Below are 243,793 nucleotides of genomic sequence, written 5' to 3'. Positions count from 1 at the left end.
TGGGTTTCTATCTCATTGACTTATACACCACATCCCTGTTATTTACACTATAGGTGTCTGCATGCTATTTGTGTCGCTGGGTTTCCGTCTTATTGACATCTACACCACATTCCTGTTATTTACACAATGGGTGTCTGTGTGATATTTGTGTCGCTGGGTTTCCGTCTTATTGACATATACACCACATCCCTGTTATTTACACAATGGGTGTCTGTGTGATATTTGTGTCGCTGGGTTTCCGTCTTATTGACATATACACCACATCCCTGTTTTTTACACAATGGGTGTCTGTGTGATATTTGTGTCGCTGGGTTTCTGTCTTATTGACATATACATCAAATCCCCGTTATTTACACTATGGGTGTCTTTGTAATATTTGTGTCGCTGGGTTTCTGTCTTATTGACATATACATCAAATCCCCGTTATTTACACTGTGGGTGTCTGTATGATATTTGTGTCGCTGGGTTTCTGTCTTATTGACATATACACCAAATCCCCGTTATTTACACTGTGGGTGTCTGTGTGATATTTGTGTCGCTGGGTTTCTGTCTTATTGACATATACACCAAATCCCCGTTATTTACCCTAGATGTGTGTGTGTGTGATACATTGTATTTGTGTCGCTGGGTTTCTGTCTTATTGACATATACACCAAATCCCCGTTATTTACCCTAGATGTGTGTGTGTGTGATACATTGTATTTATGTCGCTGGGTTTCTGTCTTATTGACATATACACGAAATCCCCGTTATTTACACTATGGGTGTCTGTGTGATATTTGTGTCGCTGAGTTTCTGTCTTATTGACATTTATTCAGATTTCTGTTATTTACATTATGTGTGTTTTTGTAATATTTGTGTCGCTGGGTTTCTGTCTTATTGACATATACACCACATCACCGTTATTTAAACTATTGGTGTCTGTGATATTTGTGTCGATCGGTTTCTATCTCATTGATTTATACACCACATCACCGTTATTTACACTATAGGTGTCTGCATGCTGTTTGTGTCGCTGGGTTTCCGTCTTATTGACATATATCCACATCCCTGTTATTTACACTATGTACGTGTGTCTTTGTAATACTTATGTCGCTTGGTTTCTGTCTTACTGACATCCGTTATTTAAACTATTGGTGTCTGTTATATTTGTGTCGATGGGTTTCTATCTCATTGACTTATACACCACATCCCTGTTATTTACACTATAGGTGTCTGCATGCTATTTGTGTCGCTGGGTTTCCGTCTTATTGACATATACACCACATCCCTGTTATTTACACAATGGGTGTCTGTGTGATATTTGTGTCGCTGGGTTTCCGTCTTATTGACATATACACCACATCCCTGTTTTTTACACAATGGGTGTCTGTGTGATATTTGTGTCGCTGGGTTTCTGTACTATTGACATATACATCTAATCCCCGTTATTTACACTGTGGGTGTCTGTGTGATATTTGTGTCGCTGGGTTTCTGTCTTATTGACATATACACCAAATCCCCGTTATTTACACTGTGGGTGTCTGTGTGATATTTGTGTCGCTAGGTTTCTGTCTTATTGACATATACACCTAATCCCCGTTATTTACACTGTGGGTGTCTGTGTGCTATTTGTGTCGCTAGGTTTCTGTCTTATTGACATATACACCAAATCCCCGTTATTTACACTGTGGGTGTCTGTGTGATATTTGTGTCGCTAGGTTTCTGTCTTATTGACATATACACCTAATCCCCGTTATTTACACTGTGGGTGTCTGTGTGATATTTGTGTCGCTGGGTTTCTGTCTGATTGACATATACACCACATTCCCGTTATTTACACTGTGGGTGTCTGTGTGATATTTGTGTCGCTGGGTTTCTGTCTTATTGACATATACACCAAATCCCCGTTATTTACACTGTGGGTGTCTGTGTGATATTTGTGTCGCTGGGTTTCTGTCTTATTGACATATACACCAAATCCCCGTTATTTACACTGTGGGTGTCTGTGTAATATTTGTGTCGCTGGGTTTCTGTCTTATTGACATATACACCAAATCCCCGTTATTTACACTGTGGGTGTCTGTGTGATATTTGTGTCGCTAGGTTTCTGTCTTATTGACATATACACCTAATCCCCGTTATTTACACTGTGGGTGTCTGTGTGCTATTTGTGTCGCTAGGTTTCTGTCTTATTGACATATACACCAAATCCCCGTTATTTACACTGTGGGTGTCTGTGTGATATTTGTGTCGCTAGGTTTCTGTCTTATTGACATATACACCTAATCCCCGTTATTTACACTGTGGGTGTCTGTGTGATATTTGTGTCGCTGGGTTTCTGTCTGATTGACATATACACCACATTCCCGTTATTTACACTGTGGGTGTCTGTGTGATATTTGTGTCGCTAGGTTTCTGTCTTATTGACATATACACCAAATCCCCGTTATTTACCCTAGATGTGTGTGTGTGTGATACATTGTATTTATGTCGCTGGGTTTCTGTCTTATTGACATATACACGAAATCCCCGTTATTTACACTGTGGGTGTCTGTGTGATATTTGTGTCGCTGGGTTTCTGTCTTATTGACATATACACCAAATCCCCGTTATTTACCCTAGATGTGTGTGTGTGATACATTGTATTTGTGTCGCTGGGTTTCTGTCTTATTGACATATACACCAAATCCCCGTTATTTACACTGTGGGTGTCTGTGTGATATTTGTGTCGCTGGGTTTCTGTCTTATTGACATATACACGTAATCCCCGTTATTTACACTGTGGGTGTCTGTGTGATATTTGTGTCGCTGGGTTTCTGTCTTATTGACATATACACCAAATCCCCGTTATTTACCCTAGATGTGTGTGTGTGTTTGATACATTGTATTTGTGTCACTGGGTTTCTGTCTTATTGACATATACAACAAATCCCCGTTATTTACACTGTGGGTGTCTGTGTGATATTTGTGTCGCTAGGTTTCTGTCTTATTGACATATACACCAAATCCCCGTTATTTACACTGTGGGTGTCTGTTTGATATTTGTGTAGCTGGGTTTCTGTCTTATTGACATATACACCAAATCCCCGTTATTTACACTATGGGTGTCTGTGTGATATTTGTGTCGCTGGGTATCTGTCTTATTGACATATACATCAAATCCCCGTTATTTACATTGTGGGTGTCTGTGTGATATTTGTGTCGCTGGGTTTCTGTCTTATTGACAAATACACCAAATCCCCGTTATTTACACTGTGGGTGTCTGTGTGATATTTGTGTAGCTGGGTTTCTGTCTTATTGACATATACACCAAATCTCCGTTATTTACACTGTGGGTGTCTGTGTAATATTTGTGTCGCTGGGTTTCTGTCTTATTGACATATACACCAAATCCCCGTTATTTACACTGTGGGTGTCTGTGTGATATTTGTGTCGTTGGGTTTCTGTCTTATTGACATTGATCAAGATCCCTGTAATTTACACTGCGGGTGTCTGTGTGATATTTGTGTCGCTGGGTTTGTCTTATTGACATATACACCAAATCCCCGTTATTTACACTGTGGGTGTCTGTGTGATATTTGTGTCGCTAGGTTTGTCTTATTGACATATACACCAAATCCCTGTTATTTACACTGTGGGTGTCTGTGTGATATTTGTGTCGCTGGGTTTCTGTCTTATTGACATATACACCAAATTCCCGTTATTTACCCTAGATGTGTGTGTGTGTGATACATTGTATTTGTGTCGCTGGGTTTCTGTCTTATTGACATTTACACCACATCCCCGTTATTTATATTATGGGTGTCTGTGTGATATTTGTGTCGCTGGGTTTCTGTCTTATTGACATATATCCACATCCCTATTATTTACACTGTGGGTGTCTGTGTAATATTTGTGTCGCTGGGTTTCTGTCTTATTGACATATACACCAAATCCCCGTTCTTTACACTGTGAGTGTCTGTGTGATATTTGTGTTGCTGGGTTTCTGTCTTATTGACATATACACCAAATCCCCGTTATTTACCCTAGATGTGTGTGCGTGTGTGATACATTGTATTTGTGTCACTGGGTTTCTGTCTTATTGACATATACATCAAATCCCTGTTATTTACACTGTGGGTGTCTGTGTGATATTTGTGTCGCTGGGTTTCTGTCTTATTGACATATACATCAAATCCCCGTTATTTACACTGTGGGTGTCTGTGTGATATTTGTGTCGCTAGGTTTCTGTCTTATTGACATATACACCTAATCCCCGTTATTTACACTGTAGGTGTCTGTGTGATATTTGTGTCGCTGGGTTTCTGTCTTATTGACATATACACCAAATCCCCGTTATTTACACTGTGGGTGTCTGTGTGATATTTGTGTCGCTGGGTTTCTGTCTTATTGACATATACACCAAATCCCCGTTATTTACACTGTGGGTGTCTGTGTGATATTTGTGTCGCTGGGTTTCTGTCTGATTGACATATACACCTAATCCCCGTTATTTACACTGTGGGTGTCTGTGTGATATTTGTGTCGCTAGGTTTCTGTCTTATTGACATATACACCAAATCCCCGTTATTTACACTGTGGGTGTCTGTGTGATATTTGTGTCGCTGGGTTTCTGTCTTATTGACATATACACCAAATCTCCGTTATTTACCCTAGATGTGTGTGTGTGTGATACATTGTATTTATGTCGCTGGGTTTCTGTCTTATTGACATATACACGAAATCCCCGTTATTTACACTATGGGTGTCTGTGTGATATTTGTGTCGCTGAGTTTCTGTCTTATTGACATTTATTCAGATTTCTGTTATTTACATTATGTGTGTTTTTGTAATATTTGTGTCGCTGGGTTTCTGTCTTATTGACATATACACCACATCACCGTTATTTAAACTATTGGTGTCTGTGATATTTGTGTCGATCGGTTTCTATCTCATTGATTTATACACCACATCACCGTTATTTACACTATAGGTGTCTGCATGCTATTTTTGTCGCTGGGTTTCCGTCTTATTGACATATATCCACATCCCTGTTATTTACACTATGTACGTGTGTCTTTGTAATACTTATGTCGCTTGGTTTCTGTCTTACTGACATCCGTTATTTAAACTATTGGTGTCTGTTATATTTGTGTCGATGGGTTTCTATCTCATTGACTTATACACCACATCCCCGTTATTTACACTATAGGTGTCTGCATGCTATTTGTGTCGCTGGGTTTCCGTCTTATTGACATCTACACCACATTCCTGTTATTTACACAATGGGTGTCTGTGTGATATTTGTGTCGCTGGGTTTCCGTCTTATTGACATATACACCACATCCCTGTTATTTACACAATGGGTGTCTGTGTGATATTTGTGTCGCTGGGTTTCCGTCTTATTGACATATACACCACATCCCTGTTTTTTACACAATGGGTGTCTGTGTGATATTTGTGTCGCTGGGTTTCTGTCTTATTGACATATACATCAAATCCCCGTTATTTACACTATGGGTGTCTTTGTAATATTTGTGTCGCTGGGTTTCTGTCTTATTGACATATACATCAAATCCCCGTTATTTACACTGTGGGTGTCTGTGTGATATTTGTGTCGCTGGGTTTCTGTCTTATTGACATATACACCAAATCCCCGTTATTTACACTGTGGGTGTCTGTGTGATATTTGTGTCGCTGGGTTTCTGTCTTATTGACATATACACCAAATCCCCGTTATTTACCCTAGATGTGTGTGTGTGTGATACATTGTATTTGTGTCGCTGGGTTTCTGTCTTATTGACATATACACCAAATCCCCGTTATTTACCCTAGATGTGTGTGTGTGTGTGTGATACATTGTATTTATGTCGCTGGGTTTCTGTCTTATTGACATATACACCAAATCTCCGTTATTTACCCTAGATGTGTGTGTGTGTGTGATACATTGTATTTATGTCGCTGGGTTTCTGTCTTATTGACATATACACGAAATCCCCGTTATTTACACTATGGGTGTCTGTGTGATATTTGTGTCGCTGAGTTTCTGTCTTATTGACATTTATTCAGATTTCTGTTATTAACATTATGTGTGTTTTTGTAATATTTGTGTCGCTGGGTTTCTGTCTTATTGACATATACACCACATCACCGTTATTTAAACTATTGGTGTCTGTGATATTTGTGTCGATCGGTTTCTATCTCATTGATTTATACACCACATCACCGTTATTTACACTATAGGTGTCTGCATGCTATTTGTGTCGCTGGGTTTCCGTCTTATTGACATATATCCACATCCCTGTTATTTACACTATGTACGTGTGTCTTTGTAATACTTATGTCGCTTGGTTTCTGTCTTACTGACATCCGTTATTTAAACTATTGGTGTCTGTGATATTTGTGTCGATCGGTTTCTATCTCATTGATTTATACACCACATCCCCGTTATTTACACTATAGGTGTCTGCATGCTATTTGTGTCGCTGGGTTTCCGTCTTATTGACATATACACCACATCCCTGTTATTTACACAATGGGTGTCTGTGTGATATTTGTGTCGCTAGGTTTCCGTCTTATTGACATATACACCACATCCCTGTTTTTTACACAATGGGTGTCTGTGTGATATTTGTGTCGCTAGGTTTTTGTCTTATTGACATATACACCAAATCCCCGTTATTTACACTGTGGGTGTCTGTGTGATATTTGTGTCGCTAGGTTTCTGTCTTATTGACATATACACCTAATCCCCGTTATTTACACTCTGGGTGTCTGTGTGATATTTGTGTCGCTGGGTTTCTGTCTGATTGACATATACACCACATTCCCGTTATTTACACTGTGGGTGTCTGTGTGATATTTGTGTCGCTGGGTTTCTGTCTTATTGACATATACACCAAATCCCCGTTATTTACACTGTGGGTGTCTGTGTGATATTTGTGTCGCTGGGTTTCTGTCTTATTGACATATACACCAAATCCCCGTTATTTACACTGTGGGTGTCTGTGTAATATTTGTGTCGCTGGGTTTCTGTCTTTTGACATATACACCAAATCCCCGTTATCAACACTGTGGGTGTCTGTGTGATATTTGTGTCGCTAGGTTTCTGTCTTATTGACATATACACCTAATCCCCGTTATTTACACTGTGGGTGTCTGTGTGATATTTGTGTCGCTGGGTTTCTGTCTTATTGACATATACACCAAATCCCCGTTATTTACCCTAGATGTGTGTGTGTGTGATACATTGTATTTATGTCGCTGGGTTTCTGTCTTATTGACATATACACGAAATCCCCGTTATTTACACTGTGGGTGTCTGTGATATTTGTGTCGCTGGGTTTCTGTCTTATTGACATATACACCAAATCCCCGTTATTTACCCTAGATGTGTGTGTGTGTGATACATTGTATTTGTGTCGCTGGGTTTCTGTCTTATTGACATATACACCAAATCCCCGTTATTTACACTGTGGGTGTCTGTGTGATATTTGTGTCGCTGGGTTTCTGTCTTATTGACATATACACCTAATCCCCGTTATTTACACTGTGGGTGTCTGTGTGATATTTGTGTCGCTGGGTTTCTGTCTTATTGACATATACACCAAATCCCCGTTATTTACCCTAGATGTGTGTGTGTGTTTGATACATTGTATTTGTGTCACTGGGTTTCTGTCTTATTGACATATACAACAAATCCCCGTTATTTACACTGTGGGTGTCTGTGTGATATTTGTGTCGCTAGGTTTCTGTCTTATTGACATATACACCAAATCCCCGTTATTTACACTGTGGGTGTCTGTGTAATATTTGTGTCGCTAGGTTTCTGTCTTATTGACATATACACCAAATCCCCGTTATTTACACTGTGGGTGTCTGTTTGATATTTGTGTAGCTGGGTTTTTGTCTTATTGACATATACACCAAATCCCCGTTATTTACACTATGGGTGTCTGTGTGATATTTGTGTCGCTGGGTATCTGTCTTATTGACATATACATCAAATCCCCGTTATTTACACTGTGGGTGTCTGTGTGATATTTGTGTCGCTGGGTTTCTGTCTTATTGACATATACACCAAATCCCCGTTATTTACACTGTGGGTGTCTGTGTGATATTTGTGTAGCTGGGTTTCTGTCTTATTGACATATACACCAAATATCCGTTATTTACACTGTGGGTGTCTGTGTAATATTTGTGTCGCTGGGTTTCTGTCTTATTGACATATACACCAAATCCCCGTTATTTACACTGTTGGTGTCTGTGTGATATTTGTGTCGCTGGGTTTCTGTCTTATTGACATTTATCAAGATCCCTGTAATTTACACTGCGGGTGTCTGTGTGATATTTGTGTCGCTGGGTTTGTCTTATTGACATATACACCAACTCCCCGTTATTTACACTGTGGGTGTCTGTGTGATATTTGTGTCGCTAGGTTTGTCTTATTGACATATACACCAAATCCCTGTTATTTACACTGTGGGTGTCTGTGTGATATTTGTGTCGCTGGGTTTCTGTCTTATTGACATATACACCAAATTCCCGTTATTTACCCTAGATGTGTGTGTGTGTGATACATTGTATTTGTGTCGCTGGGTTTCTGTCTTATTGACATTTACACCACATCCCCGTTATTTATACTATGGGTGTCTGTGTGATATTTGTGTCGCTGGGTTTCTGTCTTATTGACATATATCCACATCCCTATTATTTACACTATAGGTGTCTGTGTAATATTTAGGTCGCTGGGTTTCTGTCTTATTGACATTTACACCACATTCCCGTTATTTACACTGTGGGTGTCTGTGTGGTATTTGAGTCGCTGGGTTTTTGTCTTATTGACATATATCTACATCCCTGTTTTTTACACTATGGGTATCTTTGTAATATTGATGATGCTGGGTTTCTGTCTTAATGTCAAAAACCACATCCCCGTTATTTACACTATGGGTGTCTTTGAAATATTTGTGTCGCTGGGTTTCTGTCTGATTGATTTATACACCACATCTATGTTATTTACACTATGGGTGTCTGAATGATATTTGTGTCGCTAGGTTTCTGCCTTATTGACATATATCCACATCCCTGTTATTTACACTATGGGTGTCTGTGTGATATTTGTGTCGCTGGGTTTCTGTCTTATTGAGATATACACCACATCCCCGTTATTTACACTATGAGTGTCTTTTTGATATTTTTGTCACTGGGTTTCTGTTTCATTGACATATACACTACATCCCTGTTATTTTCACTATGGGTGTCTTTTTGATATTTATGTCGCAGGGTTTCTTTCTGATTGACATATACACCACATCCTTGTTTTTTACACTATGGCTGTCTGTGAGATAGTTGTGTCTTTGAGTTTCTGTCTTATTAATATATAAATGTTTTAATATCCTTTTATTTGCTGGTTCTTGTAGTCATAAAATATGAAAATCATTTGAAACCAGTTACTTTTGCAAGGATCGTGTGCATTGTTATCAACAAATCAGACACAATTCTGGTGTTTTTCTATTTTTAGAATGTGTAAGACCCGTCAAGACGTTGGTCTCATTCAACCTTGAATTATCCTGTCTGCACATCTTGCTCCATACTAACAATTTGAATTTATATTTTATTACATGTAAAGCAAACCTAATATGTAAGCAAATGTAAATCCAACTTTCTATTTTATCACATGTAGAGCAAACTATCTATTTTAGCACATATGTAAAGTAGCTTTTCTATTTAGTGCATGTAAAGCAAACTTTCTATTTAAGCACATGTAGAGCAAACTACCCATTTTAGCACATGTAAAGTAGCATTTCTATTTAGTACATGTAAAGCAAACTTTCTATTTTCTCACATGTAAAGCAAACTTAGTAAGACCCGTCAAGACGTTGATCTCATTCAATCTTGTATTATCCTGTTTGCACATCTTGTACTCCACAATAACATCTCAAAGTAATTTATGTTATAACATGTGGAGCAATCTAAATATGTTAGCAAATGTAAAGCCAACTTTATTTTTTAGCACATGTAGAGCAAACTATCCATAGTAGAAAATGGTGGATTGAACCTGGTTTTATAGCGCTAAACCTCTCACTTGTACATGTATGACAGTTGCATCAAAAATAAACATTTCTATTTAGAACATGCGAAAAGCAAATTTTCTGTTTTCCCACATGTAAAGCAAACTTACTTAATATGTTAGCTAATTCAAATCAAACTTTTTTTTTATCACATTTAATGGTTTACATTGTTACCAGTTTGTCCACATTTCAAGATATTAACGAAATAGCAGAAATACTAAAAAAAACTCGTGTATCTCAATTAGTGTGATTGGTTTTTCGTTTTTCTTTCTTTTCATCTATTTGTCATCAGATTGGTGGAGATGACTATATGTGGTAAATAAAATAATTAGGGAATTATTGATACGTCAAAAAAGGCAAAACAAATATTCAAGAAAGAACAAACAACAAATGAAAAGCGAACAAATAAAACAAATACATTGTGTACTTAGTTTTTATTCAATTATATATTATATTTTACCTCTGCCATTTCATAGGTTAGATAAGTGATCAATTGATTATAACATAGCCTTTTACATATCAGCCTTATTATTATCAATGCATTTCAATTCAATCAATTCATATCTGTATTCCAATTACACTATATATTGATAGCATGTGACACAAAGTAACAAAATAAAAATAAACAATATTCATCAACCCATATATGGACCTTGGGCTAAAGCCCTCTGTCCGATACAGGAGTCGGGAGCTAATAATAGGGCCGATTTGGAAACTGCATAATAAAATGTATAGTTAAAGATGTGTCATAAATATTAATATTTTCATGAGTAAATATATAGATGTAAGGGAGACATTAATAGCAAATTAGGTAAAAATAAGATAAATGATTTTGATTTTATTTTATTTAAACAAGAAATGTCTCGCCTTCTTTACTAATTATTGATATTATTTTGATAGTCCGAAATGAAAAGCTTTATTACACTGTCACGTAAACTTAAAATTAACCAAGAAAACCAAATATTGACCAATGAACCATGAAAATGAGGTAAGGACAGATGAACCATGCCAGGCAGACATGTAAAGCTAACAATTCTTACATAAAACAAATATAGTTGACACATTACTTATAGATTAAGAAAAAACAGACCAAAACACAAAAACTTAACACTGATCAATGAACCGTGAAAATGAGGTCAAGGTTAAAAAAAAACCTGCGTGACTGACATATAGATCATAAAATATTTCCATACGCCAAATATAGTTGACCTATGGCATATAGTATTAAAAAACAAGAATGTGTCCCAAGTACACGGATGCCCCATCCGCACTGCCATTTTCTATGTTCAGTTGACAGTAAAAATGGGATAAAATCTCTAATTTGGTATTAAAATTAGAAAGATCATATCATAGGGAACATGTTTACTAAGTGTCAAGTTGATTGGACTTCAACTTCATCAAAAACTTCCTCGACCAAAAACTTTAACCTGAAGCAGGACAGACGAAGGGACGGACGAACGGACGCACATACCAAAAAACATAATGCCCATAAATTGGGCATAAAAAGACCAAAACTCAAAAACTGAACTTTGACCACTAAACCATGAAAATGAGTTCAAGGTCAAATAACACCTGCCAACTAGACATGTACACCTTACAATCTTTCCCTACACCAAATATAGTAGACATATTGCATACAGTATAAGAACCAGGTGCTCCGCAGGGCGCAGCTTTATACGACCGCAGAGGTCGATCCCTGAACAGTTGGGGCAGGTATGGACAAAACATTTAAGCGTGATACAGCTCTTAATTTGGATTGTGATCAAATTTTTGATATTATATGGTTTTTTTTTACACAAAACAAATGTCAAGATTTTACAAATCAATTAAAGATTTCTTCTTCAAACTTATTTAAATCTAAAATTAAATAGTTGACACAGCATAGGTTTCTGACACAGAATAAATGTGGTCTAATGAACTTAAAATGTTTTTTGCCTTTGAGCAATTCACTATGCTGTTGAATATTAATCCTGTCAAAAAAATGTTTGAAGAAATTTTCTTTTTATTTATGAAATCTGAAATGAGAACAAGTATGGACACAACTTTTAAGCTAAAAATATTTTAGATATTAGATAAGATAAGGAAAAAAAACTTCATCAGCAACATTTTATATTGGCAAATTTCCAATGAAGTTATTTACATAAAGTTATTGGCAAATAAAAATAGAAAATGACATCATAGTCATGTCTGGCAAATTTCAAACATATATTATCAACTACTATTCTATACAAAGAAAGATAACTCCAATTGAAAATTAATTGCTATTGCACAATATTGTGCAATTAGATATTTCTTGCTATTGTGCAATACTGTGCAATTGAAAATTTCTTGCTATTGCACAATACTTGATATGGAATCCTGATTTGGACCAACTTGAAAACTGGGCCCATAATCAAAAATCAAAGTACATGTTTAGATAAAGCATATCAAATAAGCCCAATAATTTAATTTTTGTTAAAATCAAACTTAGTTTAATTTTGGACCCTTTGGACCTTAATGTAGACCAATTTGAAAACTGGACCAAAAATTAAGAATCTACACACACAGTTAGATTTGGAATATCAAAGAACCCATTTATTCAATTTTTGATGAAATCAAACAAAGTTTAATTTTGGACCCCCATTTGGACCAACTTGAAAACTAGGCCAATAATTAAAAATCTAAGTACATTTTTAAATTCAGCATATCAAAAAAACCCAAGGATTCAATTTTTGTTAAAATCAAACTAAGTTTAATTTTGGACCCTTTGGACCTTAATGTAGACCAATTTGAAAACGGGACCAAAAATTAAGAATCTACATACATAGTTAGATTCGGCATGTCAAAGAACCCCAATTATTCAATTTTTGATGAAATCACACATAGTTCAATTTTGGACCCTTTTGGCCCTTTATTCCTAAACTGTTGGGACCAAAACTCCCAAAATCAAACCCAACCTTCCTTTTATGGTCATTAACCTTGTGTTTAAATTTCATAGATTTCTATTTACTTATACTAAAGTTATGGTGCAAAAACCAAGAATAATGCTTATTTGGGCCCTTTTTTGGCCCTAATTCCTAAACTGTTGGAACCAAAACTCCCAAAATCAATCCCAACCGTCCTTTTGTGGTCATAAACCTTGTGTCAAAATTTCATAGATTTCTATTCACTTAAACTAAAGTTATAGTGCGAAAACCAAGAAAATGCTTATTTGGGCCCCTTTTTGGCCCCTAATTCATAAACTGTTGTGACCACAACTCCAAAAATCAATCCCAACCTTCCTTTTGTGGTCATAAACCTTGTGTTTAAATTTCATTGATTTCTATTAACTTATACTAAAGTTATTGTGCGAAAACCAAGAATAATGCTTATTTGGGCCCTTTTTTGGCCCTAATTCCTAAACTGTTGGAACCAAAACTCCCAAAATCAATCCCAACCGTCCTTTTGTGGTCATAAACCTTGTGTCAAAATTTCATAGATTTCTATTCACTTAAACTAAAGTTATAGTGCGAAAACCAAGAAAATGCTTATTTGGGCCCTTTTTGGCCCCTAATTCCTAAAATGTTGGGACCAAAACTCCCAAAGTCAATCCCAACCTTCCTTTTGTGGTCATAAACCTTGTGTTAAAATTTCATTGATTTCTATTCACTTTTACTAAAGTTAGAGTGCGAAAACTAAAAGTATTCGGATGACGACGACGACGACGACGACGCCAACGTGATAGCAATATACGACCAAAAAATGAAAATTTTTGTGGTCGTATAAAAACAAACCATAACACAAAAACTTTAAACTGATCAATGAACCGTGAAAATGAGGTCAAGGTTAAATTAAACCTTTGCGACTGATATATAGATCATAAAATATTTTCATACACCAAATATAGTTGACCTATTGCATATATTATTAGAAAAAGAGACCAAAATTCAAAAACTTAACTATAACCACTGAACCATGAAAATGAGGTCAAGGTCAGATGACACCTTCCAGTTGGACATGTACAGTCCTTCCATACACCGAATATACTAGACCTATTGCTTATAGTATCCGAGATATGGACTTGACCACCAAAACTTAACCTTGTTCACTGATCCATGAAATGACGTCGAGGTCAAGTTAAAACTGTCTGACGGGCATGAGGACCTTGCAAGGTATGCACATACCAAATATAGTTATCCTATTACTTAGGGACAACATCAAAAGTTCAATGTAGGATAAAAAACTTAATTCATATAGTTTTTTCACTGACCACCACACCCCCCCCCCTCTTAACTTAATTTGGGAAAAAATTGATTGACCAATAGGGATATATGTAAAATTTTCGATTTTGGATTAACAAAACTTGCAGCAATGTTGACCCCCCACCCCAAACTATTTGATTTAAGTTTTTTTTATCCTACATCGATCTTTTGATGTCATCCCTTATAATAAGAGAGAATTTAACATTACAAAAAATCTTTAATTTTTTTTCAAGTAGTCACTGAACCATGAAAATGAGGTCAAGGACATTGGACATGGGTCTGACGGAAACTTCGTAACATGAGGCATCTATATACAAAGTATGAAGCATCCAAGTCTTCCACCTTCTAAAATATAAAGCTTTTAAGAAGTTAGCCACCGCCGTCATAGCACCACTATCCCTATGTCGAGCTTTCTTCGACAAAAGTCACAGGCTCGACAAAAACTATTATACCAGAGAATAATGTGGTAGAAATGTAAACAAAAGGGTGACACAATAACATGACATGAAGACATGAACCCTAAATGTAATCATTTCAGTGTCAAATTTACCCAATATAAACCTTAATAATGTGTACAAAAGAGTGACACAATAACACGATGTGAAGTCGTGAACACTAAATGTAAACATTTCAGTGTATAATTTACATAAAATAAACCTTAAAACGTGAACAAAAGAGTGACAAAATAACATGATGTAAAGTCGTGAAGTATAAATGTAAGCATTGCGGTGTCAAAATTACACAATATAAACCCTTAAAATGTGAACAAAAGGGTGACAAAATAACATGATGTAAAGTCGAGAACCCTAAATGTAAACATTTCAGTGTAAAATTTACACAATTTTAAAAATAACAAGAGTGCACACGCTGAAATGTCTCGCCTTCTATACTAATCATTGATATTATGTTGATTGTCCTAAGTATAAAGCTAAGCTTTATTACAACTGTCACATAAACTTAACATTAACCAAGATAACTAAACAAAGACCAATTAACCTTGAAAAAGTGGTCCAGGTCAGGTGAACCATGCCAGGCAGACAGGTACAGCTAACAATGCTTCTATACAACATATATAGTTGACACATTACTTATAGTTTAAGAAAAATAGACCAAAACACAAAAACTTAACACTGTGCAATTAACCGTGAAAATGAGATCACGGTTAAATAAAACCTGCTCGACTGACATAAAGATCATAAAATATTTCATACACCAAATATAGTTGACCTATGGCATATAGCATTAGATAAAAAGACCAAAACTCAAAAACTTAACTTTGACCACTGAACCATGAAAATGAGGTCAAGGTCACATGACATCTGCCCGCTAGACATGTACACCTTACAGTCCTTCCATACACCGAATATACTAGCCCTATTGCTAATAGTATCTGAGATATGGACTTGACCACCAAAACTTAACCTTGTTCACTGATCCATGAAATGAGGTCGAGGTCAAGTGAAAACTGTCTGACAGACACGAGGACCTTGCAAGGTACGCACATATCAAATATAGTTATCCTATTACTTATAATAAGAGAGAATTCAACATTACAAAAAAAATTAACTTTTTTTTCAAGTGGTCACTGAACCATGAAAATGAGGTCAAGGACATTGGACATGTGACTGACGGAAACTTAGTAACATGAAGCATCTATTTACAAAGTATGAAGCATCCAGGTCTTCCACCTTCTAAAATATAAAGCTTTTAAGAAGTGAGCTAACGCCGTCGCCGCCTGATCACTATCCCTATGTCGGGCTTTCTGCAACAAAAGTTGCAGGCTCGACAAAAATGTGAACAAAAGGGTGACAAAATAAACTGTGGTATGAACCCTAAATGTAAACATTTCAGTGACAACTTTACACAATGTGAATCCTAATAAGCAAACAGACAATTATAATAATTAACAAGAATCGTTATATTTAACAATTACAAGTAAAATAAATACCTTGATTATACATTAAAACAACACAACAATACAGTGAAAATGATATATTTACAATCGGAGACTATCAATATTTGTGTGTATCTACATATACCCACAACATTTTAATAGTAATTGCCCATATACCTTATTGCTGTTTATTCCTATCAGGAAAAGTTCTAAAATTACACAACTTTTCAAACCTGTTAAAGCGAGGTCAGGCCTTGTTCAAACAATGCAATATATATATATATATATACAACTTTTCATAGAGACATTTTATACAATCGTAAACACATTAAACAAAACATTTACCATTACTTTAATCTGTCTCTTACAAACTGTTTATTAAACTGTTCACTTTCTAAACTTTTTCCTCCATCAGCTGATTACCGATTGCTGATAACCTTGTCAACCTAGTCTTTATCTTCCTCCTCTAGCAGGAGCTTCGCTTCTATAGCGTACTTCTTATTTGCACCTTATTTGCACCCTAACCCTTACACACGGGGCACTCATAAAATCAGTATACGTAATTATTATATATTAATAAAAGTAACATATATACAGCATGCGGACTAATCCATCACCATGTAAACGAAGTTAACTTTATATATTACACAGACCAATCGTCCATAGCTGGTTCACTATAATAAATAATTTAAATTACCAAAGTTGGACATGTTGAAGGAAAGTACAAAAATAACAACAACTTCATTATAGCAGGCTCATAATTCCAATTTAAGTGCACTCGTTAGGGAAATTTTCAGGAAACTGCAGTGGGTTGAAACTGTAGGAATAGTTGACTACAGAAGTGTTCCGATCTGTGTTTTGGTAAGATATTTTCTGCTTGCATCGATCTGATGAGTAAATATAAAAAGATGTGGTATGATTGCCATTTAGACAACTGTCCACAAGATTTGTGCAGTCTGTGCTTGTATTAGGGGAGAGTTGCACACTCAAAAACATGTTTTATCGCGCACTATTCATTACGCATCTTTCCCAAGTCAAGAGCATGTCGTTCACTTGTCATAATGGAGGGGGAGGACAGGGGGGTATCTTTCTCCCTTCTCCCACCCCTCTTCTCCTTTCTCCTACCCCCGTTCTCCTTTCTCCCATTAGAATAAAACATCTCCTTTTGAGATATTTTTTCTTGAAATATTAGAAATTTTTTTAAAAGGAGAGATATTTAATTTTTTCTCCTTTCTCCAACTTTTTCTCCTTTCTCCCAGCCTTCCCCTCCTTTCTCCCTGTCTCCCTTACCCCTGTCCTCCCCCTCATAATGGGTTCATGTCTGCCATGTCTTTTTTTTCGTATATTGTTTTGCTATAAGATAGGTCATTAGTTTTTATTACTGAACTGTTTTATATTTTTCAGGTCTGGGTTGTCGCTACCTATGTGGTGGTTTTTTTCCATTGTTGAAATCTAAACCGTTGACTATAACATCCCCTTTATTTGCATTTTGATAGCTAGTTGTCACATTTATAATCATATCCAAACTCCTTATAATAAAATAATACAAAAAATGCGTATATGACTTTGTTTGACTACATTTCTTGATGGTTATAAGTCAGTGCAAAAAGTTTTTGAAGAAATAAAATTGAGACTGGAAATGGGGAATGTGTCAAAAAGACAACAACCTGATTATAGAACAGACAACAGCAGAAGGTCAGCAATAGGTCTTCAATGCAGCGAGAAACTCCCACACCCAGAGGCGTCCTTCAGCTGGCCCCTAAACAAATATCTATACTAGTTCAGTGATAATGGATGTCATACTAAACTCCAAATTATACACAAAAAACTAAAATAAATAAAATAAAAAATCATACAAGACTAATAAAGTCCAGAGGCTCCTAACTTGGGACAGGCGCAAACATGCGGCGGGGTAAAGCATCAGCTTATTTGTCAATGCTTCTGTACTGGGATACTTTGAAAACACTTCCTTATATAGTTCATGTATAAATTACTAAATGATTGTGTTTATTTTATTCTATTTTATTATTTGGCTTTTGAGGTAAATCCAGATAAGCGCTTTAGTCTGATAGAAGTAGTAAGTGTTTTTTACAGTTGTTATTAACATGATTATGGAAGTTATCTATTTCATAGTGTAATCAGTGCATATGCATGTCTCATACAATTTTTAATTTCTCAGTTATAGCTTTCCAACCCTCTAGCTTATCTAAAAGATTGATTGTTGGTTGCTTAATGTCCAGTGGCAAATATTTCATGCATATTCAGGACAAGAACAATTTCACAATAAACACAATAGGTAGGTTGTTGATACAATAGAGGCCATCTGGGATGATGGTCGGGGAAATTTGGACTGCCACTGGACTTATCTACAAGAAAAACAGTTTATACATTCCTGTCTAAAGATAAATAAATGCACACCTAAATATTTAGTTTAGAGTTCATTACAAATGTATGTAAGAGATGAATTGCCCTGCCCTTTTTACCCATTTTATGATGCAATGAAGCTTGATAATCTATCATATAGAGTTAAGATTTGTCACTTTTCTTTCCTTTCCGGGGATCAGTTGGTCTATATCTCTGTGGAGTTGGTGCAACCTGCTTTACTGCTACAGGTATCCTAGATGGCTTTTTTGCGATTCGCTGACGTTGTGTCAGGTTGTCAGATTTTGATGTTGCAGCAACTTGTTTTACTGTTAGTTGCTTCGGATCTGTTTCTGTTGAGGCTATGAGTGTCTTTAAATCTATATTTCGCATGATTTCCTCCAAACATGCTGTCCCTCTTCCAATATTGAATAAAGCCTGCACAAGCACCTGTAGTGTAGGTTTGATTGCTCTCTCCTTTTTCCATTTAAACAATACTTCCCTATTCTGAGCAGCTAAGTCACGGGGGTTATTGCTTTGTATGTTTTCCAAATTGGCAATAGATAGCCCAATTACTGTGCCAAGTTGAAAAAATACCTGACCAATCTGTGGTGCTAATTTATCTAGAATCTCGTCTGTTGGAATAAAGTCCAAGTAATCGACAGGAATATCTGTAATAAATGAATAATGCAAACCAACTTATTTTCCAGATACTTTATTTAGCGTTTCCTCCTTACTAACCTATTTAGCGGCGATACAATTTCGCGACTTTCAAATTTGTTTGATATTGATAAATGAGGAAAGATCCCAGTTTTACATATGCTACTATTTATATTCCCATTATTTTTCGACTTGCTAAAATCGCGAAAAATTAGTTGGTTTACAATAATTATATTATGCATAAAACAATTTTGAAATACTGCTATACATATATTCAATGAACTGTGAAATATATGATAGATATGACATTAGGAATACCTCCTGGTAATTGCTTGCAATTTCCTAAAACAGTTTATAGCATCTTTATTACATATTATACATGATAACATGTTAAAAAACAACCAGAAAATAACTTGATCAGAGGTATACAATATGCAGGCAAAATATTAACAAAAGAAATAGTGAAGTTGAACGTTTTCAATTTCAAACATGCCAAATGATTGATAAAATCTAACAAAAGCGATGAATATGTTTTATATGAAAGGAGGGCTAATTTGTACATCAACACACATGTATTTTCTACTGTCTTTAGAACAAAAATCCTTTGTTTCCTCAGTTAAATGATCTGCTATCAAACAAATATTACCTTTCCAAGATTTACCAAATGCAAGGACCTTAATAAGACATCTGTTGTTTTAAATTCTGTCATAACACCCTTTATAGATATCAAACAAAAACCAAGAGAGCTAAACACGTAAACAAATGTGGAAAGAAAATAACATTCACCCGTTTACACACCAAATCACTGGGCAACTGTTATGACAAAGTTTAATTGGAAAATTAAAATGGGAAATCTTCTTTGTTTAATTCATGATTAACGTTAAAAATCACATGCACAGAGAACTTATTTTAGTATATTTGTGAATTACAATCACTAGTAATTTATTGTATTTGTCTTGAGCAGACGACATACTGATCCAAAACACCTTTATTCCGTGTAAAGTTAACATTAGTACAAACCTGTTTCTGCTTTTCTGACTCTTCTTACCTGCAAAAATTGATAAAATGTTGCAAAGAGATGTCTCACATTTGTGTAATTTTTATGCTAGTAATATAATGCAAATGTTGTATTAAAATGGAAATTATTAAACATGTGAACTATCCTACACATTTAAAGTCAATGAACCTTGACTAAAGGTGCAAGGTCATATAGCTTCCATAGTAATGAGATATGCAAATGCTAATATATCTGCAAACTAAATGTAATATACTTTCACTTGTGGTTGGTTACCTTTAACTGGCCTAATCACAAACTCAATGTATCCATGGAAACTAGTTATGCCTATACTATTATACAACTGCATATACAGATTAAATTAGCTACTTCTAGCATTCCCGACATATTAACTGTATCACAAACTAACAATAAGGGCAAGTCAATGCTGCTGACGACATTGAAAATAGAACGTGTATGTCTCACTTTTTCGACTTAAACGAGGCAATACATATTTAATACTCTACTGAAAGTGACATATGAATTACTTTTTTCATAAAATAAACTTAAATATCAACGACAGTAAATGGAAAAACAAGAATGTGTCCACAGTACACGGATGCCCCACTCGCACTATCATTTTCTATGTTTAAAGGACTGTGAAATTGGAATAAATTCTCTAATTTGGCATTAAAATTAGAATGATCTTATCAAAGGGAACATGTATACTAAGTTTCAAGTTGATTGGACTTCTACTTTATCAAAAACTACCTTGACCAAAAACTTTAACCTGAAATTTGCACTATCATTTTCTATGTTCAGTGAACCGTAAAATTGGGGTCAAAACTCTAATTTGGCATTTAAATTAGAAAGATCATATCATAGGGCACATGTATACTAAGTTTCAAGTTGATTGGACTTCAACTTCATCAAAAACTACCTTGACCAAAAACTTTAACCTGAAGCCAAAAACTTTAACCTGAAATTTGCACTATCATTTTCTATGTTCAGTGAACCGTAAAATTGGGGTCAAAACTCTAATTTGGCATTTAAATTAGAAAGATCATATCATAGGGCACATGTATACTAAGTTTCAAGTTGATTGGACTTCAACTTCATCAAAAACTACCTTGACCAAAAACTTTAACCTGAAGCGGGACAGACGGACGGACGAACAGACAGACGGACGGACGCACAGACCAGAAAACATAATGCCCCTACTACTATCGTAGACGGGGCATAAAAATCATTCAGAGACGCTGTGTTCCAAATCTGTTTGTTAATTTATTAAGTTTAAGACACATGACATTAGAGTTTCTAAAACTGCCTCCAAATTTGATAATAAGGAGGCCAAGACTGGTTTTGAACTACCCTTCTGTAACATATAATGTATGTATAAAATTGAATACATAGGAACTGTGTTTTCGTCAATGAAACAGGCATTCAATAATATACACACACAAATGACCGCTATGAACATAATATATATAATAAAGGTCCATAAAATATACAAATGTCAATACAGTATGTCATGCTCCTAATTGTTTTGCCCCTACAAAATGTCAGTTGACCTTAGTATTATGATATAAGTCTTTCAAACATAAAAATATTTCCTTACATATAAATTCCAAATTATAAAGGTAATATTCCCCCAAAAAATTCAGGGAATATATAATCAGTCAAGGGTCTAACTTAAATAAGTTATTAGAGAAAAATAACATACATGTCGTTATTATGGGCTAAAATATATAAAAAAAACTGTGATAACATAGGTATGTTACATGTTTCACAGAGACAATATACAACCTTTACTTTGTTAAATTTTTCACAAGTTCTATTGATATTATAATTTTCTTTATGTATACTTAACTTTGCAAATATATAACAGTTCACAGTTTACCAATCATGCATAGTACACCTATGTTATTACAGAAAATTTATTCCTGCAATAACCAAAGGGTGTTATTACAGCTTCTCTACATCTCTTTATAGCCTTTGCTCAGACAAATATCACTATGTTTTTCAATTTATTGTAAGAAATGATGGTCAGAGCTTGTAATGAGGCACTGCGCAAGATTCCAAGTAATTCCCAAAAGTGTCTCATTTACTCTCATATAATAAGTTACGTGCCTGTAATAACTAAGTCCAGTGATATTTAAATTACTGGAGAATAAAGGCTTTTTCCCCTGGAGAAGAATCCGAATTTGAAAAAAAATGGCTTAAAATTATTCCCAAATAGACAACTTTTTTCCCAAACAGTGCAGTCTCAGTAGTAATTGTGCATGAATCGAACTGAAAAACACTCATTTAAACATTTTTCATGCATAAAATGGCTATATGTTCAGATTTGAGGGTCTATTTATTTATCATCACTGATAATAACAGGTCTTGTTTCAAATGAAGGTTTACCTCTTAAAAGGGGGTCTGCAAATTGAAGTTCCAGTCAAATTCATGGTTTATTATAAATTTCCCAATTTGATAAAAATGACGCATATTTTCCCAATAAAAAAGGGTAGAGGTAGTTTTGAAAAAGCCAACAATATCACTGAAGTCTTGTTACATGTATTACAGCTTAGTTTTCCCTTAAAGGGCCTTGTCTCAATGATATACCATGGTTGATCAAAATTGTATTAATAGAATTAGAAAATTAGTTATCAAGACAAGGTAATATATTAAGCTAGTACTGCGGAAAGTTTCAACAATTTCCAAGTGGCCACTAAAGATAAAATGTTAATGATATATTTAACTGATAACAAACATATGTTACTACAGATTAAGGAAAAAAGAGTAGACAACACTTGAAAGTGTCTGTAATAACACATGCATGTTATTTTTCTCTGATAACTTGTTTAAGTAACATCCTTGACTGATAATTTACAAATGTATCTTTACAAATTGTTTGTGAAATCTTACTTGACATAAGACATGTGTTGATATATCCATTTGTGTCAGAGCTTCTTCCAAGGCTTTGAATTTCATTTTCCTTTCTTTCCACTTTGATAATACCAAAAACTTCGCAACTGCTATATTGTTTGGGTTATTGTATTTGATTTCATCCCATATTTTTGACATTTCCAGATAAGAAACTAATTCATGCATTTGGTCTAATGTACAGTTGGTTGAAAAACGCAACAATTCGTTATCACTCGGTATGTGGTTTAAGGCGTCTTCACTTAATCCTGAAAATAAACAATAGGGTTCATTGGTATCACAAATTCACCAGCCTTATTGTATATCTATAAATATATAAAAATATTGTTAATTCCATTGTTATTCATTGTTCAATCCTGTGGGTCATATTGCTCCTGATGTCTTTAAGTTCTTATGAAATAAAAACTTGTGTCGGGCCTAAAATAAACATTTGTAAGCATTTTACTATAATCTAAAAAAAAAATCCACAATTTGTCTGCCTCAGGATATGTGCTTGGGTCCCTTACTAAGCTGCAACTAAGGGGGCCATTTCATGTTAAAGGTTTAAAAAATAAGTTAATTATCCTATTTACTTGAATACAATTTTTTTTTGTGGATCGAATCAGTCAATGCAATGGTTCACCTTTCTTTCACTTTAAATGTTGATATTCTTTTCTTTGCATTGGCTAAACACGACTCAAACATTTATAACCAATCTCTAGCTAATGGGTTAAATTACATTTTTCATGGATAGGGCTTCAAAAAGGTCGAATTATTGACTTGCAAGTGAATAACTCATCAGCCATGCTTCTTTGCTGAGTTTGACAAAATTGATCTAAATTGGCTGCTAAAAGCGAATTATTGTTTCATTATTTTCATTTCTTCATTACATTTACGATTGAACCAAACTTAATCATATTTAATTGTTTTTCATATCTGGTAGCTAATGCTCCCACAAACAATTTCCTAATTCTACACACTAAAATATCTATGTAATACATTTACATATAGGACCATTTAGATGAATATGTATTTCAGACAACTAAACTATACTCGACTAGTCGGTTTCTTGTTAGAAAATTGATCCATTAGAAAAAATAGATAGACATCACTGATTAGTCATACTAGTAAATAACACAGATTTTGTTTCGAAAGCTTGTATTATATTGTCATTTTGATGCCTCGGAAAATACATGGGTTAACTTAGGCTGACAATTTAGAATAACTATATAATAATCATTCCATCACATCAGTACCGTCAGAGAAAATATCTTCGTTTGCAAGACTAATTTACAAAGTTGCAAAACTGACTGTTTCAAATATTAGTTGAAAAGAAAATGTTTCCAAATAAAATCAATTCGTTGCATCCCCTGGTGACCCTCGGTGAATAGTTCAACTTCTTATCCTTCCGCCTTAGTAAATAATTAAATATGTTTTCTAAACAATTACCAAATACTATTTTTCTATATACTTTTTAAATAGGTGTTCATTAAATCATATTGATTAGATTTGGTTTTACTTTTATCAGTACTTGTAGTTAATGAGCTATTAATCATGGTGATGAATTCCTTGTCCCAGATACGCATGAACATGGTTTTCCACCCTTAAAACAGCAAACAAATTTATTTAAAATACGAATGTTTGTTTCTTTGTTGTAGATATATTCCCAAGCAAGTAATCGATTAGTAATTGTTCTCTAAGTTTATATTCCTAATACATAAATAAAGATCAGAAGTGAGTGTGGAAATGGGCAAATAACAACATTTGTAAGCTAGTGTAAATTTAAATTCAAATGTTATCTCTCACAAGAAATGTCAAAGAAAATAGAATCAAATTAGGTTTGTAACACAAACAAAATAAATGGATGCTGAAAGGGGCATTAATAGCTATGAAATATGAAAAAAATGATATAATTTGTTCAATAATTGAAGTGAAATAGTGAAATAATAATTCGCTTTTAGCAGCCAATTTGGTTCAATTTTGTTAAAATTAGATAAGAAACATAACTGATGATTTACTCACTTGTAAGTGAATATTTTGACCTCATTGACTCCATATTCATGTGACCTTCAATTTAGCCCGTTATTTGCACATGAGTTGTGCATGTTTTTTAGCTATAAAAAGGAGAAAAAATTTAACATTGAAATTGAAACAAGGATGAAACATTTGGTTGACCAATTCTTTTCACAAAGAAATTCATTCGCATACAGGTAAAACAGATGATAAACATATACTTGTTCACCTACAATATGAAATCAAACAGATTTAAAAAAAACCAAGTGAACATGGTCACTATGTTTAGATTTATATTTATATCTGGTTAGATGACTGTCAACAGTCTTTAGAGGTTAACTTGAAGGTTAACTAGATGGAGAAAATGTTGATACAAATCATCAAATCCATCCATTGTAAATTGTTTATTTCATACTTTTTTTGTAATTTGGATATACATTTAAGTATGTTATAAATCAAATATTAGAATTTGAAGAAAAAAAATCAATAAACACAAATTTGACAGCTTATGCCCCTATAAATATTAAGCATAGTCTGATATAAAACTTTGTTAAGGCAATTTTATTGTTAAGTCAAATGTTTTACCACATACAATTTCTTTTGTCTGCAGATACATCCTTTATCGCGACGGATTATGAACCAATAGAATACTTACCTGGACAGTTCTGCTCACACTGTTCTTTCTTCTGTAAATATGAAATCAAATGTAAAGAAATACTTATCTTTAATATATGTAACACAGTTCTATAAAAAGAATATTAAGTAGATGCCAGATTTGCAAGCACAACCAATTTTGCAACACAAAACCATGTAAAATACAACATATTTTTATACCTGTACCACATCAGCCTCAACATTTATGTTACTGTTTAAATTGTTTACCCTTTAAATAATCTGATCAACCTGTAGATCATTGGCAGTTTAGACAGAGATTTACTTAGAGAATGATTAGGTGTTTTTTCGGACAGAAGTATGCAACAATATGAAGGTTAATGAAGCATGCTAAGCATTTGCACCTCCCCTTTTTTCTCAATAAGTGTAAATATTTTCTATACTCTAGAGCTTGATCCACTGTTATATAACATTATATTGATTAACCTAAAGATATATTTTACCTTTTTAATAAAAACCACATATATTTCTTTTTTTATGTCTATTCATAAATGTTTCATTTCTTTCCATTAAGCACAAAGTTTCTGACTTTTGTCACATTTTGTTTTGTTTTGCTTTGAATTTGTGAAATTCACATTTTTCTTATAACTAATTAATGGATACCTTATCTTGGTTCCAAACAAGCCAGTTTTCATCTCTGTGTGTTAAGTTATGTTTGTCACAAACCCATTCATTTGTCCTCAAAGCTTCCTTCTCACTGATGAAGCATTGCATCTTTGAACATGAGTATTCAATTTGGAAAGGTGATTGTTGGCTGCATGTTGCATGGATTGTTGACTGATAGAAATCAGAAATTCTTTCCATTGTTGTAACCAAGCATTCCTTAACACCTGTAGCTATATCAGGTACAATTAACCCGGAGGAGGTTTTGTGGATGATGTTAAGAAGAATCTTGTTGCCTTCAACACATACAACAATATCATGTGATTTGTCAAATGATAAACCAATAAATCCAGAAAACAGGAGCTTTCTTCCCTCGTGCTGCTTGAGGGTCCACATGCTCAGACATGCACTGATGAGACGATTTGGTAGGGCTGGTGGTATGATGGTCCCTTTGAAAAGAAATGCTAAACAAATAGCTCTCTCTGGTGTACACTCTTTGTCCATGAAGCTGGTGGTGTTTCGCTCTATAACCATGCAGGGAACAAAAAAGTTATTCACTGGTAACCGACTTCCTGTAGTTGTATCATATCTTCGCTGCTCTGCCAGAATATCCAAATAAATAAGAATGTTAAATATAAACTCTTTGTATGGCAGAATTGCACTGAAATCTTTTTGTTCCCAAATAAGATAGAGGTCCTCCCGTCTTATGGTCCCACTTTCTGACATCCGCTTGAAAGTTTCCTGCATTCTTGTTTCTTTGGGCCAAAATACTTTATCTGCAAAATATAACAAAATAAAATCTTATAAAAATAGAACAAAATGTGGTGTTAATTGCTAACAACTTGCCAACACAAAACAAAACAAACCGATTGGTATATCAGGTAGGGTTAAACATGTTTGTAACTAATTAAAGTTCCCTTGAAATCCTACAAAAGTATTTGACCAGAGAATTATATGAGTTTTGTGAACTAGTAATTGGGTTCAAAAATTTACCTTGCCATTATATTTTACAACTTCACATTATATTGACCAAGTGTATTAAGTTTCAACTCCATAGGACCACAACTCCAAGATAAGCTACTGTCATAAGCATTTTGTATAAGTTTTCATGAAATTGTGTTGAGAAATTTGGGGACAAACGTACGGACATTGGTAAATCCTAATGACCCTAGCTGTACTATTGCAGGGGCATAGGAATGGGTTGGTTTATGTTTAATGTACAAGTTTGAAAACCAAATGGACTAATTTTAGGTTTTGATCTACGTTACTTTCGCGATAAGTGCTAAAAAATTAAGTAAAGACCCTGTAGATCATTGCATTACACATGTAACATTAATATAAATTGTAAGATGAAACAAAGATCAATTAAAAGATACATATTATCGCATAAACAGAAAGTAAGCGAATTCATTTCAGCTTTAATTGGTTTTTAACCGGATGAATAATACTAGTGAAAACCCTGGTATTGAAAAACTGTCTGTTAATTATATAATCATTCTTTAAAAAGCACTAAGAACATAACAATCATTGCTCAATATCACATATATATAACATATAAAAATATGTACTCTGACTCATTTCAAACAACGGAATTCATAAATTATTCTTTTAAACATGTTAAAGGTCAGAGTTCCAATATTAGTTGTAATATAAATATATTTGTATCTGTCACAAACACATAAAAAGAACACTCAACTGTCAAACAAGAATTGAAAAGCTCCAACCAATAGTATTGACACAAATATATATTTCATGAGTATTGAAAACACAACCTGAACTGACATAAATACCTGTCACAAAGGACCTCATGATCTCTATAATAGGTATTGACATGAATACATGCCATAAATGACCCATTAACCTCCATAATAAGTATGGAAATAAATACCTGTCACAAAAAACACATTTCCTCAATTATTAGTATTGACATAAATATGTGTCACTAAGGACCTAGAACCTCCAAAATAAGTATTGACATACATGCCCGTCACTAAGGAACTAATTACCTCTATAATAAGTATTGACATACTTACCTGTCACTAAGGATCTCCTAACCTCCATAATAAAACTGATATAAATATCTGTGAAAAGACTTGCATAACCTCCATAATAAGTATTGACATAAATACATGTCACAAAGAATTTCATAGCATCCATAATACGTATTGACATAAATACCTGTCACAAAGACCCTCAGTACCTCCATAATAAGTATTGACATAAATACCTGTCATTAAGACCCTCAGTACCTCCATAATAAGTATTGGTATAAATACCTGTCACTAAGGACCTCATAACCTTGATAGTAAGTATTGACTTAAATACCTGTCATTAAGAACCTCATTCAACCACCAAAATAAGTATTGACATGAATACCTGTCACAAAGACTGGGAGTACTTCCATAATAAGTATTGATATTAATATCTGTCATTAAGACCCTCAGTACCTTAATAATAAGTATTGACATACATATCTGTCATTAAGACCCTCAGTACCTCCATAATAAGTATTGACATAAATATCTGTCATTAAGACCCTCAGTACCTCCATAATAAGTTTTGACTTGTCATTAAGACCCTCAGTACCTCCATAATAAGTATTTATATAAATACCTGTCACTAAGGACCTCATAACCTCCATAGTAAGTATTGACTTAAATACCTGTCATTAAGAACCTCATTACCTCCAAAATACGTATTGACATGAATACCTGTCACAAAGACTGGCAGTACCTCCATAATAAGTATTGATATGAATACCTGTCACAAAGGATCTCATAACTTCCACCATAAGAAGTGGGTTGATGATGACGTAATTTCCTAGCTGTGGAGTCTCAAAGTATACAATCTTCCCCAGTGAGTGGTTGAAATGCAGGAAATCTTTGAGTTGGTCTGGAGACAATACTGACACCTTGCTTATAGCATTTAATTCTTCAACATCCTCAAATGACAAGATTTGTTTTCCTTCGGCCACCAGTTCTGCAATCTCAAGCTCAAGGGGGACACATGCATTTGGCATTTGTTCGCCCCAGCATGGATGTTCAAACGTAAGATCTGTAATGGTCTTTTTGAGGACTTCAATTTCTGGGTCTGTTTTATCCCTTGCATTAACAAATATCCGTTGTGTAAGGATTAGGTGGTTTCTTCCCTCATGATCCTTGAACAGCTCCTCTACTCCGTTGTACAACTGTTCACGCTTGGACTCAACATCCTCCTGAAAGGTGATAATCAAAGACATTTTCTATGATCTTTTAAAAATGATTTTTTTCCTAAAATGAATGGTCATAGTAAACATTAAAGAACATTACAAAACAGTTCATGCTTTTTATTTACTAAAAAATTTAATACACACCAATAGTTATGTATTTTGAAGTGTTATGTGTTGTCTACTAATAATATAAACAGAAAGGGAGGAATCAATGTAAAAACCCCTCCCCCAATAAATAATTACGGTGGATTACTTCAAGGAGTTGCTCATTCAGACCTCGGTGTAAGCAAGAATGGATAAGTGTTTCATGTGGTATGGGAATCAACCGTCATGTCCTGTTTTCGAATTTGTGCAAGTCTAGTTTAACTCTGTCAAGCTTTTTTTTAAAGACTTGTGGATAAATGAACTTTGACAGGGACAAAAAGGTAGCAAAATTGAAATCAAATCCTCAAACAAAGACAGGCGTATGCCTTTAACATACGAAGAATTGTTCTGTGAAGTTAAAGAAATCTGGGTTGAAAACATAGTTGATTTCATAGTTAAGGTACCCAAGTTTCCATACCTTCCCAACAACAATCAACAATCAACACACTATCAGTTACATTTAGCCTTTATCTCGCTTGATAGCATGCACCTGTACATAAGTTGTTCATAATCTTACCAATTGTTGATTTTAGCATGCACCTGTACATAAGTTGTTCATAATCTTACCAATTGTTGATTTTAACTCAATTGAGTAAAATATAATAAATGCCAAATATCAATGGTCTATCGTAGTTAAAATACTTATATTAACATGAGGGTATGGAGATTATTTGTTCAAAATTTAATAAAAATTGATTACATGTTTTTTGTGAAATTTATTCACAATCATATACTATATTCAAAGGTTAAACAAGCTGATAAATGCCAAAGTCAATGGCTTATCTTAATTTAAGTTCTTCTTAAAAACATAAAGGGTCAGACATTATTTGTACACAATTTAATTTAAAAAAAATATTCAAGATCTTTGATAGTTTTGTGAAATTTATTCACAATCATAACAATCCAATTATTTAGAGCTTGGTCTATTATAGGATTAAACACATTTTTTCTAGAGGTTATTGATGTGTAAACCGGGGCGATTAACTCACAAACTGAATAAAAGTCCGAAGGACTTTTATGTTGAGTTTGTGAGTAAGAGCCCCGGTTTACACATCAATAACCTCTAGACAAAATGTGTTTAATCCTTATAATTCTTCAGCCAAACATTTTTTTGTTAATGGCTACTATATATATTTACCATCAAAAGCACAATGGCAAGTCGTAACTAAGGAGTACGCCGCCATCTTGACTTTCTAAAAACCATAAATGTCCGATAAATACAACGGAATCTTAAACCTACCTCAAAAACTTCATTTTAATTAAATTTTATCCGAATTTGAAGCGTACACGTAACGAAATAATCTTTCCCTTGAAAATTTCCATTCGTATGACGTCGTGTTTTGCCATGACGTAAACTCGCCAAATCCTTCATGAAATTTCGCGGAATTTTATTAAATTTAATTTTTGTACATTTTCGAAGCTTTAGTGCAATAAATTTATTTCTTTTTTTGTTATATATGCACTAGAATAGTCACAACTGTTATGCAATTGTTTTTTAATCTCAATTTGCTGAAAATCCCGGGATCATTGCAAGCTTGTGTATCGCGCATGAATATATTACAAAAGTAGTTTCGGAAACATGGTTTATCGAAGTGTAAACTTAGAGAAAAATTCTAATTGACCAATCCAATTCAAGTATTTATAGATATATATGCAAATCATGTAAGAATTATTGTAAAGACAATTATCTGTTGTTGATTGCCATATGTTGACCACTAGATATTCTTTGGGCTGCTGTCTAAGTAACCCTAAGGAATATCTGCTTTAATCATATGAATTATTGATATGAAACAATTATGATCCATTTTACCAGGATTTTCTCTTGAGTTAAAATTTTCTCATGTTATATTAAATGAATAAAAGACAACCTAAATGATTAATGGTTACATAATACAAATATGAATAAATAACTGGACCAGAAAAGATTGAATTGATCAGCCTCCCATTAATATCAAGGTAACTTACCATGAGTACTTTGTCTTTATGGGTGGCAACAAACAAGATTTTCGGAATGCCTACATATACAACCTTACAATATGTCAGGATTGAGTTCACCCAATGTTGCAGAAATACTGAAAATATAAAGAAAATACAATATAAGTTTAATAAGCTCACTGACATGTCATATAATTGATATTGATGAAAACAAATGAAATCTGTTTAATTGGGTTATAACGTTCGTACTTTTGAAACTTCAGTATTTGTGCAAAGTAAATACGAAATTCCTTTAAAATCCAAGCAAGCTGACTATTCTGTGTATTTTGTCAACCATTTCAAACAAGAGTGCACACGCTGAAATGTCTCGCCTTCTATACTAATCATTGATATTATGTTGATAGTCCTAAGTATAAAGCTAAGCTTTAATACAACTGTCACATAAACTTAACATTAACCAAGATAACTAAACAAAGACCAATGAACCTTGAAAATGAGGTCAAGGTCAAATGAACCATGCCAGGCAGACATGTACAGCTAACAATGCTTCTATACAACATATATAGTTGATCTATTACTTATAGTTTAAGAAAAATAGACCAAAACACAAAAACTTAACACTGTGCAATGAACTGTGAAAATGAGGTCAGGGTCAAATAAAACCTGTGCGACTGACATAAAGATCATAAAATATTTCCATACACCAAATATAGATGACCTATGGCATATAGTATTAGATAAAAAGACCAAAACTCAAAAACTTAACTTTGACCACTGAACCATGAAAATGAGGTCAAGGTCACATGACATCTGCCCGCTAGATAGGTACACCTTACAATCATTCCATACAACAAATATAGTAGACCTATTGCATATAGTATGAGAAAAACAGACCAAAACACAAAAATTTAACTACAACCACTGAACCATGAAAATGAGGTCAAGGTCAGATGACACCTGCCAGTTGGACATGTACACCTTACAGTCCTTCCATACACCGAATATACTAGCCCTATTGCTTATAGTATCTGAGATATGGACTTGACCACCAAAACTTAACCTTGATCACTGATCCATGAAATGAGGTCGAGGTCAAGTGAAAACTGTCTGACAGACATGAGGACCTTGCAAGGTACGCACATACCAAATATAGTTATCCTATTACTTAAAATAAGAGAGAATTCAACATTACAAAAAATTTGAACTTTTTTTTCAAGTGGTCACTGAACCATGAAAATGAGGTCAAGGACATTGGACATGTGACTGACGGAAACTTCATAACATGAAGCATCTATATACAAAGTATGAAGCATCCAGGTCTTTCACCTTCTGAAATATGAAGCTTTTAAGAAGTTAGCTAACACCGCCGCCGCCGCCGCCGTAGCCGCCGCCGGATCACTATCCCTATGTCGAGCTTTCTGCAACAAAAGTTGCAGGCTCGACAAAAATGGTGGCTGACAGATAATTTTTGACATTGGGAATCAATTTGAAATAAAATATAATACTTAAATTTCTTTGAAATTCTATATCAAATAGATGTTCCTATAAAGTTATGATTTAAATTAAACAAAAGCTACGTTTTTACAATAACTGTTTTCCAATGTCACAAATTTTCACAAACAATTTAGAAAATAAAACCATAAAAAGTTAAAAAGAAGCTGCTCATGACAATTTTTGTTTTAAATGGTGCATATTGCAAATAAATGATATTAGTTTTTTTTCGGTTTGTTATCAAACTTAATATGCTTAACGCAGTTTAACATTTCCTCATACAATTCCTGTTACCCACTACAAACAGACTATTATTACAGAAGAAACAAGTAAGTTGATATTGAATAGTATTTTTGAATGCTAGTTTTATTTTTAAATTGTCTTTAGCATCATCTTATTATTTGTTGCAAGTTTTATTTTTCTGTACAGACCAAAAACAATAACGGTGCATCATTAAAATTATATAATTGACATTATTCTTACTTATTATTTCTTGCTCTGACAGTATTTGTTGGTTTTTCACTTGTTTTTTTAATCACTAGTCTATTTTTGTGTCCAGTCACATGTACTACCAAATGAGATATTTATACATGTAAAGCTCCCATCGAATGAACTTCAAAGAGAGCAACATCTGTTTGATTACCTTCCCAATATGTAACAATTTTCACAGTAAACTTGAAGCCTGGTTTTTATTGTTGAAAATGGATTGATTTTTTTTATATATAGAAAACAATCTGAATCTTTGTATTGTAACCAGCTTGCTGTATATGTGTACGTACCTGCTGGAGTTGGTGTCATGTGCTGTCCTGGAAAACACAGAACATCTGGGACTATTTCATGCAACTGCTTACTTCCATCAAATACCACGAGAAACAAAGCCCTGAAAGTCATGAAGGTTTGGTGTGTCGTATAATAGACATACTGTCCACCGAAGTCCCAAAAAATGAGTCTTCCAACTTTCATCTTGTAGTTTCCACTTTTAAGGACTTTTTCCATTTTCTTTCTTATTTCTTCTCTTGTCATTTTCGATTGCATGCGTGTTTTCAACTCTGGTCTTCTCTGGGACACACTGTCAGACATTTGAGGTGACAAAGATTTGACTGCTAGAGGCTGTTGAGAAGGACCACTTGTCATGATGTTATCATCACTTCTAACAGGATTGGACTCTGGTAGCTGTTCAAATGGCTTCTCTGATTCTTGTCTTTCAACCTCTTCTACTGAAGTCATTAACACCTTATTGTACACAACATCCAAGGCATTATACGTTTCTGTAAAATATTATATATTACTTGAATAGATAATTTTCAATAAAGATGTATTTCTGTTAAATAATTATCAAATGTTATACTGGTACCATTTTGTTTAAAACAATCATCAACAGGCATGATCATGGTCAAATGCATTTAATGATTGTTAACACAAACTAAACATATCTCAAGGGAATTAATAAGGCCCGTTTTGTCATATTTTGTTTTTACAAAGAATAAAACTACCATGTATCTGTTTTATTGCCGTGTTCTTACTTTGGGTGATCAGCAAAGACTCCGGAATATATTTGAAACTAGAGACCTCATGAATGATTTAAGTTAGGTTTTAGAATCAGGATAATTTCTAAACGTTTATAGATAGAAAGCAATGGCAATAACTGAATAGGCGATACACTCCAAGTTAATAGCTAATACATTATAGTATTAAGTGAACTAATACAGGTATATAATAGATGATAATCTCCAAGTTGATGGCTTATTAATTCATTATAGTATATCCTTTAACAAAGTGAACTAATATAGGTATATAATAGACGATAAACTCCAAGTTGATAGCTAATTCATTATAGTATATCCTTTAACAAAGTGAAATAGTGCTGTAAATATAATATGCAGAAGGTTTTCATCAGTAGTCAGTAAAACGGTTCTATAGAAAGTATTTCTCCTAGGAAATCTTAAGGCATATAAATATTGCCACAAAATATGACTGTTTAAGTTATCATGGTAACATGTCATTTTCTCTGGTACATCAGACCAGAATTTGTTTAAATCATAATTGAGACTACATTCATCAATCCAAGCAAGAGTGCAAAGTTTGTATCAATTAGTTCAAAGCATACTTAAATCTAGTGCCTGATATGTGAACCATTAACTTGTATGACAACGTAAAGTTTTCAGTAAATCTATTTATTAAAATCGAGAATGGAAACGGGAAATATGTCAAAGAGAAAACAACCCAACCAAAGAGCAGAAGACAGCCGAAGGCCACCAATGGCTCTTCAACACAACGAAAAAAATCCCCAATCCAGAGACAGGCTTCAGCTGACCCCTAAAAAACTTTATACCAGTTCAGCGATAATGGATGTCAGACTAAACTCCTGAACATATATAAACATGATAAATGAACCAAATTTAAAAAAAAAACATACTATTTAAGCATACCCTAGAAGGTGTGCCATTTTTTTGAAAAAGTGCCTTTTAATCTGAGAGTTAATGTCCCATAACTCTAGAAAGATAAATCAATACAATTTTATTATTGAAAGAGAGCTTTTATTTATCAATCTGAACAACAAAATAAAGTTTTAATCAATTGATCATGTTGATCAAATTCATATTTCAATGAATAAAACAACATTTAGAATTGTAAACTCAATATATTGTTTTTCATTATATCCCCTTGTGTCAGCTATACATGTGACATATTTGTTGTACAAAGTCTGTGATAGTCTCATTTGTGGATGTAACATTAATGAACAAATAAAGGGATATGATTGTACATACTGTATACTCTATACATCTATGGTCTCCCCGTACAATAACCTGGATGAACTGGGAGATACATACTGCATACTCTAAACATCTATGGCCTCCCCGTACAATAACCTGGATGTACTGGGAGATACTTACTGTATACTCTATACATCTATAGTCTCCCTGTACAATAACCTGGATGTACTGGGAGATACATACTGTATACTCTATACATCTATGGTATCCCCGTACAATAACCTGGATGTACTGGGAGATACATGTGGTATACTCTATACATCTATGGCCTCCCCGTACAATAACCTAGATGAACTGGGAGATACATACTGTATACTCTATACATCTATGGCCTCCCCGTACAATAACCTGGATGTACTGGGAGATACATGTGGTATACTCTATACATCTATGGCCTCCCCGTACAATAACCTAGATGAACTGGAAGATACATACTGTATACTATATACATCTATGGTATCCCCGTACAATAACCTGGATGTACTGGGAGATACATGTGGTATACTCTATACATCTATGGCCTCCCCGTACAATAACCTGGATGAACTGGGAGATACATACTGTATACTCTATACATCTATGGTATCCCCGTACAATAACCTGGATGTACTGGGAGATAGATGTGGTATACTCTATACATCTATGGCCTCCCCGTACAATAACCTGGATGTACTGGGAGATACATGTGGTATACTCTATACATCTATGGCCTCCCCGTACAATAACCTGGATGTACTGGGAGATACATGTGGTATACTCTATACATCTATGGCCTCCCCGTACAATAACCTAGATGAACTGGGAGATACATACTGTATACTCTATACATCTATGGCCTCCCCGTACAATAACCTGGATGAACTGGGAGATACATACTGTATACTCTATACATCTATGGTATCCCCGTACAATAACCTGGATGTACTGGGAGATACTTACTGTATACTCTATACATCTATAGTCTCCCTGTACAATAACCTGGATGTACTGGGAGATACATACTGTATACTCTATACATCTATGGTATCCCCGTACAATAACCTGGATGTACTGGGAGATACATGTGGTATACTCTATACATCTATGGCCTCCCCGTACAATAACCTAGATGAACTGGGAGATACATACTGTATACTCTATACATCTATGGTATCCCCGTACAATAACCTGGATGTACTGGGAGATACATGTGGTATACTCTATACATCTATGGCCTCCCCGTACAATAACCTGGATGAACTGGGAGATACATACTGTATACTCTATACATCTATGGTATCCCCGTACAATAACCTGGATGTACTGGGAGATAGATGTGGTATACTCTATACATCTATGGCCTCCCCGTACAATAACCTGGATGTACTGGGAGATACATGTGGTATACTCTATACATCTATGGCCTCCCCGTACAATAACCTGGATGTACTGGGAGATACATGTGGTATACTCTATACATCTATGGCCTCCCCGTACAATAACCTAGATGAACTGGGAGATACATACTGTATACTCTATACATCTATGGCCTCCCCGTACAATAACCTGGATGAACTGGGAGATACATACTGTATACTCTATACATCTATGGTATCCCCGTACAATAACCTGGATGTACTGGGAGATAGATGTGGTATACTCTATACATCTATGGCCTCCCCGTACAATAACCTGGATGTACTGGGAGATACATGTGGTATACTCTATACATCTATGGCCTCCCCGTACAATAACCTGGATGTACTGGGAGATACATGTGGTATACTCTATACATCTATGGCCTCCCCGTACAATAACCTTGATGTACTGGGAGATACTTACTGTATACTCTATACATCTATGGTCTCCCCGTACAATAACCTTGATGTACTGGGAGATACAAACTGTATACTCTAAACATCTATGGCCTCCCCGTACAATAACCTGGATGACTGTGAGATACATGTTGTATACTCTATACATCTATGGTTTCCCCGTACAATAACCTGGATGTACTGGGAGATACATGTGATATACTCTATACGTCTATGGCCTCCCTGTACAATAACCTGGATGACTGTGAGATACATGTTGTATACTCTATACATCTATGGTCTCCCCGTACAATAACCTTGATGTACTGGGAGATACAAACTGTATACTCTAAACATCTATGGCCTCCCCGTACAATAACCTGGATGACTGTGAGATACATGTTGTATACTCTATACATCTATGGTTTCCCCGTACAATAACCTGGATGTACTAGGAGATACTTACTGTATACTCTAAACATCTATGGTCTCCCCGTACAATAACCTGGATGACTGTGAGATACATGTTGTATACTCTATACATCTATGGTTTCCCCGTACAATAACCTGGATGTACTGGGAGATACTTACTGTATACTCTAAACATCTATTGCCTCCCCGTACAATAATCTGGATGTACTAGGAGATACTTACTGTATACTCTAAACATCTATGGTCTACCCGTACAATAACCTGGATGTACTGGGAGATACTTACTGTATACTCTAAACATCTATGGTCTACCCGTACAATAACCTGGATGTACTGGGAGATACTTACTGTATACTCTAAACATCTGTGGTCTCCCTGTACTATAACCTGGATGTACTGGGAGATACATACTGTATACTCTATACATCTATGGTCTCCCCGTACAATAACCTGGATGACTGTGAGATACATGTTGTATACTCTATACATCTATGGTTTCCCCGTACAATAACCTGGATGTACTGGGAGATACTTACTGTATACTCTATACATCTATGTTCTCCCCGTACAATAACCTGGATGTACTGGGAGATACTTACTGTATACTCTAAACATCTATGGCCTCCCCGTACAATAACCTGGATGACTGTGAGATACATGTTGTATACTCTATACATCTATGGTTTCCCCGTACAATAACCTTGATGTACTGGGAGATACATACTGTATACTCTATACATCTATGGTCTCCCCGTACAATAACCTGGATGACTGTGAGATACATGTTGTATACTCTATACATCTATGGTTTCCCCGTACAATAACCTGGATGCAGAGATGCAACTAATCGTCGGACCCGTCGGACCTAAGGGGCAGAATTTATGCAGGTCCGGCAAAACTTGTAGCTGTGCAGGACCTGATGGCCGGCAATATTTAAGTCCGCTAAGTGGGTCCGCCAAAACTGAAATCCCCGTCGGCCCCGGCAGAGTATTTTGTTTATAAAATTGCGATCATCTTTAATAAAAGTAAATGTCCTGTTCCCCCGCATTTTCTAACACCGGGAACCAGTATTTCCGCTCAGTAATAGTCTTTCGTACCTTGTCCATCTCGCCCCGAACAATTCTCCGTATTTCCGTCATGTTTTTTGTTTTAGAAATTCGCTCTCTAGGAAGGAGGTCTATTAAGCATAGTTGATAAGTTCAGGAAATATGTCATGGCCGATAAAATTTGTAAGTGGGTCGAAACCAGGTAAAAGACCAAACCAGTCACCTATTCAAGTTGATAAAGCTGTAAAGACGAATGAATCTGGGAGTGATAATGATTCTGACTATGAGTCAGATTTTGAATTTGAACAGAATGAAACTACCAATGACTATCTTGTTTCCAAGTACTCTTGTGAAGAATAACTTTTAATCAGATCAATATTATGTAATGTATTATTCAATAAACTACAATTGTTATGAATCACAGGTTATTTTAAAATAATAATAATATCAACAAAATCAAAATTAACGTTTGTTCAATAGCATAATTTCATTTGATTTTTGAGTGAAAATATGGGTCTGGCAAAACTTGGTACCCTGTAGGCCCCATTGTCTGACAGGAAAAAAAAACTGTTTGCATCTCTGTGGATGTACTGGGAGATACTTACTGTATACTCTAAACATCTATGGCCTCCCCGTACAATAACCTGGATGTACTTGGAGATACATACTGTATACTCTATACATCTATGGTCTCCCCGTACAAAAACCTGGATGTACTGGGAGATACTTACTGTATACTCTAAACATCTATGGCCTCCCTGTACAATAACCTGGATGTACTGGGAGATACATACTGTATACTCTATACATCTATGGTCTCCCCGTACAATAACCTGGATGACTGTGAGATACATGTTGTATACTCTATACATCTATGGTCTCCCCGTACAATAATCTGGATATACTGGGAGATACTTACTGTATACTCTAAACATCTATGGCCTCCCGGTACAATAAGCTGGATGTACTGGGAGATACTTACTGTATACTCTATAGACATAATTTAGTACAGTATTTTATACTCTTTACTTTTCAAGTTATAAAGATGACCTGATTCTGAAGCTAATAGAGCATGTAGAGAGGTGGAAGATACCAAAGAAGTATTCAAATTTAATAGAAAAGTTTTAATGTTGTAGATATCCCTACCTGGATCAATATAAATCCAGCTTCTAGTCTCAACATCGAGGCCACAGCGACCTTCTATAAGGGAAATCCCATCGGTGGGATATCTTCCTTCTGGGATGATATCACCAGCTAAGAGCTTGACAAGACTTGATTTTCCGACCCCGAACTGGCCTGTTACCATACAGCGCATGTCAAAGGAAGCATACGTTCCACTGCCAAGTAACCTGTTTAACATAGCAGACTTTGTCTGTGTGTGGATTGGATCTGTAATTATAACAGTTTCTATAAAAAGGTCATTTAGTCCAAGTTCAATAAAGATTTGTTCACTGATTTAAGTTTGTTATTAATATTTTTCATTAACAAATCATTAAAATTCTATGTCAAACATGGATTGATTGATTGTTGCTTGTGTAACGTCCAGTTATCTAAAAGAAATCTATGAAAGTCATATTGAAGATCAGATGAAATCATGAACAGGAAACTTTTTTATACTTCTCTAGCTATAACTAGAGGCTCTCAAGAGCCTGTATCGCTCACCTGATTCTACCTGGGTTTTTGAAATCATATAAAACTAGAGGCTCTCAAGAGCCTGTGTCGCTCACTTTGGTCTTTGTGCATATTAAACAATGGACACAGATAAATTCACAACAAAATTGTGTTTTGGTGATGGTGACGTGTATGTATATCTTACTGTACTGAACATTCTTGTTGCTACAATTATCAATATTTATAATGATCTTGGCCCAGTAATTACAGTGGAAAATATTTTTTTTAAATTTACCAAAATTTATGAAAAATGTTAAAAATTGACTATAAAGGGCAATAACTCCTTAAGGGGTCAATTGACAATTTTGGTCGTGTTGCCGTATTTGTAGATCTTATTTTGCTGAACATTATTGCTGTTTACAGTTTATCTCTATCTATATAAATATTCAAGATAATAACCAAAAACGGCAAAATTTCCTTAAAATTACCAATTAAGGGGCAGCAACCCAACAACGGGTTGTCCGATTCATCTGAAAATATCATGGCAGATAGATCTTTACCTGATAAACAATTTTAATTATTGTCAGATTTGCTCTTAATGCTTTGGTTTTTGAGTTTTAAGCCAAAAACTGCATTTTACACCTATGTTCTATTTTTAGCCATGGCGGCCATCTTGGTTAATTGGCCGGGTCACCGGAAACATTTTTTAAACTAAATACCCTAATGATGATTGTGGCCAAGTTCGGAATAATTTGGCCCAGTAGTTTCAGAGGAGAAGATTTTTGTAAAAGATAACTAAGATTTTTGAAAAATGGTTAAAAATTGACTATAAAGGGCAATAACTTCTAAAGGGGTCAACTGACCATTTCAGTCATGTTGACTTACTTGTAAATCTTACTTTGCTGAACATTATTGCTTTTTACAGTTTATCTTTATCTATAATAATATTCCAGATAATAACCAAAAACAGCAAAATTTCTTAAAATTACCAATTCAGGGGCAGCAACCTAACAACAGGTTGTACGATTCATTTGAAAATTTCAGGACAGATAGATCTTGACCTACTACAAAATTTTACCCCTGTCAGATTTGCTCTAAATGCTTTGGTTTTTGAGTTATAAGCCAAAAACTGCATTTTACCCAAATGTTCTAGTTTTAGCCATGGTGGCCATCTTGGTTGAATGGCCAGGTCACCGGATACATTTTTTAAACTAGATACCCCAAAGATGATTTTGGCCAAGTTTGGATTAATTTGGCACAGTAGTTTCAGAGAAGAAGATTTTTGTAAAAGATAACTAAGATTTACGAAAAATGGTTAAAAATTGACTATAAAGGACAATAACTCCTAAAGGGGTCATCTGACCATTTCGGTCATGTTGACTTACTTGTAAATCTTACTTTGCTGAACATTTTTGCTTTTTACAGTTTATCTCTATCTATAATAATATTCAAGATAATAACCAAAAACAGCAAAATTTCATTAAAATTACCAATTCAGGGGCAGCAACCTAACAACAGGTTGTACGATTCATCTGAAAATTTCAGGACAGATAGATCTTGACCTACTACACAATTTTACCCTCTGTCAGATTTGCTCTAAATGCTTTGGTTTTTGAGTTATAAGCCAAAAACTGCATTTTACCCCTATGTTCTATTTTTTAGCCATGGCGGCCATCTTGGTTGGATGGCCAGGTCACCGGACACATTTTTCAAACTAGATACCCCAAAGATGATTTTGGCCAAGTTTGGATTAATTTGGCCCAGTAGTTTCAGAGGAGAAGATTTTTGTAAAAGATAACTAAGTTTTACGAAAAATGGTTAAAAATTGACTACAAAGGGCAATAACTCCTAAAAGGGTCAACTGACCATGTTGATCATGTTGACTTACTTGTAGATCTTACTTTGCTGAACATTATTGCTTTTTACAGTTTATCTCTATCTATAATAGTATTCAAGATAATAACCAAAAACAGCAAAATTTCCTTAAAATTACAAATTCAGGGCAGCAACCCAACAACAGTTTGTCCGATTCATCAGAAAATTTCAGGACAAATAGATCTAGACCTACTACACAATTTTACCCCCTGTCAGATTTGCTCTAAATGCTTTGGATTTTGAGTTATAAGCCAAAAACTGCATTTTACCCCTGTGTTCTATTTTTAGCCATGACGGCCATCTTGGTTGGTTGGCCGGGTCACCAGACACATTTTTTAAACTAGATATCCCAATGATGATTGTGGCCAAGTTTGGTTAAATTTGGCCCAGTAGTTTCTGAGGAGAAGATTTTTGTGAAAGTTAACGCAGGACGACGACGGATGCCAAGTGATGAGAAAAGCTCACTTGGCCTTTCGGCCAGGTGAGCTAAAAATAGAGTGGACGTGGGTGGGTACTTGTATTTCCGAACAACAAAAAGACACTATAAGTACTGATCTGAGAGTACTCGCAGTTACTGACAGCTAGTTCAAAGCCACTAACAACTAAGAAAAAAAACATGCATCTAAGTTTTGCATTTAGGTAAAGATTGAAACAAACTGTGTGTAAAAAAGAAGGATTTACTATTATTGGATAGTAATGATTGTCCATGAAAAAAGAGTCATCTTGACCTAAATTAATTCTGGTTAAGGTACATTAAGATACAAAATCTAATCAACTACAAGTCATAGAAGAATAATATCTTTTAGATCGCACTTCTTTGATAACAATGGACCTTGAAAAAAATTCAAATTTGTGTTTAGGTCCAGATGATAGCAACAACACATAAAAGAGGAATGCTATATGTTACTGAGCACTACTTTGATTTTATTTAAAGTCCACACAATTTATTATTTTTGTAACAGAAGCACAAAAAAAAAACAATACTCGTTATTATGTCAATATATAATTGTAATATGATGATTATATTAATGGAGAACTACTAGTATTGTATTACTGTGAATTCTTCTCGTTGTTGTTATTGGCGTTCTAATTCTTCTCACATACAAGCTTGTCTGGGTATTTCTGTTAATTTTGCTACCAATTTTTTTTCCATATCCCATGCTAGGATCAATGTTACTGAGGTTGAAAATTTCATATCTAAATATTTTTTTCGTTATCTGGAAAGTTACTTTTGACGACGGATCTTGATTGTTTCTTAGGGGCTTCTTTCTCATGGATCTGGATCACTCTCGTGAAAAAAATTGGAAAATTGTCGAAACTAATTTGACTTTTATGCATTGACCTACAGTACTCCGCCATAAGTATTCGTAAAACAACAATGGCGGTCACGTCATGGAAGGGTAAACAAGATTTGACCGTCGTCTCCATGTCACAATCGGGATGGCAATGAATCTATATATATAGATGATCATGTGGAAAAACAAGTGGTTGTCATGTGACACGTGCGTAATGACGTCAGAGGCGTCTGCACTTACGTTGTATCTAATGTAAACAAAATGGGTCGCAAGGGAAAAGAACTGACATCTGATCAGAAAAGTCGTCTCGCTGCATTAAATGATGCAGGTTACAGAAAAAGTGAAATCGTCAAATTGACAGGCATTAAACAGAGTACTGTTTACTGTTTTTTGAAGAGGTATGAGCACCGGGGTGATATAGAAAACATTCGGAGAACAGGCAGACCAAAATCCTTTCATGACCGGGACATGAGAAAACTTTCCCGTTGTGTAAAAAAACATCGCCGTAAATCTTTATCTGAAATTACTAATATTTTTAATGAGAGCATTGATCGACCTTTCTCTAAACGAACTGTTGAACGCAAATTACATGCTGATGGGTTTCACAAGCGGTCAGTAAAGAAAAAAATTTGTATCCGTGAGGTCAACAAGAAGAAACGAGTGGCATATTGCAGGGGGAATTTACATAAAACTGTTAATGCACACTGGAGTAAAGTAATCTTCAGTGATGAGTGCAAGTTAATCATTGGGCAGGATTCTCGTGTCAGTGTCTGGAGAAAGGTCGGAGAAGAGTGGCTGACAGATTGTATTTGCCCTCCATCTCAGCGCAAGTATAGTTTAATGATCTGGGGATGCATCACTTACCATGGTGTCGGAACTATTACTGTTGTTGAAGGTAACATAAATGCCTTAAAATACATTGAAATTATTGACAATAACTTGTGGCCAGTGGTTGTTCGTCATTTTCCAGATGATAACTACGTTTTTCAAGATGATAATGCCCCCCTCCATCGAGCCCGATCTGTTCAAGATTTTCGTAGGGAAACGGGTCTAAAAAGCATGAACTGGCCAGCTCAGAGTCCCGACCTCAATATTATAGAGAATTGTTGGTGGGTATTAAAAAGAACTCAGAACATAAATAATACCAAAGACCTGGAACGTGAAATTCGTGACATATGGGACAAATTAACTGTTACTTACCTGAAATCGTTGTATAACAGCATTCCAAGGAGGATTTTACGAGTAATGAGGAACAAAGGAAACTTAACAAAGTATTGAGGTAGGATTTTTTTATTTTGTTACTTGTTAAATAGTTCAAAGTTTTTTCAGGTGCAGATTTACATTGACTGGCGGCCATTTTGTTTTTACAAATACTTATGGCGGACGACTGTATAATGGTTTACTTTTACAAATAGTGACTTGGATGGAGAGTTGTCTCATTGGCACTCATACCACATCTTCTTATATCTAAACACAAAAACTCAACATTGACTAATTCACCATAAAAATCAGGTCAAAATCAGGTGAAAACTGCCAAACAGACATGTTCACTTTACAAAAAATATATAAATCGGATATAGTTTATAAATGATCTACTGTTTATAGCAGCTGAGATACTGACTAGACAACGGAAAATGTACCTTGATCAGTGATCCATGACATGATCATGAATGGATTGTCATCCCTACGTCTCACATTATTGGACTTTTGTCACAGGTGAGAAAAAAATATAAATGGATTCTAACATTATATTATGTCAGACTGTAGTCTATAATGGCTTCCCCTTTTCTTGGAGAAATAATTCTAGCAAGGTAGAATATTGCCTGCAAGTACTGATAAACATGTACTATAACTTCCTATAGAAGACCATATATGTGATGGTACTAACTATGTGGTGTATTTCATATATTGGAAAGCTGCTAACACTATATAGCTCCATAGTTTGTTATTATCTATTTTATAGTATAAATCTCATCAATACATTGCAGTTAATTGCATGACGTCGTACAAAAAAAAAATGTTGTTATTCTGCAATTCCTAGAGTAATAATAAACTAATAATGAAATAAAGTTAAAGAAAATTACCTTCTATTCCTAGCCCAGCAGTCACGCCTGAAGATTTCTCTGACATGACAGTCTGAAAAATTAGGAATATGCACTGTGAATATATCTTTACTCATGTCACTTGTTGCAATATAAAATTTTTTAAATATCAACCCCCCAAAACATACTTTATAAAACAAATGTTTCACATTATATAATATTTATATCGAACAAATTTTCATATTTTTCAGGAAAAAAGGTAGGCCAGAGACATTAATAGAGATATATAGTTTAAAGTGTAAAGGTGGTTTTTGAATTTGGAACATCCCCTTGTAGACATAAACTTGCTTCATGTTGATTTGCAAATGCATTTTGAATGCACCTTTAAATTGATAATTGTTCCAACTGTAGAATTTTCCAATATTCCGCAGTGATCTCACACTTATCATTTGTCTTGATACAATGTATCTGTCCACTTTTGGAAAACCTCCGTTTTAAGCATATGTAAAATCGAGTAAATCAAGTACCTATGTTCCATCATATAAAAAAAATTGTCCTTTAACGTAGTATTTAGGGTATAAACCAGCTAGAGGCTCAAAGGTGTCTGGATATCGCTCATCTGTCATGTTTGACCCCAAAAACTATACAATACAATTAGGCATTTTGCCAAAACAGAATAGGATTGATTGATTGTTGGTGTTTAACATCTAAATCCCAGCATGCACTTTGATATATGGAAGCTAATGGTACAATTTAAGAGAGATCCATACACTTACACAGAAGATATTGTCCGAAAACTACAAAAATGCTTGTTTTTGGCCCCTATTTGGCCCCTTATTCCTAAACTGTCGGTAATATAACCCCAAAATCAATCCCAACCTTCCTATTGTGGTATTGAACCTTCTGGAAAAATTCAAATAGATCCAATCTCTTAAACTAAAGTTATCAGTGGTGGATCCAGATATTTTCATAAGTGGGGTCCCACTGACTGCCTAAGAGGGGTCCCGATCCGGTCATGCTTCAGTGATTCCCTATATAATCAACCAAAATCTTCCCAGAAAAGGGGGGAGCCCATCCCCCTGGCCCCAGGGATGGGGTTGATTACTTTAAAATGTAATCGATTAAATTACAATTACTTTGCCAATAAAATGTAATCAATTACATTACAATTACACCCTATTTCATATGTAATCAATTACATTAGATTACTTTTCTTTAAAGTAATCATGATTACTTTAGATTACTTATGATTACATTGTTTATTGCAATATCAAAGTTTTTTTATAACTTTTTGTCCTCACAAAAAAGCTTAAGTTGGTGATTTCTTTTAAAGCCTTAATTTATTGATCTTATTTAAAAGAATTTTATAGACAAGTGCAGTATAACATTCGTAATTTGATAAAAAAAAAAAAAAGAAGCTATAGACTAGTGTCCATTCTCTATGTAAAAGATATAACTTTATTGTTTTCTACAAATTTTAACCGACTGCCTAATTAACAAAAAACCTGAACAAATAAGGAAAAATTAATTAAGTATAGTTTTATTGTCTGTTGGGGCATAATTCACACATCCATTAATGTTTTTACAGGTGTTAATCACTACTTCCACTTTTTTAACAAACAAAAGGTGAGCTTGGGTATTAAAATGTTATTGTCTTAATAACAATATCAATAAAGTTAAAAGTGGTTGATTGTCATTATTTGTTTGAAAAATTTTAATTCTTGATCTAATTAATAATCAATAGAATTATTGTCAGGTGAAAACACAAAACAGTTTTGTAACTTAGGAAAGTATATACATTTCTCTTTAAATTAAGAAACAGTTTATGTAATAAAAGATATTTTGTAATGCTGAAACTTTTGACGTCACCAATTGTTTACTATATATGCATATTGTTTGTAATATTATGCCATATGTGTACACTGTACATGTTTATACTGATGTCGACCATCAAAGTCAAATTGGAACTAAATGTTTTCTGCATTTGAATTTCAATGTTTGATATTTTACACCCTTCCCAGTCTGGTTTTAGACCTAACCATTTGTGTCAAACTGCCCTCATTAATATTATTGATAAATGGCTACACGAAATGAATAATGGAAATGTCAATTTGGCAGTCCTCTTGGATTTTAAGAAAGCTTTTGATGTTGTTGATCATGAAATTCTATGTAAAAAACTTCAAATTTATGGCTTCCATGAAGATACTTTTAAATTTTTTAAATCATATTTGATTGAAAGAACACAGCAAGTCCATATAAATAATCAGTTTTCTGATAAAATGTTTATAAATTTTGGTGTTCCACAGGGCTGAATACTTGGTCCCATTTTGTTTGTTTTGTTCATAAATGACCTTCCATTACACATCAAAAACTGCCATACAGACTTGTATGCTGATGACACAACTATGCATACATCAGGAAAGACTATTGCTGATATGCAATTAAAAGTACAAGATGATCTCCAATGTGTTGAAAAATGGTGTCATGAAAATAACATGTTCATAAATTCAGATAAGACCAAATGCATGGTTATAGGTACAAGACAAAGGCTGCGTTTAAATCAAGCAGACCCAGTTCTGACTATTGAGAATAATATTCTTCAAAAATCATCAATTGCAAAACTTTTAGGTGTAAGAATTGACTCTAATCTGTCCTGGACAGGCCATATCAATTATTTATGTTCATCTATATCATCTAGACTTTATTTACTCTCTAAAATCAAGAAATTTCTAAATATTGATCTAAGAAAATTATTTTATAATGGTTATATTCTCCCACTGATAGATTATTGTTGTATTATTTGGAGTGGTTGTGCTAAAAATGAGCTAGTCAGAATAATAAAATTGCAGAAAAGGGCTGCAAGACTTATTTTAGATGCTGATCCACTTTCATCATCAGCTCCACTGTTTAAACAGCTTGCATGGATGACAGTAGAGAACAGAATCTCATACCACAAATCTGTGTTGATGCAGAAATGCCTTAAGAATGAAGCCCCTGTATATCTCACTAAAAAATTTAAAGATATGCCAGAAATAAACCAATATTGTTTGAGAAATGCCTCTTGCAAAAATTTACAAGTTCCAAAAGCCAAAACAGAGCTGTATAAGAAATCTTTTATATATTCAGGATCTATTTTATGGAACAACTTACCAATATCCCTGAAAAAATCAACCTCAAGTACAAGCTCATTCAAAAAAGATTTAAAAAATTACTTGTTGGAACATTAAGAAGCTGTGCGATTTTATATGCATAATAATTTTCTCACACTTACTCAAACTTATGATATTGTTGATGGCAATACTATATATACGTCATATATGAATTTGTAACTTTTACCTGTTTTGAAAATTGTATATTTCATAACAATTTTTTATTGCATTATTCATGTATGTGTGTTTGTTTGATATTTTGTAATTGTTTGTTATATGTCATTGTATTTCATGAGGGCCTCAGGGAAGATTAGCTTTATAGCTAACTTTAAATAAAAACCCTCTTTAAATAAAGAATTATTATTATTATTATTATTATTATTATTAATGTAGTTATGTAAACATATTGGGTAAACTTATATATAAATATGAAATTGAAGTTAATATCAGAAGTTTCCAATCAAGGAAGAAAAAAATGCTTTCAAGGCATATTCTTGTATCATAAGAGTTCAATCTCACAGCGAAATATGGAGGGGCAATTTCATTTAGTAAACTGTTTTAAACAAAATAAAACACTGGGTTATACAAATTTATATAGATGATACAATTTATCACATTAAACAAGGTCCCATCATTGTGAATACTAGTTTCATAATTTTTTATTCAAGCTTTACATTTTCTTATTTCCATCTTGTTTATCAAAGATTATTTTCATATATATACAAGATTTGTAATCAGCATGTAATCATAGGAATGTAATCTTAAAGTAATCTCAAAGTACCTGTTTTTGCAATGTAATCGATTACATTACGATTACTTGTAATCAGAAATGGCATGATTACTGATTTCACAGGATTACACTGCAAAATGTAATCGATTACAGCTGATTACGATTACTGATTACAATTACCCCAAGACTGCCTGGCCCCCTCTAAAATCCGCCTCTGGCTATTGTCCTGAAACCAAATGTGTCTTTGGATGACGACCACGACATGATAGTATTATACGATCCCATTTTATGCAGTCGTATAAAAACCTGTACCATAAAGTGAGCTATAAACATGATAAAAGGCCATGACATGAAAAATATGAAATATTCAATTGAGATAACTAACAGCCAAACTAAAATAAATATGAGAGACATTCATTTCAGAGGAGATGATCTTTGAAAAATTGTAAGATGGACAAAGAAAATAGGTCAAAAAATATTGTTTAAGGCTATTACTGCTTAAGGAGTTATCCAATTGTTTTGTTAGTATTGACATTTTTGTTGATCTTACATGCCTGATTTTTTTTTCAAATAACATTTTCTATCTATCTAAAATAGTTTTCAAAATAATAGACAACAAGAATGTGTCCATAGTACACAGATGACCAACTCGCACTATCATTTTCTATGTCAAAACTCTTATTTGGTATTAAAATTAGAAAGATCATATCATAGGGAACGTGTACTAAGTATCAAGTTGATTGGATTTCAACTTCATCAAAAACTACCTTGACCAAAAATTTTAACCTGAAGTAGGAAACAAATGGACAAACAGACGGACGTATATACAGACGGACAAGGCTAAAACTTAATGCCCCCTCTGCTACACAGGGGCATAACAAGGGCCAAATAATGTACAAAGTTGAAAAGTATATGGAGGACCCATAACTCCGAGAGTTTTTGGCAAATACAGCTAAAAATATATTTCTGTGGTAGAAAATTCTTATTATTCCTAAAAACTGAAAGTTTTGTAAACAGTTAATTTGTAATTATGACCATAATCATTAGATCAATAATAATTCATGTCAACAAAAAGTGCTTATTAATCACTTGGCTTCCGTCGTGATAAACTAATATCAGCTGTACATTATCTACAAAAATGTAACAAATATGACAATATGACAAAAAGCAATAAACGACAGGAGTTATTGACCTTTAAAACTGACAAATTTTGACTTATAATAGTGTTTATCTGTCTGTGTGTCGGTTGGTCCATTTGTCCGTCCGTTTGTCGGTCCGTGCATCAACCCGTACATCCCAAATTTGGTTTCCACCCTCAACCAAATGTTATAAAACTTACACACAATGCTTATTACCACAATATATATACAGATAAAGTTTGAATTTTGTCGGCGTCACATTAAGAGTTATACCTCTTTACAAATGGAAAAATTGCTGAATTTTTTGTTTCTGTTCTGTAACTTTAGTTTCCCTCAACCAAATGTTATGAAATTTATGCAGAATGCTTATATTACCACAAAATACAGATCAAGTTTGAATGTTAGTCACTATTCTAGATCTAGAGTTACATGTATGGCCCTTTGCAAATGGTAAAAATTGATGATTTTTTTTCGTTTCTGCTATGTAACTTAAGTTAGCCTGAACCAAATGTTATGACACTTATACACAATGCTCAGTACCACAAAATAAAGAGCAAATTTGAATTGTTTTGGTATTACTTTTACTGTTCTAGAGTTATGCTCCTTTACAAATGGAAAAATTGTTGATTTTTTCGTTTTTCGTTCGCTAACTACACTTTGCCTCAACCAAGTGATAAGAAATTTATACACAATATTTATTGCAACAAAACTCAGATCAAGTATAAATGTGGGTAGCTAGCGTCACGTTCACCGTTCTTCAGTTATGTCCCTTTATAACTTTATATGTTATGCAAGAGGGGGCATCATCTGTGTCCAATGAACAAATTGCCCATCTATTTTTTTTAAATTTTTTTTTAATTCAAGCATCACTGATCATGCTGATGAGTCTTTTGTAGACGAAAAAAGCCACTGCCGTAGAAAATTGTAATCCTCGTATCTATGATGATTATAACTAGAGGCTCTCAAGAGCCTGTGTCGCTCACCTGTCACTGTATTTACTGATGTCGGCCATCTTGGTTGGTGGGCAGGGTCATTAGGCACTTTTTTAAAATAGATACCCTAGTAATGATTGTGGCCAAGTTTGGTTAAATTTGGCCCATAGTTTTAGAAAAGAAGATTTTTGTACAAGTTACAAAAATGGCGAAAAGTTGTTCAATATTGACTATAAAGGACAATAACTCCTTAAGGAGTTCTCTGACAATTTTGGTCATGTTGACTTATTTGTAGATCTTACTTTGCTGAACATTATTGCTCTTTACAGTTTATCTCTATCTATAATAGTATTCAAGATAATAACCAAAAACTGCAAAATTTCCTTAAAATTACCAATTCAGGGGCAGCAACACAGCAATCAGCTGTTCGATCCATCTGACAATTTCAGGGCAGATAGATTTTGACTTGATAAACAATTTAATCTCGTCAGATTTGCTTTAAATGCTTTGGTTTTTGAGTTATAAGCCAAAAACTGCATTTTACCCCTATGTTCTATTTTTAGCCATGGCAGTCATCTTAGTTGGATAGCCGGGTCACCGGACACATTTTTTAAACTAGATACCCCAAAGATAATTGTGGCCAAGTTTGGTTAAATTTGGTCCAGTAGTTTCAGAGGAGAATATTTTTGTAAAAGATTACTAAGATTTACGAAAAATGGTTAATAATTGACTATAAAGGGCAATAACTCCTTAAGGGGTCAACTGACCATTTCAGTTATGTTGACTTATTTGTAAATCTTACTTTGCTAAATAATTTCTGTTTACAGTTTATCTCTATCTATAATAATATTCAAGATAATAACCAAAAACAGCAGAATTTCCTTAAAATTAGCTGTTCGATCCATCTGACAATTTCAGGGCAGATAGATTTTGACCTGATAAACAATTTAATCTCGTCAGATTTGCTTTAAATGCTTTGGTTTTTGAGTTATAGCCAACAAGAATGTGTCCACAGTACACGGATGCCCCACTCGCACTGTCATTTTCTATGTTTAGTGGACCGTGAAATTGGAATAAATTCTCTAATTTGGCATTAAAATTAGAATGATCTTATCAAAGGAAACATGTATACTAAGTTTAAAGTTGATTGGACTTCTACTTTATCAAAAACTACCTTGACCAAAAACTTTAACCTGAAATTTGCACTATCATTTTCTATGTTCAGTGAACCGTAAAATTGGGGTCAAAACTATAATTTGGCATTTAAATTAGAAAGATCATATCATAGGGCACATGTATACTAAGTTTCAAGTTGATTGGACTTCAAAAACTACCCTGACCAAAAACTTTAACCTGAAGCGGGACAGATGGACGAACGAACGGACGAACGAACAGACGGACGGACAGAACAGAAAACTTAATGCCCCTCTACTATTGTAGGTGGGGCATAAAAACTGCATTTTACCCCTGTGTACTATTTTTAGCCATGGTGGCCATCTTAGTTTGATGGCAAGGTCATCGGACACATTTTTTAAACTAAATACCCCAAGGATGATTGTGGCCAAGTTTGGTTAAATTTGGTCAAGTAGTTTCAGAGGAGAAGATTTTTGTAAAAGATGACTAAGATTTACAAAAAATGGTTAAAAATTGACCATAAAGGGCAATAACTCCTAAAGGGGTCAACAGGCCATTTAAATCATGTTGACTTATTTGTAGATCTTACTTTGCTGAACATTTTTGCTTTTTACAGTTTATCTTGATCTATGATAATATTCAAGATAATAACCAAAAACAGCAAAATTTCCTTAAAATGACCAATTCAGGGGCGACAACCTATCAACGGGTTGTCCGATTCATCTGAAAATTTAAGGGCAGATAGATCTTGACCTGATTAACAATTTTTCAAATTTGCTCTAAATGCTTTGGTTTTTGAGTTATAAGCCAAAAACTGCATTTTACCCCTATGTTCTATTTTTAGCCATGGTGGCCATCTTGGTTGGTTGGCCGGGTCACCGGACACAATTTTTAACTAAATACCCTAATAATGATTTTGGCCATGTTTGGTTAAATTTGGCCCAGCAGTTTCAGAGGAGAAGAGTTTTGTAAAAGTTAACGACGACGGACGCCGGACGCCAGACGCCAAGTTATGAGAAAAGCTCACTTGGCCCTTCTGGCCAGGTGAGCTAAAAAGGACTCAACATAATTTAATTTATTTAAAATTTTTTGTAGATCTTCAATTTCCTCATCAATTAAAGACCAAACAGCCTATTCATTTCTATCTGACTTTTCCTTAAAATTTTGTGTGAATTTGTTACATGATTTGAGGAACAAAATATGATGAAAAAAATTTCGGGTCACCAACTTAGTTTTGTCACTATAGCAACCTCAGTTTCGTGTTTTCCCGAATATTAACATAATATTTGAATTGCTTGTTCATCTAAACTCTCAAAAAAATGCTTTATATCAAACCAGTGAGTACAAGCATAATTCTTGTTTCACATTAAACAGTAGATTTGTATCTTTCATAATACAGGTTCAAGAGTTTAAGGCTCATATTGATTTGATCTTTCTAAAATATGATTTATTTCATTCCCGCCAAAAATTAGACGTTAAACTGAAAAACGTTTCCAGAGACTCTCAAGAGCCTGTATCGCTCACCGGATTCTACTTGGGTTTTTGAAATCATATAAAAGAAAAAAATTGGCTACAAAGTAACAACACTTGGCCAGCACCTCACATGCCTCATTAAGAAAGGAACATTTATGCTATGTTTGCTTTCATTCAATTCAGTTGTTCTCTAAAAGAAGACATTTGTATGTATTTCCCATAGGGTCCTATGTTAAACCAAGTCCCCTGCTGGAAGCCAACTTGGTTGATGGATTGGCTACAAAGTAACAACACTTGGTCAGCATGTCATAAGGAACATTCATGTTATGTTTGACTTCATTCCATTCAGTGGTTCTCTAAAAGAAGACATTTAATGTATGTATTGCCTATTGGGTCCTATGTTAAACTAAGCCCCCACTGGCAGCCATTTTGGATGATGGATCCGCTACAAAGTAACAACACTTGGTCAGCACCTCATAGGGAACATAAATACCAAGTTTGGTTTAATTCCATTTAGTGGTTCGCGAAAAGAAGTCATTTGTATGCATTTCCCATAGGGTCCTATGTTAAACTAAGTCCCCCGCTGGCAGCCATTTTGGATGATGGATCTGCTACAAAGTAACAACACTTGGTCAGTACCTCATAAGGAACATTCATGCCATGTTTAGTTTCATTCCATTCAGTTGATCTCTAAAAGAAGTCATTTGCATGCATTTCCCATAGGGTCCTATGTTAAACTAAGTCCCCAGCTGGCGGCCATCTTGGATCATGGATCGGCTACAAAGTAACAACACTTGGTCAGCACCTTATAAGGAACGTTCATGCCATGTTTGGTTTCATTCCATTCAGTGGTTCTCTAAAAGAAGTCATTTGTATGCATTTCACATAGGGTCCTATGTTAAACTAAGTCCCCCACTGGCGGCCATCTTGGATGATCGATCCGCTACAAAGTAACAACAATTGGTCAGCACCTCATAAGGAACATTCATGCCATGTTTGGTTTCATTCCATTCAGTTGTTCTCTAAAAGAAGTCATTTGTATGCATTTCCCCTAGGGTCCAATGTTAAACTAAGTCCCCCACTGGCAGCCATCTTGGATGATGGATCGGCTACAAAGTAACAACACTTGGTCAGCACCTTATAAGGAACATTCATGCCATGTTTGGTTTCATTCCATTCTGTGGTTCTCTAAAAGAAGTCATTTGTATGCATTTCCCATAGGGTCCTATGTTAAACTAAGTCCCTCGCTGGGGGCCATCTTGGATGATGGATCGGCTACAAAGTAAAAACACTTGGTCAGCACCTTATAAGGAACATTCATGCCATGTTTGGTTTCATTCCATACAGTTGTTCTCTAGAAGAAGTTCAAAATGTAAAAAGTTAACGACGACGACGGAAGACGGATGCCAAGTGATGAGAAAAGCTCACTTGGCCCTTTGGGCCAAATGAGCTAAAAATATCTATCAGTGATTTCTTCATAAAAATTTAAAGAAGGAAAAAGCCATATGTACTCTTCAAAATAAAGCAAAAAAAAAGTGTATGTCACCGACCTCTCAAAAAAGTTATGAGTAATTTTCATGTTTTTTCTCGTTCATTTTGAAGAAGAGTTGTCTTTCTTCAGAACATTGCATCTGACGTCATAGTACAAACTTTCCTTGCTGGCGCACTATTTGAAAAAAGAAATGCGCAAATTGGACGTTTGAAACCACCATTTAAATTTCCAAGAATAACAACTACTTTATTATCCGGATATACTAGAGATTAAGCATGTATCAGTTTCAGATCTTTATGATGTTGTTGCCGCACAATATAAATCTTCAGAAACACCATCCGCCGGAATGGAAAATTGTTTGGAATAACCTTTCACGTCGCTTTTGTATTGAAAGTCTGTTTTTGTCCTCTGTCCCACATAATCAAAATTATTGAAAATAAAAATAGAAATCAAAGATGGCACTGGTTAACTTACAGAGTATTTGAATATACCAGACAAGATGTGCTTGTTTCTTTTTCACGTCAATTTCAGAAGTTTGCCGTAACGAACTCATTCGGTACTGTTGAAAGACGGACATACTAAAGCATGGGCGGAGTTCTTTATACCACTATTTTTCCCGACTAAGACGAACGTTTTGAAATTATTGCATCGAGTTTGTGAATTCATTATTTTAGAATATTTAAGATATAAGGAAATTAAAATTATAGGTATTATATATGAATGAAAGTTTTGATTCTAAAACGTTATACATCTATCTTAAAATACAATCCTTTTATTACTACCTCATGTGTTTTCAATAAACGAGACAGTAAATATACCAGGCCTCTACAATAACTTTTTTTTTAACTTGTCCTGTAGGACAAGTACTTACCAAAATGAACTTGTCCGAATGGAATTTTACTTGTCCGAAAAATAATTGTGAACTTTTTTTTTCTTTTAAAAATATAGTTAATTTTTATGTTAATGGGCTTTGGCTTGCACAAAGTTAAATAAAAGAATATAACAGTTATAGTTTATATATTTATTATCTAGTGACATCCTAGTCAAAAATGGCTACTGCATTTAGTCAAAAGGGTTCTAATTATCTAATTGTCATCAATGTCATCATCAGAGTGAGTCTGTTCCATGTCAGGATCTGGCAGTGCTCTCATTCCTATAAACTCATGAGGGTTGAAGCCTGGTCTTTTCTGTCTTCCACTTGACCACCAGTGATTGAAGACTGAGTTTGTATCAAAATGATTGAGTTCAGGTCCTTCAACAGTTATGAATAGTAACAGTATCAACATTTCTGGTTTTAGGGAAGATCTCCAGTCAGTCTTGACTCTTTTCATAGCAGGGAAGCCTCTTTCACACACAGCACTAGACAGAGGAAAAGAAAGAAGCAGCTCTAGTACCAAGATCATATTAATAAATCTTCTTTTCAGATCAGGGTAAATAAAAAAGTTCTCAACAGCCACTGTTGCCTTGTGTCTCCCTATATATGCCTTAAAATCTTTCCATTCCCCGTTTTGGTCCATGATTGCATCTAAATTACATCCATATCTTTCTAGAATTTCATGGAAATTCTCTAACAGGTATCCCATCTCTTCATTCCCATATGTGGCTAGGTCATTTCTATCTTGTGGCCATTCACTAAAAGAAAGAATGAGTGATGCTGCCTTAAGTACTGGGTCTTTCTCCATGGGTTCAAACCTGTTGTCCAAAGCAGCAACAATCAAGTCAACTATTACTTGTTTCTGTCTTGTAAAATCTTCATCAATGTTCATGTTTGAAAGTTGAATGTCTTTATATGTACTGTTCTGGGAATCTACAGTAGCAAGAAAATTTGTCAACTCTTTGTCATTTACAGTTTTTAGTTCAATCAAAGACAGATTTGCAGTAGAAATTGCATCAAACATTGCTGACAGGGTCAGGTAATCTTGCTGAAATTTTAAACTAAGAACACGGAGTACTTTTAAAATGTCAAGGCAAAAAAATACTATGTACAGAAACTTGTAATCTTTGAGTTTTTTGCTGATAAAGGTAGCTCTACCTTGGACTTCTGCAGATCCAGACCTAGACTCCCGAATATGTTCAAAATGTGCTAGCAATACTCTGAACTCTCTAACCAAGACTTCAAGGGCCCTGTGAATGTGTGGCAACCATCTTGTACCAGCAAGTTTGGTGGGCTCTAACACCTTTTCTTCTAAAGCCTCACCTATCTGCCTTAACTCTCGTAAGGCCTTTGGGGAGTATTGATAGTGCTTATATAAATACTGCAGTAAATCCTGTATTTCTTTCATATGCTTGTGGTTTTTGATTGCACTATTTGCTGCTAACTCAAGCCTGTGTGCTATACAGTGTGTTATAACTAAATGTGGAACATCACGTTTAATCAAAGTGGCTATACCACCACGGCATCCTAAATTTACAGAGGCTCCATCCGAACCAAACCCAATTAATTTATCCTTCCAATTGGGTATCCCATTCCTTGTGAAGGCCCCCTCAATTTCTTTCAGAATCCCCTGGGCATCTGCTTTTTCTACATCTTCTATACTGAAGTAGTGGTTAACTGGCCTTCCGTTTTCAACAAATCTCAGATAAATTAATTCATTTTCTGTAACAGAAGAGTCTGTAGCTCCATCAATCAGAATTGAATAAAAGTGCAAATCATTCTCTATTTGCACCTTCACACCTTTGAATAGGTCTTCATATATATACTGGATAAATCTGAAAATATCAGGGATGATAGTGTGTGTGAAAAAACACATCTATGAAAAAAGGAGATGTGGTATGATCGCCAATGAGACAACTCTCTAATTCTCTGACTAAAGTCAGTCACTTGTATTAAAGCATAACAGCAATGAATGATTGATCAGTAATATTGGGTATTGTAAGGTATATATATTAGTTTAGCAAGCATGATCATACTAAAATAAATAATTATATCATATACAAAGTAACATGCATGAATTGAAAGCATAAATAAAAGCTGCAAGAAAGGTTAAAGTGCAAGTAGAAGCAGGCATAATTATCAGAAAGCTGCTGCAGTGCAAACTAGTACATTGTGATGATGATGATGAGGATTAATATACTAGTACATGTATACAAAGTCAAACTTGCAGTATAAAAATCTTATTACAATATATTTACTAAAATTTCAAATAATTGAGTAATTCAGTTTACCTTCTACAAGCATTATCAGATCTATAAAAATTTCCCATGTCTAGACCATTAACCTCTTGTAACTCAATCAATCTTGGAAAGTCAGTAAAGGGCTTTTCATGCTTGCAAATAAAGTAGGCAGTGGTGATTAGTTTCTTGATTTTGTCTTCATTTTCCTTTTCCTTTTTCCTAACAAAGGACAAAAGAGGCCCAGACTGAGAGGAACTACAACTTCCAGATGCCTCAATTTTTTTTAATTCATCTGATTTTTTCTTCTCCTCACATTTCCTGTGTGAATTGCTTTTCCAGTGAGCAATTAATGTATCTTTTCTGAAGTTCCTATGAACATAGAGCAATTTCTATCTGCTAAATCAGGATAGTTGTTACACGTTTGGCATATCATAGTTTTTGATTTTGACTCATCAACCTTCCCATCATCGTCCGTATGAACAGCATATTTTAACCAAGGAATTCCTCTTCCCAGCTCGGTAAATACGTCCTCTGTCTTTTAAGCTCGTATTCTTTCTTCCTTTCTTTATACTCTTCTTCGTCTTTTGTTTTTTTCTTTTTCCCAGATGTAGTGAAACCAAATTTTGTTAAGTTCATGATTGTATAAAGTTTCTCCACTGGAGGTTGTTCTAAATGATCGGAGGAAGATTCAGTAGTAAGAGTGTCGATGACTGGTTTACGTTTACAGAATGTGTTTTTTCTATGCCGAAGTATATGACAAGACAACAGTTTAAATTTATTATCGATTGATTTTGTAATCTTATAACAGGTCAAATTAAATAACATTTTTAAAACCTTATTGATTAACGAATGTCATTTGATCATCAGAGTGGGATTTAAATTATTTTCTACAGATTATTTTACTTGTCCCATCGGACAAGCTTTACTGGGGTTTTACTTGTCCGCCCCTTTTTACCTCTGGTAGCGGACAATCGGACAAGCGTTAATGTCGAGCCCTGTATACAAGAGTGCACACACTGAAATGTCTCGCCTTCTTCACTGATCATTGATATTATGTTGATAGTCCTAAGTATAAAGCGTTATTACAACTGTCACATAAACTTAACATTTATAAACAAGATAGTAAAACAAAGACCAATGAACCATGAAAATGAGGTCAAGGTCAGATGAACCATGCCAGGCAGACATGTACAGCTAACAATGCTTCCATACAACAAATATAGTTGACCTATTACTTATAGTTTAAGAAAAATAGACCAAAACACAAAAACTTAACACTGTCCAATGAACCGTGCAATTGAGGTCATGGTCAAATAAAACCTGCGGGACTGACATATAGATCATAATATATTTCCATACACCAAATATAGTTGACCTTTGGCATATAATATTAGATAAAAAGATCAAAACTTAAAAACTTAACTTTGACCACTGAACCATGAAAATGAGGTCAAGGTCAGATGACATCTGCCCGCTAGACATGTACACCTTACAATCATTCCATACAAATATAGTAGACCTATTGCATAAAGTATGAGAAAAACAGACCAAAACACAAAAACTTAACTATAACCACTGAACCATGAAAATGAGGTCAAGGTCAGATGACACCTGCCAGTTGGACATGTACACCTTCCAGTCCTTCCATACACCAAATATACTAGCCCTATTGCTTATAGTATCTGAGATATGGACTTGACCACCAAAACTTAACCTTGTTCACTGATCCATGAAATGAGGTCGAGGTCAAGTGAAAACTGTCTGACGGGCATGAGGACCTTGCAAGGTACGCACATACCAAATATAGTTATCCTATTACTTATAATAAGAGAGAATTCAACGTTACAAAAATTCTGAACTTTTTTTTCAAGTGGTCACTGAACCATGAAAATGAGGTCAAGGACATTGGACATGTGACTGATGGATACTTCGTAACATGAGGCATCTATATACAAAATATGAAGCATCCAGGTCTTCCACCTCCTAAAATATATAGCTTTTAAGAAGTGAGCTAACACCGCCGCCGTAGCCGCCGGATCACTATCCCTATGTCGAGCTTTCTGCAACAAAAGTTGCAGGCTCGACAAAAATACAAAAAGTGTTTGATTCAAAAATTAATTTAGAAATAATTTTCGGTTGAAAAAACTACAAAGTAAGATTTCTCCAACAGGATAAAATATAATAAATCTAAATTGCTCATTTTGGAAATTAAAACAAAGAAAAGGTTGTTGCCGGCATTGAAAATTGAAATTTGTTTTCAATCTTTCTGGTCAAAGTTGTAGCTAAATGAAAGGAGCGATTTTATGCAAGATATTATTCTTGGAGCAATTGTTTTTGTCATAAGTTAAATTTAAAATAATTTAGTTTTAAACACCAAAAATTTTGATTTTAATTCACATTCGCTGAGTATTAGTTTTATTAATATTTTTTGCCTTGCAGCTAATTTCCTAATGCATGTAGGGTAAAACTTTGGTTGGCTTCCTTGCTTTGTTTGTATAAATGTTTACTCAAGCTCTGTAATTAAGATTGACATCTTTATATATAGGTTTGTAAACCTGTATATATGCTATTTAATTGAAAAGTATAATTATACAGAATATACAAACAAAGCAAGCAGACAAACCAACGTGTTGATCTACATACATTAGGAGATTAACTGTAAGCTTCAGTGAGATTAGACAATATGTTTATCATTTCTCCTTAGAACAATTTGAAATGAAACAAATGACAAACAAAAATTACCCTTTGTCATCATTTTATTTTAACTGTAAGATTTTGTCAAATAAGCAGTATAAATAAATTTTAAATTCATTGCAAGATCGGACATTATTTTACGAGAATCATCCAGACATCAGTTACATGCATATGTTGCCAGTATGTCAAAACTTTTAGGAATAATTGATTATCGGCCTATAAACCTTGTGAATACTCATTTTTTATTTTTTTATTTTTTAAATTGACACTAAAATTAGAAGGATCATTGCATAAGGAACATGTTTACTAGGTTTTAAGTTGATAGGACTTCAACTTCGTCAAAAACTACCTTGACCAAAAACTTTAACCTGAAGCGGGACAGACGGACGAACGAACTGACGCACAGACCAGAAAACATAATGCCCATAAATCGGCCATAAAAAAAACTTTCACCTAACCTGTACACAATTGGTGCAAACGAAAGACAAAATCTACGCAAGCGAAGAAGAAAAAAAAATGAAATGCAGATCGACGCAAATATAAGACAAAATATACGCATGTGAAAGAATAAAAAAAAATGAAATGCAGAACGTCGCAAATGCAAAAAGTCGAGATAAAAATTTATATTTTATTATTTTTATTAGAACGAAGGTTAAATATAGTGTAGTATCTTATGTGTCCATTTGTGATAAATTTCCACAGGATATTAAAGTAGCGTGACCATGGTGACGCATAATAGTTCCTCTTTTCTTGGGAGACATAGCGTACCTAGCAAAGATCATGTTGGAATCCGACAAAAACGCGAAATAGAACATTATAATTTGACGTTTTTTCATTGCTAGAAACAACGTCATAGAGCTTTTATGTCACTACCAAGTTGCGTTAGCTGATGCGCATAAACAAGCGGCCGTTTGGTCTTTTTAAAAGAATTATCAGGACTGTAGCTGATGAGTTGACGCAAATGAAAATAATCTATCACTTTTAAACAAAACAAAGTTTTTTTCCAAAAATAAAAGGTCAAATGTCTTCAACAAGAGTGTACACGCTGAAATGTCTCGCCTCCTTTACTGACCATTGATTTCTTGAAAGTCTTACCGTTTAAGGTTTAACTATAAGTATTACACAAATTAAACATTAAAGATCGGACATTGAGGTCAAGGTCAGATAAATTCTGACAGACAGACATATACACCTTACATTTTTTTATACATCAAATATAGTTGACTTTTGGCTTATGGTAATTGAAAAACAGACCAAAACAAAAACTTAACATTGACCAATAAACCATGCATGAAAATTAGGTCAAGGTCAGATTATACCTACGAAACAGACATGCACACCTTACAATTATTCAATATACAAAATATAGCTGACATATTGCTCATATTGTTAAAATGTATTTGAAAAACAGACCAAAACAAAACAAGAGTGCACACGCTGAAATGTCTTGCATCCTTTACTGACCATTGATTAAATGAAAGTCTAAAAGATAAAATTTAACTAAAAGTATTACACAAACTTAACATTTTAAAAGATCTATAAAATTGAGGTCAAGGTCAGATAAATCCTATCAGACAGACATTTAAACCTTACAATTTTTGGTAATTGAAAAACAGACCAAAACACAAAATTGAACATTGCTTATGTTGCTATAATTATTTGAAAAACAGACCAAAACTTAACAAGAGGCCACATGCTGAAATGTCTCACCTCCTTTACTGGCTACTGATTTTATGTTGTTATTCCTAAATATAAAGCTTTACTTCAAGTATCACATCAACTTTACATGATCCAAGAAAATTTGGTCAAGATCAGATAAACCAAACCAGAAATACATGTACAAATCACAATCGTTTCAGGCACAAAATATAGTTGACCTATTGCTTATAGTTTCTAAGAAACATATCAACCAGGATATCTAAGAAAGAACATAACCATGTACTAATTAACCATGAAAATGAGGTCAAGGTCAGATCATACCTGCCAGACAGACATATATACCTTACAATCATTCGATACACCAAATATAGTTGGCCTATTGCCTATACAATCCAAGAAAGAAACTTAACCATGAAAACTTAATATTGATCAATCAACCATGAAAATGAGGTCAAGGTCAGATCATACCTTCCAGACAGACATATACAACTTACAATCATTCCATACACCAAATATAGTTGGCCTATTGCCTATACAATCCAAGAAAGAAACTTAACCATGAAAACTTAATATTGACCAATCAACCTTGAACATGAGATCAAGGTCAGGTGATACCTACAAAACAGACATATACAACTTACAATCATTCGATACACCAAATATAGTTGTCCTATTGCCTATAGAATCCAAGAAAGAAACTTAACCATGAAAACTTAATATTGACCAATCAACCATGAACATGAGGTCAAGGTCAGGTGATACCTACAAAACAGACATATACAACTTACAATCATTCGATACACCAAATATAGTTGTCCTATTGCCTATAGAATCCAAGAAAGAAACTTAACCATGAAAACTTAATATTGACCAATCAACCATGAAAATGAGGTCAAGGTCAGTTCATACCTTCCAGACAGACATATACAACTTACAATCATTCCATACACCAAATATAGTTGGCCTATTGCCTATACAATCCAAGAAACTTAATCATGAAAACTTAATATTGACCAATCAACCATGAACATGAGGTCAAGGTCAGGTGATACCTACAAAACAGACATATACAACTTACAATCATTCGATACACCAAATATAGTTGTCCTATTGCCTATAGAATCCAAGAAAGAAACTTAACCATGAAAACTTATTATTGACCAATCAACCATGAACATGGGATCAAGGTCAGGTGATACCTACAAGACAGACATATACAACTTACAATCATTCCATACACCAAATATAGTTGGCCTATTGCCTATACAATCCAAGAAACTTAATCATGAAAACTTAATATTGACCAATCAACCATGAACATGAGGTCAAGGTCAGGTGATACCTACAAAACAGACATATACAACTTACAATCATTCGATACACCAAATATAGTTGTCCTATTGCCTATAGAATCCAAGAAAGAAACTTAACCATGAAAACTTATTATTGACCAATCAACCATGAACATGGGGTCAAGGTCAGGTGATACCTACAAGACAGACATATACAACTTACAATCATTCCATACACCAAATATAGTTGGCCTATTGCCTATGCAATCCAAGAAACTTAATCATGAAAACTTAATATTGACCAATCAACCATATGAACATGAGGTCAAGGTCAGGTGATACTTACAAAACAGACATATACAACTTACAATCATTCGATACACCAAATATAGTTGACCTATTGCCTATAGAATCTAAGAAAGAAACTTAACCATGAAAACTTAAAAGTGACCAATCAACCATGAACATGAGGTCAAGGTCAGGTGATACCTACAAAACAGACATATACAACTTACAATCATTCGATACACCAAATATAGTTGACCTATTAATAATAGTTCAAGAGAAATAGACCAAAATACAAAAACTTAACAATGAGCAATGAACCATGAAAATGAGGTCAAGGTCAAATACACTTGCAAGACTGACATGTACATTGTAATTTACTTCCATACACCAAATATAGTTGACCTATTGCATATAATATTAGAAAAAAAGAACAACACAAAAAATCAAATTACACCACTGAACCATGAAAATGAGGTGAAGGTCAGATGACACCTGCCAGTTGCACATGTACACTTTACAATCATTTCATACACCAATTATAGCATAATTTTTTATTATTGTATCTGATATATGGACTTGAACATGACAACTTAACCTTGATCACTGAACAATGAAATAAGATTGAGGTCAAAGGAAAACTGTCTGACAGACAAGGGGACCTTACAAGGTACATGTATGCACATACTAAATAAAGTCATCCTATTTATTTAAAATGAATCACAAAAGGTTTATCCAAGACATGAAATATTTTTATTTTATCATATTGAAAATAAAGGCAATTTTTTGAATTTTTCATCATTTAATCAGAATGTAATACTGTAAAAATAATCAGGATTAAAAGATGTTTTGAAAAGTAATTGATTAAATAAAATTACTTGTAATTTTTGGTTGATTAATGATTACAATGATTACTTAAAAAATTGAAATCAATTATAGCTGACTAATGATTACAATTACAATTACCCCAAACCTGATCTGGGATGAGACTAGTTAACCATGAAAAGGAGGTTATAAACAGACTGTCGGTGTAAGAATCTCAAATAGAATTTTACAAAGCTTGTTTTCGCCTTAACACTCTTGAATGAAATAAAAGACATCTACTAATTTTCATTAATATTGACGAAATCACAAACCAATAATTTCCTGAATTCAAAATGGTGGCTTAGCTTTGTGAAAGGCTGGTAAAGAGTTGAATTTAGCGTCTCAATTATATGAATTTGGCCAACAATGGCCAATCAAAATCGTAATAACAAATAAATTTCATTAGAATTTGAAATTTTTATTTCAAGACATAAAGAATGTCCCCTAGAGTATCCTGGTGTTGTACCTGGTTTATTCTAAGTGTAAGCATTTGTAATTAAAAGTATATGTACCTGTAAGTATTCCATCACTTCTTTATACTGCCCCAATTTCGTTGCTGCTGCCAGATCGTATGGAGTCTTACCCTGAAATACAAATCTTTATATTGCCTTTATCTGATTATTACAAAGAAGACTTTTGTTACACATATCATACAATAAACAAGACCAGTAGCAGCTGAGTGGTATGTTATTTTGTTTTTACAGGTGCTAACCATATTATTTTTAATTATAAAATATAACTCATGAACAACATTCTGAATATTTTTGTAACTTTTTCTGTAGCCTTTAAGAAGGGTTTTAACTTTTTTAAAAGCATATGAAATAATTTCAATCTGTCAGCATTTAGTCTTTGTATTTTTTTTACGTTTTTTTTTTAAATCTGTTAATGCATCCTTATGTCTAGATGAGGGTTGTAGGATTTGTTTTTTTTTTACTATTTTTTTTTAATTTTTTGGACAAATTATTCCCAAGGTTTTTTTTTATATATTTTAGCACCCCATTTTTCTTTATTCTTTATATTTTTGCACCCCATTATTTTCTATTCATCATCTTTTTGACCAATTCTCTCTATTCCTGAAGTTTTTTTCTATCATTCATGATTTTCTATTCTGTATACCCTATCCATACTCTCTTATAACTGTATATTGTTATTTTACAGATTTCATAGTTTTTAGTGTTAACACTGACATTGTATAAATAAGGAAATACATAATTACCGTAAGTACACGCTTATAAGTTGGAAGTTTGGGAGTAAAATTCAGAATCCAGAGAGGGGTACCGACTTATAAGCGAGATCCCGAGACCAGAGGAAAAATCCAAGCTCAAGAAAGGTGGTCAGATGTAAATTTCCTGACCAAAACTACATTTGTGATAGCCAAAACTACATAAATCTCTAAATAAATGGCTTTTGTGGAAAATAAATGACTACAATACTGTCTTTGTGTTTTATTTGCTCTCTGTTAACATTTGTGTTGAATTTCCCACAGTTTCCGTTTTATGTATTGACTTTTCATAGTCACATGGTTTTTGTATCATCCCAAAGGAAGAGCCAAGAACCAGAAATAAGAAGATATTACCAATGTTATTTCAACTGATCGGGCGGAGCTTACGTTTTAATTTGCATAAGGACAGTCTACTTGAAGATGTGTGTGATTAGGATGATTGCCGTTATAATTATTACTGATTTCTAATCACCTATCAGTGTCATCAAAGAAATTTACAAAAGAATTACTGGACACTTCATAGATGAGTTTATCCAAAAACACCTATCTATAGATGGACTGGTTTATTATGAGCGAACCGGTTAAACTCCGCCCAGTCAAGTGAAATAAATCGAGTAATAATAATGTACTTAATCATATAAAAAGAATGTATCTAAGGGGTCATCCATAATTGTCAACCATTTTCCAAAGTGTACAAAACGTACACTTTATCAGACCCCCCACCCTCCCTCAAAAAGTGTACATCAACCATTTTCAGATTTCAAGAGAAGAATCAGTCATTCTTAATAAAAAGAAGATCCTGTTTATCCTGTTTATTATATTTTAGTTTAATATAGAACTTTGCATTGAAAAAAACTAAAACATATCTGACTATTTTATTTGATGACATCTATCTGTGATGTTTGTGTTTTGTCAGAATAAAGAGTACAAAGATTAGTGTTTCCCCTATCACACAGTGGAAATGGTAACTCCAATAAAATAGGGCACCTAGAGCATGCAAAAGATTAACAAAAGGGCACATAAATTATGCTAAGAATCAAAGAAAGGGAAATGCATGGTTTTATTGCATTGGTAAAGTATCATGAGTATGGACTGACAGTTGTTGATGGAATCAGAGCTCAAGACAGCAATCAATAAAAGTGTAATGTTTTAAAACATTTTGAGTTTTTAAATTTCCCGCCTGTATTTCTATTTAAATGGTCCCTGTAAATATGCCATTCATGGCACTATTATCGTTTATGTATATATACTGTAACGTGTACATATATTGGATATTTTCTAAGTTAAGGTTAAACTTCATATGGAGGTCCTCCTAATTGAAGGAGGCTTTTACTAAGAAAAATAAGTTTACTTCCGGTTTACTGGTTTACTATTTTGGAATGCATTACAAGGAAATTAATCGAAGGACCAGTTTAAAATCTTTTCACAAAATGGGGTCTTGTCAAAATCAAAACATTCAAAGAATTTAGTGTTTCAATCAATTTTGTTTATTAAACAGAGTAAAACGATATCGATCAATAATAAAGCAGGTGAAATTGAAAATCGGGGGTACTGAGAAATGCTTGCAAACTTTTTGTTAAAATAATTTTACTAGTTCACATTTTTGAAAGATTTCGTTTTCATATGATTTGATCTTTTAATCGTTCAACCCCGATTGAGTAGAATTATGATATCGAAATCAATATCATCAAAGTGAAAATAATAAAGAAGAAATAAGAAGAAAAACACACCCAAGCCAATTCTCGATTTTATAAATCGACTTTCCCTACAGAAACGATATAAATTCCAGAAATAAAAAAAAAAGCGTATTGTAAAAATGTTGATTTTTTAACCCCCTCCCCCCAAGTGTACGTTTTGTACACTTTGGAAAATGGTTGACAATTATGGATGACCCCTAACAACTAATTGTGTTATTATTGTTTTATTAAAAATTACAACATTTATTGACAAGCCAATATAATCCATGAATAACCCCTAATTAAGTGACAACGAGTTCACTATAGGTGTGAACCAGATGCTTTGCATGGCACAGCTTTATACGACCGCAGAGGTTGAACCCTGAACGGTTGGGGAAAGTATGGACACAACATTCAAGCTAGATTCAGCTCTAAATTTGGACTGTGATTAAATAGTTGACACAGCATAGGTTTCTGACACAGAATGAATGTGGTCTAATGAACTTAAAATTTTTGTTTTGCCTTTGAGAAATTCACTATGCTGTTGAATATTAATCCTCTCAAAAAAATTGAAGCAATTTTCTTTTTATTGATGAAATCTGAAATGAGAAAAATTTACCCCCCCCCCCCCCAATTTTTTTTTCACATCCCCCTTTCCCTTATTCCAAAACTGATCTCAATTCGAATTTCTAATGGCACCTAGCAATAACTACTCATTTAAATACATCATAAAATATTAAAATGTAAAAAAAGTTCTTGTTATCACTGAATGGTAAAGATTGTTTTAATTTATCAGTTGGTAGTAAAAGTGAATATACATTGTATATTGTATAAAATAATGATTTAAGTTGATTCAACTACTATTCTGGACAAAGAAAGATAACTCAAATTGAAAATGTTTTGCTATTGCACAATATTGTGCAATTAGATATTTCTTGCTATTGCGCAATACTGTGCAATTGAAAATACTTGCCATTGCACAATACTGTGCAATTGAAGGTTTCTTGCTATTGCTGAATACTGAATACCAAGAAAATGCTTATTTGGGCCCCTTTTTGGCCCCTAATTCCTAAACTGTTCGGACCTCAACTCTCAAAATCAATCCCAACCTTCCTTTTGTGGTCATAAACCTTGTGTTTAAATTTCATTGATTTCTATTTACTTATACTAAAGTTATGGTGCGAAAACCAAGAATAATGCTTATTTGGGCCCTTTTTTGGCCCCCAATTCCTAAACTGTTGGAGCCAAAACTCCCAAAATCAATCCCAACCTTCCTTTTGTGGTCATTAACCTTGTGTCAAAATTTCATAGATTTCTATTTACTTATACTAAAGTTATGGTGCAAAAACCAAGAAAATGCTTATTTGGGCCCCTTTTTGGCCCCTAATTCCTAAACTGTTCGAACCTCAACTCCCAAAATCAATCTCAACCTTCCTTTTGTGGTCATAAACCTTGTGTTTAAATTTCATTGATTTCTATTTACTTATACTAAAGTTATGGTGCGAAAACCAAGAATAATGCTTATTTGGGCCCTTTTTTGGCCCCTAATTCCTAAACTGTTGGAGCAAAACTCCCAAAACCAATCCCAACCTTCCTTTTGTGGTCATAAACCTTGTGTTAAAATTTCATATATTTCTATTCACTTTTACTAAAGTTAGAGTGCGAAAACTAAAAGTATGACGCCGACGTGATACCAATATACGACCAAAATTTTTTTAATTTATGCGGTCGTATAAAAATATCAGTGGCAGGTTAATAGGTTAATTAGTTAGTGTCCCTTGATTTCTATAATCCATTTATTGGTGGTGTCTATCCTGTGTCTCAGTTTATTTATTACTATGACTGGTCTGTTATGAATGATTAACTGGATTAATTTATTTTTTCGTTTGACTTTTATTTTGTTAAGGTTTATGTTGGTTTATATTCGATTTTCTCAAACAATAGGTGTTTGGTCATACACTACAAAATCACTGATGCATTACGTAAATAGTATGAGGCAAAACAGTGAATAACAAGAATGTGTCCATAGTACACGGATGCCCCAATCCCACTATCATTTTCTATGTTCAGTGGACCGTGAAATTGGGGTCAAAACTTTAATTTGGAATTAAAATAAGAAAGATCATATCATAGGGAACATGTGTACTAAGTTTCAAGTTGGTGTAACTTTAACTTCATCAAAAACTACCTTGACCAAAAACTTTAACCTGAACTTTGCACTATCATTTTCTATGTTCAGTGGACCATGAAATTGGGGTCAAAACTATAATTTGGCATTAAAATTAGAAAGATCATATCATGGGGAATATGTGTATTAAGTTTCAAGTTGATTGGACTTCATCTTCATCAAAAACTACCTCGACCAAAAACTTTAACCAGACGGACGAACGAACGGAGGCACAGACCAGAAAACATAATGCCCCTCTACTATCGTAGGTGGGGCATAAAAACAAGAAACAAGAAATGAATACATCTTTATTATTATCAACAGAATAAATTATCAGGATGAAAATCAATTCTACATGTACTTATTTAAAGAATCAAACATTCATTCAATACATGAATCTCAATTTAATTTCTTGATTTTGCCAATGATCAGTTACTTTCTGCTGCCAAAAAAAGTCCCAATTTAAACCGATTTATAGGCGGGTCAAGACTATATCGCTAGATTTTAAAGCTGAAAAGGGCATCCGACTTATAAGTGGATCGACTTATACTCGAGTATCTACGGTATGGCACAGATGAGTTTTTTCTGCAACTATTCCAACTATATAGATTAAAAACAAGAATTTAAAGAAATTTGCAGTCTTAAGGGGGTACAGAACACCTAAGAAAAGATAACTCTCACTCATGGTCTGATTCATTGCTACGTTTTAAAATCATGTGCAATATGCAAGCTTTTAAAATATCATGATTAGAATGTTTACATTATTGCTAAAAGCAGCTGTACACCTATTGTTATTCATTTAATCTACTTTTAATCCATTTAAAGTTACTCATTTTCCATGAATGAATCTTTAAAGAGACATAATAGGGAGATTTCAGAGTGAAATACATTTTCCAACAGAAAACCTGGACGTTAGAAAAAAGAAGGAAACAGAAAGGTCAAAGGACCATGACAACTGTTTTCGTTTTTTACTTGCCAATGACTAGGTCTTACATAAAAATGAAATAAAGTACAAAAAGACAAAACTCTAAGGATGCTACCATTTGATTTTATGGGGGGAGAGGAGGGCTAGAAAATGTTGTCCTGCATTTTTCTAGTTGTAATCATTGGGGAAGGGAGGATTGGAAAGGGATATTTTTTTAAGCTCAGAAATTTCGGGATCCAAGAATTGTTTTTTTGAATTTCAGGATGTCGGGATTTAAATTTATTTAAACTCAGGAATTCGTGTTTTAAGCCCTAGATTTCGGGATCAGGACCCCTCCTACCCTCCCTTATCATGCTTATCTGACATCATTTTCCTGCATTTTTATTTTTCATTCTTTAGGGACCTTCAATTTTCATTAGTTTGTCCTGATATTGTTTACATAAATTGTAATCTGCTTGTTGTGCCAAATTACTGTTCCTGCCTTTGTTCGCTCAAAAGCCTGTCTTGCCTTTTTTTCAAATTTCGTACAAGCCCCCCCCCCCCTCCCCCTCCGTAAATGGTAGTTCCCTCTGACAATACGATTTTAACAAAATAAATAAATAAACCATGGACAATTATACAATGCTTCTGTTCGAAGATCTTCGTACCAAATTGATTAAAACAAAAATGAATTGACTCCACAATACTTATTCTTTAATAACTATACCTGTAGTATTTAATGAAATACACTATGGGCTTAGTAATACACGAAGTAATGCTAAATAGGTGATGAATAATTTTTAATATTAAAATTTCTGGCATATTTTTAAAAAGTGCAATTGAATATTTTATTACACGATTCATATATATATTCATGTAAAAAGTTAGAAGATACCGAAGGGGGATAATCAAACACCAGTGCATTAATTACATGTCACGGAACAACGACAAAAAGAAGAGAAACAAACATCCGATTCAGTCCACAAAACACTTCACATTTTTATGCACTCTCACTTTCATCTAAATAAATACTACATCTTTCTAGTATCTTTTTTCAACATTTATCCTGACAGGTGTAGAAAATAAACGGGTGTCTTCTATTCCGTCCGCAATTTTAGGGAAAGTGAAGTCTATATTTAGAATCATGGTTAAAACTGAAACTACACATACATGATATAAGCAATAGAACATGTTATTTTTGCTTTATCAAAATTTAAATTTCGAAGGGATAGCAAAATTTGTTATTTTTCTTTTGTTGTGCTTTTGTCATGTTTGTGTATCTTTCCGAAATTTTTAAATCAAAATGCAATTTTGAAATAAATATAAAAAAGAAAGTGTGGTGTTTTTACACTTGACAAGTGAAAATGTTTCTTCTCAAGTTTCAATTCAAGATTATTACTGAATACAATAATCATTCTCTTTATTAATAAGAGGCCCAAAAAATAATGTGAAACTTGTTACTGCCGTGCTTTTTTTTTTTTTTACAAAAAACAGTTGTATTTAATTTTCATAACCTCTGCAGAAATGCTAAAAAAGTTCTATGTTTAACGAACTAGATTTCACAGTATAAGGATTTTGCACAGTCAGCTCTATTTCATCTCTCATGAACCGTGGTTCTTTGCACGAATAGTTTTGTTCTTAAATTTTGAATTGTATATTTTTGAATCTGTGGACCAATAAAGTGAAAATCTTGATCATGTAAAGCAACTGCCAACTTTAAAGCATTTCCTTATGTATCATATGTATTTTTGGCGTGTCATGCTTTTAATTTCAACAGCTCGTATCTCAAATCAAAAATCAGTTACATCCTTTGGAGGGAGGGGGGGGTATTGTTTTACCCCTGTCCGTCTGTCCTTCCGTCCATCCCATTATTGGTATACAGTTATTCGGCATAACTCCTCCTACTGTTTGATTCCTAGGAAGTTTTCACTTTGCTGTCTGTTGAGTAGTTAAGTATGTGCATTGCGCTTCAATAGAAACTATTCCTTTTTCAAACATTTTTATGTGACTACCTGTCCATTATGTATTCCCTGTGCATGGAATGGGTTGAAATGTCATAAAATGTGTCTATATTGTTGTATGGTCGATTGAAGCTTGTGTAATATGATTTTTTTAAATAAACATGAATTCATAACTACATAAAAGTCATGGCCCATACAAATGTTTCTTACCAAAAAACACAATTATCATCCTCAAGGTAAAAGTTCAAGGTCACATGAAGGTCAAAATTTAAAGAAGGCACACCACCTCATGATGATACATCCACATGCCAAAGATGTAAGGCCTAGGTCAAAAGGCGAAGAAGTTATGGCCTACATGGGTGTGTTTTTCACGAAAAAAACTCAACATTGACCTTGAGGTCACATTTGAAGGTCACAAAAAGGTCATCATGATGCAAGACACTCAACCCTGTGATGATACATCAGCATGCAAAATATATATGGCCTAGTTCAAAAGACGAAAAAAAAATATGGCCATTATGCACTTTTTGAATAGATTTTGCTCTTATTTACTGAATCAATTTCAGGGTGGGGCATATTTTAAACTTAAATACCAAAAAATCTAACGGTTAAATTTTAAAAAGATTTTGCAAGAACAACCGACTAGTATAGCACTCCAAATGCTTAGTTTTTCGAAAAAAAATTAAACGACACATTTTTTTCAAAAAAAAATTCTTCTTCAAATACTAGAAGCACAGCATTCACTTTTTGGGGCTGATTCTGATAACCCTTTTAAAATTCGGACAAAATTGTAAATCCGGAATAAAAAACTTACAAGAAAAGGGTATAAATGACATTATATTCACCTCAGCTATCATTATTAGCTATGCTATTGTCAATTTAGGATTTAATTAAAAAAAAAATTAAATATTTAACCCTATACCAATATTTCAGAAACTTCCAATTTTGGCCATTACTAGTATGTAAAAGATGAAATGTTTGAGTTGCCAAATCTTTTAAACCTATGGTTCAAATCTTTTAAAATTTTTAGAAGATGTTCAGGTTGGCCTAGTTTATCAATGAAAAAAATTAAGAAAAATTAAACGACAGGATTTTTTTGGGGTATAGTGTTGGGTACCCCCTTAAGGAGGCTGGGGTGTCTTCCTCCATATTGGATTTTGAAAAAAACAGACAATAAACAGTCGAGATGTTTAATAAAATTTGAAAATTTCGAAAGTTGTATGTAATTTATGTGTAAGACTTTTCATGTTTATATAGAAAATAAAGTGATTTATCATATTTACTGCTATATTTTACAAAAAACAGATTTATTAATTGTTTTTAAACTTTGCCATATACATGATATAAGGAGAGATAACTCCGATAAAGTAACTGTTACAATAATATGTTTTTTTAACTATTAAATTATAAATATATGATGAACTTGTACGTCTGGCGTATTACATTTTTAACCTGGTACCTTTTGTTGGCTATTATTCATTTGTTTCTCTGTCCTATATTTTCTCCAATTTATTTGTATTGTAGTCTTCAGGGGTGTGGAAATTTTTGTTGTGAGCACTTGTCCCTGGGCAAGTAAAACTAAAAATTTTACTTGTCCGGAAAAAACATTTACTGACCCTGATGATACCAATAAATATTTAAGTATTTTTTGTTAATAAGCTAATATATGATTCTTACTTAGCACTATTGTGCATCACAAACAAATAAAATCCATTTGTTTATATGTGTAAATAATTAGGAAAATAGGAAATGGGTTAACATCAAAGGGACAGAAACCTAACAGCAAACCAACCAATGAAATGACATGTAAAGGATAATTTTGTTACAGTTTTGGAATAAAAATTGTAGCCAGTAGGTACATAATATACTAAATTTGAGGACAGTGATTGAAGAAATGTAAACTAAATAATAGATAAACTATTGATTTTGTGGTGTTTCTCTCAACTGACACACTTGTTTTTTTTGATTATTTATTATTGTCTTGATGTGCATTTATTTACCAGTTTGACAACAAAAAATGTTGACCCTTCATCTATAAATAAGACAAAAACTTAATTTACTTTCCGAATTTCAATAGATAGCCATCTGAATCTAGATACAAAATTTAAAGAAATGACACTACAAATATTTTGATGGATAAAACTTAATCGACAAAGCCAATGCAATGTTACGCGACTTGGGGTCGCATACTTATTCTTATTTATTTTGGTAATCGATCTATTTCCTAGGAGTCGATATTAAGAATTAAACGTTGGTCAGTCAGAGCGTGAATTTTTCTTGCTACCTGATTGGAAGATATTACGAGACGTGAATAATCAAAGTTTATTGATTGGTTAGGACAATCCAAACCTAGTAAATGTCCTTCAATCCCGTAGAGTATCGGATTTGTCCTCTCTATTTTAGCAATTAGATTTTGCCTGGTCACTAATCATGCATATTCATGATATTGGTACACAGGTAACTTTTATCTATAAATAGTCGAATCTTCTGGAGTTTCGTAAACAACAACGTTAAACGATATATACTACTTCATAACATGTGACCTCACGTGTGTAGTTAAATTTGTTGATTGATGCACGTGGCTATTCTAGTAAATGAATAAATCTACAAAGCGAGAGCACTTTCCATTTTCATCAGCTAAGAGTCAACTTAGCCCTTTTTGAAAGGCTTATGCTTGTGTAATATTTATCGTCATGAACATTGATGTTTTTACTTGCTGAACATTGGTTTCTTTATACATTTTGAAATTAATTTTATGTCTTTGTTGGATTTGAACTGTGTCTTGTATATTTTTTTTACTTGTCCACGGGCAACCATTAATTAACATCGCCAATAAAGCGGGAGGTTTGGCATGCCCACCATTTTTATTTTAAAATGCCCTGTACCAAGTGAGGGAAATGGCCATTGTTATATTATAGTTCGTTTCCTGTGTGTGTTACATTTTAATGTTGTGTTTCTGTTGTATCGTAGTTCTCTTATATTCGATGCGTTTCCCTCAGTTTTAGTTTGTAACCCGGATTTTTTTTGTTCTCTATCGATCTATGAATTTCTACTACTGTTGCCTTCATTTAATGTATTGCTTAAGACTATTTTGATACTATCTAATAATTTTGTTATCATTGTTACGACAACGGATTGGTGTATGGGTCTTTTGACAGTTTGTTTGTTTTCATTTTGTTTAATGACAACAAGTGCCATATTCAGGATATTGCCAGGTCTAATTTTGAATCAATACAAATTATTATTTTTGATATCAAAAACTATTTTATCCATTTACTTATAGGTTATTACTATTGCTTCTTTTCCCTAAAACTGAGATATTCATATAATTTGGCTTACAAATTATGGAATAATAACATTATCTCTTTTTAGTATAACTAATCACCCAAAATGTATTAGTGGTCTATAAACAAAATCATTTTATTTTTGAAGATTTTGAAAACAAATACTGGATTTCTTTTATATGATCATCTATGTTCATGTGTTTTATAGTAAAACTAAGCCATACAAGTCTATAAAACACTTCCATATTTTTAGTTCAATTTAAAGTATCATATGACATATGTGTAACTATAACCTTGAGAAAAAAATTCCATTTGACCAAAAATATCTTAAACATCATTTTAGTGATGCATTATAAACTAGTTGAATACTGAGCATTTACTATAATATATTACCTCATGTGTTTTAACAAAGGGACTGATGCCTCCTTCTTCTACTAGATATCTTGTGACATGTAGCTCTCCAAACTCAGCAGCCAGATGTAGAGCTGTTTTACCATCTCTCTATAATTATACCAAATAACAGGTAAATATTATGGATACTACTTTGTTACCAATATAAATAGTATACAACATATCCTACAACTGATATAACACTTGTCTGATAAACTGGATAATGTTGTGTAATAAATAAAAACAAAATGTATCTCACATGAATCAGTGGTCAAAACTGAACAAAATGACCAGTCACACTTGTATTTATATTCTACATAAACAACAAATAACCAACAAGTATTATTGTGGGATGTCAGAACTTCCATCAGAAATGTCATGTTAACCTTTTTTCAAGAAATGCATAAAATATTTATATCAATGGATTCAGTAAAATGCACAGAGATAGATGAGATCTCACTTTATATAATTATAGCAAGTATTTGTTGATATAATAATGAAATCTGTCTGATTAACATGGTTTAGAATAATGATCAATTTAAAAAAAAAAACTTTTTCAAAGAAATATGAAAAATATTTACATTTCCTGATTTAGTACGAGGAGACAAGTAAAATGAGACCCCACTTTAGATGATTCTAACAAATAATATTAGTTGTTCATTAAACCTGTCTCATTAACAACATGATTTTGTGTTGATTAAAAGTAATGTAATCAGATTTAGTAGATAACATACATCTCTGATATCTTTGTTACATCTGTTCTCCAGAAGTAGTCGAGACACTTCCACATGTCCTCTCATGGCTGCCAACATTAATGCTGTCAATCCACCATCCTGGAATAATACAACTGACATCAAAACTTGTCTGATAAACTGGACAATGTTGTGTAATAAATATAAACAGAAATGACCAGTCACATTAATTAAAACTGTCTGATTAACAACAGGATTTAGTGTAGATTCAGTAAAATCATAAATTTTATAAAAGTAAATTTTTCAAAGAAATATGAAAAAAGTTATTTTTTCTGATTCAGAATAATACTATGAGTAAAATGAGACCCCACTTTATATAATTATTACAAATATTTGTTCATTAAAACTGTCTAATTAACAACATGATTTAGTGTTGATTAAAAGTAATGTAATCAGATTTAGTAGATAACATACTGATGTGATATCTTTGTTACATCTGTTCTCCAGAAGTAGTCGAGACACTTCCACATGTCCAAACAAGGCTGCCCACATTAATGCTGTCCATCCATCAACCTGGAATAATACAACTGACATCAAAACTTGTCTGATAAACTGGACAATGTTGTGTAATAAATATAAACATAAATGACCAGTCACATTAATTAAAACTGTCTAATTAACAACAGGATTTAGTGTAGATTCAGTAAAATCAGTAATTTTATAAAAGTAAATTTTTCAAAGAAATATGAAAAAAGTTATATTTTCTAATTCAGAACAATATTACGAGTAAAATGAGACCCCACTTTATATAATTATTACAAATATTTGTCCATTAAACCTGTCTCATTAACAACATGATTTTGTGTTGATTAAAAGTAATGTGACCAGATTTAGTAGATAACATACATCTGTGATATCTTTGTTACATCTGTTCTCCAGAAGTAGTCGAGACACTTCCACATGTCCAAACAAGGCTGCCCACATTAATGCTGTCCGTCCACCATCCTGGAATAATACAACTGACATCAAAACTTGTCTGATAAACTGGACAATGTTGTGTAATAAATATAAACAGAAATGACCAGTCACATTAATTAAAACTGTCTGATTAACAACAGGATTTAGTGTAGATTCAGTTTGATCATAAATTTTATAACAGAAATTTTTCAAAGAAAAATGAAAAAAGTTATATTTTCTGATTCAGAACAATACTATGAGTAAAATGAGACCCCACTTTATATAATTATTACAAATATTAGTTTTCCATTAAACCTATATAAATTAACAACAGGATTTAGTGTAGATTCCATTAATAATAAATTATTCAAAAAAGCATGAAAAAAGTTTTATTTTCTGATTTAGTACAACATAAAGAAGTTGAGATCCTCTTTAACATGTTTAAATAAAGATTATTATTATTATCATTATTATTATTCATTCAAGCATTTGTTGTCCATTAAACATGTCTAATTAACAACAGGATTTAGTGCAGATTCAGTATAATCATTAATCTAAAAAAACAAAACAAAGAAAAGTGAAAAAGAGTAGTATTTTCAGATTCAGAACAATTATATGATTAAATGGAATTACATTTTATATGAATCTAATGACTATTTGTCCTTTTTACAAGATATTTCTACATTAGATCTTTATACATATCACTACCTGACCAAAGTTGTTAACACAACATCAAGTGAAACATAAGTGTAAAAAATTGTTTCATGTCAAGAAGCAAAATAAGAACACCATCCATAACTCAAACAAAAAGAGAAATATTTTAAAATCAAACCATGCATGCATTTTTCCATTAAAACTGTCTAATTTAATTCAGAATTTTGATTTAATGTTGATTCAGTATAATGACTAAGTATCAGTTTCCATACAGACCAATGGTAATTGAATAGTGCAGGTTTTATTATTGTGTGCTTTATTTTTAATACCAATGGTCTAGATATGCCAAAGGGGAATGGTACAAAAGCATATATGGTTTAACCCCCCACATTTTGTGCCCGTACCAAATAAGACAACCTGGATCATGTGTTGTTTGTTGTTATATTTGTTTGTCTATTTACTGAGTAGTCAGGTCAGGTCTGGGCCATGTGTTGTGTGTTGTTATATTTGTTTGTCTATATACTATGAGTAGTCATGTCCAGACCCTGTGTTGTTTGTTGTTATATTTGTTTGTCCATTTACTCTGAGCAGTCAGGTCAGGTCCAGATCATATGTTGCTTGTTGTTATATTTGTTTGTATATTTACTCTGAGTAGTCAGGTCAGGTCCTACAGGTTACTGTGGCACCAATCGTGTTGCTTATGTGATATCAAATCCGGTAAATAGTCTAATTCGGTAGGTCACATTCATGAAAGGGAAGGGGATTGTAGTTACGACGTAAGGAACATATCCAATATCATTTGTGAAACGGTTATTCCATAACGGTCAACCAACTCGTGATGGCGTCCGTAAAATTTACGAAGGGATGATTTCAACTTCACCATTTGGAACTCTTGGTTTAATAGCTTCCTTGTGAACAGCAACCCTCTATCAAGAAAATCATGATAGGAAATGCAAGCACAGGAATATCGTATCAGTTGGGAGATATATACCCCATATGCAGGTGCTGCTGGAATGTTGCTGCTTAGAAATGGAAAGTTCACAATTGGAAAGCTGAAATCATCTCTTTTGTCGTAAAGTTTTGTTTTCAACCGACCCTCGTTGTCAATTTTTAGATGTAAGTCAAGATATGAGTCCGACTTAACTGTATCTGTAGTATCATTTATCTCTAGCTCGATTGGATAGATGCGTTCCACAGTCACTTAATTTTAAATTTTTTAGTGAAAGAACATCATCTATACAGCGAAAAGTAGAGTTAAAGGATATTGCGAACTTCTTATCTTTCTTCCTAAGAAGTTCCTGCATGAAGTCAGCCTCATAATAATAAAGAAACAAGTCGGCAAGTAGAGGGCCACGGTTTGTTCCCATTGGAATGCAGATAGTCTGCTGAAAAACAGTTGTAAGTTGTTATATTTGTTTGTCTATTTACTCTGAGTAGTCAGGTCCAGACCATGTGTTGTCTGTTGTTATATTTGTTTGTTTATTTACTCTGAGAAGTCAGGTCCAGACCATGTGTTGTTTGTTGTTATATTTGTTTGTCCATTTGCTCTGAGTAGTCAGGTCCAGGCCATGTGTTGTTAGTTGTTGTATTTGTTTGTCTATTTACTCTGAGTAGTCAGGTCCAGATCATATGTTGTGTGTTGTTACATTTGTTTGTATATTTACTCTTGAGTAGTCAGGTCCAGACCATGTGTTGTGTGTTGTTATATTAACTGTCTATTTACTCTGAGTAGTCAGGTCCAGACTATGTGTTGTAAGTTGTTATATTTGTTTTTTTATTTACTCTGAGTAGTCAGGTCCAGATCATGAGTAGTTTGTTGTTATATTTGTTTGTCCATTTACTCTAAGTAGTCAGGTCCAAAGCATGTGTTGTTTGTTGTTATATTTTTTTGTCTATTTACTCTGAGTAGTCAGGTTCAGACCATGAGTTGTTTGTTGTTATATTTGTTTGTCCATTTACTCTGAGTAGTCAGGTCAGGTCTAGACCATGTGTTGTGTATTCATGTATTTGTCTATTTACTCTGAGTAGTCAGGTCAAGACCATGTGTCGTTTGTTGTTATATTTGTTTGTCTATTTACTCTGAGTAGTCAGGTCAGGTTCAGTCCGTGTGTTGTGTGTTGTTATATTTCTTTGTCCATTTACTCTGAGTAGTCAGGTAAGGTCCAGACCATGAGTTGTCATATTTGTTTGTCTATTTAATCTGAGTTGTGAGGTCCAAACCATGTGTTGTTTGTTGTTATATTTGTTTGTATATTTACTCTGAGTAGTCAGGTCAGGTCCAGACCATGTGTTGTGTGTTGTTGTATTTGTTTGTCTATCTACTCTCAGTACTCAGGTCCAAAGCATGTGTTGTTAGTTGTTGTATTTGTGTCTATTTACTCTCAGTAGTCAGGTCCAGACCATGTGTCGTTTGTTGTTTTATTTGTTTGTCTATGTACTCTGAGTAGTCAGGTCAGGTCCAGACCATATGTTGTGTGTTGTTATATTTGTTTGTCTATTTACTGAGTAGTCAGGTCAGGTCCATACCATGTGTTGTGTGTTGTCATATTTGTTTGTCTATTTACTCTGAGTAGTCAGGTCCAGACCATGTGTTTTGTGTTGTCATATTTGTTTGTCTACTGACTCTGAGTAGTCAGGTCAGGTCCAGACCATGTGTTGTGTATTGCTGTATTTGTTTGGCTATTTACTCTGAGTAGTCAGGTCCAGAACATGTGTTGTGTGTTGTTGTATCTGATTGTCTATTTACTCTGTTGAATCAGGTCTAGACCATGTGTTGTGTGTTGTTGCATTTGTTTGTATATTTATTCTGAGTAGTCAGGTCCAGAACATGTGTTGTTTGTTGTTATATATGTTTGTCTATTTACTCTGAGAAGTCAGGTCCAGACCATGTGTTGTTTGTTGTTATATTTGTTTGTCCATTTACTCTGAGTAGTCAGGTCCAGGCCATGTGTTGTTAGTTGTTGTATTTGTTTGTCTATTTACTCTGAGTAGTCAGGTCCAGACTATGTGTTGTAAGTTGTTATATTTGTTTTTCTATTTACTCTGAGTAGTCAGGTCCAGACCATGAGTAGTTTGTTGTTATATTTGTTTGTCCATTTACTCTAAGTAGTCAGGTCCAAAGCATCTGTTGTTTGTTGTTATATTTTTTTGTCTATTTACTCTGAGTAGTCAGGTCCAGACCATGTGTTGTGTATTCATGTATTTGTTTGTCTATTTACTCTGAGTAGTCAGGTCAAGACCATGTGTCGTTTGTTGTTACATTTGTTTGTCTATTTACTCTAAGTAGTCAGGTCAGGTTCAGTCCGTGTGTTGTGTGTTGTTATATTTTTTTGTCCATTTACTCTGAGTAGTCAGGTAAGGTCCAGACCAAGAGTTGTCATATTTGTTTGTCTATTTAATCTGAGTTGTGAGGTCCAAACCATGTGTTGTTTGTTGTTATATTTGTTTGTCTATTTACTCTGAGTAGTCAGGTCAGGTCCAGACCATGAGTTGTGATATTTGTTTGTCTATTTACTCTGAGTAGTCAGGTCCAGGCCATGTGTTGTTAGTTGTTGTATTTGTTTGTCTATTTACTCTGAGTAGTCAGGTCAGGTCCAGACCATGTGTTGTGTGTTGTTGTATTTGTTCGTCTATTTACTCTAAGTAGTCAGGTCCAGGCAATGTGTTGTTAGCTGTTGTATTTGTTTGTCTATCTACTTTGAGTAGTCAGGTCCAGGCCATATGTTGTTAGTTGTTGTATTTGTTTGTCTATTTACTCTGAGTAGTCAGGTCAGGTCCAGACCATGTGTTGTTTGTTGTTGTATTTGTTTGTCTATTTACTCTCAGAAATCAGGTCCCAAGTATTTGTTGTAAGTTGTTGTATTTGTGTTTATTTACTCTGAGTAGTCAGGTCCAGACCATGTGTCGGTTGTTGTTGTATTTGTGTCTATATACTCTCAGTAGTCAGGTCCAGACCATGTGTCGTTTGTTGTGGGACCATGTGTTGTGTGTTGTTATATTTGTTTGTCTATTTATTCTGAGAAGTCAGGTCCAGACCATGTGTTGTTAGTTGTTGTATTTGTGTCTATTTACTCTCAGTAGTCAGGTCCAGACCATGTGTCGTTTCTTGTATTTGTTTGTATATTTACTCTGAATCGTCAGGTCAGGTCCAGACCATGAGTTGTGATATTTGTTTGTCTATTTACTCTGAGTAGTCAGGTCCAGATCATGTGTTGTTAGTTGTTGTATTTGTTTGTCTATTTACTCTGAGTAGTCAGGTCCAGAACATGTGATAAGGTCTTTGCATCGGAACTAAACACATTTATTCTAAAAACAGTTGTTGGCATGACACGGGTTATGTTCTTCTCATATATGTTATGATGGTATGATACTAAACCCCTAACGGGAAGGATTGTACCTGATGTTCATATAATGAAATCATAATCTTTCAGTCAGTTTAATTGAAGTCTGGAGCTGGCATGTCAGTTAACTGCTAGTAGTCTGTTGTTATTTATGTATTATTGTCATTTTGTTTATTTTCTTTGGTTACATCTTCTGACATCAGACTCGGACTTCTCCTGAACTGAATTTTAATGTGCGTATTGTTATGCATTTACTTTTCTACATTGGTTAGAGGTAAAGGGGGAGGGTTGAAATCTCACAAACATGTTTAACCCCGCCGCATTTTTGCGCCTGTCCCAAGTCAGGAGCCTCTAGTCTTTGTTAGTCTTGTATTATTTTAATTTTAGTTTCTTGTGTACAATTTGGAAATTAGTATGGCGTTCATTATCACTGGACTAGTATATATTTGTTTAGGGGCCAGCTGAAGGACGCCTCCGGGTGCGGGAATTTCTCGCTACATTAAAGACCTGTTGGTGACCCTCTACTGTTGTTTTTTATTTTTTGTTTGTCTAATAACTCTGAGTAGTCAGGTCAGGTCAAGACCATCTGTTGTGTATTGTTGTATTTGTTTGTCTATTTGCTCTGAGTAGTCAGGTCCAGAACATGTGTTGTGTGTTGTTGTATTTGTTTGTATATTTACTCTCAGTAGTCAGGTCCAAAGCATCTGTTGTTAGTTGTTGTATTTGTGTCTATTTACTCTCAGTAGTCAGGTCCAGACCATGTGTAGTTTGTTGTGGGACCGTGTGTTGTGTGTTGTTATATTTGTTTGTCTATTTACTCTGAGTAGTCAGGTGAGGTTCAGACCGTGTGTTGTGTGTTGTTATATTTGTTTGTCCATTTACTTTGAGTAGTCAGGTCAGGTCCAGACCATGTGTTGTCTGTTGTTATATTTGTATGTCTATTTACTCTGAGAAGTTAGGTCCAGACCATGTGTTGTTTGTTGTTATATATGTTTGTCTATTTACTCTGAGTAATCAGGTCCAAAGCGTGTGTTGTCTGATGATATATTTGTTTGTCTATTTACTCTGAGTAGTCAGGTTCAGATCATGTGTTGTTTGTTGTTATATTTGTTCGTCTATTTACTCTGAGAAGTCAGGTCTAGACAATGTGTTATTAGTTGTTGTATTTGTTTGTCTATTTACTCTGAGTAGTCAGGTCCAGAACATGTGTTGTGTATTGTTGTATTTGTTTGCCTATTTAATCTCAGAAATCAGGTCCAAAGTATTTGTTGTTAGTTGTTGTATTTGTTTGTTTATTTACTCTGAGTAGTCAGGTCCGGACCATGTGTTGTTTGTTGTTATATTTGTTTGTATATTTACTCGAGTAGTCAGGTCAGGTCCAGGCCATGTGTTGTGTGTTGTTATATTTGTTTGTCTATTTACTCTGAGTAGTCAGCTGGTCCAGACCATGTGTTGTTTGTTGTTATATTTGTTTGTTTATTTTGTCTGAGTAGTCAGGTCAGATCCAGGCCATGTGTTGTGTGTTGTTATATTTGTTTGTCTATTTACTCTCAGTAGTCAGGTGCAGAACATATGTTAGTATTAGTATGTCAGTGTTATGCTTTAAAAAAAAGGTAGGTTTCACATTTAGTGCAGTACTCTGATTACATGTATAGTTCAGTGAGGTTTAATGATGTGTCTCATGTTCTGTGTTGAACATCAGTGTTGTGTCCTGTTGTGTATCATGTTCTTTGTTGAACATTACTATTTTGTCATATGATTCATGTCCTGTGTTGAACACCAGTAATGTGTCATGTGATTCATGTTCCGGTGTTGTACATCAGTGTTGTGTCCTAATATGTGTCTTGTTCTGTGTTGTGTCCTGTTGTCTCTCATGTTCTGTGTTGAACATAAGTGTTGTGTCCTGTTGTCTCTCATGTTCTGTGTTGAACATCAATGTTCTGTCATATGATTCATGTCCTATGTTGAATATCAGTGTTGTGTCATGATATGTCACATGTTGTCTTTAAATGCATGTTGTTTCATGATGTGTCTCCTATTTTGTATTGAAAACAAGTGTTGTGTCATAATATGTCTCATGTTGTGTGTTGATCATCAGTGTTGTGTCATGATGTGTCTAATGTCCTGTGTTGAAAACAAGTGTTGTGTCATAATATGTCTCATGTTGTGTGTTGAACATCAGTGTTGTGTCATGATGTGTCTCATGTTATGTGATGAACATCAGAGTTGTGTCATGATGTTTTTTATGCCCCACCTACGATAGTAGAGGGGCATTATGTTTTCTGGTCTGTGGCTCCGTTCATGCGTCCGTCCGTTCGTCTGTGCGTCCGTCCGTTCATGTTAAAGTTTTTGGTCAAGGTAGTTTTTGATGAAGCTGAAGTCCAATCCACTTGAAACTTAGTACACTTGTTGCTTATGATATGATCTTTCTAATTTTAAAGCCAAATTAGACTTGTGACCCCAATTTCACGGTTCACTAAACATAGAAAATGAAAGTGGGAGTTTCAGGTTAAAGTTTTTGGGCAAGGTAGTTTTTGATGAAATTGAAGTCCGATCAACTTGAAACTTAGTACATATGTTCCCTATAGTATAATCTTCCTAATTTTAATGCCAAATTAGATTATTACCCAATTTTCACAGTCCATGGAACATGGAAAAAGATAGTGCAAGTGGGGCATCCATGTACTTTGGACACATTCTTGTCTTGTTCTGTGTTGAGCATCAATGTTGTGTCATGATGAACATCAGTGGTGTGTCATGATTTGTCTTTATGTTCTGTGTTGAGCATCAATGTTGTGTCATGATGTTGTTCATGTGTTGTGATGAACATCAGTGGTGTGTTATTATACTGTTATAATGTGTCTCATGTTCTGTGCTGAACATCAGTGTTTCATCATGATGTGTCTCATGTTCTGTGCTGAACATAAGTGTTATGTCATGATGTGTCTCATGTTCTGTGTTGAACAACATCAGGGACTAGACTTAACTGTTTTTCTAGAGGGGCCAAGCTGGCCCCTAAGATATTTTTTTCAGGGGCCCACTTGAAATTCTAGGAGCCCACTAAATCTTTATACTAAAAGAATAACAGAAAATAAAACTGAGAATTACTTTTTATATACTAACAGTGTTTCAGCTTGAATCTCAGGGCAGAAGGGTGCTAGTTTTCTGAAAAGGCACTTAAGCCAAGAGGATCATATTAGTTTGATGCAACAATACATTGCATATATTGCACAATCTTAAAACTGTTAATTCTCCATAATTGTTAAAAGCAAAAACATTTGTTTCATAAATACAAGTAGTAAAACAGGAAGTACAGTTTTTATTTATGTTCAAATACAAATTTCTTTAATTCTTCTTTAAATGTACATGATGTATGTTCATGGTATGAAACAAAACAGTTTTTCTAATGAAGCCTTATTATGGAATCCTACTTGTAAGTTTTGAGTCTTGAAAATGTTTTTGTGTGGTAACCTTTATAGTTTATAATATTTGATTTATTGCCACCAGAAATGTATCATAAGATTTGACAATATTTATTTTAGGTCATTTCCTAACAAAATTATCTCCCTTCAATTTTTTCAATTCCTGTTGACATGTAGACAATATGGCTCTTTCTTTGAATATTAAATACTATCTCAATCCAATCCATCCTCTTACATGTCTAATAGTGTTTATCAAAATATATTTTTCAAATAGTTTTTAATGAAGATTGGATATCAAACTAGATATTAAGATATTTATTTACGAGATTTTGTGTTTCATTTTTTCATCAAATATTTTTGTTATTAGCGAATCAGGGACAAGTTACCATCTAACACAGGCTTGTAATGACTCCCAGGACAATACGAAAACATCCCTTTCGCAATGCTTATTGACATGATTGAACAGTTTAGAATAAAACACTATTCAATAATGAAATAATCGTAGAAAATTTAGCAGAATTAAGAAAACATGCGGAAAGAAAGAGTTATATGCCATATCGTGACTCCGGATTGAAAACAGAGCTGTCCAACTGGGTTTAGGTTATTAGACAGAACCTACTGGTTTTCGGAAATATATTACTATATTGCTTTGATAAGACAAACAGGTTTCCTTTTGGGAACAGTCTATATTAATATTGTGGGGGAAAGGGTACAAAGGGGATTTACTTCAATTTTTTTACAGTCCCCAGCTGGGCGATCAGGATGATTAAATATATTCGCCAAGCCGAGACTCTGGTCGCCTTGGGCCCCTCAGCGAGTGTTAAGTTTAGGCCCTGAACATCAGTGTTTTGTCATGATGTGTCTCATGTTCTGTGTTTAACATCAGTGTTTTGTCATGATGTGTCTCATGTTCTGTGTTAAACATCAGTGTTTTGTCATGATGTGTCTCATGTTCTGTGTTAAACATCAGTGTTTTGTCATGATGTGTCTCATGTTCTGTGTTAAACATCAGTGTTTTGTCATGATGTGTTTCATGTTCTGTGTTAAACATCAGTGTTTTGTCATGATGTGTTTCATGTTCTGTGTTAAACATCAGTGTTTTGTTATGATGCGTTTCATGTTCTGTGTTAAACATCAATGTTGTGTCATGATGTTGCTCATGTGTTGTGATGAACATCAGTGGTTTGTTATAAAATAGTGTCTCATGTTCTGTGTTGAACATGAGTGTTTTGTCATGATGCGTCTTGTGTTCTGTGTTGAACATGAGTGTTTTGTCATGATGTGTCTCATGTTCTGAGTTGAACATGAGTGTTTTGTCATGATGTGTCTCGTGTTCTGTATTGAACATCAATGTTGTGTCAGGATGCATCATTTTGTGTGTTAAACACCATGGTTGTGTCACGATATGTCTCATGTGATGTGGCTCATTTGTTGTGATGAACAACAGTTATGTTATGATGTAGCTCGTGTTCTATGTTGATCTTCAACATTCTGTAATTATGTGGCTCCTGTTCTGTGATAAGAATCAGTGTTGTGTCATGGTGTGTCCCATGTTCTGTTTTGAACATCAGTGTTGTGTAATGTATCATGTGTGTCCCATGTTCTGTGTTGAACATCAGTGTTGTGTCATGTATCATGTGTATCTCATGTTCTGTGATGAACATCAGTGTTAAGTCATGTGGCTCATGTATTGTGTTGAACATCAGTTTTGTGTCATGATGTGACTTATTTTTTGTGTTGAACATAACTGTAGTGTCATGATGTGTTACATGTTCTGTGTTTTACACCAGTGTTGTGTCATGATGTGTCTCTTGTTCTGTGTTGAAAATCAGTGTTTAGTCATAATGTACCATGTTTTGTGTTGAACACCATTGTTGTGTCATGATAAGTTTACCGACTTGATATTCAATGTAACAAGTTTACCTACTTGATAATCAATGTTAGCTCCATTCGCTAGGCAAAGCTTCAATTCTTCTACTCTTCCATTTTCAGCAGCTTCAAAGAGTTTCTGTAAATAAAAAATAGATTTTACATTTAACAGAATGTAAAGAGTGTAGTAACTTAAATGTTTTTCACGCTAATGCCAGACAATAACTATATTTTAGAATGACCAATTTTTATTGGTTAATACAAGGGAGAGAATGTTCTCTATTGAATACAATGTGACAAACATTAGTTGGGGTAGGGGGAGGGGGTGTGAATTGAAAGCGGTGAAAAATATATATTGTTTTGGCAAAAGCAGTGGTGAAAAAGAAAATAGACCCAGAGGAAACCCTGCTTATGATTACATTGTATGCTGTTCCTAAGTTTTGAAGAAGAAAAAGATTTTTTTTTAAACATTTCATCCTCACATAATAAAGCTAATCTGAGTGAAAATTGTGTTTCAATACAAACATGTAATTTATGACAACTTGGTAAGGAGCAGTGTAATATTTGTATGTTTGATGATATATTATTTTTTGACAGATATACTTTGAATGTCTCTAAGCTTTCTCTGTTAAAGAAATAACAGTGTTGTTTTTAATATTTTAGCCTAAAAACATATTTTCAATCAAGAAAAAGAAATTAATAAATAGTGACTATTTAATGATCAAGTACCCTTTTTGTCAGTGGGGAACAATCACCTGTGGGGACGTATTTGACACTTATGTGTTTTTACAGATGTTAATCACTACTTCCAAGTTTTATGACAAACAATAGGTAAGCTTGGGTAATTAAAATGAATAGACCTCTTTTGAGTTGGTTGCATTTCTGTCAAAAACTTTTTGTTTTAGTGAACATCATTCATGAATGCGCTTAGGGGTTTTTGTCACTTCTTCCCCATGTTGAGAGAGCAGTTAAAAAATATAATGCTTTATTGCACGAGTTATAATGGTTACAGTATTTTGTTCATACAAAAGCTTCTGTCCAAGTTTCTTAACATTCCATGAAGGTTTGACAAGAAAAATTGATGTCTAAAAAAAAATTTAACAACAGACTGAACCTTAATGTTGACGCCGTTGAGGGAATCTAGGATCACATTGTCTCGCTTTCACGACATAAATGTTGTAGGCTCAATTAAATCACTCGACTATAAAGAAGAAAAAATCTTACCTTATTCCAATCTTCCATATTTTCTAAAATAGAAAAATAGATGTATAAATCTGTTGAGTAATTATTGCGTTTAAACCCGCTGCAATTGTTTGCACCCTTCCTAAGTCACGAATTTGATGTTCAGTAGTTGTCCTTTGTTGATGTGGTTCATAAGTGTTTCTCGTTTCTTGTTTTTTATATAGATTAGACCGTTAGTTTTCCTGTTTGAATGGTTTTACACTAGTAATTTTTGGGGCCCTTTATAGCTTGCAGAGCGGTGTGAGCCAAGGTTCCGTGTTGAAGACCGTACTATAACCTATAATGGTTTACTTATAAATTGTGACTTGGTTGGAGAGTTGTCTCATTGGCACTTATACCACATCTTCATATATCTATATACGGCAATACTATTTGGGTTGGACAGATCATTCACACATCCTACAGCTCATCAGTCTTACAAAAGTCAGACTATTAAAGAGCGTATGGTACTTTGACAAGTTATTGCACAGCTTTCAACAATGAGAAGTAAATACCTTAGTTACCTATACCTTTTTATCTTACATTTGTACTAGTATTCAGAATATTTTAAGTCTATAATATAAAATTATATTCTTTTTTATCATGAAATCAACAAAGTATTAAACAAAACAATCCATATTTGAATTATAAACCATCTGAGCCAGGTTTTAACTTTTGACTTCAGATAGAAAGGCATAGTAGCAGCAAATATAAATTTTTAATTATGGGTTTAAATTTACACGACAATGGATTTACCCATCAGCCTCCCAAACATGAGACGGATTTTTACAATTTGACAAGAGTTTTCAATCAAAGAGCTGATAGCTCTGAGGTGGAAGAAGGTGAATAAAAGGTAACCTGAATTACCACAAAAGCAGCCCCACTTACCAAGGCTGCTTTGTTCCATTATCGTTATGATGTATTTTTTTTTTCTTCAAACAAGAAAAGGTCATAAGTACATGGATTTCCCATCCGTACAATCATTTTCTATGTTCAGTGGACTGTGAAAATTAGGTAAAATCTTTAAATTGGCAGTAAAATTAAGAAGATCATATCATAAGGAACACATGTGCACTAAGTTTCAAGTTGATTGGATTTCAACTTCATCAAAAACTACCTCGACCATAAACTTTATAACCAGAAGCAGGACGAACGGACAGACCAGAAAACATAATGCCCATAAATGGAGCATAAAAATAGTAAGGCTTGTTACATACCCGCCAACTTTTGAAAGTTCCCATAGGGGTTTTTAGTGCACAACAACAATTTTAAGGTTACAATTTTAAGCGAAGTATTTTGCACGATCTGGATTGTCTAGAAAAAGTGTCATATTTGTATGATGAACCAAGGAAACTTACATGCCTTTTTCTTAAGTCTGTTTGCATGGTTCTAGTTATTAAACCGGTAGAAGAGATGAAGCTAGCAGATCAGAGTTTATTTTCTTGTAACAAAATATTTGTTCCGGGGTGACATTTGTTCCGCCGGAACAAATTTCATATGAAATATGTTCCACCAGAACTTATTTCATAGAAAATATGTTCCAGCACCATAAAATTTTTTCCGGAACTAATTTTTTAAACAAGTGTGAAATAAGTTCCGGAACAAAAATTACAGCACCATGAGTTTTGTTCCAATACTAAAATTTAAAAGAAAAGGTGAAATAAGTTCCTGTGATATTAGTTTTGAATAAAGGTATTTTATAGAAATCAATGAAAATGTTCTGCTCGAACCTATTTCACAGAAAATAAGTACTGTGCTTGCATGGGGTACATTTGCAATTGAATGCATGACTGTAGGATGGAGATAAGAAATAAAAGCGATGATAATGTATCATAATTTGTATCTATGTTTTATCCTTTATGTGATATTCGACCTCCTTGTTTCCTGTTGATCTGTCATGGGTGTTCTAATCATACATGTACTTAGCTATGGTCATTGCAGTTTTTAAAGAGTGTGGCTTTTGTTTCGTTGTCTTTTAAAATAATTGATCAGTCACTTTGTCCTTTTTTTAAAAGTACAAATGTTCATCTTTAACTATGATACCTTTTTTTGGGGAATGACTATTATTATTATTTTTTATTCTACTCTTTCCTGGTTCATAATTGTCATTTTTAGTATTATCATGGAAGTATTATATTGACAATATAATACTTCCATGGTATTATTAATTGAGTATGTTATTTAACTTTTGCTGAACTCCACATGATCCAAATTGGATGTTTACACTTTTTATTTATTACATTATCAATATGATACAGACTAAATACATGTTTTTATAATGACTTTAAACTGACTGATGACAAGTGCTCAGTATATAAGATAACTTGTTAAACCAGTGGAACATATTTCATAGACAAGGAACTTATTTCACCAGGTGAGAAACAAATCTCACAAATCCAGAACTTATTTCACCAGGTAAGGAACAAATCTCACAAACATGGAACTTATTTCACTAGGTAAGGAACAAATTTCACCAACCCAGAACTTATTTCACCAGGTAAAGTGTGGAACTTATTTCATATAGATGGAACAAATTATATAGAAATTGTCTGTGTAAAAAGTTCTCCCAGAACAAATTACCTGTGAAATTAGGTCCACTGGAACTTTTTTCACAGGAACAAATTTTGGCTCACATAACCTTATTGGAAGAACATTACAACCCACTGTAAAAAATGAGCACATTTTTATTCATATTATTTGATGAAACTTTCCCCCAAGAACTATGCATCTATTAAGTACTAAATGGTCAAAATATGTCAAAAGAATGTTCTGTTGTTTCAAAACTTATATCTTCTTTATTAACTTGACCCCTCATTTAGAAAAGTTGTTCCAAATATACGAATTTTCCCACTTTTGAGTTTAATAAAAATCTTTAAAATGTTCTTTCTTTTTTTTCAACAGTAAAATGACCCCTTGTTTTAGGAACAGTCCCTTATTTAAGGGACACCACTCATAATTGGGGGGTCCCAACCTGAATACAAAAATAAAATATGTTACAACCAGTATTATGTCAATATATTAGTGAAAAAAAATACTATTTACTATCTTTATCATGTTTATGGTAGTACAGTAGACTCCGGACAATCGGATACCCAAAATGTTAGCTAAAAATATCCGATTACCCGATATATTCAATTAGACGATGAATGTATATTCAATTAATATTCTACAATAATAAGTAGATCTATTGCTTAATATGTGAAAGGGCTGGAGGATTGATGGAGTGATTTTTATCAGTTACATCACCACGATGTTTGCGAGAAAAATTATCAGCTGATTATGTAGCTAATGATTAAATTTGTTTCACTTGCAGTTTTTAAATCCTATATTTATTAAAATCAATCAAATGTCCTGAAATATTTATGTAAATTATTATCTTCCATCCATAGTTTGTCTTTACTTGTTTAGTAAACAAATTATTTACATTTTCACACAGGTAAACTAATTTGGCTATAAATAGATCAAAGCATGTCTGAGTAGAATCTCTTATCTAAAATCGTAATTGTTATAATTTTATTTCTTTAAATAATCAAATTTAAATTTATGAAAATAATCATGATTGATAAAATAGTATTGCATAAAGTTTACGCTTTCAGAGACTGTTTATGTTTAGGTCATGGTTCTACAGGCTTCTTCACATATTTGTAAACAAACCAATATGGCCGCCACACGTGATTACCTTTGCCAGAGACATATATACACATATATGTCTCTGCCTTTGCACATATGAACAAAATATTTCTGACAAAAGTCAGATTTCTCTTGTCAAAAGGGATTTATATTTATATTGCAATAAATTATTCAGAAGGAGGTACATTCAGTTTCAATTATATTTCTTATTCTATGAGCATTTAGAGTTTAATCAAATTCTCCCAACAGTAACGTACTGTATTTTATAAATAGATTCAAACCATTTGAAGTAGAAAGGCGTCTAATTCACATGACAAGGAAAACAATGAATAAAGACACCAATTTAATAAGAAATAGATCCTTTTTATTTATTAACAAGAATGTGTCCACAGTACACGGATGCCCCACTCGCACTATCATTTTCTATGTTTAAAGGACTGTGAAATTGGACTAAATTCTCTAATTTGGCATTAAAATTAGAATGATCTTATCAAAGGGAACATGTATACTAAGTTTCAAGTTGATTGGACTTCTACTTTATCAAAAACTACCTTGACCAAAAACTTTAACCTGAAATTTGCACTATCATTTTCTATGTTCAGTGAACCGTAAAATTGGGGTCAAAACTCTAATTTGGCATTTAAATTAGAAAGATCATATCATAGGGCACATGTATACTAAGTTTCAAGTTGATTGGACTTCAACTTCATCAAAAACTACCTTGACCAAAAACTTTAACCTGAAGCCAAAAACTTTAACCTGAAATTTGCACTATCATTTTCTATGTTCAGTGAACCGTAAAATTGGGGTCAAAACTCTAATTTGGCATTTAAATTAGAAAGATCATATCATAGGGCACATGTATACTAAGTTTCAAGTTGATTGGACTTCAACTTCATCAAAAACTACCTTGACCAAAAACTTTAACCTGAAGCCAAAAACTTTAACCTGAAATTTGCACTATCATTTTCTATGTTCAGTGAACCGTAAAATTGGGGTCAAAACTCTAATTTGGCATTTAAATTAGAAAGATCATATCATAGGGCACATGTATACTAAGTTTCAAGTTGATTGGACTTCAACTTCATCAAAAACTACCTTGACCAAAAACTTTAACCTGAAGCGGGACAGACGGACGAACGAACGAACGAACAGACGGACGAACGGACGCACAGACCGTAAAATTGGGGTCAAAACTCTGATTTGGCATTTAAATTAGAAAGATCATATCATAGGGCACATGTATACTAAGTTTCAAGTTGATTGGACTTCAACTTCATCAAAAACTACCTTGACCAAAAACTTTAACCTGAAGCGGGACAGACGGACGAACGGACGCACAGACCAGAAAACATAATGCCCCTCTACTATCGTAGGTGGGGCATAAAAACAAAACCTTCTTGTCTGCAAGATTGCAAATTCGTAACTTCAAGGGCGAACTTGTAAACAGGGCGAGTTGTCCCGATACCAAATTCACGCATGCGTACTACAAATATCTACAGTAAAAACATCCGGTTACAAGTAAACAAATAACTTTCATGGATTTCATGTGGATGAGATGAAATCTATTAAATTACATAAATAAAAAGGTCATATTTACGATAGTGATTGTTTTTCAATCCTAATTTACAAATTAAATGATTCAGATGCTTAATCATGTGTAAAAATCGGTGTCAGGAATCTCAAGTTGTTATGAAATTGTAATACACAGAAACGAATGCGGCATACAGAGGCTCAATGAGTTAAAGTCGGTCCCATAGGTCTTCAGAATTAAGACTTGACGTCTTCTTCCACCAAAAATAAGATTGTTCAAAAAGGCAGAAACATTCAAAACTCAAAAGGAACTAGCAAATTATTTATAAATATATCATGCGTGTGGAATTATTTGTGACCACTTGTCCCTGGGGAAGTATAATTGTAAATTTTACTTGTGCAGAAAAAAAACTGTATGATTTTTAAAAGTGTTCTGAAACAAAATAAATGATGTGTGTGTATATAAAAGTAGGTATGGGGTTAAACATCAATGAAATTTCTTTCTCTGCCTGCATTTTCTGTTTTTTACTTGAGTCATCAAATATTATTTTCATTCCTTTTGTCTTGATTACCTGGTGCATCTGTTTTTAGCAGGTTTTATCCATCTTGATAGAAACTCAGTCGAGAAAAATTAAAATGACACCTCCCATGGATAAGGCATAAATCCTAATAGAAGATTACTGGTCAATGGACTAAGATAACGTAATGTTTATGAGAACTGGGTATGCATACTTATGTTTTGTTTTTATTTTGGTAATTAATATACTTCCTGTTTTATTTAATTCATGAACATTGCTGTTTTGACTTGAATACGTTTTTCACATGATGATCATTGGTAACCTTAGTGATTTTCAAAATTCTAAGGCGACTTAAATCGTCATTTCGCAGGCAAGGTTATGGCCTGCATAGGTTTCCAGGGTAATTATTTACTTGTCCAAGGGCAAGTCAGACAAAAAAAAAATACTTGTAAGGTTGTTCAAATGTACGAGCTCAGGGGATAGCATTTCCACATCCTGCCATACATAAACATGGTAAATACCCCCAACTTAATTAAAAACAAAAAGTATATTTAATAAAATAACATAAATAAAGTATGACCCTTTTGCAAATGTTTTTCAACATAACATAAGATGTGGTATGATTGCCAGTGATGCATGTCTCAACCAGAGACCAAATGACATAGAAGTTAACAACTATAGGTCACCTCACAGACTTCAACCGATAATTTACAAGGCTTGATAATATGTATGATCGTTTCGTGTGTATTTGAGTCCTGAGGGCATTCAAATAAGAATCGAGTTGACCTCCAAAAACTGCTGACTGTTATATAAGGGATATAAACATTAATATAGATAAAAATAGATAGATAGCTAATTCATGCCCACAGCCATTTTCTATAAGTACGCTTTAAAATTTGCTAAAAAGAATGTTAAGTCCTGGACCATGTAGACCATTTGAATTTTCAAGTGAAAGGCCCTCCTCAAGAAATGTAATGCTACTGAAAAAAGCACTAACGTAAAGGATGGGTGGCCTTGGATATTTGTTTTCCAATTTCAAAGGTTTCCTCTCAGAAATGAAAGGGCCCAGATCATTGGGCCTAAACAAATCAAACCCCTGAAAAGTATGTAATGGTGTGTTATATTGCTAAGGCCTTCACTAAAAGCCCTTTTCGAATATGTCACTAGCCTATGCTCCGAGACCCTAGTGTAACTTGGAACGAGACAAAAACATCTCCGTCGCTGCATGAAATACTGTTAATTCACAAAACACAGGAAAATAGGTCATAAAAGGGCAAAAACTCGAATAAGGAGTCGTCTGATGATTTCAGTCATGTTTGACTTATATGTAGATTTGCCTGCTTGATAATTTTTGCTTTTAAAATTTCCTCCCTATCTATTATAGTTTGGATAATTGGCAGAAATGAAAAAAAATCAGTAAAATTTGACATTTAAGTGCAATGACTCCTTTTAGAAATCGTCTAGACAGTTTTGATGTAAATAAACAGCAGGCAGCTCTCAACATTCATAAATCTATAATACTAAAATTACGAGGTCCAATTTGTCAGCCGTCATCACGTAAAAACTATGAATCAAAGAATTCAACTTTATATATAACTAATATAGTACAATGATGTTGATTAAAAATTACACCACTCTAGGCCCGTTTGTTTTCCACGTAATTAATATTGCCAATAATTAAGAAGTTCCGGATCGAGTCCGACACCGATACCAATAGTATATTCACCTGTTACCTATTACCTTATCTGTACGTTCCGCATCTGACAGGCGCACCACCAAACAGTGAATTTAGAATTTTGCTGTATACTGTTGAGTAAAAAATACTCCATTCCAGGCCCTTTTGTTTTCCAAATTATTAATATTACCAATAATTGATAGGTTCCAGGTCGACGGGTTCAAACAGAAAGATTTTGAAAGCAGAGAAAACTGTGCACCTTATACATGTTATAATCGGCATGACTTTATCAGATGACAATACCAATACTAAAATAAGGCATACGCATAGTTATATATCAGTCACGGACCCGCGATATCACCGGTGTGTTCTAGTATTATTTAAATATACTTGAAATGTCTGAAAATTGGTTTCATTTAACTTGAGGTATATTGTCTCAGGAAACCTTACCTCACTTTTATGTAACTACATGTAGGAAATTTCAAAACCAAACACTTGTCTCCATATCAAATTGTGTTCACGGCCTTGCAAGAAGAAAGTTCTGTTTTCCCTCAGACTTATCGTCCTGATTTTTCGGGATCAATGTTTCTTATTTATTTTTCTTTTGTTCATTGATTGCCCTTCTGTATTCTGTTAGTGTTGCATTCCTTTTGTAATCTAGTAATTTTGTTATGAACTTGATCATGAGTTTAAAAAAAAAAACAGCAGCCACGTACAGACTTATAATAACTATGTGAATTCCATTTTTGCTTTATCATGCACATTGGTCTTTTGATGTCCCTAGAAACTTCAGTCTTACACTGAATTTATACATTTTACAACAACAACGATAGACAACTGACGCTAAGTGATGAGTATGCAAGGTGAACTAAAACATATATATGATACAATACATACTAATTTGATGAAAACTGAGGTCAGCTGAATTTATCAGTAAGAATGTGCCATCATCTAAAGCATCTCTGAAAAATATTTCTAAATCATATTTACTTGTTTAAGCTTCATATATGTAAAATAAATGAATCACTTCAAAATACTTTATATCGGTACTTCTTTTTTCAGTAACTGTTGTGATATATATGAATTTTTCTTTATCTTATAAACATATCAATGTTTGTAATATTTCCTGTTTCAACAAAATAACTATGAACAATAAAGGTATATTTTTCAATTATTTCATTAACAAATGATTAACATGAATAAACCCTTACTTTTATGGCCAGCGTCATGAAAATCTAGACCTTGTCATTTGAAGATGTTTTGTATTTATTGACTATATATTGACCTCTACATATTTCCGTTCTTGTTTTGTTGGGTTCTCATCGATATATACTGTTGAAATATTGCGGGAGTTATAATGTTGTGTTGTACCTGTTTAATATAGGGTTGATATCAGTGTGATGTACACAATGTAGACTTAAGCACTCATTTTTTTTTTCTATCCTTTACCCAAAGTTCACACATAAGTTTAACCTTTCTATTTTTTAAGAAAAATAATTTTGCAATGATGTGTCTCGTTAAAATGTTGGTCTTGGGTATTATGAATGTTGAAACTATTTAGTTGATTATCTCCCCTTATAGAGTTTGAATATTTTACATTCGAAACAAATTTCAGTATTAAAATGATCCTATATAGTTCACATATGATGTACTTACCTACAGGCCTGGGGCCATTACATTGCAATGTAATGCATTACATTACAATTACTTTGTGATTCTTCCATTACAATTACAATTACAATTACATTTTTTCTCACATGTAATGCATTACATTACAATTACTTTGCCTGTGTAATGCATTACATTACACATTACTTTTTCAATATAAAAACAAAAAGCATTTCAAAAACAGAGGTATATGTACATATGTGTACAGTGTTAGGGACATAGACTTCAAATACTTAATATGTCCATTGCACTTTATCATCATAAGTGGTTTAAATGTGATGCCATTAAGAGAACAGCGATCAGTTCTGTACACCTTTCCGGCAATACTTAAGGGGGTTCGCGGGTCTAAATCATTTATATAGGATTTCTCTATATTTTTCTATAAATTAACTTTATCTTATAGTTAATAGAAACATAAAATAAAAAAATGGGGTCACCGTTCATTTGCGCTCACAATCTGCCTTCGAAAGAAGCATACATCTTTGTAAAAGTGTTTTTGTTCTGTTGAACTAATAGGTGAAATAAATGTAATATCGAAATAAAAAAAGAAATTTATTACAGAAATCGCTCAAATTTTACAATAATTTAGTTTAAGTACAGCAGATATCGAAATTATATTAAAAAATATAGGTCACCGATGAGTTAAAAGAGATATTTCCATTTTAAAGTTAAAAAATGGCATTTTTCCACCAAAGGGAGATAATTTGGAACTTTTTCAATGATGTTTACATTTTAAAAGTCATCTGAAGCCAACACGAATTAATTGTTTTGAATGTTTTTTGTACCATATGATAAAGTAACAACTACAAAAGGTAATAAATAAAATTTGTAATGAAAAACAAATGTTTAATTTTTTCTGAAATTTTTATACCCTCGAGCCTCCTTAAAAGCCTTTCTACAGGAGCTTATGTGTGGGAAATGGCTAAATACTTGATAGCTGTATTAACCAAAGAAGAAAGGCACACTGAATTTGACTTCCATTATTCCAGTGCATTGATTGAAATTTCTTCACATGGCTCAGACAAGTAGATGTCAACATCATGTACTGCACCTTACCTGTGTCTATACCCTTTGATTGAGTAGTAGGAGGCATGAAACTGAAAAAGTCACTTTTAAGTTTCTTAGGTGGTGGTAAAAAATAAATAAATTATCATATAATTTTGTTTCTAACATTGATCACTTAATCATTAAGACATCACTAAGGATTTCAAGGGGATATAATAAATGTGTCATTAAAGGATTATCTTGTGAAATGCCTAGGGGTTCTGTGAGGACAAACATAAGTTGAGAAGATTTGATTGCAATAAAACATTGTGATATTAATTAGGTGAAATAACAACACACAGTTTGGTTTAAAAATGTTGTTTGATATATTCAATATTTGATTGAAATAAATGTAAGGTGTGTATAGAATTATGAAATTTTCATCTTCATATTTTTTTCATTGATCTATATAGTTTGTTTGATAATTTTTTTTATAAGATTTTTCAAAGACCACCTAACACCAAAATATTCCCATATCATATTAAACAAATATCAGAAACCAAGATCAAAGACTTGATATTGTTTACCATTTTATATTTCTTACCTTATTTAATACAGTAATTAACTGTGACAAAAATTTTATTCCATACTTTCTTTTGTTTTTGTTAATATTTTATTTTTATTATACAATATTCTTCAATTTTATCTATTTTACCAATTTGTAATGAAAAGTAATGTACTGTAATGGAGGCATTACATCAATTTTTAACTAAAGTAATCATTACATTACATGTAATTGTAATGCAGAAAATGTGCATTACAAATTACTTTGCATTACATCCAAAAAAAGTAATATTACAATGCATTACAATTACAAATTACCATTACCCCAGGCCTGCTTACCTATAACAACAGCCTGACTGGACAGGGATCAAATCCACTGGACAAGGTTCAACTTGACTGGACAAGGATCAACTTGACTGGACAGGGATAAACTCCACTGGACAAGGATCAACTTGACTGGACAAGGATCAACTTGACTGGACAGGGATCAAATCAACTGGACAGGGATTGACTTGACTGGAAAGGGATCAAATAAATACTGATAATATGTTTAAAATGAGAATATAAATGTTTCTATTTCAGGTTGGAATATAATTATAACATATTATAAAGATGCTTGTCTATTGTTTGATACACATTTGACCTCTTTCATTGATTGGTTGCTGTCTCATTGATATAGACCTTTAAACTTTCACTTTTACAGATGTTTTAGGGTCTTGTTTATTACATAAAAAACTAGAGGCTCTAAAGAGCCTGTGTCGCTCACCTTGGTCTATGTGAATATTAAACAAAGGAAGCAGATGGGTTCATGACAAAATTGTGTTTTGGTGATGGTGATGTGTTTGTACATCTTACTTTACTAAACATTCTTGCTGCTTACAATTATCTCTATCTATAATGAACTTTGCCCAGAAGTTTCAGTGGAAAAAGGTTAATAAAAATTTACAAATTTTATGAAAATTGTAAAAAATTTACTATAAAGGACAATAACTCCTTAGGGGGTCAATTGACCATTTCGGTCATGTCCACTTATTTGTAAATCTTACTTCGCTGAACATTATTGCTGTTTACAGTTTATCTCTATCTATAATAATATTCAAGATAATAACCAAAAACAGCAAAATTTCCTTAAAATTACCAATTCAGGGGCAGCAACCCAACAACGGGTTGTCCGATTCATCTGAAAATTTCAGGGCAGTTACATCTTGACCTGATAAACAATTTTACCCCAGTCAGATTTGCTCTAAATGCTTTGATTTTTGAGTTATAAGCCAAAAACTGCATTTTACTCCTATGTTCTATTTTTAGCCGTGGCGGCCTTCTTGATTTGATTGCCGGGTCACCGGACACATTTTTAAAACTAGATACCCCAAAGATGATTGTGGCCAAGTTTGGATTAATTTGGCCCAGTAGTTTCAGAGGAGTCGATTTTTGTAAAAGTTAACGACGACTGAGGACGGACGCAAAGTGATGGGAAAAGATCACTGATATTTTGAATGTAAAATATATCTGTTAATGATCTCCCCCTGTCAGAGTTAAAATTCTACATTCACATCTTTTTTTAAACAAATTTCAGTAGTAAATGATTCTATCTAGTTCACATACAATTAAACTTACCTATAATAGGAACTCAACTGGCAAGGATCACATTGACTGGACAATGGTCACACGGACTGGACAATGGTCACAAGCAGGCCTGGGGCCATTACATTGCAATGTAATGCATTACATTACAATTACTTTGTGATTCTTCCATTACAATTACAATTACAATTACATTTTTTCTCACATGTAATGCATTACATTACAATTACTTTGCCTGTGTAATGCATTACATTACACATTACTTTTTCAATATAAAAACAAAAAGCATTTCAAAAACAGAGGTATATGTACATATGTGTACAGAGACAAGTAGATGTCAACATCATGTACTGCACCTTACCTGTGTCTATACCCTTTGATTGAGTAGTAGGAGGCATGAAACTGAAAAAGTCACTTTTAAGTTTCTTAGGTGGTGGTAAAAAATAAATAAATTATCATATAATTTTGTTTCTAACATTGATCACTTAATCATTAAGACATCACTAAGGATTTCAAGGGGATATAATAAATGTGTCATTAAAGGATTATCTTGTGAAATGCCTAGGGGTTCTGTGAGGACAAACATAAGTTGAGAAGATTTGATTGCAATAAAACATTGTGATATTAATTAGGTGAAATAACAACACACAGTTTGGTTTAAAAATGTTGTTTGATATATTCAATATTTGATTGAAATAAATGTAAGGTGTGTATAGAATTATGAAATTTTCATCTTCATATTTTTTTCATTGATCTATATAGTTTGTTTGATAATTTTTTTTATAAGATTTTTCAAAGACCACCTAACACCAAAATATTCCCATATCATATTAAACAAATATCAGAAACCAAGATCAAAGACTTGATATTGTTTACCATTTTATATTTCTTACCTTATTTAATACAGTAATTAACTGTGACAAAAATTTTATTCCATACTTTCTTTTGTTTTTGTTAATATTTTATTTTTATTATACAATATTCTTCAATTTTATCTATTTTACCAATTTGTAATGAAAAGTAATGTACTGTAATGGAGGCATTACATCAATTTTTAACTAAAGTAATCATTACATTACATGTAATTGTAATGCAGAAAATGTGCATTACAAATTACTTTGCATTACATCCAAAAAAAGTAATATTACAATGCATTACAATTACAAATTACCATTACCCCAGGCCTGGTCACAAGGACTGGACAATGATCACAAGGACTGGACAATTATCAAATAAAAAACAATAATAGACATAATAGATGTTCAAACTGAAAATATAAATGAAATAAAAACAACACGTTATAGAGACACTTGTCTATTGTTAAATACCACATTGACCTCTTTTGTTGATTGTTTGCTGTCTCATTGACATAGACCTCCCATCTTACAATCATAAAACACATTTTGATTTCTTAGTTCACAACTCTATTTGTAATGCTTGCAATGTTTAATTAGTTACAACATCCAAATGTAATTAATTTTGTAATTGTGTCATTTTATTTTTTGTATCCTGTCACAAAAGTTGCTGAGTGCAAAATGTTAACCTTGTTCTAAAAGAATTAATAAAAAGCACTGGTCTAATGCTATTTAGAATGAATCCTATAGCTCTGTATTATCTCCCCTTTAATACAAACACTGGTCTAATGCTATTTAGAATGAATCCTACAGCTCTGAATTATCTCCCCTTTAATACAAACACTGGTCTAGTACTATTTAGAATATATCCTATAGCTCTGGATTATCTCCCCTTTAATTTACATTTACAATTTCAATATATTTCTGATTTTCATTTGATAAAAAAATCATTAATTGTTCCAATACAATACCAATGTAATGTTCACTGACCTATAGATAGTAATAACTTGACTGGACCTTGAATCAATAAATACTAATGGTAGATCTTCAAACTGAAAATATAAAAAAATACATGTAGCTCAATTTCAGTTTGTTTCACGTTTATATAAATATTTCCCTGAATTTTTATGTCCCTGTCATGAATTAAAAAAGAAAAGGTACATGTACCATACAAAGCTAATTAGTGGAAAAGTTTTTAGGACATATTCATTATAGCATGAAGTCATTTTGTGTCCTATGCAATTGCACAATACTTAATATAATAATTTACACATCCTGTTTGGTGTGTATCTCCTGCCATATCAGTATAAAAACACAAAAATTATTAAGAAAAACACCCCCCCCCCCCAATTTTTTTTCTTTTAACCCCCCTTGGAGTAATTACCCCCAAACTCAATTCCTGCCTGTTATGATACCTTGCAGTACAATTTCAGAGAGATCGACACATTTAAACACAAGTCACCTTAACTTTATACGACCGCAGAGGTCAAACACTGAAAGTTTGGGCAAGTATGACAATTAAAATCTGTACTCAACATTACTGGTTGAGCAAAAAAATGGACTTTTCAGACTCTGAGCTGTTAGTTTGTAGTGAATGTACTCAACACATTTAATATGATTTTTGTCTATTGCCTGATAAACTACATTTAGTAATTCATCACATTTACCATTGTTTACAGTTTCTCTACTATGAGTTTACAGCTACAGTGTATGAATATTTCAACAACATGGATATGAAATAATGTAATAATTGCTTTATGCTAGACAAAAAAACCTATTATAGCTAATATGTATATATTTATTTATGTAAATAAATACTGTTTATATAATTTTAAAGTTTCATAATATTCTGAATTAACTGCACAATTTACCTGAATCACTTTCCTTCTTTCTATATAACAGATCTATGTAGGCCACATATATATATATCTAACATGTCTAAGAGGACATTATTGTTTTTATATTTCTGTACTCTTTTCTTCAGCATTCACTATGTTTTAGACCTAAAAAAAAAAGAGTATCTAAATAATATTTTTTTTGTGTTGAAAAGTAAGAAATCTAGTCCCAGTTTCAATTCTAAAATAAAATAGTTGCCCCATTTGTAAACACATTAGACATGTGTTTGTGTCAAGTCAAGAAGATTAACACAAGTTACAGGGCCAAATATTCTCAATGTAAATGAGATGTGCTAAGGCTTATATATATATGCATTCTTGAGTTATTGACTGAAAACTGGAAAATCACCCTTTTTTAATGAATAAAACCCCATAACTCGGAAACGTAAAATCTGAAATTTATAAATAAACAGCTGCGCCATGAGCGCATGATACGCCCGACGTCTTGTGTGGAAGTTTTATGCAATAATCATAAATAGTTTCTGAGAAAGTTTTAAGCAATTACCATTTATTGCTTTTGAGACACGGCGGGACATGTGAAACCCCCCCCCCCCCCCCCACCCTGTTTTTTTTTTTACAAATATCACTAAAATAAAATTTTGAATCAAACCAAAAAAGTATACAGATCTTTAGATTAATATAACAAAGAAGTGTGTATAGTTTCAAGCAATAATCATAAATTGTTTTTGAGATACGGCGCGACATGTAAAAAAAAAAACTCCCCTTTTTTACAAAATACTCAATAACTCAAAAATAAAATTTTGAGTCATCACCAAAAAGTATACAGATCTTTAGATTAATATAACAAAGAAGTGTGTAAAGTTTTAAGCAATAATCATAAATCGTTTTTGAGATACGGCACATGTAAAAAAAAACTCCCCTTTTTTACAAAATACTCAAAAACTCAAAAATGAAATTTTGAATCATCACCAAAAAGTATACAGATCTTTAGATTAATATAACAAAGAAGTGTGTAAAGTTTTAAGCAATAATCATAAATCGTTTTTGAGATACGGCACGACATGTAAAAAACCCTCACCCTTTTTTACAAAATACTCAATAACTCAAAAATGTAATTTTAAATCATCACCAAAAAGTATACAGATATTAAGATTAATATAACTAAGAAGTGTGTAAAGTTTTAAGCAATAATAAAGAATCGTTTTTGAGATACGGTGCGACATGTGAAAAAAGACACCCCCCTGTTTTAGTTACAAAGTGCCGTAACTCAAAAAGTTTAAATCTTATTTTCACCAAAAAGTATACAGATCATTTGACCATCATAAAAAAACAACTCTTTTAAGTTTCATGCAATTTAGATAAGTCGTTCTCAAGTTACGGTGCGACATGTTTACGCTGGACAGACCGACGGACAGACAGACGGACAGAAGGACGGACACCGGACATTTGTATACCATAATACGTCCCGTCAAAATTTTGACGCGCGTATAAAAACAAAAGGGAGCTCACATCAATAGATATAAACAATTCACCCAAGTTTTATGCAAATTGGTTAAAGCTTTTTTGAGTTAATGTCCGACATGTTGACGACGGACGGACAGACGGACAACGGTATACCATAATACGTCCCGTAAACAGGCGTATAAAAACAAGTATGCAAACCCAAGTCTCATAAACATTACATCAATTTAACTGGGATCACCAAAAAAGATTTATCTGCCAGTCTGCACTGATAGTTACTAGTCCGATGCCACAGACTAGTAAATCATGTAAATGTTGATTCGGACTAGTGTAAATTTTCAAAATTTTATATAGTCATATTGGGACAAGTTTTGATATTTAGTTTCAGGATTAGTAGATGAAAAAGTTTTTGGCGCAGACTGATCTACCATCTTACAGAAGTGACATTCTAATTTTTCAAGAATTGAGTTCTATCCAGATTGATAAATTTATACATTTTTCTCTGATAAAACACCTAGAACGGGTTATTAAGTCAAAAAGATGAAAATAGTTCAAAATACTTACATGCATGCATGAGGAGTCTAGGTAATACAAATAAATGGGGAATGTGATGCCCCCCGCTTGCATATACATGTATCATATAAACATGTAACACACATAACTGAAGAATGATAAAAGTGACGCTACCCCAATTTGTAATTGATCTGAGTTTTGCAGTAATAAGTATATATTGTGTATAAGTTTCATAACATTTGGTTCAGGCAACCTTAAGTAAGAGAACAGAAACGAAAAAATCAGCAATTTTTCCTTTTGTAAAGGGGCATAACTCTAGAACAGTAAAAGTGACACCGCCATAAAACTAGATCTGTATTTTGAGGTAATAAGCATTATGTATCAGTTTCATAACATTTGGTTGAGGCAAACTTAAGTTAGAGAATGGAAACCAACACTGGGACGTACATGTACATACGTATGGACGGACAAGGGTAAAGCATAATGCCCCTCTGCTACGGCGGGTGTATAAAAACGGAGAGGGAGAACAGGCCTCTACAATAACTTTTTTTTCAACTTGTCCAGTAGGACAAGTACATACATTGTACGTATACCAAAACTTACTTGTCCGAATGAAATTGTAACTTGCGCAAAAAAAATCTTAATATTAACCTTTCTTGCATTTCAAGTTGATTCAAGGAACAAATAAATGAATTAAAAAAAAATTGAACAGAATTTGATTTATATCCTTTGAAATACTTTTAAAAAGATATGAGCCATGAACAACTGAATTTAGTTGTGTCACAGGACTTACATGTAGGTTCTAGTTTTTATCAATGCTAAAGTCTCATCATACAAATTTCAAATATATTTTATTGCTAATCAAAGCGCCCACAAGGAGCAGAACAATCAACATTAATTACATACAAATGATTACAAGTGATTCAATATGATTAAGACACAATGTTATAAAAAAAAACAAAAAAAAAAAAACAACCAAACCAAAAAATATTTATTAAGACAAGTACAAGAATACAACAAGCACAGTGTTTAATAATATAAGGGGGGTCACTGGGCATTTCTATATCTATATATCATTTAAGGAAACTTTCCTGTACTTTCCTGTACATGTCATACATGTACTTTGCACATGAGGCACCATCTGATTGTACACTCATTGGATTTTTATCCTATTTTTTTTAAAGTTGAAAAAAGTTTATTCAAATGCAATCAATAAAAAGAATATGAGGTATGATTGTCAATGAGACAAAAGACCAAATGACACAGAAATTAACAACTTTAGGTCACTGCATTGCAAGTATTGGTTTTTCTACATAAAGATCAAACATGATTTGATGATTTTTAAGGTAAATAATTTCCTCATTCTTATTTAAACATGAGGCTCTCAAGAGCCTGAATCGCTCACCTTAATTCTTTTGGTTAAATCTCTCATCAATGATTATTTTGGCTTTTCAATTTATTTAAATGTTTTTTGGATCGTCCTATTTTCTTCAAAAGCCAAAAAAAATAATCATTTTCTCCTATGTTCTATTTTAGCCATAGGAGCTATGTTTCTTGACATACAAGGAAATAAAATATAAAATTTATACTAGATACTCTGAAACTCATTTAGCCTAAGTTTGGCTGAAATTGATACAGCAGTTTCAAAGGAGAAGATTTTTTAAAGTAAGTCAACATGATGAACAAATTGTGAAAAAAGTCTTTAAAGGGCATTAACTCCTTAAGTGGTCAATTGACAATTTTGGTCAATTTGACTTAATTGAAGATCTTACTTTGCTGAACATTATTGCTGTTTACAGTTTATTTCTATCTATAATTATATTCAAGATAATAAACAAAAACAGCAAAATTTCCTTGAAATTGTCAATTCAGGGGCAGCAACCCAACAACAGGTTGTCTGATTCATCTGAAAATTTCAGGGCAGATAGATCTTGACCTGATAAACAAAACTGCATTTTACCCCTATGTTCTATTTTTAGCCATGGCGGCCATCTTGGTTTGTTGGACTGGTCACCTGACACATTTTTTAAACAAAACACCCCAAAAATGATTGTGGCCAAGTTTGGATTAATTTGGGACTAGTAGTTTCAGAGAAGAAGATTACTAAGATTTACGAAAAATGGTTAAAAATTGACTATAAAGGGCAATAACTCCTAAAGGGGTCAACTGACCATTTCCGTCATGTTGAATTATTTGTAAATCTTACTTTGCTGAACATTATTCCTGTTTACAGTTTATCTCTATCTATATTCAAGATAATAACCAAAAACAGCAAAATTTCCTTAAAATTACCAATTCAGGGGCAGCAACCCAACAACGGGTTTTGTCTGATTCATCTGAAAATTTCAGGGCAGATAGATCTTGACCTGATAAACAATATTACCCCATGTCAGATTTGCTCTAAATGCTTTGGTTTTTGAGTTATAAGCCAAAAACTGCATTTGACCCCTATGTTCTATTTATAGCAATGGCGACCATGTTTGTTGATAGATCAAAACTTCGGATACAATTTATAAATTAGATACCCTAAGGAACATTCAGTTAAAGTTTGAAAGTATTTGGCCCAGTAGTTTCAGAGGAGAAGATTCTTGAAATAGTTTACGATGACAGACGACGACAGACGACGACGGACGCCAAGTGATGGCATAAGCTCACTTGTCCCTTCGGGACAGGTGAGCTAAAAATACGGTATGGACAATGGTATTAATTATTATAAAGCAACAAAATAAGGTAGGAAAAGAGGTTCTGATTTGTCTTGGTCCAGAAATGTCTACTGCCTTGCCAAACTGTCTATTAATCATGTCTATGAAATATGTCTCCTACGGTGCCCAACTGTCTATTAAACTTGGAGCCGAATCATTTCCGAGCTGGTAACGAACTGTCTTTTAAAGTTACCTTATCTAAAAAGTGCATGGTTGAATGGGATCGGTAAGACTGGTTTCCGAGAAAAGTGTGCTTTTTACCTGTTAAAAGTACTTGACAATTTCAAAGAACCAGTTTTAAATTGTCGATTGCAAGTCTGTCAGAGGGGTCTTGAGAAATAAAAAGTTTCAATTAGTTTCAGTTTAAAAAGGAAAGATGTCAAACCAATCTTCTTTTCTTGTTTTTTTGTTGATAATTATACTTTGTTCATCAAAGTTGGATTAACATTTATTTTCTGCAGAATGATTCTACATGTACTTGTCCCATCGGACAAGCTTGGTATAGCTTTTACTTGTCCGACCTTTTTTACCTCTGGTACCGGACAAGCGTTATTGTCGAGGCCTGGAGAAAATACAGAGAATATGAAAAAATGAAAACGAGAATTTGATTGATTGATTGATTGTTGGTTGTCTAACATCCAGTGGCAAATATTTCATGCATATTCAGGACGAACGAGAATTTGAAAAGTCATGCTTAACATGCTTAACAGATTTCCCCTGCCCTTGGCTCTCCAGTAAACATGGTAAAGAAACTTCTGAAATAAATTTAATCTTTGCACAATTTGTAGAAAACACCAACATCTTGCTAATCAAAAGTATATACAAATTATTACAATGTATTAATTTGTTGGCAATTTAATAGATAAAAGGAACACTTAATCATTTATTATAAATACATGTATTAAGTAGTCATTTCTTCACTTGTTTTAAAACTTATAAAATGTCATGGATCTATATATCTATACCATGTATACTGGCTATCATTCAAAATACATTGCAAAATTGCCCTTCACATGTCTTTTGGTTGTTTTGCTTTTGGGTTTCTGTCTTATTGAAGTTAAGACCAAATAATCTGTCTCTTGTATGGGTACATTTGTCATTTCATATTTTCTTTTCATCATTTGGCTATTTATTTTTTTATTTATTTTTTGTGTGTGTGGAACAACCATTTAACTTCAAAAGGGGGGGGGGCTTATGTTTTTTTTCCTAGATCCCTTACTTAATGAAAAAAAAAACATTCTGTTCAAGCAGATGACAAAAAAAAATATTCTGAATCCAGATTTTCCCCATACCTTAGGCCTAAAAAAAAATGTTGTGTTTCCGGTCACCCGACCGACCGTCCTTCAGACCCCCCGACTCAAAAGTTTTTAAAGCTGATGTGGGAAAAAAAATAATTTGTTTACCTACCGACCGTTTTTTTCTGAAAGAAAATAAAAAATCTAAGTCCCTCGATCTTTTTATCGCCCCAAAAGAAGACAACGCTAATTTTAAACTTGAGGCTTATTTTTAGAATGTACTGGAAAGTGGAATTTTCTTGGCTAATTATATATGCGGGAGCATGCGCAGTAGTTATTTTTGTTTGTCAGTGTTTGAACATGGCAACACAACGCGTCCTATTCAATGCTCAACGCGGAAAGTGTGACCATTTCGCGGAGAAAAAAATATTTCTAAATTTTACAGAAAGTAACACCTTTTTTGACATTAGCCATGAAATTCATCCAATGTCTAACATCGATGAAAAAAAATACACAACACAAATTTTGTGCTCGGCCACCGGCAAAAATGACTGGACCGAGATTGATGACAATAACACAACTGTTGGAACAATGTAATCTTTTAGAATTAAATTTATCAAATTTTCATGCCAGACCCTTCTTCAAAATGAACCTGATATTAATCCATCTGAAACTGGTCAGCCAATCAACGCTTTAGACATTCTGATGAAAAGCCACAGATGCTTTGCCAAAAGAAAGTGTCCTGCCAGGTACAGTGTATATATAATATATTTGTCTTTCTGTAGGTTTGGGATAATGTTTGGTTCATGTTCCTATAAATGAATCTGCCCCACATCTTCTCAAGTTCTTTCTCTGACAATCCCAAGTTTTTGGTCCTGAAATAGGGGAATTGGGTTCAAAAAGCTAATTTCCTAGGGGAAGTGCTGCCCAAATTTTTTTTAGGTTTGGACTTAGTTTTTTTTCAGGGGTATTTTAATGGGGGTAAACTAAAAGTTATTTCAGGGGGATTTTAAAAGGGGTAAACTAAAAGTTATCTCAGGGAGATTTTTAAAGTGGGTAATCAATCTCTTTCTATTAAATGCCAAACTTTTGTCTGGTAACTGGAAATTGAGTTTTATACATGTATAACTTAAGCTTATTTCATAATATTATAATAAAAAAAAAAACAAAAAAAAAACAAATCTCTACCTACCTTCAAAATTTCAAGGGGTGATCGGAAACACAACATTATTTTTTTTAGGCCTTATAGTGTTAGTTTGAAAAAGATAATTTGATTGATACATGTAGCGTTGAAAAACTTGAAAAACTAAATAAAATTGTTCAGGCTTTTCTAAAATTTTTAGAAAATGTAAACAAAACTAGTTTACAGTGGCGTAGCTAGGCCATTTTTACGTGTACGCCCGAACCTCGATGAGGGTCCTGAAGGAAAAAAAATCGCACAATAACAATATGTCACCCAACCTCCATCATGGTGACATAACTAATTTCAGCTGATCTATTGATTGTTATCCCTCATATCCAATTTATCATAAATAAATTGAAATATTTATATTTTTCCGTGTTTGGTTTCAATCAGATATTAATAAAAATTGATAAATGGTTTAATTTTTATAGTACAGTGGCAAATTCAAAAGGGACACATAATTTAAAGAATAAGCATATTGCTTACTGAATAGATAAGAATGACCAAAAGAATGACAGAACAAAGAAATATAGAAATGATGAACCCCCCCCCCCCCCCCCCCAAACTCCCTGTTGCCCCCAATCCAGACCCTCGTATATCAATGTGACAGATAGTTCCATTTAGTTTATCTAGCTGTTTTTGTCTTCAAAAAGAATATTTTATTTGTGTACTACATGTAAGTGTTGTTAATATACCATGCCCTCTCAGTCGAAGTCGTAAATAAATCTAATTTCAATGTAAGAAAGTATTCGAAAGCTTGCCTACCTGTGCAATATGTTATTAAACGGTGGCCAGATCGTCTGATTTAAATTGCACAAAAATACGACCGCCTGATGGTACATGTATAAAACTAAAAAATGAACGAACAAAATGTTGTTTCAGAAATTAACCATGAAAAAAAAATCAAGAAAGTTTAATTAAATTCGACGAACGTTTAAAAAAAGTAATTGATAATGTAACAAATTTTAACTTTAACCTGTAAATGCAAAAAGAAATTCCTTTTATTCATAAAATACGGGAAAACTCATCATATATAAATTCGTCACTTTGCTCTCCATACAGTCATACTCGTTTGACCATAAACAGTTTTTGTCCAGCTACCGTAAAATTTTACGAATGTTTGACAAAGTTATTGATACTTTCAAACTTTAACCGCGTAATGAACCTACATGTACATAGTTATATTATTGGCACCGTCAACGAAAGTTTGGACCGAAATGTCTCTTTCATTTTTATTTTATAGATGAAAATATTTTTTTTTTACCAAATTCAAGTGTACGCCCGGGGGTTTTGACGTAAACGTAGCTACGCGCATGGTTTATTTCTTTTCATAACCATAGTAAATAGGTCGTTATATACTGGTAACGATAAATTTTGATAATTTCATATTTTTTTACATGTCGACTGTCGTTCTACATGTTCTAGAAAAACCAACTTTTTTTCGATTGAAGTCTTTTTATATTCACTTACTTTTCTGTGTTCTTTGGTTATATCTTAGAGTATATTTTAACAAAATCGTCTGTTTTTCCATTTCTTTCACAATTACAGGAAACAGACTTTTGACAGGGGGCGCGAAATCTGGTGCGCATATATTGTACAACTCGTTTCAGGACTTATTTCTCCGGAAAATCTCATGATAAATATATCCGACAAGGTTGCAGTCGCAGTGGCGGTTCCAGGCTGACGAAGAGGTCGTACACTCCCCCCTTTGAACAAAAAAAAGTTTTCATGTTACTCACGATTTATATGTTTTTTACAATAAAGTTGTCCAAAAAAAAAATCGGCTCGCTCCGCTCGACGGTATATAAATTCCGTTTTTGGAAATACCCCCCCCCCCCCTCAGTTTCAAAAATCCTGGACCCACCCCTGAGTCTAGTATACTAACTGATTCATAGTATTAAATATTGAACAGCTGATCTTTAAAAAAAAAAGCCCAAATAAAATGCACGATGATAGGAGGGTTGAGAAGTTGGATGAGCCGGTCCTTCATTTCTATATTCTTTAATTTTTCTTACGTTTTGCCCATGTTTTGCTATTCTTTATATTTTAGCACCTCATTATTCTATATTCTTTTTTTTTTGTCCATTTTTCTCTATTCTTTATATTTTGTCCATTATTCTCTATTCTGTTAACCCCACCCACGTGACTCTCCTATAGATGGGCGTGGTTTTTTGGTTCTTCGGTAGTGAGCCAGAAGAGGTTCATTTCTGTTTGTATTTCTTTGCATTGGGAATATCTTCTGTCTCTCCTCTCCCTCTTCCTTTTAGATATATAGTTAAGACGACAGAGGCACATAACAAGTGTAAATGGCATTAATAAATTTATGAATGTAGATATAATAGAATGTGAGCTGAGTGATAAATGTTTTCATGGTAAGGCAGCCTAGGTAGAACATCCATGTAGGGACGATAAGCTGTATGAATATTATAAAAAAAACTACACGGACAATAACAGTAAGAAGATGACTATTTGATATTCTGAGGAGGGGAGGGGCAGAATGATTTTTTACTGATTTATTATTCCGATTTCAATTGATCTGTCGCTAAGCTTGCTATTTTTGTCAGCTCTTACCAGACCATCATATTCATATTCAAAATCATCGGACTTAGATTCAGATGCTCCATACTAAGAATCACACAAAAAAGACACCAGTCAACCATGACTACATCCTTCATGGTCACATTCTTCAAACTGAAACAGCTACAAAATATTTGTGCATAACCATCCAATCAGATCTCAAATGAAATAAACATGTAGATAATAGAACAGCAAATGCAAATCGACAACTAAATTTTCTAAAACGTAACCTAAAAGAATCATCCAAACATATAAAAGAAAGGGCATACATGTCGGTAGTTAGAACCAAGCTTGAGTACAGCTCTTGTGGATTGGACCCTTACAACAAAAATCAAAACAATCAAATTGAGATGGTCCAGCGAAGAGCTGCCCGCTATACATGTAATAGATACCACAATACAAGCTCTGTCTCAAATATGCTTGATCACCTACAGTGGTCTACATTAGAACTGAGACGAATACAGACGAGACTAGTGGTTTTCTATAAAAGTACACACCACCATTTAGCAATATACTCTAAAGATCTTCTCATTAAATCAGACAGCAGAACAAGACATAAACATACCAATCACTATATAAACAAATTCAAACCAGTAAAGATTCTTACAAATTCTCATTTTATGCGCATACAATTATAGTACCATGGAACCTACTTCCAACCTCAGCAATCCTTTGTACAAAAGTTGACGACTTTAAAGAGCAGATTTCTATATCTGCTATTTCGCAAATATTCTAAACACTGTATAACATGTACATAGTAACAATTTTTTTTTAATTAAATCACTGTTATATATTTTATTTTTTCTGTTCACCAATGTAACGTTATATTAGTGAAGAGTTTATTTCTTTTAAATTGTAAATAAGCCACGCATGCAACGGCACGTGCTAGTCAAAGTTGTGACGGAAATAAGAAGATAGATAGATTTATAACGTGATTAAATTAATTGATTGACTGGTGGTTGATTATTTTTAAAGTCCAGTGACAAATATTTGATGAAAGTTATTGAAAACACAAGTTCAAAAGTCAGGTAGATAATATAGAACAAGGGAGGTCCGGTATGGTTACAATCCATCAGAGTTCAAATGAAGTGGATTTAAGCAATTCGTAAAGTCACCCGTTCGGCCTTCAAGAATGACAAAAACCCATACCGTATAGTTGGCTATGAAAGGCCCCGACATAAAAAATGTGAAACAATCCAAACGAAAACTATAACGGCCTTATTATATATATCAAAACAATTTACAAAAATCAAATATGAGTCAAAAGACATGAACCAACGACAACCACTTAAGGTAACTACATGCTTCTGATTTAACACAGGCACATATTAAAAGAATATGGCAGGGTAAAACATTCCGGAACGCACACTCCTTCCATAAACTGTGACAGTGGCGTAATAGTACAACATAAGAACCAACTTTAAAAATCATGCAGTTGCAATAGGATAAACTCAAAAGACCGGTACGAGACACAAAAACAACTAACTTTAAGACAATAGACACAAAGCACCGAAATAAGAGTATATTCAGCTACTAATTTTTTTTCTACGCCCCCCCCCCCCCCCCCCAAAAAAAAAGATTAAAGAAAATCTTGTTCTCTCAGACTAAAGTTTCAATCAGTACAGAACCAACGAATTTAGTCATAACGTATGGGAAACGCCATGACCTTGTAAACCTTGTATACAGACTAGTTGTCTCTGACGGATAGTTCTCTCTGATGGAGAAGCCATGACCTTGTTAACCTTGTATACAGACTAGTTGTCTCTGACGAAGAGTTGTCTCTGATGGAGATGCCATGACCTTGTAAACCTTGTATACATCTACTAGTTGTCTCTGATGGACAGTTGTCTCTGCTGGAGAGTTGTCTGTAATAGAGAGTTGTCTGTGATGGAGATTTGTCTCTGTGGAAAGTTGTCTCTGTTGGAGAGTTTTATGATAGAGAGTTGTCTTTAGTAGAGAGTTGTCTCTAATGGAGAGTTGTCTGTGATGGAGATTTGTCTCTGATGGAAAGTTGTCTCTGATGGAGAGTTATCTCTGTTGGAAAGTTGTCTCTGATAGAGAGTTGTCTGTGGTGGAAAGTTGTCTCTGATGGAGAGTTGTTTCTGTTGGAGAGTTGTTTCTGTGGACTGTTGTCACTGATGGAGAGTTGTCATTAATGGAGAGTTGTCTCAGATTGAAAGTTATCTCTGTTAAAAAGTTGTCACCGATGGAGAGTTGTCTCTGATAGACGGTTGTCTCTGATAGAGAGTTATCTCTGATGGAAAGTTGTCTGTGGTGGGAAGTTGTCTCTTATGGAGAGTTGTTTCTGTGGACTGTTGTCACTGATGGAGAGTTGTCTCTGATAGACGGTTGTCTCTGATAGAGAGTTATCTGTAATGGGGAGTTATCTCTGATGGAGATAGTTGTTTCTGTGGTTAGTTGTCTTTGTTGGAGAGTTGTCTAATAGAGAATTGTCTCTGGTGGAGAGTTTTATGTAATAGAGAGATTTCTGTGAGAGAGAATTGTATCTGATAGGGAGTTATCTCTGATGGAAAGTTGTCTCTAATAAAGAGTTGTATGTAATAGAGAGTTGGATTCGATAGAGAGTTATAACTGATGGGGAGTTATCTCTGATGGAAAGATGTGTTTGATGCAGGGTTGTCTCTGATGAAGAGTTGTATCGGATGGAGAGTTATCTTTGTTGGAAAGTTGTTTCTGATGGAGAGTTGACTCTGTGGACTGTTGTCACTGATGGAGAGTTGTCTCTGTGAACTGTTGTCACTGATGGAGAGTTGTCTCTGTGGACTGTTGTCACTGATGCAGGGTTGTCTCTGTGGACTGTTGTCACTGATGCAGGGTTGTCTCTGATAGAGAGTTGTCTCTGATGGAGAGTTGACTCTGTGGACTGTTGTCACTGATGGAGAGTTGTCTCTGTGAACTGTTGTCACTGATGGAGAGTTGTCTCTGTGGACTGTTGTCACTGATGCAGGGTTGTCTCTGTGGACTGTTGTCACTGATGCAGGGTTGTCTCTGATAGAGAGTTGTCTCTGATGGAGAGTTGACTCTGTGGACTGTTGTCACTGATGGAGAGTTGTCTCTGTGGACTGTTGTCACTGATGCAGGGTTGTCTCTGATAGAGAGTTGTCTCTGATGGAGAGTTGACTCTGTGGACTGTTGTCACTGATGGAGAGTTGTCTCTGTGAACTGTTGTCACTGATGGAGAGTTGTCTCTGTGGACTGTTGTCACTGATGCAGGGTTGTCTCTGTGGACTGTTGTCACTGATGCAGGGTTGTCTCTGGTAGAGAGTTGTCTCTGATGGAGAGTTGACTCTGTGGACTGTTGTCACTGATGGAGAGTTGTCTCTGTGGACTGTTGTCACTGATGCAGGGTTGTCTCTGATAGAGAGTTGTCTCTGATGGAGAGTTGACTCTGTGGACTGTTGTCACTGATGGAGAGTTGTCTCTCATGGAGAGTATAGTCTCTGTGGAGAGTTGTCTCTGGTTGAGAGTTGTCTCTAATGGTGAACTTGTCTGATAGAGAGTTGTTAATGTAAGGGAGTTGTCTTTGGGGATTGATGTCTCTGATGGAGAGTACGTTCTTTCTGATGGAGATTGTCTCTGATCGGGAGTTGTCACTGATGGAAAGTTGTCACTGATGGAGAGTTATCACTGATAGCTAGTTGTCTATTATGGAGCGTTGTATCTGTTGAAGAGTTGCTTTGTCAACTGGAAACTTTGTTATAAACAATGTCATAATATTTGTTTACTGATGGAGAGTTGTCTCTGATGAAGAGTTGTCTTTGATTGAGAGTTGTCTCTGATGGAGAGTTGTCACTGATGGGGAGTTGTCTGTGATTGATAGTTGTCACTGATGGAGAGTAGTCCCTGATTGAGAGTTGTCTTTGATGGAGAGTTGTCTCTGATGGAGAGTTGTCACTGATGGAGAGTTGTCACTGATTGAGAGTTGTCTCTGATTGATAGTTGTCTTTGATGGAGAGTTGTCACTGATGGAGAGTTGTCTTTGATGAAGAGTTGTCTCTGATGGAGAGTTGTCAATGATGGAAAGTTTTCACTGATGGAGAGTTGTCTTTGATGGAGAGTTGTCTCTGATGAAGAGTTGTCACTGATTGAGAGTTGTCTCTGATTGATAGTTGTCTTTGATGGAGAGTTGTCTCTGATGGAGAGTTGTCTTTGATGAAGAGTTGTCTCTGATGGAGAGTTGTCACTGATGGAGAGTTGTCACTGATTGAGAGTTGTCTCTGATTGATAGTTGTCTTTGATGGAGAGTTGTCTCTGATTGATAGTTGTTTTTGATGGAGAGTTGTCTCTGATGGAGAGTTGTCTCTGATGGAGAGTTGTCTCTGATTGATAGTTGTTTTTGATGGAGAGTAGTCCCTGATTGAGAGTTGTCTCTGATTGAAAGTTGTCTCTGATGGAGAGTTGTCTTTGATTGATAGTTGTTTTTGATGGAGAGTTGATTCTGATGGGGAGTTGTCGCTGATCTACAGTTGTCACTGGTGGAGAATTTTCACTGATGGAGAATTGTCACTGATGGAGAGTTGTCCCTGATTGAGAGTTGTCTCTGAAGGAGCGTTGTCTCACTTGTATAGTTGTCTCTGATGGAGAGTTGTCACTGATGGAGAGTTGTCTCTGATGGAGAGTTGTCTATGATCGAAAGTTGTCACCGATGAAGAGTTGTCTTTGATTGAGAGTTGTCACTGATTAAGATTGTCTTTGATAGGGAGCTGTCTCTCACGGAACGCTGTCTCTGTTGTAGAGTTGTCTTTGATGGAGAGTTGTCTTTGATGGAGAGTTGTCTCTGATGGAAAGTTGTCCCTGAAAGACGGGTGTCTCTGATAGAGAGTTATCTCTGATGGAGAGTTGTCTCTGTGGTAAGTTGTCTTTTTTGGAGAGTTCTCTAATAGAAAATTGTCTCTGGTGGAGAGTTGTCTCTGGTTGAGAGTTGTCTCTTATGGTGAACTTGTCTAATGGAGAAGAGGTAATTCCCGGAAAAGCGGAAACCTCTCATCCTACACGTAACATGTCTTGCCAAGGTTCGGGCGTACACGTAAAAATGACTTAGCTACGCCACTGTTTATAAAAGAAAAGATGCGCAGTTGTATAGAAACCACATTGAATAGGCGAAAACGTACCTAAATTTGTCTTAAAATAATCAAATTGCCAATCACCAATGCATAGATTTTTTTTTAAATTGATATATTGTTGATACATATATTTCCGTTTTAATGATGGAAAATAATAACACAGTTCAAAGTTCAAGTTTCAATTTTAAATTTCCGTCTTTCTACATGTTACGTGTAGGATGAGAGGTTTCCGCTTTTCCGGGAATTACCTCTTTTCTATATGTCAAAAATTGAAGTAAAACAAATTTTGATAACTAAAATATTCTTTTAAAAACATGTAACTATTCAGATTTGACAGGGTTTAGAAATTTTTCAAAACTATAAGATTAAATCTTGATTTCTGCCGTTTCAGATAGGAGAGGCTTCAGCAAAATAAGTCATTCTTTTCCTGACATATTGTCGCCAATGAAATCTTCCGGTTTTCATTGTGATTTTGTGTAATTCAAAAATCATTATAATATTTATTTCATTTATATATTTGCTTTAGACATCCGTTTTATGATCCTTCTTATGCTGAGTCCTTCTTTAAAAACTTTTGATTATAGTACATTTTTAAACTTCTAATTTTCCCACGGTTTGAAAAGGTCTTTAAGCATGGTTCTTAAAAGTTGAAAAAAAAATTCTTAGCATTTTGAAGGAAAATGATCATGCTATCATACAACTTAATATCATATTTACCTTTCTGAGCAGCATGTTAGAAAAACGCCTTGTTGTCTAAAAGGCCTCAGCTCGATGAGTAATGAACACAGGAAGAGAAAACATGAAGTGAAAACGAGACAATATAAAAGCACTGACGTACTGTTAACTCGGAAGACCCCATATATATTGATTTATTTCTTCGTCTGTCTACTTGCATAGTGCTTGGAACTCCTCAACCACAAATACTTGAACAGTATATTAAATGGAAAAAGGGGGGAGGGTTCGATACATTGTTTTAATTTATGGGTTTTTACTTTGTAATTTTGAGAAGAAATGTAGGGCTATTGATATTCTGTTACACCGTTCCGTAATTTATACAGTTCGTTTGATTATATTCTTAATCTATTTATGTGTTCCAGTCTAGGAGGATTATTCATCTTTAACCTTATAAGAACATTAAAACATCGTATCATCGCTACCTTTCCCCTGCTCACACGGATCTCAAACCGAACATTGCAAGGTCATACCAGTTCTGGAGAACTTTTCAAAGGACAAACGTCATCTAGGACACAATTCGTGGCTAACCACAGAGTGAGTTAACTTTACAACATTGTTTTTGAAGCCTTCAAATTACTCTATACATATTTGAACATTCTCTCCGTGAAACACTGGAAATTTAACTGCTCTTGAAACATTTTCTCGGATTCAACGGACTGTGCTATCTATTACCTTTGACATTTCGTTTTAATAACATTAATTGAACACATTGTAAAATTGTATTTTATTTGTTTTTCAGCTTTTTACCATATGTCAGATTGGTTCATAATTAAAGTATCAGCACCTGATAGTCTTTTCTCCTTGAGCCCAATCGTCGGTTATACTTAATGGTCAGGCCATTACAGTAAAAAGTCTACAACTTGCCTGTTGTGTCTCACAGATAACGCCACTCCACGTTAGTTATACAGCTATATAACTACCTACCTGTTGAGCCCTGCATGTACGCGTCATCCCTTGACGTACAAGTAAATTGACGACAACCTGTCTTTACATATCCAGACAAGGAACGACAACGTAGCAACGTACATACGTACATACCTTTACACTGACAGTGTAAACTCTTGTGTGAACTCGACAGCAACCTAACAAAGTTGAGTCAATATGGATCCCAGTCATGTGGAACAACAAGAAGAGATTCAGCCCCAAGAAGGAGATGTCCTTGAACTATTATAAAATCCGTCTAATACATCACAGTCAGATGATACTCCCGAGGCTAGGCGAGTACGTGACCTCACGGAAAAAGGACAAGGAGCTTTCACTGAAAAACGTGACAAGTTCTGTCAGGAACTAGAGGCTCTCTGGGCAGACATTGAATCCCAGTTATTGGAAGTAACAACGCCTCCTAACGATCTCCAGCAACTCCTAACAGTCCAGGACAAACTTGTTAAAGCCTGTAATAATTATCGTAGGCTCACAGATGAATACCTAGACTTTCTGAAAAGGACCCGAACATTGGAGAGTCAAAAAGAAATTGATGCATGTAAACTCTCTTTGGATTTACGTCTGTCCAAAGTGGAGCTAGTTATGGAAAAACTACACGAGCATCGCCTCGCTCTTACGAAGGCTAAATCTACAAAAACAAAGACATCTAGAGGCAAGAAATCCTCACACAGTGGGAGCTCCCACGTCTCTGACATTTCAAGTCTTGCACGGAAGAAGCGTGCTAAAGCAGAGGCTGCCAGAACTCAGATAGCCTTTGCTGAAAAACAGGCATTGCTCCTAAAGCAGGAGGCAATGATAGAAGAACAGACTCTTTTCAAGCAAAATGAAATAAAGGCCGAGGCAGAACAAGAAGCCATCAGAGCAGATCAAGAAGCCACAAGTAGAAATGCTGAGGCTGCACACCAGAGAGCTGAAATGAAACGTGAGGCCATACGCAGGAAAACTTTAATGGAACAGGAGGCTGCACGTGCAACACGGGAAAAGGCCGAAATTAAAGCTGCTATGAACATTCTAGAAGCTCAAAGAGAAGCTGCAGCCGCAGAAGCCGAGGCTCGTGTCCTAGAATACGACGGCAGCCAAGCATTTAGCGATCTTCCTGATGAAAAGGAAGACCCGCTCCAGCGTGTGCAAGATTTCGTCAATAAACTTCCTGTATCAACTGTTGTAAAGGAAGTAACGGGACCTCAAAAGAAAAAACAAATTCCTGTTAAGATCGAGCTGAGTCACGAAGCACCAGCGTTCGTGCCATCCGTGGCACTGAACTTACTGTCACAGACATCTGCTGTCTTGCCTTCCGATACTAAGTCACCGGAAGTTACCTCTATCCCAGATCTGGGATTAGTAACCGGCATACAAAAACTAGGCCTTTCAGATGAGATCCCTGCTGAACACCAAAAACAGGGTGTTAAAGAAGCGATCCCTGTCTTACGCACAAAACAAGACGTCATAGAAGAGATCCCTGTTTCACACCAAAAACAAGGCGTAATAGAAGAGATCCCTGTTGCACACCAGCAACAAATCAACTCAACATCGGAGATTACTAGATTTCTCTTGCGCAAGGACCTGCTTTTCTCCCGATTAACAAGCTTTAACGATCGGGCAGAATCCTTCCATACATGGAAAGCAAGCTTTAAAAACGTGACGGACGAGTTACAAGTATCTGACTCGGAACAGATTGATTTATTGATCAAGTGGCTCGGTCCAGAATCTGCTAAACATGCCATAAGCATAAGAGCGTCGAACGCCAATAATCCTACAATAGGTATACAAAGATTATGGAAAAGGCTTGACGAGCGGTATGGTGCACCAGAAATGTTGGAAGCCTCTCTCAGGAGTAAACTTGACAAATTCCCAACATTGACGAATAAGGACAACGCACGTCTTTATGAACTATCTGACATTCTATCAGAAATAGAATACCACAAGGAAAATCCCAAGCTGGGATGTCTGCTAGCTTATTTTGATTCACCGACCGGAATAAACCCTGTCATTGAAAAACTACCATATGGACTTCAGGAAAAGTGGATTACAAGGGCGTCTAGATACAAATCTAACCACGGCGTTGCCTTTCCTCCCTTTACAGAGTTATCTGCTTTCATCAGTGAAATCAGTAGAATTAAAAACGATCCTGGATTAATCTTTGGGTCAAAAGTCACACCAAATACAAAAGGTGCTGCGCCAAGGTTCACGTCTTACCCCAAGACTAAAGTTGGTACTCATAAAACAGCGGTTGAGCAGCAATCTGGAGACGCCAGCAAACAAGGTCTTTGTATTCTGCACAATACAAGGCATTCCTTAAATGAATGTCGAGCGTTCCGAGCCAAGTCAATAGAGGAACGCAAAGGTCTTTTGAAAGAAAACAATGTCTGTTACAAGTGTTGTGATTCTACCAAACACAGAAGCCGGGAATGCAATGCACGCATAAGTTGTAAAGAATGTGGAAGTAAACAACACACTACCGCACTACACATCACTAGACCACAGCAACCTGCAAGTTCTCAGTCAAGCATACCTAAGCAAGCCTACGGCGGGGAGCCTACAGAATCGGCTGAAACTAAGTCAACCTCAGTTAACTCTATCTGTACTGAGATCTGCAAAGATACATATAGCGGGAAATCGTGTGCTAAAATACTTCCTGTATCACAAAGATAACCAGTACAAAGTTATTCGCATGTACGCCATCATTGATGACCAAAGCAACCGGTCACTAGCATCACCTGAATTCTTCAATCTTTTCGACGTAAAAGATAAACCGGAGAACTATACTCTATCAACATGCTCCGGCAAAGTAGTCACTTCCGGGAAAAGAGGAAGAGGTTTCGTCATGGAATCAATCAATGGTAATGACAAGTTTGATCTTCCTGTACTGATTGAATGTGATCATGTTCCCAATAATAGGGACGAAATACCTACTCCTGAAGTTACAATGCATCACCCTCATTTAAGAGAACTTAGGGCTAGCATTCCACCAATAGAGGAAAATTGCCAAATTCTCCTCTTAATTGGCAGAGACCTTATAGAGGCACACCATGTCCTTGACCAGCGCATAGGACCACCCAGAACTCCATATGCACAACAATTGAAACTGGGTTGGGTAGTGATAGGAGAAACTTGCATTAACAAGCAGCATGTGCCTCTTGAGTTAAATGTCAAAATAACTAACATTTTACCTACAGGACAACCTTCAACGTTTCAACCATGTACAAGCAAATTTGACATTCGGGAAAACTACACAGACCCCGTTAAGAAAGATTTACAATCGCCATTCTTTGAAAAAACAATGGACGATGATAAGCCTGGAATGTCATATGAAGACAAAATGTTCATGAAACAGATGGACAACGAATTTGTCAGAGACTCGGAAGGAAGTTGGGTAGCACCGTTACCGTTCCGAGTGCCAAGACAGCCATTGCCAAGCAACAAACCACAGGCTCTTCATCGTGCTAACATGTTAGACGCCAGTCTGAATAGAAACCCAGTAAAGCGGGAACATTTTCTTACGTTTATGAGTAAAATCTTAGATAATAATCATGCAGAGCTCGCACCACCGTTGGGCGAACATGAAGAGTGCTGGTATTTACCATTGTTTGGTGTTTATCACCCGAAGAAACCCGATCAGATTAGGGGTGTGTTTGATTCTTCCGCCAAATGTAATGGCGTTTCACTCAACAGCGTCCTGCTAACAGGTCCAGACTTGACCAATGATCTCTTGGGAGTACTGCTGCGTTTCCGGAAAGAAATGGTCGCAGTAACTGCAGACGTTCAACACATGTTTCACTGCTTTGTAGTGAGAAAAGACCACCGAAATTATCTGAGATTTTTATGGCATAAAAACAACGACCTACAAGAGAACCTTGTCGAGTTCCGCATGAGAGTTCATGTTTTTGGAAATAGTCCGTCACCTGCCGTTGCTACGCTTGGACTCAGAAAAGCAGCTCAGGCATCAGAACAAGAGTTCGGCAGTCACGTGACTAGCTTTGTTACAAGAGACTTCTACGTTGACGACGGTCTTACGTCATGTCCTACCAAAGAGGAAGCTGTTAAGCTCATGAAGGACACACAGCAAGCATTAGCAAAATATGGAAACTTACGCCTTCACAAGTTTGCCTCTAATTGTGCGGAAGTTATGTCTGCATTTCATGCCAGTGATTTGGCTTCAAATCTTAAAGATCTAGACTTAGAATGCGACAGTAAACCCTTACAACGTAGCCTTGGACTCAGTTGGGATGTAAACACTGACAATTTCTTATTTCAATTATCATCTGAAAACAAACCAATAACTCGGAGAGGAATTTTATCGACGATAAACAGTCTCTACGATCCTCTTGGATTTTTGGCTCCTGTGATTATTAGAGGGAAACTACTATTAAGGAAAATAGTATCAGAAACCGTCGATTGGGACCAACCTCTCTCTGATGAAACAGAAGCGGAGTGGAAATCTTGGAAAGATACTCTAATTGCTATCGAAACATTACGCATTCCACGTACCTACGTACCGTATCTCAGCAAAACAGCCACAGAGGAGTTGCACGTCTTCTCTGATGCATCAGAAAAAGCCATAGCAGCTGTTGCATATCTACGCACGACCGACAGTAGTGGTGAACCAAACATAGGTTTCATTCTTGGGAAAGCTAAAGTTGCACCAACAAGTGGTCATACTATTCCACGCCTTGAACTATCTGCTGCAGTATTAGCAGTCGAGATAACACAGACCATCATGGATAATTTAGATTTACATATAGACACCGTAAAATTCTACACAGACAGTAAAGTAGTCCTAGGCTACATCAGTAACGAGACAAGAAGGTTCTTTATCTATGTCGCCAATAGAGTAGAGAAAATAAGGAAATTTAGCTCTCCAAGTCAATGGAATTATGTACCAACTAACCGTAATCCCGCAGACTCGGGAACAAGGTCTGTACCTGCTCACGAAATTCATAGCAGCGAATGGTTATTAGGACCAAGACAACTTCTTTTCTCAGAACAAAAGAATTCTGAGAACATATATCAGCTAATAGACCCAGACGAAGATGGAGAAATACGTGCAACTGTTAATGTTGCAAAAACATTTGCCACACTTGAACATAAAGGTATCGGAACTGAAAGATTCAACAGATTCTCAAACTGGACATCACTTGTGCGAGCGATAGCCTTTTTAGAACGTTTCTCCCGTTTACACGGGTCAAAACAAGCAGCACCAGTGAATTCTCTTGAAGGATTCTCGAATGCCGAAAATTTCATTTTAATATCTGCTCAATTTGAAGTTTACGGAGATGAAATAGATTGCATTAAACGTCAGGAACAAATTCATAAGCGGAGCCCGATAGCTAACCTTAATCCGTTTTTGGACGAACGAGGACTATTACGAGTAGGAGGCCGTATTGCCAAATCTGACTTAAACCTCCGTGAAAAGAAACCATTGATCGTCCCTGGACGCCATCATATAGCGACATTATTAGTCCGACACTACCATGACAAGATAAAACATCAAGGTCGCCACTTCACAGATGGAGCGATTCGTTCCGCAGGATTCTGGATCGTCGGAGCTAAACGCTTGATTTCTTCTCTCATTCACAAATGTGTGACTTGCCGCAAACTTAGAGGAAAAACTGAGTGTCAAATTATGTCTGATTTGCCAGAGGACCGTCTTGAACCGTCACCTCCATTTACCAACGTTGGAATAGACACATTTGGACCCTGGACAATTGTTTCACGTAAAACACGTGGTGGATACGCAAACTCAAAACGTTGGGCAATTCTTTTCACATGCTTAGTGACTAGAGCTGTTCACATCGAACTAATCGAGGAAATGAGCTCTTCAGCCTTCATAAACGCCGTTAGAAGATTCGCCGCTATAAGAGGTCAAGTTAAGATTTTCCGATCTGACCGTGGAACAAACTTTATTGGCGCAATCGACGATCTAAAGATTGACTCAATCAACGTCGAAGATGGACCCTTCAAGAACTTTCTGTACAATTCTGGTACAACTTGGATCTTCAATCCACCGCATTCGTCCCACATGGGTGGAGCCTGGGAAAGAATGATTGGTATCACCAGGAGAATTCTTGATTCTATGCTTCTAAATACAGCCGGAAGAAGCCTTACGCATGACGTGCTCAACACACTAATGGCAGAAGTTTCAGCAATAGTGAACTCTAGACCTCTGGTACCGGTATCAACAGATCCAGAAAATCCGTTAATATTAACTCCGGCTATGTTATTGACACAGAAAACCGACTACGTATTCACCTCAGATCATCTCGGAGAATTCGATAAACGAGATCTATGTCTTGCCGAATGGAGACGAGTACAGGCTCTTGCCAGTGTTTTCTGGTCCCGATGGAGGAAAGAGTACCTGCCGTTACTACAACAACGACGAAAATGGACCGAAGATCGCCGTGATCTCATCGAAGGAGACGTCATTCTTCTAAAGGACAAAAACATTTGCCGTACCCAATGGCCCGTTGGAATCATAGTGAACTCATTTAAAAGTTCAGACGAACATGTCCGAAAAGCAGAAGTGCGAGTAATCGTTAATGAGAAAGCCACAACCTACACACGCCCTATCGTGGACATGATTCTTCTCGTAGAGAACAACTCTGTGTAATTATTTGTATATATTTTGGATTTATATAGTGACATTTACATGTGGAATACTTATGGAATAGTGATATCAGATAGACATCAGACGGGGAGTATTCTGTTACACCGTTCCGTAATTTATACAGTTCGTTTGATTATATTCTTAATCTATTTATGTGTTCCAGTCTAGGAGGATTATTCATCTTTAACCTTATAAGAACATTAAAACATCGTATCATCGCTACCTTTCCCCTGCTCACACGGATCTCAAACCGAACATTGCAAGGTCATACCAGTTCTGGAGAACTTTTCAAAGGACAAACGTCATCTAGGACACAATTCGTGGCTAACCACAGAGTGAGTTAACTTTACAACATTGTTTTTGAAGCCTTCAAATTACTCTATACATATTTGAACATTCTCTCCGTGAAACACTGGAAATTTAACTGCTCTTGAAACATTTTCTCGGATTCAACGGACTGTGCTATCTATTACCTTTGACATTTCGTTTTAATAACATTAATTGAACACATTGTAAAATTGTATTTTATTTGTTTTTCAGCTTTTTACCATATGTCAGATTGGTTCATAATTAAAGTATCAGCACCTGATAGTCTTTTCTCCTTGAGCCCAATCGTCGGTTATACTTAATGGTCAGGCCATTACAGTAAAAAGTCTACAACTTGCCTGTTGTGTCTCACAGATAACGCCACTCCACGTTAGTTATACAGCTATATAACTACCTACCTGTTGAGCCCTGCATGTACGCGTCATCCCTTGACGTACAAGTAAATTGACGACAACCTGTCTTTACATATCCAGACAAGGAACGACAACGTAGCAACGTACATACGTACATACCTTTACACTGACAGTGTAAACTCTTGTGTGAACTCGACAGCAACCTAACAAAGTTGAGTCAATATGGATCCCAGTCATGTGGAACAACAAGAAGAGATTCAGCCCCAAGAAGGAGATGTCCTTGAACTATTAGAAAATCCGTCTAATACATCACAGTCAGATGATACTCCCGAGGCTAGGCGAGTACGTGACCTCACGGAAAAAGGACAAGGAGCTTTCACTGAAAAACGTGACAAGTTCTGTCAGGAACTAGAGGCTCTCTGGGCAGACATTGAATCCCAGTTATTGGAAGTAACAACGCCTCCTAACGATCTCCAGCAACTCCTAACAGTCCAGGACAAACTTGTTAAAGCCTGTAATAATTATCGTAGGCTCACAGATGAATACCTAGACTTTCTGAAAAGGACCCGAACATTGGAGAGTCAAAAAGAAATTGATGCATGTAAACTCTCTTTGGATTTACGTCTGTCCAAAGTGGAGCTAGTTATGGAAAAACTACACGAGCATCGCCTCGCTCTTACGAAGGCTAAATCTACAAAAACAAAGACATCTAGAGGCAAGAAATCCTCACACAGTGGGAGCTCCCACGTCTCTGACATTTCAAGTCTTGCACGGAAGAAGCGTGCTAAAGCAGAGGCTGCCAGAACTCAGATAGCCTTTGCTGAAAAACAGGCATTGCTCCTAAAGCAGGAGGCAATGATAGAAGAACAGACTCTTTTCAAGCAAAATGAAATAAAGGCCGAGGCAGAACAAGAAGCCATCAGAGCAGATCAAGAAGCCACAAGTAGAAATGCTGAGGCTGCACACCAGAGAGCTGAAATGAAACGTGAGGCCATACGCAGGAAAACTTTAATGGAACAGGAGGCTGCACGTGCAACACGGGAAAAGGCCGAAATTAAAGCTGCTATGAACATTCTAGAAGCTCAAAGAGAAGCTGCAGCCGCAGAAGCCGAGGCTCGTGTCCTAGAATACGACGGCAGCCAAGCATTTAGCGATCTTCCTGATGAAAAGGAAGACCCGCTCCAGCGTGTGCAAGATTTCGTCAATAAACTTCCTGTATCAACTGTTGTAAAGGAAGTAACGGGACCTCAAAAGAAAAAACAAATTCCTGTTAAGATCGAGCTGAGTCACGAAGCACCAGCGTTCGTGCCATCCGTGGCACTGAACTTACTGTCACAGACATCTGCTGTCTTGCCTTCCGATACTAAGTCACCGGAAGTTACCTCTATCCCAGATCTGGGATTAGTAACCGGCATACAAAAACTAGGCCTTTCAGATGAGATCCCTGCTGAACACCAAAAACAGGGTGTTAAAGAAGCGATCCCTGTCTTACGCACAAAACAAGACGTCATAGAAGAGATCCCTGTTTCACACCAAAAACAAGGCGTAATAGAAGAGATCCCTGTTGCACACCAGCAACAAATCAACTCAACATCGGAGATTACTAGATTTCTCTTGCGCAAGGACCTGCTTTTCTCCCGATTAACAAGCTTTAACGATCGGGCAGAATCCTTCCATACATGGAAAGCAAGCTTTAAAAACGTGACGGACGAGTTACAAGTATCTGACTCGGAACAGATTGATTTATTGATCAAGTGGCTCGGTCCAGAATCTGCTAAACATGCCATAAGCATAAGAGCGTCGAACGCCAATAATCCTACAATAGGTATACAAAGATTATGGAAAAGGCTTGACGAGCGGTATGGTGCACCAGAAATGTTGGAAGCCTCTCTCAGGAGTAAACTTGACAAATTCCCAACATTGACGAATAAGGACAACGCACGTCTTTATGAACTATCTGACATTCTATCAGAAATAGAATACCACAAGGAAAATCCCAAGCTGGGATGTCTGCTAGCTTATTTTGATTCACCGACCGGAATAAACCCTGTCATTGAAAAACTACCATATGGACTTCAGGAAAAGTGGATTACAAGGGCGTCTAGATACAAATCTAACCACGGCGTTGCCTTTCCTCCCTTTACAGAGTTATCTGCTTTCATCAGTGAAATCAGTAGAATTAAAAACGATCCTGGATTAATCTTTGGGTCAAAAGTCACACCAAATACAAAAGGTGCTGCGCCAAGGTTCACGTCTTACCCCAAGACTAAAGTTGGTACTCATAAAACAGCGGTTGAGCAGCAATCTGGAGACGCCAGCAAACAAGGTCTTTGTATTCTGCACAATACAAGGCATTCCTTAAATGAATGTCGAGCGTTCCGAGCCAAGTCAATAGAGGAACGCAAAGGTCTTTTGAAAGAAAACAATGTCTGTTACAAGTGTTGTGATTCTACCAAACACAGAAGCCGGGAATGCAACGCACGCATAAGTTGTAAAGAATGTGGAAGTAAACAACACACTACCGCACTACACATCACTAGACCACAGCAACCTGCAAGTTCTCAGTCAAGCATACCTAAGCAAGCCTACGGCGGGGAGCCTACAGAATCGGCTGAAACTAAGTCAACCTCAGTTAACTCTATCTGTACTGAGATCTGCAAAGATACATATAGCGGGAAATCGTGTGCTAAAATACTTCCTGTGAACGTTTATCACAAAGATAACCAGTACAAAGTTATTCGCATGTACGCCATCATTGATGACCAAAGCAACCGGTCACTAGCATCACCTGAATTCTTCAATCTTTTCGACGTAAAAGATAAACCGGAGAACTATACTCTATCAACATGCTCCGGCAAAGTAGTCACTTCCGGGAAAAGAGGAAGAGGTTTCGTCATGGAATCAATCAATGGTAATGACAAGTTTGATCTTCCTGTACTGATTGAATGTGATCATGTTCCCAATAATAGGGACGAAATACCTACTCCTGAAGTTACAATGCATCACCCTCATTTAAGAGAACTTAGGGCTAGCATTCCACCAATAGAGGAAAATTGCCAAATTCTCCTCTTAATTGGCAGAGACCTTATAGAGGCACACCATGTCCTTGACCAGCGCATAGGACCACCCAGAACTCCATATGCACAACAATTGAAACTGGGTTGGGTAGTGATAGGAGAAACTTGCATTAACAAGCAGCATGTGCCTCTTGAGTTAAATGTCAAAATAACTAACATTTTACCTACAGGACAACCTTCAACGTTTCAACCATGTACAAGCAAATTTGACATTCGGGAAAACTACACAGACCCCGTTAAGAAAGATTTACAATCGCCATTCTTTGAAAAAACAATGGACGATGATAAGCCTGGAATGTCATATGAAGACAAAATGTTCATGAAACAGATGGACAACGAATTTGTCAGAGACTCGGAAGGAAGTTGGGTAGCACCGTTACCGTTCCGAGTGCCAAGACAGCCATTGCCAAGCAACAAACCACAGGCTCTTCATCGTGCTAACATGTTAGACGCCAGTCTGAATAGAAACCCAGTAAAGCGGGAACATTTTCTTACGTTTATGAGTAAAATCTTAGATAATAATCATGCAGAGCTCGCACCACCGTTGGGCGAACATGAAGAGTGCTGGTATTTACCATTGTTTGGTGTTTATCACCCGAAGAAACCCGATCAGATTAGGGGTGTGTTTGATTCTTCCGCCAAATGTAATGGCGTTTCACTCAACAGCGTCCTGCTAACAGGTCCAGACTTGACCAATGATCTCTTGGGAGTACTGCTGCGTTTCCGGAAAGAAATGGTCGCAGTAACTGCAGACGTTCAACACATGTTTCACTGCTTTGTAGTGAGAAAAGACCACCGAAATTATCTGAGATTTTTATGGCATAAAAACAACGACCTACAAGAGAACCTTGTCGAGTTCCGCATGAGAGTTCATGTTTTTGGAAATAGTCCGTCACCTGCCGTTGCTACGCTTGGACTCAGAAAAGCAGCTCAGGCATCAGAACAAGAGTTCGGCAGTCACGTGACTAGCTTTGTTACAAGAGACTTCTACGTTGACGACGGTCTTACGTCATGTCCTACCAAAGAGGAAGCTGTTAAGCTCATGAAGGACACACAGCAAGCATTAGCAAAATATGGAAACTTACGCCTTCACAAGTTTGCCTCTAATTGTGCGGAAGTTATGTCTGCATTTCATGCCAGTGATTTGGCTTCAAATCTTAAAGATCTAGACTTAGAATGCGACAGTAAACCCTTACAACGTAGCCTTGGACTCAGTTGGGATGTAAACACTGACAATTTCTTATTTCAATTATCATCTGAAAACAAACCAATAACTCGGAGAGGAATTTTATCGACGATAAACAGTCTCTACGATCCTCTTGGATTTTTGGCTCCTGTGATTATTAGAGGGAAACTACTATTAAGGAAACTAGTATCAGAAACCGTCGATTGGGACCAACCTCTCTCTGATGAAACAGAAGCGGAGTGGAAATCTTGGAAAGATACTCTAATTGCTATCGAAACATTACGCATTCCACGTACCTACGTACCGTATCTCAGCAAAACAGCCACAAAGGAGTTGCACGTCTTCTCTGATGCATCAGAAAAAGCCATAGCAGCTGTTGCATATCTACGCACGACCGACAGTAGTGGTGAACCAAACATAGGTTTCATTCTTGGGAAAGCTAAAGTTGCACCAACAAGTGGTCATACTATTCCACGCCTTGAACTATCTGCTGCAGTATTAGCAGTCGAGATAACACAGACCATCATGGATAATTTAGATTTACATATAGACACCGTAAAATTCTACACAGACAGTAAAGTAGTCCTAGGCTACATCAGTAACGAGACAAGAAGGTTCTTTATCTATGTCGCCAATAGAGTAGAGAAAATAAGGAAATTTAGCTCTCCAAGTCAATGGAATTATGTACCAACTAACCGTAATCCCGCAGACTCGGGAACAAGGTCTGTACCTGCTCACGAAATTCATAGCAGCGAATGGTTATTAGGACCAAGACAACTTCTTTTCTCAGAACAAAAGAATTCTGAGAACATATATCAGCTAATAGACCCAGACGAAGATGGAGAAATACGTGCAACTGTTAATGTTGCAAAAACATTTGCCACACTTGAACATAAAGGTATCGGAACTGAAAGATTCAACAGATTCTCAAACTGGACATCACTTGTGCGAGCGATAGCCTTTTTAGAACGTTTCTCCCGTTTACACGGGTCAAAACAAGCAGCACCAGTGAATTCTCTTGAAGGATTCTCGAATGCCGAAAATTTCATTTTAATATCTGCTCAATTTGAAGTTTACGGAGATGAAATAGATTGCATTAAACGTCAGGAACAAATTCATAAGCGGAGCCCGATAGCTAACCTTAATCCGTTTTTGGACGAACGAGGACTATTACGAGTAGGAGGCCGTATTGCCAAATCTGACTTAAACCTCCGTGAAAAGAAACCATTGATCGTCCCTGGACGCCATCATATAGCGACATTATTAGTCCGACACTACCATGACAAGATAAAACATCAAGGTCGCCACTTCACAGATGGAGCGATTCGTTCCGCAGGATTCTGGATCGTCGGAGCTAAACGCTTGATTTCTTCTCTCATTCACAAATGTGTGACTTGCCGCAAACTTAGAGGAAAAACTGAGTGTCAAATTATGTCTGATTTGCCAGAGGACCGTCTTGAACCGTCACCTCCATTTACCAACGTTGGAATAGACACATTTGGACCCTGGACAATTGTTTCACGTAAAACACGTGGTGGATACGCAAACTCAAAACGTTGGGCAATTCTTTTCACATGCTTAGTGACTAGAGCTGTTCACATCGAACTAATCGAGGAAATGAGCTCTTCAGCCTTCATAAACGCCGTTAGAAGATTCGCCGCTATAAGAGGTCAAGTTAAGATTTTCCGATCTGACCGTGGAACAAACTTTATTGGCGCAATCGACGATCTAAAGATTGACTCAATCAACGTCGAAGATGGACCCTTCAAGAACTTTCTGTACAATTCTGGTACAACTTGGATCTTCAATCCACCGCATTCGTCCCACATGGGTGGAGCCTGGGAAAGAATGATTGGTATCACCAGGAGAATTCTTGATTCTATGCTTCTAAATACAGCCGGAAGAAGCCTTACGCATGACGTGCTCAACACACTAATGGCAGAAGTTTCAGCAATAGTGAACTCTAGACCTCTGGTACCGGTATCAACAGATCCAGAAAATCCGTTAATATTAACTCCGGCTATGTTATTGACACAGAAAACCGACTACGTATTCACCTCAGATCATCTCGGAGAATTCGATAAACGAGATCTATGTCTTGCCGAATGGAGACGAGTACAGGCTCTTGCCAGTGTTTTCTGGTCCCGATGGAGGAAAGAGTACCTGCCGTTACTACAACAACGACGAAAATGGACCGAAGATCGCCGTGATTTCATCGAAGGAGACGTCATTCTTCTAAAGGACAAAAACATTTGCCGTACCCAATGGCCCGTTGGAATCATAGTGAACTCATTTAAAAGTTCAGACGAACATGTCCGAAAAGCAGAAGTGCGAGTAATCGTTAATGAGAAAGCCACAACCTACACACGCCCTATCGTGGACATTCTTCTCGTAGAGAACAACTCTGTGTAATTATTTGTATATATTTTGGATTTATATAGTGACATTTACATGTGGAATACTTATGGAATAGTGATATCAGATAGACATCAGACGGGGAGTATTCTGTTACACCGTTCCGTAATTTATACAGTTCGTTTGATTATATTCTTAATCTATTTATGTGTTCCAGTCTAGGAGGATTATTCATCTTTAACCTTATAAGAACATTAAAACATCGTATCATCGCTACCTTTCCCCTGCTCACACGGATCTCAAACCGAACATTGCAAGGTCATACCAGTTCTGGAGAACTTTTCAAAGGACAAACGTCATCTAGGACACAATTCGTGGCTAACCACAGAGTGAGTTAACTTTACAACATTGTTTTTGAAGCCTTCAAATTACTCTATACATATTTGAACATTCTCTCCGTGAAACACTGGAAATTTAACTGCTCTTGAAACATTTTCTCGGATTCAACGGACTGTGCTATCTATTACCTTTGACATTTCGTTTTAATAACATTAATTGAACACATTGTAAAATTGTATTTTATTTGTTTTTCAGCTTTTTACCATATGTCAGATTGGTTCATAATTAAAGTATCAGCACCTGATAGTCTTTTCTCCTTGAGCCCAATCGTCGGTTATACTTAATGGTCAGGCCATTACAATTGAGATTATAACAAAATTAAAACTGGTTCTTTTTATTTGTTTCTTTGTCTAGTATAAACATTAAATGATGAAGAAGAAGAAGAAGAAGAAGAAGAAGAAGAAGAAGAAGAAGAAGAAGAAGAAGAAGAAGAAGAATTTCCATAAACTGGGCTCACACGAGCATAATATAATAGCATTATAATATTATTATTTTACAAATATAATAAACAATACATAGTTACAAACACAAATAAGAAACAACAGTCTTCATGTATAATTATTATATATATATTATATATATATAAACGTCTAAAAGAGTGTACACAACAACTCCAAATACAAAAAAAGGTGACTATAAATGTAATTATTTATAAATATTTCGGATAACAGATATCCTTCCTCAGTGAGATTCTAATGTTAAATGAATCATCTTAAAGTCTTCTTAGATTAAACTGTTACAATCTTGAAATTTATACAATAAAAAAGTCAAACCGAACATCAGTTAAGACGCTTGCACCATTCTAAAAAAATATTAAACATGAAATAGGTTAAATAGCTTATGACAACAGAGAGTTCAAATATATGCTTTAAATACAAATAATAATGTATGATATGAACTAGCACAATTCTAAAACTTTAACGGGAACGACAATTATGATGGTACAAGAATGATTACGTCAATAAAATTACCAAATAGACATCACTGAACGATCTAAATTTATAAATATTTTAAATTGATAGAGTAAAGTCGCTGCAACAGACTCTGATTATTTAAACATCGCGAACAAACAGCTGTTAAAACGAAATAATAAGTTTTGAATAGGTATAACTAGAAGAACGTGGCTTGGTACTTATACATCCCTCAAAAAATTAGGCAATTTAATTGGGTATCTACAAGAAGTTTATTTAATGGATGAGAAAAGTTAAAAAATAGAAACAGAAACTGTAATAATGAGTAATATAACCTAAATGTGAAGCGCTACATGGAGTTGAACTACATCTTTTCATTTATCTCATTTGGTGCCAAAGTTGTTAATTTCCTTATCCAAAACCTTTCCCGAGCGAGTCTTTCCTCCTTAGACCAAGCATAGGTGTGGTCAATGATTTTAATGGTCAGTCGATTGAGATCTGCCTTAGTGTGGCCAGGGGATCTCAAATGTCGACTGAGAGGGAGGTCTGGCTTGCATTGGTAGTCGCTACGATGACCGTTCATTCGTTTGTGAAACGGCTGTTCTGACTCGCCAACATACAGTTTACCACATTTACACTGTAAGAGATACACAACATTTGAAGTCTTGCAATTAACATTGCAAAATATGGTGTATTCTGTACCAGTGGAGTGACTGTTAAAAGTCTGGGTATCCAGTATTTGCTTGCAAGTCAGACATCGTTTATTTCCGCAACCCTTGCAAGAGCCCCCAGATGAAGAGCCTGCTTGAGAGGATAAGTCAGCTCTCACCAGCAAGTCTTTAAGGCTTTTGGGCCTACGGAAAGCCAGTACAGGTGGCTCGGGAAAGATCTTGGATAGTTTATGATGTTTTTCGATCTCTTTCCAATTTTCGCGGATTAGGTGAGATAAGTTGTCAAATTTTGAATGATAAGTCAACACAAAAGGCACCCTCTTGTTGACCTTTTTGTCTTTATATTGTAAAAGCTCATCTCGGCTGATGTTGTTAACACGAGAAAAACCCTTATCAATGTCTTTTCTTTTGTAGCCCCGATGTTTAAGGTGACCACGAAGTTCTTGTAAACGTTTTTTTGCAATATCGTTGGTGGAGCAAATCCTTTTTATTCGTATGGCCTGGCTGTAAGGAATACTCTTGGTGCAGTGTTTGGGATGACAACTCAACGGCGATAGATATTAATGTTTGTCTGTAGGCTTGCAATACAGATCAGTAGATATGTTTTCATCCCTCAATTTCGTTGTAGTGTCAAGAAATGAGATCTTAGAGTCAGAGATTTCATATGTGAATTTGATTGAGGGATGGGCATCGTTGGCATGATGAATGAACAAATTGAGTTCTTGTTCAGTATTGTCCCACTTCATGTCAATATCGTCAATAAATCGGAACCAAGAGAGGGGTTGATGAAGAGATGAATTGAGAATTTTCTGTTCTAATTTCCCCATAAAAATATTGGCATAAGACGGGACCATCTTTGTTCCCATTGTTGTTCCATTAACTTGGAGGACGTGTTCACATTGAATGTGAAGTTATTGCATTTTAATACCAAAGTTAGAAGCTGGATGAGACATTCAGTTGGTGGATGTAAGGTGTTACGAGAGTTCCGGACTTCCATACAGGCTTCAATACCATCGTCATGGGGGATGTTAGTATAGAGGGAGGTAACATCAAGCGAGACAAGGATCGTTTCAGGTGGGAGAGGGTTAATAATTTCGACTGTAACTGAAAATCGAAAAAAAATGCATGTATCTGTTTTATTTTCTGAAATAGTGAAGTACTTCTTTCAAAAGAGATGCACATTTGTATAGATATCACATAAAATCGGCGAAACACGTTCTTAAATATATGTCGACTTAGAATAATATAATCTCCAATCACCAATTCATATATTTTTCTTTAACATTACTATGTTGTTGTCAGAAACATACATTTCTATTTTCAGATATAAAATAATATTACAGGTCAAAGATAAGTTTCAATTTTGATTTCCGCCTCTGTACATGTCCTAATGAGAAGATGGACCGTGTTTCTAGGAATTATCTAATTCTTCCGCGATAGATGAGGCCTTTGAAAAAGAATTCACTCTTGTAATGTTTTGAAATTGTTTATCTAAGGTCACTACAGAACTTAATTACTTTAACAGATGCAGACCGTTATAATCGCGTCTTATCATGTGTGTAACTTGTATTAGTTTATCAGTTGTATTAAAACCATGAAACTGTGCAGACGACTTTATTACCTCTCTAGCAATTAGTAGCTATTTTATGACTTTGGAACAATTGTTATCATCAGCAAGAGCTCTGGAACTATCTGAAAGACAAGCAAACGAAATCGAGAACAAAGAAGAGAAACTTGAGACCAACGCTTTACACAAGAAGAGAAATTTTCGGAAAAATCAACCAAGATATTTACGTCCGGAACAACGTGTGAATGACCAACGTGTGAATCGAAACAACAAATGTAGGAATTGTGGAGGTGAATTTCCACACCGAGGGAAATGTCCTGCTCAAGGAAAATCCTGCAACTTTTGTAAGAAGCCTAATCACTTTGAGAAGATGTGTAGGTCAAAAAGAAATAATCATACTAAACAATCTGTCAATACGCTAGAGAATTCAGATTTTGAAAACAATTTCGAATGTCAAACAAAGATAGATAGTAGTTCAGATGATGAATATGTTTTCGGACTACAGGCAGAATCGCTAAAAGGAACCGTGAATTCTATCAAACGCGAACAACCAAGAATTTGTGTCAAAATCAATGAATCGGACATCAACGTTCTTCTCGACACTGGATCAAGTATCAATGTAATTGATGAGGATACCTACAACAGGATGAAGATAAAACCAAAATTGATAGCTACAAAGACCAAAGTTTTCGCATATGGATCTCATCAAAACTTAGAATTCGTGGAAAAGTTTGACACTGTAATTGAAACGAGAAATAAGCTAACACGTGCAACTGTTTATGTTTCGAAAGGGACAAGCGGTAATTTACTGTGTTATGATACGTCATTAGAACTACAGATAATCCCGCAAATATCGAGGCTCTCAACAGGGAACAAACACGAACAATTGTGTGAACAATATAAAGATATATTTCATGGACTGGGCAAACTTAAAGAAACGCAAGTGAAAATTCATGTTGACAAAACCGTAAAACCTATAGTCCAGCCACATAGAAGGATACCGTTTCATATAAGGAAACAGGTAGAAACTGAACTTGAAAGGTTAGAGCGGTTAGACATTATAGAAAGGGTACATGGACCAACTCCCTGGGTATCGCCTATAGTTGTAGCACCCAAACCTAAAAGTCCAGGTGAAATAAGAATATGCGTAGATATGAGACTACCAAATCAGGCAATACAACGAGAGAGACAAATAACTCCAACTATAGATGATCTAATAGTTGACCTTAATGGAGCAAAGGTATTTTCCAAAATGGACCTTTTAAACGGGTACCATCAGTTAGAACTTACACAAGAGTCACGAAATATTACTACTTTCACAACACATGTTGGACTAAGAAGATACAAGCGTCTAAGCTTTGGAGTCACGTCTGCTGCTGAAATATTCCAGAATACGCTGAGTACAGCATAAGAAGGTCTTAACGGGGTGAGAAATATCTCCGATGACATAATTGTGTTTGGAGCATCTCAAGACGAACATGATACACGACTGACAGCCTTATTTCAACGTATAAACGAAAAAGGTTTAACACTTAACAAAAAGAAATGCGAATTTAATAAAGACAGCTTGGAATTTTATGGACATATATTCAGTTCAAAAGGAATATCAGCAGATCCGAGAAAAGTTGAAGCAATTCGTAACACCAATATGCCGAGTGACATATCGGAAGTACGTAGTTTTTTAGCGATGACTAACTACGTTGGAAGATTTATACCAGAATATTCTACAATAACCGAACCATTAAGACGTTTAACTAAGCAAGGAGTGACATGGACATGGACTTCAGAACAACAACAATCGTTTGATGCACTTAAACAGGAATTAATGAACAATAGGATAATGGCTTATTTTGATCCAAGAAAGGCCACTGTTCTTATAGTTGATGCAAGTCCAGTAGGTGTTGGTGCGTTACTTACTCAGGATGGCAGAGTTAACGCATACGCAAGCCGTGCGCTTAGTGATGTAGAAAAACGATATAGTCAGACAGAGCGAGAAGGACTAGCCATAGTTTGGGCTATAGAACACTTTCATCTTTACCTGTACGGACACAAATTTACACTCGTTACCGATCATCAACCACTGGAATGTATTTTCAACAATCCAAAATCGAAACCGCCAGCGAGAATTCAAAGATGGAGATTAAGACTGCAAACGTATAATTTCGATGTTAAGTACAAATCAGGAAAATCAAATGCCGCAGACTACATGTCAAGACATCCGAATATTAACGAAGCAAATCGAACGGATCATTCCGAGGTAGCAGAAGAATTCGTGAATTATATATCAGAGAACGCAATACCGAAAGCAATGACAATTGAAGAAATTGCATTAGAGTCCGAAGCCGATATGAATATTCAGTATGTTATCAAGGCCGTGAAATCGGGAAACTGGGAAAATTCATATGACAATAAATCTCTTGATACATTTGCTCGTTTAAAGAACGAATTAACGACAGTGAACACAGACAAAGGAGAAATATTGATGCATGATAATAGAATTGTCATTCCGCACAAACTTACAGACCGAGTTATAACATTGGCACACGAAGGTCATCAGGGAATTGTGCGAACAAAACAGTTACTAAGGGAAAAAGTTTATTTTGCTGGTATAGATAAACGTGTAGAAGATACATGTAAAGCTTGTATTCCATGTTTAGCAGCTACGCCAAAGAAAACTTTTGAACCGTTAGCTATGTCAGAACTACCAGAGGCACCATGGACATATCTTAGCATGGATTTCTGTGGACCATTTCCTAGTGGACATTATCTCATGGTGATAATGGATGAGTATTCACGATATCCAGTTGTAGAAACACTAACAACAATTTCTGCAAAAGCGGTTATACCACTACTTGACAAAGTATTTTCAACATTTGGAATACTGAATATAGTAAAAACCGATAATGGAAGCCCGTGGCAAGGAAAAGAATTCAGAGACTTTGCGACAAATATGGGATTTACGCATAGAAAAATAACACCATTATGGCCTCAGAGCAATGCAGAGTGCGAACGATTTATGCGAAGCATTGGAAAATCAATCAGAGCAGCACACACGCAACATCAAAATTGGAAACAGGAAATGTTTACATTCCTCCGTAATTATAGAGCGACAAAACACGCCACAACGGAAGTTTCACCAGCAAAACTTTTATTTGGGAAAAATATCAAAACCAAATTACTAACTTTAACACAAAAATATGACGACAAAGAAATTCGAGAAACTGACGAGAGGAAAAAGGATAAAATGAAGGACTATGCAGATACAAGAAGAAATGCCGAACCGTCAAATTTACAAATTGGTGACACTGTATTGGTCAAGCAAGACAAACAAAACAAACTTTCAACTCCGTATAACTCAAATCCATACAAAATAGTTGAAAGGAAAGGTACAATGTTAACAGCTAAAAGAGATAATGGACACACGATCACTCGAAATTCTTCGTTTTATAAGCAAGTTAAAATACCACTGACAATTGTAAATGAAGAAAAAAAAGGAGAAGAACCAGCAACACAACTCAGGACGTCAGGAAGAATAAACAAAACACCGGCGTACTTAAATGATTATGTAAAGTCATGTTATGTAAAGTAATGTGTAGCTAGTGAACAGGCATAATAATCCTGAGCTCACATTTAACTAGGCATCACGCTTAGTATTTATGATCAAGTGAATAAGTTTTACTTTTCTGCGTATCATTGCGTATCGTATGATGTCTTTAGTACTATTTAGACTGATAATACCAAAGAATTTTACACATTAATTCAGTTGTGATTCATTCATTCATTCATGATATTAATTGCTATGTTTACCGCACTGAGAACTGTGTATACAACATTTGGACATTATTACACCGCTGTTTTATGGACATCGTTAATGTATTAAAGAAAATTAATTTTATGGCTAATTTCACAATTCATTAATTTTATTTCATTTTATTATTCTACTGACTGATAAAGATTAAATCTAGAAAGGGAGAGATGTAATGTATTGAAATTGTTTATCTAAGGTCACTACAGAACATAATTACTTTAACAGATGCAGACCGTTATAATCGCGTCTTATCATGTGTGTAACTTGTATTAGTTTATCAGTTGTATTAAAACCATGAAACTGTGGTTATTACCTCTCTAGCAATTAGTAGCTATTTTATAACTCTTTTCCTGTATGTTCAATAATTTGAATATATATACTTATATAGGATTAAACACATTTGTTCTAGAGGTTATTGATGTGTAGACCGGGGCGATTAACTCACAAACTGAGTTTGTGAGCAAGAGCCCCGGTTTACACATCAATAACCTCTAGAATAAATGTGTTTAATCCTTATAATTCTTCAGCCAAACATTATTTTTGTTGATGGCTACTATTTATATTTACCAATCAAAAGCGCAACGGCAAGTCGTAACTAAGGAGTACGCCGCCATCTTGACTTTCTAAAAACCATAAATGTCCGATAAATACAACGGAATCTTAAATGAAATAGCACCTACCTCAAAAACTTCATTTTAATTAAATTTTATCCGAATTTGAAGCGTACACGTAACGAAATAATCTTTCCCTTGAAAATTTCCATTCGTATGACGTCGTGTTTTGCCATGACGTAAATTCGCCAAATCCTTCATGAAATTTCGCGAAATTTTATTAAATTAAATTTTTGTACATTTTCGAAGCTTTAGTGCAATAAATTTATTTCTTTTTTTGTTATATATGCACTAAAATAGTCACAACTGTTATGCAATTGTTTTTTAATCTCAATTTGCTGAAAATCCCGGGATCACTGCAAGCTTGTGTATCGCGCATGAATAGATTACAAAAGTAGTTTCGGAAACATGGTTTATCGAAGTGTAAATTTAGAGAAAAATTCTAATTGACCAATCCAATTCAAGTATTTATAGATATGCAAATCATATAAGAATTATTAAGTAATAAACAGTTGTTTTTATAAATTACACATTCAATGGGGAAATTTATTGAAAAAATTCATATGATGATACATTGTTGTCAATCAAATCTTTCATTGTGAGTGTATATTTTACAAATGGTTATAATAATTATATTAATTTCATTGATATTAGCTTTAGAAATCCGTTTCATGGTCCTTCCTGTCTTTAGTCTTTCTATAATAACCTTTGGAAATATTACATTTTAAAAACTTTCTATTTTCCCACGGTTTGAAAACCTTTTAATTATTATTTTTTAAACTGACTTGAAAAAATCTTGACATAGTGAGGATAAATTATCATGCTTATTTATTACAAATCATATTCATCCTTCTTAGCAGTACTTAGAAAACGCCTTGTTGCCTTAAAATACATCTGTTCAGTTAGTAATAGATACAGGAAGAGAAAATGTGTAGTGAAAACGAGACAATAATACAAGTACTGACGCACTGTTAACTCGGAAAACCCCAAAGATCTTGGTTGGTTGCTTGGTCTGTGAAAAACGTGGAGAACAAAGAGAAGCAACATGAACAAATGTGGTTATATCCTATCATATAAACTTATTTTTCCGATTCGTTGGATAACCTTTTTATCCGCCTTCCAGTATTAACAAGGGTATAACAGTGCAACTATATGTGTCCTGAAATTTTACAAAGAACAATACAATTATTGTTTATATAATAAAAAACTCAAGTCTGATATGAAAAGTCTTAAAAACGGCAAAAGAGACCTGTCATTAGATCTGGTGAGGAGCAGACCTGTCCTTGGGTCTTGGGCAGACCTGTCATCGAGACATGTCAATAGCAGACTTGTCAATAGGTCTGCAGCATTCATTAAAAAACTGAATTTAGGTCTGCTCTACTTCCGATGAAAATTTCTTAAGTAAACTTGGAAAGCAGTCAACATTTTTGTTAAACGTTCATGGGCAAATATTTCAGGCGCATTCAGGGTAAACAAAAAAATCAAATTAAACAAAAAACCTACCAGTAATATTTTGCAAATTTAGAAAATTTAAATGAAGTGCTAAATATTTGAGCTGCCACTATAGATGGTAGATGGTTTGGTAAAATAAGTAATGTTTTCCTACTTCTGTCCCTTCAAAACGTTGCTTCAAAGTTATCGTAAAAAGGAACTAGTATTCCTTCATCAAACGATATCGATTTTAACATCACAATAACAACTTCGTACGGATCTTCGCTAATGATATAAACACAATAAGCTACGTACACATGACGAATGCATTGCGGAACTTCGGACCAGAAATTGTTGATTATTGTTTGCTAAAAAACCTAAAAAGATGTGGTGAAATAACCAAGTATAAACAGTTTAATAGAGTCAAAGTGAGGCTTTTTTTCGTTAATTGTTGTAATATAGTTCGGGCCGTGTGCGTGTTCTTTTGCATTGTTTCATTCACTGTCATCCCGGATCCTGCTATAGCCAACTAAACGGTATGAGTTGTGCTAATTGTTTATTCGTTGATCCCTGGTGAATAGTTGTGTTCATTGTTTATTCGTTGGTCCCTGGTGGATAGTTGTGTTCATTGTTTATTCGTTGGTCCCTGGTAGATAGTTGTGTTCCTTGTTTATTCTTTGGTCCCTGGTGGAATGTTGTGTTCATTGTTTATTCGTTGGTCACTGGTGGATAGTTCCTTGTTTATTCGTTGGTCCTTGGTGGAATGTTGTGTTCATTGTTTATTCGTTGGTCCCTGGTGAGTAGTTGTTTTCATTGTTTATTTTTTGGTCCATGGTGGATAGTTGAGTTCATTGTTTATTCATTGTTCCCTGGTAGATAGTTGTCTCATTGTTTATTCGTTGATCCCTGGTTGATAGTTGTGTTCATTGTTTATTCGTTGGTTCCTTGTGGATAGTTTTGGTCTCTTGTGGATAGTTGAGTTCATTGTTTATTCGTTGGTCCCTGGTGGATAGTTTTCTCATTGTTTATTCGTTGGTCCCTAGTTGATAGTTGTGTTCATTGTTTTATTCGTTGGTCCCTGGTGGATAGTTCAGTTCATTGTTTATTCGTTGGTCTCTGGTGGATATTGTCTCATTGTTTATTCGTTGGTTCCTGTTTGATAGTTTTCTCATTGTTTATTCGTTGGTCCCTGGTGGATAGTTGTCTCATTGTTTATTCGTTGGTCCCTGGTTGATAGTTATATTCATTGTTTATTCTTGGTCCCTGGAGGATAGTTGTGTTCATTGTTTATTCGTTGGTCCCTGGTGGATAGTTGTCTCATTGTTCATTCGTTGGTCCCAGGTGGATAGTTGTCTCATTGTTTATTCGTTAGTCCCTGGTGGATCGTTGTTTCATTGTTTATTCGTTGGTCACTGGTTGATAGTTTTGTTCATTGTTTATTCGTTGGTCCCTGGTTGATAGTTTTGTTCATTGTTTATTCGTTGGTCCCTGGTTGATAGTTGTGTTCATTGTTTATTCGTTGGTCCCTGGTGGATAGTTGTCTCATTGTTTATTCGTTGGTCCCTGGTGGATAGTTGTCTCATTGTTTATTCGTTGGTCCCTGGTGGATAGTTTTGTTCATTGTTTATTCGTTGGTCCCTGATTGATAGTTGTCTCATTGTTTATTCGTTGGTCCCTGGTGGATAGTTTTGTTCATTGTTTATTCGTTGGTCCCTGATTGATAGTTGTCTCATTGTTTATTCGTTGGTCCCTGGTTGATAGTTTTCTCATTGTTCATTCGTTGGTCCCAGGTGGATATTTGTCTCATTGTTTATTCGATGGTCCCTGGTGGATAGTTGTGTTCATTGTTTAATTGTTGGTCCCTGGTGGATAGTTGTCTCATTGTTTATTCGTTGGTCCCTGGTGGATAGTTGTCTCATTGTTTAGGGTGCTATAAACAGTTTCGTATAAAAAACTAGGGGTTTTTCCCCGACTAAAAATAACCACGGAGGGAAACCCCTGTTTATTTACTCAATTGGTGAAAAAGTATCATGTTTTTTGTATTTGATTGTAAAAATTAGTTAATTAGCTTTGAATTAAAACAGGTTGAATGATTGAAATAATTTTTAAAATTATATTAACTTTACATGTTTTGAGGGGAGACAACACTGTAAACAACCTGTTTTTTTGGCAGTGAAAATTGAAAACTTATTTGCAGCCACTGTAGCTCTTTTTGGAGCAGGAAACCGTACCCTGAAACAAGATTTTTTTGAAAGGCCAGGTAAAAACCTACAAATTTCATACAGTTTTGATTATGTAAAATGTGCATGGATCATGTCTTCATGGGTGTGCACATGACCTGGTTTCAAGTTTTTTTTGTTCAAATTAGACCTTTTTTCCCCCATGTTCATTGGATGGAATATTTTTAATATATTAAAAGTACACATTATTTTTATTTCATTATAAACTAGAGAACATTCTGATTCCAGTGATATCTAGTTTTATACAAGTATCTTTATTAATCAGTCCACCACTAAGGGTCACTTATGCATGGTCCCTCAAAATGTGACGTCATAGAAAAAAACTGTTGATTGCACCCTTATTCGATGGTCCCTGGTGGATAGTTGTGTTCATTGTTTATTCATTGGTCCCTGGTGGATAGTTGTTTTCATTGTTTATTCGATGGTCCCTGGTGGATAGTTGTGTTCATTGTTTATTCGTTGGTCCCTGGTGGATAGTTGTCTCATTGTTTATTCGTTGGTCACTGGTGGATGGTTTTCTCATTGTTTATTCGTTGGTCTCTGGTTGATAGTTATGTTCATTGTTTATTCGTTGGTCCTTGGTGGATAGTTTTCTCATTGTTTATTCGTTGGTCTCTGGTTGATAGTTATGTTCATTGCTTATTCGTTGGTCCCAGGTGGATAGTTGTCTCATTGTTTATTCGTTAGTCCCTGGTGAATCGTTGTTTCATTGTTCATTCGTTGGTCCCAGGTGGATAGTTGTCTCATTGTTTATTCGTTAGTCCCTGGTGGATCGTTGTTTCATTGTTTATTCGTTGGTCACTGGTTGATAGTTTTGTTCATTGTTTATTCGTTGGTCCCTGGTTGATAGTTTTGTTCATTGTTTTTTCGTTGGTCCCTGGTTGATAGTTTTGTTCATTGTTTATTCGTTGGTCCCTGGTGGATAGTTGTCTCATTGTTTATTCGTTGGTCCCTGGTTGATAGTTATGTTCATTGTTTATTCGTTGGTCCCTGGTGGATAGTTGTCTCATTGTTTATTCGTTGGTCCCTGGTGGATAGTTGTGTTCATTGTTTATTCGTTGGTCCCTGTTTGATAGTTTTCTCATTGTTTATTCGTTGGTCCCTGGTGGATAGTTGTTTTCATTGTTTATTCGTTGGTCCCTGGTTGATAGTTGTGTTCATTGTTTATTCGTTGGTCCCTGGTGGATAGTTGTCTCATTGTTTATTCGTTGGTCCCTGGTGGATAGTTGTCTCATTGTTTATTCGTTGGTCCCTGGTGGATAGTTGTCTCATTGTTTATTCGTTGGTCCCAGGTGGATAGTTGTTTTCATTGTTTATTCGTTAGTCCCTGGTGGATAGTTGTCTCATTGTTTATTCGTTCGTCCCTGGTTGATAGTTGTCTCATTGTTTATTCGTTGGTCCCTGGTGGATAGTTGTCTCATTGTTTATTCATTGGTCCCTGGTGGATAGTTGTGTTCATTGTTTATTCGTTGGTCCCTGTTTGATAGTTTTCTCATTGTTTATTCGTTGGTCCCTGGTGGATAGTTGTTTTCATTGTTTATTCGTTGGTCCCTGGTTGATAGTTGTGTTCATTGTTTATTCGTTGGTCCCTGGTGGATAGTTGTGTTCATTGTTTATTCGTTGGTCCCTGGTGGATAGTTGTCTCGTTCAATTTGGCAATAATAACACATATCCTAGTATTTACATCTTGATATCAACATAATTTACTTTTTTGTTTTTATTATATGGCTTTTCAAGCTACGGTTTTTGTAAAGATGTTGCATTCGTGATACTGAATTTGGGGTCTTGAATCAGTCTTATTCTGTTATGCATCTTATGTAGATATATTAACAATGTTTTAGTTTTATTTGACAAATATTTCTTTATTATAAAGATTGTTTAGTTTTTCTACATGCTCATGCATAAAATTTACAATTGCTTTTAAATTTACGGAACAGCAACCGATATTTACAAGGGAACTGTACAACATAACAGACTTGTTGGTCTGAGACTGATTCCTTGAATGATCAGCCAGCAAATTATAATGTTTCAAGAATGTGGGCTTTTTATACCAAAGGAACATCAACCAAACGACACAAATTACTCAGACATCTACAGTGGGACTTGTCTTCGACAATAGCTAAAAGACATCTACAGTGGAACATGTCTTCGACTATAGCTAAAAGACATCTACAGTGGAACATGTCTTCGACAATAGCTAAAAGACAACTACAGTGGAACATGTCTTCGACTATAGCTAAAAGACATTTACAGTGGAACATGTCTTCGACTATAGCTAAAAGACATTTACAGTGGAACATGTCTTCGACAATAGCTAAAAGACATCTACAGTGGAACATGTCTTCGACAATAGCTAAAAGACATCTACAGTGGAACATGTCTTCGACAATAGCTAAAAGACATCTACAGTGGAACATGTCTTCGACTATAGCTAAAAGACATTTACAGTGGAACATGTCTTCGACTATAGCTAAAAGACATTTACAGTGGAACATGTCTTCGACAATAGCTAAAAGACATCTACAGTGGAACATGTCTTCGACAATAGCTAAAAGACATCTACAGTGGAACATGTCTTCGACAATAGCTAGAAGACATTTACAGTGGAACATGTCTTCGACAATAGCTAAAAGACATCTACAGTGGAACATGTCTTCGACAATAGCTAAACGACATTTACAGTGGAACATGTCTTCGACAATAGCTAAAAGACATCTACAGTGGAACATGTCTTCGACAATAGCTAAAAGACATCTACAGTGGAACATGTCTTCGACTATAGCCAGGTGTCTATATGCAAGATCTATATCGCACCTTTTCAAACAATGTTAAACTGATAACAGGAAATTTTAACTGATGGGGAAAAAATGTTTACATTTATTTACATAAAATGAACATTCACAATATCACAACAATTGTAGAAACTACTTGAACTTTGGCAATTGTTTGATTCAAATATGAATGAAGACCACGTGACAGAAAACACTTGAAATCACGGGATAATACCTTAAGACGGAAATGTTATAAGTATATATATATATTAATGGACGATAAAATTAGAATTCAATAATACTACATAACAGTCAAGCATCAAGAACAGATGTATCAACTTTACTTTTTTCCAAAGCAGAAATCAAAGCTTATGATTGTTTGCTATCCCAAATAATGAAGAGCTTTTTATTGATGTATCATTCATTTAAATTCCCACCTACGATGAAAAAAAGGGGGGAAGGAGTGCTTTATGTTTTCTGTTCTGTGTTTCAGTTTATTTGTCCGTCGGGTATCAGGTTTAGTTTTAAGTAGCTTATCATGAAGGTGTGGTACGTCACATCCAAATGAAGTTTGTTGTTCATTATAATGTGAACTTTTCAAATGCCCCTCAATATCCGACAATAACAAAACACAGTTACAGCAAATCGTCTTTTTGTTATATTTATCAGCAGTGACGGATCCAGTTGGGGCGAGGGAGGATGTTCCAGGGATTGGAACCACCCTTTGTTTTGACGATCAATGCTTTTGAATGGGGATATATGGTTGGACCCCCCCCCACACTTTTAAAAATGGTTGGATCCGCCCCTGATCAGTGTCATTTTAAAGACAAACAAGGGCCAAAACTCATAAACACAAGAAGCGGAAATTGTCATAATCAAACTTAACCTTATTTTCATTAACAGAAGCATGAAATCTGATTGTGAATTATAAACCTTTGTTGTTGTCTTCAATCTTTTTCCTGCTATTTGCATCCTTCAGCTTGCTTTGCGTATTTTTTTGGCTCCCAGTGTTAAATTTAAAACATACAACTCACTGTTATAAACAAAGGAAACCTTGAGTGTAATGTTAAATACAAAAACATGATTTAAACCTTTCTCTTATCTAAAACATAAATAACAAAAGTGCACACGCTGAAATGTCCACCTGCTTTACTGACCATTGTTTTATGCTGAAAGTCTTAAAGATAAAGGTTTAACTAAAAGCATTGACAGAAACTCAGGTTAGATAAATGCTATTAGACAGACATATATACACCATACAATATTTTATACAGAAAATAAAGTTGACATATTGCTAATGATTATTGAACAAGAGTGCACACACTGAAATGTCTCGCCTTCTTTACTAATCATTGATATTATATTGATAGTCTTAAGTATAAAGCTTTATTACAACTGTCACATAAATGTTACATTAACCAAGATAACTAAACAAAGACCAATGAACCATGAAAATGGGGTCAAGGTCAGATGACCCATGCCAGGCTGACATGTACAGCTAACAATGCTTCCATAAAACAAATATAGTTGACCTAATACTCATAGTTTAATAAAAATAGACCAAAACACAAAAACTTGACACTGAGCAATGAACTGTGAAAATGAGGTCAAGGTCAAATAAAACCTGCGTGACTAATATATAGATCATAAAATATTTCTATACGCTTAATATAGTTGACCTATGGCTTTGTATTTGATAAAAAGACCAAAACTGAAAAAATTAACTTTGACCACTGAACCATGAAAATGAGGTCAAGGTCAGATAACATCTGTCCGCTAGAAATATTCACCTTACAATAATTCCATACAACAAATATAGTAGACCTATTGCTTAAAGTATGAGAAAAACAGACCAAAACACAAAAACTTAACTATAACCACTGAACCATGAAAATGAGGTCAAGGTCAAATGACACCTGCAAGTTGGACATGTACACCATCCAGTCCTTCCATACACCGAATATACTAGCCATATTGCTTATAGTGTCTTAGATATGGACTTGACCACCAAAACTTAACCTTGTTCACTGAGCCATGAAATGAGGTCGAGGTCAAGTGAAAACTGTCTGACATACATGAGGACCTCGCAAGGTAAGCACATACCAAATAGAGTTATCCTATTACTTATAATAAGAGAGAATTCAACATTACAAAAAATCTTAACTTTTTTTTCAAGTGGTCACTGAACCATGAAAATGAGGTCAAGGACATTGGACATGTGACTGACGGAAACTTCGTAACATGAGGCATCTATAGACAAAGTATGAAGCATCCAGGTCTTCCACCTCCTAAAATATAAAGCTTTTAAGAAGTGAGCTAACACCGCCGCCGCCGCCGCCGGATCACTATCCCTATGTCGAGCTTTCTGCAACAAAAGTTGCAGGCTCGACAAAAACAGACCCCAAAAAAAACCTAACATTGACCATTTTTATATGGTTACTTTCTAGTATCAGATTATTTTACCCCTACGTCAATTGGTCTCTGGTGGAAAATTGTTGCATAAGCAATCATACCAAGTCTCCATATGTTTATATGGTTATATTTTAGTATAAGATTGTTTTTCCACTAAGTCAATTGGTCTCTAATGGAAAATTGTCGCATAAGCAATCGTACCTCATCTCCATATTTTTATATGGTTATATTTTAGTATAAAATTGTTTTGTCATGATGTCAATTGGTCTCTGGTTGAAAGTTTTCGCATTAGCAATCATAGTTACCACATCTTCTAATTTCTATATGGTTACATTTTAGTATCAGATTGCTTCCCCCCTACGTCAATTTGTCTCTTGTTGAAAGTTGTCGCATTTGCAATCATACCTTATCTTCTTATTTTTCAATCGTTACATACTAGTATCACATTGTTTTCCCTCTACGTCAATTTGTCTCTGGTGGAAAGTTTTTTCTTTCGAAATCATACCACATCTCCTTATTTTTATATAGATATATACTTATATCAGATTGTTTTTCCCCTATGTCAATTGGTCTCTTGTGGAAAGTTGTCGAATAAGCAATCATACCACATCTCCTTATTTTAATATGGATATAAACTAGTATCAGATTGATTTCCCCCTACGTCAATACGTCTCCGTTGGAAAGTTGTTCCATTAGCAATCATACTTCATCTCCTTATTTTTAAATGGTTACATTCTAATATTAGATTGTTTTCCCCCTACATCAATTGGTCTCTGGTTGTGAAAAGTTGTCGCATTAGCAATCATACCACATCTCCTTATTTTTATATGGTTACATACTAGTATCAGATTGTTTTACCCCTACGTCAATTGGTCTCTGGTGGTGGAAAATTGTCGCATTAGCAATCATATCACATCTCCCTATTTTTATATGGTTACATACTAGTATAAGATTATTTCCCCCTACGTCAATTGGTCTCACGTGGAAAGTTGTCACATTAGCAATCATACCTCTTCTCCTTATTTTTATATGGTTACATTCTAATATCATATTGGTTTACCCCTACGTTAATTGGTCTCTGTTGTGGAAAGTTGTCGCATTAGCAATCATACCTCATCTCCTTATTTTTATATGGTTACATACTAGTATCAGATTGTTTTACCCCTACGTCAATTGGTCTCTGGTGGTGGAAAATTGTCGCATTAGCAATCATACCACATCTCCCTATTTTTATATGGTTACATACTAGTATAAGATTATTTCCCCCCTATGTCAATTGGTCTCACGTGGAAAGTTGTCACATTAGCAATCATAGTTACCACATCTTCTAATTTCTATATGGTTACATACTAGTATCAGATTGTTTTACCCCTACGTCAATTGGTCTCTGGTGGTGGAAAATTGTCGCATTAGCAATCATACCACATCTCCCTATTTTTATATGGTTACATACTAGTATAAGATTATTTCCCCCTACGTCAATTGGTCTCACGTGGAAAGTTGTCACATTAGCAATCATACCTCTTCTCCTTATTTTTATATGGTTACATTCTAATATCATATTGGTTTCCCCCTACGTCAATTGGTCTCTGTTGTGGAAAGTTGTCGCATTAGCAATCATACCTCATCTCCTTATTTTTATATGGTTACATACTAGTATCAGATTGTTTTACCCCTACGTCAATTGGTCTCTGGTGGTGGAAAATTGTCGCATTAGCAATCATACCACATCTCCCTATTTTTATATGGTTACATACTAGTGTAAGATTATTTCCCCCCTATGTCAATTGGTCTCACGTGAAAAGTTGTCACATTAGCAATCATAGTTACCACATCTTCTAATTTCTATATGGTTACATTCTAGTATCAGATTGTTTTCCCCCTACGTCAATTTGTCTCTTGTTGAAAGTTGTCGCATTTGCAATCATACCTCATCTCCTTATTTGTGAATCGTTACATACTAGTATCACATTGTTTTCCCTCTACGTGAATTTGTCTCTGGTGGAAAGTTTTTTCATTCGAAATCATACCACATCTCCTTATTTTTATATAGATATATACTTATATCAGATTGTTTTTCCCCTATGTCAATTGGTCTCTTGTGGAAAGTTGTCCCATTAGCAATCATACTTCATCTCCTTATTTTTAAATGATTACATTCTAATAACAGATTGTTTTCCCCCTACATCAATTGGTCTCTGGTTGTGGAAAGTTGTCGCATTAGCAATCATACCACATCTCCTTATTTTTATATGGTTACATACTAGTATCAGATTGTTTTACCCCTACGTCAATTGGTCTCTGGTGGTGGAAAATTGTCGCATTAGCAATCATACCACATCTCCCTATTTTTATATGGTTACATACTAGTATAAGATTATTTCCCCCCTACGTCAATTGGTCTCACGTGGAAAGTTGTTTAGCAATCATACATATTCTCCTTATTTTTATATGGTTACATTCTAATATCATATTGTTTTCCCCCTACGTCAATTGGTCTCTGGTGGATAGTTGTCGCATTAGCAATCATACCAAATCTCCTTATTTTTTATGTGGTGACATTTTAGGATCAGATTGTTTCCCCCTACGTCAATTGGTCTCTTTTGGACAGGTGTCGCATTTGCAAGCATACCCCTTCTTTTTATATAGTTACATACTAGTATCAGATTGTTTTCCCCTTACGTTAATTGGTATCTGATGGAAAATTGTCGCTTTAGCATCTGGGCGTCACTGGTGAGTCTTGTGTGGACAAGGCGCGTTTTTGGCGTATTGAATTTTAAACCTGATGCTTTTTGTTATCTATTAATCATGTTTTTCTTTGTCTAATATGTTCTCCTATTTATTTGTATTGTAGTCCTGTAATATTATGTTGTCATTTCAATGTCATATTTAACTTTGCCATTAAAGTGCGAGGTTTGGCATGCCATAAAACCAGGTTCAACCCACCACTTTTATTCACCTTTAAAAGTGTCCTGTACCAAGTCAGGAAGATGGCCATTGTTATATTATTGTTCGTTTCTGTGTGTGTTGCATTTTAACGTTGAGTCGTTTGTGTTTTCTCTTATTTTTGAGATAATATGTGGCACGGTACGTGTCTATCCCAAATTCATGTATTTGGTTTTCATGCTATATTTGTTATTCTCGTGGTGTTTTGTCTGATGCTTGGTCCGTTTCTGTGTTGTGTCGTTGTTCTCCTCTTATATTTAATGCGTTTCCCCGGTTTTGGTTTGTTACCCCGATTTTGTTTTTTGTCCATGGATTTATGAGTTTTGAACAGCGGTATACTACTGTTGCCTTTATTTAGCAATCATACCTCATCTCCTTAGTTTTATATGGTTACATTCTAGTAACAGATTGTTTTACCCCCGAGGTCAATTGGTCTCTTGTGGTGGAAAGTTGTCGCATTAGGAATTATACCTCATCTCCTTCTTTTTATATGGTTACATTCTAGTATCAGATTGTTTTCCCCCTACGTCAATTGGTCTCTGATGGAAAATTGTCGCATTAGCAATCATACCTCATCTCCTTATTTTTATATGGTTACATTCTAGTATCAGATTATTTTACCCCTACGTCAATTGGTCTCTGGTGGAAATTTGTTGCATAAGCAATCATACCAAGTCTCCATATGTTTATATGGTTATATTTTAGTATAAGATTGTTTTTCCACTAAGTCAATTGGTCTCTAATGGAAAATTGTCGCATAAGCAATCGTACCTCATCTCCATGTTTTTATATGGTTATATTTTAGTATAAGATTGTTTTGTCATGATGTCAATTGGTCTCTGGTTGAAAGTTGTCGCATTAGCAATCATAGTTACCATATCTTCTAATTTCTATATGGTTACATTCTAGTATCAGATTGTTTTCCCCCTACGTCAATTTGTCTCTTGTTGAAAGTTGTCGCATTTGCAATCATACCTCATCTCCTTATTTTTGAATCGTTACATACTAGTATCACATTGTTTTCCCTCTACGTCAATTTGTCTCTGGTGGAAAGTTTTTCTTTCGAAATCATACCACATCTCCTTATTTTTATATAGATATATACTTATATCAGATTGTTTTTCCCCTTATGTCAATTGGTCTCTTGTGGAAAGTTGTCGAATAAGCAATCATACCACATCTCCTTATTTTTATATGGATATAAACTAGTATCAGATTGATTTCCCCCTACGTCAATACGTCTCCGTTGGAAAGTTGTCCCATTAGCAATCATACTTCATCTCCTTATTTTTAAATGGTTACATTCTAATATCATTGTTTTCCCCCTACATCAATTGGTCTCTGGTTGTGGAAAGTTGTCGCATTAGCAATCATACCACATCTCCTTATTTTTATATGGTTACATACTAGTATCAGATTGTTTTACACCTACGTCAATTGGTCTCTGGTGGTGGAAAATTGTTGCATTAGCAATCATACCACATCTCCCTATTTTTATATGGTTACATACTAGTATAAGATTATTTCCCCCCTACGTCAATTGGTCTCACGTGGAAAGTTGTCACATTAGCAATCATACCTCTTCTCCTTATTTTTATATGGTTACATTCTAATATCATATTGTTTTCCCCCTACGTCAATTGGTCTCTGTTGTGTAAAGTTGTCGCATTAGCAATCATACCACATTTCCTTATTTTTATATGGTTACATACTAGTATCAGATTGTTTTACCCCTACGTCAATTGGTCTCTGGTGGTGGAAAATTGTCGCATTAGCAATTATACCACATCTCCCTATTTTTATATGGTTACATACTAGAATAAGATTATTTCCCCCCTACGTCAATTGGTCTCACGTGGAAAGTTGTCACATTAGCAATCATAGCTACCACATCTTCTAATTTCTATATGGTTACATTCTAGTATCAGATTGTTTTCCCCCTACGTCAATTTGTCTCTTGTTGAAAGTTGTCGCATTTGCAATCATACCTCATCTCCTTATTTTTGAATCGTTACATACTAGTATCACATTGTTTTCCCTCTACGTCAATTTGTCTCTGGTGGAAAGTTTTTTCATTCGAAATCATACCACATCTACTTATTTTTATATAGATATATACTTATATCAGATTGTTTTTCCCCTATGTCAATTGGTATCTTGTGGAAAGTTGTCGAATAAGCAATCATACCACATCTCCTTATTTTCATATGGTTATATTCTAGTATCAGATTGTTTTCCCCCTACGTCAATTGGTCTGTGATGGTGGAAAGTTGTCGCATAAAAAGCAATCATACCACATCTCCTTATTTTCATATGGTTACATTCTAGTGTCAAATGGTTTCCCCCATACGTCAATTGGTCTCTGGTGGACAATTGTCGCATAAGCAATCATACCACATCTCCTTATTTTTATATGATTACATTCTAGTATCAGATTGGTTTCCCCCTACGTCAATTGGTATCTTGTTGAAAGGTGTCCCATTTGCAATCATACCTCATCTCCTTATTTTTGAATCTTTACATACTAGTATCACATTGTTTTCCCTCTACGTCAATTTGTCTCTGGTGGAAAGTTGTCGCATTAGCCATCATACCACATCTCCTTATGTTTGTATGGTTACATTCTAGTCCCAAATTGCTTACTCCTACGTCAATTGGTCCCTGGTGGAAAGTTGTCGCATTAGCAATCATACCACATCTCCTTATTTTTATATGGTTTCATACTAGTATCACATTGTTTTCCCCCTACGTCAATTGGTGTCTGGTTGAAAGTTGTGGCTTTAGCAATCATACCTCATCTCCTTATATTTATATGGTTACATACCAGTATAACATAGTTTTCCCCGTACGCCAATTGGTTCCTGGTTGAAAGATATAGCATTAGCAATCATACCTCATCTCCTTATTTTTTGTTTGGTTACATACTAGTATCAGATTGGTTTTCCCCTACGTCAATTGGTCTCTGGTGGAAAGTTGTCTCATTAGCAATCATACCTCATCTCCTTATTTTTATATGGTTACATTTTGATATCAGATTGTTTTGCCCCTACGTCAATTGGTCTATGGTGGGAAGTTGTTGCATTTACCATCATACCCCTAATTTTTATATGGTTATAAACTAGTATCAGATTGTTTTTCCCCTACTTCAATTGGTCTCTGATGGAAAATTGTCGCATTAGCAATTATACCTCATCTCCTTATTTTTATATGGTTACTTTCTAGTATCAGATTATTTTACCCCTACGTCAAGTGGTCTGGTGGAAATTTGCTGCATAAGCAATCATACCAAATCTCCATATGTTTATATGGTTATTAAGTCTTTCCACTTTTCTGTGGAAAGACTTATTGTTTTTCTTCTGATTATTAAGTCTTTCCACTTTTCTGTGGAAAGACTTATTGTTTTTGTTCTGATTATCAAGTCTTTCCACTTTTCTGTGGAAAGACTTATTGTTTTTCTTCTGATTATTAGGTCTTTCCACTTTTCTGTGGAAAGCCTATTGTATTTGTTCTGATTATTATTATTATTAAGTCTTTCCACTTTTCTGTGGAAAGACTTATTGTTTTTCTTCTGATTATTATTATTTTTTTTTTTCCGCCACATTCTGAAATTTTTGTTTAGTAATATGTCGCGTAGATATTTTGTATATTGTATCGTATAGTTTATACGGTTTTAAATCTCACCCTGCTAAGACGAACAATTTTCTTTGTAAGAGTTATCTCCCTATTCACTGTTTATCATCTGTGTGCATCTCCTTTGTAACAGAAAAAGATAGCGACAAAATTCCTTTTACAAATTGTTCGTTACATCCTCAGGAATTTTTGGCTAATTTGGATCGAAGCGATTCGATGACATTTTATAGGAGTTATCTACCTTTACAAAATAAATTTGTCGGTATGTTTTTTTAACTCATAAACAGTTAACCGTATAACCCTGGAATGTTTTTATTTGGTGCTCCTAGGTCCTAACTTAGAAAATGAGGTCAAGGTCAAAGGTCAAGGTCAAGTTCTCAATTGTGACTTTTGCTTGTTTTTGCATTTTCTCCGACACTTTGAAAGATACATATAAAAGAACAAGTGCAAAATGTCTGCTTTATTGTAATGAAGATATGCTACATTTAGTCTTATACGATTTAATGGCATCTTATAGGAGTTGGTGCCCCTGAAATGTCATGATATGAGGTTATTTGATTATAACTTTAACTAAGTTCATTATAAAGGCATTTGACCTTTTACAAAAGGTTAGGTGACAAATGACCTTGAAAAATGACTACCTGAAGTGACCTTGAAAAAACCGGAAGTAGCCTTTTTTGCAATTTTTACATTTAAAAGTACTCAGAATCCATATATTTTGTCATATTGATACATAAACTGATTACTGACGACTAAAAACGACTTCCAACAAACCGGAAGTGACCAATTATGTCCCATTCTACATACAAAAGTACATAGAAACTATATATTTTTGGAATCAGTGTGAAAGAAGCTATCATATGAGACCGGAAGTGACATTAATTTCACCGGAAGTAGCATATTATTTCCCTTATATCACTCAAAAATATAATTAAACCGTTATTAATCGCATCAGTATAAAGAAACTATCTTCTTATCATAATTTCTTTGGTGTGGAAAGACTTTCAATTGTTCTCTAACAATTGGTTTTTAATTATTATTATTTTTTTTTTTTTTTCTTCCGCCAAATTTTGTTCTTGCGATAAATGTTTGTTTCGCAATATGTCGCTTAGATTTTTTTCATATTGTATCGTATAGGTTATGCGCTTTTAAATTTCACCCTGCTAAGCCGAACCATTTTCTTTGTAAGAGTTATCTCCCTATTCACTGTTTGTCATGTGTGTGCATCTCCTTCCTAACAAAATAAGAAAGCGACAAAATTCTTTTTACAAATTGTTCGTTACATCCTCAGAAATTTTTGGCTAATGTGGATTGAAGCGATTCGATGAAATTTTATAGGAGTTATCTACCGTTACGGAATAAATTTGTCGGTATGTTTTTTGAACTCATAAACCGTTAACCGTATAACCCTGGAATGTTTTTATTTGAGTCCCCTGGGTCCTAACTTAGAAAATTAGGTCAAGGTCAAAGGTCAAGGTCATATTTTAGATTTTCATATGTCTTTGATTTCCCTATAACTCTTGAATGGATATAGATACAGAAAATTTAAGCAGTGAAAAATGCTAAGTACTTCAAGGGGCAACTTTGTTACGTTATGACTATATTGATTTTACCATTATGTAAGGGACATAACCCCCATTGATGGTTTATAAAAAGCCATTATTAGGCAAAACTCTTAAACAAAAGGTCCTTGACCCATAGGGTCTTTTGCAATGACATTGTGAAGCAATGACCTTGACAGAGGTCACAAGGTCAAAGGTCAAGGTCATGTACATATGTGATTTGGGGCACTCCTTGAAGAATTTTATGTGTGTTTGCCAACCAACCAACCAACCAACCAGTCAATCAATCAATCAATCATGATTATGATCAATCAACCAATAATGATCATGATCAATCAATCAATCATGTTTCCGTCTCATGTGTTTATTATAGGGTCCAAGATCTTCTTCGTTTCTTTTTCGCTGTTTCAATTGACCCCAACCAACGTGTTAAACCAACCAACCAACCAACCAACCAACCAACTAATCAATCAATCAATCAATCAATCAATCAATCAATCAATCAATCAATCAATCATGATCATGATCAATCAATCATGTTTCCGTCTCATGTGTTTAATATAGGCTTGTGAACTGTCATCGAAATGTCAATTTCCTACAATGACAAAAGAAATTACATTGTGTGCATTCCGTCTCTATACATGTTGTCTGTTCAAAGTCCCCACCTAAAAGGGAATAAAAAGACTATCTTTTCGTTATTATAAACCCGTGTCACGTGATGTGGCGCGCGCGCTGTACCTAAAATAAAAGAAAAACTTTTCAAACTAAACATGAAACTTCTCCGGTAACAATAATATAGACCCCATACAGAAACAAACAAACAAACAAACACCCCCCCCCCCCCACCCCCAATTCAATTAATTTTAAAGGGGGAAAGACCCCCTACAATTGCTTTTTAAAGCAATTGATTTATATTTATTATTATTATTATTATTTTTTTCTTCCGCCAAATTTTGTTCTTGCGCAAAATGTTTGTTTCGCAATATGTCACTTAGATATATCTCATATGGTATCATATAGTTTATGGGCTTTTAAATTTCACCCTGCTAAGGCGAACCATTTTCTATGTAAGAGTTATCTCCCTTTTCACTGTTTATCCTCTGTGTGCATCTCCTTCGTAACAAAATAAGAAAGCGACAAAATTCTTTTTACAAACTGTTCGTTACATCCTCAGTAATTTTTGGCGTATTTGGATCAAAGAGATTTGATGAAATTTTATAGGAGTTATCTACCTTTACGGAATAAATTTGTCGGTATGTTTTTTAAACTCCTAAACCGTTAACCGTATAACCCTGGAAATATTTTTATTTGAGTCCCCAGGGTCCTAACTTAGAAAATAAGGTCAAGGTCAAAGGTCAAGGTCATATTTTAGATTTTTATAAGTTTTTCATTTCCCTATAATTCTTGAACGGTTATAGATACAAAAAAATTAAGCAGTGAAAAATGCTTGGTACTTTAAGGGGCAACTTTTTTACATTATGACTATATTGATTTTACCATCATATAAGGGACATAACTCCCATCGATGGTTTTTAAAAAGCCATTTTTAGGCAAAACTCTTAAACAAAAGGTCCTTGAGCCATAGGGTCTTTTGCAATGACCTTGACGAAGGTCACAAGGTCAAAGGTCAAGGTCATCAAATTATGTGGTTTTGACACTATTTTAACAGTTTTATGAGTGTTTGAATTTCAACCAACCAACCAACCAACCAACCAACCAACCAACCAACCAACCAACCAATCAATCAATCAATCAATCAATCAATCAATCAATCAATGTTTCCGTTTCATGTGTTTGATACGGGATTCAAGGTCTCTTTTTTCCGCTTGTTTTAATTGAGCCTATCAAACGTGTTTAACCAACATGTTTAACCAACGTGTTTAACCAACCAACCAACCAACCAACCAACCAACCAACCAACCAACCAACCAACCAACCAACCAATCAATCAATCAATGCATGTTTCCGTTTCATGTGTTAAATACGGGATCCAAGATGTTTTTTTTTTTCGCTCGTTTAAATTGAGCCTATCTAACGTGTTTAACCAGCCAACGTGTTTAACCAACGTGTTTAACCAACATGTTTAACCAACGTGTTTAACCAACCAACCAACCAACCAACCAACCAACCAATCAATCAATCAATGCATGTTTCCGTTTCATGTGTTAAATACGGGATCCAAGATGTTTTTTTTCGCTTGTTTAAATTGAGCCTATCTAACGTGTTTAATCAACCAACCAACCAACAAACCAACCAACCAACCAACCAATCAATCAACCAACTAATCAATCAATCAATATGTATGACTGTTTATTTATGACAGTATATTGAAGGAACAAACTCTCAATTATTCAAGAAAATTTTTATTTTATTATTGTTCTTACGTCTCTTCTGAAAAAAAATCCACATATTCTCTGAAACTACAAGTCCAATCGACCTGAAAATTTGCAGTCAGCAGGGCATACATGTATTGGAGGTTCATAAAAAAACTGTTTGCAGATATCTCTCAAGACTTTTCCTAGAAAAAAGAAATGGCAATGCCGTAAAAATCGCTTGCTGGGTCCGTAAATCTCAGTAAAAACCTACAATAAAATGTCCGCTCCGAGATTGAAATACTAATCTGTGTTACAAACAGGTGCTGAAAAATGGACATTATCAAAAAATAATCCTTAAATGTGTTTTAAAGTTTCACCGGATCGATTAAATCCAAAACATGCACTGCTGGTGAACTGTGATCAAAATGTCAATTTCCTACAATGACAAAAGAAATTACATTGTGTACATTCCATCTCTATAGATGTTGTCTGTTCAAAGTCCCGACCTAAAAAGAAATAAAAAGACTAAGTTTTTCTTAATATAAACCCGCGTCACGTGATGTCTCCTCAATCTTGCGCGCGCGCTGTATCTAAAATAAAAGAAAAACTTTCCAAACTAAACATGAAACTTCTCCGGTAACATAATAATATAGACCCCATACCAAAGCAAACAAACAAACAAATAAACAAATACCCCCCCCCCTTTTTTCCAAATCAATCAATAAAAAAAATCAATTATCCATTCATCATAGGGGAAAGACTGCCTAACAATTATTTTTGAAACAATTGCTTTATATTTATTATTATTATTAAGTCTTTCCACTTTTCTGTGGAAAGACTTATTGTTTTTCTTCTGATTATTATTATTATTATTATTTTTCTTTTTTTCCGCCAAATTTTGTTCTTGCGATAAATGTTTGTTTCGCAATATGTCGCTTAGATATTTCTCATATTGTATCGTATAATTTATGCGCTTTTAAATTTCACCCTGCTAAGCCGATCCATTTTCTATGTAAGAGTTATCTCCCATTTCACTATTTACCCTCTGTGAGCATCTTCTTCGTAACAAAAAAAGATAGCGACAAAATTCTTTTTACAAACTGTTCGTTACATCCTCAGGAATTTTTGGCTAATTTGGATCGAAGCGATTCGATGAAATTTTATAGGAGTTATCTACCTTTACAAAATAAATTTGTCAGTATGTTCATTTAACTCATAAACAGTTAACCGTATAGCCCTGGAATGTTTTTATTAGAGTCCCCTGGGTCCTAACTTAGAAAATGAGGTCAAGGTCAAAGGTCAAGGTCAAGTTCTCAATTGTGACTTTTGCTTGCTTTTGCATTTTCTCCGACACTTTGAAAGATACATACTAAAGAACAAGTGCAAAATGTCAGCTTTATTGTAATGAAGATATGCTACATTTAGTCTTATACAATTTAATGGCATCTTATAGGAGTTATTGCCCCTCAAATGTCTTGATATGAGGTTATTTGATTATGACTTCAACTGAGTTCATTATAAAGGCATTTGACCTAGTACAAAAGATTAGGTGAAAATGACTACCGGAAGTGACCTTGAGAAAACCGGAAGTAGCTTTTTTTGCAATTTTTTCATCTCAAAGTACCCAGAATCAATATATTTTGTCATATATATATACATACACTGATTGCTGGAGACGAAACATGACTTCCAACAAACCGGAAGTGGCCAATTATTTCCCCTTCTACATACAATAGTATATAGAAACTATATATTTTTGGAATCAGTGTGAAGTAAGCTATCATATGAGACCGGAAGTGACATTCATTTCACCGGAAGTAGCATATTATCTCCCTTATATCAGTCAAAAATATAATTAAACCATTATTAATTGCATCAGTATGAAGAAACTATCTTATCAAAAATGTCTTTGATGTGGAAAGACTTTCAATTGTTCTCTGAACAATTGGTTTTTAATTATTATTATTATTTTTTTTTTTTCCGCCAAATTTTGTTCTTGCGATAAATGTTTGTTTCGCAATATGTCGCTTAGATATTTCTCATATTGTATTGTATAGTTTATGCGCTTTTAAATTTCACCCTGCTAAGATGAACCCTTTTCTTTGTAAGAGTTATCTCCCTATTCACTGTTTATCATCTGTGTGCATCTCCTTCGTAACAAAAAAAGATATCGACAAAATTCTTTTTACAAATTGTTCGTTACATCCTCAGTAATTTTTAGTTAATTTGGATCGAAGTGATTCGATGAAATTTTATAGGAGTTATCTACCTTTACAAAATAAATTTGTCGGTATGTTTTTTTAACTCATAAACAGTTAAGCGTATAACCCTGGAATGTTTTAATTTGAGTCCCCGAGGCCCTAACTTAGAAAATGAGGTCAAGGTCAAAGGTCAAGGTCAAATTCTCAATTGTGATTTTCTCCGACACTTTGAGAGATACATATAAAAGAACAAGTGCAAAATGTCAGCTTTATTGTAATGCAGATATGCTACATTTAGTCTTATACAATTAAATGGCATCTTATAGGAGTTGGTGCCCTTGAAATGTCTTGATATGAGGTTATTTGATTATAACTTCAATTAAGTTCATTATAAAGACATTTGACATTATACAAAAGGTTAAGTGACAAATGACCTTGAAAAATGGCTACCGGAAGTGACCTTGAGAAAACCGGAAGTTGCTTTTTTTGCAATTTTGTTTACATAAAAGTACTCAAAATCCATATATTTTGTCATATAGACACATAAACTGATAACTGAAGACTAAAAATGACTTCCAACAAACCGGAAGTGGTCAATTATTTCCCCTTCTACATACAATAGTATATAGAAACTATATATTTTTGGAATCAGTGTGAAATAAGCTATCATATGAGACCGGAAGTGACATTTATTTCACCGGAAGTAGCATATTATCTCCCTTTATCACTCAAAAACATAATTAAATCATTATTTATCTCATCAGTATGAAGAAACTATCTTCTTATCAAAATTTCTTCGGTGTGGAAAGACTTTCAATTGTTCTCTGAACAATTGGTTTTTAATTATTATTTTTTTTATTTTTTTATTCCGCCAAATTTTGTTCTTGCGCAAAATGTTTGTTTCACAATATGTCGCTTAGATATTTCTCATATGGTATCCTATAGTTTATGCGCTTTTAAATTTCACCCTGCTAAGGCGAACCATTTTCTATGTAAGAGTTATCTCCCTTTTCACTGTTTACCCTCTGTGTGCATCTTCTTCGTAAAAAAACAAGATAGCGACAAAATTCTTTTTACAAATTGTTCGTTACATCCTCAGTAATTTTTGGCGTATTTGGATCGAAGCGATTCGATGAAATTTTATAGGAGTTATCTGCCTTTACAAAATAAATTTGTCGGTATGTTTATTTAACTCATAAACAGTTAACCGTATAACACTGGAATGTTTTTATTTGAGTCCCCTAGGTCCTAACTTAGAAAATGAGGTCAAGGTCAAAGGTCAAGGTCAAGTTCTCAATTGTGACTTTTGCTTGTTTTTGCTTTTTTTCCGACACTTTGAGAGATACATATAAAAGAACAAGTGCAAAATATCAGCTTTATTGTAATAAAGATATGCTACATTTAGTCTTATACAATTAAATGGCATCTTATAGGAGTTGGTGCCCCTGAAATGTCTTGATATGAAGTTATTTGATTATAACTTCAATTAAGTCAATTATAAAGACATTTGACCTTATACAAAAGGTTAAGTGACAAATGACCTAGAAAAATGACTGCCGGAAGTGACCTTTAAGAAACCGGAAGTAGTTTTTTTTTGCAATTTTTTCACATAAAAGTACTCAGAATCCATATTATTTGTCATATAGATACATGAACAGATTACTGAAGACTAAAAATAACTTCCAACAAACCGGAAGTGGCCAATTATCTCCCATTCTACATACAAAAGTATAGAGAAACTCTATATTTTTGGAATCAGTGTGAAAGAAGCTATCATATGAGACCGGATGTCACATTCATTTCACCGGAAGTAGCATATTATTTCCCTTATATCACTCAAAAAGATAATTAAACCATCATTTTTCGCATCAGTATAAAGAAACTACCTTCTTATCCAAATTACTTTGGTGTGGAAAGACTTTCAATTGTTCTCTGAACAATTGGTTTTTAATTATTATTTTTTTTTTCCGCCACATTCTGAAATTTTTGTTTAGCAATATGTCGCTTAGATATTTTGTATATTGTATCGTATAGTTTACACGGTTTTAAATCTCACCCTGCTAAGACGAACAATTTTCTTTGTAAGAGTTATCTCCCTATTCACTGTTTATCATCTGTGTGCATCTCCTTTGTAACAGAAAAAGATAGCGACAAAATTCCTTTTACAAATTGTTCGTTACATCCTCATAAATTTTTGGCTAATTTGGATCGAAGCGATTCGATGAAATTTTATAGGAGTTATCTACCATTACAAACTAAATTTGTCGGTATGTGTTTTCAACTCATCAACTATTACCCATATAACCCTGGAATGTTTTTATTTGAGGCCCCTAGGTCCTAACTTAGAAAATTAGGTCAAGGTCAAAGGTCAAGGTCAAGTTCTAAATTTTGACTTTTCCTTGTTTTGAGATTTTCTCCGACACTTTTAAAGATATACATTAAAGAACAAGTGCAAAATGTTTGCTTTATTGTAATGAAGATATGTTACATTTGGTCTGATACAATTAAATGGCATCTTATAGGAGTTAGTGCCCCTGAACTGACTTAATATAAGGTTATTTGATTATAACTTCAACTAAGTTCATTATAAAGCCATATGACCTTGTACAAAAGGTTAGGTGACATATGACCTTGAAAAATGACCACCGGAAGTGACCTGGAGAAAACCGGAAGTACATATTTTTGCACTTTTTTCATGTAAAAGTACTCGGAATCCATATATTTTGTAATAAAGATACATGAACGTATCCTTCAAGACTAGAAATAACTTGCGATAAACCGGAAGTAGCCAATTATCTTACGTTGTACACAAACAAGTATATACAAACTATATATTTTTGGAATCAGAGTGAAGTAAGCTATCATTTGAGACCGGAAGTAGCACATTGTCTCCTTTAGTTCACTTTAAAGTATATCAAAACTATTAGTTATAGTATCAGCTTGAGAAACTAGCTTCTTTTCAAAATTTCTTTGATGTGGAAAGACCTTCAATTGTTCTCTGAACAATTGTTTTTTAATATTTTAATATAAGATTGTTTTTCCACTAAGTCAATTGGTCTCTAATGGAAAATTGTCGCATAAGCAATCATACCTCATCTCCATATTTTTATATGGTTACATACTAGTATAAGATTATTTCCCCCCTACGTCAATTGGTCTCACGTGGGAAGTTGTCACATTAGCAATCATAGTTACCATATCTTCTAATTTCTATATGGTTACATTCTAGTATCACATTGTTTTCCCTCTACGTCAATTTTTCTCTGGTGGAAAGTTATTTCATTCGAAATCATACCACATCTCCTTATTTTTAGCTCACCTGACCTGAAAGGTCAAGTGAGCTTTTCTCATCACTTGGCGTCCGTCGTCCGTCGTCCGTAAACTTTTACAAAAATCTTCTCCTCTGAAACTACTGGGCCAAATTCTACCAAACTTGACCACAATCATCCTTGGGATATCTAGTTTAAAAAAATGTGTGGCGTGACCCGTCAAACCAACCAAGATGGCCGCCATGGCTAAAAATAGAACATAGGGGTAAAATGCAGTTTTTGGCTTTTAACTCAAAAACCAAAGCATTTAGAGCAAATCTGACATGGGGTAAAATTGTTAATCAGGTGAAGATGGAAATGTCGCATAAGCAATCATACCACATCTCCTTAATTTTATATGGTTACATTCTAGTATCTGATTGTTTTTCCACTAAGTCAATTGTTCTCTGATAGAAAAATTGTCGCATTAGCAATCATACCTCATCTCCATATTTTTATATGGTTATATTTTAGTATAAGATTGTTTTGTCCTTATGTCAATTGGTCTCTGGTTGAAAGTTGTCGCATTAGCAATCATAGTTACCACATCTTCTAATTTCTATATGGTTACATTCTAGTATCAGATGTTTTCCCCCTACATCAATTTGTCTCTTGTTGAAAGTTGTCGCATTTGCAATCATACCTCATCTCCTTATTTTTGAATCGTTACATACTAGTATCACATTGTTTTCCCTCTACGTCAATTTGTCTCTGGTGGAAAGTTTTTTCATTCGAAATCATACCACATCTCCTTATTTTTATATAGATATATACTTATACATATCGGGTTGTTTTTCCCCTATGTCAATTGGTCTCTTGTGGAAAGTTGTTGAATAAGCAATCATACCTCATCTTCTTATTTTTATTTGGATATAAACTAGTATCAGATTGTTTTCCCCCTACGTCAATACGTCTCCGGTGGAAAGTTGTCGCATTAGCAATCATATTTTATCTCCTTATTTTGATATGGTTACATTCTAATATCAGATTGTTTTCCCCCTACGTCAATTGGTCTCTGGTGGTGGAAAGTTGTCGCCTTAGCAATCATACCACATTTCCTTATTTTTATATTGTTACATACTAGTATCAGATTGTTTTCCCCCTAAGTCAATTGGTCTCTGGTGGTGGAAAATTGTCGCATTAGCAATCATACCACATCTCCTTATTTTTAAATGGTTACATTCTAGTATCAGATTGTTTTCCCCCTACGTCAATTGGTCTACTGTGGTGGAAAAATTTTGCATTAGCAATCATACCTCATCTCTTTACTTTTATATGGTTACATTTTAGTATCAGATTGTTTTCCCCCTACGTCAATTGGTCTCTTGTGGAAAGTTGTCGCATAAGCAGTCATACCACATCTCTTTATTTTTATATGGTTACATTCTAGTATCAGATTGTTTTTCCCCGTACGTCAATTACTCTCTGGTGGAAAGTTGTTTCATTCGAAATCATACCACATCTTCTTAATTTCTATATAAAACTTGTGTCTCCCGTAACAATTTATGATATGACGGGATGAGTCATGACCTGAAGTAATAAAAACATATGGTGAAGTAGAAAGACAGGTCTTTATATCAAGGCATCTAATATTATATATGGTTTAAAGTGGGGATCTGAACTTCTTTGGTATATTTAACTATGTGTTATATGAGGGTGTGGGGCATGATCTCCAATGCCAAACCCTTATAGTTGAATCGAAAAGGTCTTGTCATAGCAATCAAGCATAATTTATGATTTTAGGTGTTATATAAAATAAAATAATTTATTGTCAATGGTCATGGTCAGAGATAATCTTCTATGGTAAACAACACATCGTCTTGAGATGTCGCCCCATTGGCAAATATAAAAAATACATATAAGGTAAAAGTTATATACTGGACATGGAAATCAAAAATAAAATAATCCTGTATTTTGATATAGAGGTCAAAGGTCAAACAAAGTCACATGAAGGTCACGATGATATGCAACATTTCGTCCTAAAGTACTATACGTTCAGGCCAAATATCTTGGTTAAAGATAAGCAAAATAATCCTGGCCGGACATGGTTGTACAAATGAACAAGTAGAAAAGAAAAACAAAACTTTTGAATAATATGAAAGCGCGGAAATAATATTTTTTCTAAAATATCTAACCCCAAACCAGTCCATCGTCTTATATATGAATGTTATATTTGCCACTGGACCTTCAACCAATCAACAAACTCACTTCAATCTGAAGGATAATGGGATAACATTAATTTCATTAGTGGTCAACATCATGAACATTCAAAGATATTTCGTTGTGTTTGCCAATAGCCTGTCGTCGATTCGAAAGAAAAACACTGGTCAAGGAATAGAAACTCTTTGAATACAACGCAAGAGTTTTTATGCGAATTCTCTTTGAAAAGTTTTAGTATTCCCTTAAGTAAGCTTTGAATATTTGTCACGCAGTGGTAACATTCATGCTCCTATCATATAAATCAGCTTTGAATATTTGTCACGCAGTGGTAATATTCATGCTCCTACCATATAAATCAGCTTTGAATATTTGTCACGCAGTGGTAACATTCATGCTCCTATCATATAAATCAGCTTTGAATATTTGTCACGCAGTGGTAACATTCATGCTCCTACCATATAAATCAGCTTTGAATAGTCAAAACGACCAGTACACAAATTTGACCGGTACTAAAACAAACAAACTTAAGACAACGACCCGTAGTGATTGAAATTCAGAGGTCAGTCTTTAAACACCTGTAAAAGAAATACAACAACGGATTTATCATTCGTTGTTACCATCTTAAATAGACTGGAGTGTGAATTACTTGTAAACATCGCGAAACAAGGACTCTTTATAACACAAATTTGATTTAATGAACTATAAATTAAGCATGGTACTGGTGTCCGTGTAATACAAGTAATATAAAATGGTTAGCAGGAAGCAATTCACTTTGTTTTTAAATACATTGAAAAAATACTTTTATGCCTAGGTCACACATTCACGGATCACCTCGCCGGATCCACTACGGAATAAATCTCACGAATGATCCCGGAAATGCAGTTTCCGTAGTCAGATACAGATCCGATACGGATGCACAACGGTTTGACTACGGGTTTTGACGTTAATACCACGGATAATGAAGGACAAGGGTAATTTGGCTACATGAAAAAATAAAATCACAAAAATAGTTTGTTTTCTTTCTGTTCATACAATGGCGCATTGTTAAATAATTAGGCTTGGTATCGTCCCTGTTGATATACCTCGCTGGATTGCCATCGGTAAATTTTTCTACCATTTTCTGTATTATTGCCTTGAATGCAAATCATATCTCAGTTCCATGTCAACTGAAATGAAAGAGTTTTACTGATAAAAGTTGACATAATATGAACATTAATAATGTTATTGTGTTTTCACCAGTGAGATAACAACCAAATGACAAATATAACATTGCTTTTTGTTGATAAAGAATTGCTTAACTAACTTAAAACAAAATTTAAAAAGAACCAACATACATGACATAACCGAATGTGTAACACAAGTCAATAGTCTTCATTATAATAAAAAAAAAGACTGAAACGCAGATTAAAAATGTTCCATAAATCACCATTGATAAAATTGCTATCCCATAAAATGATATCTTGATTAAAAGTACAAGCAACACCAGGTATAATTACTAACAAACAAATATACAGGCAAATCCGATACAGTGAAGACAGGCCTTTCTTCTTGCAAAATAACCAAAGCAATCAATTATAAAATAAAGAGTGATGGGGAATGTTTCAAAGAGACAACAACCCGACCAAAGAGCTGAAAACAGCCGAACGCCACCAATGGGTCTTTAACACAGTGAGAGAATCCCGCACACGGAAGAGGGCTTCAGCTGGTCCCAAACAAAATGTGTACTAGTTCAATAAAAATGGATGTCACACCAAACTACAAAATTTATAAATCAACTAGAATTAATATCATATAAGACCAATCAAGGCCAGATGCTCCTGATCTGGACAGGCGCAAAAAAGCGGCAGGGCTAGTTTTGTTAGATCTCAACCCTCACCCAATACATCTAGCCAATGTAGAATAAACAAAGACATTGCAATACGCACAGTAAATCTCACTTTAAAAGAAGTCTGAGTCCGATGTCAGAATAGGTAACAAAAGACAAAATCCCTTCAATTAGGGGTTAAGTATCATTCCATCATAAAATATATGAGAACATAACCCGTATCATGCCAACAACTGGTTTTAGAATACATGTGTTTATTTCCGGTGCAAAGACCCTAAGAGTGAATCAATATTAATACCAAGATATACCATCTTTAATGTTCTGACAACACTATCATATCTATAACCCTTTTGAACAAGTCTGTTTAAAGGTTTTGGTTAGCTTTTAAGGTGAATGTAGACATTTTTCTGATGTGTTTAGAATATTAGTGACTTATTAGAATGAATGTTCTCGCTGACATTGCTTCAAATTTGTCATGTCGGTTCAAATAGGTTAACAGTATTTATTATTGTATGATTGCAAATGAGACAACTTTCAACTGAATGGCGTGAGCATAATCAACTATATTTCTAGCTTGCTATACAGTTTTTAATAATGAACAATACCAATACCATACACATGATACAGTCAGCTATGAAGGTCCAGTTAGGAATATACATTTATTAAAGTTTTTTGGCTGCCTATGTGACATTGTACTGACTGATTCATTTTTATAATTTTCAATAATAAATACTGTTTAAATTAAAGGATCCTACCTGATAGGACAAATGTGAAAAAATGTGAGAAAAATCAACGGCCCGATTTTAATTTATGACGCAACAATAAACAAAAATCAGAAAGGAAAGACAGGAACCAAGGAACACTGCTTTCAGTCATTATTTCCCCCCTTAATATTGAGATTAATGCACTATAGCTTAGGCATATTGTACAGTAGCTTCTAAGACAAATGTTAAAAAACTAGGATTATCCTTTATCTTCATGTTTCGCTATATAGATGATGTCTTCAAACTAAATAAAATAAGTTTGGTGAATGCATCTAGCACATTGAACTTAAAATCATACCAAATCACATAACCATGATAATGCTATATACATATATACATTTGCTTTTGAAGGATAAGTTTGAAAAACAGTCAATATCCGTAACGAGCAAAAATGCATTAAAATATGCCAAAATACTTCCTCACTTTGGACAGACTGTTAACATGGCTTGGAAACATGTTGGAAATTGACTCTATATGGCATACTTACCAAGTCGTTTTCAAATGATATAACTTCCTCCTCAGAGCAAGTTTTAGCTAATGTTTCATTTAGTCGATCTGTATATCGACTTACTGGTTTGATATTTTTATCAAAACGTTTCAAAAGATGACCAATGATATTGCATAAATCACTAAAACGATTATCATCGAGATTAAAAGTTTTAGAGTGTTGCAGTTCATTTCTTGTAAGTCGTATGCGCTCAATATCATCTCCAATAGCTATATCTGTATTCTGAATATCTAGCCAAGTCCCTCCCCATGGTCCGGGAGGACATCTCCGATGGCTTGAATTACTAGGAATATGTTTATTAAGTTTCCTGTGCTCACTGTACAAGTATGTTATATCACAGTCACTCCTCGGAGGCAGGTTTGGTCTATACTGTTTGAGTAAATCATATAAAACATCAGCAAGAATATTGAGCACAATCATTCCCATTTTTGTAAAATTAAACTCTTCCTTGGTGATCTGAAAGGAAGTTAATAGTATAAGTAAGAAAAATGGTGTTCAGTGATGCTTAATACAGAAATGGGTTCCTATACTAGTCTTATTTAGTTCTATCAATCATTCAAAATTAATTTAATAAGATTATTCAACTATTTTTTTTTCCACAGTACATTCATTATCAATTGACGAAGCAATGTACAAGCGTCTTTCTTTCTGCTGATTTAGTCACCTTAATTATAGTGATAATTTTGATCAGATCAAAACCACCGTTTAAAGTAACCTTTTTTTTCACAAACAGAAGATACATAGAAAGATGGTGTATAATTCATTACTTACAACTACAGCCATTGTTTCTAAATACTCAGAATTAGAAAAAAAAAATTTTTTTGATATGTGTCACCGATACTTTTTCGAAATCAGGAAAAAAAACACGAGTTTAACATATTGAAATACTACAAAATTAATTCACTTCAAGCCAAAAAAAAAACCTGTTGATTTAACACAATGAGCACAGTATGGTCCCTCAAATAATAACTTTTCCTGGATCTTTTCTTTGTTTAGGTCTTTGTTGGCTGCTGTGTCGGCCAGTACAAACACAAACAGCTTTGAAAGTTCATAAAGTTTGTTTCTTATTATAGAAATAGTTGATTATGTTCTCTTTTATTTATTTCTGAATTATTTTCAAAATATGATATTCGAATATCCACAGCATTCATACATTTATTAAATAAGATTTTTTTTCCGTTTACACCAATTTTTACAATACGATGAAAGAGCGTCTTTTGTGACCTGGCGACACTGTTTCAAATATATTTTAGATGGAGGACGATATTTTAGTCCTTTTTTTCAAAAGTTCAAATCATTATCAGCAGTTCTAATTAGTATGATAGATGACAAGTATTGATATTCATGCATATTCCTATGTGGCTCTAGATGACGTACTTTATTTCCTTGTATATAGAACGTACTTTATTTTTATTTACTTGTATACAGAACATAATTATCTCCCCTTTCCAGCTTCAAATTCATGTATTTTTTCGTTAAAACTGAAAATAAACTCATTGGTGGCCTATGTTTTTTATATTATTATTCTAGTGAACTGTATTGTAGTTGGTTGATTTATAAAAAATGGGCAAACTCTTTTTTTTAGGAAGTCACTGGGGTCTAATGCTTATATATTTTGTCTTTCATGTCAGAGTTTCTCTAGATACATGTAGAAAGAATAACAACCACTACCTTCTAATGCTAAATACACACATAAATGGTGCCTTTCATGAGTTTCTCCAGATAGAGAGAATAACAATCAAATGTTTCTATACAAGTTATATTTATATTTTTCACTTACACATAGCGATTCATTTTGTAGATCTGACCATTCATCAGTGAACTTGTGGGTTGCTTGACATTTCTCACAATGATATTTTATAATCTGTTTTTCACTAAAATCATTCAACCCTGTAACAGACTCTGGTTTTTTAAGACCACATTTCCACTTTTTGTCAAATTTTACATTTGACATCTTGAATCTTCTACTTATTATCTTGATTATTTCCTCTGTCACGAAGGCAGCAATGTCTTTGTACATACCTCTTTTAATTTCTTTTTTGAATTCCAAAATCTGAATCTGAATAAAATTGGGACATGTCATTAAAATAAGTTTTCTCAATTTTGTACTCTTGTGCAGTTCAAAGACAACAGTACCTCTGAAAAGAGCAATTTGACCTTTCTTTTGTTCAGTGGCATCCAACTCTGCAATTTTAAACTTCCGGCTCAGTGAAGCAATCAAGTGATTAATTAGATGTGGTGGTAGAAACATAAACTTGAAACATAACCAGGTGGATTTCTTACAGTTATCGTTGGTCACATTGAACATCTCATATATGTCCTTTTCTGGTTTTGATTTGACCATGCAAGGTACATAGTAGTAATCCTTTTCATCAAGACTCTCCCTAGGTGCGGGTATGATAATATCGAATTTCTCCATAATATTCAGGATATCATCTTTATGTTGATCTTGTTTATACAAAATGTTGTTTTCATCTTTAAAGATACCTTCTAAAACATCGCTATGTAATATTCCTCTGACATTTAAATCCTTCAATTTTCCCTTCATTCTATGCCTGCTTACATCTTTTCGAAATTTCTCTGCTGTGACTATACATTTAAAAGCATCAGACAACCACTGTGTATCTAAAATGATAAAATCGGGAAGATCCTTAAAATAAACCAATGCTCTGATCTCATGGTGAAATTCCAGAAACAATCTGAGTTCATCTTCATTTAATGGCTTTGGCATTTTAGTAGAGATGTGTTGAATTTCACGAAGAGACATAATAGGAATTTGCAACTCCTTTTTTTTCTCTTGAAGACACTTTTCCATCTGAATAAATTTTAATGGATAGCGTTTATTCCAAATAGACATTGTTTTTGCTAAGTTGATGATATCTTGTCGCATCTGCCTAAACACTTTATCATCATCCTCAGTATTTGAAATGAAGTATTCTTTCCTTATATGTCCACATGCATCATCTGAAATGCCGTCGACAAATCGATCAAGGTGATCCCTACATGCATTCTCAATCTACAAAATAGTATATTGTCTTTTACTAGTCTGTAAAAATGTTGCAACAAGACATTGGAAACTATGTCAACATATCATTATCATGCAGATCATTATAAGTTTTTTTATGTGGTTAACAGATATAAGGAATTTTCAAGTTCACCATTAAACCAGTACTGCTATCCTTGTTTCATATTTACAAAACCAAAGATATGCAAACATATAACGCTATACAATTATACTGATTAACTAATTTAACTTAAAATTATTACTATTTTTGTTCTTCTATAACCAATAAACTGTTATCACAGAAATGTGTCTTGCCTTTTTGTAATTTTGATGATGCAAATGTTGAAATTAAAACAACAATACTTTAACATGTTACATAAGTTATGAAAATATTCAAATTCAATGAACCATAACTGAGGTACATAGCTTAGCAATCTCCACATAGATGAGATGTGCCAATGCTTATACAACTGCATACCAAATACCATTGACTCATTATAAGTCGTTCCCTTTAAACAAACCAAAACACAAACATTAACTTGAAACCTATGTAAAAGTTTCAAATTCGATGAACTTAAGGGGTGGGCCAATATAATCTCCATGGAAACAATTCTTGCAAATGCCAATAAATTTGCATACCAAATTTATATCATTGACTTAACATTAGCAGTTCATCTTAAACTGATCTAATCACAAACTAATGCATGTAAACTAAGCAAAAGTTTCAAAGTCGATACACCATGATGGTATATACTCCTTGGAAATGAAAAGTGCTAATGCTTATACAACTGAATACCAATTAGCATTGGCCTACCACTAGGCCCTTGAACTGACCTTATCACAAACTAATAGACGTTAACATAGCAAAATTTTCAAAGTCAATAGACAATGACTAAGGGGGCGGATCCAAATAATCTCCATAGAAATAAGATATGCCAATGCTTATACAACTGCATACCAAGTATCATTGACCTACCACTAGTGGTTCCCAAAAAACTGACCTAAATCACAAACTAATACATGTAAAATAATCCTTTTACTAGTTTGTGCAAAAAGGCAGACATTGGGGTTCTTGTGTGGCCATACAGGAAAAAGAGTTAAGCTAAATCATTAGAAAAATGTATATTGTATTTCCAAAAATATTTAAGTCTGCCGGAATTTTTTTCTCGTCTTCAATCTCGTTAGACTTATCAACAAATACAAGTAATGTAATATGTTGGGCATCAAAACTTTGACTGGCATAAAAATGAAATTAAACTTCAAACATCCGATTGATTGATTGATTGTTGGTTGCTTTACGCCATATTAGCACAAAAAGGCTATATTGCGGCGATCAAACATTCGATATAAATGCCATGTTCTGACGTTAAATTTTACATTGACAGTGCATCATTCAAAACGTGCAACATCACCATTCTAACACCTGCCTTAGACTACTATTCAATAATGCAAAAACCCGCTGTTAGAAGCTTTATTTTTGTTTTCAACCCATGTTTAAAGTCTTATTTTGAAATACATTGTTCTACAAACTTTTGTTTGAAATGAGGGAAATAATTTGTTACAGTACTTCTGGTTTGAAAAATTTCACTTATGGTATTATATTATAGTTCACTTGACATTGATTCCAAAACAAATATGGTTCTATATCATTTTACCTTAAATTAGTACAAAAAAATATCTACTGTCTGTTTTCACAAAGTCACTTCTGGTTTGATTTTTCAAGTGCTTATGGCTTGCAACCTAATACAAAAGTCCCATGGTTTTATAATGTATAAATATAAGGTTAAAGCAAGAGTAAACAAAAAGAACGTCAAAGTTACTAAAGACCTTAACCTCAATTTCAAGGTCATCAAGCAAAGACCTCATATCATAAGACCTTTGGTCTCTACCATGTATTGGCAATAAGTTATATTACAGTACATTTCGTTTTTTACCTTCCAGGGGATAAAACTCCTAGTAATTGTTATCACAACCATTCAAATATATCTAAAATATGTAAGCGATATATTTTGAAATAACAATAAAGCCCATAAACTAGAGACTCTCAAGAGCCTGTGTCGCTCACCTGTATCTCCTGTGGTTTTGGATATCATGTAAAATAAGGTTTATATCATAATAAATAGTATTAGATACCCTAATAATGATTGGGGCAAAGTTTGCTTTAATTTTGCCCCGTAGTTAATTAAAAACAGGTCATCCCACTAGTAATTAGACTTACAATAGTTACTGAAGACCCCTTATCATTTCTTGAATTAGTTTTCAATTGCCACCATTTGAAATGGCTTTTTTTTACAATTTTCCCTTATACTTGTATAGTGCAGTAAATCCCTATGTTCTATTGTTAGCCATGTCGGCAATGTTGGTTCGCTGGCAGAGTCATCGGATATATTTTTCAATCAAGATACCTTATTGACAATTGTGGCTAAAGGATTAATTCAATTTGGCCCAGTAGATTAACACTAGTTCTCCGTTAAAGCGCCCAACGTCAGAGTAAAAAATGATAAAATATAAATTACAGCGAAAATTGTTTATAAAGAACATAGAACATCTTCATAGTGTATTCCATCCACCCTATAAATTTCAGCATGTAATGTGCTACCGTAAATTTGTAATGATCGAGACAGTTTAGATAATAAAACAATAAAAAAATCAAAGCACCAAAGGGTGCTATAGGCAGTTAATCAAAAACCCAAAGGCAAACTTGGCAAAGTTCAGATGAATAGTGTAAAGAATTAGTCAATTATTTATCTCAGGCATTGTTCTCAGCTATTTCTAAAGTATCAAATAATGCTTGTACAGTAATGTTTATGTTATGCAATCCTACCACTTTCAAAAGTTATTTCCAATTTATATTTATAAAGATTCAATGTTTGAGATTATACACAAACACTGTCCTATGTTCCCCTGCAAAATGGTGTCCTGAAAAAATCTTGTCTTTCAGGATATCCCAGGAAGTCCTGGGATATCCTGAAAAATCCCAGCACTGGTAATTTTGAAAATCCTGAAATTTCAAGTGTCCCAGGAAGTCTCATGAAGTCCTGAAATCTGTTGTCCTGATATTTCAGGAATTTCCAAGACTTTAAATTTGTTTCAGGAATTTCTGGGATATTTCAGGACTTACAATATTTGATGAACACAAGTTAATCCTGATTTTTCAAGAACTCTTAGGACTTTAGATTATTAACAGGAATTACTGGGATATTTCAAGACTTTGAAGATATGAGTTTCTTTTCCAAACTTACATGATGTGTAGTCTTTTTTTGCAATTTGAATTCCACTTAAGTATATTTACAATTCCATTTAAGTAAAGTTCCTAGAATTGTTTGTGCACAGTTCAACTTGTATATGATCATATTGATAAAAATGTTAGGATGCAATTTTGGAAAATGCAAAACTCACTTATCACAAATCATGTCACATGCCGAAAGCCAAAATATGAGTAACAACACAACATGATTTTTTTTAATTAAACATTATTTATTTTCAAGACCCTATTAAAGATCATGATCATACAACCATAGATGTAATACCCAAGATAATAGATTAACTGTAAATAGGTTAAATTTATATAATTGCGAGTATCTAAATGAACACACAAAATAATTTTCATGCTTTAATTCTTTATCTTTGAAATGTGAGCCAGAGTGAATGAAATGTATAAATGTGCCATCTGGAGTGTAGACACTGGACAGGAAGTGTGAGGCCAAATGCAGGGGATCATGCACAAATTGCTAAATTATACATTTTCTGCAATTACTATTGTAACTTTAAACATTAAGATGGTAAATAAACAATAAATTGATTTTTTTTATTATAATATATATATCAAATAAAGATAAATTAAATCTATTCAACCAGGGCACCTTTCAAAGAAAATAGAAATTTAACTCCTTAAATAACCCCTGACACAATTAGAATTTGAACTTGGACAACAAGCAAAGATGTCTTATATCATGTATATCTTAAACACAAAATGAATGCAGATAAATGGAATTAACTAAGTTCCAACAGTTCTATATATTTTAACATTATATTAATAGTGCAGATGTTTTCTTCTGGTGACAAGACTTTGATTATAAGGAGCATTTATTTGATGATTTCATGCATTTTGGATAATATCTTTTGCTAAGTACAAATACATTAGATTCCACCATTTTGAATATGTGCATGTTACAATAAGAGTAAAGAAAACAGTTATAGATACATAAGATTTAATTACTTTCATCACAATCATAAGGAATTAGAAATACATTGTTATAACATATAATGAAAAAATATTTAAATGGTATAGGTATGCTTTTAATAATAATATAAAAAACTTAAACATAGAACTGTGAGAAAACTCACATTAAGATATACCACAAACAGTTTGCTGCAATATGTCTGAAACAAGTTGCTTAATTCATTAAGATACATACTTCTGGAATACTATAGTACATGTTTAATTTTAAATATTTTAAATATATGATAGAGTAGGGAAAAAAATGCTAAAAATAATTGTCAGGAGATATTTTAAAGTCTATGATATATGAATGAATCAAATGGCTTGGTCCTTAATGGCAGGGTACATTTATACACAAAATATATACAGGTATGTACTCATTTAAATAAATAAAAAAAGCATGTTGACTTAAACAAATCTGATATACAATGACATACTAATGCATGATATTTGGTATTTATATTTTTTTTTTTATCAAACTTTAGATCCAGAACTTTTGTTTTGTTTCAGATTTACTGTTAGAGACCAGCAGCTCTGATTTATAAAAACTATTGTGAGGGCCAAGATACATTTATGTGACCAGCTTAAACTAGTCAAGACAAGAGGGCTTTTTGGAAAATTGGAGAGAATAGAAGATAATAACAATGAACAAAACAGTGACTGTACTAAAGAAAATAAATTTGTTTTCAAGTGATTTGATTTTGAAAATACCATCAAATGTGCTGTGAAGAAAAAAAGTCGGAAGAATGAATACTGTCTTTTCATAGATTCAAAGGATAAGAGTCCATGTTATCCCCGTGGCTTTTTTTTGTTGATTTTTTGGTATGTCTTTAAATATCCCAGGACATATCCCAGGAGTTCTCAGGACAATATTAAAACTAGAGGCTCTCAAGAGCCTGTGTCGCTCACCTGTTAATGTGTTTACAGATGTTGGCCATCTTCGTTGGTAGGCGGGGTCATTAGACACTTTTTAAAAAAAAAAGATACCCTAGTATTATGATTGTGGCCAAGTTTGGTTAAATTTGGCCAAGTAGTTTTAGAAATGATTTTTATACAAGTTACAAAAATGACGAAAAGTTGTTCAATATTGACTATAAAGGGCAATAACTCCTTAAGGGGTCCTCTAACAATTTTGATCATGCTGACTTATTTGTAGATCTTACTTTGCTGAACATTATTGCTGTTTACAGTTTATCTCTATCTTTAATAGTATTCAAGATAATAACCAAAAACTGCAAAATTTCCTTAAAATCACCAATTTTAGGGCAGCAACCCGACAACAGGTTGTCCGATTCAATTGAAAATTTGTGAGGGGATATATCTTATTCTGATGGACATTAAAGTCTTGAAAGATTTGCCCTAAATGTTTTAGTTTCAAAGATATAAAGCAAAAACTGCATTTTACCACTATGTTCTAATTTTAGCCATGTCGGCCATTTTGTTTGGTAGGCTGGGTCATCGGACACATTTTATAAACTGTAAACCACAATGATAATTGTGGACAAGTTTGGTTAAATTTGGCAAAGTAGTTTCAGAGAAGAAGATTTTTAGAAAAGTAACAAAAAATGACGAAAAGTTGTTAAAAATTTAGTATAAAGGGCAATAACTCCTTAAGGGGTCGACTGACCATTTTGGTCCTGAAATGTCCCAGTTGGTCCTATGCTTTTAGGTTCGGGATTTCCTGGGATATCCCAGGAAATCCTGTTCCAATACTCTCCCTCAAATTCCTGAAAAGTCTTGAAATTTCATTTCAGGAAGTCCTGGGATATCCCAAGAAAATATCCCAGGAAATCTCAGGAAGATCCTTGGATATCCTAGGATATCCCAATAGATTCTTGCAAGGGTTAGGGGAGAGTTTTGTGCCTGTTAAGATGTTTAAGCCACCACATTCTGTATGCACCTGTCCATAGTGAGGACCCACTAATGCAGGGCTTTCCCATGAAATTGAAGTAGAAGGCTCAATTAAAATTATAGGCGACTGTAACATGCGTTCAGCAAAGACAGACGCCCACCAAGCTGTAAGCTTGGTGCCTTACAGCAGGGGTTGTGGGGGCCCCTCAAGGCCCCCAGAAGCTCTGACATAAATAGAGCATGAAATCCTGCATTCTCGCAATCTCCTGGCACCTAATTTCATCTTTCAACTGCCTATTTTTATGCCCCACCTACGATAGTGCGTCCGTTCGTCCGTCCGTCCGTCCGTCCCGCTCCAGGTTAAAGTTTTTGGTCAAGGTAGTTTTTGATGAAGTTGAAGTCCAATCGACTTCAAACTTTGTACACATGTTCCCTATGATATGATCTTTTTAATTTTAATGCCAAATTAGAGTTTTTACCCCAATTTCTCGGTCCACTGAACATGGAAAATGATAGTGCGAGTGGGGCATTCGTGTACTGAGGACACATTCTTGTTTATGTATGAAATTTAAGAAAGAAATAAAAATCTCAAAGAAATTTCATTTTTTTTAATATGTTATATTTTTATTACCTTATGCTTAAAATTCATTTACTTTTAAAGGAGTTTTATTTATATAATAATCTGGTTTGTTATAAATCTTGATCGATTTATTTTGCATAACTATGTGCATTTCAGTGTAAACAAATGACCCCCCTCTTCTTTCTAAAGACTGTTACGCGTATTTAAATCATACAATTATTTCTCAAGCATTGACAGAAAATTGATATATCCTCTGATTTTCTTTTTTTTTGTAAACTGTTCAATAAGTCTGATACATAAATCATTTGGAAATGTTATTTATTTGAGGTCGAGTCGACAATATTCTACTTTCGTTTTTGACCTTGATTCTCTGAATACCACGTGGGCTTTGAACAAGAGGCTCTCAAGAGCCTGAATCGCTCACCTGGTAAACAATGCCTTATTGAACATATTGAACCATGCCAGGCAAACATGTACAGCTAACAATTCTTCAATATTACAAATATATATGACTTACTTTTTATAAATAAAGAAAATGAGACCAAAACACAAACACTTAAAACTTAGCAATGGACTGTGAAAATGAGGTCAAGTTCAAATAAAACCTGCGTAACCGACATATAGATCATAAAATATTTTCATACACCAAATATAGTTGACCTAATGCATAAAGTATTAAGAAAATAGACCAAAACTAAACTAGAGGCTCTAAAGAGCCTGTGTCGCTCACCTTGGTCTTGTGCATATTAAACAATGGACACGGATAAATTCATGATATAATTGTGTTTTGGTGATAGTGATGTGTTTGTAGATCTTACTTTACTGAACATTCTTGTTGCTACAATTATCTCTATCTATAATGAACTTGGCCCAGTAATTACAGTGGAAAATATTTTCTAAAAATTAACAAAAATTTATGAAAAATGTTAAAAATTAACTATAAAGGGCAATAACTCCTTAAGGGGTCAATTGACTATTTTGGTCATGCAAACTTATTTGTAGATCTTATTTTGCTGAACGTTATTGCTGTATACAGTTTATCTCTATCTATAATAATATTCAAGATAATAACAAAAAACGGCAAAATTTCCTTAAAATTACCAATTCAGGACAGTAACCTAACAATGGGTTATCCGATCCATGTGAAAACATCAGGGCAGATAGATCTTGACCTGATAAACAATTAAACCTTGTCAGATTTTCTCTTAATGCTTCGTTTTTTGAGTTATAAGCCAAAAACTGCATTTTACCCCTATGTTCTATTATTAGCCGTGGCAGCCATTTTGGTTGATTGGCCAGGTCACGCCACTCATTTTTTAAACAAGTTACCCCGATGATGACTGTGGCCAAGTTTAGTTTAATTTGGCCCAGTAGTTTCAGAGAAGAAGATTTTTGTAAAAGATTACTAAGATTTACGAAAAAAAATGGTTAAAAATTGACTATCAAGGGCAATAACTCCTTCAGGGGTCAACTGACCATTTTGGTCATGCTGACTTATTTGTAAATCTTACTTTGCTGAACATTATATCAGTTTACAGTTTATCTCTATCTATAATAATATTCAAGATAATAACCAATAACAGCAAAATTTCCTTAAAATTACCCAATTCAGGGGCAGCAACCCAACAACAGGTTGTCCGATTCATCTGAAAATTTCAGGACAGATAGATCTTGACCTGATAAACACTTTTACCGCATGTCAGATTTGCTCTAAATGCTTTGGTTTTTGAGTTATAAGCCAAAAACTGCATTTTACCCCTATGTTCTATTTTTAGCCATGGCGGCCATCTTGGTTGGTTGGCCGGGTCTGACCATTTTGGTCATGTTGACTTATTTGTAAATCTTACTTTGCTGAACATTATTACTGTTTACAGTTTATCTCTATCTATAATAATATTCAAGATAATAGCCAAAAACAGCAAAAATTACCTAAAATTACCAATTCAGGGGCAGCAACCCAATAACGGGTTGTCGGATTCATTTGAAAATTTGAGGGCAGATAGATCTTGACCTGATAAACAATTTTACCCATGTCAGATTTGCTCTAAATGCTTTGGTTTTTGAGTTATAAGCCAAAAACTGCATTTTACCCCTATGTTCTATTTTTAGCTATGGCGGCCATCTTGGTTGGTTGACCGGGTCACGCCACACATTTTTTAAACTAGATACCCCAATGATGATTGTGGCCAAGTTTGGTTTAATTTGGCCCAGTAGTTTCAGAGGAGAAGATTTTTGTAAAAGTTAACGACGACGGACGACGGACGACAGACGACGGACGACGGACGCCAAGTGATGGGAAAAGCTCACTTGGCCCTTCGGGCCAGGTGAGCTAAAAATGAACTTCAAAAGATACCGTTTTCCAGATTCTGAACAATATGATCTACTACACTTTCTTTAATTTGACTGATATTATTCCATAACATAAGATTGTCATCCTATCTGATTGTCTTCACGTTTTAAAAGCCAAAAAAAAAAAAGCCAACGAGTTTTAAAATGCCCATCGGAACGTCTCTATTGTTACTGTTGTCTCTCTTGTTATCTATGAAAAGAAACGATGCATTCTGACTTTAAATAGACAACCAATCAGTGACCTGAATTCATGTGAACTATATTTAGCCCACGGTAAACACTGACTTTTCACCCTTGTTTATCGTGACCGCAACTTTGCGAAAATACGTCTCTCGGCTGCCTGTAAATATTTGAAAACGATATTTTTTATCTTTTTGAATTTATATTTTTGTCAGTGGAGTAGCCGGCACTTGAAGCCACCGAAAGCCCTGATCATCAGAATCCTCTCAATTTAAAAGGTACATAAATTTCGTCTTCTATGTAATTTGAAATTGCCGCCAACTTATTAATAGACTACTGACGTATGTAATACGTATCGATGACAAATAATATTCCTACGACTTTTGCCATTTGGGAAATGTAAACGACTCATCTTTATAGATTTTCGGCGACCAAATATTTCATACAATTGTTCTTTGGCATCTTAGCCAACAGCACAGGGGATAATAAACTATAGAAGGATTTCTATCGAGCACTACTTCCTATGTGCAACTTCAAAACTTTTGGGAAAATCGACGACCATTTAACGTTTTTATGATATTATATTTTTTATATTCCAGAATAAAAAGTATGACAAAAGTGTCCAATTAGTTATAAATAACATGATAGCCAGCCAGATAATTAAAGTGGCACATATTTCAGCATTTATTGGATAGAACATAAATCTAGGGTGCTCGCATAAAGCAGCTTAACTGCTTAAAAATTTAACGTCATTTTATTTCCTTTGACATCGTGATTTTCAATGCCAAAATGCTAAAAACTTTTTTTATTGATTAACGTAAACTTTTATTTCTTTTTCTTGTTGGTTGAAATTTAAGCATGATATTCAGTCATGTCTGCATTATTATTATTATATATATATATATATATATATATAAGTCTTTTTGTTATCTCTTTAACACAAATTAATGTGATAAATCTTCAATTTGGCCTTTTCTGTATGAACAAGAACGTTAAACAATCGACTCAGCATTTTAGTCTTGTACAAAGCAGAATAAATAACAAAATCGCATTAACATGCTTTCAACCCAAATATGCATATAATTCGCCACTGAATTCTCCTCTTTTTCGTCATCATCCTATTTACCAATCTGTGTTACAATGAATTATCATTGATGTGGTCATATTGATATCGAAAACATATATATATAAATCAACTGTTTTAATTTCAAAATGCACAAGTATGGCGTATAACGCATGAATTCCTTGCTTTGAAAAATTCTTTCGAAGCCGAAGCGCAACCCTTGTATGATCTTGTATCTTTGATGGGTTACTTCCTTTGATACCTTTTTGTTCATTGTATCGAAAATTTGGGGGAAAAAATTAGGAGAGAGACGAGAAGTGTATATTGGTATTTTATATATATATATATAGCAGACCAATGGGAGTATGTTTCTTAAAACTGAACACTTGAACACTTAAATATAACAATTAAGAAGATGCTGGAGTTATGTGCCCTTGATGTGCCAAGTCCAGGTTTTCAGAGCTCTGAGTAAAAAATTGAATTTCCATTAATTTACTCATCTTGTGGCAGATATTTGTGGATTATAATAGTGGTAATGACTTTGTCCCTAGAATCCATAGATTTATTTGCTGGAACCTTATAACTTGAGAAGATATATTGTGTTTTTGTGAGTAACCCGTGAGTGTTTACATGTTTTCATAATGGCGGTAGACGCTCATAAAGCTCAAATCAAACGACACTTATCTATTCACTTCGGTATTAGTTTCACCAAGGGTTTTACACATACTGATGTATTAAATGAACTAAAAACTCTGGTAGACCAAAACGAAATACAAACCATACAAATTACGGAGAAAGAATGTATAGTTACAGTACACGATCAGAACACAAAACATACATTACTCACTCGAGGGATAAACTTGAAAAACCGTTACATCAGAATGGTAGACGTAGAACAGCAAGTTACTAATGTGACTATAAAAAATGCCCCGTGTGAAATGAGTGACGTAACAATATGTGGCCATCTTTCAAAATTTGGTGATGTTGTGCAGGGGTCCCTCCGCAGAGGTCTAATTAAAGATACAAATATCGAGACCGGCACACGCTATGTGCAATTAACAAACTGTATCCCAATTATTCCAACCGCAACCAAATTTGGGAGATTTAGTGTCAGGATGTTCACAGACAATAACAGGACAGAGTGTCCGTACTGTACGAGAACAGATCATCCTTCTTATCGATGTACAAACAAACCCTCCCGTCAAAATCAAGCGGCACGCAAATGCTATAGATGTAATAGTACCACACACACAATAAAAGATTGTCCCCACTCCGAAAAACTATGTTATTGGTGCGGGAAAGAAGGTCATATACAAAGGGATTGTCAGACTGATGACCAAGAAATGTATGGCGACTATGTACATGACATTCAGGAAGGCAGAGACGCCAATAAAAACGACTCGTTTACCGAGGATAACAACTCACAAGAATTAATTGTTGAATTAAACAAAACAACTGAAACTGTGTTCAAACAAACAAACGCTACCCTCCCAACCTCTGAAACAGTAATATTTGGTGCATCAAATTGCAGTCGCATTAGAATTGAGGACCCAAGTATTAATAATATAGCGGTATCAGGCACCACCCTTGATCAATCGATAAACTTGTTTGTCAATCTGACAATATAGTAAATTCTGACTATGTTGCTAATGTGATTTTATCATTAGGGACAAATGACATCAGTAAGCACAGAAGTGACACCGAGCAAATAACAGCAAACCTTACGACATGCATAGATACACTAAAAACCAAATACCCAAATGCACGCATTGGTATATGTAGCATTCTACCCAGACGAGGTAAGGGCAGCTCTATACAAGCATTAAATACAGCAGCGAGGTCTGTCAATAGCTTTACACAAAAACTTTGTGAAAAAAGTCAAGTGCTAAAATATATTGATCTATGGGACGAATTTGCTCCAAACAAAACACCGTTCCGTGCACTGTTTGACTTGAATGACCCAAGTGGGGTTCATATCAGCAAATCCGGTATAGAATTGATGGAAAATATTTTTGAAGACTTTATAAATTCGAAGTGTGAAGGTGAATATGAAACCCCGAGTAAAAAACGTAATCGAAGTTCAATTTCCACTCCAGGCTCAAGCGAGAAGCAAGTTACCAAGATGCCAAAATCATGTTAACTAACTATTCACAATATATATAGTACATGATTTTTTTTTTATTGTAGCCAAAATCTAAATTGCTATAATGCATCTGTATAATTCACGTTTGTCAACAATTTTCAAATCAATGCTATTTTTAAACAGTTTGTAAAATTCCTATGTTTATCTTTATTTACATGGACACATGTGGGCTATGTCATGTACTACGACCCTATAATGTAAAATTGATTAATATTTTAATGAATTGTTGTAACTTGTGTATGTTCACTAACGTTACTTACACGATGAAACTGCAAATGTGTTGTCAAAAACATGAAAAAGTAAAGTATACAACATGTTTACTTTCAGTTTTGATCGAAGAAAACAAAATTTCCATGATTATTTTTAGTAACCCATGTGGGTTTCGGCCTAGTTCACAAGTTGGAAAAATGAATAAAGTGGTTTACTTAATTATAGTTGAAATAACGGTTACGGGTATATGCTCACCCCAGTCAACTGTGACGGTGTCATATCTAAGAAAAGAATATTACGATTGTAAATTTGTTGAGACTTTCTATTCATATATTTGTGTATAAATATTTTTTTATATATATATTATATAGCACGTAAAATGAATGAACAAAAGAAAGCATTATTTCACTATATAACTTTGTATTATGTCTTTATCTATTGTTAGTTTAAATGTCAATGGTATGGTAGACAATAAAAAACGAAATGCCGTTTTTTATTGGTGTAAAAAGAAAAACATTGATGTAATATGCTTACAAGAAACACATAGCTCTAGCGATGTCGAAACGAAATGGAAAAATGAATGGAAGGGGGAGAGTTTTTGGAATCATGGATCAAGTAATTCAAAAGGGGTAGCTATTCTTTTTTCTGAAAAATTTAAATTTGAAATTACTGAAACCGGACGGGATAGTATTGGTAGAACAATTTCGGTGCATGTTAAAACCCCAGGTAATAACAGGATTTTTATTTACAATATTTATGCTCCTAATCTGGCGGGTGACAGAAAATCATTTTTTGAAAAAGACATACTTATTGATAACAATAATAGAAATATCGTTCTTGGAGATTTTAATTGTGCTCTTATTAAAAATTTAGATCGAAAACCAGTCCCTTTACGAGACGACATAGGATCACATGAATTAAAAACTTTTGTTGAACATAATGAGTTAATAGACGTGTGGAGAAAGCGATACCCTAAAGAAAAACAATATACTTTTTGCCGGGGTAATTCAAGGTCACGAATTGATTATATATTTATAAGAAGTGAGCTTCAATATAAATCACAACAGGTAAAATTAGTTTATTTTCCGTTCAGTGACCATGACGGTGTGTTCATGAAATTAAAAACGAATGAACCAGAACGCGGTCCCGGAATGTGGAAAATGAACTCATCAGTTATTCAATCGGATTTATTTAGAAATACGTTCGAAAGCTTTTGGGGGAACTGGAAATTAAAAAAAAATCATTTCGAAAATAATCTAGAATGGTGGGAGGAAACTAAGATAAAGATAAAAAGTATAACTATAGAAGTTGCAAAGCAATTAAACATAACAGAAAAACAAATAAGGGAGTGGGAAAAAAGGTTAGATAATATTACGGGAACCCATCCTATCAATAATGAAAACGAATTAAATAATTTGAAAGTAAAAATTAAAGATTATTATGCCCAAAAATCCGAGGCAGTCAGAATTAGGTCTAAGGTTAACTGGTACGAGAAAGGCGAAAAATCAACAGGGTACTTCTTTAAACTTGAAAAAAAGAGGGGTGCTGAAAAATTATGGACTAGAATAAAAGGTTCAGACGGAATGTATAAGGACGATATAGAATCTATTTTAGAAGAACAAGTGTCTTTTTACAAACAATTATTTACATCCGAGGGTTGGGGTAGGGATGCTGCAGAAAATCTATTACAAAATATAGATCATAAACTAAGTGAGGAAAATAAAAAAATATGTGAAATGGAAATATCTTTAGATGAAATAAGTAAGGCCGTTAAAATTTTGAAACTTGATAAATCTCCTGGGGAAGACAGAATTGTGAATGAATTTTACAAAACGTATTGGTATTTGATAAGTGACGACTTCGGGGCGGTTATTAAGGAAATTTTTGACAACAATTTGCTCTGTGAATCTCAATACAGAGGTATGATAACGCTTATGTTTAAGTCTGGGGAGAGAGAAGACATAAAAAATTGGCGTCCTATAACGCTCTTGAACACGGACCATTAAATTATTTCCAAAGTACTCGCGGAAAGGTTAAAAAATGTATTACCGCAAATAATTGATTTCGATCAAAAAGGGTTTGTCAAAGGGCGCAACATTTTTCAAGGCAATAGATTATTACAAGATGTTATAGATTTTTGTGAATTAGAAGATGAGGAGGGTGCGATATTATTTTTAGATCAACAAAAAGCATTTGATAGGGCGGAATGGGAATGGATCGATTTTTGCTTATTAAAATTTGGGTTTGGGGAAAAATTCAGGAGTTGGGTAAAAATGCTTTTCATTAACGCTAAGACGTGCATTCATACGAATGGGTTTACTTCTAGATTCGTAGGCATACCCGTTCAATTCGTCAAGGATGCCCAATAGCCCCGATGTTATATATCCTGCAAGCAGAACCACTTGCAGCATCAATTAGAAACAATCCTAATATAAAAGGAATAAAACTTCCTACTAGAACTGGGGACTTTATTGAAACAAAGCTAAATATGTTTGCTGACGATACTCAACTCTTTAATAAAAGCAAGGAGTCTATCGAAGAAACATTTAAAACTTTAAAACTGTACGAAAATGCTTCGGGGGCTAAAATGAATATGGATAAGACTGTTGGCATGTATTTAGGCAAGTGGCGAAATAAAAACCAAAATTTAACAAAATTAAATGGTCTAAGCGTCCTGTGAAAGCATATGGGGTACTACATGGATACGGGGTGGACTTAGATCAAATTTGGTTAGAAAAAATAAATAAAATAAAAAGCTGTATTGAAGTTTGGAAATCAAGAGATCTCACATTTACGGGAAAAGTCTTAATTATTAAATCCTTTGTACTGTCCGTCATTGGATACGAAATTGAAATGAGAGGTATCCCGGATATATACGAAAAACAAATAAATAGTATTATATGGGCCTTTATATGGGATGGGAAAACAAACCAAGCCGCTAGAACAGTGTGCTGTTTACCGAAAGAAAAAGGGGGGATAGGAATGATAAACTTAAGGGACTTTATTAAATCAAAACAAGTGAAAAATATGTACAGTATTGTCAACTCAAAAACACAAAAATGGAATGCAATAGGAAAATACTGGTTAACGTCACTAGACGAAAAATATGATACAGACTTTTTTATATGTTCTTGTTCGGACACTACATGTTTTAAGCAAATACAAATGTCCAAATATTATAAAGAACTTTTAATTTCTTTGACTGACTTACAGAAAATCCAAAAATCGGTCACGAAAGAGGACCTTTTAGAAGAAAATATTTTCGGCAATTGTAAATTGAAGTTCAAGGGACATGCATTATATTATGCAAATTTTGCCTCCAGTGGAATAAACTAGAGGCTCTCAAGAGCCTGTGTCGCTCACCTTGGTCTATGTGCATATTAAACAATGGACACAGATAAATTCATGACATAATTGTGTTTTGGTGATGGTGATGTGTTTGTAGATCTTACTTTACTGAACATTCTTGTTGCTAAAATTATCTCTATCTATAATGAACTTGGCTCAGTAATTACAGTGGAAAATATTTTCTAAAAATTTATGAAAATTTATGAAAAATGCTAAAAATTAACTATAAAGGGCAATAACTCCTTAAGGGGTCAATTGACTATTTTGTTCATGAAAACTTATTTGTAGATCTTGTATTGCTGAACATTATTGCTGTTTACAGTTTATCACTATCTATAATAATATTCAAGATAATAACAAAAAACGGCAAAATTTCCTTAAAATTACCAATTCAGGGCAGTTAACTAACATCGGGTTGTCCGATCGATGTGAAAATATCAGGGCAGATAGATCTTGACCTGATAGACAATTTAACCCTATCAGATTTTCTCTAAATGCTTCGGTTTTTGAGTTATAAGCCAAAAACTGCATTTTACCCCTATGTTCCATTTTTAGCCGTGGCAGCCATTTTGGTTGGAAGGCTGGGTCACCGGACACATTTTTTAAAATTAGATACCCCAAAGATGATCTTGACCTGATAAACAATGAAACAGTTGTCAGATTTGCTCTAAATGTTTTGGTTTTTGAGTTATAAGCCAAAAACTGCATTTTACCCCCATGTTCTATTTTTAGCCATGGCGGCCATCTTGGTTGATTGGCAGGGTCACCGGACACAATTTTTAAACTATATACCCCAATGATGATCTTGACCTGATAAACAATTAAACAGTTGTCAGATTTGCTCTAAATGTTTTGGTTTTTGAGTTATAAGCCAAAAACTGCATTTTACCCCCATGTTCTATTTTTAGCCATGGCGGCCATCTTGGTTGATTGGCAGGGTCACCGGACACAATTTTTAAACTATATACCCCAATGATGATTTTGGCCAAGTTTGGTTTAATTTGGCCAAGTAGTTTCAGAGGAGAAGATTTTTGTAAAAGATTACTAAAATTTACGAAAAATGGTTAAAAATTGACTATAAAGGGCAATAACTCCTAAAGGGGTCAACTGACCATTTCGTTCATGTTGACGTATTTGTAAATCTTACTATGCTGAACATTATTGCTGCTTACAGTTTATCTCCATCTATAATAATATTCAAGATAATAACCAAAAACAGCAAAATTTCCTTAAAAATACCAATTCAGGGGCAGCAACCCAACAACAGGTTGTCGGATTCATCTGAAAATTTCAGGACAGATAGATCTTGACCTGATAAACACTTTTATCCCATGTCAGATTTCCTCTTAATGATTTGGTTTTTGAGTTATAAGCCAAAAACTTCATATTACCCCTCTGTTCTATTTTTAGCCATGGCGGCCATCTTGGTTAGTTGACTGAGTCACGCCACACATTTTTTAAACTATATACCCCAAAGATGATTGTGGCCAAGTTTGGATTAATTTGGCCCAGTAGTTTTAGAGGAGAAGATTTTTGTAAAAGATTTCTAAGATTTACGAAAAATGGTTAAAAATTGACTATATTAAAGGTCAATAACTCCTAAAGGGGTCAACTGACCATTTTGGTCATGTTGACTTATTTGTATATCTAACTTTGCTGAACATTATTGCTGTGTACAGTTTATCTCTATCTATAATAATATTCAAGATAATAACCAAAAACAGCAAAAATTCCCTAAAATTACCAACTCAGGGGCAGCAACCCAACAACGGGTTGTCGGATTCATCTGAAAATTTCAGGGCAGATAGATCTTGACCTGATAAACAATTTTACCCCATGTCAGATTTGCTCTAAATGCTTTAGTTTTTGAGTTATAAGCCAAAAACTGCATTTTACCCCTATGTTCTATTTTTAGCCATGGCGGCCATCTTGGTTGGTTGGCCGGGTCACGCCACACATTTTTTAAACTAGATACCCCAATGATGATTGTGGCCAAGTTTTGTTTAATTTGGCCCAGTAGTTTCAGAGGAGAAGATTTTTGTAAAAGTTAACGACGACGGATGACGACGACGGACGACGACGACGGACGACGGACGACGGACGCCAAGTGATGGGAAAAGCTCACTTGGCCCTTCGGGCCAGGTGAGCTAAAAAAATTAAAGATATATGGGACTTAAACAATAAATCCTTTAAAACATCCCTTGATATTTTTAACAGTCTTAAAGATAAAAGGAATTGGATTGCACAATATAGCCGCATTAAATCTTCGTTAACACCTCAACAAATTGATGTTTTAAAAACAGACTCTCGTATACATAGTCATTCTGATGGACCTATAAAAATAATAAATTCTTGTCAATGATAAAAAATGGAGTTGTCGTTGATGCCAAAAAATTATGCCTTAAAGATATTAGATATTTTTATGAGAATAAAACAGCTCCAAATAGTCAGTTGAAGTGGAATTTACATTTTGGGAATGAACTACCATGGGATTACATTTGGGAAACTTTGAATAAGAATTTAGCTAACAGGAAAATTAAACAATTTCAATGGAAGTTACTACATAATATAATTTACACTGAAGAAAAGTTACAAAAAATGAATCGCTCAAACGGGAAGTGTCACTTTTGCAATGAAAAAGAATCACTATTTCATCTTTTTATTTATTGTAAACTGGTGGAAGACGTTTGGCGGGAAATTTTTGAGAAAATAAGGGAATTTTGTTCAAAATTAAATATCCAAAAATTACAAAAATCGGAAACAAGTATAATTTTTGGGGTCATTAATGCAGATGCATCTTATACCCGAATTTTAGATACGGTGCTTTTAATCACGAAATGGGTTATCTGGAAAACTAGAAATATCGCAAAATATCAAAAGAAAGGGATAAGTAAATTGGTGATTTTAAATATGATAAAACATGAAATGCAATTTCTGCTCAAATATTTTAAACCGAATACGAAAATCGAAGCCTTTTCTACTATGTTTGACATTTTTTGTATATAAAAAAAATATATTGCATGATCAGGTCAGTTCAATGACCTCTTTGATACTGATTGAATAATAATATGTACACTGCTCGCAACTCCCTACATGTAATTTCTGTTGTGTATATATTCATGTATATCATCTAATTGTAATAAGACATGTTGTATCAACAGGTTCATATTATAAACAAATATTTACTCACCAATTCTTTGATATTAATCCTTATTGGGAATCAAAATCATTAATCCATTTTTTTATGAATGAACTACACATCCCTTTAACAAATCGCACGTGGTAAATGATCACTCGACCAGAAATTTAATGTAATCGAAATTAACATAACAAAAGACTTGATGTACGATAAAATTGAAACTGCTTAATACATACAGGTAGCCTTTGTGAGAAATAAATGAAGATAAAAAACAAACTTTATTCAAATAATTATATATGGTGAGATGTATAGATATATAGATCGATATTGATTGCAGGTACATGTACATTTGTACAAGGATAGATAATATTTATAAAGGTTGATGTTAATAATTTATAGTGGGAGTTTTTTTTCTCATTTGCTTTCCCTGACAAATGAAACTGTAAAAATTGGGGCCCCCTTAGTTGCTTCCCTGGGCAACTGAGGGTTGATGTAACAGGTGATTGTTAATAAAATATGTTTAATATTAAAAAAAAAAAAGAAGATGTGGTATGATTGCAAATGAGACTCGAGTTTAAAATTCAAAATTCAACTAATAAAGATAGTCGGCACGATAAATTCGTTACACAGTGTGTTAGTGACCTGATACAATATACAGGGTCAGTAAATTCCATATGAGGTTCTATTTTCGCTCAAACCCCTTATGGAATTTAGTGACCCCGAATTTATCGTATTAGGTCACTAACATACTGTGTAACTGATAATATCTGACTAGAATTTAAATGAATCACTTATTTGATAATGTTTACAGTTAGTATATTACTACAACTTTAGAGGAGATATGATTTATTGATTGATGTTTTCTGGACATACAGTGGCAAATATTTCATGCAGATTTATGAGCGGGAGAAGAATATTAAAAAAATAAATAAGATGTTACATGCGTTGCCGTTGATAAAGAATTTAAAAAGGTTCAATATAAATATATAAAAAAAGCAATGATAGACAGACACGACAAAAAATGATCCAGCAAAATATAAATATAAAATCATTTTTCATAGATATTTTATTCATCCTCTATATAGTGGTCGAAAAAAAAGAGTTATAAATTTCATGCGTCTGAAGCGGGCACTATCTTTAATTGATCTTCATCATTTACGCCTCAGTGACAAGTATTTGAAATCAAAAGATATGAAAGAATAGAAAGAGTTGATGAGCTATATGACGAAAATGACACACAAACTAGAGGCTCTAAAGAGCCTGTGTCGCTCACCTTGGTCTATGTGCATATTAAACAAAGGACACAAATGGATTCATGACAAAATTGTATTTTGGTGATGGTGATGTGTTTGAAGTTCTTACTTTACTGAATGATTTTGCTTCTTACAATTATATCTATAATGAACTTTGCCCATTAGTAACAGAGAACTATATTTGGTAAAAATTTACATAAATTTACCAAATTAATGAAAATTGTTAAAAATTGACTATAAAGGGCAATAACTCCTTAAGGGGTCAATTGACCATTTAGGTCATGTTGACTTATTTGTAGATCTTACTTTGCTGAACATTATTGCTGTTTACAGTTTATCGCTATCTATAATAGTATTCAAGATAACCAAAAACGGCAAAATTTCTTTAAAAATTACCAATTGGAGGGCAGCAACCCAACAACCAGTTGTCCAATTCATCTGAAAAATTCAGGGCAGATAGATATTGACTTGATTAACAATTTAACTTCTTGTCAGATTGTGCTCTAGATGCTTTGGTTTCATAGTTATAAGCCAGAAACTGCATTTTACCCCTATGTTCTATTTTTAGCCGTGGCGGCCATCTTGGTTGAATGGCCAGGTCATCGGACACATTTTTCAAACTAGATACCCCAAAGATGATTGTGGCCTAGTAGTTTCAGTGGAGATTTTGTAAAAGATTACTTAGATTTATGAAAAATGGTTAAAAATTGACTATAAAGGGCAATAACTCCTAAAGGGGTCAACTGACCATTTTGGTCATGTTGACTTATTTGTAGATCTTACTTTGCTGAACATTATTGCTGTTTACAATTTATCTCTATCTATAATAATATTCAAGATAATAACAAAAAACAGCAAAATTTCCTCAAAATTACCAATTCAGGGGCAGCAACCCAACAACCGATTGACCGATTCATCTGAAAATTTCAGGGCAGATAGATCTTGACCTGATAAACATTTATATCCCCATGTCAAATTTCCTCAAAATGCTTTGATTTTTGAGTTATAAGCCAAAAACTGCATTTTACCCCTATGTTCTATTTTTAGCGGTGGCGGCCATCTTGGTTGGTTGACCAGGTCACGCCACACATTTTTTTAACAAGATACCCCAAAGATGATTGTGGCCAAGTTTGGTTTAATTTGGCCCAGTAGTTTCAGAGGAGAAGCTTTTTGTAAAAGATTACTTTAATTTACGAAAAATGGTTAAAAATTGACTATAAAGGGCAATAACTCCTAAACGGGTCAACTGACCATTTTGGTCATGTTGACTTATTTGTAGATCTTACTTTGCTGAACATTATTGCTGTTTACAGTTTATCTCTATCTATAATAATATTCAAGATAATAACCAAAAACAGCAAAATTTCCTCAAAATTACCAATTCAGGGGCAGCAACCCAACAACCCATTGACCGATTCATCTGAAAATTTCAGGGAAGATAGATCTTGACCTGATAAACATTTTTATCCCATGTCAGATTTCCTCAAAATGCTTTGGTTTTTGAGTTATAAGCCAAAAACTGCATTTTACCCCTATATTCTATTTTTAGCGGTGGCGGCCATCTTGGTTGGTTGACCAGGTCACGCCACACATTTTTTAAACTAGATACCCCAAAGATGATTGTGGCCAAGTTTGAATTAATTTGGCCAAGTAGTTTCAGAGGAGAAGATTTTTGTAAAAGATTACTTTAATTTACGAAAAATGGTTAAAAATTGACTATAAAGGGCAATAACTCCTAAACGGGTCAACTGACCATTTTGGTCATGTTGACTTATTTGTAGATCTTACTTTGCTGAACATTATTGCTGTTTACAGTTTATCTCTATCTATAATAATATTCAAGATAATAACCAAAAACAGCAAAATTTCCTCAAAATTACCAATTCAGGGGCAGCAACCCAACAACCGATTGACCGATTCATCTGAAAATTTCAGGGCAGATAGATCTTGACCTGATAAACATTTTTACCCTTGTCAGATTTACTCTAAATGCTTTGGTTTTTGAGTTATAAGCCAAAAACTGCATTTTACCCCTATGTTCTATTTTTAGCCGTGGCGGCCATCTTGGTTGGTTGACCTGGTCACGCCACACATTTTTTAAACTAGATACCCCAATGATGATTGTGGCCAAGTTTGGTTTGATTTGGCCCAGTAGTTTCAGAGGAGAAGATTTTTGTAAAAGTTAACGACGACGGACGACGATGACGACGACGACGACGGACGCCGGACGCCGGACGCCGGACGCCAAGTGATGAGAAAAGCTCACTTGGCCCTTCGGGCCAGGTGAGCTAAAAAAAGTCAAATCAGTCGAATGTAACATTTATTGATGAAGTTTAAAACCTTAGGTATCTTTATAATTCCAAAATATATAAATTGACCATTGATTGGAATTGTAAGGATTTGCAGAATCAAAACATTGTCATAATTCGTCCGTTTTAATTTTCATACTGATGCTCGAGGACGGCAGACATTGTCTTCAATTTTTTGGGTATAACATTTTTTTAGTACCAACATATATTCAATATATTTCACTATTCACCAAAACTGTTGATTGATAAGCAATGTCTCTTTCTATATTTTGTTGGACAGATGAGTAATCAATGATAAAATCTTTTTGGTGATCAAATTTTTATTTTATCCGATTTCAGATTTCTCTTAATGTCTGTTAGCTACCGGTACTGTCACTGTTATAAAACTGAACGTTCAGCTCCTCATTACTAGTACCCCGAATCACAAGGAAAATATGATAAAGTATACCTCATATCATCTTTCCTTTTGTTTATTATCCCAGATATCCAACTGATTTCGAAGAAATTGAAATACTTTTTTTCTCCAAGTTTTATACTTATTTTAAACATGGTGTCATTTATGCAGTACAGTGACAGAATAAAAAAAGAGGGGCTATACGGAGTAATGTCGTTATACGTATATTTTTGATACAGTCAAGACACTATATATTGTCAAAATATTATATACGGAAGTTTTCAAATGCAGGAACTGAACCCAAGAATTTGACATAAAAGGGCATATATACTGAATAGAGAAAAATGTCTACAAGAATTATAGAATACAGAAATGTAGATCTCCTCCCCTAATACAGACTGTAATATATAGCATTTTGACGGATAGTTTTGTTAAATCTATTTAACTACTTTTAATTTCGAAAAAAATGTTGTACAAGGTGTTGTTAATAAATGTAGCAGACAATATATCATGCCCTTTCAACCGACGTCCTAATTTCGATGAAAGAAATTAAAATCTTCTGTCCTTGTGCAACACAAAAAAAGAAAGAACAATTTTTATAGCTTTTTGCAATTGCATAATTGTTAAATAGTATTGAATTCGGAATCAAATTCATATTAATCATATAGAAGCTTCATGTCTTAAATATTGAAAACAGGTCTAAATTATTTACATGCATTACGATTGATATAAAAACATCCGGTTCGTTTTTTTTTCTTCTTCTAGATTTGAGAAAGAAGCAACTATGTGACACTCAAACAATTGATTTATAAACTCTCAAATATAAGTATAACAAGCTACGGGTATATTACTGGAAGTCGTTAGGTTTACTTTCTTACGGTGGGACAAAATAACGTCATAAAATGGACGCTTTAACGGAGAACCAGTGTTAAGTGTAGAAGATTTTTGTAGAAGATTGCAAAAAAATTACGAAAAAATTTGTTAAAAATTGACTATCAAGGGCAATAACTCCTTAAGGCGTCAATTGACAATTTTGGTCATTTGATTTTTTTGTAGATCTTACTTTGCCGAACATTATTGCTGTTTACAGTTTATATCTATCTATAATAATATTCAAAATAATAACCAAAAACTTCAAAATTTCCTTAAAATTATCAATTCAGGGGCAGCAACCAAAAAAACGTGTTGTCTGATTCGTCTAAAAATTTCAGGGCAGAGATTTTTTTGTAGATCTTACTTTGCTGAACATATTGCTGTTTACAGTTTATATCTATCTATAATAATATTCAAGATAACAACCAAAAACTGCAAGTTTTTCTTAAAATTACCTGTTCAGGGGCAGCAACCCAACAATGGGTTGTCTTTTTCGTATAGCAATGTCAGGGTAGATAAATCTTAACCTGATAAACATTGTTACGCCATGTCAGATTTGCTCTAAATGATTTTGTTTCAGAGATATAAGCCAAAAACTGCATTTTACCCCTATGTTCTATTTTAAGCCATGTTGGCCATGTTGGTTGGCAGGCGGAGTCATGGGACACATTTTTAAAACTAAATACCCTGAAGATGATTGTGGCCAAGTTTGGTTAAATTTGGCCGAGTAGTTTCAGAGGAGAAGATTTTTGTAAAAGTTAACGAAGACGGTCGACGACGACGGACGCCAGTACATCTTCTTATTTTCATATGTAAATAATAAACATTTATTTACATTATGTCTTTATTTGAATTGCAATTGAAGTAAAATTCGATGTACTTTGCTCCATCTTAACAAAGACAAAATTGATTTCATAGTACAGCTAGCATGATAACCCAGCAGTGGCTTGGAGCAGACTAAAACTAGAAAACTGATGCCCAAAGTGTTATTTTGTAATTCACACAGTTATGCATGGGAGCCCATATGTCTATGGTTCACTGTACGAGGAGTTTTCCGGAAATGACATAAAAGTTTTATGCAAGAATATACCAAAATAAACTGCTATTGCAGAGATTTGTCTCGGCTTTTTGTAATTTTGATTATGCAAATGTTGAAATTAAAATAGCAATACTTTAACATTGTACATAAGTTATTTAGATATTCAAAGTCAATGAACCATGACTGAGGTACATGGCTAAACAATCTCCATGTAAATGAGATGTGCCAATGATAATACAACTGCATTCCAAATATGATTGACCTACCACTTGTGGTCCACCATAAACTAGACCTAATCACAAACTAATACATTGTTGACGCCGCCGCCTTCGCCACCGGAAACAGCATACCTATGTCTCGCTTTTCGACTCTGTCAAGGCGAGACAAAAATGACAATGACAACTCCCTCACAAAAGAGCAAATATCAATAAAAATCAAAACCCTGGCCACATGCACACCTTCAATATATGTACAAACAGCCAGCAAAGTGAAAACTTCCAAGCATTCAAACTGAAGGAGGAGTTATCTGGTAAGCTATATACCCATAACGGGACGAACGGGTTGAAGGACAGATAGACGGAAGGACGAACAGACAGACAGGTAAAACAATATGCCCCCAACTTTCAGTGGCAGAGGCATTAAAATCATTGTCTCCCCATCCCCAGATTTAGATAACGTGATATCATATACCTATGTGAACATGATTATAACATACCTTTCCTTCCTTTGAACATTGAACTTTGTCTTTATGTGAACCAATTAGAATCACTGGTGGTCCAAGAATATTAGTGTTTCCTGGCTCAGTATTTTCATCCATTTCTGTGTTACTTCTTTCAGCTTTATGTTTCTGTTCTTCAAGTGTACAGTAGCAATGTATAGAGTTCATCCACAATTGAAACATATCTACAAAGTAATGATTTCACATCAGCATGCACATTGCAGATCAAAGCTTTCAGACGAATAAAAACACATAAAACTCATTCCAAACACATATATACAGTTGACCTATTGCTTATAGTTATAGCAAAACAAACTGACATTAGCAAAAACTAGATATGGACAATGCCGCCCCGCCTTTCTCCCTGACCATAGGACATCATCATAGATACCAGGACCAAAATCTTTTATTTACGCCAGACACGTGTTTCGTCTACAAAATACTAATCAATGACGCTCGAATCAAAAAAATCATTAAAAGGCCAAATAAAGTACGAAGTTGGAGAGCATTGAGGACCTGTAGGAGGAGATAGCCTGTGTCATATGGTATTTTGAATTCAATGGAAATTCGACTCCGAGGTCAAAATACCGCTATGGTAAATTGAACCCCCTGTTCTTTTCATTCTAGATAATTATTAGAACATTATACATTATTGTAAAGCTTTATGTAGCTTGAAAATCACACATACAAAAAGGGGAGGTCAATTTTCCATGGTAGGTAACATGAATGGGGAATGTGTTCATGGGATACAGATGATGCCCCCGATAGCATATAACGTTATCAAGGAACATGCCTTGGTTGAGGCAAACTAAAAAAAGGGAACGGAAATGAAAAATTCAATAAAACTTCGCTACGTAGTTGGTATGTATTTAACATGCTATAAAAGATGTTTTGATAATTTTACACAGCCATGATATTTTGACCACCCTGCCATGGTATATTGAACCCCCTCCTATACACCTCCAATTTAACAAATTTCATAGCCAACATATTGTACATTTGATAATCTGCATCACGTTTTATCTAAAACAGGGGAGTTCGATTATCCATGGTGGGGTTTAAAATACTATATGGGAAAATGACCCCAAGGTCTAAATACCATGCTGTATAATGACCCAGGGTCAATTTTCCATATGGTATTTTGACCCTGGGTTCACTTTTCAGGGGGTTCAAAAAACCATATGATACCCGACAAACCATGATCCCTTTAAAAATCAATTAGTCCAACTACCTTTCATTTTCAGAATATTTGAAAAATATAAAATTCCAGTGGCAATGCACACCTCCCTTATGTTTATAAACATCATACAAAATATTAAAGCTGTATCTCCAAAATTGTAGGAGGAGATAGCAGGACAAACCATGATCTCTTTATGCAACTTGTACCAACAAAATCACTAAGTCCAACTACCTTTCATTTTCAGAATATTTGAAAAAAATCAAAACTCTTTGGCCATGCACACCTCCGTTAAGTGTATGAACATCCTACAAAGTATTAAAGTTGTACCTCCAAAACTGTAAGAGGAGATAGCCTGACAAACAATGTATCATAATCCGGACGGACGGACGTACGTACAGACGGACAAGGGTCAAACTTATTGTTATATTAAACAAGACGCATGTACTTTTTATATGCATGCATATATGCATACCAAGTTTTAACAATATACTCAGTTTAAAATCATTTCATTTACCAAATATAATTGACCTATTGCTTTCAGTATCTGAGATATCAACCTAAACATAAACTGCATGTTTACATTTACCAATGAACCATGAACACGAGACCAAGTTCTGATCAACCCTGCCAGATGAACATACACACCTTATAGTCATGCTATTCACATAATGGATCTGTTACTTAAAGTACCTGAGGTACCAGAGGTATATACTTTACCAAGATAACTATTCAGAAAAGTAGGAAAATGTCTGAAACCTTGTCTGGTAGACATTTTATCTTATTATATTGTACCCATTATCAGTTCACCTGATAACAAGAATATGTGCCCATAGGACAGCATGACCTGCTCGCATATGTTCCTGTTCAGTGGAACGTAAAATTGATGTCAAAAGTGTATTTTATCAAATGAGTTAAACAGTATTCTTCATAAAGAACATTTTTACTTCATAAATTGATATTTGTCTAATTTTCAATTATCAGCTTTCTAAATATGTTTAGTGAAATATGAAATTGGGCCAAAAACATAACTTGGCATAAAAAATCGTGTAATAATTAACAAGTGTAACAAGTGGTACTGTGAGGTATTCCTCTTATAAATGATGTGTTTCCCTCGATTTTAGTTTGTAAACCGGATTTGTTTCCTCTCAATCGATTTATGACTTTTGAACAGCGGTATACTACTGTTGCCTTTATTGCTCACTAGGATGACCACACTTAAACATTTAGTTAACAGGGAGTTTAATAGCAATGGATGTGAAACTCAATCACACGGCATAGCATGATAACATGAATGTTAATACAAAATTGAAGGGTGCTCTGACTTGTTAATCATGAGAGTGTATCAGTATTACAGTAAACAGGACGTTGATGAGAGATGAATGTGAAAACGCATCAAACAGTATAACATGTTCAATGAATCCTGACGTATTTAAGAAAATTTTCATACATGGACATTATGTTTAAGGATATATAAGCATTGTGTAAACAAACAGTTGATGAGCGATACATCTGACGCAAAAAATTCAGTATCTTCACATGAAAAAAATTTCTGGACGCACTAAAAAATTCATTAAAGCCCATTATGTGTTAGATTACATAAGTATCTAAGTGATAAGTGATGAAACTGAAAACAAATCGCCATATATAGCATATTTACTTTAAGCCTGACAACAAATTGCAGGAGGCTCTAACTTCTAGTTCCTGATAAAAAAAATGGGGCAGAAATTTCATGGGACAGCAGGGGGGTTCATTCAGAGCAAGGGTATTATATACTGAGGGACTTTAAAAATGTAACGCTAGATACAAATGTAATTTTTTTATCCAATTTTCAAATCTGCAATTTTTGTAAAATATAAACATGATAAATGTATAATCATAAATTGTATTCATTACTTTATTGTCTAAAACAAGTTTGCAGTTCGAAAGTTAAATTGATGACGTTATTTTTAATGTTCAAATCATGTGGCATGCACTGAAACCCTGGTTTCCCCCTTATCAATGGATGTGTCACCGTCAAAGGCAATGGCTGTATGTAACCAAAGCCAAAATGGATGTCAGAAAGGTCAACCAATTCTGTTGGACATATTTATAGTTCTGTTTTGTACTCACGATTTAGACTCAGCCCCAAGCAATACAGTGTGTTTTGGCAATTAAACGGTTTACAATTTAGGGCTTTAAAAGTTTTTCTGCGGTTGATTCGTTGACATTTCAGTGTATGGTGAACATTTTTGGTATGAATCTTTCTGCCATGCACTAGTCGAGCAGATTAGAAGTTGACGTTGCGGCTGAAAACATTTCTCGCAAATGACGTTGCATAATCAAATTTCATTGATATGGCGTTGTCGCTACATATTCATTATATTGATCTGGTCATTGATGGTCATTAACAAATCCTGTCTACCTGTACCGTTGTTGTAAAGACAGAATGACGAGTTTCTGACATGACATTGTCTGTAAACAGCACGTTCACTTATTTCTTCCTACAATATTCTTATGGTCTCATTTAGATTTTCATTGCTCATGCAGTCTCGGCAATATGGAGATGCAACATGCTTGTAATGATTCAAGTGTGGGTATGGGTTCAAAAAATTGTTTCACGAAAAAGCCCTTAAAAGAACCATTTATGGGTTTCAAATATGCTTTTAAAATAAGTGCGACTTCAATAATCCGGTATGTTCAATAACCTCAGGTAAGTCAGGTATTGAATTTTTCTAATCACAAGAAAGTATGGAAAGCATAAATATTAGTTTTATGAGTATCAATTATGATTTGGTTCAAACAATTACCAAAATGTGTGTTGCATTTCTAAAGTCCGTCAGTGTAGGTTTCAAGTTGATGTAACAGCTTCTTCATGGAAAATTACCTGATCCGAAAATTTTAATCTGATATGAAAACAGATGTACAAACGGACAGAGAGAAGCACAGAGTGGAAAATAGAATATCCCCAACTTTTGGACATGTAGGTGGGGCATAATAAACAAGAATGTGTCCATAGTACACGGATGCCCCACTCGCACTATAATTTTCCATGTTCAGTGGACCGTGAAATTGGGGTCAAAACTTTAATTTTGTATTAAAATTAGAAAGATCATATCATAGGGAACATGTGTACTAAGTTTCAAGTAGTTGTGACTTTAACTTCATCAAAAACTACCTTGACCAAAAACTTTAACCTGAACTTCGCACTTTCATTTTCTATGTTCAGTTGACCATGACATTGGGGTCAAAACTATAATTTGGCATTAAAATTAGAAAGATCATATCATGGGGAACATGTGTACTAAGTTTCAAGTAGATTGGACTTCAACTGCATCAAAAACTACCTTGACCAAAAACTTTAACCTGAAGTCGGACGAACGAACGAAAGAACGAACGGACGAACAGACGAACGAACGGAGGCACAGACCAGAAAACATAATGCCCCTCTACTATCGTAGGTGGGGCATAAAAATGATACGATTTTAGACAGTCACTGAACTATGAAAATAAAGTAAAGGAAAATGAACAGATTATACAGGTGGATAAAGCTTTTTTTTAAACACGTTATGAAGTATTCAGGTCTCCTATCTTCCGAAATATAAAGCTATGTACATCGCTACGTCTTCAATAGTGATAGACTAAAAAATACTAAAACATAATTAACCTGTAGAATATCAAATATCATATACATACTAACCTTGTGCATTTTTGTTTTCAGCCTCATCGAGTTTTGTGACCACAAGATAAATTGCATCTGGAGACAGAAAGGTTTGATGGGTATGGTAGAACTCTTCATCTCCAGCAAAATCCCAAAGTAAGAATGTGGCATACTCATCTTTGTCATGTAAATCAAAATTAGATTTTTCCATCATGGTTTTGATATCCTTATATGCTTTTTCATTTTCTAATGATAGGTTTTGCTGCTGATAATGATAACTATCGGTTACTTGAGGTTTACATTGAGAAACAATTCCTTCAGGGGGTTCAGTTTGTAATTGAGATACATTGGCTCCTACATTTGTAGCTTGAAATTCAATGGCAACAGGAAGTTTGGTATGGGATTCAGTGTCTGCAGGTGGATCATTTGCAGTGTCTTCTGGAGATTTTATTTTTTCAGGTTGTTGAGATATTGTCTCTGATTCATTTGATTCATCAACACGTCTGTTCAAATTTGTTATTAGAGTGTTTTCTTTACCAGTTTTATGCGATCCTTCTGATTGTTTAACCTGAGTGTCTTCTAATGTTTTTTGTTTATATTCAGTGTCTACTGAAGGTTTAAGTTTTTCAGACTGCTTAAAAACTGTTCTTGATTCGTTTAATTCATCATAATTTGTTGTAGTGGTGTCCATAATGCTCTTGTTATCTGCTGCTTCAATTTTTGCTTTTTCATCACTGGCTAGTTTTTCTTCGTATGGTTTCAACAATCTTGTATACAGTGTATTTTCTTCATGGTTGCCTATTATTAGGATACTAAAATTATTTTGTTTTCCTTACAATGTGTTAAAGAAGATAAATACGGAATAAACAAGAAACAAGAAATAAGACACATTCTATTTACATGATTAATATGATGACTGGTAATCCAATATAATAACATTATATCTACTCATAGCGCAAACGATTAATACATACAATTGGGTGTTCCGAGTTACACCCTTCTAATTATTACGACCTTGTTAACTCAATGTGTGACCGTAAAACCCACAGTTTACGTATATTTTTAATACAATAGGTAGACACACTAAAATTGATAAAATACAAATTCGCCATCCAAGGGCAATAACGCCTTTAAGGAGTTGTATTGATATTTTGAGAGAAATTGAGTGAGTAGAGTCTGATCTTAAACACAAATATTTTATTTAGTTTTGTATTCTTGAATTTAAATATATCTAAAGAAGTTGTTAGGTAAACATTTAAATATCATACCATCTAATTTATTCCATATGCCATCACAGGAATTTGGATTGCATTTTATAGTGTGAATTTCTATTCCATTTGTGCTATTTATTTCTGCATTATTTCTACCAAAGATTCGTTTCAAAAACGAGGTCATTCCAGCACGTGCTTTCCCTTCGTTAAGTAATCTTTTAATTAATGAGGTCTTTCCAGCACCTTTCTGGCCAACTATGACTAACCGTATGTCTCTTTTATTCTCATACCCTGACTCTAGTAATTTGAGATACAAAGGAACAGATCTTTTGTCAGCCATCAATTTTATTTCAGCAGGAACATTAACTGCAAAAAAGGAAACTTCATTTTATTTGAAACAATTTTCGTCCTTTCATTTTACAAAATATAGCCCACAGTGTTATCAGTGTATAACTTGCAAATATTTTCCATGTACCTTCCCAATTTATTGGTTTATGTTCTATTTCTATAATAGCAAGTATGAGGATACAAAGGCACTGTAATTTATTTTTTTAAAGTACAGAAGGAATTTAGTTCAGTTGCAAAAGGTAATACTTAAATACATAAGTATATATGAAGCTGTCAAACTGAATTCAACACCCCTTCATCATAAACATGTCTGCATTTTGAGTTAGAGCTAATAAAATTTTCTATAATTTGTTTTAAAAAGGAAACAGCACATTATCTTATTGAGAAAAGAAGAGAGATTTTTTTATAAATTTTGTTTTTAAATATTGTTTAAAAGAAATGTAGTACAAATTGATTGTGTTATCATGCATAAAAAAAAGGTCCGTCCACGAAAAAGAAAATTATATATGCAAGAAATATGATTGGGAGCTAACATAAAAGCCAATTCTCAATGCTTAAGTGAACAAAATAGTGCATTTATTGAAATTTCGGGCCATTTTTACTGTCGATTGATTGATTTCATTTTTAAAATTCTAAAAAGATAAATTAACTCATCATAGATACCAGGATTGAAATTTTATATTTATGTCAGACACATGTTTCGTCTACAAAAGACTCATCAGTGACGATCGAATAAAAAATATATTAAAAAGGTGAAATATAATTAGTTTTCTACAAGTATCAAATAAACTTAACATTATCATTAATTTGTTTCAAAGAACTATAGGTCAATTTACCCTGCCAGACAGACATGTACACCTTATTAACATTCCATACTTGACCTATTGGTTAAAGTATAAAAGAAAGAGACTAAACCATGATAACATAACATTGGTCAATAAACCATGAAAATGAGGTCAAGCTCAGCATCCTCAGCTGAATTTGCCAGAGAGATATGTACATGTACAACTTACACTCATTCCGTGCAACAACTATAGTTGATTATATTGCTTATAGTATCTTAGAAACTTATCTAACCAGAAAGCTTAATATTGACCAATCAATCATGAAATTGAAGTCAGATGAACCTAGCCAGACAGATTAATTCACCTTACAGTTATTCCATTCACCAAATATAGTTGACCGTAAATTTATAGAATCTAAAAAACAGACCTAATTAGGCCTAAATTAAAATATTGTTTGTTTGCCCTTTTCCGACCCTATGTTTTGAAACAGGGTAGGTAGGTAGGTAAAATATTTTATTTTTTTCCCCAAAAAAATAACTTGGGTCGGTATATTTTTTGTCATTGGTAGGCAGGTAGGTATAATATTTTATTTTATAGATACAAAATCTTCATAATGTCATTTTTGTCTGTTTTGCTTTTGCTAAAAAGTTTCTGGGACTATTTGTATAATAGTCCCAGGAAGTTTTGAAAAAAATATATCATGTAGAATGTGAAGTTAATTCACATGCACTACTATTTTGTTTTCAAATATCAAAATATATTTTCAACGTTTTTATGCCTGGAACTTTGAAGAGTTTTAACTTGCACTACTATTCTGTACTACGTACATGTACCTTGTTCGCTTACCTCTACCTAAAGGTTTTCTGTAAGAGTTAATATTGTCCTGGTAAAATATGCCCAGGCAGACATACATTACTAGTAGAAAAAGTCCCTAGAGTGTTTAAATTTTCGGTTGTGCCTATGTTGCCAATAAAAATGCAACAAGACTTGAAACTCAATTGTCACGTATTTTACATCGCATTTATAAATGAAATGTATGGAAAACTTGGGCGATTTTACTGCCAAATATTCTCCACTTTAAAGGCGTTTGTCACCTTTGGTTCATGTCAGATATAATGAATATAGCAATACTGGTCGAAGGCATCGTTAACACAATCATCCTGATCTACGGATCACAAAAAGGCCAAGGACGTATGTTAGTTATACGTCCTTGCAAAAGGCCGTCCTTACATAGAATACAACGTCCGTTTACAAAATAGTTTGTACACACGTTGATAGTTTTGTAAATGAACCCTGCTCTTCAAGTTTAAAGATACAGAGTAACGTACATCATATCACGATTTCAAAGCGTTCAACATCGATTTCAAACAAATGCTTTGAAACTCTAAATGCAAGTGTTCATGTCAAACGCTCACGTGATACCAAACGGACTAGACGTTATACGATAAAGGTAAAACCCGAGGATTCCGGTAAAAAAAGTTTTGAGCGGGAAATACAAATATAAGATTTTTGGTAGGAACGAAAAAATAAAATAAAATAAAATCTTGCTGATAAATACAAATAAAAGATTTTCAGGCGGAACGAATTTATAGGGTCGGTCGGTAAAGGGCAAACAAACAATATTTTAATTTAAGCCTTATGTAGTTTTAACCTTGATCATGATCTATGAAATGATATCGAGGTTATGTGAAACATGTCCAGCGGACATGTTGACTTTGCAAAACTCATAGACCAAATATAGTTATCCTAACACTCATTAACATTTTTTGTTAGCTGTCGCTGAACAATGAAAATGAGAACAATAACAATTGACTTATGAAATACAGAAACTTCGTAACATAAGGCATCTGTATACTTAGTCTTCTACTTTCTAAACTTTATACAAAATTATTTATAAAAATAGTTCACACCACCTATTCAGGATAGTAACCCTATGTCAAAGACTGAGCGACAAAATTTTGCGACTTGTGTCGCTCAGTCTAAGGCACTACCTAAAATATAACCCTTCTTGAACCTGATTTTGGATACAATTCCCTTTTTAACCCTGATTTTCAAAAACATGGGCAGCTGTTTTTCTGACCGAGTCTTATATGGCTGGTTTTTCAGAAAATTGCCCTATTAGACTGGTGTAGAATTAAACAGTTTTGTCACATTTACATCAAGTTTTATCAACACAATGCAGAGAACTCCTTCAATACAAAAGTTGCAAAAATACTACCTACACCAAGAGTGCAAACAAAGCTGTCTTATGCAAATTGAAGTTAATTTAAGTTATCAAATTGAATATTTTATAAGGCATCAACTAAGAAAGACAAGGGTCTAGCAAACAAACAAAAACTTGCAAACATAAAGAAAAATGACTAATGTGTAATTGTTAAGTTTATAAACAATCTCATTTATAAAAGACTGCTTACTTTCACTAGATCAAACAATACGGGTGAAACTAATGATGGTAACAGTAGGGTGGCAATTTAGGTACAAAATAAAGGTCAGCACACTAGACAACAATGTTTTTATCCTGATTGAAATTTGTCAAGATCATTTGGCTAGTGGAGAAAACAAGACATGCTATATATTCTAATTTGTATCTGGTTAGGTAAGTGATGGTTCGAACACTACCTGTAAAATTCACCTTTAGAATTTTAAGTTTTTAACAAACTATTCTACGTATTGGGCACACTTGTAATTAATTTACAACTTTTTAACACAATACAGACTACAAGTAAAATCACAGGAAACAAAGTTTTATCTGTAATATTCAGCAAAAGTATACTCCGTTCTGGATAAATGAATAAAATCTTTCTTACAGCTACACAAAACTTAAAATGAAAGATTATATATATGTACTCAATCAAAAAAATCTTTGGAACATTTTGCTCACCATGTGGTTTCTGTTCTGACTTCGATTTTTTGAAAATTGCACCTTTTTCTCTCACTTCATCTGAGCTTCTAAGCGTTTTAAGATCCACATTCTTTAGAACTTCCTGTAAACAGTGTGCTCCTCTCCCAACATTTACTAAAGCCTGTACCAGTACCCGTATTGTAGGTTTCACTATTCTGTCTTCTCTCCATTTAAACAGGACTTCCTTATTTTGAGCTACTAAGTCATGGAAATTATTGCTCTGTATATTTTCTAGGTTCGCAATTGACAATCCAATTTCAGCACCAAGCTGAAAAAATATTTGACCAATTTGTGGTGCTAATGCATCCAAAATCTCATCAGTCGGAAAACAATCCAGGTATTCCAAAGGAATATCTGAAATATAAGTATTAAAAGATACAAAACGATTTAATTAGAAAATGTCCTGATATATTTAGATAACTAAAGGCCTAAGGGAGCTGGAATCACCCGCTGGAATGTAATTCTTATTTCCGCCAACTTAAATTTTTTTTTGATCTGTAAACACTTTAGGTGAACACACTAAAATTTTGTAAGGAATTCCACAAAACCATGTCTCTTGCCTTCAATTGCTGCTGTCAGTCTTAAGGGCAAACGATACAGTTTTGATCCTGTATTTACAAGTTCGTGAAAATTTGCATATAGTCTATTTTTTACCTGATTAAATCAAATATGCCATAAAAAATATAATTTCATGTGCTACTTTTTGAGTAAAATGAGGTCGAAATTTTGTATATTTGCTCAAAATTCAGATTTGTGGCCGTAGTTTCTTTTTCGATAAAAATACATAATTTTTTTGTTATAAAAGATAAACACAAATTGTTTTTTGTTGAATAATCGGTAATTTCTTTATTTTATAAGTATCCTAAACAGATATGCATTTTTTTATTCAGAAATAACTCATACTTATCAAATGTTCATGAATTGGGGAAAAAACGTAATTTTTTGCTGCATGTTTATCAAAATTAAAAAAAATCCTCTATTTACAGTTTTATAAAATTAAGGTCACATAATCTCCCTGCAAAATGAAACAAATTGCTGTTTTGAAAAGTAGGGGTCTATGAACTCGTTTTCAAATTAACTCAGTTTGAATGATAAAAATCAGTAGAAAAATGCATCTTTTCCCGATATGTCACAGTTTGACGTCGCGAAAATAACATTTTACGTTAGCAACGTCATTACCTCCCCTGTAACTGTATTGTATGCCCTTAACGTGTACTTAATGTGAACTTAAGAAGTGAGTCAATTTTTCAGTAAAATACAGAATTAAAAAAAAGAATAACAAAGTTCTTCTGTCCAAGTTTCATTACTATCCATGAAGGCTTAAAAATGTATCAAGAGTGAGACAATCTAATTCATTGCCAGACTGTCTGTAGATGTTAACAATAAAAACAAATTATATCTAGAAGAAAAAATCTTAGAAAAGTTTAATAAAACACTACGAAGTTTGACAAAGTTATTGATGTGAAACAAATTTAGCCCTAGACTGTATCTACTTGATCAGTCAAATGTTGAAAAATGAAAATAATAAAAAAAAAAATCGCTTTGAACATCGCATTTTGCTCATAAACAAGCTTTTGTCAAAATTTCACAAAATTCCATGATGGTTTGACAATGTTTTTGGTGACTAAAAAACTTTAACCTTAGACTGAGTGTGAGTATTAAATCTTTGCAAAATTAGTCCATTTAATAGTAGTATCTGCAAAAATGAAAATTATAATTTTTAAAATGAAGGTATGCTATTTTAAAATTAATAACCAGGTTGTTGACGAGCAAGATCATTGGAGGCATTTTTTTTTAGATTCATGCGGAATATGGATAATTGGTTTAAATGCCTTCGTAGATGCAAAGGACTTTTGACCAATTCTTTAAAATGTGACTGAGTGAAAGACGCAAAGTGATGGTGATAGCCTATTGTTGACCTGCTGTCCATGTGAGCTGAACAGACTATAAAAAAGCACAGAATTTATAATAGAACACACACTGAACATTTAATCTTGTTTTGCTGATAATGATGGATGGCTGCTAAATGTCCTGTATCAAATTAATATGCATATTTAGGACGTGATCATGTTGATGGAATATGAATATTAACCGTCCTTTTTATTAGACGCACACGCTGAGCTAAATCTTTCATATGCTAGTTCACAAGGTAACAGTCAACATAAAGACATGTTGCTTTACCCGGACACATTATTATAAGTCTGATCCGACCAGTCTTTGTTCTTACTCCTTAATGTCGCATGCTTAGTTGAGAAGCAGCAATTTTTAAGTCTTAGATTTGACCCAGTCGAGGTTCACGCCCACGACATCCCACACTGGAGACAAACACGCTTCCACGAGACCTTCAAGGCGATGAGTTCTATCTGTTACAATCATCAGTCATATTAAGTTTTGTTATACTTTAGTTTGCTTTGTTGTTTGTTGTTTGTTTTGTTATTCTTTATTGCTTACCAGTTTGTGCTATTTTCACTCTTCTTACCTGCAACAAATATTCATAAATAATGAAGAATAGAAAAATTTCACACAGTTCATGTTATATATAGGTATAAAGCATGTAAATAGATATAGGAAGATGTGGTATGAGTGTCAATGAGACAACTCTCCATCCAAGTAACAATTTATTAAAGTAAACTATTATAGGTCAAGGTACGGCCTTCAACAGGGAGCTTTGACTCACATCGAACAGCAAGCTATAAAGGGCCAACAAATTAATAGTGTAAAACCATTCAAACGGGGAAACCAACTGTCTAATCTTTATAAAAACAAGAAACGAGAAACACTTATGAACCACATAAACAGACGACAACCCCTGAACATCAGATTCCCGACTAAGGACAGGTGCAAACTCTCCCAAACAATCTGTTCTATCTACACATTTATAATGGTATACATTTACATGTATTCCACATTCCTCGTTAATTTCATCACACTTGCAGTGATTGATGGTCGTAATAGTATCTTTTATGTAAGACATTCTGTTATCTGTAGAACTGTAACCAAACAAATCCTTACATGACCATATAATGTGTTTATCTGTTGTTTTGCAGTAGACCATTGAGCCCGTTTTCCTATGTAGTAACAAAGCAATGTGGGAACCCAAATCATTTTTTTTCCAATGGGCATAAGGAGGTTTGGGTAACAGGATAATTAATCCTAAAACATTCTATAACTATATTTTCAAAAATTTGCTTCAGACATTATCTCTTAATCATAAGAATTAAAACTTTTACCAAAGTATCAAAATATGGCAAAGAAATTGGTGTGAAACAAACTTTAAGCAAAGACTGTAACGTCTTTTAAAATGCAGTCTATTTACCAGAAAAATGCAGAACAAACAAGTGAAACTGCGAGCTACTGCTCACTGATACCCCGCCACAAGTGGATAATATAAATAGTGTAAAACTATGCAAGTGTTCGGTAAACAGGAAGTTGTTGAGTGATGAATCTGAAAACGCATCACACGGTATAGCTGACTTATATAAATCCTGAAACCAAATTTCAGAAATCCTTGTATTGTAGTTCCTGAGAAAAATGTGACGATAATTTTCAACTTGGCTATCATGTGTAAAATCATACAAGTGTACGATAAACAGTAAGTTGTCAAGTGATCAATCTGAAAACGGATCACACGGTATGGCTGACATATATAAAAGTTGATACCAAATTTCAGAAATCCTTGTATTGTAGTTCCTGAGAAAAATGTGACGAAAATTTTCAACTTGGCTATCATGTGTAAAATCATACAAGTGTTCGGTAAACAGGAAGTTGATGAATGATGAATCTGAAAACGCATCACACGGTTTGGCTGACATATATTAATGTTGATACTAAATTACAGAAAGGGTGGATGTGTAGTTCCTGAGAAAAATGTGACGAAAGTTTCATGGGACGGACTGACTGACGGACGGACTGATGGACGGACTGACAGACAGAGGTAAAACAGTATACCCCCCCTTTTTTAAAGCGGGGGTATAAAAATCAACTTATAATCTATATAACTGTCTGTTGAAAAATCATTTTAAAGGTAAAGCGTAAAGTCCTCACAATTTCTTGTTCAGATCCAGATCCAGAGATGTCTAAATGAATAAGAATACACTAAATTCCTAAACAATATATAGTCAAATGGACACCAAGCACATTTTGATAGTGTACTAAGAGTTGTCTAAAGTATTTTCTATGTTATGGAAACTTCAATATCCCATCAAAAATACTATAAAAATAAAGTCCTAAGTTTTATAAATTAAATTGGTTTTAAAAAAAATAATATTTGCAAGTCTGCATGCACATTGTATATGAACCTATTTCTTTATATTTATTTTCATCCATGCATTAGTTTAATATTTACTCTGACCTCTCGCTATACATATATATATATATTATATAATTCGTCTAAATAACAGCCCAACAATGTTAGTTTTCCGCATTTTTTTTTCTTCCCTGGCCGAGATTCGAACTCATGGTACTGAGATCGATTTTCAAACTTTATGTTAAAAATAATTAACCAACACGGAGTGATAGTACGGAATCTGAAAAATGCTTCGGAAAGAGGATTGTTTCCTAATCATTTTGAAAAAAAACGTGAATGATTTTGATATCCTAATGATAATGTTTCTTTTTGACGGCACTATATTTTGTTGATTTTTCAATATATTTTATATGGTACTTGACATTTATAAACATGCCCAACGTAAACTATTTCATAGATTTCTGTGAAGAAAGAGTTTTTCATTCATAGGAAGATTTTATGATATTTTGTACACAATGTAATATAAAGTGATAACTCCATGTTTCAAAGTCAAACAAGATAATTATCATTTTTCTACATATTTCTTAAGATATTTTTGAATATCCATTTAATTCAAATCTGGTTTGGATTTGTTTGTGCTCAATGGAATTTACTACGACAAATTAAATTTTATTGACAATTATGGGATCACATGTGATGAGCTTTATATTGAGGTATGTGCCAAACAGTGAAACAACAAACTGGTAAGTTGGAGACCAATTAGAATTCGTTTAGATGTGACAAGTCTTCAAAATTAATAGAGTTTATTTTTTGGGAGTTAAAATTAAAAAGGTTATTTTTTTTATTGTGTACTTTGCATTAAACATGTATATACAAACCTCTTCTATTAATCTTCCTCTGTGCAAATTCTTCAGGAAAGTCTATATTCAATAACCCTTTCAAATATGATTTGTTTTAAACCAATTTAAACGTACATTAAACGGAACTTAAACTGTAGGAGATCAAGAGGGTTTTAACGACAACTAGATACCATTGAGATGGGAGCCATCTCTGTGGGCCCCGCTGTCAATAACGTGGGGTAAATAAGTTGTATGGATAATCTGATATGAAGCATTATTTGAAGTTATTAATGAAGCATTATTTGAAGTTATTATAAATGAAGCATTATTTGAAGTTATTACATAGTCTCATGTGTGATTTTATTCTAAGATTTTAAGTTAAAAATTAACGGTTCTCGAGAGGTAGAGCGGACACAATTTGTCAAGAACAACGAACGGATGGACAGACCGACGGACTGACCTTTGACCTAGGATACATACATTATGACACATTCTCTGGTGTTGGTTAATATATATGTTAAGTTGAAAATGTTTGTCAGGTATAAAGTATGAAATAATAACAGCTGTCCTCTCAAAATATAGTGTGGATCAAATTTGTTAGTGATGGACAGACCAACAGACAGACAGACCTTTGACCTAGGAAGTTGTACATACATCATGACACGCTCTCTGGTGGTGGTTAAAGTGGATGTCAAGTATAAACTTTGAAATCATAACGGTTATCTAGATATGGAGAGGACACGATCTTCACCACAGGACACGGGGTTGTCAACTGAAACCAAAGTTTTTGACCTTGACCTTTGACCTAGGAAGTTGTACATACATCATGACACACCCTCTGGTGTTGGTTAAAATGGATGTCAAGTATAAACTTTGAAATCATTACGGTTCTCAAGATATAGAGCGGACACGATCTTCACCACAGGACACAGGGTTGTCAACTGAAACCAAAGTTTTTTTACCTTAACCTTTGACCTAGGAAGTTGTACATACATCATGACACGCCCTCTGGTGGTGGTTAATTAACATGTAAAGTATAAAGTATGAAATCATAATGGTTCTCTAGATATGGAGCGGACACAAGTTAAAGTGTTATGGACGGACGGACAGACTAATCACTATAGAGCGACCCACCTAAAGGCGCGGCCCTAATAAGACACCAATCAAACAACAAAAAAACACATAAGGGCATCTAGTGGGCAACATATATAGTGTTCCCCAATAGAAATGTATATACACATCATGCCAATTTCTAAATCGTCCCGAATTTCTATATTATTGTTAATAAATTTATCCAGAAAAATAAAATACATATGTATTACATGTCTTTGATTTAACAGAAACAATTAAAGATCTGGCATTAAAACGCGGTTCTCCAAATAACTTTATAGTTATTGTAAATGCACACAGGACACGAATGTATGTATTCGTTACACGCTGCTTATTTCAGTGGTAAATTTCAGTAGATTTTGAAAATGAACCTTGATAAATATTTTGTTTACTTAAGTAAAACAATAAGGGCACGTGTTGTTGAGTACAAAACTACTCAACCGTAAATTATCAAGAAAACTGATTGGATTATCCTTATTGCTAATGAATATCATGTTATTAATTAAAATAGTGTTTTGATTTAAAATTAGATAATAAACGTTATACGACATTTCTAAGTTGTTTCGGAATTGTTTGATGTCGTTAAATTCACTTGATATGTTGTGCATGTTTACGGTTATGCTCTTAAAACCATGCAAGTACATAGGACACATAGAAGTTAAAAACATGCATACAAAATATTATGAGTAAAAAAATTTAAAAAAAAATCACTTTCAATGCATTTAGTTAGTTTCTCTCATGATATGGTCTGTTACATATTTCGTGCATGTAGACATATTTGTCGTATCACACTGAACGCACACAGTGTGCTACAAAAATGTTTTACGATAAAAAAAAAATATTAGAAAAATACCCAAATATGATAAATGACTGAAACTGAGAGTAAACGGAGATAGATTTATGTTTCTATACTGGGTCCGTATGCGTTTAGCTGTTTTATTTAAAGTTGGTTCTGAACGGACGGATTTGAAAACTTGTCCTACGATGAATTACGATATAAAACACAATTTAATCATGAAAATAAAGGGGAGATGTTGATGAGAAATTCCTTCTTCAAATTTTATTCCCTGTTCAAACTGGTTCAATTAATTAATAACTGCATAGCTAAGAACGAGTTAATTAATATTAAATTGGGAAATACATCTTACTTTATGAAATTTGAAATTTGATCGTATTTTTTTTTCTTCACAAAGTCACCATGAAATAGCCACTTTAGCTAAAACCAGATCTATGAGAGAATACTTCTCTCATTGCTCTGGTTTTAGCTATGAAATAGCCTTATCGCAATAAAGAGAGCTTAATAGAAAAATAAGTCAGAATTTCAATCGTTCAAGAAAAGTATTACTGGACAAGAATGAGTTTTAATGGAGAAATATATATTTTTTTTTAAATAAAATTTACATATGTAAGCTGTTTATTAGTACTGTTAATTATTTCATGAGTTTCAAGACAAATAGGGATGATAAACATTTATAGACTATGGACAAACGAGTTCATTATGCTTTAGAATGTTCGACAATATGCAAAAGTAGACATGTACAAACACTGCTAAAAACGGGTTTTAGATCCCTAAGGATGCCACATTTTGTATTGAATTTAATCAATATTATCTACGCCTTTTTCCTACTTTCTGAAGTTTTTTCAATTGGCATCAATCATTACAAATTTGAAACAAAAGGAAAAGTTTATTTTACATTTTTGAGAAAACAAGATCTGTTTATTTTTTTCAAAGGAACACTTTTTTGTTTGGTAAACAAGTGTACTTGTATGTGTTTATTACCACCACTAATCACAGTGACACACCTAATTATTTAAGAACAAACGACCTAATCAACACGATAATTGGTATTGAATATGATTGGTCGTGCATAACAAATCCAAAATAATGGCACGTGCCGATACAAACTTGAATAACATCTCAAATATTGAATTGTTTTTATCAAAACAAAAAAACATAAGATAAATATTAAAATGGGGAATGTGTCCACAGGGACAGAGATGATGCCCCCACCAGCATATAACATTATAAAGGGACATAACTCATGAACTGGAAAAGTGTCGCTTCCAAAATTTGAACTAAAACTGAGTTAAGTGGTAATAAGCACAGCATTATATATGCGTTTCATTAAATTTAGTTGAGACAAACTTAAGTTAGAGAACGGAAACAAAATATCATATAAGGTTATAAAGGGACACAACTGAAGAATATTAATCAAAGTGCTTGTAAGCACCAAAGGGTAAAGATTGTTTTAATTTTTTCAGTGAACATTGTATTGTATAAAGCATCGGTTGTAGCTGATGTAATTGTTAAAATTGGAGTTATCTTCCTTTGTCCATAAATTGTAGTTGATTCAATAATGAATATAACTCCAATTTTAAAAATCATTGATATTTTTAGAACAGATATTAGACTCCTATTTTTCCATTTGTAAAGGAGCATAACTCTAGAACGGTTGAAGTGACACCACCAAATTACAAACTTGATCTGTGGTAATTAGCATTGTGTATAAGTTTAATGATATTTGGTTGAGAAAAACTAAAGTTAGAGAACGGAAACAAAAGAATCAGCATTTTTTTCATTTGTAAAGGGGCATAACTCAACAACGGTAAATGCGACACCACCAAAATTCTAACTTGATCTGTGTTGTGTGGTAATAAGCATTTTGTACAAGTTTCATAACATTTGGTTGAAGAAAACTAAAGTTAGAGAACGGAAACAAAATTTGGGCTGTACGTACATACGTACAGATGGACAAGGGTAAAACTTAATGCCCCCTCCGCTACGACCAGGGCATAAAACTTAAACTATCTATCGAAGGCATACCCTTAACGCTCACTAAAACATCTACTAATCGGAAAATGATTTCACCCTGCTTTCCAAAATATATTGTCTTATATACTTTAACATAAAATAAGTACAAAAACTAACAACTTTACTAACAACTTTGGGTTTGATTTTTCAAGGTCATATGGCTTGTTACCTAATGCATAAAGTCCTGGATTTATGATGTATAAATACGAGTTTAAAGCAAAAGTCAAAATATAGAACATCAAATTTACCTATGACCTTGGCCTCAATTTCAAGGTCATAAATCAAGGACCTCAATTTAAAAGACACTTGGCATGTAATATGCATGGTTATAATGAGTTATATCACTTTCCGCGCAATTCTTAATATAAAAAGGGCGAAAACTCCCATTTAATGTCTACCCATCCTTTCAACACAAATTTAGGAGTTACGAAATGTCGCAAATGACAATTTAATAATAACATGATGTAGGTTTCAGATTCCTGTACAGTTAATAAAAAGAAGTGTTTTTGGGGAGATAACTCTTACAAAGAAATTGGTTCAGTTTAGCAGGGTCAAACTAAAAAGCATATAAACTGTACGATTACATATACCAAATATTTATTTAAAGCAACATATTGTGAAACAAAAATTACTCTCAAAAACACAATTTTGAGGAAGAAAAAAAAAATAATAATCAGAACAAATACAACAGGTCTTTCCACAGAAATAAGATATTAAATTATTTGCTCTGATTAACAATTGATATGTTGTTTTTTTTTCAAGCAACTAGGGGATAGCAATATGGTCACTTCATGTCTTCTTCGGCTGGCAGTAAAACATCATTGCCAAAGTGGGGCATCCGTTTGGTTGTTTGGAATACACAAGTATGCAACCAACTATCAATCAATCCAATCTAATAAATTTAGGTTTATCCCGCATTTTTTTATATGAAATTATCAAAATAATAATTGAAAAGACTTTCTGAGATAAAACCCTAACATATACCATACGCTTAACAAAACGATATACCATACGTTTAAAATAGTTGAAACACTAAACAATACCAAATACTTTAAGATAAACGTAACGCTAAACGTTGATATTTTTGTGTCAGTTTTAAGTTGTTTTAAGTTTATTTTGTGTGTATATTCATTGATATTTGTATTTTCATGTTTTTTTTTATTCATTTGGTGTACATCCGTCTGAGGATCTTTGTGTAAATGGTTTCATTATATGGAGATAATCATTTGGGAAAATGAAACAAAATTGGCTGGTACCACGGTGAAATGATCCTTGTTGGGTTACTGTCGTTTTGTGTTCATGCATACATTATATATATACATATATATTGCGTTATTTCATTTTTTACTATTTTAGAGTTTTGATACAAGGATAAGATCTATATATTTCATGCTATGAATTCATATATATGTATATATATACTAGTACTACACTATACGTTGTGTGTACTATCTATTTACTACGTTCATTCATACATTCTTACATTCATTCATTCATTCATTCATTCATTCATTGACAGACAGACTTTATTCTATACTACTCTGCACGAAGTTATTATGCTTACAACCCCGCCACTTTTTCTAGTACTATAAATACGGTGAACTCGCACTAATGCGAGTTTCACACACTTTAGCACACACGCTACATAGGGACATCTTACTTTATTCCCTACTTTCAGGTAAGCACATTTTCTTTTAGGCCTTATCATGCATGTACTTATATCCAATTAATAGTTCAATTTATAAGGAAACTTCAAGTTAACATTTGAAATAAATGTTTATTATAATTATGTACTTTCAGTGTGGAATAAATGGTTTTGCTACATCGTTATTCGTCACAATATTCAACGCCCTAATGATTAGACCAAGTGGCCATATTACCCTGTGACACATATACCATATGACATGTATGATAAATGAAACGCTTAACGATGTCATGTACCATACGACAAATTTAATGCTTTACGATACCATGAACCATACAATATACAAAACCCTAAACCATGACATTTACCATACGATGAACGAACGCTGACAAAACTTTATATGAATGATGTATGAAAGATGGCCGAACTCTCTACATACGATTTCCGAATAAAATAAGTGGTAACTTTTACTTTACAAGGACTGTTTCAAAATTGGGGTAAAATGTTTAAATCTATACAATGTTGTATTAAGTAACAAGTAAGAGAAACATTCAGCAATTACCATACACACTACTTCAATCATAATTTTCGAATAATGTTAACCAACTTATTATAGCGACTTTCGCGAGTAAAAAATTACATGAGTATCACTCTTCGCGAAATAAAAAACTTGGATCTTTCCTTATTAAACTACATCAAGTAAACTAGAAAATCACGAAATAAATCAACCGCAAAATTGACTAGAAAGGATAAAATGCAATATAAATTATCCACAAAAATAAGTTGGTTTACAGTACTTAAATCTTTAAAATGTATTCATAAAAACTTACTTGACACAAAACATGTGTTGATATATCTGTGTTTGTCAGAGCTTCTGCCAAAGCTTTGAAATTGCTCTCTTCTTTCATCTCTTTCCATTTTGATAGAACCAAAAATTTTGCTACCTTTATATTGTTTGGATAATTGTGTGTGATATCCTCCCATTCCTCAGACATTTCAAGATATGTCACTAATTTATACATTTGGCTTGATGCACATTTCATTGAAAAACGCAATAATTCAGTATCGCTTGGTCTTTGGTTTAAAGCATCATCACTTAAACCTGAAATTAAACATTTGTCTGAAAATCTTACTTGCCTTACAATAAGGCAGCAACCATTTGATTTTATGGGAGGGGGGGGCTATGGATTTTTTTCTGAACAAACTTTTATTTCTCGCCTATGGCGAAAAACAACAATCTATTTTTATCGCGATCTATGTTTTTCTCAGAAACAAAAACAAATTATTTTTTTCTCCAAAAACTGAAAAAAAACTTCTTTTCCCATTAAATCCATAGCCCTCCAGAAAATCAAATGGTTGCTGCCTAAGCACAATGTGTTTAAAAGATTTAGTAATAATATACGAACAAAAAGGAAGTTAAAACCAGTCTTGAAATAACTACTCTTTGCAGAAAATAGTCAAAACGTTTTATGGTGTATTAAATATCCATCTGAATTTGTTTATTTAAAAGAATCTGTAAAGTAATTGAAATGTTTTCTACAGCCTTATATCGTGTCGTCTTTAAATCCTTCACTTAATAAAAATGTATTGAATGTTATAACTATTTTTTTAATTTTGGGTCCTCAATGCTCTTCAACTTTGTTCCTTTTTGACTTTATAACTATTTTGATCTGTCAGCTTCACTGAAGTGTCTTAGTAAGATGAAACAGGCGTCTGGCTTATTAAATAATTAGCCTGGTACCTTTGGTAACTATTTATAGACAGAAGTAATTTCGGTATATCAATGTGAATTTAGAATAACATATGAAGTAAAAAACTGTAATTTCAAAGATGTATTATAAATGTCAATACTAAATATAAATTCAAACGATTTTAAGTGATGATAATGACTAATATCATGACTATGGCTCTATATCCATGATATATTTTTTGCTCTTTCCTTTCGTCCAAAATTTGAACAGAGATAAAAGTATTTACAAATTTCGATAAAACATACACATCATCTAACAATGACAGTTTTTGTTTATTCTAAATATGTCTGGAAATAAAATCCAAAATGTTTGTTTTTACATGTAAGAGATATGGACAGGGAACCCTTATATCACATTTCAATGCTCATTTTATCAATTTTTGAAATTAATCACTCTTATCATATGTGTTTCCCATATCCAGGGAATAGTCAAATCAAAGTTTGTACGAATACAGATTTAAATGAGGTTGAACTATTGTATTGCTATCTAAAAATACATCAGCATTGTTTTGGGACAAAAGTGAACCAAATAGTTTGCTAATATCGAAATACTACATGTATATGAATATTTCGTTTTCATAAACATGATAAATGCACAAAACAAAAAAATCTTTTTTTTTCAAAATCGTACATGATACACCATTAATTGAGCCGACCCACCTACACACTAAGTATAGTGAGAAGGATTGACCAAAGCTAACGTTGTGAGGGAAAATCATGTCATTTTTATTTTATTATCCGGAGAAGTCTTCAGTAACACATCAATATGTTATTTCAAAATAAATTTGACTGCTAAAAGTATCCAATTATATCTCTCCATAAGTTTCGTCTGCATCTATATGTTGGTTAAAAATCATTCCAATGACATTTAGTCATTGAAATAACATTCTTCTTGGACATTTTAGTACATCCAAGCCCCAACATTTGCTAATGTTTTCTGATCGGTCTATTGCTATGTTTGTAAACATCACATGCTAATAACAAGTTACTGATGGATGCCTCTAAGAAAATAAAGAGCATTTAAACAACTTGGATGACTGTTGACCTTTTTAAATAAGGTATATATCGTAGGTGATATACATCAGGTAGGTACGTTGGAAACAAAGCTAACTAAGAAACTTGACTAACATTTCATTGTTGAATGACTTGAGATAGTTCATATGTAACCTGCTATTTCATTTTTTAAATTTCCACATTAAAACAAATAATCATATTTAAAGTCTAAATGAATTGCTAGTAATAACTGATATTCTAGATTATATTTTCGATAACACATATTTGGACCTAAATCCTGTTAATGTACTAAAAAATACAAATTCAATTGGAAATGTGGTAATACACACCTTCAAATCATTTCTTTGATCATTTAAAATGTTAAACAATTTTTCCTATCATCCTTTTTCTATAATAATAAAATTTACGTATGCCACTAACGTATGCCAGCGGAAAATAAATTATATGGATCCTAACTTTGTATACATGGGATATCTTACCTGGACAATTCTGCTCACACTGTTCATTCCTCTGTAGAAATAAAATACTTATATAATTATTTGACATTGTTTAAAAGTATACAAATCAGAAAATGCAAAGGGTAAAATCAAAAATTAAAGCTAGAGAAAGACATATGTCATCATGGCAAAACTAGAGGCTCTCAAGAGCCTGTATTACTCACCTGACTCTACTTGGGTTTTTGAAATCATATAAAAACAGATAAAATTTGGCTACAAAGTAACAACACTTGGCCAGCACCTCATAAGGGATGGACTATTCATGCTATGTTTGATTTCATTCAATTCCGTGGTTCTCTAGAAGAAGACTTTTGTATGCATTTCCGATAGGGTCCTATGTTAAACTAAGACCCCTGCTGGCAGCCATCTTGGATGATGGATCAGAGAAAAATTAACAACACTTGGTCAGCATCTCATAAGGAACATTCATGCTATGTTTGGTTTCATTCCATTCAGTGGTTCTCTAAAAGATGTCATTTGTATGCATTTCCCATAGGGTCCTATGTTAAACAAAGTCCCCCTGCTGGCGGCCATCTTGGATGATGGATCAGCTACAAAGTAACAACACTTGGTCAGAACCTCATAAGGAACATTTATGCCATGTTTGGTTTCATTCCATTCAGTGGTTCTCTGGAAGAAGTCATTTGTATGCATTTCCCATAGGGTCCTATGTTAACTAAGTCCCCCGCTGGCGGCCATCTTGGATGATGGATCGGCTACAAAATAACAACACTTGGTCAGCACCTCATAAGGAACATTCATGCCATGTTTGGTTTCATTTCATACAGTGGTTCTCTAGAAGAAGTTCAAAATGTAAAAAGTTAACGACGACAACGGACGACGGACACCAAGTGATGAGAAAAGTTCACTTGGCCTTTCGGGCCAGGTGAGCTAAAAAGGAAGGACAACTGATAAACTTAGCAACAAACAAACAGGACATAAATATAACACTCAAAATAGTTCTTAATCACCACCTCAATGTTTACAACACAGAAAATATACAAATGTCCTGTTTCTCTGTCCTTTAGTTTATAAGTATGTATTGTAAACAAAATGAACAACATTTTTTAGTCATGTTAGATCTATGCACAGTAAGGATAAAGGAACTATTTTTAATTATAGTTATTATTGTGTTAACTTCGTACAAAAATAATTTTTAATTTGTCCTTGATCCTGTTATTGATTTTGATTTTTTTTTAATTTGCACATTCTGCTTACTGACTATATAAAAGAGGGACGAAAGATACCAAAGGGACAGTCAAACTGATAGTCATCTAAAATAAACTGACAATGCCATGGCTAAAAATGAAAAAGACAAACAGACAAACAATAGTACATATGACACAACATAGAAAACTAAAGAATAAACAACACGAACCCCATCAAAAACTAGGGGTGATCTCAGGTGCTCCGGAAGGGTAAGCAGATCCTGCTTCATATGTGGCACCCGTCGTGTTGCTTATGTGATAACAAATCCGGTAAATAGTCTAATTCGGTAGGTCACATTCATAAAAGGGAAGGGGATTGTAGTTACGATGTAAGGAACATATCCAATATCATTTGTGAAACGGTTATTCCATAACGGTCAACCAACTCGTGATGGCATTCGTAAAATTTACGAAGGGATGATTCACCATTTGGAACTCTTGGTTTAATAGCTTCCTTGTGAGCAGTAACCCTCTATCAAGAAAATCATGATAGGAAATGCATGAATGGGAATATCGTATCAATTGGGAGATATAAACCCCGTATGCAGGTGCTGCTGGAATGTTGCTACTAAGAAATGGAAAGTTCACAATTGGAAAGCTGAAATCATCTCTTTTGTCATAAAGTTTTGTTTTCAACCGACCCTCTTTGTCAAATTCTAGATGTAAGTCAAGATTTGAGGCTATAAAATATATACCTTATCTTGGCTCCAAACCTCCCAGTTTCTTGATCTGTGTGTTTGACTATGTTCGTCACAAACCCATACATTGGTCTGCAAAGCTATCTCTTCGCTAATGAAGCATGTCAACTGAGAACATGAATATTCAAGGTGAAAAGGTAATTGTTGGCTGTGTATTTCATGGATGGTTGACTGATAGAAATCTGATATTCTCTTCATTGTTGTAACCAAACATTCCTTAACTCCAGTGGCTACATCTTGTACTATAAGTCCAGCCGAAGATTTATGGACTATATAAAGGAGAATCTTGTTGCCTTCAACACATACTACAACATCATGTGCCTTGTCAAATGAGACTACAATAAATCCTGAAAAGAGGAGTTTTCTTCCTTCATACTGCTTCAAAGTCCACATGCTCAAACATGCACTGATCAGACGATTGGGCAAAGCTGGTGGTATGACAGTTCCTTTAAAAACAAACGCTAAACATATTGCTCTCTCTGGTGTACATTCTTTTTCCATGAAGCTGGTGGTATTTCTTTCTGTGACCATACAGGGAACAAAGAAGTTCTCTACTGGCAACCGACTTCCTGTAGCTGTATCATATCTCCTTTGCTCTGCCAGAATATCTAAATGAATGAGGATGTTGAATATAAACTCTTTGTACGGTAAAACTGCACGGAAGTCCTTCTGTTTCCAGATCTGATACAGGTCTTCTCGGCGTATTATCCCACTTTCTGACATTCTTCTGAAAGTTTGCTGTAATTCTTTTTTCTTTGGCCAAAATCCTATATCTGAAAAAAAAAAAATTTTTTTTTTTAAGAGAAACGATATTATAGTTTAATGACTATAACTATTCATTGGTCAACTTAAACGGAATTCTACATGTTAGCAGTCTGTGTATCATTACATTATGAACACTGCAAGGTGAGAAAAAGTTGGGTACGAATGCAAACAAAAGGTTGCATGTAGTCATATTCTAAACAAGCCATGTGCATGGATGTGTAAAGGTTGCATTTGTCATATTCCTGACAAATTATAAAAATAGGTACAGTAGCATGTATCATTAACTGTCAATAATCCCTGTTTAGTACTAGTATACACGATATCTTTTCTGTACCTTGTAAAGGCTGTCATAATAATTATGTGGGCTAATATTAGGTAAAATCAACATAAAACTTTGAATGTCTTTCACTTATTTGCCCCTCTTTTAATATAATAGTTTGCCACTGTGATTCCAATTATGGCTTGTGTCATTGTGGTATGATAGGCAAAATATGCTTTAAAGTTCCAGCCAGATATACCATGGTCAAATAAAAAAAAAGTATAACATTGTAGACAAAAAATTATTACACACAATCCTTATGAGGATGAAATTTTCTTCCAAATGGTCTAAGTATTCAAAATGGCATTCAATTCTCAAAAACTAATAAAAGTAAACGTCCAATTTCTAATGGCAATACTCATGATAACTGGTATAGAAGTCATCTGACAGTTTTGATGTTAATAAAGAGTAGGTAAATCGTAACATTATAAACAAGTCTGCTTTTGTCAGACTTGCTCTGTCTTTTACATGTTTTAGGATAAAAGACAAAAAATGCATGTTATCCTTTTTCAGCCATGGCAAATTTTTTGTTTGAAGTCGGGGACAATATTTAAAATATAACATATAATGTATTATTTAACTGTTTTTGTCGGATATGACAATTACATATTTCAAAGTTATTGTTCGTATCTGACGCCTTGTTTCTATTTTTACGGATATTGACGTTTTCTTTCTATTTATCTGTAAATTGAAGGCCCATATAAAAAAAAATCTTGCTTAATTTAGATTTCTGATGTCATGACGTCATACATACCAACCATGGCGGAAGCGCCGCTTCAGAAAAGAAAATTTGCAAGTTGATCAGGAGTTTTTAAGAATTGTATGTTAAATGCAGATGATAAGAATACAGGAATGTATAACCTATTCATACAATAATCTGTTGTCTGCTCTATGGTCGGGTTGTTGTCGCTTTGACACATTCCCCATTTTCTTTATCAATTTTAATAATGTACGGATAAAAAAAATATGACTTATCCAACCAGGTATGAGTTCATTTAATAAAAGTAAACAAGAATGTGTCCAAAGTACATGGATGCCCCACTCGCACTATCCTTTTGCATGTTCCATGGACCGTGAAATTGGGTAATAATCTAATTTGGCATTAAAATTAGAAAGATTATACTATAGGGAACATATGTACTAAGTTTCAAGTTGATTGGACTTCAATTTCATCAATAAACAGCTGCGCCATGAGCGCATGATACGCCCGACGTCTTCTGTGGAAGTTTTATGCAATAATCATAAATAGTTTCTTAGAAAGTTTTAAGCAATAACCATATATTGTTTTTGAGACACGGCGGGACATGTGAAACCCCCAACCCTGTTTTTTTTTTACAAAAAACTAAATATCACTAGAATAAAATTATGAATCAAAACCAAAAAGTATACAGATCTTTAGATTAATATAACAAAGAAGTGTGTAAAGTTTTAAGCAATAATCATAAATTATTTTTGAGATACGGTGCGACATGTAAAAAAAACCTCCCCTGTTTAACAAAATACTCAATAACTCCAAAATAAAGTTTTGAATCATCACAAAAAAGTATACAGATCTTTAAATTAATATAACAAAGACATGTGTAAAGTTTTAAGCAATAATCATAAATCGTTTTTGAGATATGGTGCGACATGTAAAAAAACCCTCCCCCTTTTTTACAAAATACTCAATAACTCAAAAATAAAATTATGAATCATCACCAAAAAGAATACAGATATTAAGATTAATATAACTAAGAAGTGTTTAAAGTTTTAAGCCATAATCAAGAATTGTTTTTGAGATATGGTGCGACATGTGAAAAAAACACACCCCTGTTTTAGTTACAAAATGCCGTAACTCAAAAAGTTTTAATCTTATTTTCACCAAAAAGTATACAGATCATTTGACCATCATAAGAAACAACTATGTTAAGTTTCATGAAATTTTGATAAGTCGTTCTCAAGTTACGGTGCGACATGTTTACGCCGGACAGACAGACGGACGGGCGGACACAGGACATTTGTATACCATAATACGTCCCGTCAAAATTTTGACGGGCGTACAAAAACTACCTTGACCAAAGACTTCCACTTTCATTTTCTATGTTCAGTGGACCGTGAAATTGAAGTCAAAAGTCTAATTTGGCTTTAAAATTAGAAAGATCATATCATAAGCAACAAGTGTACTAAGTTTCAAGTTGATTGGACTTCAGCTTCATCAAAAACTACCTTGACCAAAAACTTTAACCTGAACGAACGGACGCACAGACGGACGAACGGAACCACAGACGAAAGAACGGAGCCAGACCAGAAAACATAATGCCCCTCTACTATCGTAGGTGGGGCATAAAAATGCTTAATAGAACTTATGATTAAGGGTGTAGAAAATCTGACGACAGCCAATCCTACCAAGTAAGCAAAACCTAATCGCAAACAGTGTCTGAATATTGATGTGCTTCAGACAGACGGACCCTCATAAAAAAGGGTTACCATTTATTTTTACATTGTGGGCAACATCGAAGGATAAAAAAGAAATCCATGAGGACATATAAGAAACAATATTTATCAGCATGAACATGAAATAAAAGCCTTAAGGTGGCTCACCCCTATAGTGAACCCCAGTAGATTTTTTTTATTTTCACATATTCTGTAGATTTTTTTATGCTGAATCCAAAAATGCAAAGAAAAAAGGGGGTCACCAGGCTTGTTTCCCCCTCAAATTGAAGTGAAATGTGCGATTTAGACCCTATTTCCAAACATGTCCACCCTTTCAACAATAATGGTTACATCAAATTCAAAGACTTTTAAAACCAAGTCAGTATGATTTTCATGTGAAAAAATATTAGAATTTAAAATGTAAACCTTTCCCTTTGTTGTTTTTGACTTAAAAATCCTTTTATTTTCAGATTGATGTCTAAATTTTGCATTTTCTAATTTCAGTTTAAGGCAAAAAATATTGGTTTAATCGATTTTTCGTAAAATTTCCCCAGTAGATTTTTTCTAAAAACTGATATGTCAAAGCTATGAACTTTTCGAACATTCAAAGGTAAAATAAAATGGGGGTCACCAGGCTTTTAAAAAAGTTACGAGCTTTTGTTTAACCCCTCTACCCCATAAGGTCTGATTTCAATGCACTACATTAATTACTTAATTGTGAATTCTTTATTGATGGCTTTAATAAAATAATGTTTGTAATTATATCAATAAACGATGGCTGAATATAAATGTGGTTATCGTATTACTGTTTGTTATGAAAAAGCGAAATTTTGATTATTTTGGTGAAATACGGTAATTTTGTCTGGCGCGAGTTGCTTACCTCTAATTTGGTGCCATCATCGGACCAGAGGAATTTCAAGGTCGCCAGTTCCGACCAGCATACTATATTGATGAATACGACCATGTACATGCATAACAGACATTGTGGCGAATATACAACGATGAAGGTAGAGTTATTACATAAGAAAGTACATAGATTTCGATATATTAGGCAGCCAAATGTTATAAGTATCAAGAAAAATACAAACTTGGGGGTTTTCTTAAAATACTCGCTACTGTTGAAAATAACTGCGGCTGAAACCTTGCACGGGCTCAATTTCTGTTCCATGTTTAATCGTTAGGCCAATTAAAATTAATTGATAGATTTTCATCCCCGCCCGCCCCTCATACCTTCCCGCCCCGATTTTTTTTATTTGTGAAAAAAAATACGATTTCCGGATTTTGTTCATTTCCGTTACCGGTATGTTGATATTTCGTTTCGTGTAAAACGTCCTGTTTCAAATTTCGGTTTTCGTATTTCTCAGTGCATTCTAACTGAATGATTAAGTCAATATATTCTGCTGATCTATGATGACAACATCATTTACCGAAATTAAAGATTGATTACAAGAAGGGTGTGAAATTTTTGAGTAACGAGTAATACGCTGTGTCCAAGAACGAAAATCGCCGTACACTATGTCACAAATGACACAAATGTTTGTGAGTAAAACACCTTGGATTTATATTATTTATACAATGACTTTCATGTGTCAAGAAATTTGGACTGTGAAGGAAACCCAAAAGCGTCAGAATCCTGGAACACATTTGACTGGAATAAAGAAATTGACACAAGCATGAATTTTTTAGATTAATGACCGTATATTGAGTTCAGAAAATCGACAAACACGCATTTTTTATTTATTAATTTACAGCAAGTTCTTAGAAATAAATTGAGCCATGCCTTTCGTTTTTTGTATAAAAAAAAACAGAAAACATCCTCTGTCCCAATACCCTAGATAGAGTCATTAAACGACTTTATGTTCTACATTGTAATTATATTTGCATCTTGCATATTAAGGACCAACCCTATTATTTCAACACTGTTTGAGTTTTCATTTTATTCTGTACTTATTGTACTCGTGTTGCATACCAATGTATTTGCTTCATTTTATTAGGACAACAAAACATAGCTTAGAAAGCAAAATACATTTGATGTAGGTAGTCCAACTGAAGAGAGCATTTCTTCACATTTCTGCTGTTTACTATAAAATAGGTTTCTAAAGCGGCAATTACATGTAGAACAGTGATTGCCAATCAGAGATATATATTTACGAATTTGAAAAAGCGGCACCAGCATATGGAGTAAATGTGTTTCCATATTGATACGTTACTCTAGAGCTAGCTCAAAGTACGCTGATTTTGTTCAACGAGAAATACTGCTTTCTCAAAAGTTGCTAAGACAGGGCTATGAATCATCAAATTAAGGTCATCACTCTATTTTATGGTTGCCATCATGAGCTGATTGGACAAAAGTCTGTCAGAAATCAAATCATATCTCAGTGATATTCTTCCTCAGTCATAACAACCTTCCCTCATTATCGAACTGAACAAAGAAATAACATGACGGGTGCTGTATACGGTGCAGGAAATGCTTACCCTTCCGGAGCACCTGATTTCATTCCTGGTTTTTAGTGGAGTTTGTGTTGTTTCCTACTAATTATTTGTAACTGTTGATGTAAATGTCTTTTGGTTTTATGAGTCTTTTGTTACTCTTTGGTTTTGATTGTTATTGTTTTATAAACAATACCTAATGGATGTGTTTACGTGATTTAAGCTTATTATTACACTTGCATATATATGATTGAATAACACGTGACAAGAAGGTTTCATATGAAATAAAATTTAAAAAATAAAATCCTCCCACCCGCCCCATTTTTTTCAAAAATTTGGATGAAAATCTACTAATTAATTTTACTTGGCCTTATAGCTGGTATCTTATTTATGTGTTTATTTTACCCTTTACAGACAAGTTGTAAACATGTCTGGCCAGTTTTGAAAAATATCCGTGTGCAAACGGCCGAAGAGAAAGGGATGACATCTACTATGAAGCACCATCACTGTCATTTTTACGCTACCGTTAGTGTCAAAGAATTAGTCTTTTTTAATCATCATTTGTAATATCTAATTTCGTAGCCAAGTTAGGGTCATTTGTATGTTGGGTACCCCATAGCTTCCCTCTGGACAGTCTCTACTCCCTAGCCCCAATTATATTTCCCTTCCCTTTTACCCTAAAATCCCCCCCCCCCCCCCCCCAACTTTACTTCAATACTTCCATCTCCTTGCTCCAAGACAAAATAAAAATGACAAAATATATTTCCAAGATACCCCTTTTCTCTGATCTCTCATTCCCCTGTCTACTTACCCCTGTCCACCTCAATTAAGGTCCTCAAGGGGTTTGATTGACTTGTTTATTTTCTTGAGAATATGATATAATTGGCCTAATTTGTAAATGATAAACCCTACAGTAGGAGGCAATACATCTTATTGAAGAATTGGTCTTGATCAATCACAATTTGTTTACCATAACCCCCCCCCCTAATTCTGTTAGGTATACAAAAATTTCAGGGTTAAACATGTACAGAGTGTGGCCTAAAGTATGCGTCACTTGAGATTTTTATCTGTTCATGTATATTGTATACAAGAGTGCACACGCTGAAATGTCTCGCCTTCTATACTAATCATTGATATTATGTTGATAGTCCTAAGTATAAAGCTAAGCTTTAATACAACTGTCACATAAATTTAACATTAACCAAGATAACTAAACAAAGACCAATGAACCTTGAAAATGAGGTCAAGGTCAGATGAACCATGCCAGACAGACATATACAGCTAACAATGCTTCTATACAACATATATAGTTTAAGAAAAATAGACCAAAACACAAAAACTTAACACTGTGCAATGAACTGTGAAAATGAGGTCACGGTCAAATAAAACCTGCGCGACTGACACAAAGATCATAAAATATTTCCATACACCAAATATAGATGACCTTTGGCATATAGTATTAGATAAAAAGACCAAAACTCAAAAACTTAACTTTGACCACTGAACCATGAAAATGAGGTCAAGGTCACATGACATCTGCCCGCTAGATAGGTACACCTTACAATCATTCCATACAACAAATATAGTATGAGAAAAACAGACCAAAACACAAAAATTTAACTATAACCACTGAACCATGAAAATGAGGTCAAGGTCAGATGACACCTGCCAGTTGGACATGTACACCTTACAGTCCTTCCATACACCGAATATACTAGCCCTATTGCTTGTAGTATCGGAGATATGGACTTGACCACCAAAACTTAACCTTGTTCACTGATCCATGAAATGAGGTCGAGGTCAAGTGAAAACTGTCTGACAGACATGAGGACCTTTCAAGGTACGCACATATCAAATATAGTTATCCTATTACTTATAATAAGAGAGAATTCAACATTACAAAAAATCTTAACTTTTTTTTCAAGTGGTCACTGAACCATGAAAATGAGGTCAAGGACATTGGACATGTGACTGACGGAAACTTCGTAACATGAGGCATCTATATACAAAGTTGAAGCATCCAGGTCTTCCACCTTCTAAAATATAAAGCTTTTAAGAAGTTAGCTAACACCGCCGCGGCCGCCGCCGCCGGATCACTATCCCTATGTCGAGCTTTCTGCAACAAAAGTTGCAGGATCGACAATAAAACTACATTTTTTCAAAAAAAATTATTCTGGGATCATTTGGGATTGATTTTAAGCATCCTGGTACCAATAGAAGCAGTATTATCACAGGTTTATTTTTTGGTTATATTTTTTTTTTTTGGTGTCTCATTTTCAATATTTTCTGTTCAAAAATTCGATATATATTTAACTTAAATATATATATGTTCAACCAAATTAAATTATAAAAAAATATTTTATGTGTTCTCAAGCATTTTTCAAGGGAAAACAAAAACACATGAAAACGAACCTATTATCAAATAAACACATATTAATTTAGACCATTCTACTTCTTTTAAGGCCTCGAAGATAAAAATCCAACCATAAATGCCCTCAAATGTGTTTTTATATAAAATATATAGCAAAAAAATGCAGTTGACTATTACTTTTGGCCAGATACTGTATTTTGAGTTGAAAAAATCATTATTGTTTTGTGAATAGTATTTTTTAATAAATACAAAATGTGTGTATCCTATATTCCTAACAGGGTACAAGAAGCCTCTGACAGCATCATTATTTCATGAGGACTGAGCTGCATTTCAGAATTGAAGGCAGCCGAACAGCAAGAAGTCTTCATTCAACCTATAAAAACAAAATCACTATTTACGCTTGCTGTGCATGTTATTATATTTTGTTTGCTCATTATTGATCACCACAAATTCTTCATTATGTTCAAAACCATAGCGGCAGGGGCATTAAGTTTTACCCTTGCATTGTCAGCCTTATCAAACTTGCATGTACGTCCCAAATTTGGTTTCTGTTCTCCAACTTCATTTTGCCTCTATCAATGTTATGAAACTAATACACAATTTATGCATATATATACCAACAAACACACATGAATTTTGAATTTTTGGTGGGGTCGCTTTTACTTTTCTAGAGTTATGCCCCTTTACAAATTAAAAAAAATGCAGATTTTTTGTTCCTTTCTTTAACACAAGTTTGCTTCATCCAAATATTCTGAAACTTATATGCAATGCTTACTACAACAACACTCAATTCAAGTACAAATTTGGGTGGTGTCACTCTTTTCATTCTTTATATGCAAGTTGCTGCTCATCTTGTCCCATGGACACATTATCCATTATGAACTTAAGTCTACATCTATATGCTTTTGCATGTCAATAATTGTTGATTTTCTGACAGAATTACTCTGATATTTAATTTCAGGCTGCAAGTACATTTGTACATGTACATGCAAATGGAAGGAGTGATCTTGGAATGTTCAACTTTACTTGGAAACTATTGGCAAAGTACTGACAGAATTTCATGAGAAGTCAGTATCATATTCTAGTCTTGCAACCGGAAACTATGCGTAAAGTGCTGAAACTTAAGAACAACATTCTATATGTATATGCAATATGTGTTGCCACAATCCACTTAAGGAGCTAAGATCAACTATGAATTGGAACTACATGTATATGCTTTAGTGCTGTCAAAATCCATAAAAAAAATCCAATCAAAAGGACCTACTTCACCTACCTGTCCCAATGATGAATACAGATCATATATACATATATTGAGTCTTATAAAAAACAGTGAAGGAGAATAAAGATAATGAAAATATAGAGCTGATCAGCTTATGATTGTACATGTACATGATGTATAAATGGCAACAATACATACATGTATACTAGTACATTGAAATTAACAATATTAATAAATGTTTTAAAAATTTGATCTCATAGACATTAGACATGTTAGAGGAATAAAATCAATCAAGTTTCAAAAATTTGATTTAGTTGAGGCTTTTTTTTACGCCTGTTTTCAGGACATATTATGGTTTACCATTGACTGTCTGTCGTCAACATGTTGGACATATACTCAAAAATAATAAATACTAAAAGGTACATGTAGTAGATAAACTATTTGCGTGCAATAATTTACAATTCTGTCTGGCAATTGTCATTGACCACATAATCATTTGTATGGTTCATTGGTCAACAGTAAGTCCTCTTTTAATATGCTATATTGTGTAATCAATAGGTCATCTTCATGGTGTATGAAATGATTATTAAATGTATAATAACAAATTAAAATATCAAATAAGAGGATGTGATATGATTGTAAATGAGACACAAGAGACCAAATAACACAGAAAAAACTATACATGTAGGTCACCATATGGACTTCAACAATGAGTAAAACCTATTCTGCATAGTTGGTTTTAAAGGACTCTGAATGACAAATGAACAATTTAAAACAAATCAAATGAGAAAACTAATGGGTGATTTATGTACAAAATAATGAATGAAAAACAAATATGTCTGTCTTGCAGGGTTTATCTGAACTTAACCTCATTTTCATGGACTTGTCTGTTTCTTGAATTCTAAATATGTTTCAAAATATTTGGTTGATGGGATGATTGTTATAGAGTCCGACATAGGGTGCGGGCTCATTGGTTGATTATATTGTGAATAACTGAAGCCGGCCCCGCTTGGGCAGTCAGTCCCCACATTGCCACTGGAGAATTAAAATAACTAGAAAAACTAGAGGCTCTAAAGAGCCTGTGTCGCTCACCTTGGTCTATGTGAATATTAAATAAAGAAAGCAGATGGATTCATGACAAAATTGTGTTTTGGTGATGGTTATGTGTTTGTACATCTTACTTTACTAAACAGTCTTGCTGCTTACAATTATCTCTTTCTATAATGAACTTGGCCCAGTAGTTTCAGTGGAAAATGTTAATAAAAATTTACAAATTTAATGAAAATTGTGAAAAATTGACTATAAAGGACAATAACTCCTAAAGGGGGTCAATTGACCATTCCGGTCATATTGACTTATTTGTAAATCTTACTTTGCTGAACATTATTGCTGTTTACAGTTTATCTCTATCTATAATAATATTCAAGATATTCAAGATAACAACCAAAAACAGCAAAATTTCCTTAAAATTACCGATTCAGGGGCAGCAACCCAACAACAGGTTGTCTGATTCATCTGCAAAATTCAGGGCAGATAGATCTTGACCTGATAAACAATTTTACCCATGTCAGATTTGCTCTAAATGCTTTGGTTTTTGAGTTATAAGCCAAAAACTGCATTTTACCCCTATGTTCTATTTTTAGCTGTGGCGGCCATCTTTATTTGATGGCCGGGTCACCGGACACATATTTTAAACTAGATACCCCAAAGATGATTGTGGCCAAGTTTGGATTAATTTGGCCCAGTAGTTTCAGAGGAGAAGATTTTTGTAAATGATAACCAAGATTTACGAAAAATGGTTTACAATTGACTATAAAGGGCAATTACTCCTAAAGGGGTCAACTGACCATTTTGGTCACATTGACTTATTTGTAAATCTTACTTTGCTGAACATTATTGCTGTTTACAGTTTATCTCTATCTATAATAATATTCAAGATAATAACCAAAAAACAGCAAAATTTCCTTAAAATTACCAATTCAGGGGCAGAAACCCAACAACGAGTTGTCCGATTCAACTGAAAATTTCAGGGCAGATAGTTCTTGACCTGATGAACAATTTTACCCACTTCAGATTTGCTTTCAATGCTTTGGTTTTTGAGTTATAAGCCAAAAACTGCATTTTACCCCTATGTTCTATTTTTAGCCGTGGCGGCCATCTTTATTTGATAGCCAGGTCACCGGACACAATTTTTAAACTAGATACCCCAAAAATGATTGTGGCCAAGTTTGGATTAATTTGGCCCAGTAGTTTCAGAGGAGAAGATTTTTGTAAAAGATAACTAAGATTTACGAAAAATGGTTTAAAATTGACTATAAAGGGCAATAACTCCTAAAGGGGTCAACTGACCATTTCGGTCACGTTGACTTATTTGTAGATCTTACTTTGCTGAACATTATTGCTATTTACAGTTTATCTCTATCTATAATAATATTCAAGATAATAACCAACAAGAGGCTGTCACAATGACAGCAAACCGGATTTATTAACATTTATTTGTGTCCTGGCAATATCACAAGAACCATAACTGATGAATGCTGAAAGTGAAAATCGTCAATATCAAATTTGACCTCCATTTTGTAGTCAGTATCAACATATTAAAATTTGAAAAGCTTAGATTGAATGGTTCATTAGTAAATGCAACAACGTGAATGGAGACACCATTTTACGATCTTTCAAGAACCATAACTCCTGAACAGTAAAAGTCAAAATCGTCATTATTGAACTTGACCTCCATTTTGTCATCGGTAACAACATATTAAAATTTGGGAAGCTTTGGTAGAACAGTTCATGCGTAAATGCACGGACACGACTGGAAACTCCATTTTTCAATCTTTCAAGAACCATAACTCCTGAACGGTGAAAGTCAAAATCGCCATTATTGAACTTGGCTTTCATTTAGTTGTCAGTAACAGCATATTAAAATTTTAAAAGCTTTGGTTGAACGGTTCATGAGATAATGCACGGACAACATTTGATTGCCGCCCGCCCGCACGCCGTACATCCCCAAATCAATAACCGACATTTTTGTCACAAAAATCTGGTTAAAAACAGCAAAATATCCTTAAAATTACCAATTCAGGGGCAGCAACCCAACAACGGGTTGTTCGATTCATCTGAAAATTTGAGGGCAGATAGATCTTGACCTGATCACCTTTACACCTGTCAGATGTGCTCTAAATGCTTTGGTTTTTGAGTTATAAGCCAAAAACTGCATTTTACCCCTATGTTCTATTTTTAGCCATGGCGGCCATCTTGGTTGGTTGGCCGGGTCACCGGACACATTTTTTAAACTAGATACCCCAATGATGATTGTGGCCAAGTTTGGTTTAATTTGGCTCAGTAGTTTCAGAAGAGAAGATTTTAGTAAAAGTTAACAACGACGACGGACGACGGACGCAAAGTGATGGGAAAAGCTCACTTGGCCCTTCGGGGCCAGGTGAGCTAAAAATGGTATAAGAAAAAAAAATGAATCACGATAATTTCCTGACAATATGCACATCTACATAGTATGTCCTTATTATCTACAAAGTTTCATTAAATTCTGTTGTATGATTTCAGAGGAGTTTCGATGACAAGCTGTTTGCAGTAGTATACTGCAGCAAATAAGTTCAAAGGGGTGTAACTCATAGAAAAAAAATTAATCGTAATTTCCTGTCGATATGCACATCTACATAGTATGTCCTTATTATCTAAAAAGGTTTCATGAAATTCTGTTGTGCGGTTTGAGAGGAGTTGCAATGACAAACTGTTGCAGTAGTATATTGAAGCAAATAAGTTCAAAGGGGCGTTACTCCTAGAAAAAAAATATGTACATCTAAATAGTATGTCCTTATCTAAAAAGGTTTCATAAAATTCTGTTGTGCGGTTTGAGAGGAGATGCAATGACAAACTTGCAGTAGTATAGTGAAGTAAAAAAAGTTCAAAGGGGCATAACTCCTAGAAAAAATTTGAATCATAATTTCCTGTCGATATGCATATCTGCGTAGTATGTCCTTATTATCTAAAAAGGTTTCATGAAATTTTGTTGGGCGGTTTGAGAGGAGAGTTGTGATGACAAGAAACAGGACTGATAGACTGTCTGACGGACGGAGGGACGGACGGGTCAAAAACGTTTTACCTGGGCAACTTCGTTGCGTGGGGTATAAAAATAGGAAGATGGGGTATCATTTTTATGAGGCAACTCTTCACCAGAGACCAATTTACATAGAAGATAACAATTAGGCCACGGTTTTTTAATTTGTTGGTTTACGGATTTTTCTCATAAAAAAGTCGGGTCGGTCGGTCGGAAAAAAAAAGAAAAAAAAATATCTTTCAAAACAGAAAAATATGCAAAATAAATATATATTTCACCTTACTTAACAAAGTGTTTGTCTTATTTGCTGTTTTGTAATCATTTCTTAACATTTCGTTCGATGAAATATTATTGATCAGTGATCATGAACATCGCAGGACATCGTTTAATAACTTCCTGTAAAAAAGAGGGGTTGCACGGACAAAGACGAAATTAAATCGTCATTTCACAAACAAGAAAAACAGATTCCCGTAGCTCTCAATCAATTCCAGAAAACTTGGTAAATAATGATCTTCAGTTACAAAAACTGATAAAGAAAAAAAAATGTAAAAACGTCGTACAAAAATAAGTTTCAACACACGTGTCGAAAAACGTAATAGACTCGTCCACTGGAAAAACGACAATATCGGGTTAATCAGTTGTCATGCATTCCCGTTTTTATCCCAATGATTGATAATATGAAACAAGAAAATTTCAAATGATTTGTTAATATTCAGTACTTTAATTGATGTTATTCCACCAGTCAACATTTGGACAAGTCTATTTCTCTGAGATGATGCATCTTACGGACTGATGACAAATAAGGGAAACGAACTTATTTTTGTAATAGGTTTTCAACACAGGTTTCGTTCCGCAAAATTATTTGCGCAAAAGACATTTCAAGGTCAGTTATAATTGATTTGTCTATTTTTAGAAACGTAAATTGGAAGTTTTATTTTTCACAACAGAAATTGTTATCAACTTTGATATAATGATTAATGCATTTTATTTTATAAAAAAAGAAATTTTAATTATTTTTCAGGGATACTGCATTGATAAGGGTCGGCGGGAATAAAAAAGCATGAAAAGTCAATTTTATTTTTATTCTGAAAATCGGCAAAATCGGGTCGGCGGATCCGTAAACCAACAAATAAAAAAACCGTGGCCTTATGTCCCCGTACGGACTTCAACAATTACCAAAAACTGATATACCACATAGTCAAACAAATAAAAGTCCCAGAAATTACGTTTTTTATATGATTGCACATAATGAAAATTTAATTTGTGCATACTGAATGATCACTAGCAAATATTTCAAGCATAATACGGATGAGAACATGCAGATAAGTATCAATTATGAAAGTTATGCAAAGTAAGAGGAGCTAGATATATGGACTGCCATAAGAAAATGAATGGACAATTCTGCTTGGTGCATGTATAGGCAAAATTCCCCCTTTTTACCCTACGAGGCTTCGTATGTATACATCCAGCTGTTTGAACACCCTGTATAATCAAGGGATCATCTGTCAGATTAATCATATTTCTATGTCAACCATACGATATGAAAATAAGCAGATGTGGTATGATTGCCAATGAAACACCTATCCACCAAAGTTCAAATTTAAAATTCAATATTATAAATAAAAAAACATTATCTCCTTTTATCATCACGCATAAATCGATGATTAGTTATGCATTTCTTT

At 34.2% G+C, this 243,793-nt stretch overlaps 6 protein-coding genes and 2 long non-coding RNA genes across 10 annotated transcripts in view; 3 read left to right on the top strand and 5 right to left on the bottom strand.

Moving 5' to 3' along the window:
* Positions 1–10,451: 10,451 nt before the first annotated feature.
* Positions 10,452–79,262, bottom strand: LOC139499566 (uncharacterized). 3 transcript variants are annotated; one of them, XM_071288301.1, is made up of 14 exons: positions 79,167–79,262; positions 78,735–78,833; positions 77,572–77,679; positions 66,477–66,548; positions 46,050–46,101; positions 40,331–40,573; positions 33,919–34,407; positions 31,679–31,785; positions 29,122–29,575; positions 26,362–27,137; positions 25,742–25,772; positions 23,077–23,342; positions 20,190–20,217; positions 10,452–19,180 (listed from the first exon to the last, which is right to left on the bottom strand). In XM_071288301.1, exons 1-14 carry the CDS (start codon positions 79,242–79,244, stop codon positions 18,675–18,677), a joined length of 3,309 nt encoding a protein of 1,102 aa, XP_071144402.1. In that variant the 5' UTR covers positions 79,245–79,262; the 3' UTR covers positions 10,452–18,674. The 3 variants fall into 3 exon arrangements, with proteins under 3 accessions (XP_071144402.1, XP_071144403.1, XP_071144404.1); XM_071288302.1 differs by lacking the exon at positions 78,735–78,833; XM_071288303.1 differs by lacking the exons at positions 78,735–78,833; positions 79,167–79,262 and adding an exon at positions 78,303–78,397.
* Positions 57,142–59,806, bottom strand: LOC139499273 (zinc finger protein 862-like). The gene is made up of 3 exons (XM_071287943.1): positions 59,697–59,806; positions 59,222–59,539; positions 57,142–58,765 (listed from the first exon to the last, which is right to left on the bottom strand). Exons 1-3 carry the CDS (start codon positions 59,804–59,806, stop codon positions 57,142–57,144), a joined length of 2,052 nt encoding a protein of 683 aa, XP_071144044.1.
* A 10,294-nt stretch (positions 79,263–89,556) lies between the features above and the next one.
* On the bottom strand, positions 89,557–102,986 carry LOC139499575 (uncharacterized). The gene is made up of 5 exons (XR_011658220.1): positions 102,913–102,986; positions 101,635–101,811; positions 98,977–99,041; positions 90,727–90,749; positions 89,557–89,641 (listed from the first exon to the last, which is right to left on the bottom strand). It is a non-coding gene; the product is annotated as an uncharacterized lncRNA (long non-coding RNA).
* A 1,078-nt stretch (positions 102,987–104,064) lies between these two features.
* LOC139499574 (uncharacterized) lies at positions 104,065–114,399 on the bottom strand. Its single transcript, XR_011658219.1, has 4 exons — positions 114,154–114,399; positions 105,605–105,736; positions 104,724–104,785; positions 104,065–104,096 (listed from the first exon to the last, which is right to left on the bottom strand). It is a non-coding gene; the product is annotated as an uncharacterized lncRNA (long non-coding RNA).
* Positions 114,400–121,380: 6,981 nt separating this feature from the next.
* On the top strand, positions 121,381–124,673 carry LOC139497728 (uncharacterized). Its single transcript, XM_071285963.1, has 2 exons — positions 121,381–121,613; positions 121,819–124,673. The coding sequence occupies exon 2, from the start codon at positions 122,604–122,606 to the stop codon at positions 124,671–124,673; it is 2,070 nt and encodes a 689-aa protein (XP_071142064.1). The 5' UTR covers positions 121,381–121,613; positions 121,819–122,603.
* A 19-nt stretch (positions 124,674–124,692) lies between these two features.
* LOC139497727 (uncharacterized) lies at positions 124,693–128,628 on the top strand. Its single transcript, XM_071285961.1, has one exon. It carries the CDS (start codon positions 124,693–124,695, stop codon positions 128,626–128,628), a length of 3,936 nt encoding a protein of 1,311 aa, XP_071142062.1.
* Positions 128,629–128,679: 51 nt separating this feature from the next.
* LOC139497726 (uncharacterized) lies at positions 128,680–135,980 on the top strand. Its single transcript, XM_071285960.1, has 2 exons — positions 128,680–128,960; positions 129,166–135,980. Exon 2 carries the CDS (start codon positions 129,528–129,530, stop codon positions 135,978–135,980), a length of 6,453 nt encoding a protein of 2,150 aa, XP_071142061.1. The 5' UTR covers positions 128,680–128,960; positions 129,166–129,527.
* A 35,076-nt stretch (positions 135,981–171,056) lies between these two features.
* The window catches only part of LOC139499564 (uncharacterized), a 690,384-nt gene continuing 617,647 nt past the window's right edge, over positions 171,057–243,793 (bottom strand). Inside the window, exons 20-30 of the mRNA XM_071288298.1 lie at positions 228,518–229,293; positions 226,597–226,627; positions 224,184–224,455; positions 215,153–215,180; positions 212,681–213,055; positions 208,724–209,032; positions 207,495–208,253; positions 202,636–202,823; positions 175,744–176,979; positions 173,943–174,419; positions 171,057–172,032 (exon numbers count right to left, since the gene is read on the bottom strand). Coding sequence (XP_071144399.1) covers positions 172,018–172,032; positions 173,943–174,419; positions 175,744–176,979; positions 202,636–202,823; positions 207,495–208,253; positions 208,724–209,032; positions 212,681–213,055; positions 215,153–215,180; positions 224,184–224,455; positions 226,597–226,627; positions 228,518–229,293 — 4,466 coding nt within the window. The 3' untranslated portion in view covers positions 171,057–172,017. The remainder of the gene's footprint in view (positions 172,033–173,942; positions 174,420–175,743; positions 176,980–202,635; positions 202,824–207,494; positions 208,254–208,723; positions 209,033–212,680; positions 213,056–215,152; positions 215,181–224,183; positions 224,456–226,596; positions 226,628–228,517; positions 229,294–243,793) is intronic.

Source organism: Mytilus edulis, chromosome 12 (genome assembly GCF_963676685.1).
Source record: "Mytilus edulis chromosome 12, xbMytEdul2.2, whole genome shotgun sequence".
Taxonomy (NCBI): domain Eukaryota; kingdom Metazoa; phylum Mollusca; class Bivalvia; order Mytilida; family Mytilidae; genus Mytilus; species Mytilus edulis.
Note: the sequence above shows the minus strand (reverse complement) of the source record. Positions and strands in the feature narration are given on the sequence as shown.

Bases quoted from the DNA above. Each gene is read 5' to 3' on its own strand.
- LOC139499273 (XM_071287943.1), bottom strand. From the start codon at position 59,806: ATGAACTTAACAAAATTTGGTTTCACTACATCTGGGAAAAAGAAAAAA. The intron at 59,540-59,696 runs GTATTTACCGAG...CTATGTTCATAG, and splicing joins GAGCTTAAAAGACAGAGGAC to GAACTTCAGAAAAGATACAT. The intron at 58,766-59,221 runs GTAAACTGAATT...TGATATTTTCAG, and splicing joins TCTGATAATGCTTGTAGAAG to ATTTATCCAGTATATATATG.
- LOC139497727 (XM_071285961.1), top strand. From the start codon at position 124,693: ATGTACGCCATCATTGATGACCAAAGCAACCGGTCACTAGCATCACCT.
- LOC139497726 (XM_071285960.1), top strand. From the start codon at position 129,528: ATGGATCCCAGTCATGTGGAACAACAAGAAGAGATTCAGCCCCAAGAA.
- LOC139499566 (XM_071288301.1), bottom strand. From the start codon at position 79,244: ATGTGGGCAGCCTTGTTTGGACATGTGGAAGTGTCTCGACTACTTCTG. The intron at 46,102-66,476 runs GTACATATACTT...CTAATTTTTCAG, and splicing joins AAGTGATGGAATACTTACAG to ACTGTCATGTCAGAGAAATC. The intron at 20,218-23,076 runs GTAAGATTTCAC...CAATTTTTGCAG, and splicing joins CAACACATGTCTTATGTCAA to GTAAGAAGAGTCAGAAAAGC.
- LOC139497728 (XM_071285963.1), top strand. From the start codon at position 122,604: ATGGAAAAACTACACGAGCATCGCCTCGCTCTTACGAAGGCTAAATCT.